Source organism: Dermacentor silvarum, chromosome 6, assembly GCF_013339745.2.
Source record: "Dermacentor silvarum isolate Dsil-2018 chromosome 6, BIME_Dsil_1.4, whole genome shotgun sequence".
Classification (NCBI taxonomy): Eukaryota; Metazoa; Arthropoda; class Arachnida; order Ixodida; family Ixodidae; genus Dermacentor; species Dermacentor silvarum.
Window position 1 is genome coordinate 67,884,478 of NC_051159.1, and position 288,358 is coordinate 68,172,835.

General features: G+C 47.4%; 1 protein-coding gene across 1 annotated transcript; it reads right to left on the reverse strand.

The window, feature by feature from the left end:
* Positions 1 to 16,076: 16,076 nt before the first annotated feature.
* LOC119455058 (uncharacterized) lies at positions 16,077 to 194,499 on the reverse strand. The gene is made up of 6 exons (XM_049669032.1): positions 194,399 to 194,499; positions 133,034 to 133,097; positions 100,754 to 100,819; positions 67,234 to 67,302; positions 40,450 to 40,482; positions 16,077 to 16,219 (listed from the first exon to the last, which is right to left on the reverse strand). The coding sequence occupies exons 1-6, from the start codon at positions 194,441 to 194,443 to the stop codon at positions 16,077 to 16,079; spliced, it is 420 nt and encodes a 139-aa protein (XP_049524989.1). The 5' UTR covers positions 194,444 to 194,499.
* Positions 194,500 to 288,358: the final 93,859 nt, after the last annotated feature.

Sequence of the window (288,358 nt, forward strand, 5' to 3'; positions counted from 1 at the left end):
CAGAGTTCCATTACTTCGGTCGAAAGTGTTGAATCGCAGCATAAATCACTCCATATGGACATGCTGACGACGATTTACGTCCTGATTAAGTGGATGGCCGATCTTCAGATTGCCCGAAAAAAAGAAATACGGTAAGCCTATAGCCCACTAAAATGTTGCCCCAGCAGAGTTCAATCACTTCTGTCGAAAATGCTGAATCGCTGCAGAAATCACTCCAAAGGGACATGCTGACGCCCACCTATGTATTGAATAAGTGGATGTGCGATGGTAAGGTTGCCCGAAAAATAGAAATACGGTAAGCCTATAGCCCACTAAAATATTGCCCCAGCATAGTTCAATCACTTCTGTCGAAAATGCTGAATCGCTGCATAAGTCCCCCCAAAGGGACATGCTGACGACGATTTACGTCCTGGTTAAGCGGATGAGCGATGTTCAGATTGCCCGAAAAACTATAAATACGGTAAGCCTATAGCCCACTAAAATATTGGCCCAGCAGAGTTTAATCACTTCTGTCAAAAGTGCTTTAACGCTGCATAAATGACTCGAAAGGGACATCCTGACGCCGATTTACGTCCTGAATAAGTGGATACACCATGTTCAGCTTGCCCGAAAATAGAAAAAACGGTAAGCCAAATAAAATTTTGTCCCAGCAGACTTCAATATTTTCGTTGGAAAGTGCTGAACCGCTGAACAAATCAATCCAAAGGGACGTCGTGACGCCCATTTACGCCTAAAATAATTCGAAACTCGATGTTCAGCTGCTCGAAAAATTTGAAATACGGTAAGCCTATAGCTCACTAAAATGTAGCCCCAGCAGAGTTCAATCACTTCTGTCGAAAATGCTGAATCGCTCCAGAAATCACTCCAAAGGGACATGCTGACGCCCACCTACGTATTGAATAAGTGGATGTGCGATGGTAAGATTGCCCGAAAAATAGAAATACGGTAAGCCTATAGCCCACTAAAATATTGCCCCAGCAGAGTTCAATCACTTCTGTCGGAAATGCTGAATCGCAGCATAAATCAGTTCAAAGAGAAATGGTGACGAGGATTTACGTCCTGAATAAGTTAATGGGCGATGTTCAGATTGCCCGAAAAATAGAAATACAGTAAGCCTATAGCCCACTAAAATGTTGCCTCAGCAGAGTTCCATTACTTCGGTCGAAAGTGTTGAATCGCAGCATAAATCACTCCAAAGGGACATGCTGACGCCCACCTACGTATTGAATAAGTGGATGTGCGATGGTAAGATTGCCCGAAAAATAGAAATACGGTAAGCCTATAGCCCACTAAAATATTGCCCCAGCAGAGTTCAATCACTTCTGTCGAAAATGCTGAATCGCTGCATAAGTCCCCCCAAAGGGACATGCTGACGACGATTTACGTCCTGGTTAAGCGGAATGAGCGATGTTCACATTGCCCGAAAAACTAGAAATACGGTAAGCCTATAGCCCAGTAAAATATTGGCCCAGCAGAGTTTAATCACTTCTGTCAAAAGTGCTTTAGCGCTGCATAAATGACTCCAAAGGGACATCCTGACGCCGATTTACGTCCTGAATAAGTGGATACACCATGTTAAAAACGGTAAGCCAAATAAAATTTTGTCCCAGCAGACTTCAATATTTTCGTTGGAAAGTGCTGAACCGCTGAACAAATCAATCCAAAGGGACGTCGTGACGCCCATTTACGCCTAAAATAATTCGAAACCTGATGTTCAGCTGCTCGAAAAATTAGAAATATGGTAAGCCTATAGCCCACTAAAATGTAGCCCCAGCAGAGTTCAATCACTTCTGTCGAAAATGCTGAATCGCTGCAGAAATCACTCCAAAGGGACATGCTGACGCCCACCTACGTATGGAATAAGTGGATGTGCGATGGTAAGATTGCCCGAAAAATAGAAATACGGTAAGCCTATAGCCCACTAAAATATTGCCCCAGCAGAGTTCAATCACTTCAGTCGAAAATGCTGAATCGCAGCATAAATCAGTCCAAAGGGAAATGCTGACGACGATTTACGTCCTGAATAATTTAATGGGCGATGTTCAGATTGCCCGAAAAATAGAAATACGGTAAGCCTATAGCCCACTAAAATGTTGCCTCAGCAGAGTTCCATTACTTCGGTCGAAAGTGTTGAATCGCAGCATAAATCACTCCAAAGGGACATGCTGACGCCCACCTACGTATTGAATAAGTGGATGTGCGATGGTAAGATTGCCCGAAAAATAGAAATACGGTAAGCCTATAGCCCACTAAAATATTGCCCCAGCAGAGTTCAATCACTTCTGTCGAAAATGCTGAATCGCTGCATAAGTCCCCCCAAAGGGACATGCTGACGACGATTTACATCCTGGTTAAGCGGATGAGCGATGTTCAGATTGCCCGAAAAACTAGAAATACGGTAAGCCTATAGCCCAGTAAAATATTGGCCCAGCAGAGTTTAATCACTTCTGTCAAAAGTGCTTTAGCGCTGCATAAATGACTCCAAAGGGACATCCTGACGCCGATTTACGTCCTGAATAAGTGGATACACCATGTTCAGCTTGCCCGAAAAATAGAAAAACGGTAAGCCAAATAAAATTTTGTCCCAGCAGACTTCAATATTTTCGTTGGAAAGTGCTGAACCGCTGAACAAATCAATCCAAAGGGACGTCGTGACGCCCATTTACGCCTAAAATAATTCGAAACTCGATGTTCAGCTGCTCGAAAAATTAGAAATACGGTAAGCCTAGAGCCCACTAAAATGTAGCCCCAGCAGAGTTCAATCACTTCTGTCGAAAATGCTGAATCGCTGCAGAAATCAGTCCAAAGGGAAATGCTGACGACGATTTACGTCCTGAATAAGTTAATGGGCGATGTTCAGATTGCCCGAAAAATAGAAATACGGTAAGCCGTATTAAATACCCCACTAAAATGTTGCTTCAGCAGAGTTCCATTACTTCGGTCGAAAGTGTTGAATCGCAGCACAAATCACTCCATATGGACATGCTGACGACGATTTACGTCCTGATTAAGTGGATGGCCGATGTTCAGATTGCCCGAAAAAAAGAAATACGGTAAGCCTATAGCCAACTAAAATATTGCCCCAGCAGAGTTCAATCACTTCTGTCGAAAATGCTGAATCGCTGCATAAGTCCCCCCAAAGGGACATGCTGACGACGATTTACGTCCTGGTTAAGCGGATGAGCGATGTTCAGATTGCCCGAAAAACTAGAAATACGGTAAGCCTATAGCCCACTAAAATATTGTCCCAGCAAAGTTCTGTCACTTCTGTCGAAAATGCTGAATCACTACATAAATCACTCCAAAGGGACATGCTGACGACGATTTACGTCCTGGTTAAGTGGATAGGCGATGTTCAGATTGCCCGAAAAAATAGAAATACGGTAAGCCTATAGCCCACCAAAATGTTGCCTCAGCAGAGTTACAATACTTCGGTCGAAAGTGCTGCATGGCAGTTCGATCACTTCTTTCGAAAATGCTGAATTGCTGCATACATCACTCCAAAGGGACATCCTGACGCCGATTTACGTCCTGAATAAGTGGATACGCCATGTTCAGCTTGCCCGAAAAATAGAAAAACGGTAATCCAAATAAATTTTTTTCCCACCAGACATCAATATTTTCTTTGGTAAGTGCTGAACCGCTGAACAAATCAATCCAAAGGGACGTCGTGACGCCCATTTACGCCTAAAATAATTCGAAACTCTATGTTCAGCTGCTCGAAAAATTAGAAATACGGTAAGCCTATAGTCCACTAAAATGTTGCCCCAGCAGAGTTCAATCACTTCTGTCGAAACTGCTGAATCGCTGCTGAAATCACTCCAAAGGGACATGCTGACGCCCACCTACGTATTAAATAGGTGGATGTGCGATGGTCAGATTGCCCGAAAAATAGAAATACGGTAAGCCTATAGCCCACTAAAATGTTGCCTCGGCATATTTCAACGACTTCTGTCGATAATGCTGAATTGTTGCATAAATTACTCCAAGGGACATACTGACGACGATTTACGTCCTGAATAAGCTGATGGGCGATGTTCAGATTGCCCGAAAAATAGAAATACGGTAAGCCTATAGCCCACTAAAATATTGCCCCAGCAGAGTTCAATCACTTCTGTCGTAAATGCTGAATCGCAGCATAAATCACTCCAAAGGGAAATGCTGACGACGATTTACGTCCTGAATAAGTTAATGGGCGATGTTCAGATTGCCCGAAAAAAAATGTGGTTGATCCCTCTTATATAGGAATCGGTATAGAACACGAAAGTGAAACGTGTCTTTACAGAAGTAGTGTAATGTTTATTGCGCATTGATATATAATGTCTATTGGTGTTTTGTGGCTAAAGCGCCCTTAGGCGTTGATGCACCCACGCTGACGCCTGGTGGCACGTCTCCTCCATCACGACTACCAACGTCGATGACCATGAGCAACCGTCGTGCATATGGAAGCTGCACTACGCTGCACACGCTAGCACAACGCGAAAGACGAAGCACGTAACTGACACACTAATACAACGCGCAAGACAAAGCACGTAACTGAATCGTCACCGAGTCAAATCAGCGCGTACAGCGCGTCGTAATTGCAGCCTCCGCGATCAACTTCAGAAACATTTTCAGAGCTAATTGCGGAGGCCACGCTCCGCTGTGCTGAGTACGGTGAACGCCACCTGGCGTTGGTAGTGCTTCTTGATGCCAGCGTCCCTTCGAATGCTGGCATCGAGGCGTCGTAGTGCTGAGACCACCGAAGCGTTCACTGTCGGTGCGCGTTAGTGTCATAATGCAGTACTTCTCTTTTCTGCTCGTAGGCGGCGGCACCGCCCCGAGCAAGAGCGCGGGTACACGGAGGAGTGTTAGATATATAAGGCGCGTCTGTGTAGCTCTCTGCAAATGCGTTTGTGGCGCAATGGGTTAAACGCTCGGCGATCTATCGTCGCGGACCGAGAGGTCGTGGGTTCGATTTCCAGATTTTGCATGTTTGTGGAACTTTTTCTTCTGGTTTCTTTCTTTGTATTATGTTCGTGTACATTGTAAGCTGACGTATTTCCGTGACGGAAATACGTCAGTGAAGTCTTGGTGGACCCCGGCATAAAACACTTTCGTGTTAAAATAGAAATACGGTAAGCCTATAGCCCACTAAAATGTTGCCTCAGCAGAGTTCCATTACTTCGGTCGAAAGTGTTGAATCGCAGCATAAATGACTCCATATGGAAATGCTGACGACGATTTACGTCCTGAATAAGTGGATACGCCATGTTCAGCTTGCCCGAAAAATAGAAAAACGGTAAGCCAAATAAATTTTTTTCCCAGCGGACTTCAATATTTTCTTTGGAAAGTGCTGAACCGCTGAACAAATCAATCCAAAGGGACGTCCACTAAAATGTTGCCCCAGCAGAGTTCAATCACTTCTGTCGAAAATGCTGAATCGCTGCATAAATCACTCCAAAGGGACATGCTGACGCCCACCTACGTATTGAATAAGTGGATGTGCGATGCTCAGATTGCCAGAAAAATAGAAAAACGGTAAGCACACTAAAATTTTGCCCCAGGAAGGTCAAATACCTTCTACTGAAAGTGCTGTGTCGATGCGTAAATCACTGCAAAGGGACCTCCTGATGCCGATATACACCCTGAATAAATGCATACACGTGGTTGACCTTGCCCGGAAAAATAGTAAGAACGATAAGCCTATATAGCCTATTAAAATGTTGTATCAGCAAGGTCGAATCCCTTCTGTGGAAAAATGCTGAATCGCTTCAAATATCACTCCAAAGTGACAGCCTTAGGCCAATTTACGTCCGGAATAAGTGGATGCCCCGTGTTCAGCATGCCCGAAAAATAGAAAAACGGTAAGCCTATAGTCCACTAAAATGTCGCCCCAGCACAGTTCAATAACTTCTTTCGAAAATGCTGAATTGCTGCATAAATCACTCCAAAGGGACATCCTGACGCCGACTTACGTCTCGAATAAGTCGATGGGCGATATTCAGATTGCCCGAAAAATTAGAAATACGGTAAGCCTATAGCCCACTAAAATGTTGCCTCAGCAGATTTCAACCACTTCTGTCGATAATGCTGAATTGCTGCATAAATTACTCCAAGGGACATGCTGACGACGATTTACGTCCTGATTAAGTGGATGTGCGATGTTCAGCTTGCCCGAAAAATGGAAAAACGGTAAGCCCACTAAAATGTTGCCCCAGCAGAGTTCCATTACTTCGGTCGGAAGTCCTGAATCGCTGCATAAATCACTCCAAAGGGACATCCTGACACTGATTTACTTCCTGAATAAGTGAATGCACCATGTTCAGCTTCCGCGAAATTTTTGAAAAAAGGTAAGGCTATAGTCCTCTAAAATGTTGCACCAGCACAGTTAGATCACTTCTTTCGAAAATGAAGAATTGCTGCATACATCACTCCATAGGGACATCGTGACGACGATTTACGTCCTGGTTAAGTGGATGGGCGATGTTCAGATTGCCCGAAAAAATAGAAATACGGTAAGCCTATAGCCCACTAAAATATTGTCCCAGCAAAGTTCTGTCACTTCTGTCGAAAATGCTGAATCACTGCATAAATCACTCCAAAAGAACATCCTGACGCCGATTTATGTCCTGATTAAGTGGATACGCCATGTTCAGCTTGCTCGAAAAATTAGAAATACGGTAAGCCTATAGCCCACCAAAATGTTGCCTCAGCAGAGTTCAACCACTTCTGTCGATAATGATGAATGGCTGCATAAATCTCTCTAAGGGACGTGCTGACGGCGATTCACGTCCTCATTAAGTAGATGGGCAATGTTCAGATTGCCAGAAAAATAGAAATACGGTAAGCCTATAGCCCAGTAAAATATTGGCCCAGCAGAGTTCAATCACTTCTGTCAAAAGTGCTGAATCGCTGCATAAATGACTCCAAAAGGACATCCTGACACTGCTTTACCTCCTGAATAAGTGAATGCACCATGTTCAGCTTGCGCGAAAATTTTGAAAAAATGTAAGCCTATAGTCCACTAAAATGTTGCACCAGCACAGTTCGATCACTTCTTTCGAAAATGCTGAATTGCTGCAGACATCACTCCAAAGGGACATCCTGACGCCGATTTACGTCCTCAATAAGTGGATACGCCATGTTCAGCTTGCCCGAAAAATAGAAAAACGGTAAGCCAAATAAAATTTTTTCCCAGCAGACTTCAATATTTTCTTTGGAAAGTGCTGAACCGCTGAACAAATCAATCCAAAGGGACGTCGTGACGCCCATTTACGCCTAAAATAATTCGAAACTCGATGTTCAGCTGCTCGAGAATTAGAAATACGGTAAGCCTATAGCCCACTAAATTTTGCCCCAGCAGAGTTCAATCACTTCTATCGAAAATGCTGAAACACTGCTGAAATCACTCCAAAGGGACATGCTGACGCCCACCTACGTATTGAATAGGTGGATGTGCGATGGTCAGATTGCCCGAAAAATAGAAATACGGTAAGCCAAAATGTTGCCTCAGCAGAGTTACATTACTTCGGTCGAAAGTGCTGAATCGCAGCATAAATCACTCCAAAGGGACATACTGACGACGATTTACGTCCTGAATAAGGTGATGGGCGATGTTCAGATTGCCCGAAAATAGAAATACGGTAAGCCTATAGCCCACTAAAATATTGTCCCAGCAAAGTTTAGTCACTTCTGGTGAAAATGCTGAATCGCAGCATAAATCACTCCAAAGGGAAATGCTGACGATGATTTACGTCCTGAATGAGTTAATGGGCGATGTTCAGATTGCCCGAAAAATAGAAATACGGTAAGCCTATAGCCCACTAAAATATTGCCCCAGCACAGTTCAATCACTTCTGTCGAAAATGCGGAATCGCTGCATAAATCACTCCAAAGGGACATCCTGACGCCGATTTACGTCCTGAATAAGTGAATGGCCGATGTTCAGATTGCCCGAAAAAAAAAAGAAATACGGTAAGCCTATAGCCCACTAAAATATTGCCCCAGCACAGTTCAATAACTTCTTTCGAAAATGCTGAATTGCTGCATAAATCACTCCAAAGGGACATCCTGACGCCGATTTACGTCCTCAATAATTGGATGGCCGATGTTCATATTGCCCGAAAAAAAAGAAATACGGTAAGCCTATAGCCCACTAAAATATTGCCTCAGCAGAGTTCAATCACTTCTGTCGAAAACGCTGAATCGCTGCATAAGTCATTCCAAAGGGACATGCTGACCACGATTTACGTCCTGGTTAAGTGGATGGGCGATGTTCAGATTGCCCGAAAAAATAGAAATACGGTAAGCCTATAGTCCACTAAAATGTTGCACCAGCACAGTTCGATCACTTCTTTCGAAAATTCTGAATTCCTGCATACATCACTCCAAAGGGACACCCTGACGCCGATTTACGTCCTCAATAAGTGGCTACGCCGTGTTCAGCTTTCCCGAAAAATAGAAAAACGGTAAGCCAAATAAAATTTTTTCCCAGCAGACTTCAATATTTTCTTTGGAAAGTGCTGAACCGCTGAACAAATTAATCCAAATGGCCGTCGTGACGCCCATTTACGCCTAAAATAATTCGAAACTTGATGTTCAGCTGCTCGAAAAATTTGAAATACGGTAAGCCTATAGCCCACTAAAATATTGCCCCAGCACAGTTCAATAACTTCTTTCGAAAATGCTGAATTGCTGCATAAATCACTCCAAAGGGACATCCTGACGCCGATTTACGTCCTGATTTACGTCCTCAATAATTGGATGGCCGATGTTCAGATTGCCCGAAAAAAAAGAAATATGGTAAGCCTATAGCCCACTAAAATATTGCCTCAGCAGAGTTCAATCACTTCTGTCGAAAACGCTGAATCGCTGCATAAGTCACTCCAAAGGGACATGCTGACGACGATTTACGTCCTGGTTAAGTGGATGGGCGATGTTCAGATTGCCCGAAAAAATAGAAATACGGTAAGCCTATAGCCCACTAAAATATTGTCCCAGCAAAGTTCTGTCACTTCTGTCAAAAATGCTGAATCACTGCATAAATCATTCCCAAGGGACATACTGACGACGATTTACGTCCTGGTTAAGTGGATGGGCGATGTTCAGATTGCCCGAAAAAATAGAAATACGGTAAGCCTATAGTCCACTAAAATGTTGCACCAGCACAGTTCGATCACTTCTTTCGAAAATTCTGAATTCCTGCATACATCACTCCAAAGGGACATCCTGACGCCGATTTACGTCCTCAATAAGTGGATACGCCATGTTCAGCTTGCTCGAAAAATTAGAAATACGGTAAGCCTATAGCCCACCAAAATGTTGCCTCAGCAGAGTTCAACCACTTCTGTCGATAATGATGAATGCCTGCATAAATCTCTCTAAGGGACGTGCTGACGGCGATTCACGTCCTCATTAAGTGGATGGGCGATGTTCAGATTGCCAGAAAAAAAAGAAATACGGTAAGCCTATAGCCCACTAAAATGTTGCACCAGCACAGTTCGATCACTTCTTTCGAAAATTCTGAATTCCTGCATACATCACTCCAAAGGGACATCCTGACGCCGATTTACGTCCTCAATAAGTGGATACGCCATGTTCAGCTTTCCCGAAAAATAGAAAAACGGTAAGCCAAATAAAATTTTTTCCCAGCAGACTTCAATATTTTCTTTGGAAAGTGCTGAACCGCTGAACAAATTAATCCAAAGGGCCGTCGTGACGCCCATTTACGCCTAAAATAATTCGAAACTCGATGTTCAGCTGCTCGAAAAATTAGAAATACGGTAAGCCTATAGCCCACTAAAATATTGCCCCAGCAGAATTCAATCACTTCTGTCGAAAATGCTGAATCGCTGCATAAATCACTCCAAAGGGACATGCTGACGCCCACCTACGTATTGAATAAGTGGATGTGCGATGCTCAGATTGCCCGAAAAATAGAAAAACGGTAAGCACACTAAAATTTTGCCCCAGGAAGGTCAAATACCTTCTACTGAAAGTGCTGTGTCGATGCGTAAATCACTGCAAAGGGACCTCCTGATGCCGATATACACCCTGAATAAATGCATACACGTGGTTGACCTTGCCCGGAAAAATAGCAAGAATGATAAGCCTATATAGCCTATTAAAATGTTGTATCAGCAAGGTCGAATCCCTTCTGTGGAAAGTGCTGAATCGCTTCAAATATCACTCCAAAGTGACAGCCTTAGGCCAATTTACGTCCGGAATAAGTGGATGCCCCGTGTTCAGCTTGCCCGAAAAATAGAAAAACGGTAAGCCTATAGTCCACTAAAATGTCGCCCCAGCACAGTTCAATAACTTCTTTCGAAAATGCTGAATTGCTGCATAAATCACTCCAAAGGGACATCCTGACGCCGATTTACGTCCTGAATAAGTGAATGGCCGATGTTCAGATTGCCCGAAAAAAAAGAAATACGGTAAGCCTATAGCTCACTAAAATATTGCCCCAGCACAGTTCAATAACTTCTTTCGAAAATGCTGAATTGCTGCATAAATCACTCCAAAGGGACATCCTGACGCCGATTTACGTCCTGAATAAGCTGATGGGCGATGTTCAGATTGCCCGAAAAATAGAAATACGGTAAGCCAATAGCCCGCTAAAATATCGCCCCAGCAGAGTTCAATCACTTCGAAAATGCTGAATTGCTGCATAAGTCACTCCAAAAGGACATGCTGACGACGATTTACGTCCTGGTTAATTGGATGGGCGATGTTCAGATTGCCCCAAAAAATAGAAATACGGTAAGCCTATAGCCCACTAAAATATTGTCCCAGCAAAGTTCAGTCACTTCTGGCAAAAATGCTGAATCGCAGCATAAATCACTCCAAAGGGAAATGCTGACGACGATTTACGTCCTGAATGAGTTAATGGGCGATGTTCAGATTGCCCGAAAAATAGAAATACGGTAAGCCTATAGCCCACTAAAATATTGCCCCAGCAGAGTTCAATCACTTCTGTCGAAAATGCTGAATCGCTGCATAAATCACTCCAAAGGGATATCCTGATGCCGATTTATGTCCGGAATAAGTGGATGGCCGATGTTCAGATTGCCCGAAAAAAAAAGAAATACGGTAAGCCTATAGCCCACTAAAATATTGCCCCAGCACAGTTCAATCACTTCTGTCGAAAATGCGGAATCGCTGCATAAATCACTCCAAAGGGACATCCTGACGCCGATTTACGTCCTGAATAAGTGAATGGCCGATGTTCAGATTGCCCGAAAAAAAAAAGAAATACGGTAAGCCTATAGCCCACTAAAATATTGCCCCACCCAGCACAGTTCAATAACTTCTTTCGGAAATGCTGAATTGCTGCATAAATCACTCCAAAGGGACATCCTGACGCCGATTTACGTCCTGAATAATTGGATGGCCGATGTTCAGATTGCCCGAAAAAAAAGAAATACGGTAAGCCTATATCCCACTAAAATATTGCCTCAGCAGAGTTCAATCACTTCTGTCGAATACGCTGAATCGCTGCATAAGTCACTCTAAAGGGACATGCTGACGACGATTTACGTCCTGGTTAAGTGGATGGGTGATGTTCAGATTGCCCGAAAAAATAGAAATACGGTAAGCCTATAGCCCACTAAAATATTGTCCCAGCAAAGTTCTGTCACTTCTGTCGAAAATGCTGAATCACTGCATAAATCATTCCCAAGGGACATACTGACGACGATTTACGTCCTGGTTAAGTGGATGGGCGATGTTCAGATTGCCCGAAAAAATAGAAATACGGTAAGCCTATAGTCCACTAAAATGTTGCACCAGCACAGTTCGATCACTTCTTTCGAAAATTCTGAATTGCTGCATAAATCACTCCAAAGGGACATCCTGACGCCGATTTACGTCCTCAATAAGTGGATACGCCATGTTCAGCTTTCCCGAAAAATAGAAAAACGGTAAGCCAAATAAAATTTTTTCCCAGCGGACTTCAATATTTTCTTTGGAAAGTGCTGAACCGCTGAACAAATTAATCCAAAGGGCCGTCGTGACGCCCATTTACGCCTAAAATAATTCGAAACTCGATGTTCAGCTGCTCGAAAAATTTGAAATAGGGTAAGCCTATAGCCGACTAAAATATTGCCCCAGCAGAGTTCAATCACTTCTGCCGAAAATGCTGAATCGCTGCTGAAATAACTCCAAAGGGACATGCTGACGCCCACCTACATATTGAATAGGTGGATGTGCGATGGTCAAATTGCCCGAAAAATAGAAATAAATTAAGCCAAAATGTTGCCTCAGCAGAGTTACATTACTTCGGTCGAAAGTGCTGAATCGCAGCATAAATCACTCCAAAGGGACATACTGTAGACGATTTACGTCCTGAATAAGCGGATGGGCGATGTTCAGATTGCCCGAAAAATAGAAATACGGTAAGCCTATAGCCCACTAAAATATTGTCCCAGCAAAGTTCAGTCACTTCTGTCGAAAATGCTGAATCACTGCATAAATCATTCCCAAGGGACATACTGACGACGATTTACGTCCTGGTTAAGTGGATGGGCGATGTTCAGATTGCCCGAAAAAATAGAAATACGGTAAGCCTATAGTCCACTAAAATGTTGCCTCAGCAGAGTTCAACCACTTCTATCGATAATGCTGAATTGCTGCATAAATCACTCTAAGGGACATGCTGACGACGACTTACGTCCTGATTAAGTGGATGGGCGATGTTCAGATTCCCCGAAAAATAGAAATAAGGTAAACCTTTAGCCCACTAAAATATTGCCCCAGCAGAGTTCAATCACTTCTGTCGAAAGTGCTGAATCGCTTCAAATATCACTCCAAAGTGACATCCTTAGGCCGATTTACGTCCGGAATAAGTGGATGTGCGATGTTCAGCTTGCGGGAAAAATAAAAAAAAACGGTAAGCCCACTAAAATGTTGCCCCAGCAATGTCCAATCACTTCTGCCGAAAGTGCTGAATCGCTGCATTAATCACTCCAAAGGGACATACTGACGACGATTTACGTCCTGGTTAAGTGGATGGGCGATGTTCAGATTGCCCGAAATGTAGAAAAACAATAAGCCTATTAAAATGTTGTATTAGCAAGGTCGAATCACTTCTGTCGAAAGTGCTGAATCGCTGCATAAATGCCTCCAAAGGGACATCCTGACACCGATTTACGTCCTGAGTAAGTGGATGCATCATGTTCAGCTTGCCCGAAAAAATTAGAAAAACGGTAAGCCAACTAAAATTTTGTCGCAGCAGACTTCAATATTTTCTTTGGAAAGTGCTGAACCGCTGAACAAATCAATCCAAAGGGACGTCGTGACACCCACTTACGCCGATTTTAATTCGATACTCGATGTTCAGCTTGCTCGAAAAATAAGAAATACGGTAAGCCTATAGCCCACTAGAATGTTGCCCCAGCAATGTCCAATCACTTCTGTCGAAACTGCTGAATCGCTGCATAAATCACTCCAAAGAGACATACTGACGACGATTTACGTCCTGAATAAGTGGGTGGGCGATGTTCAGCTTGCCCGAAAAATAGAGAAACGGTAAGCCTAGCCCACTAAAATGTTGCCCCAGCAAGGTCCAATGCCTTCTGTTAAAGTGCTGAATCACCGCATAAATGACTCCAAAGGGACCTCCTGACGCCGCTTTACGCCCTGAATAAATGGATACGCGATGCTCAGCTTATTCGAAAATTAGAAAAAAATGGTAAACCTATAGCCCACTAACATTTTGTCCAAGAAAGCTCCAATCACTTGTGTTGAAAGTGTTGTATCGATGCGTAAATCACTGCAAAGGGGCGTCCTGATGCCGATTTACACCCTGAATAATTGGATACGCGATGTTCAGCTTGCCCGAAAAATAGAAAAAAGCGGAGGGCCTATAGCCCAATAAAGTGTCCCAGCAAGGTCTAATCACTTCTCTGGAAAGTGCTGAATCGCTGCATAAATAACTCTAAAGGGACGTCCTAATGTCGATTTACGCCCAGAATAAATGGATACACGCTGATGATGGCACTTGACGACGTCAATCTCCAAGGTGAACAGACTAAGATATTTCTGCGCTTCTGTGTATGTGGCCATTCTTAGCCAATCCACAGTGGGTAAATGCGCCAGCGACACAATGGGTTTAGAAACCTTAAATGTAGTTCGATTTCTGCGGTACTCAAAAAGGTTTTTAAAACCTTAATCGTACCTCCATTTGCATGCACCTTTCAATATGATAATTCCCGCAACAAGCTTCAAACATCGCGTTTGTCCCCGTGACTTTGCTTCGCCGTTCTCAAACTATGCCTCCAGTTGAATTGGTTTTTGCATATCGGCATAGCCTGTGGATTGTCTATATTGCATAAACATAAACATTGTAAACATAAACATTGCATGGGATTACACGTTTGCGCTGCTGAGCACGAGGTAGCGAGATCAGATCCCGGCCGCGGCGGCCGCATTTCGATGGAGACGAAATGCAAAAACGCCTCTGTGCTTTCGTTGTAGTGCACGTTAAAGAACCCCAGGTGGTCAAAATTAATCCGGAGCCCTCCACTACGGCGTGCCTCATATTCAGAACTGGTTTTGGCACGTAAAGCCCCAGAAAGAAGAATGGGATTACACGTGGCATAGCTTGAAAATAATTGCAATTACACGCATCGCACTTGTTTGTAAAGCATTTCATTAACCGCTTCACAAAAGCTTTGCTTCAAATAGATTCTATACATGTGAGTTGGACCTGCATGTTTCTTTGGGGGGTACTTATGGCCAAGGTGAGCTGGCGCAGCATAAATTGCCATTCAGGACCTGATACCATTGTTTGGAACGCTTTATAAGCAGATCATTCTTGAATTGGACACCTAATTTTGTCACCCCCATTGCAACACTTCTTTAAAGGCATTGTGAAAATGTGAGCTGGTACTAAGTTTAATTTTCGTCGAGCAAGCAGTCGGTAGAATTGTGCTACGGTAGTTAGGCTTCAGTGCTCTGCAGGATGGAAGCCTGTCCCATGCGATCACTGCTGACTGTCTCAATTGGGTCAGCTAACTTGACCTTGTGCCTGCGAACTTCATATAGTTTCATCATTGCACCTAATCTTCTACCGCCGTCCAACTACGTAAATCTTTCCTATAGACAGGCATTCTATTACCCAACTAGACCACAGGTTTTCTAGCCTAGGCATTATACATGGCCTACCTATCATGAGATATTCCTTGTAATATTAACTATACAGTATCAGCTATTGACGTTTCTTCTGAGCGGCCACCTTCGAGAGTTGCTTCATTGGAAGAATTCACTGCATATAACTTTACTATTGAACGATATTGTCAAGCTGCCGTGCAAGACTTGAGAGTACCTACCACATGCGCCCACAGCAGGGCAGCCAGTCGTCGTGTTCTTCAGGGTGACAGCATGCTCGTTTCCATTTGTCTAATTTTGTGTTTGGAAAGTTAATCACGATAATAATATTCGCTTCAACCAAGTTGTGTTCGCCTGGAGGTTTCGTTGGGATTATTCGGGTCCCTCTCTGCCTTATTTGATCTACACAAACCTATTACTTCACGTATTCATGAGGCTGACTATACAAGCCACCAGCTTCAGTTTCCAGCCACATTCTTCAACGGCACGTTTCGGTGCATTAATCTTCAAATCTACCCTTACTCTTTGAAGTCTTTATATAGTCGTTTGATATGGCGCTGTCATAGAACTTTTCTAGCTCTCTATCCTCATAACTGAACTGCAGTGTCCTTAACTGGGGACACATGACCCTTCGAAGAGAGTTACATATGCTCGTGTTGCTATTTACGTATGCCACATTTCCTGCCATGTAGGTGAACAGGACATATTTTGCTAATTAGAAGAAAACTGAGCAAGTTGGCATTCATTCATGTCGAAAAAATTGTTAGATATATTTGCGCTCATGATGTCTTCGCTACATCTTCGTCTCTGTCTAGCACAATTTTTTTCGACATGTCTTGCTGCCTTTGTTTTTTTTTTCTATATTGCCGTTTCAATACTTCGTCTCAGCAAAATGTTTGCCTCCAAGACAGGTATTTCACATTTTGAAGAATTCGATGTCAGGTGGCTACTCAGCCATGGCCGCTCATGTGAACATGACTGCTCGATCACGAACGGCCGTAGTGCGAGTAATAAATCACGGAAACTCCTATAGCAAGAGACTTTATTGCAGGTCGTTTTAATAAGCTCTCAAGTACGTGCTCCCAAGTACCCGCCTTGATGTTCTTCCAGCCGGTAGATGGTGCAATGACTGCAGCATAGAAAAAGAAAACAAAAAAGCACAATGAGTCACGCAAATTTCCAAACTTTAGAGAAATTGCGCATTTTTAACCTTCAGAAAATTTTCTTTTTCGCACTGTATGCGGCTGTTCAGACATTCTCAAGCTCGTAGCCTTACATTGTTAATCATCGTCTACAGAATGCTCACAGTTCATGTGCAGACAAAAATCTAGAGAAGCAGCTACCATCTCGCATGCAGTGTATATATTTGAAGCGATTGCAAAACGAAAGATAGCGAAGAAAGTAATGTTAACCCGGTAATCAATCATGTTATAGCTGTCTAGTACAGACAACAAATATGGAGACAGCCCAACTAAGCGGGCCAGGGCCATTGCCGAGGATCTCGAAAGACTTTTCTCCGGCGATGGACCCCTGGCAGCCTAGCCCCGGGCACCAACAGCCTTAACCGCTGGACAAATAAAGTTTATTCCTATCCTATCCCAACTAAGCAAGCGCTTGCGATTATGCTCTTCACTGAACCTGTGCGAAGCCCATGCACAGCCGACACCACCTTCATAGCACAGGCCTACTATGCACTCCGATCTATGACGTCATGCTACCTGGCCCGAAATTTCTATTGCCAAGACTGGCGTGACGAAGGCGGTGACGTCAAAATCACTGTTGCTTACGCGGGAGCATCCCCATTAGACTCTATGGCAGTCGGGCCAGGTATAGCATGACGTCATGATCGGAGTGCCTAGGCCTTGTGCTATCTAGGTGGTGTTGGCACAGCGCACGGGCTCGCTATAGCCATGTGTAATTTGTGTCAATTGGAAAAAATGTGCAACATATTTGGCTCGCACGAATAAGTCATTTAGTAATATGCTTCTAACCCCGCCTGAAGAAATTGTTGGCTTTCGAGTTCCGAAACTTCTTGCTGTCATACAAAGGGATGAAAAAAGGCCTAAAAACAGCACAATCGCCCAGAGTCACTGTACATATTTCGCGATCGAGCAGTTCCGATGCGAATTCACATTCCGCTGGTTGTCGCAATTACATATTTTTTTACAAGCTTTAATTCTACTTTACAGTGAACCCGTATACACTCCCTTGAGATGCCGAAGTAATATTTAGTTTGTCAATCAAATCTACATGTGGTCCCGCGTAGGGCTACACATTTCAGCTTAGACACTTCCAAACGGACATTTCTTTTTCCAATGCAATGGCATTGCAAGGCACAGGTCTTCGTTAGTGATGACGTAAAACTCCCGACTGCTCTTCGAGACACGCTAGCTGCCCAGCTATACTACCGCTACAGATAAGCTGCTGAACGGCTCTCTTCTCTACAGAATTACGCAATTAAACAACAAACGCTACCAAATTACCCTCACTGCCAAAAAATATACGCCGTCAAACGCATCATTCTTTTGATACAGGGAAAAGTTTTCTACAGAAGAATTTCGCTATTCGCGCACATTGAGAATCATCGTCGATGTTTTCTGCACAACTATTTTCTCTACCGCAGTGATGGTTTCCACACCCAATATTGGCCATCGAACAACTCCCACCACGAGGCGGGACGGGGGATAGGCTTGAAAATGTGGCGACAGCAGTGCAAAATACCGTCTCCGGTTTTCCAAGCATATTGCGTCGAAGTGATGCTTTGACAGGGTCAGAAACATGGCTGAAGCAACACTATTTTGAAATGTTATCTGAAAATCCTCCTAGACTGTATTCGCTAGACCATGCTGTCATGCAAATGAATTAGTGAATTAACCAATCAATCAAAGGCGAAAATATGAGATGGGCGATGTTTGCTTCGTTTCCAGAGCCTAAACAATTAGAACACAATTAACGATCCTGCTGCACTTTGGGTCCAAACGAAGAAAACAGCACCTATACTGCTCGTAAGCGTTTCAGACGCCTTACGAGTTCATATATACAACGCCCGGGATTCTCGCGGACCGCTACGACCAACACAGTATCTGAACAGCTACTCAGAATCTCAAGAATCAATAAACGGCGACAAATGTAGTGCCGAGTGGCGCAAATCGGAGAGAGTATACAATAACCCATGCATGTTTCACATGGAGTTTTGCTGTGTTTGGGTTAAAATACTCCAGCTGTGTGATCAACTTGTAACATTACGATCAGGGCGTATAATGTTCATGGTTCATGAACAATGGACCTTTCTGTCCTCGACGCTTTGAATCGCACAATGCTGAATAAAATGTCAGGGCGATCACAGTTGCCAGAACTGTGAGAATTGCATAATACCACAACACACCTATCGACATACTATAGACAGCAAGCTTATGTCACCCAATATGGACACACGTTCAGGACATCATACAAGACGTCGTGTGGCTGACAAGAAGAAATTGAATGCGTTCAATATACGCATCTGTCACTGACCTAAGTGCAGCGAGCACTTCCAGGCGATATCGTGTGGTCTTACACTGCTCAGTAATTCACTTTATCTTCTCGCTTCTGTAAGACTTTGACATTAAGGTCTCGCGCGTATTCGGTGAAGCGTCGTCACCGTATAGAAATGTCACCTCGCGTTCTTGCGTCTCTTGCTAGGAGTTTGCATGAATAAGTCGTTACAGACGCGACACCTTGCCATCGTAAGCGAGGGATGGGAAAGGGAGGGGGGGTGGCGGCCTGGATTGGCGTTTAATGCTGGCGCGGTGGCACGTCACGTACGAAAGCGGGAGCAGCGCGCACGCGGGGCTTCGCGCGGGGTCTCCAGGAACGCCCCCTCCGCTGCCGCGGCCCGAGCCTTGTGCCCCGCAGTCGTTAGTGTGCGGCTCTTCGCTCCTATATGATTACTCTGCTGCGCGTTTCTTTCCTCTCCACCGTCCTCTTTCTGTGATTCCGCGTGCGCGCGATGGCTGCTTGTACGCGCGGCGTTAAACATAGAGCACTGACCAACGATTCGTACACTCCCGGCGGCCACGGTTCCACGACCTTGAAAAAAAGCCCACGCTATACATGTTCGACGCTCGGAGCGCTTACCGAAGCTCCGGACGCACGCGCGTGAATGGTCCGTCGAAAATCCCGTGACCGGCTCGATATACTTTGCTTTCTCTCGGCCTCTCCGTTTTTCTTTGTGTGTCCATGGCTTTCTTATTCGGTTCCGTGAAGCCCGTGTGCTATCATTATTGCCCCCGAAGATACGCGTGTTCGGGCGGTCATCGAGGAACGGACTCCCCGCTCGCCCTCGCGTACGGAGAACGATCAGGAGAAGATGAGCGCCCTGGTCGACAGCATTGTGACGTTGCGCAACGGCCGGTCTCGCGAGCGTCACCCCCTGTATACCGTCGATCGGCGCGACTCAGAAAGCCTCTGTACACATGTGAGCGTTCTCCGATTTCGAAAGACGGAATATATATGCAGTGCTGCTCGATTCTACCACAGCATCCAAGAGCAAGTTTTGCGTCAACCCTGCAGCATCTGCTCATAAACGCCCAATGTAGTCTTATTTGGCAAGCCTACGTGGCATACCTTAAACGGTCAGAGAGCACTCAGAACAAGCTATTGTCCCGAGTGCTATGCGTATCTTCCTGTGGCCGTTGAATTTCGTCACTTCATTTCAGTCAGTACGTATTGACAAGTCCTAAGACAATGTTGCATTACGCAAATTACTGTTCGTTTTCATTTTCTTTGACGTTATTTTCTTTCGTTTTCATTTTATTTGACGAAGGCATGCAGCAAGCTTGAGTTACAGCCTCCCTCTGTCGATGAGTCAGCGGTATTGCTGGACACGCGTGTTCGTCTCGCGTATAGTGCATGCAGGCAACTGTGTGCCGAGCAGCTAACGGTATCTCGCTTCAAAGTTATTAGCAGCGTACGGCCTCAAAGCGGCATTCTTCCACAATTTTAGCTGAAGCGTTGACGATGGGCACTTCTTGGTTGCGTTTGCTCGAAAAGGTTGTTCGTTTGTTCGTTCCGCGTGTTATAGCGACCGCACACCGGAGGCGCTCTTCTGACGCAGTGATGGCGCTCCTGTTCTACTAAATCAAAGGTGGCTACTTCATATCTTATATAGTCCGTTATAACGCCGCCGCGGCATACAGAGCGGAATACGCCGTCTGAAAAAGAAAAAAAAAACACGTGGTTCGCTTTTCAATTGCCGCTGCGACACAGATCAGACGCTATATAGTTAATCTGTTAATTTTTCTAGACCGATTTCCCACATTCATCTCTCAGCGATGCGCTGCGACGTTCTTCACTTCAGCACCAGCCCTGACCTATACCGTTTATATATGCGGCTGTCATTGCAAGAATTGTCATCGTTAACACGAGCCGACTTGGGATAAGTTCCGGTCATTAGCCTATATACAGGGTGTTAATTTCTATTTACGGAATTTTTATAAATCGCCTGTGGCTTGTAGCATAATTCGTATCGTTGAGCTGGGTTATTCAAAGTGGCAGACATTAGTAGCACGAGAAATCTAAGCACATATTCAACTATTTAACAAAAATTGACTAATGATGTTCTTATTTAATTACTTTACGACAAATATTGCAATTTACGAATTGCAGCCGGTGAGTTATTTGCAGGACGCATCCACTTGAAATGAATTTCTAGGATGACACCAGTTTCGAGATATTATTTCCCAAAGTGTGGGACGAAATACATGGACGTTCCAGTTACTTTTGTGCTTCAATGAATAAAACAGCATTTTGGTTAAAAAAAAGTAAGCGGAAAGACAGTGCAAATGGCGAGTTTGATGGCGCATATCTTAAAACTTCATTTGTCATTCATTCCGGAAATTCATTTCAAGTGGATACGCCTGGCTACAATTCGTAAATTGCAATATGCGTCGTAAAGTAATCAACTAAGAAGTTCATCAGTCAATTTTTGTTAATTAGTTGAATATGTGTTTCGATTTCTCGTGCTACTACTGTCCGCCTCACCGAATAACCCAGCTCAATGATAAGAACTATGCTACCTGCCACAGGCGATTTCTAAAAATTCCGTAAAACTTAAAAATGAACACACTGTTTTATAGTGTACCCAATGTGGCTTCAGTTCAACGCTGTACCTAACGAAACAGGCGATAAACCTGTGCAGGCAGAACGTTTACTTAGTTACGTACTATAACGGTTTAAAAACAAACTCGCTGTTTGTGACGAAAATCGTCCCGGTTAAGCAGCATGAGTCAACTAATGCTCACCAATTGGTCATTCGACAGAGGCTTTGATATCTATGGAAATGGGCGAAACTGATGATGATGATGAAACTGCACTCAGCTAGACATGGATCAAACTTCTACTTTACAAACATAATTTCTTTTTGTCTGAGTATTCTGTTTCGTCTGACGAAACGAAGTGAATTCAATGATTGAGACACGTAAAGCAACGAAGCCGCTATTTGTCTACCTCTTCGGGACAGTGGGCCTAAACCATACGTTCCATACATGCTTGTTACCGTGTGAGAATTTGCATTTATTTACACATGTTTGTGAGCGTGTACTGGGTATGAAGTGTGTAAATTTCATGCATCCCTCTCATCATCCGCAGTAGCGTGGTAGGAGTATATGGTAAGGCAAACATCTCCAGCAATCATTAAAGAATTATCTCTGTGTGAACTAGATCATTGCCAGAGGACATCGGGTAAAATTAAGGAGAATAACAAGTATGCAAGTGTTCGCCGCGGAATATATAAGCCGCTCACGCAACCTGACTAATTAAGTTGACTTGTCAAGCTCAGGAACGCGAAAAGAAATCCCCGCGCCCCGTTATTCAAACACAATGTGCCAACAAAATTTTCAACACCACAGGCGAAACTGGATCGTCAATTGTCAAAATGTAAGTAAACGGTCAGAGATAACGTTGAAGGATTGCGACACGCTAGAGATGCTGATCCGAGTATCTTTGTGCGGTATGTCGATCTTTGATATATATAGGCAAGACCGACGGCAGTTTTATATAGTTGTCATTTCTCGGTAATATAGTTCTAAATTTTTCTGTGATCGTGCTTTAAATGTTGCTTTCGCTTTCCGCTATGTATATTACAGTACAGTACGTATATTTACTCTGCTCAGCGATTGAAGCGCGATAATCGGACCGCATGCTGGCCGGTACTTTTTCGCCACTGGTGATCGCTGGGGCACAAATCGCAGTCAAAATACGCCACAAAGACACTAGATTTCATCGTCTACCAAAATCCATCAGCTAGGTATCCCCAGAGCCCAGCAGTGGTGCAAAAAGCGCCGCCCGCCAGCCACGCACTCTCAATATCGCGTTTCAATCGCTGAGCACTGTACGTATGTATACTCCAATATAGCAGCACGTTTGGGCAAAGCAGCATTCCACAAGCCGTAATACAAATGGTAGTGCCGCTGTCAAAATGTCATAACAAGCGACCCCAGAGCCGCAGCTTTACGCCCCGATATTTCTCTCGTTCTGCAAGTCTCTGCCAGTCGACACATAGAGAACAAGCGATCATCACAGCGAATATCGGACGTCCTTCAAGTGTAGCAAACCTTGACTGTTTTGTCTCGTCCCCATTTTGTTTTCAATGTGTAAACGTAAGAAAAATGAAATGAAATGAGATGAAAAATGGAATAGAGAGCTTTACCTGCGTCGTCTTGACACACCCTTTGATTCCTGCTGTTGACTTTTCGCTATTTCATGCTTCCAACGAGTAACCTGCCCCCCCCCCCCCCCCCCCCCCCCCTTTTGCGCGCACTTTTTTTGTTTCAGCCCATCCGAAACGGCAATCCTGGTCTTCCGCTTTGCAGCATTAGTGCCCCCTTTCGGTCTCCCCACGAACAAATGGCGTGCTCTTTCCGGGGGCCCCTACAGGCTGTTGCCGCCGCCTCCGCCGGCGCGCTTCCTGGAATGGGAGGGGTGAAAACCGCAGCGGACCACGCGGGGGCTGGGTCCGGCACGAGAGAGGAAGCTCTTAACCCGTTCGCGCCGCCGGACCCCCGCCGCCACCCCTCTTTTTCGTGTGCACGGTGCCGCCTTTGCTGCTGGAGCACTGGGCCATCGTCACTACTAGCTTCTTCGTCTTTCTCTTTTTCTTTCTGCTGCCCGTTTCAGCGAAGTGGTAGTGCTCGGCGTCTACTACTGTGCACGCTTCCCTCTTTCTCTCAACGGCACTTCACTCTTTCTTTCCTTAGCGGTTCCCCTGCAAAGTGTTGCTCTTTGCTTTCACCGAGTGCGCTTTTTGCTTCGCTCGCGGCCGTGTTGCCTCGCTTCTCGTTCGCTTTATACTTTTGATGATATTGTTGTTCCCGTAGCCACTCGCGGCGCGCTCACTCGTTTTTATTGTCGCTTTTCAGGGACGACGAGCAGCGCCCATCTGCGCCGTGCTCGGTCACCTGACGGAGAAGGAAGCGGAGGCGATTCATCGAAGCCCTGCTCTGCGCCGCGTTTGCCGCCGTCGGAGCGCCACGCTGCAGGGAGCTCCGAAGGCAGTGCGTTTCTCCGTGGCAGGGGGTTAAACGTTTTCACGCACCCCCGGCTGGTCAGTACTTTCTTGCACACTGCATTAAAGAGAAACAAGAAGGCGCGTTCCTCGGCGGCGCGGCTTCTCTTCCGCGTTCGAAATGAGAAAAAAAAAGAGAGAGAGAGAAAAGAACACAAAAAGCCAGGGGAGCACTCTATTGGGGAAGCGTGGAAGGTCATCTTGGGTCCACCCCCGCTTTCCCAAACTAGAAGCGAGGAATATGGAAGCGGTGGACAACGGTCGAAATGGCAATTACGGTCACTATGGGACGCTTGACGATGGCCTCTCCAGGGGTCCTCTTGACCCCTGACATGCTCGTTAGGTACTGTGCTGGCATCTTAATCTATGTCTCGCTTTCTCGAGAAAAGGCGTTTTTAAGTCGCAAAAAAAAAAAGAAGAAGAAAATGAAATGAGCAAGTGCCGAGTGAGGGTGAAGTGCTCCTTCCCCGCTCAGCTATGCTTTCTGGGGCTTCGCTGACACTGCACAGACCACGGCCAGTGTCTTGTAAACGGTCCTGTAAACGAGCCGGTAACGGCAACTTGCCGTTCCTGTGATGTGGCCGTCGGGCCGAAGGCGGACGAGAAAGGTGAGTGCGATGTCGGGCGTCTTCATCGGGAAATGAAACGTTGTGCAATAAGCCGTTATGCGGCTGGGATGTCCGGTACTATCCCTCCATATGCGTTAAAGAAGCGCATTACGAATGCACGCGACTCACGTGAGCATGGAAGTGCACGCGATAAGAGATAACTGCGGTTAATAAACGATTTTGCTTTCGTGTTCTTACCAGCCAATGCGTTCCGTTGTTCTTTTAACGAACCGAACGTTGTTTTCGGCGCCGTAGATACGGTTGCCTCAGTGCTTGATCCCAATGTTTTCTTCCATATTCACGCGTTCACTAATCAAAGTCGCTTCTCCAATGTTGTCTAGGCAAACTGAGAACTGGGTCACCTTACTTGGTATTGATTTGAAATCGTGCGCGTTTCTAGAAGATCCCGGAAGGGCGGGCTTATATCCATGATGTGTTCTTGAGCTAATTATGTCACTTCATGACAACTCATAGACAAATGCGTTTCTTTAGCTTTATTGAAAGAATGCAGCTAAGTAAAGCAGACACGAAATAAACAGCGAAAACTGTTCTGGGAGAAAAATAATAAGGGGGGGGGGGGGGGGGGTAGGAAGCAACACACAAGTTGTTTATATGCGCAGCGCGCCGCTTCATGCCGACTTACCGGTAGGGCTGCCAAGCGAAACATTTACGCTCCGTCACTGCGTTAGCCTGGAGATTTACATAGCTGTCGTTCTGCCTAACTAGAAGCTGTAAACGCAGCGTCAACTGCGTGGCTTTCACTCCAGCAGCACGAGCGTCGTGAAAACATTTCGGCAAGCCGCGAAAATTCTGAAAGCGATTGCGGGGACATCTATGGAGCATTGGACGAATTGCCATGAGGCCGCGCGGATTCAAGCGCTCACGTGCCGAACCTGACGCGACGACACTGAGCAAGTCTGGCAACAGTCGTTGCTAGGAGCAACACAGGCGCTGTCCACCGATTTCGTTTTTCAGCGCGCTTCGCGATTTATGCGGCTTGTGCACACCGACTGATTGGTCCGTCGTCATAAATGGTATTCTGAAGTTATCATGCGGGATTGGTGAGGGGTTGATTCAGTTAGTTGAGCCGCTGTCGTGGTGCGCCGAGCGCCGTTCGACACGAACAAGTTGGTGATCGCTGCGAGCTAGTTCCCGGTTAAAAAATAGAGCTTCAGATGACTGTATTCTACAGCATGGGGGCATGACACCTTGGGGAGGTAACTCTTATTTTCTAAAATGCACAGTCTATTGAGTGGAGTCGATAAATACGAGAAAACAGAAGTTTCGAAAGACGCGAGCGGCGCCCGGCAGATTTCGCCTGCTTCTCAGTGCAGCTTTGAATGCCAGCGCCATCTGTCGGAAGTCACCGAAAACTGCAGTCTGAAGGGCCAGCGAGTATTGTGATATTTCGGTTCAGCTGGTACTTGTTTTCACACACGCTGACATGTTCATCGCATTGACTAATACGATAACTTTTTCACCACTTCACGCAGTCCGGTCCTTAAAAAGTATAGGCTTCTTCATGTCAGAAGCTACGAGTGCAGAAGTTGGCGATATCGGCGGTATTTGTGTTTACGTGCTGCTGCTGCGGATACGTGTAGTGTGAGACCAACATTATATGGAAGTGTGGCAATGCATGTAAGACTCATTTGCTCATGGTGTGTTCCAGCTGTCTGTAAATAGTGTAGTTTCCGCTAATATAGGATATCGCAGCAGCAACAAGTGTCTAGTTACGTTAATCGAAAGTCGATTACTCGTTGACTCATGTGGCAATTTTACAAAAGTGTGACTGGTAGCATTGCATATATAAGTGCGTGCGTGCGTGTGTGCGTGCGTGCGTGTGTGTGTGTGTGTGTGTGGTGCGTGCGTGCGTGCGTGCGTGCGTGCGTGCGTGCGTGCGTGCGTGCGTGCGTGCGTGCGTGCGTGCGTGTGTGGGTGTGTGTGTGTGTGTGTGTGTGTGTGTGTGTGTGTGTGTGTGTGTGTGTGTGTGTGTGTGTGTGTGTGTGTGTGTGTGTGTGTGTGTGTGTGTGTGTGTGTGTGTGTGTGTGTGTGTGTGTGTGTGTGTGTGTGTGTGTGTGTGTGTGTGTGTGCGTGCGTGTGCGTGCGTGCGTGTGCGTGTGTGTGTGTGTGTGTGTGTGTTTAGTAGCTACAATGTTTAGGAATTTAACTAGAAGAATAGAATTTAACTTTGTATTCCAACAGCAACTGAGCTACTAATTACGAAAGTAGGGTACTGACGGGCACCATTGCTGAGCCCAATAGCTCCAACGAACAACATGCACACTAAAACAACAATAGTTTCAAGAGTGAGGGCGAACAACAAAAGGAAAAAAGATTACAGAACTGAGAAGGCCACAAGGCAGTAGAGTAGACGATAAATTAACATGTTTGTAAGTAAAGGTGTGGTGTTATTAGTTGTTTGATTCCTAACGCAGCAAGCTCTGCGATGACGGATACTGGTAAGTTGTTCAATTATTTCGGTGGCGGCGGGAATAAATGATTTATTGACTCCGATAGGTCCACGATAAAGACGTTGGATGCTCATAGAATTAAATAAACGACAGGGATGGAGGATGGGAGAGAGTAATAGTGTGCCAAGCAAGTGAGCACAACTGCAGTATAATGCATGAATAAAGAAAAAAAAAAGAAAAAAAATCAGACTCGTGATAGTTTACGTCTGTCTGCAGATCGAGAGAAACATTATTGCTACTAATGCTGCACAGGTTATCATAGATGCGATGAATAGCGTAGCACGACTTTCGAATAAATTAAAGCAAGACGACTTGGTAGCTTGGTGAAGGCTGAAGAAGAAATAATTATCATCGAAGTGATGGGCTTCGAAGTTATAGTAATTTGGTTCATATGTTAATAGTAAGATCTGAAGTTGCAAGTATGAGTTTTCAGAAGCGATACGGCCACTCAATTTACTGCGGCTCGTCTGCTTTTTCCGGCTATGAGTCGTAATTTCAGTTGAAATGTCATACATTCCTCATTTTCAAAAATATTTTAATTGTCTTACTTGGCACTATTTCGAGATAAAGAATAGCTGATTTACTTGTTCATTACGTTTTGACATGGGGACTTCATGTTTTAGAAGCGCGTTCAACCTGCTTCGAATTAATAGAAGTATACTGAATATGCTGATAACAAAATCTTGGTGAGAATTTGCCGCCTGAAAATGGCGTTAGACGTGAGCAAAAATTTGTATTTTGCCTGGAACAGGCCACTAGTAAGCGGAATAGCTTCACATTTATGTTCTTCTTAAATTTGTAGGCCAATATTTTAGGCTGATCTTGCGTGTAATACTTAAAAGCGGAAAATTCGTTTTAATGACCGATTTTTGGTACAACTGCTTAATGACAAGAGCCCTAGACCCCCTTTATATTCAAGGATATTTTTAAACGTACAACACAGTTATCTGCAAAAGCCATAGAAACAAGCTCGGGCATTGTTTACATTATAAAATCATTTACGTAAATTGACAGAAAGCAGTGATTTTGATACATTGCCCTAAGGAGTTCGAGAAGCTGTAAGATGCGTGCCGGAAGCATTTGCCCATCAACTTCGGCAAATAAATGGCTGCTATTTTCTAGACATGCTTCGGGCCAACCTTACATATCACAATTAAATACGACGTACAGGACAAGAGAAACGGAGGGGCTCGATTTTTGCTAATCACGACTATACGAAGCCAACACGATATGGAGGCAAGGCGCATAGTGAAGGTTGTGGGTTCGGTTACCACTGGCGACAATTTATCCATTCGTCCACCTTCATTTCCCATTCTTTTTTTTTCATTACTTACTACATTTCATTGTCAACCACAGCTAATTACCCCTATGTTTTCCTTGGCTTCATTGCCTGCTGGTTTTATTTAGTCGTAATACGTACAGTGAACTTAAGATAGTCTTCCGTTAGGTAATTTATCGAAAATAAATACGAAGTTTTAAAGAGAGGGCATCTATTTGGCCCGGAGCGTTTTGAATACAGTTTCAAAATGGTGAACATTGATTATTTAAGTTCTAGCCCTTTTTTTTTCTGTATCAGTGCTGGAATAGTGACAAAATGCCTTTAAGAGTTAGAGACGGCACAGCAGACATACCTCTCAACAACGATGGCCATAAAACATATGATCAAGTATTACATGGGCCTACATTTAAAAAGTATGCATGATTGTTTACAAAATCGCACTTAATCTGCCGTTTTAGGTAAATTGAAAGCCTATACGAGTAATGAAAACTTGAAACTGGTGAAAATTTATGTATTTACAGAGTTCATTTTCACATTCTTAGAATACGTGTTTAGTTCATCAAAATCTTATTTGGCAATTTTTCGTGCCCCATAAAAGTGGCAAAGTATATTCTCTTTCTCAAGTTTGGAGCTTCGTATCACGATTATTAGAGTGTTATAGAATAGCCTACTGTTTCACACAAAGCACAGTTTGCAAAGAAGCAGAAAAAGTATTTTGTATCGCTTTATAATTTAAAAGCAATTTAATGGCCATCGCGTGTCGGCCCGGTCGCCAGCGCCTTTACACCTCGCCTAGCTTTCCACACGTATATTTAATATTTACGCTTTTCGCCTTGCCATACAGTACAGGGTCACCTATAGCCGGACAATACGGGAACACTTCTGTCCTTGCTATTTTTTTTTTTTTTTGTCTCGCTGTGTGTGCATCTGTTTAGAGGAAATAAGGAAGTGTGAAACAAGCAACAACGTTAATCTTATCTGTGTGTCAACTTTCTTCAACTTCATAAACTGTATAATCGCCAAATAATGTTCCTTGGGTAAGTTGCCTCACACCTATGATGCATGTTAGGACCCCGAATGACCACGGGACATTGCTGTTGTTCTATTTCACTATTGTCGCAGCATGACATGTAACATGTCTTATATACAGTACCCATCTTAATCCATCATTACATGGCACTTTTTCCTCAATGAAGAGCTCCGGCGCTATCTTTTTTTTTTCCTTCTTTTTTTTTATCGGGCCGAAGGAATGAGGAAGCGCTCATAACACAGAGCACGGCGAAACATAAAGCATATGTGTTCAATCATCATGATCATGGCTCATGGTCATTGAGCCCACATGGTACCTCATGATTAATTAGTGATCAGCGATGACGTTTAAGAATTGAGTAGAGAACACATTTTTTTTCTAGAAACAGGAATGTCGGGTAAAGCCAGAGTTCACTAGAGGTTCAGCGTTATGCTAGTTGGTGCTGCATAATGTATGTTTTTCTCAGCGCATTAGACAATGACGACCGAATGGACACATTCAGCGCTGTATGCAGTACATTTTGTCGTCCTTTTATAGTGCGATAGGAAAATACAGCAAACTGCAAAGCTTTATGCATTCAGATTATGTTAGTCGTTCTGTTGAGACACTCGGACAATCGTATATGTATCCGTGTTTGTTGCGCCTGTGATAACTAGACAGATCCAAAAGACGGTATAAAGTAAGGCAACACGTGTGCAGAGAAACAACTTTTATTTAAAATATACATACGTATATATACTGCGTGAAGGTGCGCAAGCAGTTAAATTCGGTCAAGTGCGACATCAAATTTGGTGCCGCGCTTTGCCGAATTTGACTGCGCATGTTAATCATGTATCACCACCACAACATGGCGGTAAAGATCATTAGATGGCTTTTTTTGCACCGGATCTTCAAGCCTGTGCTCTTGTTGACTGATCTCGTCGCGTTTTTTCGCGTTCTTCCATATTTTTTTACCAAGATGCGTATATATCATAAAAGTTCAGTTTTCAAACCTGCGCGGAGCCCACGCTTAGAGATATGCGTTCATAGCGATGTTCACTGCTCACATCGTGCTAGTTTGAGCACTGCTACTTATCAGGCCGAACTGTTTACACGCTGTGATTTTTTAAAACCACAATAGCTGAGATTGCGTTGTAGTGCTGCAACTGTGTCAGAACGTGAAGGAGGGAGAAGGAGGGAAAACAAGAGGTGAAAGGCAGAGAGGTTAACCAGGCTAAGTGTCCGGTTGGCTACTCTGCACAGGGGGATGAGGTACGGGCAGAACGTGAAAGTTTTTATGAACTGGGTGCTATTATCGATGCTGTGGAATTAGACCATATTACGAAATTTCACCACGGCGGCGTTTGGAGCCAATCAAAGAGGCCGTAGCAGCGCTATGGGCCAATCAGATCTGATAAGACGGCGAAATCGAGACTATGGCGGAATTCGACGTTGTCTCGAATTATACAGCATTCTCGATCATGAACTCTTGATTGTGTGTACGCCACTCTCGCTTTACTCTTCAATCAATTCTTGGTTTCACGCGTCGGATCAGAGGAGTAGCCCTCACCAAGGCGCCGTTGTCATTTTACATGCCCTCAATTAAAAAAAAAATGGGGGAAGGAAACTGTCTGCCATTGAAAAAAGTGGGGTTCTTCATTGCCGACGTCCTTTAAGAGAGAACAGAACGTATCGACGAGCATTCGCGTTGGTATGTATAGTATAAGCGTTAATTAAAGCAAAGTTTCAAATTTTTCACGCGGGCGATTTTGGGAACTGTATCTGCCTGCTGTGCAATTCTATAATCACAAAATTGGAGCAACTACCAGGGAAATGCTTTCGTGAAGGCATCGTGGCCAATAATGATAACGAAGAGAAGCCACGGGAACACAGAAAGGCGGCTTTTATATTATTATTTTTGTTCTGGACGCGGCAGACTTTCTATAATTCACGTTTACTCAATGTGATTTCGCAGGAAGAAATTACACCTGTGCGTATAGGCTGGATGTCCGATGTCTCACGTCCGCCTCACATAATCGATGTGCATCACGTTTTTGACCGTTGATACCTAATTGGCAGCAACGGCGCTTATCCGTAAACAACGCTTTTCATATCGGAAAGCGCTCAAGCATTTACGGAGATTCGAAAGTGTGTAGTTAGGTCAGGACATGTTGCTTGCACACGGAGGTATACTCTGTGCTGTGCCGTAGCGCGTATTACGCAATTCTCCGTACAAACAGATTGTAGGCGATACGGTATATTATTACCGGGGTCCCATGAACCGTGGCAAAACATCGTGACGTACACAGCCGAGGGGACGCGTAAACTGCGATGCAATCTTGCTGTTGGCTAAACTCGAGGACGCTTCTTTGAAGCGCTCTGTTCGTGAGTATACGAGTTGCGCACACACATGCATGCTTATCTGGAATCGCTTCGACATAATGAGGTTAACCTACAGGACTGGTTGTGGCCCAGCATTTCGCGCAGCGTGTTTTGAACTATCAATTGTAACAGTAACCGTTGTATACGGTTTATGTATACTTGGCCTTGAACCATATTTACGCAGCACCAGCAGTATATGGTCATTTGGGCTTGCAGAAAGTTGTACCGCTTGTGCCGTTTTCGCATTGCTTATTTTTTTTTTCAGCGATAATAGCACTAGCCATTTGAAAATTCACTCCACGCAAATTACGCCCTCGTTTATTATGTAGTATCTCGGTTAAGACGCTACAGGGCCTCTGAAGTGGGCAATGGGGGCTGTATTAGCAAGAACTCACGCCGAAGATGATGCGGATATCTTGGCAGAAGGTGGAGAAAAATAAATTAGCGTGTTCTGAATGTTTCCAGCACAGCCAAACGCTTTCGCCTGCAGAACGTTGCTTGTGTGGTAGCAAAAAATTCCGCAGTGGAAACCGAACGAAGACGTTAGTTTCACAATGCAAATTTGCTTACGGTATGTAGATCTCCTTACATATAGTGACGTAGGCCTGCGGGAGGTTACTTTGGTCATAAACGGTTTGAAGCCTGTGAGCGCAGCTAAAGCAAAACAAAACATAATTATGGGGTTTTACGTGCCAAAACCACAATCTGATTATGAGGCACGCCGTAGTGGGGGACTCCGGAATAATTTGGACAACCTGGGGTTCTTTAACGTGCACTTAAATCTAGGTACACGGGTGTTTTCGCATTTCGCCACCATCGAAATGCGACCGCCGTGGCCGGGATTCGATCCCGCGACCGCGTTCGTGCTCAGAAGCCCAACAACACGGCCGCTAAGCAACCACGGCGGGTTAAAGCAGAACACAGAGAGTACGACTGTGCATGCGTGCGATCCAACGTATGACCTGCCCTAACAGCAGTCGTATCCAACAAGTTTCCCACTTCAGGTGCCCAGGCGCGCAGCAGCTATCTTTCTGAGGCGTCGCACTCCATATGCGTACCATATCAAACACCGCGTCGTACCTTGTGTTTCCTGCTTATAGGTAACATCAGAAGAATCGATGTGCATAATCAGAAGTGTGATACAATTTCATATACATATCACTGAATCCAGAAATACACTCCAACTTCCCTGACCTAGTATATTGGTCCAACGGTAAGGTATGGAGAACGGAAGTGGTAAAAGACAAATAAACAAGGGACGACAACGCCAGTGAGCCTCACCCAGCGATAAGATAAGTATGTTCCGAAAACATTGCGTAAGTCACATTCATGAACTCATACTCGTCAACTTAGTATGGTCCCTAGTATTATATATAGGGACCATACATAACCTTTGTGTACCTAATGAGGTTCACAATTTGAGGCTATAAAAATAACCCAGCTTCCATTTTTCAAACCTCCATGTCTCTCGAAAGAATCCATTGTTTCTACCTTGCGCTTGTTTCGCGTTACTCACATTATTTGTTCGGTTAGTAAAAGTAGTGCACTGGAATGCATCGAGTACAAGCTGGGACAAATACGGATAACGTGATTCTCGTGTTCCGGAGGATTCATACTGTCAGCCATAGGGCTCAAACCTCTTCTCAGTATTGTACGGCTGCTAGAGAGTTGGCTAAGATCAGTCTTCATTATAGAGAGGGTGCATGTATGCCTATGTAATTCATTCAAGTACCCAGCAGTGGACGAACAAGAGAAGGTTCAGCCTGGAGCCACGCTTTGACAAGGAGACTTGTTTTTGCTAGGTTGACAACTGTTTTTCTTGGCAGCGCTTATATCCTGACGCTCACCTTGTTCGTCAACTGCTGGTTATGAAAGATGGTAGTTGCCTTGACAAAAATAACTTTTTCTATGCGTTGGCTCCAGCCTCAGGCTTTTGTTCGCCCACTGCTGGTCCCCTCAAGTCTCCACGTTCTTGTTAGCACTCTGTATCATTCATATATGTGCATCGTTGCTTCCCAGTTTTAAGGTAGTCACCCTTATCCAGCTCCTTGTGCTTTTGAAGCCGAAAATGACTTGAATAACAAAAATGACATTCTTTGTTTGATCGTCCCATTTGTACTGCGCAATACGTTTATAGATATGGCTTTCAAAGAGTAAAGCAAACGGAAAACTTAGAGCAGCATTAAAGAAAAACATCAAGTTCAGCTCAACTTGTAGATAGAACTGCTGCAATTATTATATGCGGATTTTACCAAGAGTGTGAGGACTGGCATGCTGTTGTTGCGTGATATTGTTGCGTGATAAACAGATAGAAAATCTTAAGATGGGTGGCGACGTCACCTTTAGATTCTTGCCCCAGCTAGCCATGGGGCCAAAAATTAAGGCAACATCTGGCTGATGATAGTTAATTAACTGCTTATTAAACAGAAGGAAAGCATTGAGTTTGAAAACAGAATTTTTGGTGATTCTTCCAGGACAAGCAGGAGCAAAATCTAGTCACACTTATTTTTCACCTATAGTGACCTTAAGCAGTTAGCACACTTGTTAGTAAACCAAGGTAATCAAGGTTTGAACATTAAGTGCTCATTTAACAGTATGAGTTCTTAGCCACTCTGCGTACAAGACATGTCTTCGTGCTGGAATTTGCCAGAACTCAGAAGTTGCATTAACAATGCAAAACCAGCCGGAAACAACAGCTAAAAATTATGGAGTTTAACGTGCCAAAACCACGATCTGATTATGAGGCACGCCGTAGTGGGCGACTCCGGAAACTTGGACCACCTGGGGTTCTTTAACGTGCACCTAAATCTAAGTACACGGGTGTTTTCGCATTTCGCCCCCATCGAAATTCGGCCGCCGTGGCCGGGATTAACAACAGCAAAGGCATGTTTTGAACATATGTGGCCAAAGACAGCAGTAGAATCGCTGGCGTATTGTAGCCAGCATGAACAATCTTGTTTAGCACATTTACAAGTCTTGTGAAAAGTTTATGCTTTTGTTTATATTTATTCTATCGCTTTTGGCAACTACTTTCTTTCTCAACCTACACACGATTCTAAGCAGGTTTTGACACTGCCGGGTTAAGCTAGAAATGAAAACATACAATGCTGTAAAAGAGCCCATGCGTGTTGAGATGTATCTGGGAAGCTGAGCGAACCAAAACGCATTCGCAATCGTGTGATGCGGGCTTTGTACACCAAGAAACGTGCTATTAGGCTCTAAACATTAAGCATTACTTCCAATGACCGCGATCATAGAGACCTCAGCCTCTTAAAACATTCATGGTCTGGCACAAATAAATTCTAATTCTCATCGCAAAAGTTCTGGCACTCTAACTATGCTCAGCGCTGGTGCCGCTAGACAAACTTGATAGCTAAGAGGTGGTGTTTTAAAGAGACAAAGCTGCCGTACTTGTCGAATGTGTCATGCTGACTTAGAAAAGAAACTCGTGCTTCTTAGGACCCCGAATGCTGAATATCGTGAGAAATAAACCTGGTTCTCGCTTACTGCCACAGCCACTCAGGCCCAGCCATACTGGAACGGATATCTTGTTAACTTTTTCTATATCATTCACAACACATTCTCATTATATAGCTTTTTCTACGGCAAATAAAAAAACGCGGTGATACAATAGACCCCAGTTGCTCCTGCCTTCAAATTCCAGATTATGGTGATTTACGATTTACAACGTACGCGGTGCATATACTTAGGACAGGAACCGCTTACAGCGAGGGCGGCCTCTTTCTAATACGTAGGCCTACGCTTACCTTTACGCTTACAGCGGGCAATCATTTATCGTGCGCCCGATGTCACGAAATCACTCGGAAAGTTCATATCCGGGCCTAAAGTAAGCTTTCGAGTGCCCTGCATTAGCCGCTATACGCGCCTCAGTACAAGGATCGCAAGAAGGGGGCATTCGGTGGCCCCTCACGATCACCTGTAAATCGATGCAAGCGCGCGCAAACGGACGCCAACAGCGCATGCCGCCAGAGAAGCTACCCCGCACACGGCCTCGGCATGCCGTAATGGCGGCCTTTCGCCATTTTTCTCCCGCCCTTCCTCTTCCTTCCACCTTTCTCTCTCTCTCGCTCTTCGTCTTTCCTTTTTCGGCAGAGTGCAGGCGCGCTCTGCGAAGGTCATCTATCACTGTCGATGGCTGCCCTTAAAAATCCATCGTCCTCATCAGCGCATGCGCGGCCTCGTGAACTTCCCCCACTTTCCAGTTTCTCTCAGCCTCGCATTCGCGCAGTCGCCGCGTCTTTCCTTCGTTCCTTCTCTCAGTAGCAGATACCACCTCCTCTCCTGCAGTTTACTCCTGTTTGCGTTGGCCTGCATGCAGCGTGCTTGTTTACGCCCGGCACCTTCCCGGAGGCTCGTCGCTTCGATCGCTCGATTTTCAGCACCGACAGGAAGCTCGAGAATGTAACGAGTCGACGTGTGCAGGGCACGTTAGAGCCTCGGTGTAAAACGTTTTCGCTCATAGAGACGTCATCTGTTGTTTACATTCCCGTGGGAAAGTCGCTAGCTGCTACTAAGTAGTTAGAGCCGTGCACTTGTACAGCAAACGGGACGGCTGCCTGGCACACACTGCATGTTCAAAATGAGCGCGCGGTAGGTATAAGTTGCGAGCACCACTTCAGGTACGGTCGCGCAAGTTTATCGGCGCATTGACGTGAGAACGGATGGTCGCAGCAAAGGATGAACAAAATGCATATAATCTATGCAATTGATCTAGCAATATATTCATTAAAAAGCAACTTAAGGGCTATAGTTTCTTAAAACGATAAGATCGGTTGGAAACTCAGTCGAAGCCAGGCTTTTTTAGTTTTACTTCATCAGACATGAAGTATTTCTTACATTCACGTATTTTCTATAGAGATAGAGATAAAGAAAAATGGTGGGAAAGGCAGGGAGGTTAACCCGAAAAGATTCTGGTTTGCTACCCTGCACTGGGGGAAGGGGAAGGGGAAAGAATAGGGAAGAGAAAAAGCAGTCAGGAAAAAAGTTCAAGGAACTGAAGGGATGAAAACACAGTGACCATTCCTGCATTGTCTTCGATAATCGATCGCTCCGCGGGCCCATGCATGCTACAACAAGCAATGATGTAGCAAACGAGGACAACCTTGAGTGCATCGCAAATAAGTTGTTCTTGAGAATATGCCGGTGCCCGCATTGAGAGACTGCTGTTGTTGCAGTAAATAAAATCAGAGCTGGGGGAACCGCTCAAGATCGTTGATATTTAAAGCTACATTTTGTTTAGAAATATTCCAAAAATGAAGACTACCGTTCCTCTGTTTCTTAATTATTTTTAAATATATATCGGTACACATTTGGCCTTGTGGGATATCTCAATTGTTTTGTATCCTTCATGTCGGTCCCTGTGGTCTTGTGCTGCGGGCCCATGAAAACGTTCGTTTTACAACAATTAACTACTCCTCGAATGCATTAGGCAAATAATGCGAACTCTGATAGTTTAAAAAAAAGTTTGACTTTGAAAATGTTCTTTCATGCAATGGTCGTGAAAATGTTACAAACACCTCTACACAGGTCATTTCATATATTTGCAGAGACTACTATCGATTTGTGTCTGTGATAAGCCCACTGTTGCTGATGTTTTTCCCTGCTCCTTTAGTGACCACACGGCAATATGTCGCCGTGTAAAAACCAGCGGAGTTAAAAATAGTAAATCCAGGTCTTCCTTACAAGCTATACCAGCGCGTGTCACTTGCAGCTTTGTGCTATTTGCGCTTATAAATCAGCAAAGTGCGTTGGCATAATGTTGTTCAATATAGTGGTGCAAATATAGCTTATTATTGTTGTTGAGCCTTTCTTCTATCTGTATAAAAAAAAACACTTCCCATATATATAATAAATGTCGTGTGAAAAGGAAAGGTTCGCGGAAACCGTGGGTAACACGTTCAGTCGCGAAAATAAAATTTATAAGAAGGATAAATTCTTCACAAAATTGATGCAAACGCGTGATCAAAGCTTCCTTTCAAACGCTTCCGCAATGCCCTAAGTACAGCGCGAAATAAATTTTTAAAAATTATGGTTTTCCAATTTTGGCTTCATGTTCCAAGCGAATATACCTACTATGGAAAAAATTAAATTCCTTGATCGGGCGAAATGAAAGGGATGAAAGGTGCGGAAAACTTTTCATGATGGAAATCTCATGACAGGAGAAGCAGTGGTGAATGCTTTTAACGGTTATTTTGTTTACAGAGATTTTGACGCAGGTTCAACGCAGTCTTATTACACTTTGGGCCCAAGAAAGGGGACAAAAATTTGCTGTAGGGAGCAGTTGAAGCGAAGGTCTGTTCAACATTTTTGAGTACAAATAACACTCGGAGCTGCGATGTCGATTACGTTTATATCGAACAAGTTAAATACGCAATTGATAAGATAACGCCCATGTTGAACCTTTGCATTTCAACTGGCACTTTCCCTTCGAAAATGCGAGTGATACTATATAAAGCAAAACGCTTCAAATTATCGACGCGTGCCCCTTCATTATACATCATCCAAAGGCCTCTAATAGGTTATTTTTAGCCGCCTCTATATCATTTGTGAAAAATACGTTATCACTAAATCACGGTGGTATGGCTTCCGAGAGAATATACCTACAGGGCCGGTGTTTTGTAGCGATGCCTTTAAAGTAATAACGCCTTTTCGCGCTTATAGCGCTTTGTCAGTGGTCGGAGCGACGGTTCGCTCGTCTTATCAACGAGATCAGCCGGCCGTGAGCGGTGGATGATAAGACTAGAGTAGAATAAGTCATAATGCCTCGCTACAAAATAGCGGTCCAGAGCTGGCCCTGCTAGACCAAAAGGAATACATACTGTTGCTTGGAATACATATTGTTGCAACTTCCAGCAAGAATTTGTTGCTGGAAGTTTTGTAGATTTTACTCAAGTATTTAATTATACACACACCATGCCATCCTGTTTGGAAAACCAAACCACTACGGCATTCGCTGGCTCCCGCTTAAATCACTTAAAAAGTTATATGTCGCATAAACTGCAGTATATACGTTCCAATTGGCAACATAGTGTCAAACCGGAAGCAAATTATTTCAGAGGCACCACGCTGAAGCATTCTGGCCCTTTATATACTGTTTAACATAAATAACAATGATATAGTATTTATCTCTTCGGAAGTTATTATTTATGCGGGCGATACGAGCATATTTGGCCTCTTCTTTGTATGATAAGAAGCTGTTTAAGAAAGCAAGTTATGCCTTCGAAAAAAAAAAGACTGGCCCATGGACAACTAACAACAAGTTAAAATATATAAGCACTACGAAAACTAAGGCTGTAGTTCTTCGTTCGAAGGGTAAACAGTCTTTCTCTCTCTCTTTCTCTCTTTTCAGATGGCGACACTTTCTTTAGAGCACAACTATAGAGATAGTAAGGTCTTAAAATCACTGGACGTTTATTTCTCAAAATTATTGTAATGGGATTATCATGTGCTGGTCTATACTCGAAGAGGCGGACATTACTTGCACAAGAAATTAAAATGCATAATCAAATAATTAACAAAAATCCACTAATTAAGTTTTTAACTAATTTCCTGATGGCCCATATTGCAATTTACAAATTGTAGCCGCGGAGTTCGCAAGGCGGATCCACTTGGAACGAATTCTCGGGATGACACCAGTTTCGAGATATGAATTCCCGAACTTTGCGGAGAAACGCATTGGCGTTCCAGTAAGTTTCTCAACAAAACGTCGCTTTAAGCATTGAAGCACAAAATTAACTGGAACGCCAATGCATTTCTCCGCAAAGTTCGGGAATTCATATCTCGAAACTGGTGTCATCCCGAGAATTCGTTCCAAGTGAATCCGCCTTGCGAACTCCGCGGCTACAATTTGTAAATTGCAATATGGGCCATCAGGAAATTAGTTAAAAACTTAATTAGTGGATTTTTGTTAATTATTCGATTATGCATTTCAATTTTTTGTGCAAGTAATGTCCGCCTCTTCGAGTAGACCAGCTCATTAACTAAAATTGGGCCATCTGCCTGAGGCAACCTTAAATAAATTTTGAAAGTGTTCGCTGAAACACCCAGTATACAAGAGGCACGTAAAAAGACGAAACTTACAAACTTAGCATGTATTACAGTTGAAAAACAGGGGCCGCTTTCACAGTGCCTTTCGTTCGTTTGTACCATTGGCCGTCTGCGTTCGGTAATTTTATGTCCAGCATTAAGATTGGCTGGAATTTGCTCTTACGAACAATTCTACCGTATGAGCTTTTCGTGAATACGGGCTAAGATGTTTCAACTTCATACTAAAGATGCTCTCTAAATGCCGCATACATTGGGTCGTCGACATTATCGCGACGCGATGACACAGAGCAGGATTTACTGACACTGTGTAGCCACAACGCTAAGTATGATGACGTTTCTCATAAAAAAGAAACAAAGAAAGAAGGTAACAAAGAAAGAAAAATGAATGAATGAATGAATGAATGAATGAATGAATGAATGAATGAATGAATGAATGAATGAATGAACACAGGGGTGTTGCGCACCTTATGCCTGCACTCGCATGTGGCAGTCGCATGTGGTACTTCTACAAACAGAAACTGGTTTGTAGAAAAAAAATATTATAGTAAGGTATTTAGGGCACTCTGACGCTTGACATTATTTTTCTAGGACTAAGAGAAACCCTTCACTCCACACAAAACAAACAAAAAAAAAAACAAGAAATAAACATGGCAAATAAAAAAATGAATCTCAATACTCTTTTTTGATTAGCACCGACTACAGGCACTGCCGTAGTCGGATGTATGAATGTATAACCTTGCAAAAGGCGATACAGAGGTTCAATGCAGTAACATTTACATGTGTAGCAGAAACCGCTACGCCATGACATCAGCGCCGACACGGCTGCGCATACACAGACCCGGCAAATGCTAAAAGCAAGGTTTACGTACGGTGCTCGGACCGCTATAGTTGCAACAGCTGTTAAACTTGTTGCAGGTCAAGCAAGGGGCAAAAAGGAAAAAAAATTTAAAAAGAATAAAGTTGCGTTGAAAAACATAATTTTCGGGAAATGCGGCTCTCACCTGATAATGATGAGTGTCCCGGGCAGCTCAGCACTGCCGAAAAAAGAAAAAAAAAGACAAATACACATTCAGGGCGTTAAAAACACGAACTTGGTAATCATAAGCGTCGAGCACGGTAGCAGTAGAATTTGGCACATAATCAAGTAGTTTTCATGATTACTTATTACGACTTGTGTTACTTAACGGGCACATAAATCGAAGTGCACGAGTGTGCTCGCATTCCCTTTCCATCATAACGAAAGTGCCGCGACCTGGAAACGAACCCATGGCTTCGCACAATGTTATAACCACCTGAGCTAGTGCCACGTGAGTTTTAAGGTATGCCAGATAAATTACAAGAAAGCTGGAAGGTGATCGAACCTCCAGTGGAGGTCGATGAAAGACAGTGCTTCTGATTAAGTTGGGGGCGACACAAGGTGATCAAGGTGGGCAGAACCACTACGCACGGCACTCTATCGCGTCACCCTCGCGTGAAGGAAATAGGAAGAACGTCGGACTGCTTAATTTTTTTTACGCGCTATCTTAGGGATCGGCTCACATTTCTAGACTGCACCATCTGCAGGATAGGTCCATGAAGGAGGCTAGAAACATACCCTATATGGAAATATGGTGGTAAGATGTCAATAAAGGCTTCGTCTTTAAAACGCTGAGTTCTATCTGCAAGTAGTAAGTGCCGAGAGGCAAGTGATGTGCATAATGCTGGATAGACTTGACAATCGTCTACTATCAGAGCACAGAAGTTCAAGACCAGTGCTCCCATATGAACTCGCCCCGAAGGCTGTTCTGCGCCGCTCAAATTCCTGAGGTCTATATAGACTTTCAGAACGCTGTCTTCTGCCACTAGATAATGTACGCGATTTATTTCGTTTGTGCTCCCAGCTCTCTCCCCTGACATTTTCATTCTCTTTTTATCACCGTATTCCCTTCCCCACGTGCAACGTAGACAGCCAGAACTATCTCCAAGTCTAGATGAGCTATGTGCTATGTACTATAACTGAAGCGCCAGTATAGTTACTGATAAACGGCTGCTTTCGATCGATGCCCCATGTAAACGATACAACAAATAACTAAGCCATCAGAATCAGCAAGTCTGTTACACTCATTTAATGCAAACAGCGCGGCGGTCACCTTTAAACGAGAACGCGCGTGCTTTTACTAAAGCTACCGAGATAATGAATGCGAAGTTGCGCTGCATAGTTCTAGCAAGGTACACACGAAGAAAACACGATTGGTCAAGAGCCAACTAGCCTACGCGCAACCGTTTACCAAGATAAATGATTTGGCAAGTGTTTCGAACCTGCGCACATTATTTGTTCTACTTTGAAAGTCACACGACGGCATGAAATCGACAGGTGTTTTCTGTAATGTCAGCAGTATACATATATAGGTGCACCGTTTCTTCGCAACATCGCCAAGAGCAATTCTCGCTTTCGCGAATGGCCGTTCCCGCGGGCTCATTACAATTCAGGGCGCATAAGAGCGCACCTTCACGGTTCGCGGCCCGGTCGTCTGAAGCCACGCTGCAGTTTTTACGCCGGTTTTCAGCGCGTACCATCTGCCACTTGAGGAATGCCTCCAGGAGAGTTGCGGCAAGGTTGTCTGGTTTTGTTACTTTGACCTGTAGTTACTTGTCCACCTGATTACGCTCCCGCAACCGGACTCACACACCCATACCCTATAAGAGCAAGCGCATAACCAGTACACTGCGAAGCTAAGTGTTTCTCTTAGTCAGCGTCGCGTAACGAGCCGAATTACGCCAACCGCAAGTGTGTGTATGTGTGCGCGCGCGCAGCAACTTTTTATTTTACTCCCATAACACCGTCGCGGGCGTTTTGTTAATTATTGCGCGCCCAAAGCTTGGGGACCGATCGCGAGTGTAATTGCGCGCGTCATCGTGGCGGCGCGGGGTAAGAAGGAGAACAAAAAAATTAATTACCACGGACAGGCGCAGACCCGCCGAGCTTAATTATGACCAGTTTCTACGCTTGTCGGAAGGAGGTACTTGGAGTTGGAAGAAAAGAAGAAGCAGAGAACGAATGCAAGGTTGGAATTGGGAGGTATCCTCTAGCTTGGCGGCGCTTTGCCGTAGGGCAGCATAAATCTTGGGTCGTCGGCGTTCAGCAGACGGCCGCGGAAGGTTGACGGCTAAGGGGCCATGGCATTTCGCTCTCGCGTAAGATTGCTTTCTCCGGACGGTGATTCTTTTTTTTTTCTCTAACACAGGCGAGATAGAAGCCTCTTCCGATGAGATCATTCGACGCCCTGTATAAAGGTGGATGCCTGTAGATATAGAGTGAAGCCAAGATGGATTAAAGCGCCGCCTATATAGATGGTTCTTTTTTTTTTTCTTTTTTCGCTTTAGATACAAATATGCTTTTGGTCATGATAATCGTGTTAGAGGGAGTGTGAGAGATTAAAAACGTGACGACAAGAACCTAACGAAAGGACGGTGAAAAGGAAGCTAGAGGATTCGTGTACGAACTATACAGGGTCATTCGTATATGATAAGCCTCTTTTGAAGAGAAAGAGTGACCGGAAATTTTAAGGCAATGTTAATTTCGCTCGGCATGCAAGTTGACTTGCCCTTGTAGAGTGGTGTGGTGGAGGTAGTGGTCGTGTGTTGTAGCGTCAGGCGGGTTTAGCCAGGCGATTGAAGACAGCCATTGCTCCACATAAGCATCTCCTGCAGCATCAATGGGGCGCTTACCACTTGTTGAACAGATCCGTAGAGAACAGACTGTAGAGTGGTGTAAGTTGCGCATTGTATATATTGCCGCGACGCTATCTGTGCCCAACCACGCTGACGACGAAGACGACGACCTCGAGCGTGCAAGCGAGGTGCTAGAGAAGAAGAAGCTTGAACTGAGCGCTTGTTCTTAATTGTCTCAATTAAATACCGCTCTTCGCTCTTGTCTCCAGTGAGCCGTGACACTGGTGGAGGTGCTGGGTATCGCATCCTCGCCTAATGATTGGGACGACTCCTGCGAGTAGCCCTGCGTCCAGCCCTTCAAGACATCATCCACGCGTTGAGACACCTGTGCATCGCGCAAGCCGCCGCCTGCAAGGTCTGTGCCCGGAATTCGGTCTCTTGCAAGGAACTTCGTTAGCGACCGCACCGACTCAGGAAATGGCGCTAGCAAGTAGAACACAGGTGACTGTTCAAAACAATCTAGTCCCCACAAGCTTCCGCGGTTACACGTATAAAGACGCCGAAGACTGGCTGGACCAGTACTAACGCGTAGCTAGGGCCAATCAGTGGCGTCCGGAGCAGAAGCTTTCCAATGTGTACTTCGCTCTTAAAGGTAGCGCAGGGACATGGTTTCAAAACCGCGAGGCACATTTGACAACGTGGGACGAATTTTGCCGTCGGCTAATTGATACCTTCGGAAGCACTGATCGCCGAGATAATGCACAACGCCTTCTCGAGTTGCGCATTTAGAAGCCCAACGAAAGTGTCTCCATGTTTGCCGAGGACATGTCTCGTTTGTTTCGGCCGCGCGGATCCCAACATGCCTGATTGGCACGCTGGAGCCTACGGCTTAAGAGTACGACATGACAGTGGTCTATAAATCGGGAAGGCAGCACTTAGATGCTGCACTGCCTTTCCAGATCGCCGATCGAGTCGTCAGGCGGAGATGATGACGAATCCACAGGCTTTTTAGGAGTTGTTGATGCGGTCCACCATCTCTCAACAACAGCAAGAGGACCAGGAGCTCGCTTCTCTAATTGAATTCTTAGAAGGCCGCACCACAAACAAGCCTGGATTGTTCTCAAGGGACCTATCATCATTCTGCATATGCAACAGTGTTATTTTTAGAAATAACTTCTCTTCAACAGAGAACATATATCTACTAGTCGTCCCTAAAACTCTCCGCAATGAAATATTGCAGGCCTGTCACGATGAAGCTACCTCAGGTCACCTAGGGTACACAAGAACATTAGCACAGATCAAAGAGAAGTACTACTGGCCACGGCTCGCAGCAACGTGCCTTGACTGCCAGCGACGAAAAGTGCCACCTGCGAAACCTGCCGGACTATTACATCCTGTTCCAGTGCCGGAAACACCATTTGCACAAATTGGGATGGACCTTTTGGACCCATCCCCAATATCTGCCGCCGGAAATAAGTGGACCATAGTTGCGACAGACTACCTCGCGCGATATGTAGAAACCAAGGCACTTCCGAGCAGCACAGCAGCCGAGGCCGCACAGTTCTTCATTGAAAACGTCGTCCTGAGGCACGGTGCTCCAGCGGTCGTAGTAACCGACAGGGGAACCATGTTCACGGCTGAACTTTTGGGAACTGTACTCACGTTCAGTGGCACGGCACACAGAAGGACGACAGCCTATCACCCGCAAAGCAGTGGACTTACGGAGCGCCTCAACAAGACTCTCGCAGGCATGCTGTGCATGTATGTCGATGTGGAGCACAAGAACTGGGACCAAATATTACCCTACGTCACGTTTGCTTATAATACGGCTCGGCAAGAAACAACAAGAATGACACCATTCAGTCTCCTCCACGGCCGAGAAGTGACTACAATGCTAGATGCTATGCTGCCTCATGATTCCACCGATTCCACCGATTCCGAGACAGAGCGCGCGCCGAAGAAGCAAGACAGCTCGCGCGCGTTCGCATAACTAGCCAGCAAGACCAAAGATGCCCGACGCTACAATCAACACCATTGATGCGTCGTCTACCAGCCCGGCCAAAGAGTCTGGATTTGGACTCCAGTACGCCGCCGAGGCCTCGCGGAGAAACTTCTACGCCGATACTTCGGACCATATACAAGGTTCTACAAAGCCTTAGCGACGTCAACTATGAAGTCGTTCCTGACAGCCCATCCTGCTCGAGGCGCCGTCAGCACCTGCCTGAGACTGTGCATGTGGTGCGCATGAAACCTTATTTTTCTGAATGACATGGGCACTGGTTTGGTGATCAGCGGGTGCTACCCGCCGATCATCGGGACGATTCTCCTTCTGGAGGGGGGCAAATGCCGCGACTCTATCTGTGCCCAACCATGCTGACGACGACGACGACGACGACCTCGAGCGTGCAAGCGAGGTGCTAGAGAAGAAGAAGCTTGAACTGAGCGCTTGTTCTTAATTGTCTCAATTCAATACCGCTCTTCGCTCTTGTCTCCAGTGAGCCGTGACAATATCAGTGGTGCTGTTGCTGGTGCCTTTCGCAGTTTGAACCTACATACTATTGGCTACCGCTTCTTTTGAAACTATGTGGTCAGAGTTCGGTGCTGCAGCAAAATTTCAGTAACACAAGATACTTCCACCGGAAGCAGTCAAATGACTTAATGTATTATTCGACGCTTACACTGCAAATGCAGATTCGCGCTGCGAATCTGCGATGTTGGCAGAGGCGTGTTCATCTGTTTTACTTCAGCACGACAATTCACCCATACCCGCTTCTGTCAACTCCACCAGGTGGTACGAGATGCTTCGCACTGAGCCGCTTTCCTGTTCTTTTTTTCCTTAACTGAAATAATAACGAAAGAAGCAAGCGACCCCACGCTGCAGTTCAAGCACATGAATGTGCATTATCGATAAAAATATTTTCAACTCAACTGACAAGCAGAGCTACGCGAGAACTAATTCTCGGTTAGCTGAAAAGATCACCAGAACTCTCTCAGTGGGCATAGATGAAGACGTCCGCAGCAGTGATGTTCCACTCAGCGAGCTTTGCTTGTTTCACATAATTACATAAGCAAAACACTGAATAAAAAGGGATGCTCACATTATTGCATTGTACTTTGGGAATTTGGAAAGGATTGAGATAAACCACTCGAGCCGAACAAAGTATGTAACAACCATAGACAACGCATGGAGAAAGGCTGTCTTTCTGAGCTCATTACCTAGGCTTTGTTGGCATAATCTGTAGTTACAGCATTTCCTACCAATAATCCACGACATACAGCATTAATTAACATGTAGTACAAGTATAAAGTGACTAACGAACCCACGTGGTATAGAGGCACGTTAGCAATGCCGGTGTATAGGTAGCAACGTAATTACGCTCATGTCGTTGACGAAGTGTTGACCAATAGCTGAATATGCACAAAGCCACGTTTACTCATTAGCGTATATCAATTGGGCAAATACACAATTATGGATCATAATGAAAGCAAAGCAGCAGAAAAATTTGGTATATATATATATATATATATATATATATATATATATATATATATATATATATGCAAGGGTACTTATTCAGTCTTTTGCAGGGAAAAAGGTGCCCGAATAAAGGAATTTTTATGCCTCACATTTTTTTTTCTTGACTGTTCTGGCCTAACAGGCCATTTGGTTGCTTAACAACAAAAATGACGAGGTTGAGTCGGTGCTTACCTCGCCCAAACACTTCAACTCCCGCACACGCCAGGTGCACTTATAAACGTCAACTCCAAAGTCCTATGACGGCTACAACCAACGGAAAATTTCCAACAGAGCTTATCGCAAATCTCAACCCCCCCCCCGTCCCCCTCCTAAGCGGGAGAGCATACCGCTAAGTGTTACAGAAAAATAACTAGTTATCTATTTCCCGCGATATATACGAAATGCAAATGTACTTTTGCGCATATTAAATGCCGCATAGCGCTCGTCCGCGTGCGCTCAGAATTGTGAGAGAGCAAGGGGACATCCATTTTCGACTTTCGTGTTCTTAATCTTCCCAACGCGCAGGGCGTCCCTATTTCTGCTGTGCACGTCATTCGGATTCCACTTCTCATTCGCGAGGCAGCGCCTATACGGAACGTGCATCGCATACGCGCGGCTACAACACACTCGGTCGTTAAGAGCGGAGGAGGCCCAAACGAAATGCAGACCGCGGGGGCGAAGCCACCCCGCAGCTTATCCCGCGCGATATGTCCTACAAGGGCGACAATCGCAATCCACTCACTGCGACAGCACGAGCTGCGAATACACAAACAGCGCCCCATCTCGACTTTCGCTCTTCCCTCGTCCCCTAGACGCACGTGCCTGTTTCGACGCGGCAGTCGAGCGGCGTATACACACGTACAACGCGTGCTCCTATAATACCAAGGCGTGGACCGCGGTGCGGCTGGTTCGTTGCGACGACTAAAGTTACGCAAGTAGTCTATTTTACGTACGACAAAAAAATAATAATAAGAAGAACAGCGATTGAAAGTGGCGTAACCAAACCGAACCGCAGATATAGAGCGATCTCGCTTGATCCGATCCTTCTTTTTCTCACTCCCACCTTTCTCTCTCTCCCATTTCCCACTGCTGTTGTCACCGTTTTCGACTATTGTGACCAGCTTTCAGACGTGATGCACAGCTGCGATAAACTCAAAGATTGCATGGAAAACTGGGCAAAGATTGCATAGATATAGATTCATCGTGGTGTCTGAGGCGCCAAACAAGAGGGCGGACAATGGCACAATGCGCAAACCGTAGGTAACGTGCAACTCCCAGAAGCGCTTGGGTTTAAAGTGGAAGGAAACATAAACAGATCAGCCGTAGAGATCAGCAAGAGACGATTAGAGTACTGGTGGAAAAAAAGTAGGGAAAAGATGGATGCGACCTGATCTCTTAAAATCATAGGCAGCGGTACAAGGTAAATTTTTGAAAAAGAAAAATAATGATAGGTATACAAAAATGCAAGATAAAGAACATGTATAGTATACCTGATTAAATCAAGCAGGCTAGGTGACTATTTGTCGCCGCCCCGTTTCAAAGGGGATGCCAATAAATCATCATCATCATCATCATCATCGCAAGTGAAATACTTCATTGAAACCATGACATGTGTAGCTTTGGTGAAGGCTTATTTTTTTATTATTTTTAAATATCTTTCAATTGCGAGCCACAACATTGTCCGTCCTTTTGTATATTTTTCTTATCCGTTCTTCCTAACACAGACCACATACTATAGCTGCAACGTGGCTTCTCACTGCACCACATGAACAGCGCCAAGGAAAACAAATACAGAGTGTATTTCACTCTTCGTCTTTAGTTCGCCGCACTACTCTTATGACACATTCCAATTGTCTCATGCCTCGCAGAGTTCTTCGTATCGGCGTTCGTTGACTAGCGTAAATGAACTCCCCACTGCGCACTCCCGGTTGCAGAAGCTATAGTGTCGCAGCGCCGCGGCGCCCTGATTATAGTCGCACTTGCGCTATCGTTATACATAGTGAACAGCCTACAGCATCTCGCTTCGTGATATTGTTCCAACGCATCCTTTGCGTTGTTGTGTATTGCGGGGATACAGGGAAACGTGCGCGGCTGAGACACATGCATGCCCGGCGCGCATGCGTATATATACGTATACATACCTGCGCTTCTCCCTCTTTTTTTCGTCGTTCTCGAGCTGCGCCGTCATTATGTACATATTGCAGCAGCGGGTGCCCCTTCACTCGCCCTCGGCTCACGTTGCCCGGAACAAGGACGACGCTTGCGGGCCGCCCTCCCCTGCCTAACGTCCCCCCCCCCCCCCCCCTACCCTCCCACCTTCGCCCATGTCCGCCGTAGTCGCCAGCGCTTCGCAACGGCCGCGGCGCTTGATCGATGATGTGAAAACGCAGCTCTGCACCCCCCCACCACCACCACCCAGCCAGCGCCCGAGTGCGTGTGTGTGCGCGCGCTTTCGTCCGCTGCGCCGCTGCCGCTGCAACCATTCGCGTTTCCTCCTCTGTGGCCCCCTTCCTTTTTTCGGACCGCTGCGAACTGCAGGTGAACGCGCGCGGTGGCGGCACGGCTTCGATCTACGGGGCGACCGACCCCCGCGTCTCCTCGCAGCAGCAGCGGCAGTCTTCCCACACACACACACACGCGAGCGCACGCTGCGTGCGAGCAGGTAGATACGGGGCTGCCGTGTTTTCCGCCGAGTAACTGCGCGCGCACGCGGACGCCCCGTGCATAATACATAGGTTTGGTGGGTGTCGCACAGAAGCGACGCACATGCGTAATTGCTTGAGATCGCGTGGCCTGTTGATTGACCATGGTTGCCTGGATCGACGTCTTATGTACCGCGAAGCTGAGACGAACCGCCTTCAGGGCCGGTATTTTGTAGCGATGCCTTTCCGGTGCTAATGCCTTTTCGCGCTTATCGCGCTTTGTCAGTAGTCAGAGCGACGGTCCGCTCGCGTTATCAACGGGATCAGCCGGCCGTGAGCGGTGGATGATAAGACTAGTATAGAATAAGTCGTAAGGCATCGCTACGAAATACCAGCCCGGTGTATCGTACACAGTATCTTCGCGTATGCTGTATACTGGCCGTAGATTCGCAGTAGGCAGCACAGAGTTCTGCGCTATATAGCCACACTTTGGATCCAGCATTCTATTGCGTACGCAAGGCTTTTAGCGTTCGCTGTACTAATAATGTGTGTTGACTACTAATGCCATCACTAAGAGATCCAAGTGACACGTTACAGCGTGCATATCCAGGCTTGCCGCTGATAGTCAATTCCTGTCTCTGCAGCTAAGCCAGTCAAGGCAGCTCGAATACTAATGCTTATCCAGTTATACAAAATGAGGTTACTGCTCCTCTGCCTCAGTGTCTCTTTTTTTTTTCATTCTGTATTGTCTGCGAACGCCAGGAAAGTTCTGAAGTATATTGCAGTATACAGACACTTTCCCCTTCTCATGATCACCACTGTTGCCACCACTGCGATCAGCTTCTGCTTCTCGTGTTATCACTGCGATCAGGCACATATAACCTTCCTTTAACGCATTTGAAGTAGCCATGACACTTGCGAACAGCGTATGCATCGCAAGAGTGTTTGGGACCATGGATAGACAAAAAGGCAGCGTGGGGGCTTGACGAGAGGCTCGCGAGTACATTGTACATACATTGTACGTCGCGTACATTGTTACCCGAAATCATTGTGCAAAAATGTCCCTGCTAAAGATTACGTATACCAATACTTTACGAATATAACTAAAGGATGTTGTTCTCCTCGTTTTCATGCTGCCTTGTTATACTTTTGCAATATCATCGATGTAATATTGCTAATGCAAGCGGAAATTATAAGCCGGATAGGCCCTAATGTGTTGTTCGTAATTATAGTTCAGTTGCATTAGTAACTGTGCTACAAACGTAGTGAATATCGCGACTAACAATTACTGACATACATATATGGTTAGTACTCACAACGACCTTTTTACTATGTGTGTGAGTCTTTGAGTTAGTGCTACTTACTAGCTTCAGCAGGTAGTGAATCTTACTATAGTTACCGCATTCCTACCGTCACTTCTTAAGAAGACGGTACTTTTTCTGCACAAGTAACCTGTCGGTACTTAGTGAATATGCCGTCGTTTTTTGAAGAGTGCAGTCATGGGCGAAAATTTCAACCGAATGAAATGTTACAGATTCTCTTCCCCCCTTGGTACATAAACACCATCAAAATATACCCCAAAATCAGTCGCTTAGTCCTCACATAGCGATTCTTCCAACATATAGGGGGCTTGCGCGAAACGTTCGTGATGACTCCGTTGGTTGGTTGCAGAAGATGATAAGTATGCAGCATTTGGTTGCATAACACTTGCTGACTCAGTATGCAAGCTAAGATTCCTGTCATATGAAATATCTTGGCAGGAGGCTATAGCTGAACAAAAACTTATCGCAAAAAAAAAAAAAATAGCGACCTGCGCATAAACGCGTAATGGGAAATAAGTGCAACGAGAGACCTATAAAGTTAGGTGAAGCATGTGATATTTTTGTGTATTTCAGTACAACTTCTTTCTTTTTTCCCTTTTTCCTGCCATGACGCTTCTAGGCACGGCTGTTGGACCGAAAAGCCAAAGTTACATATGTAAGCTGAACGACTGCGACTGGTCTTGGACGCAAAGCTTTGATACAAAAAAAAAAAGAAAAAAAAGGCGCCACTGAATCCCCATGCATGAACTTAGCACTCGGTTGAGATCTCAATCTGAGCCGTCCGTTACGGATGCGTGCGCATGAAGCCTGTGATTCGTTACAGGATATGTAGTGGTCAGTGTTCTTCGCAGGCGTTTAAAATGGCGCACTTCCGTGTTTCCCACTGATAATATACATTTGCAAATGAGCGCCTGAGTGCGTATCTTCTCTCGTGCGCGCTTTTTCTTTCTTTCTGGAAGGTCCCGCAATAACGCCTTTTGTTGTGTTAACATATATATCCCGTGTGCTTCTCCTGGCTTTAAGCCACCTCTCGCGACATTTCCTCCACGCATGCGTACGTCGACAAGCATGACGTATTTCTAAACATCACAATTTGCATGCTGAACAGACGGGCAGCGAGAAAACCGGAGATGATGTCGGTGACCATAGGTCGAAGCTATAAGTGGCTCGCTAGACGTGGGAACAGACGGTGATGAGAGCACTTAACTATTCAACGCGGCGAGTCGGAAAGGCGGCGTTCACAGTGACAAACGTTACCCAAGCATATATATGTTTAAAATGTAATGAGAACGATTACATGTTAATACACCCGTCAGGATCTGTAGTCCCAAATGTCGTCTGAATTGTATCAAAATTTGGAACGTCCAATACATTTCGCGACCTCAGATAATCAAGACAATGGCGCCACCGACAACGAATGGTTATCGAAAGGTGCCAAAAAGCAATTCGCCTGGTAGCCACCGCTCACTGAACCAAATTGACGAAATAAAGTTGTTTCCTCCTCCTCAAGATAGTGTCAGACAACTATAGACCTATTAAATGCACCACTCAGTACTGCTTCAATTAAGGAATGTCCGCATTGCGTAAAGGCGTTGAAGGACGCAATGACGTAGGATTAGCATATAATGCCCGAAACGAGATTCGAACACAATAACTGGATGTATCTAAACACTGGATTTAATCTGAGCCACGCTTTCGTAGCGATGCCTTCCACTCGATTCTACACCACTCCTAACATCCGGCGTTCCCATCCAGCTGAAGGCAACGATAACGCGTAGCGTCGCTCAGACCCCTGACGATACGCAATAAAGAATAGCACTGGAAAAAGCATCGCTACGAAATCGTGGCCCTGATACACGCTGCAAATTAACACAGTGCTATAGATAATGAGCACTTTCTGATCTGTCGACTGGCGTTAATTCGACCTCGCTTAATTCGACTTTCCGTTTAATTCGAACGAATTGGAATGTTCCGACCAGAGAGCATACATTGTTATGGAAGGAAAACTAGTTTAGTTCGAACGAGAAGGCATGCCGCTTCGATTAATTCGACCGCACCAGTGTTCCTCATGTGCGCAGCGGTTACTAAAAGCTTCACAACGCAAGAAACTCAGCAGTTGGAGCGACTACTTTCCTATATAGGCGTGAAGCTATTTTATATTTACCTTTTAGTGGATGCCGCTTGTTAATTCAACCTTTTGGATAATTCAACCTAATCTCGCGATCGTGCAAGGGTCGAATTAACGGTAGTCGGCTGCAAAGTCCTCCCTGGAAACGAACATCGAACAAGTCGAAGGAAGTCAAAATACACGTTTGAAACTTATTCAGATGAGCGCTAAATGACGGGACAATGATTGTAAATTACACGTTGGTGAAGAAAGCGGAAACAACAATGACGACAACAAACGATGATGAAGAAAAGAAAAACGCAGCCTCAAGAAGCCAGCGGGATATGCGTAGAAGACGTCAGCGGGGCCGCGGCGGCTGGGCTTTGCCTTCCGAGAATCTCTAATATGACGAATGACCAACCCTCGCACTGCGCCCTGGTGGTGGAAGAGACGTGGTTCGAGGGTCCCGAGTGACCGGCCCTTTTCCCCGATCGCCCGCTGAGATGGAAACGGCGGTCAAGAACTGGCCACGGAAAAAGAAGGCCGCCCCTCCCCCCCTTTCTGCGCCGACCTGACATACGACCAACCGCAGACCACGCGGCCACCTTCGCCGACCGCCATTTGCAACGGCAGGGCATGGGAAATGCGGCACGACCGAAACACCTATGGGACGGCGAAGCGCCAGGCTGAATGCACAATCGAAGCGTTGTTGTTTGTTGAACTGAGTTTACCGCCAGTCGCCTTGACGAACGTTGCAGCCTGTATATGAGAAGTATATATATAAACAGGCTATTGTTAGAAGGTTCTATATACAGCGCGCAAATCGGAATATCATCATGAGGAATTGAATGGCAAGCTGGTCACAACTGGGTTAGAACGTTGAATAATAACGTGCCTATCAGTCTTCTATTGGTGACATGCCTGCGTATATAAAATAGCTGACAATATAATCCTGCCGAAGTAATGAATGATCAGACATTGTAATGCATCATGCATTTATTATTCAACGAGACCTCACTACCTTTTTCAGCTTTATATATGCCCAGAATGAGGTGCTCATCATAATTTTGCTATTTTTTCATATCTAAATCATGTTATATGAGTACTGTTGCGACTCGGGGTAGCGTTCAGGCCAGGAACATTGCGGGCATAGGGACCCTCTGTGGGACAGCCGGGTCGGAACCACTCACCCCAGACCAGGACCCCAACAATTCTTAGGTTATCGATAAGTTCACAGCAATATATAGCAATATCAGCTATACCACAGAGGGTCCCTATGCATAGATATATATATATATATATATATATATATCAAGAAAAGAGCGAATACTAACATAAAGGAAATGGGAGCGCCGTGTATACGGTATTGAAACAGGAGTGCGCTGTTATACCGTGCATTGAAACATCCTAGCGTGGCAGCGTTCAGAATTCCAAGCTTCTTGCCTTCGTCGAGCACTTGACTGGGACGTGCACGTCGTTTGCCTGTAATCGCTGCATGAGCTTCTCATATACTGCTTCATTTTAGGCCTTCTGAGGTTCTTGGTCTGTGCAACAATGCGGTATATTATATATGGGTATTAGAAAGCCTCTGCGGGACATTGATGATTACCGACACACATACGATTGGCAACCAGAATGCATGCATTGATAGCTTTCACGTGACGTCACGCACCCACCTTATCACCGTGTCGGGGCACCAACATGGCGACAACGAGCACTTCAGTCCAATCCATCTTATTGAAAGCTTTCACGTGACGTTGCGGACCTAGCTTATCATCATGCCGGTGCACCAACATGGCGGCTACAATGACGTCAGTGCAAGCCGTCTATAGGCATGTGCTCAATTTGCAAACCAGCATGTTCTGCGTCAGTGCAATCATGTCTGGATGACGGTGCACGGTAAATGGGAGAGCTGTTCTCAGAGAAGTAAGCAGCTTTTTTACAGCGACTTTTCAGAAATTGCATCAAGATGCCGTGGTGCTCTGCCGAGAGTCTCGCAGAGACCTCAGCGACAAGCCTTCTACTATACTATCGGGAATAAATTCGACTGCTGGCTAAAGAAGTGAAACGGAAATATGCCTTCGCACACATGCATGGACTTATAGGATCGACCTTTTGGATATGAAAATATGCAAGCATGTAAACACGAACAATCGCATAATGATGTAAGCTTGGCAGTCACATGTGTTTGTTATTTCCTATAGTGAAAGTTATATAAGCCCGAATTTACCAGAAGCTTCCGGGAATGTCTCATGATGTTGGTGATAAAAAGTTATGTGCAAACACACCATTGAAACTAACGTTTTTGCAGCTAACTCTTCCTGACCTTCACCGTAACCCCACAGACTTTATATTTCGAACACACTGAATGTAAAAGGAACTATATGCGCACCAGGCGCCTCTAAATGTGATACCCCATTAATTGCCTTTTCTCTCAGGCCTGCAGAACTTAACTAAGCCTAACCATATACTATCAATTCACGATATACGTTCTTTCTGTTGGCGGTCCCACGACAGACAACGGCCGGAGATGCATGCGTTACAGTTCGCCTTTATCTTAGAGATTAAGCAGTGAAGGGAATCGGAAACTATCCAGCGCGCAGTCGAGAAATAACAAAAAATATATATAGATAAATATAAAGCTACCGTAATCTCATTCTCCGCCACAGACCTGCGACTTCTCAGAGGAAAATGAAACGAAGCGCAAAGCGAGAGCGAAATCAGCGTCGACCTAGCTGCATGCCTCGAGCGCTCTTTTTTTTTTTTTTTCTCGATATTCGCGCAACCCGTCTCTGCACACACAGAAGCTACACAGTGTGCGCGCATGCAGCGGCGCGGCCGCGTCACTAACGAAGCAAAAAACGCCAGCGGAAGCGCTGGCGGTACTGCTGCTGCTTCTGCTGCTTGGTAAGCTTTTTCGCTTGTGGAAAACGCAACTCGACGTGCGCGCCGAGATAGGAAGCGCCGCAGGCGCTATGGTTCACTGTCAGCTCTATCAGATCATCCGGGGCGGTTCTCTCTCTCTCTCTTCCTACAGCGCCCTCTGGTGCAGCTGCAGCAGCGGACCACGGTTCGTGCGACCGAGTCTCAGCAGCCACCGCGCGCGGCCAGCTGGGTATATCAGGCAGTCATAACTTATTCACGTGCAGAACCTGGTTTCGGAAGCCATTAATTTGAATTTAATTAAGGTTGATTGCGCGAGCGCGCGTCGAGCGAAACGCTTCCTTCGGAGGGGTCGCGCGGCGCGGTGATAAGGTCGAACCACACTGCTCGCGCGCTCGGATTGCGCGCGTATATGCTATGCTATATATACACAGATCGTTCGAAAGCGCTCTTGCACGCAAGAACGCTCGGGCTCTGCCGGATTTCTCTCCTCTCGCGGTGCGCGCCCCGCCTATCTCGGAGCTCGGATGCCGCCGGTGGATTTCTTTTCAGAGAGATACACGGCGGCTCATCCGCAGGCCGCGCTCACCGGGCAAGCCGTAAACGTGCCTCCACGCTAGACTGAACTCGCGTTTCAGCGCCCGCGGCTTAGGCGAGGCTGATTGCAACGTGCAAGCGCTGGAATTCGTGGATGCCAGAGATGCATGCGCGCCTGGCGAAAGACATCGAGGAAGAATTGACCGCTGCGTTGTTTGCGGTTGGCGCGAGGAAGATGAAGGAAGGTTCGAAGCCACGCAAGTGAAGATGTAGTATAGCGTTTAAGGCGGTCAGACGTCCTGCACCTAAACCAGCTAAACCGGAAAGCGAGGAAGAAGTCCAGCTTTCGTTACTAAGAATGTTGTTTGGAATATCAATGCAAGGATCCAAATTTGACTCGACTCAAATACAATGTATTAATAGGAGTTGGTCAAACGTTGCTCGCCATCGCTAGCCGTCGTGCCAATTGTTGTGCCAAAGTGGCCGCTTTTCAGCTAGCTTCTCGCGCTTCAGGCGACATATGTGCATTCCGACGAGGCACGGCTTTATAGATGCATGATCCGCTAAGCGAAATTTTAACGAACGCGGGCACGACAAATATCGTCGATTTCTGAAATTAAGCTCACAAATAAGAAGGAACTCGTCTCAAGCGAATGAATAATTGTATACAAGCATAGCCCGTAGAAAAAGACCAATCGCCACCGACGTTTCACAGAAAGCTCGAATAGCCTTACACATACATGAAATAAGCGATACATAAGCCGTGTAGCAATTGCTACGACTGGGTGGATGTCTCATTTTCCATTTAATTACTTCTCTCCACCTATAGCGGGTTTCCGCTGAGCTATTGTGTCAAACACTTGCCTTTGATTCGAGTTGTTGATAAATTCGACTTCGCCCTGCCACCTGCTAGCCGCCTGGTTAGCTCAGATGGTATAGAGCGGCTTCCCGGAAAGGTGGTGGTGCCGGGTTCGAGTCCCGGACCTGGACGGAATTTTTCTTCAACTGCGGCGGTTTTCTTTCGAGGAACCCGTATGGGGTTCCTTTGTAGCAATTGTTACGGATTGAATGGATGTCTCATTTGCCATTTAAATACATGAAATATACTAAGACTCGGTATATTCAGTTCTTGGGTTTAACTAGCAAAGCGACAAATGAGATAAAAGAGACGCCATTGTGAAGGGCTTCGGCTTCATTTTGGATCACCACGTGAGCATGCACCCAGTGATAAACAATATTTTTTGCACAATATTTTATTAGGCTACTTACACGGTGCCTATTGGCAGGTACGGCCAGCCGTAGCTGCCAATTGAACGAGGACGACAAAAGAAAGAAAGAAGCAAAGACACCGCGCCTTCTTTTTTTTTTTTTCTTTACCATGACAATACCCTGGCCAATAATCGACCCGGCTGCATCGTGCAGTGAGCCTATGGCACACTGCACGATGCACTGTGATGTTTCGAAGACAGGCCCCAATGAAACCGCCGACTGCTGCCGGTAAGCATTGCAGCTGGTCATGTGCTTGGTATATTAACGTGACGGCGAGGCCCAGCGAAAGGGTAACTTGAGCTTGCTGGTATGGCTTCATGGCGAAACAACAGCGCAATTGAAAAACGGGAGAAGGAGGCACAGGCCTCGTCCTGTCGTCCACAGGACAGGACAGCGCTCAGTCTTGTCCTTCCTTTCTTGTCCCCCGTATTTAGCGCTGTCTTTCCGCCATGAAGGCTAGATCTTATTTCGCCATGTGTGTCGTATACAGAGATCCAGATGACAATGATCAATCAGCCTGTCCTTTCGGTTAATACTGCATGGGAAAAAATAAGAAGGCTCAGCGACGTTTGGTGTTTATTATTATTATTATTATTATTATTATTATTATTATTATTATTATTATTATTATTATTATTATTATTATTATTATTTGAAAACACATATACAGGAAAGGGCAAGCGAGCAAGGCTGGCAACTGCCACCGGAAGGGGCACAACGCCTGCCTACTCTTCAGAAAGGAAGAGACAGAAACATAGAGATGGAAGATAGGAAGAAGGGGAGGAAAGAGGAAAGAAAGAGCCAGATAACAGATCTAAACGAATAAAGTAGAACACACAGTACAGGTCACACACAGTAGGGCCGGTCACAGCAGGTCACTACCGGTCACACTACTAAAAAAAAAAAAAACGTTAAATAGAAGAAACAGCCTCTAAGTTACAAACGTGAACTTAAGTTAGTTAATACCAGATAAGGAGAGCGCAATGAGCTTGATCGCGTCGAGATGCACAATCACTGCATGGGTACAAACGTTCGTCTAAGGTGCGCGTACACGGTAGGCCAAGGAGATGATAGTCCCTCACTATAGTGACATGCGCTGCTCACTGAAAGCGGAGCACTCCAATATTAGGCGCTGAAAATTGCAGCAACCGTAAGACGTACACGACGGACTTCTAAAAATTTTAGCTGCTTCCTTAGCTCCGACTTATCAATCAGGTTGGATAAGAGAAGACCACTGGAGTTTCGCGTATGCTCTTATCTATTCTTCCCCTCTCCCTCTCCCCAAGCGTAGGGTAGCCAACCATTTGGTGTTATTCGCACAGTGAAAAGACGCACACAGATGCGAGGCTGAGAACTCTGTCCCGATTACTACAGCGACATCGCCGTATAGACGAGAGACCTGAAACAAACACATGATGACATTCAACACGACGGTGTGGACGGACAACCGTGTAGTGCAAAAAATAGAAGACTGAGCTGGCATGCCATACTTTATTTCGTGGACCTCACAGTGACTCGACATAAGCATATATGTTAGCAACAGCTTATATCGTCTCCGTCACGTTCGCAAGGAATGGTCAAACGTGGTGCTTCAGCCTCGAATTGCGAGGCTGGCAGGCAATATTCATCGCGTCGGCGTCTTTGCCTACATAGACATGCATAGCGTTCTGACGCACGAAAAGCGATGACACTGCGAGCCCTGCAACTCCATGTTGACAAAAACTGTCCCGAGCCAACGAAGTCATCAAAGCTCCACCGCAGCCCTGTGCAGAGCACATGACTTTCTCGCGGCGGACAGTATACAAAGCGGCGGAAGAAGTACAGATTTACTACATAGAGCAAAACAGCAAGGAAAAGTGAAGGGAAAAGTGAGGAGGTTAACCAAAGACGGTCCCGGTTGGCTACCCTACGCTTGGGGAGAGGGAAAGGGAAAGAATAGATAAGAGCGTACGCGAAACACCAGTGGTCTCCTCTTATCTAACCTGATTGCTAAGTCGGAGCTAAGGAAGCAGCTAAAATCTTAAGAAAACCACGTTACCATACAATCGCGTCCCTCAGTGCCGCGCGCCTTCTCGAATCGATTCATTTGGTTTGAAAAAAAAAAAAAGAATAATCAAGCGCGCACGAAGACACACGGCAAAATCGAGATGTGCGTCACGCCGCCGTATATACTCTCTTGTTCCTTTCGTGTTCCGTTCAAACACTACACGTCTCCAGCTCACACGCACGGAACGAACCTCAGGCACGGCGTTTCTCATTGCGTGCTTACAGTGCGGCGCGGCGTCAGCGGTAAGACAGGCAAGAGACGTCAGCGAGGAATCCGTCGCCGACCGGCAGAAGAAGACCATTTTCGAAAGGACTAAGAGGAAGAAGAGGGCGAGCAGGGGGAATCTTCTCTCGTTGCCTCCTTCCGCTGCCAGCAGCAGAAGCGCTCTTTCCAAAGCCCCTGGTTGGACGCGCACGCCAACCTGGCATTTAAAGACGGTCTCTCCGCACGAAAGACACGGCAGCAGCAGCAGCAGTGGCGGCTACGCAGTCTCGCGCAAAACTACTATACACTGCCAAAAGAAAGTCGCCACAGCGGAGGCAGGTAGGGAACGGAACATCAGAAGAACAACAGTAATGATGGAAACAGCGTCGAAAGAGGAAGCAGCAGCAGCAGCGCGGAGCGTTGGAAAGAATTTTTCTGGCGCCAACCTCAGGGGGCCAGGAAGAAAGAAGGCAACCACCACCGTTGCCGCTGCGCCACTGGCCTCCGCCGCGCGCGGTCCTCCTCGAAGCCGTTGTTGTCTTCTCAAGAGCTGCCGACGCCGTCGCTCCTTCCTCGAGCAAGTTCGGCAGCTCCTGCAGGCCGCTGCTGCTGCTGCACTTCGGCTGCATGGGTTCGGCCATGGCGCTACCATTAGGAGCGGAGCCGCCTTCTTTTGTTCTGTTCGTCGTTCGCGACGCGGTGCGGCCGGAGGAGACTGCGGGCCAGGCAACGCAAAAAAAAAAAAAAAAAGAAAAAGGTTGCATGCGCCGGCTGTTTTGTTCGGCGACGCTTCTTCGTTATATATATGTTTGTAGCTGCGAAACGCTCCTCTTAAGTTTTCTTCTGCTTCTTCGACGTCTCTTCGGCGGCCTTCTTCATTTTGTTTCATTTGCTTTTCCTCTTTCTACCTTTTCATTCTCTTTCTCGCAAAAGATTCATCTCGTATTTAGAGGGGCCCCCCTTTGTTTCAGCGTTCGCAGCAGCGCGGTCCTTGGCTGTAACCGTGCCGGAGAAGGGCTCAGCCAAAAACCTTGGTCGAGTTGTTTTTCGTCGTGCGCAGCACACACACGTGCGTGGGTGCCCGTTTGGCGCTCGCCAGTTATGCAAGCTCCGAAAAATTGAAGCACCCGCGGTGGGAAACTTCCGAAACAAAAAGCGACGGCACGGGCGTTAAGTGCTCACCGGCGAATCGCCGTCGCTCTTTTCACACGAAGGTTTTTCGCGGTGAAGAAAGAAAACGTCAGTGAACAGTGCTTTCGTTTCGCTCGCTTTTTTTTTTCTCTCTCTTCCTCCCCCTTCCACTTCCGTTTTACAACCTAACCACCGAGTGAGCGCGAAAATTTCGAAAGGCGTGCGAGACAGCGGCAAAAGGAATCCGAGTGTCTCGAGCTGCGTTCGTCGGATGCCTGTGTGTTTAAGCGCAGGAATTCGCAACACCGGCAGACACAGAGAAAGAAAAGCTTTTGGAACCATGCAGCTCTGACGCTAATTGTTCTGTGCCGAACGCAGCGAATGTGTTAAGAAGGCTTTTGGAAGTTGCCAAACGAAACACTCCCGGCTCCGCAGCATCAATGCACAGCACGCATGAAAATCGCGACGACGCAACGTTCTTGGCATGCATGTTTACGTTTAACGTTTCGAGAAAATCCCAGGCATGCGATTTAACTGTATAATCGCATAAGTACACAGCAGGCAAACTTAAGTGGAAGTGCTTGCGTCTCGACAGAGCGGCGTTGAAAGACAGGAATTTCGCCTCGACTTGAGCAATACAACTGCAAAAAGATTTATAAGTTTCACGATGATAATTATAAACAAGTCAATATAATTACTGAAGCGGGAGGAAGCTATGCGAAGACTCCAACATTGCCAGTCTTGCACCACGTTTTTAGCCGTCACGCGTTGTTTCCTGTAACTGTGCATGATTTCCGCGAAACAATTTTGACATTTATGGGGCCATAATGCTCATCAATGCACATATTCAGTGCAGCACAAGCGAGCACGCATTTGTGCATAAAAATTTCTTGCAATGTCTACTACACATATTATATATGAGACAACTTATATGGTGCACATATATCATTAAATATACGCATATGCAAGTGAAGGGTACCATAACATAACTTAGTTGCATCACTGATACGTAAACATAAATAGACACATCAAGAGAAAGGAGCATTTATCCGTCCTTCAGAACACTGGTTATGTACTTTCAGTTATAATATTTATTTAATATAAATACAGGCTTGTGTGCTCTCATTGAATAAGTTAGATGCCGGCACGTCGGTTGCTTATCAAGCAACGGACTGTCTAAGTTGTTCGATGCTTTCAATTTAAAGCATAACAATCACTATTTCCTTCCTCTGCCTCTAACCTCATCCGTACCGCCTACACATCGTTTAAAATTTATTCAGAAAAGTGAATAGGGCGTTAACATAAACTATCGTTGAATATTCACAGAAATTTGTCAGTTCGGTACGCATTTTAACTTACCTCTAAACGAAAGAAATAATTCTCGCAGCCAGGTATATGGGAGGTGTTATGAATCACGCCAGCGATTATACAGCCACGAGGTGTGTGAGAGAGAGAGAGCTGAAACTCCCTGCCGCGGAAGGCTTCCTTCTCGCTAAGCGTGTTCAGCCTCCCATGCTCACGTGGCGCTTTCGAATACGATAAGCTCTCCGGCGTCAGATTGCCCCGGTGTTGCGTGGTATAGAAGTGGCGCGAAACTACACAACTGCGTTCACCTCTGTGCACTCTCCTCTTCCTCCTCCCCACAACTCCACCCTCGCTCTCCACGCAGCAGTATACACGGTGCAAACCGCGCACACCGTGCGAACTTTCCGTCTCCACCCGAACTTCGCGAGGCGCTCGCGCTGTCTGGCGCTGCACGTATATAAATTAACGCGCGCGCTTTCGAATTTCAATCGGAAGCGCGGAGGGGGGGGGGAGCAACCGCTGTCGTCGACAGGTGAGCAAGGGAGACCACCCCTACCAGCCCGCCCGCCCCGCTCGCATATTGGCCGCCTGCGACGGTTCCAGCAGCTCGCTCAGCGAGAAACACCCGCCTGCTGTCGCGTATATAGCTGAACTCCCCTGCCGAGTCCGTTCTAGCTGCCACAGTTGCGTGAGAGTTCCGGGAGCCGCGTGTATACGGGGGCAAAAGTTAGTGCGTCTAAGTTTAGGAGCGTATGTTATCGGGCCGTCTATATGTACGCACACTGCGGGCGACATATAAGGCATATAACGCTACAGTTATACCTATAACGATATATATCGTTATAGGTATAGCTATATATATACATGCATCAGTGTTGGGCAGGTTGGTACGTATTTCAAGCGAACTTGAACTGGGACAACATTTCTGACGATCGTCCGTACTCTTCCTTTTTAGCTTTGTCCACGACTAAATTGGAGCTCGGAGTTTTATATTTATTAGCATGCTGCATACAGCAAAGCGTTCTTCAAAAAAGGAGCCATGTCGCTAATCGTAGAAAAAATTTGTTTTACAACTGTTAATTGATAGTCTCTGCTGTAAATACTTAGGTGTAGAGGTTTCTGGCTTCTCCTCCGTGTTCAACACACCCGCCTCCCCCCCCCCCCCCCCCCCCCTCCCACCATGATTGCCACCTGCGAAGCGAAGCTTCGTCGCGAGAATTCTCCCCGGTTGCTTCCACAGCCAGCTGCCGTGAAGGCGTGAAGTGTACCCTGCTACACAGTGGTACAGGTATATTTGCGATATTTATGTACCTACCGATAGTCAGAAATATAGTGGGGTAGTGGAGGCTCAGGGTGCAAACTTTATACGTGCAGCCGCGAGCCAGCCCTTGAGTCCGTATAGTATAGATCTAACGACGATCACGTGGGAGCGGGGCTTAATATGATTTGTCGATGTGCGGGAATGATGCTACCTTCATAGTTCATATATACGCTTTTAAGCGACCCCGCAGCGCGCTCGATGATACATTGCAACGCTACATCAGAGGAGCAGTCGCTGCTGAGGCCGCAGAAGTTAGCGCGGAATCGTTGAACAGGTAAACATGTGAACGTTTTAAAGTGCGTTGTCAACAAGAAGCAGAATATAGCGCATGTTCACCACCTCGCGACTGTTAACGGTATACATCTTGGCGTTGGACTAACGGAAAACAGGTAGCAACGCAGTAGAAGAAGTTTGAATGTATACGTAACTGTCCATTCGGTGACACTATATACGCTGCTGTGGCAAACGAATGTTACTTTAAGCTTTGTCACTTATTTTTTCTTTCGCGCAACTTTTCTTTTCCTTTTCAACGTGCACGTGTAACTCTAACTCATAACAATGCTATATGGCCAATTAATATATATAACGTTGGCGCCACGCTTCCCGTGATGTCTTGGTGGCGCGCTGTCGATGTTAAGGACGCACGCGGAATGCATCACCGGCATGTGCGCGTATAAATATGCTCTGTTGCAATTCAAAGCAGCGCTGCTTTCTTGTTTTCTGGATGCCTCTGGCGCAATATATGCGACGCAAAAATAAAGCGCCCGAGCGGTGAAGCAACCGGCCTCGACCGAGCCGCGCTCCATCTTTTTTCAGCGTCACCCGGGCCTATTATTTTTCGTTCCATCTGACGGCCGAGGCAAGATTAAAGGCAATTAATCATGGTAATCTCCGGCGAAGAGGTCGCAAGCCAGGCAAGGCAGGCAGGCACGGCCGCGCGCTCCGCTTGTGCGCGCGCCCATGCATCTCCGTCGCTCGGACGCGAGATGGCAGCAAAAAAAAAAAAAAAAAAATGAAAGAAACAACCAAACAAACAAACAAAAAGAAATGCTTCTCGTTTGTTGCTTTCTTTTCCCCGAGAAATCGATTTCCACCTGCCGAGTTCGAATGTTGCCACCCTACCCCGGGAAGGCCATTTGTAAAGCGCGCTGACAGTCGGCGCTGCGTATAAGGACGGAACAGCTATAGGCGCGCGCTTGCGTGTGCCTCATGCTGCGCGCGTTCCCTGCGAAAAAAACCGCGCGGGACAAGCTCACCGCGGCGCGCACCGGTGCTGCCGCTGCATGTATAGTACAGGCTGCGAGCCGCAACCCGAGTGGTACTCGGACGCGCGTATAATTGTATACGCGCTTTCCCAGCCGACTGTGCGCGCCTGCTTTGCATAAAGAATTCAGAACCGCGCGCGCTCGCTGCCGGAGCGCCCAACACTCGCGAAAAAAGAAAGAAGGACGCGGACGGAGACCGATGGCTCCAGACCGCTCTACCTCGACGGGGGGTAACGTGTGTAGTGCCTCTCTACATATGTATACGTGGCTCTAGCCGATACGCGGGCGTTCCTTCCATATGGGTGGACTTAACTCGTGCTGTATATACAAAAACGCCGTATACGTGAAACACGTGTCGGCATGCGTTATCTGAAAGAGCGTACGTTATCTGAAACCACTGTCGAAACGTCGCCGCGAGCGTGCTCGTACAATGTACGCACACGACTGCGTACAAAGAGAGGCGACAGAGGTGCTGAAGAAGTATCCGCCTCCTGCAAGTATAGCTTCTTCAAGGCGGTGCTCGTTAGCGTGCGCAGGGGCTTCAACTTTGGTATATATTATAGTAACACGAAAACCAACTGCTGTAAGTGACATAATGCGCGTCACGTTTCAAACTACCAATGATTTTCTTTCTAAAGGGCGGGTAGCTCTCAGATGCAGCCATGCAGGGAAGCCTGATAACTCGACTAATTACCCCCCTATTTTAGGATGCAGGGCTTGCCAACAAGTTTAGCTTCCCACAAGTAGCCGGTATATTGGTACCCGTAAAGGACGACAATAGTACGATACACGTTGCAAAGACCTGGTTTAAAGGGGCGCGCCCTGCAAATGGAGCTCTACAGCAATAATCTAACCTAAGTAAACTAAATTTAACTAGACTGCGCATTGTCGCTAGATCTTGAAAGGCTAGCGGGAGGTATACAATAAGAAAGAGCTGGCCTACTTAGAATGGAACGAAACCCAAAGTACGTCGCATGCAGGTTGAGAAGCGTAACAAGTATTTTCTTCATGATAAACACGTATTAGATACATTGACATGGAAGACTAGGACTTTACTAGATGAAGCTGCTAGCGACGGGTAGTGCTGCTGTGTTCAAAGAGAACGCACTAGAAACGTTATTAAGTTACACGATCATCCTTTGCCGAAGAAGAAAGTATTAGAAAGGATATCTACAAGAAATTTTCGTCGCTGCCCATTTATCACATTCAGCAACACAACGAGAACAGACTGCAGTAAACGTTTCGCGCAGTTCAAGCGAACAAAAGCCAGGAATGTTACAAACCCCGGCTATACTATAGTCTAAAACTGCGCATTGGGCGGTTTCCTATATACGACACACATTTTTTTTTTTTTTTTTTTTTAGGTGCGAAACCATATCGTCTCTCCGTGCCACAAAGCTTTCGCTACAGAAGTTTCACGTGCGCACAAAACTCTATACATACTTCGACGCGCATCCCAGCTGAAACGTATACAACTCTGAATGCCGCACAGGAATGTGTATACTTTGAGCAAAGGAACTTCAAAGCACCGCGGCCGCGAGTAGCGGCAAAACCACCCGCCCGCAGAGCTAAAGGGAGACACAAGAGAATGTTTGTCCGAATTCTTCTGAAACGCGGCTACAGACAGCGATACATACCGCGAGGGGAAAAATAAAATGAATAAAGAAAGCAATAAAGAAGGAACGCTTCAAACTAAACGAGCTCGACGACAAAACTAATTTCCTGCGCCATTTAAAATTACGTTTACCCCGTTCTGCGAGTTACATATACACGCAGGGCTGCTCTGCGGCGAGCAGGATCTGTTCTCTCGTGTATGTGCACGGTGAGCGTTCGTCGTGCCCAATGCGCGGGAATACGGAGGACTGAAGCGGAAAATCAATTTCCTTTGTTTCAACCCACAGAAGCGCGGCGCGGAATGGGAGGGGGGGTGGGGAGTGGGGGGAAGGGGGGAGAAGGGGGTTGTGCAAAGCGAGGTTTGTTTAGATCTCATGCTTCCCACACGTTTGAGCGCGGTGAAAGGGGAGACGTCGCAAGGGAAGGGGTGATACGTAGGGGAGAGGGGGAGAATGCGATAGCCTGGTGGTAGCATAGAGAGATTCGAATCCTCTGTCGCCAGCGGCGTTGCTATACGTATCAAAGCAGGATTTCGTTACCTGTAAACGCCGTTCTTCCAAGAGGTGAATGAATTGTAGCCGCTGCTCTCAGTGTGAGCGCCATTTAATAAATGGCTTCCTGTAAGCGGCCTATACCTTTGCCACACAGCAGCACAAAGGCGAGAGTCAAGCTCTTTCAGATTCACGAAAGGCGCGCAGCATAATGACGTCGACGCAAAATATGAGGTTATTATCATACATAATAGTATCATATTTTATTATAATTCACTTCTGAGGTTTCCGTGGGTGCGGCGGAGAATTAATCCGTTTTGCAGTACATCTTCATTCTCAGCTATAGTTCTACAGGATGCGTCCTCGAAATCCGTCACTTATGGCCGATTATGATACGCCGTTCCATCAGTGTGAAGATATGAGACGTCGTGCTGATACGAAGATAGAATAGGCAGAGAGAGCAAGTGTATAGTACTTACCTTGGCATTCAGAAGACATCCACCTCTTTGCAGGCAATGTGGCCTCCTCCTCAGGATAAGTGTTGGACACTGGCTAAAACAGAATGAAAGTCTCGCTTCAGTAAAGTACAAAGCGAACATGATTACTCTTAATAAACGAATAGTGGTAAATACATTCCTGTTTTAAATAGCGTCCGAATAAGCCACATACTTTCTGTGTGGTGCAATATACCCAAAACTACAGCGGTGAAGATTTCGGTTCGGATGCATCCCTTAGACAGAGGGCACTTCTGCCTCATAATTACATATGCGGGATGCCATGCATCAAATAGAAAAGAACGATAACCTTGAAACTTATTAGAGATTTTAAAATACCTTGAGAGATGCTGAACCTTTTTGACATTTATTTACACTTGCTCAGATATATGCATCGCTTCTTGCGACCCTTGTGACAACAAAGTGCGCATGATCCCAGAGGTGTGTTCTTGTATCTTCATCGTTCATTGCATGTTCTTAGATTATGGCGTATGGCATATTTTGGTGGTCTCCATGGTCTCCGTGTATTGTTTTGTTTTTGTTCTGCTTTTTCACGCGCTAGAAAAGTTGTTCGACATAATCAGGGCAAGACGCTGCCTCACGAGTTACCACGGAATTTAGGCAAGCAAACAAGTTCTTTTTTTTCTGTTTATCCTATATAAACCTCATGTGATGCAAGGCGCTGTCGCGTTACAAATGCCCCCCCCCCCCCCCCCCCCCCCCAGCAATCTCGCCCTTGTTGCCCAAAGAAACTTAAATCAACCCCCACGAAGCCGCACACTATACGTGCTCCATGCGCACATACAGCGCACGTGACGTTTGCCTGCATTACACGGGCAGCCTCGTATGCGAGCTTCCAGAAGAGCCGCGCATGCGCAAAGGGGTCGCGTTCTAGCCAAAGGAGGAGGCGCCCGGCGCTGCTCTATGCGCATGCGTCAGCGGGCGGTTTTCATTCCCGAGAGGATCGCCGTAAGCACATGCACACATACGCGATGATGTTGAACGTTGTCGTCGTCGAGACCCACAATGCGCACCCGCAACTGGCCTTTGTCTGCGTACTCTTGCAAGCGAGGACTCGCAGAGTATCTATCGAGCATGCGTGCTATATATTGTCTCGCTGCAGGACAAACAAATCACTGTTCGTTTTTGTTCTTTTCTCTGTGGCTCGCCGAAGGCCCACTGCTCGCGCCGAATGCGGGGTCATTTAAAATTAAAATTACGACGCCGGGTGAAGAAAAGGTCCCCCATATATATGCAGGATATATGACGGGCGCACCACGCTCGGCTCGTGTGCTTCTAGCTGTCTCTCTAGGAGGCGTTATGAAAGCGCACGCTGTGGTTTTACGCGGCGAGGACGACAAATGCGCGCGCGCGACTCGAGAATGAATATGCCCTATACGCTCTCGGCTTACGAATATGCATCGCTCGGCGGAGGCCATGGCGACAAAACAAGCATCGCGGGCAGTTACTTTTGCCTCGCTAGGCACACGCGCCGACGCCGGTATATATTCATAAGGTTCGCGCTTGTTCGTGGCGCAGCTTTAAAAAATGTAATACACGTTCGCTTCGAGATGCATCCTGGTGTCGTTGCACGGTGTCGTCCCGGCAAGAAATCCGCGTGATACACCGGCTGCATCATCCAGCGTGTATTACGCCCACTCGGAGCCAGAGACGACAACGGCCTATATGGCGTAGCCAGCGCAGTTCTGAAAACGACCACACCGCGGTTTCTTTCAACAAGTTAACAATGCGTCAAGAACGTGGGCGAAATAAGGAGGCGTGCACTCGATTTCCTGTAGAACCGTTTGCTGACCGCTTCTTTTCCATTCGCGCATGAGCGTTGTTTCTGTTTGTTGACGATTTCATTTCCCGCAAAGTTACTTTGGCTTTATCCAAATCCTGTCCCTTTTTTCTTCTCGGACCGTGAATATTACACGCACGTTCTGCTGTGAGCATTCAGATCGAGATGATGCGTGTGAAAGTGATAAGCTCAAGTATTTCATTTCATCGTCATTTTATTTCGTTATCGACGAGACTTTTATGGACATAAGCGAAAAAAAAAAACAAAAAAAAAAAACAATAATCGGCAGTGAAAAGAATACACGTTTTCTTTACGTTTTTTTTTTTTTTCGCGCGCGCGAGCTCAAAGAATATTGCACACAATGCTAGGCAAAAGCACAGGACGAAAGAACCCGCATAGGAGCAAAATATTGGAGATATTTTATGGTGATGAAATAACAGCAAAACGTCTAAAGCGTGTCGTCGGACGAGTTGGGTATAAAATAAAATACCAACCCGCAACTTCGCGGGCGGGAGAAAGGTGTGACTCCATTCGGAATAATTTTGAGCACCTGGGCTATTTTTGATAACGTGCACCCAAAGCACGGTACACGAGCGTTTTGCATTCCACCCCGTCGGAATGCGGCTGCTATCGCACATCGATATAACATTATTATTGAAGATTGCTGAAGTGCAGCGTACAGCTAGTACTCAGAGGTTGAAACGAGATACTCTGAGCGCGTGGCTGCCGGCACATTTTACTTCATCGGTGGGCATTGGAGACACCGAGCTGATGCATTTTTGTATATCTCATCGAAGCGAGAGCCCTTGCGACATGCATTCCACCTCTCACCCAGCGCTCACCGGTGGCGCCGCCTTGCGGTCTGAGTATCGCGTTTCAATCGCTCAGCACTAATTAATTAATTGTGGGGTTTTACGTGCCAAAACCAAGATATGATTATGAGGCACGCCGTAGTGGGGGACTCCGGAAATTTGGACCACCTGGGGTTTTTTTTAACGTGCACCTAAATCTAAGTACACGGGTGTTACCGCATTTCGCCCCCACCGAAATGCGGCCGCCGTGGCCGGGATTCGATCCCGCGACCTCGTGCTCAGCAAATCGCTCAGCACTGTATACATAAAAAAAAAGTATGACATGTGAGCGCAGGCGCAAAACGTATCGTACATCATGCATGCTGTACTCTTTCCTGCATGTCGCCGGTATACCTCGACCGGTCAATCAAAAGCCACCGCTTCTTGTCTCTAGCAGAAATAAAGACACACTCGAGTCAAGGAGTGGTAGCAAATAGCTTAATGATCTCACTCGCTAGTTTCCATCCTTATATGTCCATGTTGCTCAATTATAGCACGATTAGTCCACTATGCGGCAAATGACTTGCTACGAAGAAAGTATGTGCACATACAAAGCTCGTTCTGTGGAGAAATCCCTTATGGAACCCTCACTCTCAACCACTCCGTGCTTCGGAGGAGCCACATAATAGCACCTCGTTTGAAGAGTGTATGAAAACATTTGTGAAAATGATGCCGAGACAGAATCATGATTTCAGGCACTCGCGTTTCTACAACTCCCTGTGCTTAGCAAGGTCGTCCCTTCTGACAAGTGAAAATGAGGCACTATGTGTTTATCGCAAATTTCCACAAACGGGTATCTCCCAAGAAGGACCTGGATGTTATATATCAGTAGGTGAAAAAGATTTATGAGGGCTTCCCCTAAATTAGGTCATTGGAAAGCCTCGGTATTTCTGTTGCAAGAGAACGCCGTCCGTCATAAAAGGTCGGACTACACCGATGAACTATACACTGTCAATCGGCAGGATAACTGTAACCCATGTTTCCTGTTATTATTATTATTATTATTATTATTATTATTATTATTATTATTATTATTATTATTATTATTATTATTATTATTATTATTACACAGAAAAAAAGCAGGATTCTTTCCAAACCTACCAGAACGAAGCTCACAAAAATGAGCAGGCAGCACTCGCTGTTTCTATTACTTTTAGTGTTGCGTTGAATTCTTATTGAATTTTATGTTTTAATTTTTACCGAAATTGCCGCGGGCAGCCGGCCGTCAGCCAGGGTAAGCCCAAACCTCCTTCGCACCGATACCCGGCGTTCTCCCGTCGACGAAGCCGCCGCATTCCTGCAGTATACGCGGTGAGCGCGACTTAACGCTTCAGAACACGTACGAGCGTTTACGCGGACCAAGCGAAGACGCGTCGGCGCCGAGGTTAAGCGCTTGGCCGCGCAGGCGCCACCGCCGACATCGAATGAAGAAAAAGACGCGGCGGCACCTGTGAGAAGAAGAAGCCGGCGCAACAAAAAAAAAAAAAAAGAAAAAGAAGAAAAAGAAAAAAAAAACGCAACGGGCAGTGTATATGAGAGCACGTATGTGCGATGCCCATATATACATGAGGATCACCGAGGCTGCTCCTGCAGCACACGGAGCGAACCACATGGCCGACGTACACACAGAGACAGGGACGATCGAACCTTTTCCTGCTGCAGTGCCTGTATAAACATATATATAAAGGTCCTCGCGCCCCAAAGCCCCCAAATGGGATAGACAGGCGTGAATGAGGAATCGATTGCCGTAGCTCTTCTACCTCGGCGCGACCATGCCGGACCACGCGGAGGTAGATATATATATACGCGAGCCCGCGCTGCTGTGGGAAGCAAAATGAATGACCACGTGCGTGCGTGGTTGGTGCGATCGCTGGAGCGCTGCGCCGTGTTGTTGCACCGTGCGAAGGATGATACTGGCGTGACGGAAGCGGGATTAGTGCGCTGGTCCGCGCGGCTCGGCCTTTGAATTTCCGTCCGCTGTGGCCGAGAAAGCGCGTATTCTTGCCTGTTTTCATGTATACGGGAACGCACTGCAGGTTTCCAGAAAGGAAATACTGGCTTTTTAATATGCATGAGCGTGGTTACGCTGGCGCGCTTTGCATGCATGCATCTAAGGAACTGTGCGGATGACATCGGTGAGGCGTTTCGCTTTAGTTAGCTTGTTCACAAAAATCGCGCGAAATGATAAGGTTGAGCCTACAAGGTAAGTTTAGAATGGCGGCGTTCTTCTTGACGTTTAGTCCGGCTGCAAAGCAAGCACGCGCAGTATCGCGGGTGGGTTTTAGAAATGGAGAGGAGGGAAAGCTTCCTCTATACACTCGCGATGATTGTGTAACTTGCTAGACGGAGGATCTCGGAAGACAGCTGCACTTCTGCGAATAATATGCACCATGTGAATGTATACAGATCCCCACCCCAACTGTTCCTTCCGGTAACGGACCACTAATGCGCCCTTGAAGACCCTATGCCTTTCCTACTTTCCCGTATATCCTAAGAGCTATTGAGCCGTCTCTAAATGGACTAGCTTCGCGGAGCCAGAAAAGTGCACGATTCTCACATTCTCAACACGAGTGTACGTTTAACGCTCGCAGGTTCATCACAGAAGACGACGGTGTTCCGAATGACTTGGGGCAACCGAAGCGCTGCTGAAGGCGCTGCCAGCTCTACCAGCGCCACCTACGCGTCATCGGCGAGAAGACGCCGGGCGCCAGCAAAAGAAGCAACCATCAGGAGGCCATGCACCCGATCGTCACCGCTCTTCCTTCTTTTTTTCTTTTCTTGTTTTCATGTGTATTTTCTTTTTTTCGCACAACGCGGCACTTCGTTCTGCACGCAAGCCATGCTGTGGCCCGCACACGCTCGTCGGCCATGCAAGGCCGAAAAAGCGAGCATTGGCGGAACCGCAGCAGCGGGCCAATCGAAGCATGATTCCGTCCTGCCTCCCTCCCCCTTCAAGGATGGGCAGCGCATGTGTTTTCATTTCAGCGGCCCCGTATCCAGCCGTCGTCCCATGTCCCGCCAATGTCTTCTTTTTCTCTTGGCACGGGGCATTGCGTGCAACCGAGCCGCTTGACAGGAGGCGCCCGCGTCTTTGTTCTACCGCGGGCAGGTGTCCGTCTCGCCGTGGCTTGGAGCTCGCGCGCGCGCGCTTTTTCCATCACACGGCGCGCTGCTGCCGGTATAATTGTGGCGCCTGTTTCTGTTTCGGGACACTATCATTAGTCTGGGTCTCGGCGGGCCGCCGCTGCGCTAGCGCTGCTGTCCCCCGGCGCGAGCTCCCGCCCTTCTCGGGAGCGTCCTTCGTCGGCGAGCTCGGCTGCGCGGCCTTTCTTGCGCAGCGCTTCGCTCCAGAACAACGGACCAGACCGGGCAAAGCCGACGACTGTCTGTGTTCGTGGGCAATTACGGCCCATTAGCGACGTCGAGATCGCCGCTGCCGTGCCGTGCGCGGCACGCTGGGCTTCCCCTCCCCCCTTCTCTAATTTCTCGCTGAGGTTACACGCAGTCTGGACATGCGTTCGCACGTGTGCGTGCGTCGGTGCCGTTGAGGACCTGGTTCGGGGGTCCCACAGAGGTGCCTCCTCTTGCTCGGACACGGACGGACGTGGCATTCGACGGCGGCGGCGCACGGTTCCAGGGGTCGAGTCTCGATTGCCATCGTTGGCGGAAGGGTTCATGAATATGCGCACGCGCGGCTGTCCACGTTTTGATGCGGGACACGACCGAGGCTTCGCCGCGCGCATGCTCGTTCACGGATGGAACGCCGTAGTGGCGGTGGTGGTGGTGGTACTGCTCTGGAAATTGACTCGCGGAGTCCACGGTCTCTCTCTCCTTCACCGAAGGTTGTGGCGAGAAGGGGAGGGGCTGATATCGCACGGAGCGGGCGAGGTCGTGCGCGGAGATCTGCGTGGCCGCGCCTAAGGGCTAGCATTGTTGTTTCGATCTTATTGAGTCGGTTATCGACAGTTGGTCAGGTCGTGTTGGCCAGTTGTATAGGGAAGGGGGCGGAGAGGGAAGGGGGGTGCAATTATTTCTCTCGAAGCAGCTTTCCTCCCACACCCATATGCACGCATCGAGTGACCGAGGAGACCAGTGCGGCGTCGAAGGAACGTGGTGTGCGCTTGTATACGTATATGTGCCCGTGGTGCACACTGAGCTGGCGCAACAGATAAGCCTACTGTACCCAAACTACTGATCCCACGTGCTTTCCTCGAGTTGTTTGCTCTATGTTTTCCTGGTGAGCCAGCGGCAGCGATTGGCGCGCAATATACTATAAGCTTCGATTCTTGGGTCGACCTCAATGTGGCGAATATACGCTTTCCTCTCGTCACTGTACTGTTGACCGTTAATGACGCGGGATGTTGGCCGTTATCTTCGAAGAAGGACTGCGACCTTTCATTGCATGCCGTTTTACATAACGGTAAACACTGACAGACTTCCTCGCCGGGCGTCAATGGTTGGCTTGCAGCTCACCGAGTGTCTGCGCAGGCTGCACTGGAGAGATATACCTATGAGATTACAGTTAGCTATTATCTGACAGGTCTGTCTTTGTAGACAAAGCACTGGAAAGGTGATCCCTGCGATGACAAATTACAGCGACGTCCTGTAAAATGACGTAACCGCTAACGCACCAAAAGGCGTCACTCCGAGGCTGTCTTCCTTTCGCAAATTGTTCAGCGAGACCTCTATCACGTTACTTCTTCGTACACAGCCACAAGATAAACGAATCGACGTTTTTGTGTCTACTCCAGAGTTTTTGTTAGATAGAAATGACGTTGCTGCTGGTAAGTAAAGGCTAAGTCTAAGTCGATGATAACGAAACCGTGCTGCACAAGCAACAAATGTCGATTTTCTTTCCGTAGGTGAACTTTTCATCCGATCCGCTGACAAGCTGAGACAAACTGCTCCTCCTCCACACCACGGCCGCGGTGAAAATGAAGGCAACACTTCCTACTTAAGGAATTATGCGCCCGAATGGCGAAACCAATGACGTGAGTGTGGCGTCAGATTTCGCTGCGTTTTCGCGTATTTTCGTTCATGATAACTATCATGAGCGAAAAAGTCCCCCCTCAAAGATCGGAGGTGCCACGTTTATCATTCATTATTTTCGAACTGCATGTAATACGTCATTATCGATAAAAAATTAGCCACGACACAGACTCGAGTGTGTAAACGCTGCGAGTAGTTCACGATGGCACAGGAATAAAAATAATGCAAGTACACAAATGACTGAAAAACGCTAAATGCCGTCTACGAGCAACATACGTCTGCAAAGTTAAGCCCATGCACACACACAAAAAAAGACTTAAAAATAGGACCAGGAAAAAAAAGTGGGGAAATGTTTAGTCGGCACTGATTCTCTATATCGCCTCTGACGAACATCTGAGGAGTGCCTCTAGTGTTTACTAGCAAGACGGTTATAGAGCGTATTGTAAGCAATCTCGAGCCCTCTTTGGTATCGCTCTATATTCGCCTTTTCCATTCATACAAACGGCCGCAACTTGTCGACATCCCCCCCTGTTAGTATTCCAAAAGCGTAACTTCCAATTCCAACCCAGCCTTACTTAGTGCATATCTTTACTGTTTCTGTAGCTTAATGGTTGTCTTACGTGTCACATTAAAACCTCAGAATGAGTCGTGTTTGTCTTGGAAAACAAGCAGACGCTTTCAGCAGACGCAGAGCCGTACGGGACTCATCAGTGAACACACACACGCACGCCGTGTATAATATAGGGACCCAGCACTCACATACACCGCAACGGAGTGGTCCTCGGCGCCGGGCATAATGGCGCGGTGCGGGCGGCGGCCGCAGGAGTCACATAAATCAGTCGTCCGGCACGCTGCAGCAGAGCCGGCTTCTGGGCGTACGCAGGTGGAGAGTCGAGGAGGGGGGAGCGAAGCAGTTCGGCGTAGGCTGACGAATATCGTAAATGCCCCTAATGAGCGCTCGGCTTCGTCCTTTTGTCTCTGCGGACATTCGTTTCCACGCCTCTGGGCTGTTCCGTTTCGCTCTTCCCTTTCCTTCGACGGCGTATATATAAACGCGAAAGAGATGCAGCTCGCCGAAAAAAAAAAAAAAAAAAAAAGAACTGCATATAGCAGCAAGAAGGGGGTTGAAAGCTGGGGCAAAAGACGCATGTGGACAGGCGTCCCTTCGTCGATGGAAGACGCAGCGTTCGGCGGCGCGCGGCGACGATTTCATCTCCATTGACGTCATACGGAACCTCACGGCGACGGCGACGGCGACGGCAACGGCGACGGCGACGGCGACGGCGACGCCGACGGCAGAAATCTGCTTTGGAGTGTCCATATAATTGCTATCGCAATAAAAAGAAAAAAAAGTTGTCGCAGTTTCACCTGAAAGGTGAAGCATCAATTGCGATAGCAAATTTGTAGAGAGATATACGGAGTAATGATATTAGCTTTATCAGCTGTATAAACTTGGACATGCAGCAGCGCCGGCAACGCGCCGAACTGTTGTCGACGCCGTCGGCATTTTGCCCACGTTCGCTCAAAATGCGTGCGGCGTTGGTGACTGTTGCCGGAGCCTCTGATATAAATAGGCACTTGGTGCCGCAGCTAAACGTCGCCTCCCTTCCCTCCCCCTTCCCCCCCTCCCCCACGGCCTCTCGCGCATCGGAAGAAGGCGCGTTTGCTCTACATATATGGTGATTGTAAAGGAGGAAAGAGACGCCTACTTCTGCAGCCCTTAAGGAAGCACGGCGCAGAACGCGCGTTTGTTTGGAAAGCTGAGGCAAAAGACGCATGTGGACAGGCGTCCCTTGGTCGATGGAAGACGGTAAAAAAGAACTCTTCGGGCTTCTTTTTACCGAGAATCACGCATCCGCTGACAATAATGAGTCGGCCTGGCTGATTTATTACCGGTTTCTTTCTTCAAGTGAGCGGCGCGAAATTTTGGAGTGGCGGACGTCTTTGTTATCTGTTTTCAACGTCTTCCAGACTGCATTTCAAGAAGCCGCCAGATGCGTCGTACTGCGCTACGCGACGTCGTCTGAAAACTTAAGGTTGGTACGTGGCTCGCGTTCTTATTTTTCTTGCTCCTTCGTGGACAAAAAAAAAAAAAGCATATTCAGGGGGTTCTATGCCCGTTATTGTTTTCCAGTCGGTTTTGCTCAAGGTTAATTATTTTTCTCCCTTTCCTTCTTTTTTCTTTTCGCAGACATTGGGACTCTCAAGCAACTTCTGTCTGCCCAAAATGGCGTGTTACTGGCCGGCGCACCCCATTCATTCATATTTATCCACCTCTCAGACAATTACGTTTACGGCAGAAAAATGACGTAAACGCGCGAAACAAATGCATCACCGAAGACCGGTCCATCGCAGTGAGGCCTTGCTCCGCAGCGAACTATCAGGAAAGAGCGAAGCCTTATCACGCTTCAGCACAGAAAAGTATTTGCTGAAATGCAGTTGTTGAAATGGGAATTGTTCTTGAGAAAAAGAAAAGTACACATTTAGTATCGCGATGTTACGAGTACGACTATTGGAACCAATGTGGAACACTCAGCGTCGGCAATTAACGTCTTCAATTCTCTCAGTGGGACCCACGCCTATAGAAACTTCATTTCTATTCATGCTCCCAACTCAAAGTCTGTGCGATTGAGAAATTAACGCATGAGGAAGAGAAGGTTTGTTGCTACAGTTGGAATGCATCGAGAACATTTATGTACGAAGCCAAAACAAACCATCCACTACTATAGTTCTTTCCAATAAGGTCTGGATGCGAGCTATAGTCGGGAACATGTATGAAAGGAACAACGCGAAAGAAGAGTCAGACTTTTCGTTAACACACACAGAGAGCACTGTTCCTGTGTTCTTTTTTTTTTTTTTTTTTTTTTGTCGCTGCATCAATTTGCTGCACCTAACCTTCCTCCTTCCACGGACACGCAAACTATATAGAAGCGGTGCCGCATTAACACTGAGCTCATACGTACAACACCTAATTGAAGCAGAACAAAGAGGCACATTATAACAACGACTCCAAAGCAATCTACGCAAGTAGAGAAACATTGTCCGTGTCAGTGCTTCGCGGATTAAGAATCATTCGCGGCTGTCTGAAATATTGTTGTGTCGTCATATACAAAGCCGGCGGCATCAAAGCGCGCTGCACCATGGAGATGTTTGAGAGCGTTGCCGACCCACTGGCTCACAGTCGGCTCCAAAACACTCCAAAATACGCAACAACTCGGCGGCCAAGCAGCTAGGGACCCGGTCCCCGGAGAACTTGGACTGCGTCCCGGGTCCGAAATGCAGATGCGGCAACGCGCTTCGCCCTTATACTGTATACACGACACAGCCGCGCGGCCCCCCGCAGCCCTCCTCGATGCTCTTGCTCGCTGGCTGGGCCGACATGCGCGCTCGGCGGAGTCCAATCAGAAAAGGTGGCGCCCGCTCTTTTTCCGCTCCCATTGGGAAGAGCGTCTCGGGCGTCATCAATCATGGCGGCGGGGGTGAGGTTCGCCGGCGCGGCTCGGGAGAGCGAGCGGTGCACCCTCTCGGCGGAACGAACCAGTCGCACAGCTCACACACGGTGCGTTTTCTGCATGCAACGCTTGCCTTAGCAGCAGCCCTCCCGCCTGTATATGCCGGGACGCTCGCGAGTACGGCATGCGTTTTGACAGCCCTGGACTCTTTCGGGGGTCATGGCAAAAGGACGCAGCGCCTTTTCAGGTGTATAGCAGCAGCAAGAAAGCACAGCCCGTGACCAGATATCGCTTGTTCACCCCCCCTTCTTGGCTTTGCGCTAGAGGGTCGCCGCCTTGACCACCCTTGGGCACCGGGAGCATCGCACGACGTGGCCCACAGAAGCAGCAAGCAAGCCATGGGTGACTCTTGGGTGCCCGCGCCGTCGCCGCATGGGTGCGACAAGCCGGCGGCGCGGCCCAGCCTGCAACGTGACGAATCGGCGTCGCGGCCGAGCCACGTTTGGCGTGATCCTTCATCCTTTCGCCTTCCCTTAGTTTTTTTGCTCGCGACAGAGCGTCGCCGTCCGGCTTGCATTCGAGCTTCGGCATCGGGAGGCGATCCGGACGCCTACGTTGGGATGGGCCCTTGCTTGCGCGCGGGGCGGCGTCCCGCGGTGAGCAGTGCGCAGGTATACAAGCATATATACACGCGCACGCCTTTTATGAGTTATGACACCTGTCCGGCCTGCTTTCGAGAGGCGGCGGTGAAGGAGGAAATGAAGGCGGTATGGCGTAGTCGCCTATGCAGGTATAAAATGGGAGGTCGACCCCCCCGGAGGAAGGTACGAAAAACAGAAACGAACGGTGAAACCTATTTCGGCCCGTTGCTTGTCATCAACGCCATCTGTTATTCTCATAGTCGAATACTGTATTTTATTATTATCGTTGCATTTTTTTTTTAATGTTCGGTGTTTCACGCTCCTTCAGGCTCGTCTCGAATATGAGTTCGGCCGAGTTTCAAGACCTGGCGTCGGGAAAAAAAAAAAACTGAAGTCGCACGGAAATTAAAACAAATAAGCAAGCGAACGCGCACGGCACGTGCAACGCAAAGCATCAGACGTCGACCCCGCACCGCTGAGAGGTGAAGGATTACGTGGGGAGGATGCTCCCTCCCTATACGGACGTCTGGGTTGTCATCTGCCCACGCATCACTTCTAAGCGGCCGGGTTGTCCTCGCTGGAGCGTGTTCGACTCCGACAAACGCGGAAAACTCGCGAAGATGTATTTTTATTTCAGGCTTACTCTTCGGGTTCGTCGGAATTTCCCGAACGTACGTCGCTGCCTTCTTTTGACATGAACATGCCTTGCCAGTTTCTTCTTTTATATTTCCGTCGTGAAGGAAAAAGCAAATGTGCCGTCTACTGAATCCTTACGGTTCTTGTTTGTTTGTTTGTTTGTTTGTTTTTTTACAGTTACTTGAGCACAAGCCAGCGCTCACTATCCGACTGTCAGGACTGTAGCTCCTCTTCGAAACCCTTTGACAAATGTTAGGCGGGGAGAAAAAAAAAAAAACATCTTTTTTTTTCCTGCCTACGCCGCGATCTTCGTAGAGACGGAAGAAAAAAAAAACGCTCTCGGGTCAGCAGACGGGACGGGGAGACTTCAGAAGAAAGCCAGTTTTTTTACGAACCCTTGGCCCATTTGACAATAGGATTCTCCCCTGTGGTGTCCCGCTGCAGCGCTTGTCGATGGCACTGAGGGGTCCCGCACCACGTGACCGCTTGTCTCAAGCTGGCTTGCTTGGCAGAAGGCCTGGAGCTCTTAGGGCTAAAACGTGCCACAAGGAGCGACACTTTTTCAATCCCTTCTGACACCGCGGTTACCGCGTGAGTCGGCGGAGTGCTGGTACGGCGTAGAGAGAGTGAAAAAAAAATAAAATAAAAAAGAAGTTAGGAAACACACAGAAATAAATTTGCAACACGTGAAGCTGCATCGCCCATCCGTCTTCACATGCGCTTCGTTTTTTTCTCTATTGTCACATACGTTTCTTTGTCTGGAACATGTTTGGGCTGTGGCTGTGCGGGCGGAAGCACAGACTCAGGCGGCCGATAGATGCCGTCTGCTTGAGCATGTGATTGGTCGTTCACGGCTGGGTCAGACGTGCTTAGGCAGAGCGCATTCCACGGGAATGGTTCAGGTGGAAAGACGACTTCGAGTGCATCAGCCACAAGAACTGTACGCCGCGACGTTTTTCGGCAACGGATTTATATCGTTCCCTCTCGTCGGCGGCGATAACAGGTGAGTCTCACGAGCTGTCGTTGAACAATTCACTGGTATTGTGGTATAGCCGCAGCAATTATCCCGTGCCGTCCTTGGTTATAACGGCCATAGACATAAGTTCTGCGGTTTCAGTGATCTTAAAAGTGTTGTACTTGGCTGTAACAATGGTAAGCAGGTTCGTGGTTTCAGGTGATTTATGAAGTCAGTTGTAAGTAGGGACCGGACGAAGAAAACTTCATCGATACACCAATGGCGTGAAATGCTCGTTTGTACATCGTTAGACATGAATGACGTACAATCTAGAAATGATTTTTATTTTGAATATTATTTTTTTGTAAGCAGACCGCAGCGCTATAAAGAGGTGACTCATACTCCAACTTCCAACAACCAGCCTATAACTAAGTTATCCTTGACATGGCTGTACCGAAAGCATATCGAGTGTCAGTGGAACGAGTACGCTGTTCTAATAATGAGAAAAACAATAGCAGTAACGTCATCAGGTTGCTTCTCTCCAGTATTTATGCTGCGAGCTGCTACAAACCGAAAGTTTCCGTTCAAAATACACAGCCGCCTAATCTTGAATCGAAAACAGCGGGCGACCAGTCACATTGAAGGCATGATTTCCGGATCGTCTGATGTGTATGGGGGCATCGCCTCACTCGAACGCTTACGTACGCCATGCAGTGCGTGCTCTCAGAGTCATGCAGTGATGCGTTACCTGATCGATGCCATTATTACATTCAACCCTTGGCCGAGTGTTGGCACCTAGATATGATGTAAATCACCGGACAGAAATAAGATCAACGCGACCACAGAAGAGTAAACAGCGCCTGCGCTTCTGTAGGTTTGCTTCGCTGCACGGTTTTCCACAATCCATTCCATACCAGATGATCGTACCGTATCTTCCCCATGTTCACGCGTAATTCAAGGGCGACTTCATCTTGTACTTAGGCTAACCCTGTATTGCCCAACGTATTATACATGCAACACTGAGTATGATGTCTCAAAATGTGGACTTAAGAACGGGAAACAATGCAAAAGTCCCTAGTTGCGTTTCTGATATATACTGAAGTGAAGTTTCGCCTGTAAATAGTTCAGCACAACAATCAATAATTATTGATTGCTATACTAATTATGTTTTAGCTCAAATAACGCTTACACTGTTTCATCCATGTGCAAATGAACTCTCTATGGCCAGAAATAAGCTTGAGAAAGTTGTTCCATAGTTTTCCTTGATGAGAGATTGTTTTTCGGCTGCGCTACAGGGCTAACAAAGCGCTCGTCAAAACCGAACCAGCACGGCCGGCGAGACAAATGGCGCCATCGCAGGGCCACGCAGGGTCGAGCGAGTTAGCGCGCGCCAGTGTTTTCAAGGTTCAGGCGCGGGCTGGCACCGTTTATAGTATGTACATCCCTGGCCCGAGAAAAAAACCGTCAGGGAGGCCGCAGTTGAAAACAACAACCACGGAGGAACAGTCGTACGCCCACACAAGAACTCTGCTGCAATTTCGCCTGGGCCAGAGCTCGCGTACGCACACAAGCACGGAAGCCCCCGTATAGCTCCTGTCTGTATTTGAGTTTTTCCGAGTTTTTCCTGCGTGTACGTGTGTGTTTCTGTGCGCGCTTCATTTTTACCCTGCAACCGCCGGAACCCCGCGGCCCTCGCCTTTCTATTCTTCGTCTTCCGTTTAATAACTTTGTTTTTGTCTACCCCTAGTATTAAATAACTTTGTTTTTATACCTCTACTCGGCTCTAGCAGCACGGAACAAAAGTAACACAAAGCGATCCGGCAAAGTGAAAGCCTATATACACACGAACGGAAGAGACAACGAGAAGGAGAGAGAGGGGAAACGTTCCACGCGAGCGCCCCTGCGCGATCGATTGCTTTCAGCACCGGCGCAATATTTTGGGCAGCCACTTTTCGTGTCTTCTTTCTGTCCTGGGCTATATACGTGCTTCCTCTTTTTCTTTTTCTTTTTCTTTTCTTCACGTTTCCTCGTCGCGTAAAGCAAGGCGTGTTCCGGGCGCGGCGTGGTGCGTGCGTTGCCTCGTCCGTGCCATGCAGTATACACTGTACACGCTCGGAGCACGCTCGCCTTCCATGCGCGCGGCAAGTGGTCGCCACCGCGCGGCTTGCACCGTGGGTTTGAACTCGAAGCGTGCACCAGTGGTTGGCGTGAGTCGTCTTTTCCCCCTTCTTCTTCTTCGCCGCCGCAGCCGCCAACCACCGCAGCGCCGAGCAGCAGCAGCAGCAGCAGCAGCAGCAGCAAAACTGAGCGAGCCAACAAAGACACGCCATATTCAAATCAGACTCTGCTTCCCCCGAACCCCCGAAAGCGACGACTATACGCGTCTAGTGAAAAATGGCGGCCCCCGTTACCCTACATTCTTTATATTTGCCGGCGCGTCGTAGCGCGCCACGTACGCCCTGCTTTGCTTTCGAAGTTATAGTTCTTGGTTCATTCCAATCTTTCTTTCTTGTTTGCTTTCTTTCTTTCTTTCTTTCTTTCTTTCTTTCTTTCTTTCCACACTTGTGTGTCTGTTCCACCTCATAGAATACAGGCGCCCCGCGAAGAAGAACCGCATTCGTCGACAAGAGATTACACACCGCATATCCACAGCCGAAACGCCGACACTGCGTGCATACACATATACAGTTCCTGCAGTCATGTGGGCTATAGCTGGTGGTCATGTTCAGCAAACATTTTCTGCGTCCCATGGCGTGGACCTCAATTGCCTTTTGCGTGCATTAACAACACCCTGCGCGTCCGCCCTCCCCCCCCCCCCCCCTCCACGAACAGCACCCCCTTCACCGGACGAATCGTGCCCCTTTTCTTCAAGAACTCTATAACCAAAACACGAACGACAGTATTTTTTTTTTTTTCAAACGCGGGCTGATTTCCACATTCCGGTTCCGCGAGAGACGGTAAGCTCGTTATAACGGCTCTTCAGGTGTCTGCCTGCATGCTTCCCGTGTGGTCATTATTTTTCTTGCGCTAAATCTGTTTGACTGAATCGGTTGGGTAAAGTATGGTGAAAACGGATTAATAATGTGTCGACAAGAAGTCATTGACGAATAATTTTGGTGGCAAGAAGAAGAAAAAGATTGTTCAGAAAAAGGGTGTCAAGGCAACGTCGAGAAAGGTTTCAGTTCCGTGCAAGAAGCTAAGGAAAAGGTGTCAGTTATAGATGGGGAAAATTGGATGAAGCTGATTTAAAACATTCATACCACTTTGGAATTGGGATACGTAAGTGGAAGAAGCAATATAATTTTGTTGACATGTTCATTTGCTAAAAGAATGTATTTTATGATATTTCTGTTCCCAGCAATGTTTCTCGCTGAATGTTCCTTGAAATATCTGCACTTTCCATGTCACTTTCAATTACAGTGCCCAACTCTTGCCTTATCTCACATGGGGGATATGCGCCATTCTCTACGCGGAAATGAAATCAAATTAAGGGAGATGCCTCACATAAACCAATGCTAGCCGATATCTGTTAAGTCGTCATGGTAACTGGCTTCTTTTGCAGTGTTGCCTCCAGGGTAGACAGATAGGCGACGCAAACGTGACACCCAACCATCTGTATAACGTAGCGGGCGTGAAAAGGCTCGTTTTTGTAAAGCATGCCCACTGGCACTACGCTACACGATGAAGTAGTGTATACGCCTCACTGGGATTCATCGCAACCGGGCACCTGCCGCGCACGCCTACCCGAGGCTCTTCTCCTGCGGGAACCTGGTCGTTCGTTAGCACGACCAGGTGCTGTGTCCACCGTAGGTGCCACGGAATGTCTAGTTAGCGCCAAGACGCTGCGGTCGCGCCGCCCAAAGTAGAGAACGTAGTATATAGTTAGGGACTCGGGGCCTCGGCGCGCACGAAACAAGTAGGAAAAAACGCCAGCACCGCCGAGCGAGGAATTAAGGAAACAAAAACAAAAGGGGCACAGGAAAAGGGAGGGGACAGGCGACCAGAAAACTGGAGGTAGAGGGACTGGAAGTGTCTGTGTGTGTGCGAGAATGAGCGGGGGGGGGGGGGGGGGGGTGCTAGTTGGTCTCAGCAGCAGACGGTGGAAACGAGCGACCCGCCGCCGCCCAAAGAGAGAGAAAGGACAACCGAACGGAGAAGGCAGCGAACGCGCATATACGCTGCAGCCGAGCGGCGGCAGCCAAGATCCTCCACCGATGATAAATGATTCATGGAGTTACCATAATTGTGTTCGTCCAGTTTCATCATTGGCGGCAGGCAAAGGCAAGCCCGGAGCCGGTTGGCGCGGCACACTCTTTTCAAGGGGGGCTTCGGTCTTTCTCTCCCGCTTTTATTTCCTTTTGTCTTGCGTTGTTTTCGACTCGCTTTCTTTTCTTTCTCTCTCTGTCTTTCATCTTGCTTTTCTTTAGTCGCTATCTCTCTCCAAGCGTTTCCTAGAGCGGCGGGCAGGAGCAGCAGCAGCCCGAGTTGTTTCTGCTTCAGCGCTCCTTACGTCCCCCCCTTCCTGTCTAGTCGGCCGCCGTCGGCCTCTCGTCTCTTCTCTCTTCATAATTACATTTTTGCGCAGGTTCCCCAGACGGGGGCCCCCCACATCCCCCGCTTCTTATCTTTGGAGCGTATGTTCTTTCTTCTTCCTCTCCGCCACGTCTGGGGCGACCGTGTTCTTATAGTTCTCCCTAGGAAGCACGAAGAAGAAGAGACCGCATTGCCTGTAGCTATGACTGCACGCCTTCGCCGCCGGCGACTGACGCGTAATCGCGACCCGTCCCTCGAGCGCCGCGGACTCGCTCGCATTGCCCATGCATGAGCACCGCAAGCATGCAACGCGCGTACGCCTTCTGGCGGCTGTGGACTTGCGGCTATAGCCGTCCGTCCACCCCTCCCTTGCTTCTCGCACTCCTGCGCCGTTTTGTGTTGGCACGTCGCGAAAAAGCTCGCGCGTCGTGTGTCCACCACGGCGAAAGCACGCTAACCGGCGTGCGTGCGTCCATGGTGTCTGCAGGAACGCACGTGATGCATGTGTACACCGCAGTATATATAAAGCAAAGCCGCAGCAGCAGCAGCAGGCACTGCAGCGGCGTGACCGCCTTCGCGTATATATCTCCACACCTTGTACGCAGCTCGCGTGCCTCGGACGATATTTTCGGAGAGTTGGCGAGTGTCCACCGAACCACCGCCCGCCCCAGCCACTTTTCGGGGGGCGCCGCTCTGTCTCGTCAGTTCGTGCATTTGCCTTTCTCTGGCGCGCGGGGAAAACAAACTTGGGTGCGCGGACCATGCAATAACGATCCGGAATAAACGGCCTCGATAAATGTGTGCATTGCGTTCCTCCTCGGCAAACGTGTACAGTCGTGCCCCGTGTGGACAGCTCTAACTATTGTGCGGCCATTTTCGGCGCGCGAGAAGGGTTTCACGGCGACACACTTGTGAGGTTCAAAGAGGGGTGCTGCAATATATACTATATAGAAAGTAACCAAAATCAAAGGATTCACGCATCTAGCTATAACAGTCGCCCTTGCCAAAAGACCGTCAACAATGCCGATGAAGCTACGCTTAAAAATCTACTACACATTTCTCTTAATTCTCTAGCACGTAAAGCCACCCGCCGTGGTTGCTCAGTGGCTATGGTGTTGGGCTGCTGAGCACGAGGTCGCGGGATCGAATCCCGGCCACGGCGGCCGCATTTCGATGGGGGCGAAATGCGAAAGCACCCGTGTACTTAGATTTAGGTGCACGTTAAAGAACCGCAGGTGGTCTAAATTTCCTGGAGTCCCCCACTACGGCGTGCCTCATAATCAGATCGTGGTTTGGTCCGGAAAAACCACATAATCTTTTATCTTGTGATTTGCATTATTCAGTCCTTTAGAACGCTGCGATTGAATGAACAGAACATGCATGCATCGGCACGCGCAGAAGGCGGGTTACTTTAGCCCGAAAACTGTGCACAGGAGTGCAAGGACAAATTTTGGGTCGCCTAACCTGAGTCAATGAACAGATTAAAGAAATGTTATCACTGTACTTAGGCATACGAGTAATCAAATCGCCAATGGATTTTGTCATTATTTCAGAGAAAGTGTCAATTTTCGGCATGCGATGCCCTAATGTGGTTTCTTCACTGTTGGCGATACATATAAAATGTTCTTAAGGGCACGTACCCTTTTCCGTGACTAACAAACTTATTTTAACGGCATCCATCTGTATATGCATGTAACGTTCCTTCATTTCATCGTTCTCTTTTGCATTACAGTAGTGCGAAAGTAGTTAAATGACGCGGAAGCGACGAATGTAAGCATGACCGAGGTCTATCTCTCACTTAACTCCACGTTACCGCCGCAGTGTTACGTCACACTTCATTTCTCAGGAAAGTTCGCATATAGCATGACTTTGAGCTCGATATTGGGCACGTTTACCTTACATCGGAGGGGCTAGACAACGAACAGCGGTATACTGACGCGCCTGCACGAACATATACATTACACAGAACTCCGCCAATAAACACTGCCGTATAGTAAGTACAGAGGTCACTGGGAGCGTGACCGAACAGCCTCGACCACGTGAATTGGGGCCTTTGTAGTAGTGACATTGCCACAAAACTCCCGAAATTGCGAGAGACAGTGCTCTTAATTTTTTTAGTAGATTGAGAGCTCCAGAATAATCGAGGGACCTGTGCTATGATACCCAACGACCAATGTTGCCACCAGCCGAGTGACTTCGAAACTTTCGACGAAGGGCGCCTGCGATAGCACATTTGGAAACCGCACTCCATCGCCACATTGCCTTCCAGTCGTGACTCCGATACCGACAGTGATACACTGCACACGTTTCATGTACAACGCACGCGCACCACGCCTCGGGTTCCAGGCACCGCGTCAAGTCGTCCGACGTCGAGCCGCTCTCCCACGCACGCGCGAAAAGCTCGCCTCACGCGTCCCAGTACCGCAGCGCCCTCTCTTTTGTTCCCCCGGCACGCGGAGTCTGTAATTACGATCGGCGCATCGGCGCATGAAAAACCCTGGCGCGAGCGCAAATGATCTCAAAGTCGCCCACCCGGCGAAAAACAAAGGATGCGGGCACCTCGCCCCTGCAAGCTACAGCGAGCAAGGTTTAGAACGGGGGGCGAGGGGGGAGGTGTTGTGAGGCGACATTAGGACACGTCTACAACTATACGATACCCTCGGCGTAGTTCATCTTGACAGCAAAGAATGCGAGCGCGCAAGCGCAAGCAAGGAACGGTTCGAGCGGCTGTCGAGTCTCTCTCACTTTGGGGCGAGCTTTGCGACGTCGATGACGCTACAGCTTCTCGACAACGCCGCGCGGAGTCGTTCGTCGCGCGCTATGCCATGCTGGCGCCGCACTTCCTCCATGCAACGCTGGCGACACGCATCAGGCTTCATTGGCAACGCAGTGTGTCGCCGACCTGAGCTGGCCCTAATCGACTTTTAATGTTGGACCGAACCTTGACTTTTTCCCCGAGAGCTGCCGCGCTTCCTGCGTGCGCTTCGAAGCGATGCGCGCAGCGCCGTGGTAGCGGCGGCTGCGTCGACGCCCGGAGTTTTCGCACGCCGCAGGCGCGCGTGCTTGCAGGTTTTTTGGCAGGTCGTCGTCGTCACTGCATAAGACTGAAGCCTACGCTGCATCCCTCTCCCTTTCCTCTACCCTTTCTCTGAAGACCTTACGCATGCATGCACCAAAAAGTGCGATTTTAGAAGGGGCAAATATTTTGTGCTTGAAACGCGAGAGTGACACTGACTTTCCGGAGTCAGGGCCGTAAAGGACGCCGGAAAGCGCTTTAAATTTTCTTTTTCTTCGTGCCCTACGCATCAGTCACGTGTTTGTATATTTCGTTGTTTTTACCATAGCTCTCGGCCGCCGTGTGTTTACGGAAGCGCTTCTCAAGGAAACATCAGTGACGGTCACGTCGCGAAAAGGCGAGTGTATACCGAACGCAGCACCAGGGAGAGTGTGAATGCTTCAAGAAAAGGAATAGGGAAGTTTATAAGACTACCAAACGGCGAAGAATTCGGAAAAAAAAAAGCCCGTTAAATGCAGGCTTCACCGCACAGCACGCATCTGCGCAGAGAAGTCGCAATCAGCTAGTGCACTCGAAGTCGTCAATGAATTCGACTTAGAGCCTAAAGAGGCACTGATGATATGAATATTATATGTACACGCCACGGTTTTTGCAGTACTATTCCGAATATGCTCTATTTCAGTCTCGCACAAAAATATATTGAAATATTGTCACGCTGAATCTCAGTTTATTTTCGATTGTAACGCAGTCTTTCATTTATTTTTCTCGTTAAATCCGCTAATCGGTCTCAGCAACACGTTGCCGTAATCTATGACGTCACAGTTTCATGGCATGGCTTGACGTAGCGTCACCATCCGCCTCTCCATTTCACGTCATTTACAGGTGGGCAAGCCTGTGCTCTCGGTATAAGTCACATCATCATCATCATCATCATCATCATCATCATCATTACCATTAGCCTATTTTTATGCCCACTGCCGGACGAAGGCCTCTCCCAGCGATCTCCAATTACCCCTGTCTTGCGCTAGCTGATTACAACTTACGCCCGCAAACTTCCTAATTTCATCACCCCACCTAATTTTCTGACGTCATCGACTGCGCTTCTCTTCCCTTGGCACCCATTCTGTAACTATAATGGTCAACCGGTTATCTGCCCTACGCATTACATGGCCTACCCAGCTCCATTTCTTGCTCTTAATGTCAAATACATTATCGGCTATCGCCGTTGGCTTTCTGATCCACACCGCTATCTTCTTGTCTCTTAACGTTACGCCTAACATATTTCATTCCATCGCGATTTGTGCAGTCTTTAACTTGTCACGTAATTGTGTTTAATCTTAACCTAACATTTTTAACATGTTTAACTTAATCGAACATTTTATTTTACTGTTCGTTACGCACCAAACATGCAGCCTTAAGAAACAAACTGAATAGTTAAGCCTCAATCTCGCACCGGGCTTCCGGGAGCCCTTACTCACCTTCGCTTCATTCAAGTAGGTACCCCCCTTCAACCTTTTTCTAGCTCACCCTATCTCTCATCAAACGCTTAAATTTGTTACCGAAGGAGTTATGCGCAGTTATTCAAACCGCGCAAAGCTAAGCTATACAACAACCTCGGCCGTGTGATGCTCAGCAATAGCCGAATTTCAAATCTGACGTCGATGGTGCAGAAGATGACGCCGGGATATTTTTCTTTTTCGAGGCTGCCTTTGACTCGGACGAGTTGTTGTTTTAGTTTTACTGTCCATCCGAGTCAAAGACAGCCTCGAAAAAGAAAAATATCCCGGCGTCATCTACAAAATTCCTTGCCAGGACTGCCAGGCGTGCTACGTAGGCGAGACGGGAAACTTTAAAAGAAGGCCACAGCAGCACCGCAATGATGTAGCCAAAGGACACACGGTTTCCAGCGCCCTAGCAGAGCATCACGAGAAGACTGGTCACAGTATTAACTGGCATTCGGCTTCCATCATCGAAAGAGAGAAGAAATTATCATCGCGATTGCTTCTCGAATCATTTTGCATACCATCTACGACTAACACAATAAGCCGGACACGGGGCCCCCTCCCTGATTTGTACGCAAGCGCCTTACGTCTACCGACGGATATAGAATAAAGATCACCATGCATTCGTTCATTGTGAACAAGGCACCCGTACTGGGCGCCGAAACGTCAATCTGTTGTTTTTGTGTTCTTCAGTTGGTGAGTGTACGTTTATACAGCCATGTTCTTTCCTCGCCAGACGAGTTTTCGTCAAACCCTAGACTACTTAGTGAATATGACGACCTTTATTTTTTTTTTTTTTTTTTTAAGAGTGTATAGTTCTTTCCACCAACCGCGTCTTCCGGCCCATCGGTGCTTTGCACTGCATTAACGCCATGAAAAGGAGTGAAAGTGAACTCAGTAAAGATTATAAGTCGAGGAGGGCTTGTAAGCAGGTCCTGTCTTGTATGTCCTGCTCACCAACAGATGGCGTTGCGGACAAGGCGTGTGTAAAGGCGTGTCACAAGACGTAGGCTGCATGCGTGCTTTTTCGGATGGTTGGAAAGTGTCTTAGTGCTGTCTAGGAGTTTCTAAGGTGGCGCTAGAATTCTCTTAAACTTTTCTTAGCTGTACTAGGAAAGTTCTGTCTAAATGATGCCGGAGCATCTGAACATATTGAGAAGTCGGGAGCTCATGACTGCTGTCCGCAATATGCTAATTCAATGAAGGGAACGGAATATTGACTATAATCTGGATTGATTCTCATTTCTGATTTTTCGTCTTTCTTATGATGTTAGTTTTGTCAGTCGGTTTCCTTTACCTTATCTCTCACCTTTTACTTTTGGCCTCTTGCCTTTTCTACATGTTTTGTGTTGAAGAAATGATTGAAGCGACATAGCTAGATATGAGTCAGGTGCGAAAATCAGCATTGTGCATAGATCGGCGAACTCATGAGTCGACTCATTCATACTCAGACTGACTGGTGAGTCTGAGTCTCCGTGAGCCCAGCTGAACAATACTTTGGCGAGTCTGAGTACGAGTAAGCCCTAATATTTTGTGAGTGCGTTTGAGTGAGTTTTACTTATTTTGCCGACCAATGCCAGCACCGGTGCGGGCTTTAAGCTGATGCATCTAGCCTTTTTACCAGCGTCGTCGAGAGCAGCGCTCGTAAATCGACCATGAAGCGCTCAGTATAGTGCTGGCCAAGGAGTATGACGCATTCTCGATTCTCACCTAGTCAACGGAATCAACCACAGTGCACAGTATGACGCCAACTACGGCACTTGGTCACAAAATCAATCTTCGCGCTGATCACCCTGGCAAGTTTCAACCCAATGCAAATAACGAACCGTCACAGGGAAGAACGATGCTTCACAATGACCACAGACTAGACCTCCCCGAGCTATATATAGTCACAATGGACGAAGCGAGCTATGGTCAAGTATATTAAAGCGTAATAACCGCGAGAAACGAGAGAACGAATAATAAAGAAAAAAAACACACAGATTCAAGAGTAAGGTGAACGACTGGACAACGCTCGAACGAAAGGAAGTAAGCTGGACGCTTAAGCCGGAGATTTGCATTTAATTCACGTCCACTCTGAGGTATTACCACCGGATCACCTCCAGCGCCTGGCCGGACGACCACACCGACACTGGCCGGCTTTGAGGTATTCGCGGCGCGCGATATCGCTTAGCGTCATAACGAAGAACCGAATGGTGCCTGGCGCGCCTGCCCAGGAGAAGCACCGCCTCATTAATACATATGATATAGCGCGACCACCGACGGTATATCATATTCGTCAGTGAAGGACGACGGCGGGTGTAACGAGCAAAAAAGACAAAAAGAAAAAGAAGCCGAAAACGTACGTCGATAATTTTAAGAACGTGTATATCTCATAGCAGCTGTCTCGCCCATGCACGGACACAGGATGCGGCACTGTTCGCGAAGGCAGGGAAGCCGTGAGATAAGCCGCGAAAAACTTTGGCCAGTAATAAATTCGGGGCAGCGACCACTGTCGCCGCTCGCAGTTGCGATAGAAAAGCCACCCAGCGACCATCTTTTCGGGGTGCGACTGGCTCCTCCTCCCATATAAGGCCACTGCGATAAAGCGGCCGCAAATACGGCGCCGTCACACCATTTGTTAGGATCGCCGTGTGTGGTCGGCGAATATGCAACTGCGTGGAAACACTGCGTTTTGCACCGCACTGGCCACTGCTTTGTGGTTGAGAGGAGGAAGAAGAAAAAAAAAAAAAGAAAATAACCTGCAAAGGGGGCATAAATGCACCAAAGTGATCATCGTCTATAGTTACTTTATGCTTGTATATGCTTGCATATATGCTTTAAGCTTGCATATATGCAGGTGTGAACAAAAGTGGGCATGGATATAACGTATACAATACGATACATCACAACTTTTGAAGTGCGCGCTGAATTTAATTTTGGGGCTCCCGAATACTGCGAATACTCTTATTGCGAGTAGCTATTATAATATGTTATCGCGTGTACGCAGCTATAAATTTAAGCTTCGCCATCATCACCAGCCAATTTAAGTCGACTGCACAAGCAAGGACGAGGATTACCCCCAGCGATCGCCAGTTAGTTATGTCTTATGTCAGCTGACATCAGACTGCTTGCGTCAGGTACCTGATGCAATACAATTCAAATACTACCATCATTCTCTTACATCATCGCCGACTTCTTCCTTTTTGGGGTGCACGACGATGCATATAAACTGCACACTGACGCCCTCTAGATGTAGTCTAATGCTTTACCAGTAAGTTGTTGTTGTTCCTCGGTGACCTGGCGCATCCCGCTCTGGTGGATCGGCCATGAAAAAAATAATACTAATTTTGAGCACTATGGTTTCAATGAAAACTGGTAATTTGAACTTTTAAGTGGCTCTTGGGTGATCAGAAGTTGAATGGCGTCATTCTTTCTTTTTTTTTTTTCCAATGACTTTTTTGGAGAATGATGGACGACGGCGTTCATATAAACTATCCGCAATGCTTTTTTTATTTTATTTCTTAGACAAGTTTAACGAGGCGATCTATCGAAACGGCTTTCACCTTCCATAACCAGTTCCTCATGGCCAACGAACTGCGCACTTTTTGAAGTACTCAATTGCTACCCCCTTAATTGCCACTTCATCTTTTCGCACAGCGAGCGACAACTTCATCGAAAATAGACAACACGCTCCGTTTCTTTCATACTGTCATACTATCTGTGCGTATTAGGCTACCGCTTAACAATTCCACGTTGTTTATTAAAAACAATGTACTTTCTCTATTTTAAACACAAAATCTTGGCGAGTTGCCCCCACTTTTCCATATGGGATGTATTTTAACCTCTCTCATGGACCGATCCCGGAAATAGTGCAGTCTAAAAATAGTGCCACTAAGGCCACCGGATATGAGCGACTGCAATATGAGCCACAGGGCATGTTCCACAGAGTTTGTGCCCTATAGGATTACCGTACAACTGTGTATGCTGCTCATGGGGCCACTGGGCTTCCACTCCATGGGTATCAATAGCACTGGGTATGGGCCACGTACTGGGGCCTCTAGGTGCGTGTCGCTAGGAACCACTAGATATGTGCTGACTATGATGATGAAGATGGTGATGATAACTCATGAAATAAATTTGGAAGATGACTTAACGTCTAGTTGACGTCGATCAAACGCTGTTATATACTCCCGCGCGGCTCTCCCATAAATCATACCGTTCATACACCCCAGTCTCAGCCCCAAATCTCTCAGGAAGTCTGTTTTTCATTGACGTGAACTAGAGGTTCAATCGACTTCCAATACATTTTCTTTGTGCTTTCCAGTAGAGCATATAGTGTTGATAACTACAGCTCCTCACAGCACCGTTCTTTTATACAAGTTCGGGCATAACTGAGAAATTTGTGGTTAGTTAGATCGACACCATATATACCCTTAACGAGGGCTCTAACACTGAAAGCCGTCTCAATGAAAGGCTCGAACACACGGAACCCCCAATGCGCCTTAGTTGTACCAAGTTGGCGACGCCACCGGCCAACGCTTCGTGTCCGCGACTGTGGCAGTCTATACACGCAGACCATCGCACCAGCGAACGCTTTAACACTGCCGCATTACAATCTCAAGAGCAAGAGAGACAAGACAAGCTCATGGCGCTCGCTACTCCACGGAGATGTCGCATTTGCTCACGGCCAGCGCATAGCAACAGGGAGCCAAGTTTTGCATGCTTTCAGCCAAGCAGCTCGGGAAATTTATCCAGAGAAAGCGTTCTTCTATGGCGCAAAGTGAGCGGTAACCTATAGCCTGTCTTCCATTTCTCGCATACGTAAGTGCACGCTTATTTCGTTAACTCCGACGCTCTGTACGCAAAGCAAAATTTTTGTCGCAACGCAATGTTTGTCACAAGAAGAGCAAAGAGACGACGAGGCCTTTCGCTCTTCTGCTTTTTCTTTTCTTTTCTTTCTCTCTTCCGACGCCTATAGAAACTCCCTCGGAAGTCTAACAGCCGCTCACTTAACGACTTCGGAATAGTCGCCGCTGTTCTCCAGCATACAGGTTAGTCATACGGCGCGAGTTAAACCTGTACCAATATTAGATTAAAACGCTACACTACATTATACATACATACGCCACTTGCAGTTCTACCTGCACTAGAGCACGGTAACATGCACGCATATATATATATATATATATATATACGGTCGCTTCTGGGCGGTTTAGAAAACAGCCGCCCAAAGAACGCCAACGATATGTTAGCAGAAACGAAAGAGTGGCGCGTCGACTCATGCATATTTGAACGGCGCCATCAGTGAGAAAGTCGTCGTAGTTTCCAAGAAGAGACGCGGCGCAGTGCATGTGGAGGTCTACTCGGGGACACGGAGCCTGCAAGTTAGCATGGAGGCACCCAGTTTAGCGAACGCGTGGCGCCTAGTTGAGGCACGTAATTGGAGATGATGAACGATGGACCCACCGCTTTGCTTACTTCGGGAGCACGCCTATATAGTCGCTGTTGCTTACTGCTACTCCCCTACGTCACGTGCTCTATAGCTATCTCTTTTTTGTTGAGCTAGACGAGGAGAACTTGGCTGCTATGGCAATTTTAACCAGATACGAGTGCGCATCCGCGATAACACGAACATCGTTAAGGAATTCCTCGCTTCGCTTTGGAAGTTGCTGTGTACTGTTGACGAATAAACAATTCTGCAACAAGTCGGTACGAGGATGAGCTGTCCGTATCCGGCACCTGTTCCACGTATATGCGAGACGTGTATACTTGGACCGTGGGCTATCGCAGTGAAACGTATATACGCGTCGTGTGCTATATACGGCTTGGATTCTGTGGCTTCACGTGCCAAAACCACGGTTTGATTAAGAGGCAAGCCGTAGTGGGGGACTCCGGATTAATTTTCATCACTAGAACTTTAACGTGCCCCCAATGCAGTCGTGTGCTACGAAGGCGCTTTCAACCTGCCTGCGAAACACTCCATCGTCTCAAAGAGATAACTTAACAAATTTTGCATGTTGTTTGTTGATTGTTGGTGGTGAGCGTTGTGTTTGTGCGACTATGACCTGCACTGTGCGTATATAATCTACAATTCCCATCTAAAATAGTATGCTAGGCACGCCGCTAGGCATACCCCTCAAGTTTTCATTAAAGATCCTCTATATATCTCTCATCACGTCTTCTTTTCAGCACACCCCTGCAGGAACACTCGTTCGGCTTAACGCATCTTATAGGTATCGTCCTTCCTCGCAACAAGCATGTCCTCTTACCAACAATTTGTCGTAAGCGCACATTTTCGTGAAGCTCTCTTTCTGACGCTATGATGGGAATGTAAGTATAGATTTTCTTATTTCACGGGCAGCTGTCCCCTACAAGTTGTCTGGTGCCCTTGCAGTGTGCTGGTCGTCTGCAATGTTGGAGATCATCACGGCTAAGGCCATTAAACACTGTGCTCGCAGTGCAAGGCTCCATCAACCAGTAATGTTCGCCGAGGCAGAACCACATATGGCTTAAGGAAACGCGCAGGGCGTATAACGTGTACGTCAGAGTGAAGTGCAACATCCCCTAAGCTCATCGCGTGCCACTTAACGCCCCGACATATCAGAACGAGACAAACCTGACTAGGTGCAATTCGAGAGCAAATAGTAATGGTATAGGCCTACACCTTTCTCTCTCTCTCTCTCTCTCTCTCTCTCTCTATATATATATATATATATATATATATATATATATATATATATATATTTGCCCATTAGGAAATCTCGCGCGCCCTCGAGCAGAGAGCACATGACAGCTGCGCTCGAATAATAGGTGGTCCCGTTGAGCGATGACCGCGAGAGCCCAGAGGTAATTCCCATCTGGCGCCGTCTACGGCATTGCGCGAACTCTCGCGTACATAGTGCACACACGTAATCGTGGGCGGGCGGCTAACCCATGCACCATATACACATATACTCGCACCAGCACGCATTCGAGTACGCGTCTCTCTGCTTGCGGACGGCCTTGCATGCAAATAAATGTCAAATACGCATCCGCATAGCCGCGGCGCTGATACTGCATGCCTCGTGCGGCGAGCAGATGCAATTACAGTGGAGGGGGAGGTGGCGGGCCGATTACACGGTCGCGCAAGAGAGCGCCTGTACGGGAAGGGTGCCCCGCCAGGCTGCAGCGCGGACCTCCCCACGAGAATGTCCGCGCCGGCGATAAACAGTTGGGTACAGTGGTCCCCGTGCCGCCGATTCAGGAGTCGAGCCGAACCACTCCTGCCGGATACGGGCACGGCCCCGGTTCCTCCCCCAACCCGGCACTGCAGGCACTGCATGCGGAGGCTCGGTCGCGATGCGGAGCGTTTCGATTTATACGTGCAAGCAAGCAGACTGCAATTGAACTAGTTACGCTCTATATAAGACGTATTGGTTCATATGTTGCTTATGACGAGATAGACTTAAAGAAAAAAGAAGAAGAAGTCACAGTAGAAGGGGTGAAAAATGAAACTGCGCTGACAAGCAAGACTTAAAGCTGCATAAATGGCCAACACTAATTCTGATTATATTAGTGATCTACTCTTTCAAGATTCAGGCTTCCGAGTATTTGGCAAAATCAGTTTAATAATCATGGAGCAAGATCCAGCCCAACATTTCCCATTTCGACATTCGCGCCCAACCACCAGCTCCACTACACGTCAGTATGACGTCACGGATCTCAAAGGATTCCCTTTGTTAGGGCAGTTTTTGTATGGAAAATGTTACCAATATATGCTGGGTTCAGTTCTTAATTGATCTCTCCAGATTGTCATGTACAGGAGCATGATTCAGAAAGCGTTTCGTTGGTATACTGGCTCTCTGCCATTGGCTACTCGCTGTCGCAAATTATGCGTCCAGCAGCAGCACTGGCTGAAATTTGCTCTTACGAACAATTCAAACGCAAGAATTTTTTGTGAATGCAAGCGCAGGTTTCTTGCCAACAAACAGTTTACAACCAGTAGACGCTGGTAGAATCCATGGCGTCACAAGCAGATAGTGCGCCAACTTCACAACGATTCTATTCCAATTATTTGCCTTTTGCTCTTCGTCGGTGGCCTGAGCCGCACTCAGCCTGTATAGGTTATATAGCCATTATCGGCCGTTCGTAAACATGGATCATAAGAAAGAAATAGAACAAAGCGAAAGTGAATTGTAATATTCATAACCAGCATTGAACTTTGCCTACATTTAGTATTTTTTGCCTTTTACCATATTTTTACCTCATCTCAGTGATACAAAGAAGACGCTTCAGTGTGTTCGATGTTTCTAAGTTGTGCTAGAATAACCTTACTGAACATTTCAAATTTTCGGTATGCGTTCCAATCAATGCACACGCTGCCGTATTGTACGATAGTTAGACATAATTCATAAAGTAACCACCCTATTTACGCATGAACTACGTGGAAAATGTGTAGAATTATCACAGTGGATGCGGAAACTTTCCGACAATGCGTCTAAAAGAGAAAGGTAATTGGCGTTGCAAATACAAAGCTGTAAGGCTTCGTAAAATCGGTGATGTCCCATAACACTCATCACAGAGCTCAACGCACACGCAAATCGTCCTTTTCAGGTATTAATGGTTATAAGGATCCCAAGCCACATACTGTACACTCACAGCGCTAACGACGATCCATATTATAGCAAAGCTATAGCGAATGCTTTCTTATGCAGCGTCGATGTGTGCAATGATATACAATCCAATGGTTACCGCTGATTTTACTTAGGGGGCAAAAACATAGTACATATCAGTGGTGCATGGTTCCAGCTAAACTTTCTACCGCATCAAAAAAATTAAACAATTAAAAAATATTCACCGGGCCGTAATTGAGTACTCCCTCCAGCACCACCAGTCTTCATCAGGGTCCGTACTCACAAAAAAGTCCATCCTTAAACTAAAGCTGTTTGTAAGAGCAGGACCCTTGTTCCAAAAAAAAAGCACAGAAAAAGAACTTGCGCTAGAAACGTTCGTAGCATCAAATATCAATGAATCCTGATGCTGGGAATATCATTAGCAAAGGCGGCGGGCCTACGGCAAACAGCTCTTACGAACGAGAAGTTTCGTGAATTCGGCCCCTGAGGCCAAGCAACCGTGATGCCTGACTTATTATTAGTGAAGGCAACCGGCCAATGGCGAGCAACACTTAAAGAAACGAAAAAGCTTCGCGAATTCGGCGCTTGCACTACAAATAGACACGCTCCTTACGGAACGGAAATCCCTGGACTGCAAAAAAAAAAAAAAAAAAGGGAAACTATTTTCAAGCCAAGGGCGAAAACAACCCAAACAGATCAAGATCCCAAAGACCGTTGCCATCCGCCGCACAACACTTCGAGCTGCCGGAAGAGACAAGAGACGCAGTAACCGTAGCCAGCTTTGCTGACGTCCGACTACAACGATGAAGTAGATGAAGTATGCGACACCGCGTGCCTCGTGTTCAGCCAACAGGAACGCCGCGTCGGTTCTGCATGCGTTGACGTCCGGGACCTGGAGAAACACGTCTCGGCTCGCACAGTCGGTCCTGGCGGCTGCCCAGCGACGGTATTTCATAAATATACCACTCACTCGTGGAAGAAACCAAGCCTTCGCGGCCTCTTGTTTGCCGCTAAACAAAGCGGCGAACCGGACTTGATCTCAGCGTCAAACCTTCTGACGCGGCGCCTCAGTGGTGAATCACAACTTGGGCGGGTGCATGCAGTGCTTATTATACGCCTCGAATGCCATCGGAGCGAGCTGTTCTTGGATATGCGCAGCTAGAGAGATCCCTGCAGCCAGTGGTGTAGAGAGGGGGGAAGGGGGGGGGCACTCCGGGCCCCTGTTCCCCCCCCCCCCCACCAGAAATTTCTGTGTAAGTATGCGGCATCCCTCCCCCCCCCCCGCTCCCTCACCCTCACCGCCCGGTCAAGCGCGTGCCCCCCCCCCCCCCCCCCCCCATTCGCGAAAAATTTCTGGCTACGTACGCCACTGCCTGCAGCACGGAAAGACACGGCTTGGCGATCCTTGAAATAGTAGTCTCTAGGCGACGAGCCACATCGGTTAGGTTAGCAACGCAGGACCAGACTCGGCGGTATTCTGCGGAGAAGTTAGGCGAAGGTGACTGCTTTCTTCATCTTTTTTTTTTTTTTTCGGGGGTCTCATTTGGTCTCGGATTTAATAGGGCACCATGCAATTCGATACTCTGACCGCTTCCTAAATGCACTTTCAATATTGCTCATTTTATTGTTCCTACATATTTCAATATTTTCTTTGTCGGTTCACTTGTTCATAGCACATGAGGTCAACAACACAATAACGACAACAGCGAGTTCGCTAGGTAGAGCGAACGCGTCAGGCTGGGAATAGGCGTGTACCCTAAGCGGAGCGATCAAAGCGGAGATTTACAGACACGGGTGGTTCAGGTGGATCACTACAGAATCGAGAGGCGTCCATTTTCCGAGAATCGAAAGCTGTAAAATGAATGAAACTCGCCTTTCGATGTTAGCAGTGCCACTGACTCTACCAACTGCTTAACATAAAGAAGGCAACGTTTGCGTGGTCTTCATTGGTCGTTGCTAAGTGCCACGTACGGTATAGTGTATGGTGTCGGGAAAATAAATCGTAATTACAACCACCACACCGACATTTTTTCTGTGTCACTTACAGGAGCGCTGATGCCATCAGCGCAATGGCCGCTAGCAAACACACACTACGTAATAAATACTAATTATTCATGTTAAACACGAGATCAATCATTTTTATCTCTTTGTTTCTTTGTGCATATATGATACAATAGCCGATTGTATCGAACGCAGTTAACGAAAGCTTTTATGCGCTTATTTGATACTACAGGTTCACTAACAAAAAAAAAAAAAAAAAAAACAGCAGAGCAAAAATTTGTGCAATTCAAATGCGATCTTTAAACCCTCAAAAACCGAAAACCAAAAAAAAAAATAATAATAATAATAATAAAGCCGCCCCGTTTTCATTCACCGCTCGTTCGAAAGTTTCAATGCGCTCAGGCCTCCCGACTTCCACTTTTTTAAAGCGCAAGCTATTTCGTAATTACTGTTTTCACTCGACATCCAACTCGGTAAATAACTACTCCGCCGAAAATCCGGTCTATAGAGAGGCAGCCCACCTCGCACGCTTACCTTTCGATCGAAAAAAGTAAAAAGCCCGTGCTCCTCGTGGCGCCATCTGTCGGAGGCTTCCTGAACCTGAAATGGAGATGGGAACGAAAAATGCATGCGCGTCGCAATCAGACAAGGAAAGGAATTGTGGTTTTCGCGTCGCGGGGCCATTACACTTGTGCTATTCTTATTTTGTTTTTCTTCATGTTTGTCAAAAGGAGCAACATTATTTTTGACACGTTTGTTGTTCTAGGAGCCGTCAGTGTGCAATAAATGTTTAATTAATTCATTCGGGACATTACCAGCAAGGGGAAAAATACAATTTTTGTTTACAAGACGGAAATGGATACGCTAAACCAATACATTTTCATCTGTCTAGAAACATTTGCAATTTGTGCACTGCTCAATAACTTTTTTTTTTGTAAGTCATAGAATTAATATCATTGCATTCGTTTCCTCATCTTTGCTTGTAAGACCTGCATCGTTTTGCACGAATTTAACCGCTCAGAGATGGGTAATAGCCGGCGCCGCCTGCAGACTCCAACATCTCCTTTAACGTAATTTAAAAGAAGCACTATATTGTAGCTCAGATCTTGTTGTAAAATTATCATTACTAAACTTTACGTACACCCGTTGCCATATAATAGACACTAAGAAACTTTTTTTTTATTGAGATAAAAATAAACAGAGAAGAAAAGTATTAGGTAATACTTGCCTTAGGTAACACCTTAACAAAACACATGCGATACACTAAGAGTAAATGTATATCTGGACAATATAAAGAAAAATAAGATAACAGATAATGAGTGCTGTTTTGCTCCACCTTAACTATAATAGATGTACCGGGATCAGTGTGATAATGCGCGCTGTGGCTTCGTTTCTTTTGACGAAGGCTGTACAGTGCACATCCCAAACACTGAAAAGCTATGATTGAGAACACAACATACTTGGCCGAATTGTCAGCCCATCCGCAAGTATAGCGTTGCATGCAGCCCATGTTCTGCAGCGTACACATCACACAATACACATCAGCCCAGCGTAGCTATTAACGTATATTAACAGGCAATGGGGAGGTGGCAGCTTTATTATTAGATTGGCAATTGTCGGAGGCAGCCGGTCAATCGCGAGCAGTCGTAAACCTGAGCGAAGGGCTTTCTGATTTTTTTCCGGAGAAGCGGTGACGTCGTCTTGTCAGCATCGCCAGATGATCGGATGCCATTCCCGATCGTTAATCATGTGCGTCGCGGAATCTTTAACAACGCCAAACGTATTGATTACTGTGCCCCTGATGCTGCTGCGGTTGATGATGATGATGACGATGATTCTGTTGGTGGTGATGTGCGCACTCCCTTTCAACGAGGCAACGCTTCATTCCGCCAAGCCCGTTTTTTTTTCGTTCTTTCTTCCTTTCCGTTCTGTCTTCATTTCTTTCTTTCTTTCCTTCCTTCTTCCTTCCTTTCTTCATTTCTTTCTTTCTTTTTTTAATGCTATTAGCCCCTTTCTCGGGAACTTACTCTAGGTTGCGGCATGTCTCTACGTCTCTCTATATATCAATGTCCGCGCCTAACCTCTTTCCTGCCAACTTGGGCCACAAGGCAGTCCATGATGAAATGGTTAGAGCACCGCGCTGCTGCGCTGGGGCAACTGGGTTCGAAACAAAACCGTCGGACAGACTTGAATCACTGGGTATATGCAGCTCCGGTTATGTGGTGCCTTTCGATGAACTTCTCTGACGTCAACTTGGGTACAGTGCTCTACGTACCACTGCGTATATATGAGCCACTCTGTAATGAACCTCTTTCACGTCAGCTTGGATCACCAGATGAGTAACACTGAGTATTTGTTGCTCTTCGATGAACCTATTTGACACCAACTTCGCGCGCAGGGTATTTGCCACTGGGCATGTGCCGGCATTCATAATAATCATTATATAAAACACATAATCGAAAATTACCCACGAACCATCAAATACATTGCCAATGGCATCAAGGTCGCCAATCATCTCTATAAAGGATGGACGCGCCACCAATTTGTTCTGCCTTTCCTGCGTATCTTGATCCCTAAACACATTCATACACGAAGCTAAACTATTGAAACCTAAGTAAGTTCGCGTCCTTCCATGTTTTTCCTTCATTTGCCCCATCTATCTCTAAACCGTCTCTATAAGCAGTCTTCACCGCAGATCCGTCTAAAGCAGCGCCCCCTACAGAGACCGCTACTCACTGCGTCCCGCGCCGCGGCGGCAGTACCGGATACCAGCAGCGCTGTATATATACACACGCGCCGCGACGCTGTACAGACAGCAAAGGGAAGGGGAGAGGCTACGGGCGGAGAAAAGGAGCACGCCGGCTGCGTTTCCAAACTGATCAATAAACTCTCATTAGGCCTAACGAGGAGCCATTTCTTTTTTATTCCTTTCTGGGAGCTCACAGAAAAGGGGAGGAGGTGGAGGGAGGTGAGGCCGGCATCGGGCATCGTCCACAAAGACGGCACATCGGAAGAAGCGAGGAAGAGGCGGGCGCCGGCCGGGTCCTCGCAGTGAGGCACCCAGCGGTGCATGCGTGGGCAAGACAGCAAGACAGCGGGGCCCATCCGTCTCGCCGGTCCAGATAAAGAAAGGGGGAACGCCGAAGAGGGCCGCGCGGCTGCCCGGCAGCTACGTGGCGGCGGGAATAAAGAACGTCCGAGGCGGGGAAAAAAAAGGAGGGGGAGGAAGCAGCCGCTCGGGAGAAGGGGTAGGGAGCTCGGGTAGCCAGCGCTGCCGAAGGTGCAACGCCGAGAAATCGGGCCTCGAGGAAAGGAGCAGAACCCTCCGGGAATCCTTTCAGGGAGACTCGCGCCGACGGGCCTGCCCCTGGCAGGTCCACACAAATACTCCCACACACACCCTTTTGGGCAACGGCTGCTGCTGGCCTTCGACGCTGCTTCCTTTCTACGCACTGTATACTCCCCCTTCTCCTCCTCCGCTTCCTTCACCCCTTTCTTCCAGGGCGTCACTTTGGCGCTTGTCTTCCCTTCCTGTCTGTTCCCAGCATTCACTCTTTTTGTCTTTTTGTCTGGCGCCACACATCGTGCCATGCCAGCCCAGGATTCCCCCGGGACTCCTCCTGTCTCGCGATCGGCAGCCGCTGAGTAGTAGTAGTAGTAAGTCGGGCTAAACTATTTTGTCTTCCGCTCCGCTAGTCGCCGAGCGAAGAACACACGCTGGACGGAAGAGAGAGCACGCGCGCGCGCCCTCTCTCTCAACCACTCGTTCACCCCGTCGACAGGAAAACGAAGACGGAAGAGCGCGAGGAGCGCGCCGACGCGTCGATGCCCACTCGATCAGCCTCCACTGCGCCAAGAAACGGAAGCAGAGAACGACAACCCCAAACAGGCTTCTCTCCGGGCTTCGAGCCGTCCCGTGCCCCACCCCCTTCGTGCCAACGCTGGCTGGCCACAGCAAGGGCGTAGAACGGAAACTGAAGGTCAAACAAGAGAAAGCGCTGAAGAAGGGGGAGCGAGAGAAACGAGGCAAGTTCGACCACTTGTCAGGAGTTTCTCCGATTTTGACAGATCGAGAAAAATCCCGCCAATGAGAAGCGACGCTGAGGGCCAAGAAAAGCGGCGGTGCTAACCAGTTTGGCGGGTTGTCAGAAAAAAAAAGTTCGCAGTTATGATGGATAACCGGCGCGCCAGCGAAAGCGCAAGAAAACTGGCCTATGAGGCCGCGCGGAGGCGAGTAAACATCTCCGAGGCGGGCACACCGGACTCACCAATCATATTTTTGAAGGGAAAGAGCCGCGGGGAGGCGGGCGCCGAAATATGACTGGTCTTCGCCGCAAGCCAACAACCTTGCGCGCGGGTAACCGCGCGTACTGATTGGCATCGGCCACTTGCGAATCGTGTGTGACGGTGCAGGTATTTCATGCGCGACGCGTTATTGTTGGTCCACTGCTAAGAAAGCACTGTTTTCGCAGGTGTTTAGCATAGACGCTTTATTCGTGACGGTCAAGGATATCCAGGCATCATGATTGACGCGACATTGGTGCGTGCGCGTTCCGAGATCGTAAGCGTCCTATTATGTTCCGAATATAACTTCATTTTTGAAGAGCGAAACCGCTTGAGGTATAAGAAACAGGAATCTTAAAGTCGGCTAACTGCATATTATTGATTATAATATGACAGAGTGGAGTACTTATGCAAGCTTTCTACATGAGCAACAAGCAATGAACGAAGCCCTTGATAAATAGCTCACGTCACTGCTGAACTTATGCCGTAACTTATGTCGCGGTTGATCATGCATACAAATAAGGTTCTGCATGCGAGTTCTAATAAATTTTGGACACGTCATATTTCTTTGGGAGAAAGCCGGCAAGGAGGTGAACATGCACGTGATACATCATGTGTCCATGCGTACAATAATGCAATATCGGGAAAACGCGTACCACTAATGCGTCGCACTTGTAAATGTTAACCTTGTGAATATTTATGCACAATAAAATTCCATTCCCGAGCGGAAGCTGTACAAAGCAGCCCAAGCTTAGGAATGAAGGAAAGCCTCTTATAGGGCGACAGGATTCAAAGACACGGCAAGACGTAGTATAGCAGCCGGTTTCGGCACAGGATCGCAACTTGACACCACCGCTGTCAATTTACTTTCTGTTGCACTCCCGCTTAAATGAAGCGTGGTCCACAGCTACCTATCTTCTGGAATGCTTAGATTGTAAACACTTCGTAAAGGCGCCGCGCTTCGCACACTCGACCTTGCGCTATATATACGGGAGACCTGTGCAGCATCCGAAATGAAGACGGAATGCGAGATGGCGATAGAGGGCGAAGGGATAGGGGCTGATGTAGGGGAGGGTAGACGATCGGATCTGCCACTGACGCCTATAGCACGCACCTGTAACCATATACTGTGTGCCGTGGTAGGCAGCTCAGCAAAGGTATACAATCAAACTCCTACAAGTGAGCGTCAGACTAGAGCAGTTCGGTGTATCTGTATAGAAGAGCGTATATGTGAAAAAGGTAAGGGTGTCGGGTAAGGCCGCAGGAGAGCACTTGTAGGGGGGGAGGTCGCCTAAAGGAAGGGCGAAGAGCGCGGCCGGTCCAAAGTAGAAGCGATCCGTTTTCCAGGGCGCGGATCTGATTGTTTCTATCGCGGGCCGAGGAGTCGAGCGCTGCCGGCGAGCCGAGACGGGATATGGGCGCGCGAGGCGGCGTGCACCCTCCCCGAAAGGCATCCATCACGCCGGGCACCCTGTTAGCACTCAGTCAAGATAACCTATCTTCGCCGGTGCGTTTCGTCAGCCAGAATGAATGGACGCGTTGCGAGAGCTCGAATTTCTCTCATTCCGAGGCTCGCGTCGTCACTTGGTTGGGATTGCTTCTTTTCCAATACTTGCGCTTACCTCCTTGTGTAAACAGAGAGATACCACCGAGAAGATGAGTGAGCGAGGGAGTGGCGAGCGTGCGCCATCGTTTACGTATACATCTGTATACTTTGTGCCCACCTGCAGCTTGAAGAGAATCCTTGGCGCAATCTTATATCTATATAGTTTTGGTTTTCCGCCTTTCCTCTTTACCGACGCGTCCGCACATGAATGGCAATGTGGGGAAATGCCCACCGGGCGGAGCAAGCTTCTTCTTTTTGACGGTACACCTGAGTCAAGGCTTGTGTACTCGCAAAGCTTTTGTATGTAGACTAAGTACTTTCCTTGATTGGCGGAGCGCAGTGATCGTCTCGCTATCACACCGATCGACGCCATCAGCTGGGGTGTCTCAACGTTAGCCGATAAGGCAGGTATATTGCTATATTGTTACGTGAGTTGAAGTCTCGCGAATGCACGCAGATGGTTGTCACTATATATGTACTCTATACTAAGATGCAGCGGATCTTTCTCGTCCGTTTCTACGCGATGACAACTAACATATCGAATATAATTAACAAAATAACAGAAATATTACCAGGCACAAGCGACGACATATCATGCTGTTTTCTTATCTCAGCTGAGAATCCAACTGGATACGGAACTTTAGCATGCCCCAGGTCACATCGCTATGGTTCTCACCATACGGCGAACAATTCTCCGCTGCAGAACCGTTAAGCCAAATAAGAGACAATTAAAAAAAAAAACTAAAGACAGCCAATAGGGCCCATAACAGTAGAACACAGAATTATTAGCCGATTGGACGAGATTGATTGGATCTACAAGAAGTAGAAATTTAAGTATATACGATTCGTCTTACACGATACGCTATAATTGATGTCGTAAAAGAAAATGAACCATGGCTCCATGTGAATTCTTCAGATCTGAACTTATATATATTCAGGCAGTAATAAAGGCTCTCACAACGGACAACGTCAACTTGCTTGCTTGCTCGCTTGCTCACTTGCTCCTCAAATAATGGCGCAATTTTCTCAAAAACAACTTCTTAAAAATGCGCATAACGTCGCCTTCGTCTGCCTGCTGCATTCCACGAAATGCGGTAACGCACGTTACCACTCTCGGAGTCTATCGTGACGCACAAAAACACCGCACAAGTTGCCGAGGCCGACAGTTGCGCGATAGCTCAGTGGTTGGCCCGTATACGAGTCAAAACAGCACATCGGCGCATAGACGTGAGTGCATGTGATCCTCAGTAACGAATCGTGGGCAAAGTTTTGTTTTGCATCGTTATATGGTGAGGGTAAAGTTGAGGATGAGGAGGTGGCCTGACGACGCCAGGTTAACAAAAACGACGACTGCACTCTTAATTTTGTTACACACGAGGTCAGGATTAACTAAGTGGAACTTATGCAACGACGTTTATGAGCGTAATGCGTAACGGAAGCGACAGACGGGCAGAACAAACCAAGTTTCCATCTTTTAACTGCTATCGCAGTAAAAAAAAAAAAAAAAAAGTAGATTCAGTATATAGGGCGAAATATATGCTGAATTTGACGAAGACAAACACTATAAGACAGCGTTGTTCAAGAAGGATGCATATGGACAGCGTGAAATGCGGAAACAGGCCGCAGAAATTTCGCCTCCGGCTTAGTATAGAAGTTCAGCAGGAATAAAAGTTCTGCATAATTCATGCGGCACAGTGCAGATATCACAAAAAGAAGATAGAAAAAAAAAAGAAAACGTAATTCGAGATCCACGACAGACAAAGGAGGCAACCGAGATAAGAAATCAGAAAAACAAAAGACGACAGCTTGGAATATTCGGCGACTTGGGGATGGAGCTGCGCGCGACACGAGGCAAAAAAAAATTTTTTTTTTTTTTGCTTAATTCAGATTGCAAGAAATTATGAATCGACGAAGGACAAAAAGAAAGAAAGAAAGAAAGAAAGAAAGAAAGAAAGAAAGAAAGAAAGAAATAAAGAAAAAAAAGAAAGAAAGGAAGGAAGAAAGAGAAAGAAAGAAAAGTGTTCCATTTAGATTCGATCGGCAAGATTAATCTTGCATTCCCCGGAGGCTTTGTGAAGGATCGCCCCGTTGCCGGGAGGAGGAAAAGCCCGGCCCCTCGGGCGACGATGAAACCCGGCGGAGTGAAGGCGCGCTCGTGTGCGTAGCGCACCGCTGAGCGGCGCTGGACACCGAAAACTTTAATATCGCTCCCTGCCCCGGCGAGAATAAAAAAGAAACGAAGAAAAATGAAGGGCGGGCACGAGAGAAATTGGGCCGGCGATGCGTAACAAAAAAATATATATATATGAAAGATAAACGCAACACGTCAGAAGCAGGACCTTTTGTTTCACTCTAACTTTAGCTCCGTACACGTATCAACCTTTAAAAAAATAATAAAAAAGAATAAGCTTCGACGTTGCTGACGATGAGTGCCCCAGTAATACAGATACGGCTGCATTGTCGTTCTTTACCACAAGGAGTGTGTGCTATATGCGGCAGTTCTTGGGAACTATATACGACATATACTATACACGCATTGTATCACAGAGGGACCTACAGTATAGAAGGACGGCAGCCTTCTTGGAATCACGCTGTCTTTCAATTTCATAGCCTCGAGCGGGCTGCGGCATCGGCGTACGCGATAATGACTGCTTCTTTGTCGCTAAGAGCCAGAATACTCACACAGCGATCGCACAATATCCACGCACCGGCAACAGCGACTCCGTCGTTCTCGCTGCATGACATGCTGCAAGCGCTCTGCGGCTAATGCCTGTGAGCTACCACAGCAATGGCAGTCGAACTACGTGAATCTTCATAGTGAGAAGTAAGCTATGATCGTGACCTCCGAGATCTGAAGGCTGGTGATCTCGGGGGCCTTATTCACTGTGGATCTCTGCTCTTCAGCGCGTTAGCGTATCCTCAAGAATGCTCGCGTACTGCTACCACGGTAACTATATAAATGTTGTACCCAGCGTAAAATCTAATTTTTGCTGTAAAATGGAAACAGCTATTCATGGTTTTGGCGTTTTGATTGTTCCGCGTCAGTTCAGAATGTAACAGCGAGTAAAGTGAAATTTATACGAGAAACTTTCTTTTTTTAAGCAGACGTTGCGTAATGCGTATCACACACAGCATGATGACTGCTCAGTCATCATGCTGTGACATGGATTACACAGCTTTTCTTGGTTGACGTTGCGTTTCATCTGACAAAATATAACGAAAACATCAAAACCAGCAAGGCTCTCATCACGTGTTTAAACATCCAGCTGTGGGCCTTTATGAAGCTAATTAGGTTACCGTGACAATGATGTATACAATCAGCAGGGGATCGATGCAAGCGCAGACCGTTTGAAGCCGTCTAATACGTGGCTCACCGGTTTCCGTAATATCTAGATTCGAGCAGGATCTTGCACTTGGCATCGTGTTTGCACATGTTCATTGTATTTGGACGCTTAGAACAATTATAAGCGCCATCGCATTACGACGAACTATGCCTCTGTAGCCGAATTCACAAGAGCCAATTTTAGCCAATCGTGAGGCTGGACATATGATTAGCGAAGGTAGCCAGCCAATGGCAAAAAAGCACATGCGATCGGAAAGCTTTGTCAATTTTGTCCCAATTTTTTTGTGAATTCGAGCTCTGATATATTCCACAGCCTGTTCTTGGAACGAGTGTTCTACAGCTACCCTTGGATTGTGCGCACCTTCTTTTTCTTTGCGTTCTTTGTGCTTCTGTATTCTCTTAGAGAACGACAACTTTCTCGGAGAATTTACGAGAACATCTTCCTTTGTCTGACGTCAGTATAGTTGAGTTTAATGAACACCTCTTGGGGCAATAATAATATGTGGCCGAATTCACGAGGCATTCCGTTCGTGAATGTTCTTCCCTGATGGCAGACCGCTTTCCTTAATACTCTGTCCAGCTTCACGATTGGCTAGAATTACCTCTTAGGAACAAATCCCAGCGTAAGTGTTTTTAGCGAATACGAGCCCAAGTGCCCGCATATATATATATATATATATATATATATATATATATATATATATATATATATATATATATATTGTAAGCACTATTAACATACTTCGTCCTTTTCATTTGTACATAGCCATCATCACGTTCCCTGTTCTTCTTCTACTTCTTCGCGCATGAGCTGGGGCGTTTGCTTTTTGGAATAAAAAGCGCTTGACAGCTCGGTCGGTCTCGGTCTTATAAAGTGGTGGAGGTACGTCAAGACCCCGACGTCCTCTCGCGTTCCCGTCCTCCCTGGAGCTACGTTCCGGTCGCCGCCTGCGCCCGGTTACCCCTACTATGATGGACACTTCCAACCCCGGCTCTTCCGGCGCCTCTAACCCTACCGCACAAACGACTCCGCCTGCGGTTCCCTCTTGGACTGTGACGTGCCCTCAACGCGATCCCCCTGTCTTTGCGGGACGCCGCGGTGATGACGTCGACGATTGGATCGACAACTACGACCGCGTGAGTTCTTGCAATAAGTGGACCGATACCCAGAAATTGCGGCACGTCGCATTCTACTTGACCGGTGTTGCACAGACGTGGTATTTCAATCATGAATCCGACATCTCGGATTGGATATATATATATATATATATATATATATATATATTTACAGAAAGCTCTTATACGCTTATTAGACAGTTTTAGTAGAGCGCCGCTTACGCTCCGCTCCGCTGAGATTTCACGCTCTGAGATACTGCAGGTAACTGCGTAGATTTCGCATTTGATAAGCGCGTCTTGCCGATACGCGAGCCGCGCGCTATCATCTCGGCTGAAAAACGACGAAGAGGCCGAGTAGACACGCTGTCACGCTCCGCTCAGTCGGCTTTGTAGCGGAGCGAAGGATGCAGTCTTCATTCAGCTGCCGGTATGAGCGTTGTTCGCAAGCCCCATAGCATTCCCGCTAAGCGGTTGTGTGGCATTCGCTAGCATATGCCGGTCTGAGCGGAGCGGACAGCAAGCGCTCAGCTTAAAACACTCTATTAGCGACCTCAGCCTGCCAATGGCCAAGGAAAAGGTACGCGAATTCTGCCATAGATTTTCGAAAAGTAGGAGAACTGAGCGTTGCGAAAGCATCCTGCGTATTCTTTCTTTCTTTCTTTCTTTCTTTCTTTCTTTCTTTCTTTCTTTCTTTCTTTCTTTCTTTCTTTCTTTCTTTCTTTCTTTCTTCTCCAATCAAGCAAGCGCGTTTAAAGCTCATATCAGCTCTGAAGTTACGCCACTTAAGGGGAATCTTGTGCTCGAGGGATGTTATGGAATACATTTTATTACGTAGGCTTAAGCAAGAAGCGAGCGGCAAAAATATAAAATAACGCAAAGTGAGGCTTGATATTTTTGGTTCTTCCACATTTCTCATCCTAAATTTAATAATTTCACGCTCACTCCAGATCCCCCCCCCCCCCGAGTAAAACATTTCTGTTTATTTATTTTTTTTTTTCTCACGAAGAAAGTTGAAGCGGTCCCCCAATACGGGAGCACAAATTTCAGATTCCTGGAATACTCGATCTCCTAATTCGACTTTGGATAACGTAAAAGCAAAGGGGTTGCAAGTTTGAAGAAAAAAAAGAAAAAAAAAAAAAAAAAAAACGGGGAAAGAACGGTGCAGCCTTCCCCGCACTGCACGTGCGCCTACGGCGAAGCATCCCCGACGGAGAGCACAGACCGGCCGCAAAATGCCTTCGCGCCCTTGCAGAAAGCAGGAACGACGGCTGCGGAGCCAGCGCCATTACATCCTCATCAATGGAAACCACGAACTTTACAAAGTCCCACTTCCCCCAAGAGCCGAGGCAGGCGGCGGACCTGCGCGACGCAAGTCGCAGCAGGATAAAATGCGTTCGTGAGATGATATATTACCGGCCCCGAACTGAAGCTCCGCCAACCGCGAAAGGGTTCCAGCATATGCACTCATCCTTTTTTTTTTTTCGTCTCCACCGCACCCGTGGCTTAGGATGACTATACTTTCAGTAGCGTCGCTTTCTTTTATTTATTTTTTTAGTTACTTTGCGACTCACGTCGATGTAGTGGATAGTATTTCGCGTAGTCCCGGGTACTTTTTCTGCCTCTTTCATATTCATCCTCCCACCCCCCTTTTTTTTTATCTATATAGCTTTTATTTTGACATCGCGAGCTGGCTGTGTGTAATCCTGGATTTGGCTCGTGATGAGTGTTTCATCTCTCGTAGTGCGGAATGTGTATTTCCCGACAGAGCAGAGTTATGCGCTTGCGTATGCCGGTACCGCTAAATGACGCATGGCTGTCTGAAACACCCGAAAAAAAAAAGAAAGAAAAAGTAGGAGAGGAAGTTACAGAGGAAAAAATGTCGAAAAAAGGTGAAAAAAAAAACTGTAGCAGGGAGACAGAGTAGCTGATTTGCAGAGATAGATGCTCCACTTCCGTCTAACATTAGCACGCGATCCGTGAGCCCCGCCAACTGACTATCTTCTTGGGGGCGCGCTTTTGTCTCGTTTGGGGTGTGAGCTATCCTTCCTGGGATGAGTCGTGCCAGATGAGACGGATGCGTAATTCAAAAGAGTTGAATAGTAAGAGCGCGTATACGCCTATAGCGCCGCATGCAGTCATGGGATAGATGGCGCCGCGAAACAAGCCTTGTGCACGAAGTTAGGAGATGAAAAAAAAATGTGGTTGATCCCTCTTATATAGGAATCGGTATAGAACACGAAAGTGAAACGTGTCTTCACAGAAGTAGTGTAATGTTTATTGCACATTGATATATAATGTCTATTGGTGTTTTGTGGCTAAAGCGCCCTTAGGCGTTGATGCACCCACGCTGACGCCTGGTGGCACGTCTCCTCCATCACGACTACCAACGTCGATGACCATGAGCAACCGTCGTGCATATGGAAGCTGCACTACGCTGCACACGCTAGCACAACGCGAAAGACGAAGCACGTAACTGACACACTAATACAACGCGCAAGACAAAGCACGTAACTGAATCGTCACCGAGTCAAATCAGCGCGTACAGCGCGTCGTAATTGCAGCCTTCGCGATCAACTTCAGAAACATTTTCAGAGCTAATTGCGGAGGCCACGCTCCGCTGTGCTGAGTACGGTGAACGCCACCTAGGTGGCGTTGGTAGTGCTTCTTGATGCCAGCGTCCCTTCGAATGCTGGCATCGAGGCGTCGTAGTGCTGAGACCACCGAAGCGTTCACTGTCGGTGCGCGTTAGTGTCATAATGCAGTACTTCTCTTTTCTGCTCGTAGGCGGCGGCACCGCCCCGAGCAAGAGCGCGGGTACACGGAGGAGTGTTAGATATATAAGGCGCGTCTGTGTAGCTCTCTGCAAATGCGTTTGTGGCGCAATGGGTTAAACGCTCGGCGATCTATCGTCGCGGACCGAGAGGTCGTGGGTTCGATTTCCAAATTTTGCATATTTGTGGAACTTTTTCTTCTGGTTTCTTTCTTTGTATTATGTTCTATGACGTATTTCCGTGACGGAAATACGTCAGTGAAGTCTTGGTGGACCCCGGCATAAAACACTTTCGTGTTAAAAAAAAAAAAGAGGAAAAGTCAGTTGGGGAAAGAAAGACCGTTGAACGTAGCAACATGACATTATAATTTACGGCAGCATGCGAAAATGTCTACGTAACCTGAGCCAAGGTGGTATTTACGCAAGCAAAGGTATTGAAGTGCCCTTACTATTCAACCTGCACAGCTTTACGCATCCGTCCCATATACCGTACCTATAACTAGTATTTATGCAGCCCAGATATTTGATTTGGAATACTTCGACGACATTGTGGCCTATCGCCTTATGCGAGAGAATTGGATATTCGCGTAAACCATCACATTCTGTTGCTTGCTTGATGAAAAGTATTGTACTATAGTATATATAAAATTACTTTATGCAGAACCGGGTGTGGAGTAAAAAAAAAAACAACAACAAAATGGGCTAATCGTACGAAGTGGCGATTCTCTTCTCCAAAGCCCACTCGGCATGTTATTGGCTACGTTCAAAAGGCACAGTTTCTATCTTTCTTACCACTATTTTGGTGTGCGGACTTACGTCAGGACGCCACTGGGGAGCACTTCTGGCTTCGTCGAACCTCGGTTTAGCGTTTACGGCCGCCAATATCGACATGGAGCTCTCTCTTCGAGTGGGAAATCTATAGGTGTGATTTAACACGTACAGGTTGCTCCGGGTGACGTACGTACGTGTTCGAACCCATGCTTATCCCAGCGTTTCGTGCGCTTTAAATCACTCGCAATCCCTATTGCTGAAGCAGTATAGTCGGAAATACGAGTATACCCTTTTCCGCGTGAATGAACATAGTTGCTACTTCAAGCTTTACATGCAGTCTAAGCCACCGGAAACGTAACCAATTATACTATATATAGATTTGAACGTTCGCTTAATTTTGTTGTCGGAAACACCGCGGCAATCTTTCCTGTGACAAACATAACGTCGCTACTATATAATATACTGTCACGTGCGTCAGCCACTGCGTCAGTTTCGACGTCACTATTTCGTCGCAGTACCCCTGCCGTCGATCAAGAGGATGCGACAGCTGTCTGCCTATAATGGACAACCGCGGTGAATGGTGCACCATAAGCATCGCTTCAAGAGCTCAACCATTGCGAGCGCCAACCTCCCAATGCATTAAAGGCACACGAAAAACCGTAGGCTTTCGCGAGCCGCACAAAGGTCACGCTATACGCGATGACACTCGTATGTCATTAGGCTGACATGACGCTGCAAAAGCGCTGTCGTATATAGTCAGAGGCGATTACTGAACACCGTCCCCTTCCTATATACCTAGCCGTTAGCTCTCGCACAAGTCGGGTGGTCATAATATACGATCGTCATGAGAAATAACCCCGGTCGAACGCACGTAGGAAGAAATCGAACAAATTGAGGAAAGCGAAGTGCGGACATTTAGACAGAGCACTAAGTGTTTCGTGACAAATGTGCCCGGAGCGCTGAGATTAGCACGTGTAAGAAGGTCCACAAAGTAATAATAATAATAATAATAATAATAATAATAATAATAATAATAATAATAATAATAATAATAATAATAATAATAATAATAATAATAATAATAATAATAATAATAAAGCCAGGCGAAATAAAAAGGAAGAAGAATGGCGAAACATTTGCCTATATATATATATAATATATATATATATATATATATATATAGCTTCGCAGTTTCTTTATCGTAATCCTGGCACAGTGAGTAACCACATGCTTGACCTCCGCGTGGCACGATACGTCGTTGTCAGAGGCAAATGTGCCACGCGGAGGTCAAGCATGTGGTTACTCACTGTGCCAGGATTACGATAAAGAAACTGCGAAGCTATATATATATATATATATATATATATATATATATATATATATATATATAGCATGGAGGCGCTCTATAAGCAACCACGCCTGGCAAACGCACTTTCCTTCACTTTTGGCATTTAGCAGCCTATATGTCAGCGCCGATAAACGTAATTTCATACTAGCCAATATTTTGTTATACGTCGCAGAATTACAGTTTACAACCTATTTGCAGCCTTGTTATAATTCATGAATGCCATTTTAAAGCTCAGAGCTTCATTTACTACGGTATAAATTAATATATTAACAACAAGAAAGGAATCAGTTCGTTCCATGTCCTTGTTGCATAAAATTTTTTTGGTGTTGCAGTTATATAGCGTCTTTTTTTTTTTCATTATTGAAGCAGCCACGTGTAGCCCCAGGTGGTCATACTTAATCTACCTAATCCCCAGCAGCGTCTCTCATGGCTTGCGTACCCTTCTTTTTTTTTTTCATTTTTATTGTTTGATTTTACGTTGCGGTATTAAATGGACACTAAAATGGTTTCTGCTTAGTGTCCCTATATAAGATCTAGTTTCAAGAGTATGTTTTCGTTAATTTTGCGGTAACAAGTTGATTATCAAAAGAGAAAGCATATTCCTTTTTTTTTTAATTGCGGCCCGACACCCGAGCTACATGTCAGTGTGACTCAGTAGCGTACCCAGGATCTAGCTGCCAGGGGGGGGGGGGGGGGGGGGTGTTGACAGTTTGCCAATACCATCTATATAGCACTATTTTAAATTTCTTCACGGGAAATTGTCAAAAAATGCGCTTTTTGTGAGTGTGCAGACGATTGCGCGTCTTACATCTTAGTTGCGGTACTCAAATGCGCAAGGAAAGAAAAGGGGTTAAACAAAAGAGGGGGGTTAAGTCGGCTTCAGGGGGAGGGGGGGGGTTGCAGCCCCCGAACGCCCCCCCCCCCCCCCCCCCGTCGGTGCGCCACTGGTGTGACTTCATGAATTTCAATGTATCTCTTCGTATATTGGCCCTTTTCGCTTAGTAAAAGTTCTTGAAACGACCCAAATTCGGTATTTCGTTCTTGGAACACAATACACCTATGTTTATCCATAAAACGTTAACTAAGCTAAAGCAGAGACCGTGAAAATCGTGACGTACCGACGAGGTGGTGCGGGAACTTCATGGTGGTGTCGCCACCTGCCTCTCGTTTTTACATCTTTTCTTGCCCATAAAGCTTCCTTATGAGTTTCTTTTTCGGCATTCTAGGAGGGTGAGTTACGCATACAGTCCAATTTATTTTTTATCCTAAGTGTTCCTTTAATTAAAAAGAAACAACGGAAAAACGTGCACTAGATAAGGTGCATGGAAAGCTTCCAAGGCCATTATGTGACGTGGCCTTTGAAGCCAGAAGGAGCCCACATGGGATAACGTCACATGGTACCAGTTGCCACTTATCGTAGTTATCACGGTAATTGGTAGCAAAACATTGGTTCTATGCAAACAATTTCCTCTTGACCTTTAGTTTTGTCTACTTTGCTTTGCCATTATGCTTGTTGTTTCAGTTGCCTTGTGATGATATTTGTACTCATTTCATTTGGCTCTCACCTTTGAGCCCAGCGGGCCAGTAGTTGCAACACATTTCAAGGAAATAAAGGTTAATAAATAACGCCAATGGTTCAGGGACGGCAGTTCGCAGAGCCGTGCGTATAGCAAGCTCTTCGACACGACTAAAAAGGAAAAAAGGAAAGAAAGAAAACGTGAAAGAGAAGCCCTCGATTGGCAAAGCAAGAACGTTTCAAGCTGAAGCATTCATTGTTTTTTTTAATTCACCGTCTCATGGCCATCGCGATCCCCTCACCGGTTTCTTATCGCGTAACCTTCAAACTCAACGAGCTTCGAAGTCGGGGAAAGCGAGTACCTCGCATCGCGTATACATTATATACACATACACACTGTGTGATTCAGCACTCTCCACACACGCCTGAGAAGTTTCGTTGTTCCTTCCCGCGCATTTCCCTCCCTAGCAATACTTCACAGAAGGAGATTAACAACCTGCAGATGCCGTATGAAAGCCGGGCACAAAATATTTAAAATATTTTCTCCGCGTCCTCGCGTGGGGGTGCCCGTGTTGGCAATGGCTCACTGCTCAGGGACTTAGGTTCAGCATTAAAAACAATACGTTGAGCCAGGAGGTAGCAGAGAGACAAAGACAAAAAAGAGAAGAAGAAGCAGAGAGAAAGGTTATCAGCCTTACACAAGCGTCCCCCAAGGGTAAAGATTTTTTTCCGAGTCGCGAACCCACGGCTCGGAAGAGAAACAAATTTGCCTGCTTTCTAGGACCGCGCATGGATGCGTACACGTCACGCGTGAAAGCCCAGCGCGCGAGCAAATCTGTCCCAGTTTTTATCACCCTGCTGAATCTTTTTGTCTCTTCGTTCAGCACGTTTCTTCTTTTGGCGTAAGTGTGCGTAACTGCGATTGTCCTTTCGTAACTTCCTTTTCTTTCTTTCTTTCTTTTTTTTTTTTTTTCGCGCAGCACCTAGCGTCAACATTCCAAGCTTGCCCTATAGGGGGGAATGGTTCCAAGTGTTCCCGAAGATATACGAACTTCGTTCATCTTCGTGGAAAGTTACTCTCTCCAAGCGCTGCATGGGTTTGGTGACGCAAGAACAACTAAAAGTTAAAAATCCAGTGTTTGCACATCCAAAAGCTACAGTCTACTATTAGAAACGCCGTTTAGTGGGGTGCATCAGGAGTTCAGGCCCCATTTTGACTACTTGGAATTCAGCCAACACTCGGCACACAACTTTCTCTTTTTTTTTTTTCGCAATCAACCCCTATCGGTATGTGACCCAACAGATAAATCTACTTAAACTTTCATGCATTGCCGCTTGCATTGATGTAATTTGGAGAGTATAGAGCGGTGTCAGCTATGTTCTTGCTAATCTGTGTTCCCGAAAACCATTCGCGCTTCACAAAACTCATGTTTATCGACGCAGAAAAGACGACGGACATTGCCCTCGGACTAAAATAAGAGAACCAGTCAGCGACTATTTTCACTATACTGCCTCTCTTATTTATCAATTCAAGAAGAAGGACATACATAAACTACCTTGATAGCGCGTTTCAAATACCCGCCGCCAACGATAGTCGATAACTCTGAACGTTTACAAGTCCACATTGTTTCTGGATGTTATACATTCGGGCTGAGACCGATCGTTACCTTTATTCGACATGTTATTATAAGCGACGCTGATGTGCCCCCGCTGGACGACACCTTCGACACAACAAGATTTCTTCATTCTTTCTTTTTTTTTTTTTTGGTTCCAAGCATTCATTGATTCCCGAAAAGGCCCGTCCTAACCGGCCACTTGTCACCGACAGCGATCGCCGTATCGCCACTCCATATATCGATCTGGGCCGTCTTCCGCTACGGAACAAACGAAACGCGTACACTTCAAAGGACCGAAGACTGATGCCACGCCTGCGCTTTCAGTTTACACTGCAAACCACACTGCCGTCTTGTGTGTGTGCCCTCCATAAGAAGGACGCCCCGAAGAAAGGGAACGGATATCGAAAACTCGGTACAGAGAGGTGAAATAAAAGTCGCACAACGGCGCAGGGGTGCCACTAAAAGAGAGAACAGGGAGATTCAGACAAAAAGAAATAGAAAAGAGAAAGTAAGTACGACGGAACGAATTTTACTCTGCTTTCTCTTCTGGCAGAGAGGAATTTCAAACGCGAAAGGAACAGGCGCGAAACGCAGACGACGGAACAGAGGCCCGCAAGCGGAGGCGAGCAAAGATGAAAAACAAAAATGGAGGAATTGCGATGGCAGGAGAGCGTGAGAGGAGGTTGGGAGAACGAGAGAGAGAGAGAGCACCGCGGGGCGCGGCAGCCAATCGAGAGCGCTGATTCAGCCACCGAAGAGAGCGAGGGGGAAAGAACACGGCGCGGGGACGAAGAAGGACGCCAAAATGGCTGCCGCACGACGCGCTCGTCCCGCGCGCTCCGCCCTGTACTCTCGCCGCGCCGCGCGGTGCTCCGTGGGGGCCGCCGCGAGCGAGCTGTGTGGTTCTACTGAATGGCGGTGGGCGCGCGAACGCTCTTCCCCCACGCGGGCTTCGAAGACGAAACGCGTCGACTGTTTTACGGCACTTTCATAGCTCCGGGCGGGAGAGGTGGCGGTGGTGGTGATGGCAAGTTTACGAGCAGCGGATGAAAAGCGACACCACGCCGTAAATCTGAGATCGGGAGAGTTTTAGCGCCTCGAAAGTGACTTCGCTTACGAGTCCATAAAAAGGCAGGCGCTTTTCTAAACGCCTGCCGCCGAGCGGGGAGACAGGCGTCGCAAGTGTGTATGTGCGTGTCACGGCGCGCAGTGGGGTGTCCACGGCTCTAGCACTGCAAGTTCCGGGAACGTGGACGTACGCACGCGCGCTCGCTCGCTCGTTCACGCAGCACTTTGTACGTATCTAGCAGCACGCGCTGCCTCTCCGCAGGAGAAAGTGATGACGAGGGCGAAAAGCCTTGCGAGGGGGACCGAGGAAAAAGAATGACGTTCGCGGTTTTTGTGGGAGGCGCCCGCCCTGAAGGACAAAAGGCAAATAATGCCCGGAAAAGGATGAACCTCAAACACTGAAAGAAGGAAAGAAAGGCGCGCGAAAGCAAGCACTGCCAAGAAAGATCGGACAAAGAAAAGACAAGCAGGCCGACCGTACGTGCGTGTGTGTGTGTGCGTGTGTTAGCGTTGAGGGGTGATGGGATGTGGACAAGAGCTCAGTGAGAGAAACCGGAAAGAAGGAATGAGTTCGGTAAACATCGTTTGTAAAACAAGGTCGTACGATGCCCTTTGTTTCTGTCGGTTCCTTTCTTCTCGTGAGGCGTTATTGTGCCTTCCTGTTTTTTTTTTTTCTCTCTCTTTCGTTTTTTTTTTTCTTTCTTTCTTAGATGAAGTTTTACCAGCGGCCGCTGAGAGGAAGTAGCGGGTGTGTTTGGGCTGGCACCACCAATGAGGCAGTTCTTTTTCACCCTCTCTCTCTCTCTCTTTCTTTAGTATCACAGTGTGAGAAAATTGTCCTTTGTGTCCGTACAAATGACTCGTTTGCAGATGCGTTTACAGTGCTATTCACGTTATTAGATAGCGTTAGTTAGCCGTTTAGCGAGATTCGCTACAGATACCCATCTCGGCGAAGAGCCAACTATGCGCACGTCGAGGCGGTTAAGCGAGAGCGGTTGGCGCTTCAGAATGCTGGATGCCTTGCGCGCTCTAGCTATAAGGATAGAGCTGTTGGCCTCTCGGCATCGAGATCGTTCACTCTGAAAGCACACCATCAGCAGGATGCATCTATAATGACGTCATGGCGCAGTAAGCGTTACACGCGATGGCAAAACAATGACAATATCAGGGCACAACACGCATCATAAAGAAGAAAAAAACTGGAGATGGAAAGGAAATGAAGTAGATATCGCCAGAAAAAGCGGACTGCTCCAGGAGAAATCGTCGTATTGAAAATACTAATAATAAATAAACAAAATTTACGATGATAACGTCAAGACAGCATATGCAGATATAGCGGAGCACCATCTAACTTCCTGTGAACAAATGAGTCATCCCGCAGCTCATCATCCATCACGTTGTGACCAAGACCATAAAACTGTCAAAGCCGCCGCTTTCTTCTTCCGCGAGTTGAGGCAACCGCGTTAATGCAACCGTGATGTTCTGGGAATCGTTTACAGTTGGCGGAGGATACATGCATAAACAAGCACGACGCTTCCGCAGTAGGCTGAGAATGTCGTCTGCGAGTGACGTTTCGCGAGAGTGAGGCAAAAATATTTGACAAAAAATATTCACAGCCCTATAACGCCTTTTCGCTGTCTATTGCAGCAACATTCAGAACCGGCGTATCTATTTGTCCATGAGCTGCAGAATTTATAAACGTTTTATTTATGCGAGTACGTAAAGAAACGCCCGTAAAACACGTTAGAATGCGCAGGGAAGGCTAATACAAATCCACTTCGTTAGGTTGCGATACAACGTAATTCCCATTACAACGCCACACAGGTTAAGCATAACGAAGCCACTTTATATATGGAAGTGACACGGCACGTTATCACGGCCTCGGATGCAGCACGCATAACAAAACAAAGTAGCGTATATGAGGAGACAAACGATCCAGTACAAGCTTGAACTTGAAAAAGAGAGAGATAGTACGTTTTTTATTTATTATTTATTTATTTATTGCCAATACTGACTTGTATACTCTTCACACACGCACCGCTTATGAACCAGAGAGTTGGAAATATAAACGGTACGTGAAGAAATATGAAGAACGCATTATATGGATCAGACAGCAAACGGGTGTGGCTCATATACTCATCAGGAGCAAACGAAGAGGAAAATTTGGACCTTGGATGATTAATACGAGCATAGAACAACTAACGGGTGGTATATGATAGTAACAAGAATGGGGTGTAAAGGCAAGGAAATACGGTCTATATAGGATTGCAGAGGAATAAAATATGCGATGAGATTACAAAGCTTGCCGGCATAAGACGGAATCAGATGCCGCAAAACAGAGGTAATTGAGAATCGCTGAGAGACCTATATAGCCTTGGTCCTGCATGTGGACATAAAATTGTTTAGTGGTTTAGTGGTGATGATGATGATGGTTTCCACGGTATGTAAACAAACATAGTTATAGATGGTATACTCTGACTGGTCTCTCGTTATCAGATAAGTTTCTCCTCGGCATTACAGCAACGCTGTGTTTTATAGCGAGATGACTTTCGTTAGAAAGCGGTTTATACACGCACCCTTTCCCAATAATTCTGAGACGTAAAAATTCGTCAAACGACAACCCTCTTGTAAGCAGGTTTGATATCCGCCTTCATGAGCGTTAAAGACTGAACGTATAGAAAGCGAGAAGAAAAGAAAAAAAACAACAACAAAAAACATAACAATTGTGCGCTATAGCTTTCGCGCAGCCCCGAATTTCTAACCCTGCACTCTTTCGGCATTACTGTAGACAAAAGCGTGCACGCTATAATGTAAAACTGCAGTCGGTAGAAGGAGGTAGAAGCGAAGCTGACAAAGTGCTCGAGGCACAAAAACCCACAGAGCCGCTGGAAACTTAAGTATTCCGATCGGTGGTGTATACGGACAGAGATTCCCTCGCTTCCCTGAAACGCCATAAGTCAAAACTAATGCCGCTTCCAATTTCAATCTATTATACTCGTTCCTTCTACTCCTCCTTCCCGAACATCCTTAGCCTCTTATTTCCCCCTTTCTCTTGCTTCATTCTTTCTTCTTTTTAATTTGCGCATTCGCCATCCATTTCCAAAGTCTCGCTAGCCGGCGCTCACCGCCCGCTTTCGTGTGAGTTGCTTGACAAAGGTTGCGGCGCTCGGTTTATATTTACTTACTTGAGCGCCTCTGGTGTAGTATAGTATATATATATATATATATATATATATATATATATATATATATATACCTCTCCACGTTCTATATGCCAACGTACGTATATACATGGCGTCACTTTTCGTTCAGTCGGCTTCGATATCTGCGCTTCTATTTATTCACTCACGCACCGTCCGGGCGAGTATAAAGTGAGGAGCTTTCAGCGCTTGCACGCTGCTATTAATAAGCGTCCCACCCGCCTCTCCGCTCTTTCCCAGAGAACATTCGTTATTGTCTTTTTACCTCGGTTGCTTAACCCTCGCTCACCGAGTAGAGCCCCCACAAGACCTGTCCTCACCCACTCTCCCTTTCTAACAGACACACGCACGCACGCACACACGCACGCACGCACAATGGCTGCCGCTGTTTCGGTTTCCAAGACGCATCTCTCACTGACAATCTCCCGGTCGCGTTTATCTCTTTACTTGCCGTTCTCTTTTGCACCACGCTTGCAAGATGTGTCTCTCTAGCTTAGTCCTTATCGTTCATCGCATTTTGTCTTCATTCGCAATTTTCTCGTCTTCTTCAATCACCGCTGTCCCTGTACTGATTTTTTTTTTTTTTTTTTTCCACACAGGCGGCTGAGACCGAAGCGCCTGTCGTCGACCGAACAAAAGCCAAATACAGCGGCTCGAAATTGTCTTTCGTCGAGATCTCTTTTTTTTTCCCCTTTTTTTTTTTTTTTGTAGCGCGTTTATTTATATATTTGTGCAGCTCCGTACGGGGGTATACGTTAATTCGCTTTGTTCAGCGGCGACGTTATATATACAAGCGAGGCGTTTTTTCCGTACACCATATCTTCGGGTATGGAAGAATTATCTTTCTCTCTCTCTTTACTTCATTTGTTGCATCCTTCCGTATCACTTTCTTTCTTTCTTTCTTTCTTTCTTTCTTTCTTTCTTTCTTTCTTCAGGTCGCGGCACGATTCCGGTGTGATAAATACTGTTGCCTGCTAGGTTAAAGCTCGCAGCAGTGCAACGTTGACGGCGACGAAATAAAGGTGGCGGAAGAAAGAAGAAAAGATTACAAAGACGACTAACAAATCAGATCGGAGCTTAGCCTTTAGCCGGTGGTTCACCGAAGCGGCGCAAACGTATCCGAGACTTCGAAGAGACACGCAAGAAAGAAAGAAAGAACGAACGAAAAGTACCGTATACATAGCAGCAAGAGAACGGTACATATATCTCCGAGAGAGGTGGCTCGTGCGCGCTTGTCGGGTAGTTCATGTTCTTTCTCGCGAGCGCTTTCAAAATTGGCCGTCGTTTTTCGAAAATGAGTGGAAGCGCTCGCGGAACGTGCATAATAGCGCGGAAGAGAAAAATCGGCAACTCTGACGGCCGCGGAATTAGGCTGCTCTGCCTGTGTGTGACTGCGAGAGAAAAAGAAAGGCACGTTGGCTATACAGCGGCTGCGTCGTGCGTGCGTGTCTGTCCGTGTGTAGGCGAGGCTGCAGGCTTCAGGTATATATATATATATATATATATATATATATATATATATATATATATATATATATATATATATATGGTCTCGCCTGCGCCTGGAACGAGTTCTTGACACGGCTGGAAATTCTATAAGAGCGGCAGCTTATTGATGGAACTCCAGAGGAGCCGGTAAGGTTGACCGGAAAAGCACAAGGTTGGTTTTCGCCGTACTTTAATTTCGCGACATGTTTGCTTATATTGATGTTGAGGAGCCCCCCCCCCCCCCCCCCCCCTGCTCCTAACCCCCTTACGAACGAGGAACTAATTAAAGCGAGAATTCGTCTTGTTGAAAGCGAACGGTTTATTTTTGCGCGAAAGCAGTGAAAATTGGCAATTTCCCGTAGGAGATGGAAACATTTTTCCACAGCGTAGCCTTTATATAATGTAGACTGTTTAGGAACTCAAGCAGTGGGCGAGAGAGAAGTTTCCTTAGAACGCTATCGCTGCCCGGGAAACTGTTTTCAATATACTCTTTTCCTCAAGTGAGAAGAGAGAGAGTCGATCGAAGGTGACAAATTACCTCGTAATTGGCGGCGAGTTCCTTTCACGTGGCTCCCGTCAATAAACAGTTTCGATATCGCATGCGTTTTAGTTCCTAAAGAACATCCGCTATTCGTAGCTCTTCTATTATAAACAAGTCGTATCCTATACTGGAGGAACTAGGTCTGTAATTTTAGATTTGCCTACACATATCTGGAACGAAGAATCATTAGCAACTTACGAAACCTGCATGCAAGCTCTGGCATAAAATGCCGCAATTCTATGTCATCTTGTTTTTCTTGAGAAAAAATCCTTGACGCCTTATAGAGGTTCATTGAACTGAATATTCTGCTTTTTAGTCTCGTAGAGACAATTTCCCAGCGGCTCGAGCAGTGGCACACGCTGTAGAATTTGATTATCATAAGCAGGTCTGTAGGCCATTATTTATTATTTCTCTTTCTCCTTTCGCAGCCTAACGCTTTCATTGGCTCAAGTGGTAACAGTGCTGCAGTATCGACCAATACCAAACACAGTTTTTCTAGAACCCACCAAGGACGATATATACATGTAACGAATGAGACTTCTTCGCATGTGATTAACTCTGCGGCGATGCATTAATATTGTTTGGGATCCTATCTTGCCACAGGTGACCGAACCTAAGGTTCTAATAGAACAAATTCCTCCAATACAAAACACCTTCACCAGTTGCATGCTCCTAATCGTGAGTGCAGGTAAAGAACGGAACCCTATTCGGTCATTGCAATCTCCGGTTCAGTTACCCTTAGCAACCTAGGATCCCTAACAAAATTAATGCACAGTTGCAGTGTTAATCATATGCGAAGAGGGCTGATTTGTTGCCGATAGCTTTTTTGATTGGTTGCAGAAAAAATAGTCTCGGGTACGGGTGAATATTGCAGGCTTGCCACTAGAACGAATAAACTTTAACGTTAGGTTGTAAACCATGACGGGGGAAAAAAACGGAAAAAAAAGAAAAAAAAAACACGATTGCTCGCGTTGTGCAGAAATAAGTGTTTCTTCATGTACTAAGAAGCACTATATTCACAAAAACGTTCTTACGCTAGAATTGTTCGTAGGATCAGTTGCTAGGCAATCCTGCTGCTAGACATATTGTTAGCGAAAGAGACGTGCCAGCCATTGGCAATGGACAGAATACGAACAAAAACCTTTGCGAATTAAGCCCCATTATGTTCAGCAAATATTAACGTGAAACAATTTCGTGTCGAGAAAGACACGATGACAGACCGGAGGCGTTTTATCGCAGAGGTTGGTGGTTTTCAAAAGGTTCACGGAAGTTGTGAGGTCTGCATTGTCACATCCCCACGCGAAAAGACGTCACTGCAATGGACAAATTTCGTCGCAATCCATGCACAACCTCACGTCACGTTGTGGGGCGTTGCTCTATTTAACGCATGTCGAGCGTGGAAGCTTTCCCATTGGTTTATATTTGCGAATCAAGGCGCACGTAAGTGAAACTTTGATACAATCGGCTTCACAGCTAATTACGCAAAGTCCTTGCGTCTCGTCTTTTCCGATCTCTCAATTTGCGCCGTATAAACGCGCATGTTACATGAGCCGATCGCGCTGTTCCATAATAACGTTCGCGCTGGTTTTTCTGTAAGCAAACGCCAACGAAGGCCTTCGCGTCGCTGCCCCAAATTATAACAACGGTCGTCTGTAATACGAACACGTACGCGCGCGTTATCGCGGTTGCGAGTCTCAGACGGAAGTTCTCGTCATTGTGGCAAGTAGTATAAAAATACTCGTCTGAAATAATGTTTGTCTGGTTTGTAGAGGCAAACAATGAGTGTACGTACAGCAGAGCGGAGAAAGATAGCGCTTTTAAACAGAATAAAATGGAAAGAAGAACGCCTTTCGTTTAAACTGCGGACATCAAGAAACCCTCGGCTAGTTGTTTCACGGTCAGTATACCTGCATGTCAGAGAAGTGGGGCTTATCTTAATTTCAGACTAAGTTACATCGAGTGAGCACGGTATAAAGATGGCACGCAAATAAATCACCGATAGAATTAGGTTGTCTTGAAAACTACATAAAATGCGCGCCCATCACCGACGCTTCCAGCGCAGTTCGTCACAGTCAGGCAGGCTCGCATAGGTGGCGCAAAGCGTCGTCACGACCGGAGAAAACAGAGCGGCGGCGCGCCGACTTCCACACGAGGATTGCCAAGTGAAACATAATTTAGAGCAATTCCGACCCAGCAACAGCGGAAGGAGGGAAGTGAGGGCTCGCGAAATAGTTGAGAAGAAAAGCGGAGAGAGCGAGCTGTATAGGAGTCGAAGAACGGCTCGTACCAGAGATGGCTCGCGAAGACCCTTCGCGCTTTCCGGCCGCCGGAACCGCACCGCGCTGAGAAACATTCGTTTCGCAAAAGTGCCCGTTAATTGCCAAGAGATGAGAGTCTTCCTTGCGCCACGCCACAACGCTGGAGGGGGTGGATAGACGACGTGTACAGAAAGAAACAGCGCGAACTTGGTCCTGCGCCCTGCAGCAGGGATGCGAGAGACGAACGAGAGAGTGGCGGCGAGTCGGAAGGGAGGAAAAAAAAAAAAAAAAGAGGGAGGAAGGGAGCAGGAGTTCGCTTCAGCGAACGCTCGCCCGAGCACAGAATGCACGGAAGGCCGGCGGGCGGGGGTCGACATTGGCTTGGCTTGGCTTGGCCAGCAGTTTCTGGCTCGCAGCCCAGCGCTTCGCGCCGGCCGGGACAAATGCAAATTGAACTGCCACTCGAAGGGAAGAGGCTCGGGGACCGCAGCAGCCAGGCGCGACACCACACCGGTTACTCGTCCGTCCAGGGGCGCGAGACTCGCGTAAAGAGCAGCGAACTCAGCGGAGACCGACAGAAGGAAAGAACGAAGAGAACGAAAGACCGGAAAGAACGAAGTATACACAGAAGACATCGAGCTAGGAGTCGGGCGAAGAGAGCGCCAAGAGTGCATGGCACTACACCGAGAAGGGGGACGCCCTTCTATACGCCGGCGCGACAACGCGCACGCGAGCGCAGTCCAGTGGAAGCAGGTCCAAAGAAGTCGTTTATAAATCTGACAAATCCAGCAGCAGAGAGGACCCGAGCGCCAGGCTCGCAGCTCGCGCGAGCGCGGCACGCACACAAGTGCAGCGAGTCCGTAGTTTATCTTACTTTCCGGATTTTCCTTCTCTCTCTCTTACTCAAGCACACACGCGCGAATGTTTCTGAATTCCGCCTCCTTCGTTCATTCTTTCTTTTCTTCGTCCACCGACCTCGCCTGTCTCACCGTAAAGGCTTCTCAGCAGAGGGTGGCATAGAGCAGTCGCTCGCGCGCGAGCACCGCGTGTCCGCAAGCAAGTCAGCTATACAGCTATATAGACTCACGAAGCTCGGAAGCAAGCAGCGATGCCGACTCAAGCAACGGAAAGAGAGAGAGAGAGAGAACGGGAGAACATAGAAAGCGAGCAGCGGCAAAAGGAGGCCAAGCGCAAGCAGTCGCCGTCGGTGTTGTAAATTACGAGCCGACTGCCTTCCCCCGTCCTCCCGTTTCACCCACACCAACGTACAGAGTGTTGCTTGCACGCGCGCTGTTGAAAAGACTCCGAGCCGGAATTCGCCATTCGTCAGAGACTTTTGTACTTCTGCGGACGCACTTCCCTACATGTATGGAGGGACGTTATATGACACCCCCCCCCCTCCTCTCTCTCACTCTCTCCCGAAGCTTCCTCTTTCGTATCTCTCCCTCCTCATCCATTTCTGCAGCTTGCCCTTCCGATACTGTTCTTGTTTCATTTCATTCATTCAAACTGTCTTGTCTTCTCTGTCTGTTTTGCGAGCGTTGTCTTCCGCCACACACGCCCTTCGCGTATATACCACATATAGGCACACGCCGGCAGAATGAAACGCTGCCATCACCCCCGCACTTCTGTAGAACAGCAGCTTACAGTAGGCGATAGTTATGTTTTGAGAGATTTAGTGGCTGAGCATCCCCCCCCCCCCCCCCTTTCCTCCACAGCGCGCTGCTCTTATTGGTCGCGGATTGAAACCCGCCATTATGAAAGAACCGTCCTTCCTTTCGCCGCGTTCTCTATATATAAGCTCGCATCAGCGCCGTCTAAGCGATCTAGCGCTAACAGGACGCGACTAGAATTTACAGCCTCGCCAAACTAAAGAGCGATGCCAAAGGAAAGATTTACCGCCACCGCAATTTATGAGCCTTCAGCGGCCTTCTGAATCCGCGCCTTGCTTGGCGAGACGAAGTCGGTTGCCGAGAAAGAGTAAGAGAAGAGAAAGACGGCAGCGGAGTCGGCTGGCGGGATACGTTAATCTCTTCCATTGAATGAGAGACCCTGGTGGAATCGCTGAGGTCACTTCCCTAAAAGCTTTCCTTTTCAGCCAAGTGGCAGAGAGAAAGTGCACGGGCCAATGAGCGCGCATTAAAAGCGCTCTTGCGTTTGCTTCTGACATTTGATGCACGACGTCGATACCCTTGAGGCGCCCGCTGTGTACCGGAGATTCTATATGAAGGACGTGCCTCTGAAAATTAGAAGACGTGATCCACAGATAGAGTATACATAGTGTTACTTGGACAGAACTGCCTCCGTATGATTTAGAGGTCGAAATACTGTTAATGCCTCAGCACATCGACTTATGTCGTTCGAAAAGACACCAACTCCGTTGGATTTGGCACTTTGTATGAAGAACTGGACGCACAGACCGCCTGCATATAGTGCCGATGTATCATGCGGTTTGCAACACTATGCTATTCACGGGTATAGTTTCCTGTTACACGCATATCGGTGCTTGTATATCGGACCACGTCAAATTTGGCGTCATAAGTTGATAGCCAAGTTGGAGGGATAGCACTGCGGACTGCCCATCAATAACCATGCATGCTCCACGAGTCGGAGTCTTGCAAAGTAACTGTGATAGTGGTGTGACAGACAGCGTCGCGCAACTGGTTGCAGCGACAAGTTCGAGCAAGAGCGTTGGGTTAGTCGAGAGAACCGTAAGTACCGACTAAAGGACGCAGGCACCAAACAAGCAGGGGGCCACCTGATAACGGAGTAGCAGCAAACGACGCGACTCGCTCGGTCGCCTCGTATACTGCTACTCATTTTGAAGGCCGATGTAGCAGCATAGCGGACGATGGATGCGATCCGTAACGAATTTCAAAACGTCGCAGTGCCCTGCTCCCACATGACCACGTGCTGTGTCGCGACGTCACGACACAGTATCCTTCCTGGGAAACGAAACCGAAATTGCCTGTAGAAAACCTGTCACATACTCTGAGACTTGTCACTATATATTGGGGGTTTAGTGGGACCTTTATTTCACTGCAAGAAAATAAATAAAATATATCATGTCAGACAATTAATGGGTACTGGTATTACGTTAAAACGAGGCAGGAGTGGCGGCGCGGAGCATTCCATCTCAAATGACAGCACGAGTGACTGACCAAATGGAGTGTAGCGATGGCGAGTAATGTAATTTATCAGATTGTTCTTGGGTGAAATCACTTTAGACTGCCATATTTCCAATTTCAGGTACAATGAAATACGTGTAATAGTGCCTCAGCAGACCACGCAGTGGCTGTATAATGTTTTGCTTGTTTCGAATGTGCTATATACGTAACGGATATATGAACAAAAATGGGTGGTTGTAAATAAAGAAAACAGAACGAACAATACAGCACGCCCACAACGACCGGTTAGTAACAAGCGCATAGATGCGCGACGAAGAAAACGATCTGCATTGCATCGGAACGTGATGCAAGTGCCTTATCCATGCACCAACCAGGTAAATATACTGCGGTCAATGACACAGGAAAAAAAAAATCTAAGTACATTTCTTCCCAAGTTTTCTTCTTCTTCTGGCCAACGAGGGTGTTGGGGAGAGGTGTTGAAATACTTCCTTTTTGGTATTTGGCATTAATATCAAGGCTGCGAAATAGTATATATACAAGGAGAGTTTTAGACATGTTACGCGAGGAACCGGAGTAGAAATGAGATTTTAGAAATGAACATAATGGACCTGTATACATTGAACAATTCCTTCCCTCGATAATTATCACTGCTTTCCTCGTCTCTCTCGTTCCCTTAGTGCAGAAAAGCCGTAAAAAGCGAGCTATTTATTTATTTAACAATACTGCTAATCTCACAAGATATCATAGCAGGGAACTGAGTCCGGCCTCTCTCGCGCAGTTTCATCCTGCTTACTTTATTACTTGAACAACAAATTCCATTTCACAAAAGTGGAGCCGTTCGCTGAGATCTCGAAGGACGTGTGTATGTCTCTCGACAACATAAGCAACACTCTTGATTCTCCAACACGTATACAGCGACCAATGACTTGTTCGGTATTTACTAAAAAAGAAAAAAAAAAAAAGGAGCTCATCACTTCCACTCATTCTCCCTGCACTCGCTGCCCGTACGAGTATCCCCCCTGCCCGCCCTAACATCTGTGAATGGGTAAGCAAAGACGATGCAAGGTCATGGTTCAAGCGCCTCACGGGAAAAATATGCACGGAGATCATGATTTGAGTGGGCGAGCCAAATATGCACGCCGGCATGAGCCACACAACGAGTGCCGATCATCCTCACATAGCGAGCGCGTATAGCACACACGCCGGGGCGGAGGCGCCCTTGCGCGGGCGTTGGTTGCAGCTGGGGCCGCCGCAGTGGCTCGGCCGCCGCGCTCCGTCGGCGGCCATCCATTAACCCATTAACAATTCCGGCCGGGGGCCCGACGGGCGGCGGCTATCGGAACGCTCCTCGTACACCAGGCCGCGCCATCCATTGCGGCCTGTCTGGGCCGGATTTACAAGTGCCTAGGCCTGGATTAGAGGCGCGCCCGGGGCCGTCCCCTCGGACCCCTGTATTCTTCATAGGGCCGCCTTGTAATCAATTGCGCGCCCAAATCCGTCGGGATAGGCGCCTCGTGGGAGTCGAGAGAAGAGCCGCGCAAAAGTGTGCGCGCGCCCAACGGAGAAGAGCGAACGAAAAGCAGGAAAGATACAAGGGCCTGCTGCCGCGGGAGGAATCCAATTCTTACTGCTTCTGCCTGCTTGCCTGCCATGCTGCTGCTGCTGTTGCGAAGCCGCGCTTCTCCCGTGTCGCCGACTTTCCCTTCGCTTCCATGGGCCGCCTCCGCCGTCCTCTGTACTACGACCACTACTATTTCTCCTTCAGCGGCGGGCGCGAAACTTATTTGCTCTTTTGCGAGGCTACTGGCAGCCGTGAGATGGTAGATATATAGGTTCGATCCCCTCCTCGTGCTCGCCTTCGTTCTCCCCTTCCTTCTGCCCTCCTAAAGCCGTGCTCGCCTTATTTCTCTATCCTTTATATTCGTCCTCGATCTTCCCCCTATCGAAACCGAGTTTGGAAACAAACGTCGGATCTCTTCTCCGGCGAGAAAACGCGGGATTAAGCATGGCCCACTCGCTCCCCCCTTTCCTTCCCCACTTACGCCGGCTCAGGCATGCCCCGAGTTCGGTCGGCCGCGCCGCGGGGATTTGGGCGCATACACGCAGCGGTGCCGATCTAGATCTCCTAACACCAGAGAATAAAAGAAAAGAAAAAGAAAAATTGACGAAGGAAAAACACGAAGCGCCGCTATGCACGCAGGAGAACGTGCCACACGAGAAAGAAGAGATAATGCTTGCACTTTCACGATGCCGAAGTGAAGTGCGCGCGATATCAAATTAAACGTCTGCAATCTATTTCGACATTACCTTCAATCAGTGTGGTGCGCAGCAGTGAATCAGCCGCTCACCAGCCTTCACAATAGTGAGAACATACTCGGATGCCATCCACGATGCAGACGCACAGGGGAGGAATACACAAAGCTTTTTGTTCGTAACGGCCTTTTTGTCATTGGCTGGCCGCCTTTGCACATAATGTGTTCAGCATCAGTATTGGCTTAAATGTGCTCTTACAATTTTAGTGCGAGGTCCTTTTGTGAGTACGGCATAGACCCTGCGAAAGATCACTGTGTACAAACCAGGCCTTTAGGCGGCTAAATTACAAAATTTTAACCACGCAAGTACATTCACAGAACGTCCACTGTGTGCTAGTCCTACAAGTATATTTGCATTTTTCCCACATAGCGCTGAGTGTCCAGCCCTAGCAGTTGCGTCTAACAAGTAACACATCAATGAACACTTTTGCAAAAGTAAAGATTATCACCTTGTCGGTGACGTTCACTTGAGGAGGCGAGACGTTCTTCCGGTAGTTCGTCAGATGACAACACCTGCAGACAAAGTAAGCATAAATTAAAGGCACCTCAGAGATGTGAGAACACTTATTACGTATCTGTACAAGGCCGTCCATTACAGACCATTAACATTTGAACGCTCACAGCAACTCAAATTTGAAACGCAAGCCAGCGAACTAATGTTTTATTGTTTGATACGCGCCTAACACTATACGTGAAGCACTTTTGTCCTGCGAAGTAGCAGAAGAACTTGGATTGGCTGCAATACCAAAGCGACTCCGCGAGCACGGATGTCTAGGCCCATGTAGGCGAATCGGAATACAACCACGAGCCGTGGGGAGGAGCTCACGGCTGGTGAACATATATATTTTCATAATTAATTCATAACGCTGCTTTTAGATCACGGACGCGCGTGCGCACGGAAGCAGGCGCCTTGTAATCTGCAAATGACTGTAAGAGCTGACAATGATTGTAATCGGGCAAACAAAACGTTTCTCGCCACAGTCTCTTTCTTGTGAAATGTTTCTTTAAGCACGAGGATTATCCTCGTGTTGAAACAGTGATATTCCGCCAGTTTTTTTCACTCTCGTGACATGTGCTGCAGGCGCATATATAGTGTTTGCGACATTTTAAGCTGTATTATTCTGCGGCGACATTTCGTCCTTTTTGGATTTATAACGGCACTTTATATATTGTGTTCATTTAGTTTTGTGACTTGTGATGTATTACTATGCTTCTCGCGTGAAACGGAGTAGCCGGCACCACCTAGCTCTTAGTGCCAACAATAAACAAACACAGATAACAAATGTAGGTACACAACATAACTCAATAATTTTGTAAACTTAAAGAACGACCGATTTCCCCACTATTGGTGAACAGAACTATGATTATGAAAGGGCATAATAAATTTAAAAAAAAACAGAGATAGAGAGAGAACGAATGCCGAAAGGCCAGGACGGCCTTTACTCTTCTGTATACAGTGGATGGCCGTAAAGAAAGAAATAATAAAGTGGCTAGCATGATTTAACTAAAGCATAACAAACAAAACTAGGAAAAAATATATCATTGCATGAGCCCGGAAGGCGCGTGCAAAATTACAATCGCGCGCCAAGCGACAACCCTACACTTTCACAGACCGCAGACCTAATCGATGCCGTACTAGAAGCCGGGCCATTCTTTAAAACTCGCATCCCCGTCCATGGCAGTGCGACTAGATCGACGCGCGAACTAACGCTCGCCGAGGACAGACACCTTCTAATTCAGAAGCCGCGGGTCAAATTAAAAAGAGCTCCGCCGTTCACAAACCCGCGTAAGGGTGGGGATCCTGTTTCCCGGGCCCCCGCCATGCAGCTCGTTAAAATAGTTCCGCGGGGTCCAATCAGTCAGTACCCGACACCCAACCCCCCCATGCATACTCCCAACCTCCCAAGTATTTCACAATGATCCAACGTCGCAGGAGCGGCCAAGGCGTCACGCTTCTGACAATGCGGCCGTTCCTTGTGCAGCTTGCCTCGAAGACCTTCGATGAAGAAGTCTTTTAATAACGCGGCCCCGGAGGACCTCGCGTGGGCTTCCCCTCTCGCCCCTATACATGGCACAGCTTACAGTCTTGGCCCTGAAATCTCCCCCACCCCCGACCTCGGCGGACCGTTCGGTGTTGAGCATATGCGTTCCAATAAAAATTGAACGGTCTTGGCGGGACACTATACGCGGCGCCGACCGCCCGTCGCGACTTGATTGAAATCTTCGCTCGAGCTCGTTTGTTATACTTTTTTTCTTTTCTTTCATCACGTTAAAATGTCTCCGATTCATCGACACGGCGCCGCTAACACCGCGGTCCAACCAGGGGTTGGGCCCAGGCTGTGCACGACTGCACTTCTTCCTCAGGCGATTGCGATGAAGGGGAGAGGGCGGTGAAGAAGAAAAAAAGACAGACAGCTTCCCGTTTTGTGCCTGCAGCGTTGCTTTGTTTCGCCCGAGAATTGGTTCCGTATACAGATATATATTTTTTTTTCGTAACCTGAATTGATGGTTCTAGCAAGCAGCGCTTCTTTTCTATGATAGTTTTTCTCTCTGCTTGAAGGATTTCCGAATATCTAGCGACAGGGGGAAAGAAAGAAAGAAAGTTTTGTTTCGGGCACGAAAGTCAGGGACCGGTCTCCATGGTGGGCAGGAAGGCCGACATTGATTGAAAACGCATTCGGGCAATCTAGATTCAATACTTCTTCCAGCCCTGAAGTGTCACGGGAAGTCACGGTAAAGAAAAAAGAGAAAGCATGTATAGTACAGCTATATAGGGGACAGAGAAATCTGACACCTATTAATAGAAAAAAAGAAGAAAATAACAGGCAGAAAGAGGGAAGAAGAATGTGTAAGGAAAATTTGCCAAAGCTGTGCCTACACAGGCAGGATTCGAGGCCTTACAATGCTAGCTCGCTCACCCGCCTATAGGTCTGTACCATCCCTCCCACGGCCGAATGAACTGACGCGTCCTCTGACCGAACTCTGTTCTCTGCGACGCCAAAGACGCGGAATGGAAGCAGGAAAGTATAGGTAAGCAAAATACGAACCAGCGAATGCGCCGGTGTGTGCATGATTCGAGCAAAGGCGAGAGAGAGAGGGGAAAGGGGGCGCAGGAGGAATTCCGCTGGAGCGTTTAGGACGAGTGGTCTCGGAGCCCGAACTTAGTCGCGAGGAACCGGGAAGGTCCCAGCGTGCCGCAGCTCCCACTCTCCCCTCGCCTCACACATCCGTCCGTGTTTAAAGCCCCTTCGATCTCAGACCCACGCGTGTCTATATATGGACTTCTCTGGGATTGGTTTACGCGTAGCTGGAAACAAAATGTCATTCGTCTTTCAAGGGTGGGTGGGGGAGGGGGGGGGAGGGGATCGTCCTTTGACTCATTGCCAAGAACGGATACCGCTGGAACTTCAGCCGCAGTTCTTTTTTCTCGCTCTGTTTGTATATTCTCTGCGACTCAAGTTTCACGCAGTGTTTGCTGCACGCCTCAAACTGCCCGTAAAGTGACTCTTCGGAATGTCGATGTTGCTGGAATGTGGCACCGGTAGCTGCAGAAGCGTGCTTCAGGTGATCTGTGCCGAGGAATTCGGGGACATTTTTTTTTTTATCGGTTATCCCGCTCCATCACCACGCGACGTAGAGCGAACCTTATATGTTTCAAAATTGCCACGATGACGCAGAGATGTGGGCAACTGCATGTGCGGCCAATTGGTGAATTGACCTAGAAGTACAACGAGAGAAGCGATCGACGCTCATTCAATCAGATTACCTTATCTCTGATCGTCGAAGCAGCGTCGTCACAAGTACACAGTTATATCTAACTTTCACGGTGGATCCCGTGACCGTTTTTTGAAAATTTCAATATTTTGATATTTTCTGAGTAGTTTCCAGACACGTTGATATATGACGGGCTTCATACAGACGGGCTTTCTTCGTCCTCATCTAGTTAGCGCTGCTGTTTGTCAAATATGGGCTTTACAGCATCGGGCCCGTGTTCACAAAAACCTCTTAAGCTATAGAATTGTTCATAAAATGAAATTCTAGGCAATTCTGATGCAGGACATATTAGCAAAGGCGGCCGGCTAAGGTCAAAAACACGCACTAAATACTGAAGAGCGCTATGAATTCGGCCCCTGAACATTATATGGCCATTGCTAGTTCATCCAGCCGCTCATTCGAAAATCGTTATTCTTTCTTCCTGCGCACTTTGGCGCAGTAAAAAATTCCCACAATTTTTCGCTGACGCCCATAGCTCGAATTTCGCAAGCAATTTGCAACAGATGTTTGGCCGTAATGAACAGCACAACTGCACGTTTCAAAGTAAGGCTACACAAGATATATACCGGTGTAATCCGCTGGCGCAGTATGAGCGATCAATTTACTCGCAAAAGCCGACGCGAGAGCCCACAAGAAACAGCGCTGGCTTACAGTTTATAGTGGTTCTTTGTGTTGGATTCCTATAGTTCTTGGACTTGTATTAGCCCATACGGGAGGTCAACCTCAACAGTATAACACGTGGCATAAAATCCACCTTTTAAATATGGCAGCAGAGTCATGACCAACCACAGCGGCTATACGCTTCGATAAAAAACGGAACCGGTTGTTTTATAAACCCGCAGGAAAGCGCGGGGGAATCAACATCGTATGTTATTACCTTTCCTTTCTCGTGAATAAAAATTCGGTTGGCACGGCCAAACCAGCCCACATCGTGCCTTCGGTAATAAAACCGGCGATCCATCAGCCGAGAAAACAAAGGAGCGACGAGAGCTGCGGGGCGCACAGCCCCTGCACAACGAAGGAGCAACACGTGACGAATCGCGCCTATATTCTCGTTAAGGCGAGCAAACCGGCCGACGCGGCTTCCTGCACGCCAGCGGGCACACGCAGTTGTGCGGGAAACGGTATAGAACGCAACACGGGGCGGAATTCCCTTGTGTCTCAACGCCGGGGAGCTAGCCTTGGCCACCGCGCCTACACGCACACCCAGGGAAGCCTGCAGGACTCGAGTGACAGGCCAGCAGGCAAGTATAAGCTTCGGGGCTCCTGCGCTCGCAGCTGCGGGACCCCCCCCCCTTTGCCAGTCGAATAAATATTCAAATAACCTGTCGGATGAGGCGGCTCAACCTGCCCACCAACTCGGAACGATGCCCCCGCCGCCTCCACTGTTGCCAGCGCGCGCACCGCATCTTCGCAAGCCCTCCGATGGCGCGGTGGCACACCGTCCTCACGCTTCGCGACACCGGTCCGGGCGCCCCCTCGCGCTTTCTCCTAATACCGCCGCCTGACGTCATGCCCCGACACAGGGCCCAATGATGGAAGGCCGGAGCCGAGCGTGATGTATGGGCCTCGGGGCAGCCGCCTCCCCAATTCCTGGTCGCTTCGCACCGGCACGGTGAGGCGCTCGCGCGCGTCTCAGCCGCGGCTACTGTGCTCTCCCGACAGCCCACGCGCGCGCTTGCGAGAACGGGAGTCGCGCAACAAGAATACCCGAGGAAGAAAGCAAGCGTCCGCAGCTGCCGCGCCGGGGAAATAATCCCCCTGCACCGGCGAGGGGATTCGGCGAAGCCCACGCCGCTGTTGCTCCTGTGGCGTGCACAAACACTTTCTGGAGCATCGCGTTACCAGACGCCTCTATATACCAAATAGCTCGCCTTCCTGCAACTCCTGCGTGTCTGTACACAATCATACATACACATACATATATACTACACGCTGCGAGGGCTCCTTCTGCTGTGGTGGCCGCATCTGCAGTGTTTCCCACCGTAAGGAGTGGTCACTTATCATCTCGACATGTCGAAGCCCCGGCGTATATATATATATATATATATATATATATATATATATATATATATACCGCTTTCTGCCGATGGACGGCTAGCCGAGCCGCGCAGCGTATCGTTCATATACAGAGACAGGACCGCCGGCCACGCGACCCGCGCGCCGGGAGATTTACGACCGAGGCGCATAAGCAATGTCGCAAACTCCCTGCAGGTGCACGGCAGCCTTTGAGAGAAACGAGAGGACCGGACGGAGACCGGCGTTGTTAAGAAATCGCGTTGCGAGGGTGCGGGCACGCCACGCGGCGAACTTAATATCCGAAACCCCTTGTACCGAGTTCCCGCCGACACCCGCTTCTGAACCTTTCGTTTCGTTTCACCTCCGTGCGTGTATACAGCGACGCGTCTGCGGACGTCCAGATATGAAGGACGCCAAAGTCGAGGCCTCAGTTCTTGCCTCTTTTCGTTTTAACCGAGTTGGTTCGGCGACAGTGTTTTCAATACCTCGAGACCTACCGCGAGCGCGCTTGCAGCGGTCGCTCTCGTTGTTTCCTATATATACCCGCTGTCCCGGCCACACATCCTTACTTTTGCGCCGTTGGCGTTCTTTCTTATTTCAATGCCGAGGCCCGCCACTACGACCCGCCGATGGCGGCGGCGGCAAGGAAAGAGAGCGCAAAAGAACAACACCGGAGCGAGTCGCATTGGGTTCCATTTCGGCGCCATACGTCTCTGGCGAATACTAATATCGAACCATGAGTGAGGCCCGTCTCAGAGAGGCGGGCTTCCCTGGTTGCTAGCTTGTAGCGCGGGTCTCTCCCCGCGTATAGGTACCATACTTCACTCTGCAGCTTCGGCGGTGCAGCCCGCGACACAACGCGCTGTCTCAGCGAGAGAGAGAAGGAGAGAGCTCGGCCTCGAGCTTGCGCGCGCGCTCTCGGCGCCGTCGATGTTCTCATATATCTTCCTTCGGGCGTATATATCCCCGGGCCCCTTTTCTTCCTTGTTATCAGCCCGCACTGGCGCGCGCGCAGCACTGCAGCCACACGTATACATAAGCAGCAGCAGCGTGGCCCATGCCACACAGCCCACGGCCTCCCTTCCCTGCCTTCTTCCTGGCTCGTTCTCTATCCCGTCTGCCAGCGCCCTCCCACGCCGAGTAATACCTTTATTAATTTCAGCCCAGTGCAACGGCAACGAGACATTTCTCATTAGCCGGCGCCATCCGTCATTGCCGAGGAAATAAGATGCGTCTGGGGAGAGAGACGCGGCCGCTGCGCGCCCCCAAAAATGGCTGGCTGGCTGGCTTACTGGCTAGCCTGCTGGCTAGCTAGACACCACCTCCTCCCCGTACCAGCACCCCCGCGTCGCACTACACACACTGCGTCAGCAACGCCCTCCCCGACCTTCCTTGTTTGGCTTCTTATATATACACGCGAGGCACAGCCATTCATCCCCATTTACTCGGCTTATTATTTGCGCCGGCACATTAAGGTTGCAGACGTCCTCGCTGTCACCAGAGGCTTTGGTTTCTTTTGTGGGGCCGCAGCACGCACGCGCGCTCGAATGCGTATGCACCGCATTGAGCAGGAAGGAGGAGACAGACGTAACGAAACCGTTCTTCATAACGCTGATAACGCGGCCGGCTCGTGCGGCGGAATATATGCGGACAGAACGAGCGCGCGATTGCTTCCTTTGCATGTATGGCGTTTTTCCTGCCGTGAGACGGCCCGCGAATGCAAGTGCCGTGTCGCAACCTAAGTGGTGCGCCGCACGCTAATAATAAATCTGTCGATAAGTACTCGGACAGTGGAATTACGAATGGTATATACGATGGTGCCAGTGCCAGGAGTATGGGTATACACAAAAGAAGGGGGAGGGGCGTGTGTGTCTTGCAAATCGTTTGTTGTGTGCTTGGTGCGTTTGCACGAGCGTATACACGACAGGCGTATCTGGAGATGTTGGGTGAGTCATCCGACTCAAATGACACGTTCGCGTGTCGTTCTTCGCTGGAACAAGACAGCGTTTTTGCAAGTGAGCTTCGGTGTAATAGAGAGAAAAAACGACCCCGCTCGTGCCGATCGCATCACATGTGCACATGGTTTGACAACATTCGCCAACAATATGAAAGAGAGATAAAGTGAGCGAGAGCGAAACAGAGGAGATATAACGAGAAACATAATTGAGCTGAGAAAGGTGACGACGAGGACATGTTCTCGAAGCTGGTGAAATAATGATTCGCATACTCGGCCGGAAACAGTATGCATGCAGTAGAAATACCAGAAGCGTGTCATATATAGGGAAACACGGTGGAGGTTCTATCGGGTACGCCCGTGCCCCGTTTAGCAACATTTAGGAAAGCTGTGTTCTTCCTTTTTGCATCGGCCGTTTGTAACACGTGACAGTCACGTGCGTAATCGCTGCTCTTCTCGCGTTCGATTCTTGAGCGTTCGGTATATGTATGCGAACGTATTTCGCGTCTTGAATAAAACTCTCTGGTTGCCAGGAAGTGTACGTTCTAACAAGCGAGATCGCCAGTAGTGTAGAAGAAGGGGTGGTGTTTGGGGGTTTGATGTTCACATCTATATGTATCCTGCAAACGCACGTAATTTGTATATGCTGCCGTATGTGGAAATCAAATAAAGATAAATAAAAAATAAACACGAATGCTGCTATCGTCATCATGCCAACTCCATCACTGAAAACAAGCTCAAATTTACACAGAACGTGCACACACTCCCGGGCTTGCCACGGCAGGCAAGTGCAAGCGCTTGCATGTAGGCTCCCTACGGCATGCAGGCCACCGCAGCGAGCGGCGACCCGCCCGGAGTGTGTACTCAAAGATTTATGACGCGTGCGCGCCGCAGAAGGAACATAGAGACTGAGCAATCCCGAAGAGATCCGCGCACGTTTCGCGGAGAGCAAACACGGTGGGACGTGAGGACAAAAGCGTCCACATGAAATGCGCTTCCCTCCGGTGGCTATAGAGTGCATCTAATATCGGAGCTTGGAATTGGATTTAGATTGCAAGTACACTAAGAAATGCATGAAGGTTACCCGGCCAGCGTTGTGCGTTGGCGTGGGAGGGTTGACGGTTTCGGGGGTATGCACGAAACGAAGCGAAAAAAGAAACGAAACAAAAAAAGAAATGACGAGAACAGGCGAACATATTTGAGAAGAAAAGCTTCAGATGGACGCCAGCGTCTCTTTCCCCAAGCGTGTCAGTTTTTCCTCGGCGACTGCCTATATTTAGAAGCGATCCGTTATTTAATTTTTATTTTTAGCTAGGCGCCACCCACGGAATGCGGATTTTTTGCTTGTTTTTCAACAAACGACGTCACGCGGTAAATGCACCGAGAATAGATCAGTTTTAGGGCGCGCAGCGACGTGTTTACGGGTTAAAGGGCTATAGGGGCACTGAAAATTAGGACACGCTTGCTACTTTACAATAATCCACATATTTACACTATACTACAGATTATCAAGGCACGCGCACCTGTGACTTCCGTTACATGCGTTATTATACAGCAACGCTCAAAAATCGTGTAGTGCTATACAACGCAAAAGTGCACCTCATTTTAGAATTGGACAAGCACGAGATGCTCGACGCGGGACCCGGCCGACAAGTTCAGTTCGACGTTCGTTATCACGACGTTCAAATATTCCTATCATTAAGGGTGAAAACTACGGGATGAATGCAGTGTTTTTCATTCGTAAGTATACTCCTTGCTGTTGGCCGGCAGCCTTCGCTAATAATATGCCCCACGTCACGACTGACCGCCATCTAGAGTTAAGCGCAATTTGAGCGTAAGACGTTCTTTTGTGTGTGTGTGCGTGCGTGCGTGTGTGTGTGTGTGTGTGTGTGTGTGTGTGTGTGTGTGTGTGTGTGTGTGTGTGTGTGTGTGGTGTGTGTGTGTGTGTGCGTGTGTGTGTGTGTGTGTGTGTGTGTGTGTGTGTGTGTGTGTGTGTGTGTGTGTGTGTGTGTGTGTGTGTGTGTGTGTGTGTGTGTGTGTGTGTGTGTGTGTGGTGTGTGTGTGTGTGTGTGTGTGTGTGTGTGTGTGTGTGTGTGTGTGTGTGTGTGTGTGTGTGTGTGTGTGTGTGTGTGTGTGTGTGTGTGTGTGTGTGTGTGTGTGTGTGTGTGTGTGTGTGTGTGTGTGTGTGTGTGTGTGTGTGTGTGTGTGTGTGTGTGTGTGTGTGTGTGTGTGTGTGTGTGTGTGTGTGTGTGTGTGTGTGTGTGTGTGTGTGTGTGTGTGTGTGTGTGTGTGTGTGTGTGCGTGCGTGCGTGCGTGCGTGCGTGAATTCGAGCCTATTTTTTGGGTGTCGGTGGCTGGTGCCGCGAATGTGACCCCTTATGGTGGTCTGACACTTGCCCCAGTTTACGCGATTATGTGTCGCCTAATTACCCTTCGCAACTGCTTCGTCACCGCACTTCCGCCCCACACCCCATTCGAGACAACGAGGTTACTTAGCATCATTATACGAGACAATGAAGTATAAGGCGTCGTCGTGAAGTCATCTCGCCCGATTTTCGCTGCACCGTTCATTCTCTTTTACACGTGCCAGCGTTTATGTAGCATCTTCGCTCATTAGACACACAAAGTTCGCTGCGCACACGACAACATAAAGGAGCGTGCGAATCCACCAGTGTACCCTTGATCGTGCCTTCCGCATCAGCCCCCAGTGAAGCGAGTTAAATGACCGCGTGCATAGCTGCCTGGGTCTGTTTAGGTTCAAAGCGGCCTGCGCTTTGCCAAGAGCGCATACCACGCGGGTACACTGCAGCATGTGGGTATCTCCGCAAGGCCTTTCTTCGTGGTCGGGAAGGCGATCTTTTTTTAGCAGGGTTTGGTAAGGGTCGGTGGCCCGGGTGCACTGGAGGCATCCGCGACATCGTTATTCTCGTTGAAGCTTGAAGCGATGAGTTACGCGACGTACTCTTGGAGACACTGACGAGACTTCGTCTCTACGTGACAAACGACGCCGAAGAGGTGCTGAGTGACGTGGTACTGTATTATTCCTTTCCGTCAACGCCTTCTGGAAAGTTCCCGACGTCCGTAACGAAAAAAAGAACGCTTTTGATTTCGAGATAAATAAATTATAAGTGACACACTTGTCGAAGGGGTGCGCTGAACTGGGCTGGTTGGTATTCTTGTTCGATTCGAGAATTCACCATTCTAAATTGTCGAATATTCGTTTCGTTCGAACATGCAAGGATTAACAACTCTCACAGGAGTTTACGTACACAGGAGTTTATGTACACAGGAGCATACGTACAACGAAAAATTCTCACATCCTAATTGTGTGCTAAATTACACAAAATAAAATAAAAACACAAAAATACCATCAAATTTATACAGCAGTATACAGAAACAGCATCTGCACAAATAAAAAAGAAAAATCTCTCACATCCTACTTTGTGCTGAAATTCTACAGAATAAAATAAAGATAACAGGAAACAGGACATGAACACATTCGAATATATTTGCTGCTAAGGGCGAGGTCGCGGGATCAAATCCCGGCCACGGCGGCCGCATTTCGATGGGGGCGAAATGCAGAAAACACCCGTGTACTTAGATTTAGGTGCACGTTAAAGAACCCCAGGTTGTGCAGATTAATCCGGAGTTCCCCTCTATGGCGTGCCTCATAATCAGGTGGTGGTTTTGCCGCGTAAAACCCGAATATTTAATGAAAAATGTTTGAGGAGTCTCAAGGGCGAGAGAATCATGGTATATATTGAGGACTGCTCCGAATGATTGTGCTTTAGGGGAGCTGCAGGTCGCCGCTTGGGGGGAGCAGTTTCTGAGCGAACGCACGGTGACAAATAACGTCTAAAGCGAACACATGCACTTTCGTGCTTGAGAACACCGGTTGACGACGGTTACTAAGCGTTGGTCTCACATTTCAGAACAACATGCCGCAAAAGAAGCGAGGCGCAGACGATCGCTCTATGTCCTCACCTAATGAATACCAGCATGCATGATTCGCATCAGCCACACGACAAACGTTGCTGGAGTATACAATTAGCGATAACGAAAATCTGGAAAACTGGCAAAAATGTGTGGGCAGAAATCGATTACCGTTTGTTGCCAAGTTGTTGCGACCTTGTTTTCTCAGCGACGAGCCCATATACTCTTTTACTTTTATTTTTTGTTGTTAATGAATTTTACCTGCATGTGTTTCGCCATATAATGCCATTTCTTTTTCTGTTAGAATAGGCGTTTGTAAAGTATAAAGTGTCGAGCGATCCGCCGCCTGCACTACAATGCTAACATGATGGATTCGAAAAGGTGCTCTTCAGCGGAGTTGGCTTTCTTAATTAAATCACGGAAAGATCAGTCACCCGATGACTATCCCAACATAAAGTAAAATATCAATTAACCTCAGCGACTTGAGATGTCAGAAAAAAAGGGACTCCAAAACAATGGCCAGTAAGGTCACATATCGAAGAAATAAAACATCACGTGATTCACACATAGCTAGCCATACTAAATACATAATAACAGCATGATATATTTATTGACAACGCGTGATGCCTAATCACAGAGCGCATTACCAGAAAATCTGTACAGCCACTGCCAAGAAAACTTTACAAAGGAAGCCTTGAGCACAGCGCAGAATAAAGTATTGATCAAAGAAATAGCAACTACGTGGCTTTAGACTAAACCACATTTCAAGCCATCTATAAGGCACTGAATGAATGAATGAATGAATGAATGAATGAATGAATGAATGAATGAATGAATGAATGAATGAATGAATGAAGTTGGGAATTATATAGGAAGGGAAAAGGAAGGAAGGAAGGAAGGAAGGAAGGAAGGAAGGAAGGAAGGAAGGAAGGAAGGAAGGAAGAAAAAAACTAACATGACATCATCTGTATCGTAGGCCATTCTGTTTGTGTTTTCTTTTTTTTTTTGTCTTTTGCATTCTGTCGACTTTCTTTCGCACCGACAAGCTTAATTACACTAATGCGCTGTCACCGTCAAACCGCATAACACTGCATGATATTCTGCAGATGCATGCACGATATTCGTTTTCAATGCCGCGTTTTTTTTTTTTTTCTTTTTCCTTCGCTTCTTATCGCGGCGTGCGCCACACGAAGCCATATTTCCATATTTACGACGTTGCCGACATCGCGGTTTGTGAGCGGGTATAACCCGCATATATTACCGCGCGTTCTGCAGACGCAGGTAATGGTTAACTGCGGCACTTGCCTCAGCGGGGAGGATAGATGGGGGAAAAAATTACCAACATAAAACAACAAAACATAATGATGGAAAGCTTTCGTTGACCGAGAACGAGGGGAAAGAAAAGAAAGAAACGAGTTAACAAATAAAGCAGCATGAAAAGTGGGCCGCGAAGCCGGGTATCTGAGAGTGCTCGACCAAGTTGCTAAGAGATTCGTGTAGACGCACGCGTGGAGCGTCTCGCAACCACACAAATAAATGAATTCACGAAGGAGAAACAAAAAAAAAAGAGGGAAGAAATGCTCTCGGGGAACTTCTTAGCCTAATTAAGATTAATTAAGGACGCCAGAAGCCCCTGCTACCGACGTCTCTTCTCTTTGCGCTGCTGCTGCTGTTGAAGCTGCCATACGACGCAACCCAGTGAAGCGGACGCGCTACTATTACTTTTTGGCATGCAGTTTCGTTTTCTCCCGCACACACGCGCAATTATTATTATATTATTTTTTTTTGCCTGTCATGCCTTTGTCTTTGCCTTCTGCCGCGACCTTTCTATACGAGAGAATCAAGTCTTTCTTTATTCCTTCCTTCTTGAATTTTTTTTTTTTGACGTCCTCTGCTTCACTACTTCATTTGCGCATATCCTTTAATATTTCCATCTCTTTCGTTTCGTCACCTTTGCATGCAATATTGCCGGCCACAGCAGCTCGCGGCGCTCAGCGGTCGGTCTCCAATGTCGCCACCGGTCCAGTCCGTCAGTATTTACGCGTTTCTTTTCTTTTTCTTTTTTTTTTCCTTTTGTCCCTGCGACAAATTGCTGAGGACACAGGAAGCTACACTGAGGGGATGCGGGAGGCTAAGGGACGCTGGATGCATTATGCGCACGAACACGTATACGTTACGAAAAGCGCGACGCTTTATATTACGCAAGTGCGCGCCGATTGCGCGAAGGTCAGCAGATATTTCGCTGACTGCCCAGGACGCAGCCGTGCCTCTCGACCGAGGCGCAAGAAAAAAAAAAAATGAAGGAAAAAACTTCATAACGCTGGCCACGACGGCCTGGTTCAAACCCAAGCACCGCGGCGCCACCTAGAATTATGCCGCGGACGCGCTCGACCAATTGCTGACAGGGGCGTCCCGCGAGTCCGCCTAGCGGCTAAGACCGCATGGGTGGACGAACGCGGCCGTTTAGGCTCGAAGCTGGCGGCTAATTAAGCCTCATTTAAGCTCGCAGGAACCGCCAATTTCGTGCACGTGCTCGAGTCGGGATGGAAACAAGGCAAGTCCGTCCGCGGCATCAAAGGTGTCGGGTGTTTTTGTTTTGCCATACGCGAGAAGCCCAACACGTATCTTATACACCACGCCCTCCGTACACGCCCAATTACAAATGTGTGCCGTCTCTGGAGCTAGAAATCACCCGTTCACTAGCTTGCAAAATAACATAATGACTGAGTTCGTCTCGGCCAGTCCAACGTACGATTAACCAAGCTATATTTACGCGTTTATTAGTAGTAGTTACTGACCGTTCGCGGTAGTTATTAGCAGCGCCTGTCGCGTTGACAGAAATTCCGAGCGCGGCTGCTCCAGCGAGTCTGTCAAATTATGCGGCATCTCTCCGTCCAATCAGAGACGCAGGTAATGGCGGCAGGGCTTCCCACAGTGAAGACTAGGTAGACGGACACCGAACCTACGTGATTTCTATCAGAAACAGAAAAACATACACTTCCGGATAGTTGAATACCAGACAAGGGAACCGTTAAAACGACGAAGTCTCACTGCGATCAGCCTATACACCGTCGATGCCTTTCGGACCACTGATCGCCTGCGCTCTCGCAATGCATATTTTATGCATCCATAGCTTGTTTTATATGTGCTCTTGTCGCAGCCACGATACGGGTAAGCAGGGCCGGCATTTTGTAGCGATTCCATATGCTTTATTATATACTAGTCTTATCGTCCACCGCTCACGGCCGGCTGATAGCGTTGATAACGTGAGCGTACTGTTGCTCTGACCACTGACCAAGCGCGAAAAGCGCGAAAAGGCATTAGCATCGGAAAGGCATCGCTACAAAAGCCCAGTTCTGCTCAATAAAATTCTTAACGGAACTGTCTATGAATAGCCTCTAAAAAATCGACAAGATTGTTAAAGAGAATTGTAATTACTAAGGCAGCAAATTTTTCAACAATTACGACTTACTAAAAAAAAAAACTGTGCCGATTCAAAGCACATTTGTAATCTGGGGGAAGCAAAGCTTTCGTGAAGCGGTTAATCAAATGATATATGTAAGTTTGCCCACTCAATTCCTGCGTCTTATTAGCGGGTAAAGGAAACTGGCTCACGCGCATGCGCTCTTATACGCACGAGTGCTACGAAATCTGACGGACGCGGCGATCATCTCAGAAGAGCTAGTTCGCCTTGGCACGGTAGAAGTGTACGTACGATTGTGACCTTTTAAGAAGGATTTTATTTTGACTCGCCATACCATTGGACAGTTGATTGCATCCCGCGAAGAGGACGTGCCATTTGATATGTTTATTTTTTCTTACTCCCTTTCCCTTAATTGGACTAATACAGCTTATGGAAGACACGCATGCTGGACCTAAACGCCGAGCTCATTGTTTCGTCAAAGTTTCAGCATGCTCAAATGAGTGTTCACTGGAAGGACATGTATGACCTAACAGAGTCTCAACCGAACTGGTACCCCCTCTTGGTAAGTTATCTGTTGTTGCCACTCTTTCGAGTGCAAAGCGCCTTGCAGTTTTTCTGTGGTGCATGGTGTGCCCATCGTGATTTACAGGTCCTTTAACGGCCATCAATATGTGATGTGTTGGCTAGTGCTCGCATCTTTCTCGCATATAGTATTATACTTGATGCAATAAACACCATGTAAGAAAATGAAATACCATTGCGGCCTAATATTTAGAGCATCGAGCTGATGTGCTGGGGGACAACAGAGGTTCGATCCCACTATCGAGCGCATGATTCTTTTTATTGGTATTCCAATTTTTTTCTTCCTTTTTTATTTTTGACCGATTCAGCAGGACAGAAGCCCCCGCAGCCACGTTCAGTGAAGTCCGGGAGGTTTTACAAAGAGAGAGAAAGAGAGAAAATTCAATTAAAGCTTCGCTCAAATACACGAGATGTGCTTCACAGCTCTAGCTTCGAGGCACAAAAATAAAATGCACGTGGACAAAAAGAATACAAGCTCTCATTCCCAACAGCCCGATAGGATTAGAGATAAAGCAGCCGTAAACATACATCGTTGGTGCTTCAGTTGTGCCCCTTTCTCACACACGCAACAGTAATGCGCACACTCGTTCAGTGTTATCTGAAGCATTTAGAGCGTTGCTATACGATGCGTTATCGCTTCTTAGTCAACTAACCAGGAGTTACTCAGGCACGTTGAACGGAGTACTGTCCTGTGAACCCTGGCGTCATACAAATCTTCCTTTGGATACTTCCTTGATGAACGAAGTCTGCTCAGTACGTTGTAGTTTACACGAAAGCTAGCTTTATAGTATTATAGAAGTATAATCATACATCATAATGGCACTGATGATGTAGACAGTGCATTGCCGTATAGAGTAACGAGTGTGCCGAGATCCTCCATGAAAAAAAAAAAAAAAAAAAGAGGAATAGTGTGAAAAACAACGAAATATAAAACTATTTAGTAAGAGAAAGAATGGCAAAGAAAACTTCTGTAATAGACCAGAAAAGAACTCGCCTTATCGCACCAAAAGTACGTGCCTTCTTTTCATTGCAAACGTCACTAACTATATTGACCATCTAGAAACCGCTAACGTTGTCTATGGCCGCTCATAAGAGCTTGGTCGTCGCACTATATATATGCGAGGATATTCAAGCCCACTGTTTTACCAATTCTAGTTTAAAGCGCACTCCCGTTATTGCGAACGTGAACAAAGCACCCATGTCAATGACGTCACTGGCCCCTACTGGGATAAAAGTTGCCTGCCCGTGGAAACACAAAGAAAGGGGGGGGGGGGGGGGGGGGGTTGGCTAAACGAAACACGGCGAGACAACGCGAGAGACACAAGTTATCTTTTTTCTTTCTTTCTCATTGGGTGAATTGGAGAGAGGGGTGGCGAGGTAACGCCTATACAGCGTTCGACTGCCAAGCTGACTCGCTGAAGAAGGAAGCCGAGCCAGGTATGCGAAGCGTTCTGGTCTTATACCCTGGTTCTGGTCGTACGTGGAGACGACGGGCCCATAACTCTTACCTTGCGCAAATTGAACTTCGCAGCCGAGCGCTGGTAAGAGACCTTTCAGTTGACAGCGCGCGGCGCGCACGATCAATACGCGGCGCCTTTAAATAAATATTAACACCGCCGCGGTGAACAGTGACTAATGCCCCACGTGCGCACGGCTTGCGCGCAGGCCTCCCTAACCCCTTCGTTTACAGGATCTCTCGCGACGGGCTGCATTATAGCAAGCTTCGTTTCCTTTTCGCTATCCGTTTTCTCTCCGTTTCTTTCTTTCTTTCTTACCATTCCTTTTCTTTCTGAATGGCAATGAGGCCCCACGTGTTGCTAAGTTGCTGTTGAGCCGGCACACCGTTTTGCTCTATACGTCTTTAAGCAAGAGTTCCTTGAAGACTAATTTGCCTTTCCTGCTGAACATTAATATGAAATACGCTTCGAAAGAAGATGCCGACTACTTTGACTTTGGAAAATAGAAGCGTGTCGTGGAGTGCATGCGTAAGCTTTATAAACGTCCACTTTCGCCCGAAAGTGGACAGCGCATGAACATTGGTCAATTGGAGATAGTTTCACCATGTTTGTTTCTGTTTCTCAACGTTTATTGGCAATAGCTTTGCTCGCCTAGTTGGTAACATCCCATTATTGAAATAGCACGGGAAGGAGTTAAAGAGACGATTTACTCGCGGTAAAAAAAAAAAAAAAACGAATCGACTTAAGATCAATTCAAATAAAACTAAAACTGTTATATTCCATGATAAACATTCAATTGGTCACTGCTCATCAGCCTTGAAGCCCATATATATCGTAAATACGCATAAAATACTTGGGGTTTATTTTTCGTCTAAGTTTAGCTGGGATGCCCACGTTTATTACATATGCAAGAAACTTTCACCCGTAAAAGGAGTTGTGTGTCGCTGCCGTAATCTGCTGCCACTCAGAGCCAAAGTTCAAATACATTACGCGTTGTTTAACTAACAATCAAATATTGTAGCTCACTGCGAGGCACGACAGCAAAAACAACCATTAGTACAATTATTGTTCGGCAAAAAAAAAGAAAATAAAAAAATTCACTACTGACGGAACACTGGACACTTAAGGACCATGTGTAAAGCGATTAAAAATGTCAATATATATCACACTGACAACAGTGCAGCCTTATCATGCCTAGAAGGTCGTATTATTACAATATACCTACAAGATATACAAGATAACTTTGACATATAACGTCCCGGTAACTCTAAAACAAATGTGAAAATATAGCCGCGTGGAGTAAAAAAGATAAATAAAACACTGGCGTTCATGATCTTGTTGTATTGTGTCTCAGAAAATGACTTAGTATCGAGGAATGAAATATGCCGTGCTGTTTGCCAATCATTATTACTTCATTTTGATTGCTATAACTTAAGTGCAATTGTGTGATTGATAAATATCTCGTACCATATGTATTGTAATTTATTTTCACCTTTCCCCTGTCCTGGCGTATCTTTATCTGAACATATGTGCTTTGTACAGTTGCTGCCATGCAACAATCACCTGACCCTGTCAAGCCATTTTCACGACTTTGAGCCCAGCGGACATTCCAGTGCATTGCCTGGCAAATAAATCTGATTCTGATATGAAGGAAGGCAGCCAGGCCTCCGCCTTCCTTCCTCTCCTCAGGAGGGTCTCTTCACAAGGGGTCTCAGGAGGATATCCTCTTGAGATTACCATACATTATATTACAGATTGTTCGTTTTCAAGGTTAATTTGGAAACAATGACGTACGATATTTATACCGAATATGAAGTCGGAAGTGCATGGAAGTGGTTTATAGTCATTTTCTTGCCGCCAAATTTCAAGAAAATTGAAAATAATTTGACATAGGCCGTTGTGTAATTTGACATAGGCCACCGGCGACGAAAAGCAACCATGAAGTGTGTTTCCAATACCGCGAAATGACATGAATTTACAGCACGCAGCGTCAACATGGCAACCCACCACATGATGTTGCACCTTCATCTCTCTCTGTTAATGCAAAGAACGGCTTTTACCACGTACATGGAAGCCCTGCTTCTAGCAACTAACAGTGGCATGTAAACAAAACAAATAAATTTGCCTCACGTTCGTAAGATACCAGTCAGTTAAGAACCGACTAGCAAAACTATATATGCTCTTGAGTTGCCTTCGGGTTTCAGTGGGGTGTGCAAACAACCCAGAGTTTCGGAAGAAGGCGAAGTGGCCAAAAATATAGTCTAACAGGGGATGTCACAGTTTGGAGCCGACATTTCCACAAGGGAACCTGTCCTAGTCAGCGCCTGTCGAATACAAGTCCCTTCGTTGCGACATTGGCTCCAGACTGTGACATCCCTTGTTGGACCACTTGTGACTACTCGCGGACGGTTGCCGTTATCTGTACGGAATCCACTTTTCAAGAGGCGAGACTGTTCTATTGATCATTTAATGATGCATAAAAGAGAAGTGAACTTTAGCAAGGTGGACTTATATGGGCCTGTTGGTGAAGTATATTTGACAACGTTGACGCACAATACACGGGACCAAAATAGGCCGAGACGGACGGGAAGAGTGCTTGTCCAGTCATTCTCGCCTTACTTTGGTATTGCGCTTCGCTGTGGTAAAAGAGGGAGAGAGAGAGAAGTGGCATCGAGAAAGAAAGCAATTAAGCTAGAAGCTGAAGCCACAGTGAAGCCCTGTAAGATGCAGATGACTGGAGACATTATGCGTCTGAAGTTATCTGGACGCCAGAAGCTCAGGAAATAATAATAAAAAAGCAACAATAAAATGTAACGACTTCACATGGAAATATTACACATCAATAGACTGCATTAGTCTTACGCAACGAGTATTGCGAACGCTGGGGCACGTGATGCTGCTCACGCCACTAAGAATAGCACAAATCGGGAACTGTATTGCAACGTTATCGAGCAAATTTTTCTGAAGGGTACAAGTAAAAGCAGGCAGCCGGTTATGAGTGCTTTTGGCACTTCATCTTATACGATGCATGGTGTTTATTCGGTTCAACACAAACCGTAAAGGAAGATTTCGCATGTCGATGCATTGCAGAGGAGATGCACGGTAGTCACCATACAACGGTAATAGAAGCAAATGGGACGGTGAGTCATTAAAGTGATGAACGAACGTGTATTTGTCAACCACAGTCAACACCTGTTGAAAACTGTCGATGAGGGCAATGTGTGGGCATGTTGGTCACTCATACTGAATTGAGATGAAGTGTAATAAGACACACAGTCGCAGATACACGAAATAATGACAAACACAATTCCATTTCTTAGTGTCGTATCTTCCTGTGCAACACGGACACGCAACACGTGTCCGTGTCGCGCTCCCCTTCATGTAACAAAGTGTCACACTGCAGCCGGAAAAGCATTTCTGCAGGAACGAGTCCTCCTGCTGTGCTGCCCCTGGAAAAGCCTATAGGGCTATCCACAGCAGTAAGCGAATCAACATTTTCAATGAACAATTCGAGTTGTCTGGAGTACGTTCCAGTGAGGCAATGTTGGTTTACCATATAAGCAACCGTACATACAATAGGATCCACGCAATGCAATATTACATTTCTGTAATCACAAGATATTTACCCACTAAATGTCAGCAAAATCCACATAATCCACTAAATGTCAGCAAATCCACACATAGTTGCTGGAAATTATTACCCTACAGCGAGAGACGAACTTACGAGGATTGTGTATTATTGCACCACAAAAATGACGCTGTTGTTATAAGCGTTTGAAAGCTGTACACATGCGACGCAGTATATTGGAGAAGTGGCGTTTCTTTATATCTGTGGTCGGGATACAGTGCATGGTGAATAAAGGCGAGTTAAATGCTAGTGCCCATCTGAACGAACAGCGTTTATACTGCTGCGCAATTAACAATGTTGAATAACGAGGAGAAAGTGAGGCACGCATTTCAAGAAAAAACAATGAATATAATTACACACTTCGCTTAATAATCAATAAAGTTGAATGAGTATTGTTTGACAATATATTGTGCATATAATATGTAAAGCATGGGGGTCAGAAACCAATTTTTGTAAAGCCTCTTGATTGCATGGATTGCCGTGTACAGAATTGGTGCTCTTTTAGCTGGTGTTTCACGCAGTGACGGTGCTTGTTACTGATATTATTGTTCAAATAATGGAATGTATCAGTGTGTCGCGATGTTCTGGCATCTACACGGAGTTTTTGTTTACTCATCTTCGTATGGATGGAAGACAAACGTAGTTGTCTTAAGAGAGCTTGGAGGCATGGCAGCCCAAACGATGCCTGTCACACGACGAAGCTGTAACGTGACGAGCTGTGTTGCACACGAGCTGCGTTGCACGAGTTCAACATGATAATGCGACAAATATTAGCAAACATAAAAAATGTCACAGTTGACACACGCACACACACAAACCAATGTGAAGCACAGTAACAGATGATTATGGGCTATTAACAGGTTAGCGCCATTTTCACTAATCCGTTAAACTAGTTTAAGAGGCAATACTAACACACAATCACACACCCGTTTGTCACATTTTCCGTGTTTCTCTCCCATACATAACACAAATTATTTCTTCGCTCCACGTCAAAATCCCGCGCAGTTTAAAAGTTGACAAATGTTCTAACCACCGCCGAATAATTTTGTCGGCAATGCCTTGTGTGAGTTTTTTTTTTTTGTGCCCAGCAAGCAAACGAGCATACCATTTTCAATCTGGCCCAATTATACAATTCAGCAGACTACCTCAGACTTCAAAGCACTGTCCCAAACAGTTGTTACGACGACGTCACTAAAGAAACCTACAATAATCGACTCCAACAAGTGATCTTCAGCGCACTTCATCACACGGGTACACGGAACCCAACTCGAAAAGCGCGCCCTTCGACGCGGATGAACAAAACAAGATCGACACAGCGCGACGCCATGATTTCATGCGAGCCGGGCCGGCAAGCGAAGCGGCGAGCACCGGGAGCGTCGGCGGAACGTCGCCACGCGTGGAGGCGATCGAAGGAAGGTTTGTGGCCATTCGCAGGGAACTCAAGGATGCATCGCTCGACTCGTGCAGATCAGTGAAAGGTACACACATTTACCTGAACTCGGGGCTCGGTCGTAGCAAAGTGTCTCAGCTTCGCGAAGAACGGACGATTCAAGATGGCGGCGCGCGGCGGGTTCCCGGCGGAGGAGGTAGGCAGGAGAGGAGGAAAATGGCGCGGGCGCGCGCCGGCGCCGCGACGGAGGCAGCCGCGGACGACGATGCGCCGGGACCTAATTTTTGTTTTTTTCTCACGCGTCGTGCTGCAAGTTCACGGCGAAAAAACTCTGCGGGTTGAGACGAAGCTGTCCGAAAGACGCGGCTGTCCAGAGCGCAGGTGCTTCCTGCGACGGCTGAAACTTGAGCGGAATGGGGTCAGAAGCGGCGGCAGCGGCGGGGCGTTCGCAAAAGGAAGGGGAGGAAGAAGGCCCCTGCGCCACCAGGAATCGGGCACGGAGAAGAAGCTCGGCCCGCGCCGCGGGGAGGGACCCGGAGGAAGAGAGGAGGGGGGGGGGGGGGGGGGGTCGTTTGGGGTATTGATAGTTTAGTTCTGTGAGTGCGCGTTTGTGCAAACTCCGGCCCTTCTTTGCCCACTCAAGGCGGGCGCTCTCGGCCTGAGGGGTGGTGCTCTGCTGCCGAGCGTTGGAAGAGCCGTCGCTCGCCCGCCCCGGAGAAGAACCGATGTTCACCGTTCCTCCAGATTTTTCGTTCTCTTCACCGCGTTAGGAAAAGAGGGGCCACGACGAAGAATAACATAACCAAATCGGAGCCCAACACGGCACATGTCCCGTTGTTCCGCCGCCGGGACGGTTTTCTGACAGCGTCAGAATGGCGGGGTTTGGTACAGAAGACATCTGCGCTTTGGGGCTTGCCGGCGGGCTTTCGCGTTAACTACGCGATGACGCTAACCCCAACGAACATGAAACCGTACAAGCGCTCGTCGCGTATACGCGCTGCGCATTCACACGCTGATATACGAGTCCTCTGGTTTCCTGCGGTTGCATAAATCATGTCGGTTGACAGCGATGCCCGAGAACTATAGCGGGTAAGATATACGACACCACGCGCCTGCCAAGAAGAAACGGATGTCGTATTGTATAACTCGTTCCGTCTGAAGACGGCCTCCATGGATGAACGCGCTCCGAACGCTTGTTATGTGCCCGGGATATCAACGCACACTTCTGGCAAAGATTTTGGCTTGGCACGTCCGACTCGTGACGAGAGAGCCACTCAGGGGGTATATAGCCGCAGATTAGGATTAGATAAAACGAAAACGCGCGGCTCACGCTGCCATTTCAAGGTCTGTTGACAGCGTAATCACTTTATTCCTCCTACCGCAGGCACCTCACGTACAAGCCAGTTTCTACGCAAACAGCCGCAGCCCAAGACACACGCCTGAACTTATCGACAAAACAGGAGAGCCGACGAGAGGAAATCAAGCGAAGATATAGCGTAAACTCGAGATGTCGTGAAGTTTTATCGCTCCACTTTATTCTTACATACGGACGAATTCGTCCAGATTACAAAGTGATAGTTCGCAGGCTGATTTACAAAGACATCACCGGAAAGCGGTGAATGCCGAAAGCACGTACACAGAAGCCAATCAGAAGGGATGCTCTATAACGCATTCGGCGGCGTAGCGGGAATCGCGTGCTGATTAGTTAGAGGGCGGAAACTTTCCGTAAAGGAAGGCCGAGTGCCCAGTTTATCGACCGAAACGTGTCTGTAACCATCCCTAACGCGACTGGTTATTCCGTGTTGGAGGGGGCGAAGGGAAATGGGAGTACAGCAGTTGGGGGGGGGGGGGGAAGGGGATAGGGGGGGGGGGGGGCAGGACGTTGACGTCTCGGCGGTCTCCACACTGGTGTGAGGTGGGGATGCAGACTTTTCCCTTCCTTCTCGCACCACACGGCGCAGACAGACGCGAAGGCGCGCGACGGTGCGTCGACCCTGAAGCGGCGACTGCATGCTGCGCCCCCCCCCCTTTGCCGCGCTCGTCGGCTTCGGGTTACCTGTCCGCTCCGGCTGATCTCGCGTTGCGCCATTCGTCTTGGCCGAGGACGCTGCGCCGTCTCGTGATCCCCGCGCTCAAATTGCGCGCTCCGTCGTAATCACGGTGACACCCCGCCGGCGACGGCGCGCGCTCAAGACGCCCGCCGTGTAATGGAGTGGCGCTTTCTTTTCGGGATGTGTCTTTTACTCGCGTGAGCGTATCGTTCTCCGCTACCGCTTGATATCGTAAACCGTCCTGGGACCGCCTTTGCGAGAAAAATAAATCTGCACGTTCGCGCCCGCTGTTGCCTCTGGTGCTGAGCAGCGTTTTGGGCCTGCCAAGTGAGAGGCGTGCAAACGAGAGAGAGAAAAAAAAAAGAAAGAACATGCGGAAGGCTTACGCACCGGCTAATGAAGCGGGGACGCTGTGTTAATGAGGAAGCGTCCGCAGGTCAAGTTTCTGAACAGAACGAAAAATGACCGTGAAGTATCGCTCGTGCGTGTCTCGACGAAGTAGGAATTTCTCTGCGCGAGACTGCCACTAACTGCTTAAGCAGCCTTTCACGCACGCTACGTGGCACACTGAGGTGGAAATAGCGCACCTATCTTAGGAGCTGCAAGTTTTCCTACAGATTCGGTAAATGTCACTACTGCAATACTGTGTGTATATCGTCTCAACTGGCAAACTGAGAGAATTCCAAGACAGGCCCGTAAACAGTGAAGAGGAGCTAACATACGGCATGTTAAATGATGTGCCAGAGTATATTTTGCGCAGCTGTTTACACCCGTTTTACATTTATTTTTCGACTGGTGTACAAAACAGAACGAAGAAGACAAAATGCGGTCTTAAAGAAATGAATAGACTTCGCACGTATACGAGGCTAAATTCCAGCAAGGGAGAGTTGCTTAGCCTTGGACTTCACACGCTCCATCGCGTGCGTGCAAGGGCAAGCTGCAGCGGACGCGGAACAGCGTTTAGCGCCGAGGATAACGACCCGCTCCGCCGTTGGCACGCGTGGCTTCTCGCGTTTGCCACCGCTTAGGGAGAAGGTAGAGAAGGTAGGCACAGAGATGGCGGGGAGCGGTTGTATACGCTCGTGCACCGGGCAAGAAGCCAAAGCATGCGAGATGCCCCAGAGATCGACGCATCCGCCGTCAGAGAGCTGCGAATGCCTCGCAAGACGCCGCAAGATGGAAGCCGGCACAGCGGGAATAGGGGGGCTATGTGGGCCCCCCATCACCTCAACCCGAAACACGTTGAGAAGGAGCGGGGGGGAACGCGGCGCCGCCGGCCCTTTCCGCATTTGATGCATGGGGCTTCGCCGGGCGCCATTCGTCATCGGCCGCGCGTTCGTCGGCGCTTGATAATCTTGAACGCGGAGATTTGACTCCCCCTTCGCCGGCCCCTTCTTCGCCGGCTCCGCGTCTTCCGAGCACCTTCTCTCTCTCTCTTTCTATTCAGTCCCCTCTCTCAAGTCCCTAGCCTGCTGCTCCGTTGGAAAGCCGAGAGAGCGCGGTAGCCGAGGAGGCCCGGCGGCCGGAATTCTCGACAGAGATGAACGAGGCGCTTTCGCCCTCGCCTTTCGTTCCTCACTCGTCGGCGGCCGCCGCCTTTGCGTTTGCACCCTCTTCCCCCTTTCTTCCTCTTTCCTCCGCTCAGTTCACGCTGAGGTAAGACTTACTCTTCTTTTCTTTTGCGTGACGGAAAAAGAGCGTGTCCGTTCCTCTCCTCCCAGGGCTCGCATGCCCCCACTCTTTGCGAGGCTGTTCTTCGTCGGTCTGCCTGCACCCCTCCGTTCTTTCTCTCAGGCCCCCGGGATTATAATTCGGCGCAAGGGAAATTACCGACGCTGCTTCTGCTGCTGCTGCTGCAGCAGCAGCAGCAGCGAAAGAGGCAAGACGCGAGCGCTGAGTTGCCTCGGCAGCGGCGGCGGCGGCGAGGCAAACTGAACAGACCAGCAGCCAAGCGTTTTGTGCTGCGCGATGCACCACCGACCGACGCGGCAGCACCGAAGGAGCGGTTGAGTTTGGCCCCGGGCCAAGTGCCCCCCCACCACCCCTGTTTCCCCGTTCTCCGTCCGCCTCGACTAGCCGCCGCCGCTGCTGCTTGTGCGAGATGCATGCGCCGAGACACAGGGATGAAGGCTCTGTCTTGTACTGGCGCTGCCGAAAAAGAAAAATAAGACGCGGGAATTGGCCGCCCTCGCGAGCACGCGCGCGCAGCGGAAAGGAGCAGCCGACGAGCACGGGGTCCAGGACAGGGTGGTGGCATGTTTACGCGCCCCAGTTTGCACCCGGTGACGATGACGGCGACGGCCGTTGGCGCCCGCGGAGTGTTTTGAAGACTCACCGACGAAGGACCGCTTTCATGAACGCTTTAGTTGTGCCGTTGGTGCCGCTATATAATGATGAACCTTGTCTTGAAGCCAAGGCAGACGAGTGGTGTGTTTGTGTACGTGTCTCTGTTGTTGCGCAAATTAAACGATGCAGAGAAAGAAACAGCGAGCTGCGCACTCGTCAGTTTCAGATTCCTTGGACTAAATTTCTTCAGCAAGATTAATCGACAAAAAAAAAAAAAAAGCGTTCACGTGGTTTAATCTACACGACAAGGTTTGAGACGGTTGAAATCGCCCTTCCAATCCTTAAAGCTGTCTAATGATTGGAAAGGCGATGCGATTATGCACTGTTTAACGTATAACGGAGAAGTGAAATATGAAAGTCAGCAAGGTGAACCGGTAGAAAGGCTTGTGGTTTGCTACCCTATACAGGAAGGAGTATAGAGAGGTAGGAGGGAGTATATCTATGTATGGTATAAGAATAACGCACGTATAGGTTTATGGGTTTTCTGTATTAAATAAAGATTGTCAAGATGGCGAGGACAGTGAAAACCAACCTGGCGCGCCCACCATCGCACCATTCATCATCGTAACCACTGCTACTATCCAGGGACATGATCAGCCTACTACATGACATTTCGAGCGCGTGTCTTGTAACGTGATTTCGTTTTTTTTTAAAGTGGGCTTAATGAGGTTGCATGATTACTCATCGCGATCATTGACTCCAGCGGCGCAAGTTGTACTGTAATTTCTGTAGCCTTCCCTAAGTAAATGTCTACTGATGGCCAATCATTGGCAAATATGTCGGAGAGCACTGGCTCCCGATCATCTCAGCAAGCCAGTTAGGGGGAAAAAAAAGAGAGAGAAAATACGAGTCGAGTTTCATGATCAGCTACGGCATTACAGAGATGATAAGACATCTGGAGCCAAGAATGCAGCCATGCGAACTTCCTATAGGAGGCTCATCGGAACACGAGTTAGTTGGAATGCCGCGGTGTCGTTATAAGCCAACAGCTACACAAGAGCCAGGCAATGTATATAGTTTTCTCGACAGAAAAAAATGTGTTTTCTGAAATATTAAAACTATAAGGCTCCCGGCCAGCTCACGCTGCCGAAAGTGGAGAAAGGATGGACAACAGTGTTGCATGGCTTACCAAAGCCACATGCTCAAACAAAATGAGCGCAAGCAATGCACAAAATAAATAAATAACAACATCAATAATTATAATAATAGCCACTACACGCAACGCTTTTTTTGTCATTTGGTTGTCATAGCTAGCGGGTTACGCAAGTGGCCAGGCTGGTAACAATCGTTGGTCCATCATCGGCCACCTATGTCCAGTGGACGTGAGGCAAATGTTAACACGTATACGAGTCCCTATAATATAACGATTTCGTTGGCTCGACTCTATTCCTATCTTGTCATACACAGCACGTGAATTGACGAACCTGGAGGTAACATGGACCGAGAGCCGCTAGGGCCACTGAAGAATGGCGAAAATGAGAAGAACCAGAATAGAATCGTTTCGTTATCAAAGCCCCAATCACAACGCAGGCTAGACCTGCTTGTCTGGCCACGATATTTTTGTGGAACGGTCGGCCGGGCGAAGTTTCTGCATTACGGGCTAATATATGTCGAAGTGCAATAATAATAATAATAATAATAATAATAATAATAATAATAATAATAATAATAATAATAATAATAATAATAATAATAATAATAATAATAATAATAATAAAATCAGGAAGCAAAGATTACCAACTGCTATATGAAATAAGGATCGAGATCTGGGAAAGAGGAGCACTGTCGATCAGTTATGGAGCGTTCTCGAGGCTTCAGGTCCCGCTCATACACACGTGGATGGTGCGGTGCGTCTTATGGGCCGGTATTTTGTAGCGATGCCTCACACCTTATTCTATACTATAGTCTTATCATCCACCGCTCACGGCCGGCTGATGCCGTTGATAACGTGAGCGGACCGTCGCTCTGACCACTGACCAAGCGCGAAAAGCGCGAAGAGGCATTAGCATCGGAAAGGCATCGCTACAACATACCGGCCATGGTTAGCTTCTTACTATATCACGGTAAAAGATTTGTAGGCAAAAAAGTTCGCAGCTTGGCAAATTAAATCTAAACGCTTAAAGAAAGAAACTCGTTATCAGTCTTACTTATATTCTCTTCTTTCTCTCTATATGCCCCTGAAATCATTTACAATTTAATGCCTTACACAGACTGAGGTCATCGCTGTCTTCTTTCTGATTATGTATGTCTTTCATGCATTGAGGTCGGGCAGCAAGGGCTTTGCAGCCGTTAGCTCACAAGGTTCTCGCATTGGTGGAGACTGATTACTGTCACTGCCAAGCACGACCACTAAAGTCAAACAAACGCGAGCGCTCGAACACCGTTCAGTAAAGGAACACGCGTCTCAGAACGCCCGCGAATAAACAAAGCCACGCCTCCTTTCTTCTAAAGAGAGCATAATTTATTTATTTATTCCCGGCGAAAAAACAAAAAAACGAGGAAGAAGACCAACGGCCGACCTCCCACTTCGAAAATAAAGATCGGGAACGATGCCAGCGCGCACCTTGGCAGACATAAATTACGGCGACCGGTGCCGCTTCCGCGCTGCTACTGGTGGCTTCGACAGAGAGACACCGTGGCAGGGATTGCACTGCCGAATCGTCCCTGTCCCTGAGGGTGGATCCTCTATAAACAATCCGCCGCAGCGGGACATCCTATAGGTGTCGTTATTGATGCTAATCCCTCGCCACGACGGTTGTCCCATGGCGTCTCATCTCATCTCACGTCCCCCTCCCCTTTCCTTTTTTGCCCCCTTTCTTTAATTCGCTTCACTTCAAAGTCTCATCTTTCACTTTTTGTTTGTTTCGTTTGCAACCAGAGTACAGAAGCACGCCGGTAGGACAAGAGGACGCCGGCCCAGCTATGCCTGGTCGTACAACCAGCACCGAGCGCGCTTGTGCGCGTGCGCCGAGCAAGCGGTGGTGCGCCCCAACTTCACGCTCAGGTGGCTTCAAGCGCGTCGCGTCGCCCTGGGAGCAGCACCCAAAGGCGGTTGCGCAGCGGCGTCGCTGGCCACTTCAGGAGTTCGCTCGTCTGTGACAGGCGCTGATTGGACGGCCGCTCCGCTGTGACGCCGGCGCCCCCCCCCCCCTCCCCCCACGCCTTGTTCCCCCCACGTTGCACACGGGGTCTCCCCAACCTTGGCTTCCTGTTTCTGTATTACTTTCTCTTTTCTCGTTTTGTCGGCCTGCTATCACCTAAGGGCAGGGGCGGGGGGGGGGGGGGGGGTGAGGGGCTGACAAAGACGCTATAGAGCGTCGCCATTTGTACGATTTTTCGATTCCTGACACTCGTAGAGCGTGTCATCGGTGCAGCGAGACACCAGCGAAGTTGTTAGTAATCGGAAACTATATAGAAGCAATCAGGTTTTTAACGGAAGATTAACGACAATGGGGTTTTAGAAAGACAACCTGCACAGCGCGGCAGCGCAGGAGTGCGGACCGTAGTGCCAAAGCACACGCGGTGCGCTTTGGCGAGACGCAGCAAGGCAACGCGTACAAAGCTCGGAATTACGACCATCTGCATCGATTGCTGAGAAGGTAATGGTTAGGAAACTGTGTTTCCAAATAATTATTCTATAATTTAGCGCTGTGCACGTGACCTCTTGCTGTACCTTGTACTATCACATCACTGCGAGTTCTCCTGATTGATTGATTAATTGATTGATTGATTGGACTTGGTGATCTTGAAAACATTTGCAACTATCGCCGCTGGCTTTTCTCAAACATTTGATAAAGAGCCAAGAAGCACATAACACACTTAATAAATGAATAAATAAATACTACCACACATTTTCTTGGCACCTCGGTTGAAGGTAAGTGAAACGAACCAACTTATATATACGCTGCATAAAAAAAAAAGGAATGGCAGCCGCTTCAACTGCGGATAAAGAGCGTAAAGCATATACGCTCATACCAGGTAAGAGGATCTCATCTCTCACTAACTCGAGTGGTGATAGATGTACATCTCGGCGACCTAAGCGATGACTGAACAGACAGCTCGCGTAGGTTTCACGGCAGAACTTTCAACAAACTTTGATTTGAGACAACTCGCGGAAACCTTTCTGTGGCAATGAAGGGAAAGCTATACGCAGGCAGAGCGCGCGCATGTAAGAGTGCCCCTGAAAAAAATTAAGTCCCACATTTTCATCCGGCTGGGGAAGGTAAAACATAAGCATCTGATTTAGAAAGCAGAGTAATGACAAAACACACCACTGACTGTGAAATGTGACTTATTTCCGGCTTTTCCCTTCCGCGTTTCGGCGAATGCAAAACCGTCGCACGTGGAAGCTGCGCACTCAGTATCCGTTCCAAGAAACAGAAATTGCTGTCATAGGCTGCTGGACTACTTGGCGCAGTAAGACATATGCAGAAGCTCCCCCTCTGCAGCTTTCGCTTCATTGCCGCAGAAAGTTGTCGGCGACTAAAGTTGCTTCATTTCACTATCCGATCCGTTAGTTTCCTAGCACGTTCCGATCAAGAGAGGTATGGATGTCAGTCTATCGTCTAAGATTCATAATTATTTCTGCATATGGCAATCAGGCTATTGCGGAAGCTAGGCCAAGAAATTAGACATTACGCCTTCAAAGCGACATCCAGTACCAGTTGATGCGTTTGCTACGATAAAGAACACTTAACGGAGAATATGTTACCGACAGTGATAAACGAACGTTTTGCGGAATCTGAATTGCGACGCATGCATTCATATTCATGCTATTCGTATGATAGTTGTTGTTGAAGCACTTTAACAGCAACAATTATAGCAATGATGATGATGATGATTATAGCGATAGCAAAAATAAGAATGTGCACCTGTTCCTGACAGTATAGTACAACGCGATGAAATATAAAACATTTGGCACAGCTTCGACAGCATTCGTTAGCATTTCAGTAGGTATTATGGCAATGCTAATTAGAAAACATATTTCAAGATACCGCACAAACACAAAGATAAACAAAAGAATCCACGGCTATATCTTTCCAAAATTCGACTTCCTAGACCTAACAATAAGATCTGTATTTATAGCGTTGGTTGGTGTCACTTTACATCTGTGCTTTCTAGTACTATATAATATTCGTAATTTCTATGGAAAATTATAATTACTGAAGTTATCGCTCTACCCTAACACGAGGCATGTTATTTGATACAATATCTAAAGTAATCCCGTCCCAACTGAAAATAAAAAAAAGCTTTAAGTGCTGGCTCTATTCAAGCTCAGATTATGCATGTCTTGAGAGACTTCACTGCAGGACACTGGTGTTAAGAGCAAAGCCCCTTGTTTTCAAAACCAAGGAGGGTTGCCATAAGGAAACTTCGTTTCAAAGCACAGAATAAATAAATATCGGAGAAGGTAATGCGCTTTCTCCTATAATTCTAAGTTTAAAAAGAAGGAGAAAAGTACAGACAGACAAATATATAGAGACAGATAGAAATGAAAATTGAGGGCACTACCCGACCTGCCTCGGAAGACGCACAACATGACGCGTAATGGAGCGCCATGCTATGTGGTGTAAGGCTCACAATAGCTAATCATAATTCATCCAGTGGGAGAATAAATTATTCCATGGCGATTGTGGTTTTATTAAATATACACCAATCCCGCAGCGACGCACATGGACCTTTGTATGGGATAGTTTAACAGTGAAAATGCATTATATCCTCAGAAGACCAATTTACCGAAGAGGTGAAGCGGTGTGCACGGAAAGCTACCTTCCCCCTAAAAACGATGTACACGGACACAAGAAATAAGGAGATCTGATATGACTGTGATGAAACATTTAGTCACATCGGAGTACCTAGTGGACGCATTAAGTGTGAAATAGCTTCCGTGTGTTGCAATTTTCAGGAAGACTATGAATCCGACTAAAAGTTTGAAGTGTGAAAAGTTATACGCCTTGAATGCCGAGGACTCCACATTCAGTTTATATTTCAATTCGAGAGCATCAAAAGTATGCGTCTAAAAGCAGAGAAGTATATAAATGCTAGAAGGTGGGACTGGGACTCCACGACGTTACCTCATCATGCCCATTACCTCTCTTCCTAAACTTGCGTGAGGTGGCGACCATCGCTAGTAAAAAGCTTTTATTTCATCACAAAACAATGATCCACCTCTTGTACGTGTATCATGCAACTAACTGTATGGGCAAAGCATGCGAAGCGAAGAGGTCCTCAACAAATGGCACATGGCGACTTTCGGTGGAGTGGCCAAGAATAAGTGACCATGCAACGGCTTTAAAATATCGGATGCCCATAAAAGGCAGGAAGTAAAACAAAACAAACAAAAAACCGTGCGTTTGAGAAAAAATATGAGCACCAGAATATTTATTCTTGACTGAGAGAAGAAAGAACGAAACGCAATAAAGGAATTCAGATAAATTGGTCTTTAATGAGAAAAGAGGGAAATTGGGGGAAAATGGAGGTATGACGTGGACGACAGGATAAAAGGATGCGCATAAGCAGATGCGCAATCTTTCAGTGCTGATAATGACACCACTGAGGTTCGATGTCGTGCAGCTATTTCAAGTTAATTCCTTACTCCCAGAGTGGTCCAGATTGATGCTGAGACCACACACACGAAGCAAAGCCCCGAAAAATAGAAAGTTAGCAGGATATATATAGCTGGCCAGAATTTAGAGCGCAACTTTCCATCGCCTTGCATTCGTTTGTGTGGCTGCACACTCACGTGGAAGCTTCAAAGGAAACTGAGGCAGGACTATAGTCAGGATGAGGACAAGGTCATTTAAACAGGCATTAAAATGATTTAGAAAGTTAATCACTGTGTCGTGTTAATTTCGATTACGTTCATTACGCTGCGTGGTTGGCAATAGAGAAACGACATCATCCATACAAGGATACTCGCAGTGGTGATTATAATATTTTACGCGTAATCCTGAAAGTCAGCAGCGCTTCTAATGCCGAATCCAGACCATGAGTTCCGGCTTATAACTAGGCTTGACATACATCGAGCAGAATTCTTAGGACTTCGAGTCAGTTTCTGAGTCACTGTGTTGTATCGTCAGACTTCGAGTATGCGTCTCTTCATTGCGAAACAGACAATGTAAATTAGTGCGGACTCGAAATTTACCGGGAGCACCGCATTTTTCACACTAAAGCAATCGTGCAAGAAAGAACTACACATAGTTAGGTTAAGGTTGTTAAAGTTTTCAAGGACACGCGGTTATCGTTACTGTGGCCAAGGTGTCAACGAAAAAAAAAATATCGCATCTTAATCACAATACTAATGGGCGCTTTCGGGCCTGCGTTTACTCAGAGATAGAGCAACGGGTAACTAACCTGATTTAAACAACGACGTAATCAAACGCTACACCAGTGAGAAGGCAAGTGTTTTCACTTAGTAGACGGGTTAATAACGTGCCCTCAGCAAAATGAAACCAAATGTATGATGCGCAAACGCACAGTGTGGTAAAATGCTGCCTGTCACGGCTTGAGCTATAATAACTTAACTAGGCTTGCTTCGAAGCCTCACGGCTCACTTCGAATTTTCTTAGCCTTTTTAGTTCACCAAATTTATCGCCAAATTCCCGACGCCCTTGTTGTGGAAAATGGTGACCGTGCTTTGTATAGAAGCCAAATCATACATACATACATACATACATACATACATACATACATACATACATACATACATACATACATACATACATACATACATACATACATACATACATACATACATACATACATACATACATACATACATACATACATACATACATACATACATACATACATACATACATACATACATACATACATACATACATACATACATACATACATACATACATACATACATACATACATACATACATACATACATACATACATACATACATACATACATACATACATACATACATACATACATACATACATACATACATACATACATACATACATACATACATACATACATACATACATACATACATACATACATACATACATACATACATACATACATACATACATACATACATACATACATACATACATACATACATACATACATACATACATACATACATACATACATACATACATACATACATACATACATACATAAAAATGAAGTTCTGCCGTGTTTGACTGTTGCGCAGAAAACCGAGTTGGTTTGAGATGTGCGCTCTGTAAGGCCTGCGTCTTCAGAAAGAAGAAAAAGAAACACAGGAAAGGCAGAAAGGTTAACGAGTTTGAGGTTTACTACCCTGCGCGAGAGTGGAGCAAGAGGTATTTTATCCCCCACCTTCAGAACGCATAATGACACTCATGCAAAAGTGAAAGATGCAATTGCGAAAGGCTTAACTTTGCATCGCATTTTTTTTTTGTCATTATGTCGTTTTCCGTTCATTCTTTTGTCGGAGCAAAGCAAGGTTACCATGCGATCAAGTGAGTGATTTCAAGAGGTACAAAGCGCTGAGGCTACACGTAAACAGAAATATCCGTATGTTCTATAAGCATGAGCGGAAGCTTGACAGCTGCTTGTGTGTATACAGAGATAAACAAAAAACTTTGAGTATGCTTAAGCTTTGCCTTTAAGAGTGTAATGCGATAGCGTAATTGGAAGCCGTTGACACCGACACCGTATTTTCGACGACATGGCTCCCGATCAAAGGTTAGAAAGGCTCGGTTTTCAACATTCCCCTCAATGTTGCCTATAGAACCAAAGTACAGCGAAACACCGTCAGAATTGAAGGACGCTTAAGCTTCGCTTTTATGAGTGGAACGCGATAGCATTCAAAGATCCCTGGCGGCTTATCAGGCTTTTTTCTCGTATATTCAAATTACAATCCGATGCTATATATCACGTCTGTAGGTTGTACTAAAATCGTGCTTTCCGATTTTTCTGACGGATTTTACTTTGAGAAATTAAATTTTTTGTGCACTAACCCATTGCGCCACGCGAAGGGCCCGCCCAGTCGGGGTGGTTCGCGATGATGTGGTTCGGCATGATTATTTCCGCCAGACGCCGATGCTTACGCCAACACCGACGTCGACGCCGGATTTTCTGCGACACGGGGCCCTTGACGCTATCGCGTTAAAACTTCTGTGTTTGCAGACACAGGTCAATACGCTTGTAACGATGAGCGGTGAAAAGGAACGGAGAAACAAACAAAAATGACCCCCCCCCCCCCACACACACACACACACACACACAGACGCACGCACGCACGCAAGCACACATGCACACAAAGAGAGAGAGAGAGAGAGAGAGACAGACAGATAACGTTAGCATTAGACGCGCGCGCGCGTGTAGTGGCAACGTATGCACATCGTCAACGTTTGTCTCTTGCCGGAAGACCAACCGGCAGTGATCACGCGCGCTAGTTAGCTTTTATTGGTTAAGGCCGAAAGGCCGCCAATGTACCCCAAAAAATTGCGCTTATTACCTACAATTATTATGCAACCAAAGTAGGGGATTAAGCGACGTTAGCAATGGTGCCAGGATGCATTGCACCGGAGGACAAGTAATTACGGCGGGAAACATAGCGAAGGAAGAATGAGCGGCAAGAAACGAGATAGCCATGAGGCACACGAATCGATGTTCAGAGTTTAGTGAGAACTTGGGCTCCCACGATCGGATGCCAGCTACATTAGTAGGGTGATGTTTATTGTCACCTGAAGGCTTCTGGCATTGAGGATAACTTGTGCCGCAGAAATTGTCGCTGCAGCAGTTACGTTCGCGAGGACATTGTAAGTACTTGCCCGGGGTTGGCTTCCAACAAGGCGATTATGGCGGTTTGTCGTCAGTAGTACAGCTATACGGTGTGTCACCCTCACCGTATAGCTGTTGCACCTCCGTCACATCTGATCTAGACTAAGGCTGAGCTAATGATTATACGGACTGACACTTCAAGCTATAACGCAAGACCCTTTTTCTTTCCCTGCGCTATAGCCTCAGGAACGGGTGGAAAAAATACCGTGCGGTCAGGATCAGAAACAGACGGCCTTTATTCAAAATTCAGCTCACGGAGATGAATGCGAGGTACGATGTAAATACGACGGTAATAAGCGTTTCTAAAGATGGTGCTATGACAGATACGGTCGCTTCTTCTTTTTTCTTTCTTTTCATTTTTTTCTCTATGCCCAAGAGTTGCTGTCGAGTACCTGTTGTTTCTGAGAAAGCACTGTGCGCGCTTTCAGCGGGCTCTTTTTCTGAGGAGAACAGGAGGACATGTAAGGAGCTAAAACGCAGAAACTATATGACAAAATAAATTAAGTATTCTTATAATGCTCGTCGGTAGACGCTCACAAATAGAATGTCGACGCGAAATTGAAAAACAATGCTATACAAATTATTTAATTGCCTTGAACTTAGAAAATGTATTTTGTAGTTGGTGTTAACCCTTGTAAAACCATAGAAGTCACTTGAGAGAGAGAGAGAGAGTGAGAGCAATCTGATTAGATTGAAACGACTTCGGGTATGGGGTGTATTGAACTAAAGCACTTCAACGAGGTTGAGGGATGTGAGACGAGCGAACCGTATATACAGATGGATGGATGGATGGATGGGAAAACTTTATTTTGGTCCATTGGGTCGCGCTAGTTTCCTAGCCCGAAGCGGGCCGCTCCCACGTTGGGACCGAAAGGCCTCGCCTATCGGCCGCTTCGCGGGCCCGTTGGACTGCCCATAGCTGTTCATCTAATGTGAGACTGCGTAGAGCTGCGTCCCACCACTCTTCGGTGTTGTCCTTGTCGCTGCGTAACGCGGAGCAACGCTAGAGCATGTGACTTAGATCTATGGTACCGTTACATTTATCGCATGTTGTATGAGTAGAGATCTCCGGATAGATCTTGCTGATTAATAAAGGGTTCGGGTAAGTTCTTGTTTGTAAGAGCCCTAGCGTAATGGCCTGAGCTCTATTTAGTTTACTGTGTGAAAGGGGGGAAGACCATGCGTTGTAGGTAGAAGTGCTTGGTTAGCTCGTTGTACGTGAGGAGGTGGTCCTTACAATCAGGAACCTCAGCATCTTCTTGCCTGTCTCTGCATGGTTGGCAAGTCCTCGTGCAGCATTGTGGGCAGATTCGTTGAGGTTCACGGGAGCACTGTTGATTTCTCCCATATGAGCAGGAAACCAGATGATCGTGTGGGGTTTGACGAACTTTAATTCCGTCGAGAATTGCCAGGGCCTGTCTCGAGGTGGCTCACCGTATACAGAGATAGAAAATAAATGACAATGTTGATGCAATAAGTTGTGTAGGAGGAAGGGAAAGAGAGGAAGGGTAGAGACGTCCACCAGACGCGCGTCCGGTTTGCTACCCTACGGAGGAGGAAGCGGGTTCAGGAATGAAAATAAAGAAAGGTGAGGGAGGGAGGAAGTACTAGCAATGCGAACATGTGGGGCTCACCATCACGCCTACAATCAGTAACTGAGGCGAATCGATTTCACAAATTGAAGGAACTCCCGCGTTGCTTTGTAAGCATGTGACGCAGCCGCCGCGGTATAGGTTATGCAATGTGTTACAATGCGCTGCTGAGCTCGAGGTTCAGGGTTCGATTCCGGCCGCGGCGGCCGCATCTCGATGGGGCGAAGTAAAAGAAAGCTTGTGTACCTGAATTTAGGCGCACATTAAAGAAACTCAGGAGGTCAAATATAAATCCGGAGTCCCTTCCCATTACCACCTGCCCCATAATCGTATATACCGTACTTTTGGAGCGTAAAAACCTAGAACTTAGTGAATTAAGTACGCCTCTGAAGCATGGGACCATGTTTTAAGAATTTTCGTCTCAGAAAATGGTCGACGATCTATAGCCCATTTAACACAGTCCGAAAAATGTGCCTTTCGACGTTATAACAGTGAGAGAAACACAGTACGCGTTCGACTGTCTAGCTCTTCAGAGTTGCCCGAGTCACACTTGGCTGAGCAACGAGTCAAATTTAGTATGGGGAATTCCGGTGTCAGTGTGCATATTAAAGGAACGTACTTTCGAGCTGAACACGTGGAGTTATCATACGACAACCGGACAACAACACGTACTCCTGATAAAAATTATGGGTTTAATGTCCCGAAGCAGTGCAGTAAGAGGGACGCCACGTAATGGAGGGGTCCAAGTCAGTTTTGTTCACCTGGGATTCTTTAATGTTCATCCAAGGTAAAGTACACGAAGGTTCTTGCATTGCGCTACCATCAGAATGCGGCCTTTGCGGTCTGGAACCATATCAGCCGCCTCGTATTCAGCCGCAGTATACGACATACAGGTTCTGAGTCACATCGGTGGATAACACGAATTTCTTCGACAGACCAGATGTAGGCTCAGCCGAAAGTGCATGCGGTGTTTAGCATCATACAGCATATATTGTAGCTCCTGAAATTTGAGACAGCGATTAGCAGCGAACCGCATAGGTAGAATCTGCCGTTAACGAGTCTACAGGGTGATCAAAGTTAAGTTGACCATTTTTTTTAATTAGGCGCTGAGACATACGTGAAGACCACCTCTACAGTATAGGGTTATGCGGTGAGGGGGACACAAAGTGGGATGATAATTATCGCTGTTAGCAGTGCAATTAACAAAAATTGAATAATTAACTTTTGACTGGCCGCAGTATAAGCAGGCACGTTTGTATTGAAAAGTTAGAGGCAGTCGTGTTTTTTCAGAGTTCCACTTGGCAGAATTCTTCTAGCGTATCCGTGCTTTGAGATATCGAACTGCGAAGTTTAAGTGCCGTTCACATGATTACGCATGCAAGACAGTGACGACCGGCGCAAAGCTCCTCCCTTATCTCGGTATAGCGGAAGCCACCATCGTTACAGGCTGCGTGGTTCCGTGTTTTGATAGCGGTTCCGACTTCGGCGCTTTGCGATTACGCCAGCCGAGAGTGAAACGGGGGCAGTTATCACTTTTGGCTATGCCTCCTCCCCGTTGTGAGACAAAACGCCATACGCAAAATGCACATTACATAAGGAAGGAGCTTTACGCCGGTCGTCACTGTTCGATATCTCAAAGCACGGATACGAAAGAATTCTGCCAAGTGGAACTGTGTAGAAATACGACTACCTCTAACTTTTGAATACAAACGTGTCTGCTTACTGCAGCCAGTCAAAAGTTAATTATTCAATTTTTGTTGATTGTACTGCTAACAGCGATAATTATCATCTCACTTTGTGTCCCCCTCGCCACATAACCCAATTTTAGAGGTGGTCCTCACGTATGTCTCAGTGCCTAATTAAAAAAAAAAACTGTGAACTTGACTTTGATCACCCTGTATAGGAGAAACCTTACGCAGGGAAAATCAAAATCGCACGCAGAGAGAGAGAAAATGATAAATGAAAGGCAGGGAGGTTAACCACGACTGAGCCCAGTTTGCTACCCTACACTAGGGGAAGAGAATATGTGAGGGAGCGTCAACGAATATCGTCAACGCTCCATATATATTCGTGATATCGTTGACGTGGTGACAGTTTTCTGCTGTATATCACTGAAAATGACTCAGTCCGGATCACAGATGGTCACTCAATCCTGCAGTTTTTAAAAATCGCAGCAGCGCTTTTGTGGACTTTTGTATATAGTAGCTGCGACATGTGAGGCCATGATCTCAAGATCTTGTTCAAGGTGAACGGTATTCTATCCCACTGATTTAGAGCTAGGTCATGTATTTCGTTTCCACAAGATGGGCAGTGGCCCAGTAGGGGTTGTATAGTCTCATCGCCACCGCAGGTATTAGAGTGTATATATAGTGTCTGGCTAAAAAATACGAGCGAAACGGTCTTTACCTCGCGGGAATGTGGGAATGCTGTACGTTTATGTAGGAGAGTGGTGACTTGAGACGGTTGGTATGGAAGTTCTGTAAACGTAAGTTTATACTGCGCTAAAACGTGGGACAAGTAAGGGAACCTTCACGCAGCGTTGTGTGTGTACCCCGATACTGCATGTGTACTGCGTTCTCGCGAAACAGTCTGCCTTGCGAACTGCCCGGCTAGACTTTCGAAATCGCAACATGTGCCATTAGGTCATTAGTTAGAAACTTAATTAGTGAATGTCTGTTAATTAGTCGATTGTGCATTTCAATTTCTTTGTGCAAGAAATGTCCGCCTCTTCGAGTAGACCAGCTCATGCATGGACTAGAATTGTACTATCTGCCACAGGCAATTTTTAAATGTTTTTGAAAATGTTCGCTGAAACACCCGGTATACCAAATGTCCTGCGGCGACGCCTACACGACACTTCAGTGCGCGTTTCATTTGATTCTTTCTTTCCTTCCATTATATTTTTTCTTTGCAAGCGCGTGTGTGGCTGTTCTGCTTCCGCAGTTCTGTCATCTCGTCTACATCTTTTCCTAGCTGGAGCAAATCGAATGCTCACTGCTACTCTTCGTTATTCCTCTGTTCCCATTTCTAATTTCTCTCCTATTAAATCCGCCGCTCTAAAACATAGCGGGTTAGATGCGACGACACTCTATAGCGTCTGCAAAATTAGAGCAGGGCGAGACGACAAACGCACCCATCCGTGTGTTCTCAAAAAGAAAGCTGCAAATACCCACGAAATCGTCGGCATTCCGTTTGCATCATATATACCGGGTCCCTCACAGCATCCGCGTTGTTACTTCAGGTCGCACGGAAACCCCGCTAATTCGATCGCCTTCCGCTCCCACATATAAAGAGAATCCGACATGCAGCTCGTTGTATTCAGCCAGTAACAACCTCTATCCTTTGTTGTCGTTCTCGATCGCCGTGAGCACGTGAGTGGCCGGAAGAGAGGGTAAAACGGCAAGGACAGGAGAAAAGGAAGAAAGAAAGTAAGAAAAAGAAAGTAAGAAGAAAACGAACAAGAAATTTCGAGCGACGAGACGACGAGAGAGAAGCGCGAAGGGAGAGGCGGTGCCGTGCTGTGTAGAAGCGGAGGGAGGAGGCGTTTGTAGAAGGCGCAGATTGGAGCCCAGCCCTTGACACGGCTTTCGGCGCGACTCTGGAGCATCGATCGGCGCGCGGAGTCTCGGCCGCGGGAGCGGCCATCATGAGGGATGGCCCACGCCCAGGAAGCTGCGAGTAATAATTGTCTCTACGCGAAAGAGGAAGCAAAAAAGGGAGAAAGAGAGAGAGAGAGAGTAAAAGGAGGCTTGTCTTCTAGAGCGCTTTTTCGCTTCGCGCCAGTTTCCCGTTGATCGTGATCATCCTAGCGTAATGGACTTCCGGCGGCCAGGAATGGGCGCCCCTTATTGATCACCCGCATCAGCTGAGAATCAGCTGCTAAGTCTATTGCCGCTTCTCCGGGAGTCCCATGGCCCAATCTACGTGCCTGCGTGCCTGAGCGACCGGACGGGCTAAGAGCGGCCAAATGTCTCTTCGCCACAGTCTCTGCGGTGCGCGGCCCATACACACGCTTGTTCCGACAGGATTTGTTCCTTCATGGCTCGTTTCGACGCTGAGCCCACGAAAGTGTTGTCCTACGCACTGTTTGTTTGAGTACTGGGATTCGGACTTAAGCGTAGCTACTCTAGAGGACTCTTTCCACTTTGGGCTGTATAGTGCCGCGGTGGATTGCACGTTTAAATGGCGATGGCAGGGAGAACAACCGCGATGAGACGAGCTTTTCCAAGCCGTTATTCTGCGGTGACATGTCGCCCCGTGAAGAAAGTGGCTTTGAGCAATGAGACTCTGTTGAGGCCCGAAGCCACACTAATTTAAGAATGATTCCATGCCTGTAGTGACTGAAAGCGACTGAACCACGGCGCTAAGTGTAGATTTCTTTCTTTTTTTTTTTTCGGCGAGTTCGTATACTGCATGATTCGGGCCACTTGAGTGTCGCAAGTGTCGAAGCTCAAGTGATCACTATGGTATGCACGGTTTACTTATGCAGACAAAGAACGCTGAAACATGTGTCAAGTGCGGTAGTTCCAATTGTTTACTGCACTGTTTTCCTTTCGGGTGACCAAGAATTATGGCTCGCAGCACAGTCACCACGTGGGAAGCACCACGTATAGAGGCAGTGACTAAGCAGCAATATGAGCAGCGCTGTTCAGGCGATCATCCTGCTGCGCCCTATGTACACACATGTATTAAAGGCCGACGAGATTCGGCACAATGACTATGATTATAGCAAATCAATTCTGCGGAAGCTCGCAATGGTAAAGGGAGACACAAGAAACAGAACGTTACTATCCACACGAATTTAGCACGAATCTACAAAGAGCTCCTACTAGTCTCCCGGTTGGTTCAGATGATGATGATGATGATTGGTGGGGTTTATTGGCGCAAAGGGCAGATGTGGCCAAAGAGCGCCAATGTGATGAGAACGGCTTGTCAGTCGTACATGAACGGTGAAGTACGAGGGTTGGATGAAACGCGGCTGCATAGAGGCCTAAGAACAGTCGCTGAAAAGCGCGTAAAATATATACGTATTAAAACAGTGACAATGACAAATGACGTGTGCTAAGAACAAAATATGTATTACTGAGAGGTTGCATACTGAAATACGTCGCTGTAAGTAGCAAAATGTCATCACCAAAGCCCTCAAGCACAAGGGTTTGGACACCTGCGTCATACAAGACGCAGGTCTCCAGCTCAGATAACAGAGCGACCGCCATGAATGGCTTTGGACACAGGTTAAATACCCGAGCTGGGGCGAGCTTTTCTTCAACTGCGAAAGCTTCCTTTCTGATGGATTTTCTGTGTACCTTCGTGCTATAGGGTTAGGCGGATGACAATTTTACCTTTCGTGACTAAGAGAGAGAGAGAGAAGGTAGAGGAAAGGCAGGGAGGTCAACCATACTAGCGTCCGTTTTGCTACCCTACAATGGGGGTAAGGGAAATGGGGCACGGAAAGAGGAAAAGAGGGAGAGAGTGAATACTGAGTGCACGTGAGATGATGCACAGGGACCTTTCGTGACTGCATTCATAACAATCCTGAAAGCTGCCACTGTATAAGAAGTGCATGCACTGGAGTAGCATGTCAGGCGAACAGCCAGGCTAACATCTCCATCATATCAGTACAGCTTGTATCTCTCTCTCTCTCTCTTTCTCGGGCCCTATTTGTTGCCTACACAGTCCGGCCGTTTCGTCACAGCGATTCCTCAGTGATAACGGGGGGCGTCAAATAAATAAATTCGTCCCGGCTTCAAGCGACGCGAATCGGCGACCAGCGACCCGGAGTGCGCCTGCATGGGATCGGCCATATACAGTCGTGGGACACGCGCCATGGCTAGTGCGTGGAAGCTCCGCGGTCGCTGCTGCTGCTGCAACCGCAGAGGCGCGATATTCGAGGGTGGCGCGCGGGGCGATAATTATTCCCGATAAGCGTAATTCGATTTGCAACCTCGAATGGAAGAAAAGAAGGGGGGGAGCGCGGCATGCCCGATGTAGCTCGTGCCCGCTGGATCCCAATTGCGTTAATGGGCGATGGCCATGGCCCCTCGGTCGACTCGATAGCGCGGGCAAACCATCGGCAAAAGCGACGAGGAACAATTGCTCGCTTGCGCTCGCCTCTGTGCGTGTGTGTGCGTGTCAGTTTGTGGATGTGTGTGGTTGTGAAGAAGCAGAGCCGGAACATACACGGCGTATATTTGCAGAAACCGCCAAGAATATCGAGTGGTTCGGTGGAACGGAATCGCACCGTTTTGCATGTACGTCGCTAACAGGAACAACGAGTGGTCGTTTGCACTTCATTTCAGCAGCGCGATGAAGGAAAAAAATAAATAAAAATGAAGTAAGGAAGGAAGGAGGCTGCATTCGGAAATTGACGTTCTCGTTTTGCCTTGCGTTGTAAAATCTCGTTCTTTCCTATTAAAATGCTGGTAGCGTGCGTTGCCTTTATCCTTTGTGCCTCGATTTAAATGCCTTCTCAGTTATCGATATTTACTTCCTACTTACGCACGGGCCGGAACACGGGAATAGAAGAAGAACACGGTGCTGCCAGTGATATAGAACACATGCACTTGAGTATTCGGAGGGCTCGAAATAAGTCAAAAAGAAGGTAGCATATGAAATGGAGCATCGAACTGGTTTCGTTACGTTTCGAAATTCGGTGACGAACGCTGTCACCAAACCGCCTGGAAATGCAAAACGCGGTCTTAGAATTGCGGTGCAACGAAGCAAACTTGAATCGCTTACCTCAGTATGGGCCCCTATTTATCATGTGAATACTGGCCCATACACTTTCCTTCAAGCCCGGCCACGGACGCGAAATAGTTACATGCACTGATACACGCTGTAGCTTGCTATTACACGAGTATTATCGCCGATACCGAGCTACATTTCTATATTTCATAGTTTATGCCGTTGAGCGAACTTTCGAAAAAAAAAAATTAACACCTCTAGTTCTACAGTGTTCAGCTCGAACGTAATACTTTCACACAGACATCGTACTCGCCATCATTTAGTTTTCTCACGTTTGCACTGAAAAGAGGGCGCATATTTACCTTCGCAGCGATGACGAACCATTGGCTTCCATTCGTCAATACGCTGGTAGCAAAGGAGGTGAATTCCTCGTCAAGTATGCTCTCTGGCATTCAGCCTATGAACCACTAGTAAGTTTTTCGTCTATACCAACATCACAGACGCGACGGTACTCGAAGCACACGAAGAACATGGGTGGAAGCGAGCAGACGTTCTTGTAGGGCCAAGTTGCGCATCCACCAACGCCACTGACGAAAGGCAAGTGCGGGGCTAGTGACAGGAGCTGAAGCCGTCGGGAAGTAGAATGAGACTTCAGACTTTTCTGTGAATTCTTTACGAGTAGTGCAACGCAGCTAAGAAAAAAAAAAAAAGAGTTGTCATGGGGCAAGACTCGCCCATTTCAAGAATATATAAACAAGGTAACGGTTAACCCCGTAGAGCTTCGCATCGGTTTCTTCTGAAACCGAGGAGAGAGGGGCAGGCTGTAACTGCTGGGTCGTAAAAAAAGAAGATACAAAGAAAGATGCTGCCGAGAAAACCACGCCTTTGGACACTAGCAAATGGTTCGCTTGTCCCAAGTGGTGGCAGGGATCAAACCGACCGCTGTCAAAGAGGAAAGTGTTTTTTTCTTCTTTTTTTCCTTTTTTTTTCTTTTTTAAGTGGTGGGGGTTGAGTTTTGCTTGTCCGCGCTTCGAAAAACATTTATCTTCTTCTTAGACTGTGGTACACTTCCAGCCGTTAGATGGGCTTCGAGATGCCTAGATAATTTTTCACGTTCTTGTCTGAGCTGTCCAATACTACGGTGACTGTCAATAGCGGCGAAGAGTAAAAAGAATAAAATGAAAGAATAGGACCTTTCGTTCTCCTAGGCAACCCTTCTCCCGTCTGTCTCGCGGCTCTCCCAGAATAGGCGAAAACAACCAAGTAAATGAAAAATGGTCACGAGTGAGACGAGTTCTGAAAAAGAAAAAAAAAAGTTGCAGGAGCGGGTGCATTCGTGGCCAGAGACGAGTTTTTTAGGAAGTGTCTTGTAAGCGAGCCAGAAGTAAGCAGAGAAGAAAGAAAGAAGGGTTGACAATTGCTTTCACGTTCACTTTTTTTTTCTTCTTCTCGCAGCTGGAACTAAAGAAGGTCCAGCGGCAAGCAGCAGGAGGAACCTTACGGCTGCACTGAAGACGAGGCCGGCAACAGCTTGTGGGGGCGCCTCACAATAAAGACCAAAAAAACTCCACGTAGACGGGACGGCAAGATGCACTCCAAAGGCTGGAGACGGGGGTGGGATGCTCCCCCGCTGTCTGCATTTTTTTTTTTTTTCGTGTGGAATTTACCAGTGGCTCGCCTTCTAAAGTTTCTAACTCAGCCTTAGTAAACAAGACGTTTGGCTCAGGCTTAAAAAAAGAAAAAAAAAAGAAAGAAGAAAAGAAAAGCCACGCATTTTAGAAGGCGGCAAAGCTCTGGCACACGTGATATACACTACCCTAGCACTCTTTCAGCTGGAAAGAGAACAAAATTCTTCCTGTTTCGCTCTTTCTACAAAGCACATGTTTTCAGAGTACCGAAACAAAAGAAGGAAGAAATAATAATAAAACAAGAGACACCCGGGTGTGATGTTCCAAGCAAGCGAGCGCGCTCTCTTTTAAGGCGTGATTTAAGGTGATCTGGCGCAAGCTTGCCAAAAATCTACGCAAGTCCGACAACTCCAGCGTCAACCGCGAAGACAGAAGCCAACATGGAGAAGCATGGTGATAAAAGACAGCATCCAAGCTGTTGCAGCTGCACCTCGAAGTTTTGTCTCCGGTACCTTAGCGGCTATGAAACCCTCGTTATCTGCATGGCCACTTGGTGTTTGCGCAACTGTTCGAGCTTTAGCAGTAACTCTCAAAAGAGGTTTTTGCGCGCAACTGCAGTACATTTTGAACGTGCCCTGAGAGAAGGACAGTTCGTGAAAGTGCGCTTGGAGGCGTGAAACTGAATATGGCCCAACGTGACGACTACAAACGGTTGATTATGAACAACACCTTCTATAAGTTACTGCTGCAAAATCTGCATGAAGCGGGCCTGCATGCTTATATTTAATTACATACCAAAGTTATGCCGCGTGGTAACCTAAGAGAATAATAAAAAAAGTAACTGTAAGTTAATTGCGGCTAGCATTTGGTGGGGGGTACGTCAATCTAACGTTAAGAGAAAGGAAGAGAGCGGTGTGGATCAGAGAGCAAACGGGGATAGCCAATATTCTAATAGACATTAAGAGAAAAAAATGGAGTTGGGGAGGCCATGTAATGAGTAGGATGGATAACCGGTGGATAATTAGAGTTACAGAATGGATACCAAGAGAAGGGAAGCGCAGTCAAAGACGGCAGAAAACTAGGTGGGGTGATGAAGTTAGGAAATTTGCAGGCGCAAGTTGGAACCAGCTGGCGCAAGACAGGAGTAATTGGAGATCGAAAGGAGAGGCCTTCGTCCTGCAGTGGACATAAATATAGGCATATAATGATGATGATGATGATGATGATGATGATGATGATGATGATGTCTTCAATCTAACCTAACGCTTGATTAAAGAAAGAAAGAAGTAGAAAGGAATGCATGGATCCCTTTCGCGAACCGGTATATGACATGATGTTTGCATAAGAAGTGTATGGCCTGTATGAAACGCAAAGTTCTTTGATACACTTATCCACTTTATTTTTATTATGCGAGCACCTCCAAGTGAATTATACGGTGCGAACGACATGAGCCGTAAGACATGAAACGTATGAGAGAGAGGGAAAATATTGAGAGAAATGTTTAAGAAGTGGCAGAGAGATCAACCTGAGGTTGACTTCCTCTAGCCTGCTACTCGTTCGTAGGGAGAAAGGGAAGGGAAGAGAAAGAGGATTGTAATTGGTGACCATGTGGACAGAAAGGTGTGACTAAATAGTCTTTCAGACAGACTATCCCAGCCGCGAGTCAAGCCCTGCGCTGAGCGGAAGTGCAAGTAATGTACAAATGGCAAACGGCCGGTAAGGGGTCCGCGTTCACCGCGAGTAATATAGGAAACGCGCCAATGTCAAGAGATTCCCGGATGGACAATTTGTTCTCTGTAGAGGCAACTTGAAGCAAATTGAGCAGCATGCAAACGTTCCTCACCACCTGGATCTGACGGTGTCACCTACATGGCCCTGCATGTGTAACCTCGGTCAAACAGCTCGGCGTGCCCTTCTAACCGTATACAAGGACCCGTGGTGCAACGGATTGGTTCCTCTTTCGTGACAGTCCAGCCGCCTCGTTCCTCGGCTCAAATAAGAAAATCTCCCCTGAACCTGGCCTACTATCGCGCCATCGCACTTGCCAGCTGTTTTAGAAAGGTGATGGAGTGGATGGTACTGACTCGCCTAGAGTGGTACCTGGAGCATAACGAGATATACCCTTATGCTATGACCGGCTTTCGGTGGGACGGCCCTCTATAGATAACGTGATTGACCGTGTCTCGTCAAAAAAATTAAAAAAAGGTAAACTCGGCGGTAATGCAGTTCCACTCAACGTGAAATCTGGGGAAATGCGGAGCAGTGATTCGCCGGTGTTTCCCTTGTATTTTCCTTGTGTTTATCTCGTTTTATCCTGTATTTATCTTGTGCTTAGCAATCAATCATCTGTTTTGACACCTGTACTAAGGCACAACTGGTGGGAAACCGCCAAGCACATGGAGCCAAATTCCCACGCACATGGAGCCAAAGCCTTTGCTGATGATACAAGCAATTTTAACACATTTCTGTTAATTCATGCGCTTAATGCTTGATTATTCATGTCTTTTAAATTATTCTGAATCAGGTTCGTTTATTTTGAACCGGTTTTGATCAATTATGCAATTGTTTTGACCCTGTTTTGAGCACTTGTTCTTGAGCGTGATCACGCGGTAGTCGCCAACGCCGACAGCCCAGGCCCCTAAAGTGCTTCGCACTTAAAAGCCTAAAGAGATTATCTGCGGCGATGTTCTTGGGCATGAAAGGCGCATACGACAATGTATCGCATGAAGCTCTTCTGGATGCATTGGGGAACATTGGATTGGGGGGCCGTGTCTACCAATGGAGGAGGAGGAGGAAAGAGAAAGACAGAAGGCAAGGAGGTTAAGCTGAATAACATCCGGTTGGCTACCCTGCACCGGAGGAAGGGGAGAGGGGGAACACAAAGATGACAGGGAGAGAGAGGAGGGAAGGAAAGAAGGAAATTAGCGGTGAATTCGCTGACGCGTGTGTTATTGCTAGAGGCCGGATCTTTAGGCAATAAAAAAGCGCGTTTTAGGCGCCAAAAATAGGCAGGCAAAACAACGCTTTAGGCCTTCAACGTCGTAAATATAGGCACAATATTTTTTTTACATAAATGCAAATAATTTCAAACGAAGACGTGCGCGGCCTATGTCTATGATAGGAAAACAAGAAATGTTATTTGTCTATGATGTTACAAAGGCGCCAACAGTTGAACATAGCCGTGCAACTGTCCCCTAAAACCGCTGGACTAATGACGATCAATTGGTTTCATTCAATAAGCACACTGCTCATATTCATATTCAATGGCCACTGTACTCGAGCATCGCATATAGTAAAACAGGCATGAAAAAGAATACTTGAAAGCTGGGAATACTGATTAAAAAACCGATACTTTATGTCTGCCTGACGCAATTAAATTAAGACACAACGAAAACGGACAAATAACCAATGCAAGAGAGACTACGATTTATTAAGAAATTGTCATGTTCTTACATGAGGACTGTTAGGTACAACTCTTGGCAATTTTCTCATATACAATGACATTATCCGAATTTTGCAGGCCAGACGTCCCCACATTGCCAAATACACTTCCGCCCATTTGAAGTGCACATGTTTGAATAAATCTGTTTGGAGAGCACGCGGAACGTAGTCTAAGAATCACTGTGAAGATTGTGGAAACAATAGAAAACTACCACCATCTCCAGATTTCTGGATTCAAAATTGTGCCTCTTGTCAGTGAGAATGATCTCGTACGCTGAGAAGGGACGCCCGACGGCGGTGAACACCTTAAAAATAAATTACAAACAAAACAAAAGCCGCGTGCACATCACATTTTTTTTGTTGTTCTTTTGCTCTTCATTGAGAGTTCCTTTCCCCTGACGGCTCTCCGCGGTTTCGCATTCGCCGACCGCTCGCGCAATGTCAGCGCGGCGGTGCATGCTGGCCGGCGCGTGCCATTTCAATGCTGCTAGCAGTTGTTTTCCGGGAGTTGGTTGAACTAAAGGACTAGGTTGAACACCATAGAGTTCCGAACAGTCAATGTTGCCCGGTAACATGAATAACGGTCTCTAACTGCACTCGAAAGCGAAACTTGAGGCTAAATAGTGTTCATATAGGCGCCGATATTGAAAATAGGCATTTATAGGCATTTATAGGTATTTAGGCACAAACGACAAAATAGGCATTTATAGGCACTATAAAAACACTATAAAAACCCTTCTTAACCTCTAATTCATGCTCATATATCAAAGTGGGGCGATAGGAGCCCAAGGAACAAAAAAGGCATTTGCCTAAAATCCGGTCTCTAGTTATTGCACTATTAGTCAAAGACGTTCACACAAGCCCGTCGACCTCAAGAAGCACAAAAGTGCCTTCACCGCTTTGTGGGCCGACGAGCGATGAGGGCGGTGCTCCAGCAGCACCTGCACGGAAAGCGCGTTGTAGAGCGTTAGCAAGTTTTTTGTCTTTCTGAGGCAGATCGTGGACAGTGGCACAGCAAGTGGTCGATAGTTTCTTCGGTGCCGCAGACCAAGCATGCTGCACTGTTGCTCATTCCAATTAATGTAGAGTATGACTTTGTGAAGGCAACTGCTAATCAAAGGCAACAGAAAAGCGAAGCTTCACGTCGAGGAAGTCGAATGGAGGTCGGAGTTGCAGTGAGGGGTTTAATCGATGTATGTCTTAAGTTTGGCAAGTTCCACTCGGTCAGTGAGAGACTGCGTGCCAAGTGTCGAAGCTGCCTTGCAGCAGTCTGTCCTCGAAAGCGGAATTGGAACGCTGTGCTCTTCTTGATGTGATGTGCGAGCAGCGTTATCTGCGGAATCATTGTCACCGATTCCACAATGACCAGGTACCCATTGAAAGTCAACATCGTGGCCTTTTTGTTGGACGTGGTGGTGAAGTTTCACGATTTCGTACGTCAGTTGTTCATGACATACGCGTCGGAGAACTGACTGCGTGCACTGTAATGCCGGTTTTGAGTAAGAAAATTTTCTAGGTCTTTCAGAATCAACGAATTCCAGTGCACGACGCAGAGCCGTTAGTGTCTACCAATGGATTTACAGTTATTTGTAGGGCAGAATCTTCTTTGTACAGAAAAAAGATGGTATGACAACGTACCATTGTATCGCGGTGTGCCTCAAGATGGAGTCCCATACTCTTTAACCTTGCGCGCATCGGCTTTGTTGATGTACTTCCGCGGTCTGTGCATCTGTCGATATACGCAGACAACATCTGCATCTGGGCATCAGGGGTGACGTGTCTACACGTATACGTGCAAGGCTGCAGAGAGCTGCTACACAGACGTCAAACTATCTTCAAGGACAGGGACTAGAGCTGTCATCTGAGAAGTGCTCGCTGGTTGCCTTCACGCGCAAGGCAATGGACTCGTACGTCATTAAAATCAATGAACAGGTTATTAGTTATGAGAAGAGCCATCGCTTTCTGGGAGTATTGATAGATCGCGACCTGTCCTGGAGGCCTCACATTGCCTACATGGAAAAGCGACTAAAGAGAGACCAAATGAGCAATTAGTCGCTGGCGTAAGACTTCTTCATCATCACGCAATAGAGAAAAAACACAACATAGCGTATTAGTGGATCTACGCTATGTGGATCAGGGGATCGGTATCAGTGGATCTACCGAAACGACCGTGCAGATGAGGCCGCCCGATCTGCTCATGATGGTCTCCACTGTGCTGCTATACCCCCATCCAGAACAGACGCAGCTACAGGGCTTCGTTCACTCGCACATGAACTTACACTTGCACAGTGGAACTCGACGAAAGTTACCACGCTCACACAACATAGCGTATTAGTGGATCTACGCTATGTGGATCAGTGGATCGGTATCAGTGGATCTACCGAAACGACCGTGCAGATGAGGCCGCCCGATCTGCTCATGATGGTCTCCACTGTGCTGCTATACCCCCATCCAGAACAGACGCAGCTACAGGGCTTCGTTCGCTCGCACATGAACTTACACTTGCACAGTGGAACTCGACGGAAGTTACCACGCTCGTTTCCACAACTTGGATCCGAATCTACAGCTCCGTCTTCCATCAGGAATATCCAGAGCTGAGGAGACGCTTCTGTGCCGCTTATGGCTTGGCGTGGCCTTCACAAATGCCTACTCATTTCGGATCGGAATGACCAACAGCCCTACATGCGATAACTGTAGTTGCGAGGAAACAATCACCCGCCTTCTCTGTGAGTGTCCCCGCTTCAGTGCGCCCAGGAAGGAACTTTCAAGAGTGTTAGATGGACTTGATAAACCCCCATCAAAGGAAAGAACCCTGAGACACATGGCCGAGAACGCGTCTTCTGCACCGAAGGCTTTGAAAGAGTTGTTGCGCTTCTTGCGGAGAATTGGTCTCAGAGGCACTTTAACAGTGCAGTATTCTCGTTTTTTGTGTGTGTGTGTGTGTGCTCTTCTTTACATTTTGTTCATCTCTTTTCCATTATATTTTATTCCCCTTGCTCCCTTTCCCCAGCACAGGGTAGCCAGCCGGTCTGAGAACTGGCTAACCTCCCTGTCTTTCTGTCTATTTCTCCTTCCTGCGTCCTCCTCACGCGTCCGTGTGAGTAATGCTTTCGTGTGCAGTAAGCCCACGGGAAATTTATGCTCTCGCCTCAATAACTTTGGCGCGAGCTCGCCAACAACTGAACCATGGCAAGCGGTCGCGTTGTGTCCCTGACCCAGTGAGGAACAAGCCACGATACAATCGCCACCAGATCTCGACACCGCAACAAGATCGCGTGTAGTGCGAAGACACTCCTCCTGGGTAAACAGATCGCTAAGACAAGCGCACACACATGGCTGACGCCGAAATGATCGCCACCTCTAGAACGCGAACATCGCGTTGAATCGCGATGCAAACACCACGGTATACGTACACCAGCTCACACATACAATCTCTGACATCTCTAGCACGCGCACAAGGGCAGACAGTCTCGTCCCACATCGTTCCTTCCGACCCGACGCTGCTGCTAGCGCTGCTGCGTCGCCCAAGATATCGCGCGCTCGAGAGCTGGCGTTATGGGAGACTCATGGTTTTCTGATGCGAAAAACGCTTCCGCGCACTGCCTGTCCTCCCCCCAATCTTGTTCTCCCCCTTGTCGCGTCGCCATTTCTCAGGTTTGGCGAGCATCCTTCGTCCTGACCATAGGCCGGGCGCTGCGCAACTGTTTGTCCTTTCGGAGCACGTCTGCCGGCACGTCCGCGCATTACAGAGCGGCTGCCGTCGCCACAGTCGGTGCACACCGCGGTGCGCCACGCGATCAGGCCCCTCTCTAGGCGTACTCGGTTCCAGCGCTAGGTTCTGCACAAATGGCACCGCCAGACGCATTCATCATTGCGTAGCCGTCGCTAGGGGACCACCGCTGCTGCAGCACTTGGCGGTGAGCCTTTCTCTCACCTCCACCCCCCCCCCCCCTCCCTCCTGCCCCTTTTACGTTACCACTACCGACACTGTCTGGAGCCGACTAGCCGCATGTATAGTGTGCCACGCGTGGCGCCGGCGCCTCTGGTATAGTGTCTCGCTGTCGCGCGGGCGACGGCCTTGATTGCCGCGTTTAGCTGCTTCCGGACAGCGACGGATGGCAGCTCTCTCTCTCTCTCTCACTCACTTTCCAACAGTGTGAGCCGCCGCGTGTTAGCTTCGTCATTCGTGGCTAGGAATTTGCTCGTGCTCCTTCCCGGCTTTTGTTTTGATTAATGCGGTGGTTAGGGTGTCGGCGTGAAACTGATTATGGCTGCAAGCCGCAGCTGCTGTTGGCTCGGATAATGAGAACCTGGTTGGTTGGTTGCCCGGTTGGCTTGGCTGGTAAAACGCGTCGGTTAATATTGGGCGAGGGTGCCGAAGACGCAGCGGGGCGACGACCTCCCGCTGGTGTTGCCGATACCTTGCAGACAAGAAAAAGCGTCGTTCGCCAAATGATAGCATAGCGCGAAAAGTGATTTAGATAATAACATAATATAAATAATGCCGCGGCTCGCGGAATAAATTGAAGGCACCGTTAGCTCTTTTTGCTTTCGCAGATACGTACTTTGTCTATAGGTTCCTGAGAGACCATATATACAACAGCCATATGATTGCTCATATGTCTCATTTGTCAAATGCAATATGTTGAAAAAGAAAATGTTATCACGAATTTGTAGAAATAAGGCACCCTTTAAGCGGAGTGATGAAACACGGTTGATTTCATTTCACTGTTAAAGACGAGACGTGATGAAGCACAATGCGCACATAATCGAAAGTCGACTTGAGAAGGTAGATACGGCTACTTCTCCCGTTATGAGCACGATTCCCGAGGCAATTTTACGTTTGCCTGCAAACATGAAGCCACCAGGACGTAAGAGAAAGCACAGGACCATTTTTACGAGGAATAAGGTATTTACACAGACGGACTTCCGCTCTATTGAGCCCCTACAAAGGCTGTCCCTGACCTCTCCTCGAGACTGGTTGAAACAAAATTCCTCACTTCGAATGCCACTACCTCACCCTAACCTATAATAAAGCCTATAGTAGGGATCACTTCAGCCAATATACCAGTAGTTTCACGATCTTTCAAATTATCCGGTCAGCCCCGCGGAACTAATTTTATACAGGCAGCGCTGTTTTGTTGGCTGCGGCGTTTTTGCTGAGCCAGAGATCACGAGTTCAGTTCCCCGGGGCTGTGGTATAGGGCTGAATGAAAGAACACTGGTGTGCCGTACTTTGAGGGCACATTAAACCTCAGGCGGTCAAAGTCAAACCGGAGTAGCCACTGCAGCCTCTCTCACGAACGCACGCACGCACATACACACGCACACGCACGCGCACACGCAACCTATATTGTCATTTTGCTATAGTTCACTTATTTGAATTTATTTTCAATGTAAGAGGCCGATGGTATTACACTCATTCGGGCTCGTAAGCTTCTGGTGGACGGATCATGAGGAGGAGGGAGATAAATTTAATGATTGCTTGGGTCTGTGTTCCTTGACTTTTCGATCTCTTTCCATACTGCGTTCTTTGGCTAGCAGTGAGGTTAGCGTGAATGGTTATCGTGCCACATCTATCAACCCCCCCCCCCCCCCCCCCCCCCCCGTTACCTTGCTTCCACTTGCCGGCCGACTTCAATCTTAACAATCATCTTGCCGATTCAGTTCCCCCGCGTTCCTCATTACAATGACCAGGCATACTTTAATGCAGCTTATTTAATATTCCCCACCACATAGGCGTGCGCGACTATCGCGTTCCTCGAAAGGCGCCGCCGTATACTAATTATTGCAAAGTGCGGCAAAATTCGCGCTCCGGTTAGGCCACAGTGACACAATGGTCAAAGGCCAGGAGACGAGAAGGAAAGGGGTCCTTAACGAGATGGAGAAAGTCGTTAGCGGTCTCTCCGAGAACCGGCGCGCGCGCAGACCGAACAATGAGGTAACGCGAGCGCGGGCCGAATGTTTGGCCACAAAGCCACGGCTCAGAGCGGCAATGAGGCGACAATCGGGGTCAAAACGGTTTCGCCTTCACCGCAGCGAGAGATACAGAAAGTGGGGAAGGGCCTCCTGTAAGTTTAGGCGCGCGCGCCTGCGTGTGACTGGAGTCGTGAACGGCACAGGTGCACGGGAAGGCGCCAAGTGGTGCTCGCGAGTTTAGGGCGCGCGCGCGCATCCGGTTTTAAGGCGAATGCAATCTACCGCAATCAAACGCGATTAGAGCGCGTCCTCAATTTTCAGGCGCAGGTGCGAGAACGGGCCTAAATTTAAGCTTAAAGCCCCGCTGCTGCTATACTGGAAAACGAAAATACTTCGTATGGAGAATCGGCTATAGCCGAGAGCAAGCTTGGACTGTATACAGAATTAGACTTCTGACGAATCACTTCGCCTCCCGAGAGCGACCATGAGTGTGGCTCTATAAACACTGTTTGAAGTTCAGCTGTTTGAAGCAGAAGCATGTAGAGGGACATCAGCGGGAATACGCAGCCAGAGTACGGAGCACAGGTCAAAACAATGCGTGTTGACTCGGTATACCGTCGCGCCACAACATATTACCGCCATCGTCTGACCACTCTATTATTTATCACTGTTAGGTTGGCACTGTTATACGTTATCTTTCCGTCGAATCTTCTGTTTAACTGTCATCGCTACAGATAAGTTAACGGTAGCTGTCTTCGTGAATGCGGTGGAGTTTACTGCAAGGTTATATGAGAGAGTCACGGTACAAGTTATCCGGTATCTTCTAGAGCTGAGCTGCGTCTCTACCTTCACTGAAGGGGCTTTACGTAGAATTACAGTGCTTACAGTAAACATGCAGACACGATAAATAAGTTGCTGTAGGTGCCTTCCTATACTTACTATAACGGGGTCATGCCTGCGTCCGTGTAGGTGTGAATCAATCACGCAGTAATAAGACAAGAAGAAAACGTGTGTTGGGGCTGAAAAAGGAGGCTGACAAGAAATCGAGAAGGTATACACCCGGTAAGTATATTCTGCTGAAGCTGGAGTCTTCGCTGATCCGCATAGGCTGTGTTTTTGGCGGATTCATTCTCGTATACAATAAAATTCAAACAATTGTACTCTCACCTGTACCTGGCCCATTACAGCTTGCACGTCTGCTGCATGGTATATATATATATATATATATATATATATATATATATAAGGAAAACACTGAATTCATCATCATGTGTACGCTCTGTCTGAAACTCGTTTCAGTCACATATTGCAAGCAGAAACGTTGCGACATAGATTTTAGCCTTCGCGAAATAAACTTATTTTATTCAGTGAACAACGACAAAAAAGTTATTATTCAATATAGCTAGTTGCGCCAACGAAGTTCATTGTGAAAGTCAGGCCTGGACAGGATTTGCTTTTATATACATATACCTACCACTGGCTAGAAAAAAAAAAAGGGAGATCAAAAGGGCGCGTAAATAAACGTTAAAGAAAAGTGTAAAGCACACAAAGGCCAGCTTGAGCAGGAAATCCAGTTGAAGCTGGTTTCTGCAGTGGATCCATTTGTTACTTGACCCCTGTGACGTCGGTTTAGAGCGTGGTCGTATAGCTCAAATCCCGAAGAAGGCAAGCGTCTAGGCCCGCCGTCTACTGCCATGGATTAGCGAGGTCGAGATCTGGGCGTATATCACAGAGGATCGCGCCGATGACAAACGCCGAAGCGGGGACACAGTGCCACTTGAAATGCACAAGTGCGCTTGCCAGCCATTTTTCACGAAGCAGTGCACACGTCTTGGAAGAGAGATCGCGAAATCACGCGCATGTGTGGCTTATAGCCAAGTTCGATCGCCTCGAGAAGCGCGTGCTTATTTATGTACCTATACAGCAGCCACACACAGTCCCTTCGATTTCACTTTACTTCGGATCACGCTTGTAGCTTTCTTTCTCCCTCTCTCTCTTTCTCTTGTTTGTGACGAATGAACGCCGACGTAGGACGTGCATAACACCCGGTCATGAGCGTGATGACGTGGGCGTCAAGGGGACGGCAGAATGTATGCGAAAGGTCTGAGCACTTTTCCAAACATTCCATGCCACTTCTGTGTATTCTAGGTTAAATTCAGCATATGCGAAAACCGGTAGACATGCGGTTAAAGTAGCTAGCTGTTATGAAGCACTTCGGAATTTTAGAGTCATGCACGAGCGATACTGAAATGGTTGCGTCTTATGATGACAGCGTCAGCCATCGTATATGTACAGTTTCGAGCAATAGTTTGTGAACCAAAGGTGGCACGATTTTTTTTTCTTTGCAGCCGGGGCACTCCGGCTGAAATCAAGAGCGCGCGCCTACGTGCACGTGTTTGACGAATACAACGTATTAAGCCAATTCGAGGCCGCGGAGCTGCGCTTGAATATATTTAAATTTTTTGCTTATGCCGTGGTATCCAAACTTTTGCTCGCGACTGTACATCTGTAGTGTACGTATATACACACATTGTGCGCAATATTGCCCAGGCGTTGCATGGTTTTGGACGCAAAAACGCACGTGAATGTAACAGCCTGCAAAGAGGCGAATCAACTGACGGCAGGAATTGATAGGTGGCACATCAGTACTGAAAGGTGGCGCATATTAGAGACGGCCCTAGTCATGGTGATGCGCTACCCTTCAAGCAGGGAGAATGTAGATGACGGGTTCATTACAGACATAGAAGATGAGGTGTAGAGGTAGGCAGGATGATTGATTGCAATTTATGTAGCACAACCTAATTAGTTGATGCTGAATAGGTGACTATTGGTGGCCTCCACCATTCAAAGGGGATGCCATTTGCAAATCACCACCACGATTTTCAACACCATCATCAAGTAAGCCAAGTGCTGGGTGACGTGTTAGAGAGAGAAGTGAGGTGGCAGTAAAGGCTTTTTGTGAAGAGCACGCATCATAAATAGGAAAGCAAACGATCATACACACTTAGAGTCTGCCCTCTTGTCTTTGTTGTTGCACGTCGGAGATGGTACAGTATCGAACGTGGGAGATCTTGATGAAACAAACTCCGCGTGTAATGACACGTTCGTGGGGAGCGTTTGATCATATACGCCGAGTTTTGCACAACGGCACCGTCGTTAACACAGCATTCGCTTCCCGTGAAGGTATATGACGCGACAGATGTTATGCATAACGTTAAGAGACAAAGATAGAGCAGTGTGGATCACAGACCAAAAGGGGATTGCCGATATTCGACTTAAGAGAGAAAAAAATGGAGCTGGGAATGGCCATGTAACGCCTGGGATAGATAACCGGTCGACCAATAGAGTTACAGAATGGGTGTCAAGGGAATGGAAGCGCAGTCGAGGACGGCAGGAAATTAGGTTGCGTGATGAAATTGATGATGATGATGTGTGGTGTTTTATGGCGCAAGGGCCAGTTATGGCCAAAGAGCGCCATGCTAGTGTTTGTGAGTGTGCAGTGGAGCGATGAATTCTGAGAAGTAGATGAAGCGTGGCTGTAAAAGGGCCTAAAAATAATCGCTGTAAAGTGCGTAAATATACATGTACTAAAATCATGGCAATGACATGAGGTGTACTATGAAATGAAGAATGCATTGAGAGGTAATGACACAATATTTAAAATATTTAAGATGCAGTAATTGGCAAGAAGCACTACTGCCTAAACAGAGCCCTTGAAGCACAAGGGCCTGGAGGCATGTGCTATAAAAAACTATCACATCGGCATCTTCTGGAGAGAGGATGCGTTACGAACTAGTTGGGCAAATAACATGCAGGACCACATCATGCGTGATGAAATTAGGAAATTTGCAGGCGCAAGTTGGAATAAGCTAGCGCAAGACCGGGTTAATTGGAGATCGCTGGGAGAGGCCTTCGTCCTGCCAGTGGACATAAAAATAGGCTGATAATGATGATGATATGACGCGCTATTTGCGTATACCTCTTTCAGTGTCAAACTTTACAATAATTCAAATGCTCATTGCGACTTTTTCTTTTCTTTTCTTTTTTTATGAGAATAGTGCAGCGAAAAGAAAAACTAGTTTTCCTTTCTTTTTGGTGTTTTCACCGAGAACTTCCAGGAAGGCGTTGGTCAAGTTTTATTTCCGCATTCGCTGATGAGAAATTAAATTGAAGTAATATCTAACAGGCGTATCCACTGCGCTAAGCCAGCAGATTGATAGCTCCTACATGCCTTCCGAGTATGTATTTATCTGAAAAAGAGAAAACTTTTTTTTCCTTGCTGTTTCATTCAAAAAGTGCTGTATTAGCCCAACGGAAGAAAAGTACAAATATCAGTGTGATTGCGGCGAGTAAATGCGCCCTCATTAGGGCCAGGTGCTGCGCGAGCGACGAAATTAAAATTTGAACTTGGAAAGGGGCCTGATTTCTGCCTAATGCCCACTCCAGTGTCCCTTTTCTCCATCACTTTCTCGACCGTTCTCGACGTGCTGTTTTACTTCTGTTTCACCATTGGCTGGCTCACAGTTCAGAGACGACGTTTCCTTTCTCCACTCCTTCCGCGTTCTTTTTTGTTTTTTCTCTCTCTTTTCTCTTCTTGCCTTTTCTCTCTTGACGACTTTCGAATGAGGCTTTGCTTGTTGTTGCTCTGACCGGTGAGTAACTTTTAACGCACGAAACAGCAGAAGAAGGAAGCTATAGCTATACTACGAAAAACAAGCACACGCCCAAAGCGAACGAGAAATCGGTCACAAGCAAAATAAGCTAGTGCGCGTGCGCGTGTTTGTGCGTGTGTGCCCCATTAAACCCTCGTTTCCTGCCAACGCTAATGAGCGGCGCCCCCCCCCCCCCCCCCTTCCCTCCCCTGTTCGCTCAGCGTTTCCACCAAGACCTTCGAGCAAGTTCGAAGCAAACCTCACCCTACCAAACCCCCCCCCCCCCCCCCCCACACACACACACACACACACACACATGCACTCACACACACACCTCGCCTTCCGCACCGACCACCCTCTTCTCGGCCTGAACTCTCTGCCGCCAGACCAGACCAGCAGTAGTGGCTGATCCAGGGGCTCGAACGTAAGCACAGGTTTCCACGCGGAAGCATCGCCAACAACGCAAGAGTGACACCAAAAGAATGGAACGCACGTGCGTTGCAGGAGCAAGGAAGAAGAGAGGCCGGTCACTGATGCCCGCGCCTGCTCGGCGTGGTGCGCGAAGTTGTGCGCGTGCGTGCGTGCGTACGGGTGTGTGCTCGCACATGTATGTGCGAACGTGTGCGTGTGTATGCGCGTATACTGAGCGCGCAAACGTACACGCACGCACTGCAGCGTCTGCCCGCGCAGTTCGGGAGCGTCCGGCGCCCAGGATGAGATAATCGATAGGCGCCTCGGTTTCCCCCCGTGCCAGCTAGGACGGCGACAATGGCCCTGACGAGAGTTTAACCAGCGCCCGCGGGCCATCTCTGGCGTTTATGCGGCTGCGACCTCGGGGAAGTGAGAGGGCCGGCACACGGCCGCCGGGTGGCGGAGGTTTCAGAGGTTTGGTTACGGGCACTTTCGGTGGGCCTCGTTCCTTAACTACAGTTCAATCGTTTTTTTGGCTTTGTTTGTGTCGGTACCGCTCTTTCTGTCTCACCTCATTTTTTTTTCGGCCTGAATGTTTGAGAGTGTGATCGAATGCGTATGCCCTCGTTCATTTAGCTTAGTGTAAGTTTAACAACGGCCAACACAACCTGCCAACGTTTCAAACTGCCCGCAATGGCGAATTCATTTACTTAGGGACATCGTCCTTCACAGTAGTCAGGAGGACGCTTAATTAAATGCGATAGCATTTATTCGATTCATGACACTAGTTTCGGATGCCCAGAAGCCCAGGGCCGTAAAATATGTGCATTACATGTAAACGCATATAGGCAACAAAATGGACGGGAAAATGGCCCCGCGGTAGCTCAATTAGTGAGATTATCGCACGCGGAATGCGAAGGCGGAGGTTTGTATCCTACCTACGGCCAGTTGTTTTTTTCGTCCACTTTCGTTTCCATTTATGTACAACTTCTACATTTAGATTAAACAAACAAGTAATTCCCCCTAGGATTTCCTTGGTGATATGTTGGCTTTATGTAGTTGTGATTTATATGCGCAGAAACGTTTGGGCTTGAGTGATCCGTAGGACGTGAGCAAGATACTCATAAGCTTACCAGTACAATAATTTGGGTGAGGTTTCCGTGCATCTGGCATGTCATATACAGCGCCGGATCGAGGACTTCCCTGCTAATGAACTTGGGAATACTGCGGTCGCCAGATGAGATGTCACTGCGGAAAGAACTACAATAATGTTAGTGAGACCTGACGGCAACCATGCAGGAGCTATCGAACTGTCGTGGTTCAAGAACGTTGCCCTTCCAGAAAATTTTGTAACGTTAAAATGAAAACATGCAACACGCTGCATTGCACACATTCCGTTTTTCTGGTACATGTGCACCGAAGCTGCACCCGGAAAGAAGAGATGAGGACAGACGCGAACCACGCGCGCTACTATAATTGACAACTCAGTATAGACTGTTTTTACGAGTACACACTGCATAAAATGCCCATAGCATTAGAGTAGTTTGAATTACAGTCGAAATACTTCTGTAGCTTTTCATATTTGAGACAGGTAACATGGTAAAATAGATGTTGCACCTTATTTTTTTTTTCACGTTTGAGGAAACAACACAAGAATAATGCAAGGACTTAGAGCTAACGCAGAAGCAGTGTATACAGGCACAAGAAATTGCACTTGGAACGACTGTTTATTCTGTGCGTAACGTGGCAACATGTATCAGCCAAATAGCGTACTAGTAACGGGCGTGTTATTGCTACTATTTCATGGCCAACAAATACGCTTCTAAAAGCGCTCACTCCTGCTCGAACATGGTAAAAAATCAGCGGTTGTTACAAGTCAGAGCTACACAAGGTGCGAGTACAAGGGCAGCTTCCCTGAAGATAAGACGTCATTGAAAAACAGCGATCGTTGACCATGCAAATGATGTGATAAAGCAGTGTTTTCTTATTTGTGTGCTTAATTGCTTAATAGTGTGTTTCCACGAAGTTTCCAGGAAGTTTCCACGAAGGCTACACAGCAAATTTATTAACACCGTGCTTTCAGCTGCTTAATAATCTGTGATCTTCAAATATTTGATCCTCACTGATAAACTGATTGTTAAATAATACTGACGAGTTAATTTCTTAACATTTATCTCAGGGCACTTGTTGTGATCGCGGAGTTGAATCCGGGGAGTGTACAAAGCAGGTAAATTTTGTAGGTTTCCTAAGACAAGCGCAAACTTTGTGGAATCTCAGCCCAAATTCGCATGTGATATGCGATAGTGTTCAGCGCTGCTTTGTTTTCAAACGTGCAAGAAAGACATTGCGCGAAAATAGTAAGGCACACTATTTGTGTTGACCACACATTCACGCGCAGGTATGCAGTGTTTAACTTTCATAATGCGCTTCATGCAATTGGATTGGCCGAAACTCTGGTACAGTCAACAAAGCTGGGATTGAAACCTAGCAAAATCGGTGGAAGCATCCATTGCAGGCGAGAACAACATGAGAGCTGCTGCATCGTACGCGCCGCGTGTGAATGTAAGAATAATATAACAAGTTGGGTGAGCTGGTTTCCGTTCGTAATGAATGTACAGAGCGCAAAAAAGGACAAGGTCAAAATATAAGACTGGGCGAGCGCTCATCCAGTCTTTTATATATTTTCCTCGTGATGCAAGATACATTATTTATGACGTAAGAATAGTACGTGTATAGGAATGTATGGTTGGTGTGTCTAGCTTTTGATTCAATATGGTAGGAATTTGGGCTTGTCGGCACACGATCTTGGCATGGAGTATATTAGCGCAGGGCGAACAACGGCACAATACGAAGATATTGTACTAACAATCCCAAATTTCAATCATGGACTTTAAAATTTCGTTTCTCGTGGCACCTTGCGTTGTCATTTGTCCTTCATATGTCGTTGCTCACTCTGCGATACAAAATACGAAGTAGCTTAATTGTGTTGTTAACTTTCATATTACACGTTTGCCTGTGTTTGAAGCGTGCAGATGTGCATGCATGGGTCGCTTGAACATTGTTTTTGACATATAAGGTAAGGTACTAAGCTTGGCCGGTGGTCAGGCAAATCCGGTCTCCGTTTCGATTACAAACTAGTACTCACATAAGATGTGATCCCCAATTCGCACCGCGTTTATTGCGTGCATGGTGATCTGCGTCGATTTTGCTACCATGCATGAGTACATGCAATATAGTGTCTTGTTGAATTTGAACCCCCATGGTAGCTCTGTATGGATGGCGTTCTGCTGCTTAGCATGAAGTGGTGCGTTCGATTCTGTTCCCCGCGGAGGCCTCACTTATTTCATGGCCAAATGTAAGAACTCTTTGCACTTAGATTTAGGCGTACTTTAAAGAGCACCAGTTGGTCATAATCAAGCCACATTCCTCCATTACGGTATCTTTCGTAGCCCCAGCTTTACTTTGACACGCTAAATCCCCCATGACTCCATAATAAACCTTGTTCAACTTCGTTCTTTGCTATGAGAGTGAAACAAAAGGCGGAGTATATTGGAGGATGACCTTATGACCTGATGCAATAAATGGCACTTTATTACCTCTCACCTACTGCCTTGATGACTATCAATATACCGGATAAAAAAAGGGGGGATAAAGAAAGAACTTTCCGCAGGTTTGTAGGCTCAGTTTGAGTGCTGTAAATCGGTGGCGCTGCTATAGAAGGAGGTAAAATTAGACAACCGTACCGTAGTCAGATGGGTCTTTAACCCTGCGTACTTGACTTTTGAAGCTCTGGTTGCCCACTTTAGGGTGTAGTACACATATAAGCTGGCTACCGCAAATACGTCACCACCAGAAAGCGGCATCATCCTTTGTGAAGCTGCACCCCGGATGAAAAAGAAAATACAGATATAAACGTTCATATATATGAAAAAAGAGAGCTATAATCAAACACAACTACAAGGACAAGACTAGGCGAGGAAGCGGGTGACGTGGAAATCGTGTCAGTGAGGCCAAAAAAAGCGTGAAAGGCGGACAATGGCGGCAAATAAAGTGCCCGAAAAATTGCAAATACTGAGCGCATCACACATAGGGGGGGGGGGGGGGGGTAGCTGAAGGGTGGCACCGTCTGTAAACACAATTTTTCTCTCCTCTATCCTGCCAGACAGCGTTTTTTTTTTTTCTTTCTCTTCTTTTTCAGAGACTTGGTTGGCGGAGACAGTGAAGCGTCGCGGAAAGGCGGAAGCACGGAACTTATAACGTGATAAAAAGCGAGCGAGCATAGGAGAATAAGCCGCAAAAGAAAGAACGACGCCGTGAATCAAGCTCCGCCCCAGTGAGAAGCAATAAATGAAAGTCGGAAGAGGTTGCGAGCCAAAAGGGGGAGAGCAATAAGAAGAAAGCACGAATGTATACCCTGCGAGAAATAAGTCCGAGGAAGAGACGACGAAGAGACAATAAAAAAAGAAAGAGAGAATACGGGAACGAAGCTATAGTGCGCGAGTCCCGATAAAATGAGGAACTAGTCCCTTTCCCGTCTCCACCGCCGCCAAGTTCCTTTATCGCAGGCGGCCCGAGTAAAAATGGGGATGAATCGGAGAGAAAAAGTTTCGAGATTGAACGCTGGGTTCCTGGGATTGATAGAACGAGGAGGCACCGAAAGGAGGAGGCAAAGCAAACAAATGTGTGTGTGTGTCCTGGCCCAGAAAGAAAGAAGGTGGAGGTTTGACTGTGTTTGGGTACGCGAGTGTTTTTCTTTTTTGTGTGTCTGCGCTGAGAGGAAGCGAAACTGAAGAAGGAAAACACACACAGTAACGTATACACACTGATGCACACGCGAGCGCTCACGTGGTACGGTGCGGGAAAGGGTGAGAAAAAAAAAAAGAAATGCCGGACTATTTTCAAAAGAACGCTGCTGAGAAGGCGACGTACGCGATAGAGTGAATAGAGAGAGAGAAAAAAAAGAAAGAAAGCGAGAGATAGACGTAAAAAGAAACAATCCCGGAGTGGAGGAAAGAGGTGCTATTCGTCAGGCTAAGGAAGGGGCGTTTCCTTCGCTTCCATGTAGCCGACTGTTTCTTCTCGGCGACAGCAGAGAACGCACAAAAGCAAAACACAGGAGCCGCAGCTATCGAAGAAGTGGCTGCAGCAGAGAAGAGAAAGAAGACAACGGTGAAAGGGGCGAAACGTTACAGTCTTGCGAAGTAGGCGAACGCGCGGCCTCTTCGAGCATGTGCGGACGGGGACGAGGAATGGGATCAGTCTTGCGAAGACGAAGGCTTAAGGAAACTTTACGGAGTGGGATATCACTTAAGGAGGCTCGGTCATGGCGAGCCGTCGCGATAGGTCGCTGACAGGCAGCTCTCTCGCCTTGCGACGCCTGGCAGAGAGACGAGATGCGATCTGCAAGCTCTGGAAAGAAAAGAAGCGCCGGAAGAAGACGGGGTTGGGAGGCACAGGAGATAAACGCGAGCGAAGAAAGCATAGGAACACGCGATAATCAGACACAGAGCAAGCATCCAGGATGCGAAATCTGGTGACGGTGGGGAATGCAGACTTCCAGAAACATTCGTAAGAGGGAAACATTTTAGGATCGTTCTTTCGAAAGGTGGAATATTCGATTTCGCTGATGTGGAGCCTGCCTAGAAACTCTCGAATCTAGTTTTTTTTTTTTTTCGGTAGTGGCCGTATTGAAATGTTTATAAGATGGCCATTCTTCGAAGGTCGAAAGCACACAGATGCTGCTAAAACAATCTTTTCAGAGAGTATCTTCCCGTACATTGAAAATAATGTTTTTCTGTCGCTTTGCTTTTTTCTTGAATCTTCCTTTCTTCGACAAAACCACGAACATAACGCACTTGCTCACTTTAAGTTTAAGGATTACATCACCATAGAATAGTATGTACTTATTCACAAACCATGTATCAATGCTATCCCTATAGTCTAATTTAGCTGGTCTATCCGGACATTCCCGATGAGAAGTTGAATGTTGACTTACAGATATGATATCATGCGCCTCATTTTCAGTGTTACTAAGCGTTCTGCATTCCACTTTCTCATTTTACCAAAGAACACCACAAGAAGTTACTGTCTTCTTTTCATTTCTTCTTTCTTTTTGGTTATAATCCACCTTTAACAGCACACGCAACCGACATGAGCGCAAGCGCGCCGCAGGAAGATCGCGATATTATCATGCATAAACAATAACGCAGGCCATTTATAACAATGGCCCGCATCCCGCGGAACACTGCCGCCGTCTCGGACGACCGTACGACCTTGGCGCGTCACAAGTATGCAAGCAGCGGCGCGCGCGCATAACACCAACAGGGGGGAATGAATCAAAGCAAAACGACAAGGAAGAAAAGGAAAGCGTCGTCGTGGTTTGGGACCCGGGACCCCGGGAGCGTGTTCGTGCCGTCAAACTTCTTCCGCGGCGCCCCTGGTTTAGGGAAAGGCAGCTGCAAATTCTGTTCGGGGCGCAGGGAGAGGCCCGGCGCTGCCGGGAGCGCGCAGTGCTTTGCCGGCGGCCAGATCGAAGCAGCCCGCCCGCCTCTTCTCCCCCCTGGGGAGGATAGGGCTGCAGCGACGCGAAGGGGCGGTGCTCAGCGGCTGGGCTGCAGACTCCTCTATCTCTCGCTCGGCCTCCTTCTCGCCACATATTGATCAACGGCGCCGTTCCGTGTGTACATTCTCGGGCACCGTGCCATATCTCGCGGCACCCTTGAAATAATCGAAGCATGGCAAAAAGAGAGCGGCGCACACGCCCCGGCAGAGTAGAAGAGCGCCCGGTACTATGCCCGGGCTTCACTGTCCGCGTGTCTGGGGCTCGCAGGCGAAGGGGAGGAGGGGGGGGGGGTTGTTCGATGCTGGAAGGGGTGGCGGGGGTGGTGCGACGTCAGGCTCGGAGAAGGAGAAGAATCCGGGTCAGGGAGAATCTCGGTTAAAGGCCATCTCCATCTCGTAACCCCCCCCCCCCCCTCCCGTCCTTTCCCTCTGCTTCGCAAGCCCGTCGCGCGGCGGCCGAACACGACGAGAGAGCCCGGCGCTATCTGCCTACACGGGGATTCGTCATCGCCCCGCTTGTGGGAGAGGGGGAGAAAGAGAGGGCGGAGGGTTACGTACGCACGACAGTTCCGTCTCTCTCTCTCTCTCTCTGTTGGCCTGCGACGCAGAAACGTGGACGCGTGGTGTTGCGACATTTCGCGGCCTTCCAACACGCGGAAGTCCGCGACACTGGCTGCGTAGACGAGCAACTCTGCGTTTTTTTTTTTGTTTTTTTTTGGCAGCCCAGCGTATATGTATAAACAATAAGAACAGGCGGTAACACTTTTGCTTTTGGCCTCAGTTGGTTGTCTGTGGCGACTGTGCAGCTTCGCGGCAGTGCTACATCAGTCAAAGGAGTCATATGGGAATGCGGCTGTCGTCGTGTTTACATGTCATTCGTCTCCGTTGGGATTAATCAGGAGCGCAGTTTTGTTTCGCAGCTATAGGCGGTACTTTTGCGGTTATTTTCGTGTGTGAAGTATATGCTCAGGCACAGAAGCGCGAGCTCGCCGTTAAGCGGGTCAGCGACTGACAACAGCAAGCGTTATGAAGCGTCGCAATATCCCCGAGGGTGCCGTTCATTTTTGTACATAAGAAGGATAGACTGCAGGCATAAAATTAGAGTACCGAACTTACAATTTTGAAGATCAAAATCCTAAATAACGAGCGGTTCTTCTGTGTCACATTATTTCCTAGCTCTCTTAGCCTACTTTCCTATACGATGCGAATGCTGCCGCTTGGCAGTGTGTGTTACGACCGGTATCAATGAGTCAGAACGAACAACGATTATTCTATATTGTACTTTGCTACAGATGCGGAAAACATGACTGGAGTAAGTGGTGAACGTGATAGTATAATCAACGCTTTTGGAGTATAAACAGAGTGAAGCAACAGAAAAAATAGAGGAGAAGAAACCAAAAGTTCTCACAACTAGAGCGACTGCCATACACTCATGTATAGTGTGGGGGAGACATTAGCGAAGACTGTCCGCGAATGGCAAACAGCTCTCGCGAACCAAACTCACGCTACACCAACCACTCGGAGCTCTCAAGCTCTTCTGGATAGCGACTTGAACTCAGTTTTCCAAGCTGTTCACTGTACCACGAATGATCATTGTCATTTCTGCTGCAGAATATCACAAGGCCGCTATTGTGCTTGATTTCAAAACGTGTAGCTTTCAAAAATTAGTGATACAACTGGGAATGGCGTAGAATAAATCCATTAAGACGTCACCCACAGTGTCGTCTTAATTGATTGCGGTATCATCATGCATACAGGCAGGTTAAATCGTAGCAGCTAATGCCATTATACCCAAATTGCATTCAAACGAAGCCAGCCTGTACGAATCGCGTGTAGAGATAGGTGTCAAGCCGTGGCTACCGTTTCAACGCCGTTACAGCATTGTTTGGCGGCTCGTGAACGATTATGATGATGATGATGATGATGATGACGACGACAGTCCACTTCGTTTTCCTTCTCTTCTTCATTCTCTTATTCCTCCTGTCTACAGTTGCGATTATTAAAGCCTGATGGGGGTAATCTTTAGCTGGTGAAACAGCTCGATCCATCACCTGTGGACATTAAGAAAGCTCCTGCTCGTCAAATAGAACTTTTCTGTTTTACAGCTGCACTAATGGAGTCGCGGCAGCGACGGATTTTATTAGCGAGAACAACCTAAAATTTAGAGCAGATAATGCTCGCCACGGTGTTCTATAGTCTATGCATGGCGGTGTTCAAGGCGGGGGGGGATATGAATTGTGTGGTGTAGCATTCCCGTATATAGCATGACGAACGCAGTAATGGAGGGTTCTGGATCCACGACCAGACGTCTTTGCATTTCACCCTCGTTCGAATGCGTCCGCGCTGCGGCCGGGTATCGAACTTGTGACTCATGCTTTGTAGCAGTTGTGCTAAAATACAATATTAGCCCCCAGGCTATATTTTTGACCATGCTCCTGGAATTCCAGCAGTATCACTCTTACCACGACAGAAAGCTTGGTATGAAAAAAAAAAAAAAAAGACATGCACGAACGGGGGAGTTGCGGCGATACCACCCTTTTTTTTTTTAAGTTCCCACTCCAGCTGCGCATGACGTCACCAATCTTTATAACGTTTATCTGATGGACGAGTTAAGTCTTCATAGATGAAGAATTTATTACATAGGAACGAAAGACGCGGAATTCAAAGTTTGCACTACGTTTTCTCCGCCACTAATCAAATTTATATGTCAAGCAAAGGCCAGTGGAGTGTTGAAGAATACTTGTTTAGAGTGATTTATTGGTTCATTTTATACAGCTTTCTTTGAACGCCTATCGTAAAATCACACTTAAGCAAAGTACGTGAAACCTGCAGTTATATAATTTATATATGGCCTGATATAAGTTACATCGTAAGAACGCGACTAATGCACATGCAGTATGTTCGTCCTTATTTGAGCGCATATTATTGGTGAGCGATTTGAAATGAAAAAGCTCCATGACAGTCGCTTGTACATCGTTCATCCAAGGTTCATGCAAGTCGACCTGAAGTTCTGCACTCTAAAAGCACGTTATAAACAGCCGCACTTAATGGAAATACTCGATCGGAACTTTGGAACAAAAATTCGAATAGTGTTCTATTCGATTCGGTCTTCGTATCCAATAGTCACTATTCGTAAATGCGAATATTTTTCGAATACTTATCGAATATTTCAAAATGTTAACTGCACCCAGCTAAACATACAATTAGAGCAAAGGTATACAGTAAATCCCCCCCCCCCCCCCCCCTCGCGGGCACAGCATGGGCAAACAATTAACGTGAGAACTTGCGTAGTGGACCAGGCTACGTCGCTTAGGTAGCCAAACTTTACAGGCTATACAGCGATGAATCGCGCTCTCGGAAGAGCGAAGTGCATGCGAAGAACTGCGTGTTTGCTCCTAATGCTACGTTTTTGTTTTCAATAAACAACGCTTCATAACGTACTATGTAATGACAGAAACTTGCTAACTTCAAGAATACTAGCATGTAAACATCGTTTTATATTCATTCTGATAGCGAACGTTCATGATTCGAAAACTACGCGATATTCGATTCTATTCAATTCGCTTTTGGCACTACTCAATTCGTATTCGATTCGATTCCAAATGTCACTATTAGCACACCCCTAGAAAACAGTTATAAAGAGCCTATGGATCTTTATCTCTTCTTAGGATCTTAGTCTTTTTCTCCGATTTGTCATCGAGAAAGTATGCATACTCTCTATAGTCAAAGTCATTAGCAAGTCTGTTTCCTTTGGTACAGTGTCATCCACAGAGACTTCCCAATTGATTGTCTGCAGAAAATTTAAGAGCAACAGCCGACAATATAGTGTATAAGCCCCTGTGCCCCCTGACTACCTATACACGTTCTCTAGACTTCATATTAAAACATCTGCAAACAAAGAAAACAAATTTTTCTGATGGAAATCGGGAATATGAATATCGCCTTTCACCGACGGTATACGACGGATATGCATTCCCTCAATTCTGAGCGCCTTTTAAAAGAAGACGCTATCGACTATAAGGAAAGACCACGGCCGAAACCGGCGGTGGCATATAGAGACTGCCGAGACTTTCTGCTTTGCCGCAACCTATAGCGTGGGTTGTCACCGCTTCTCTTTGTCGCAGATGTCGTACGGCGACACAAGCGCCTCGCAGCGGCAGGCCAGGCGACCATGGGCTTGGAAAGAGGCTCGCCGCGAAGCGCGCGCGCGCGCTCCCATACGCGGTCATATATCTCATCTCGGGAATGAGTCGGCGAGGCCCATCCATCCTGCTCAGCGCGCCGGCGTCCCCGGGAGCCTCGGAAGGCTCGGCGAGACGCCGCGCCGTTCCCCGCTGAATTCCCGAAACCCTTTGGAGCGGCCCATTCGTCTTCATTTTAATAAACTCGGCACGTCAGCTGGGGATCCGCGGGCGTTCGTTTAAAAAGTTAATTTCTGCGCATGCGCCTTATTTACCAACCCGCGCGCGCGACAAAGCCATGCCGCCAAGGCAAAGCGTTGACGGCTGGACTCCGCGCGTCGCACGGCGCGCCGCGCGCGCTATATTTATACACGTCGCGAGTCCTTTTGGGGCGGTGTCTCGCATGAGTCGTTGCGTATGTATGGCGTTCTATTAGAGCGGTGTCGCGCGATGCGAACGGGCCATTCGTCTCTTGCGCAGCTTGTTTCGGAGACGACGACTGGAAGCCGGTGCGAGTTGCGCGATTAAAGTTGCATGATGTGGAAATGAGCACGGGATATTATACACTCTGTATGTTCGAGAAACACCGGTGGGTGGGCCCACCTGAGGCTTTGGTATGTATGCGTGCGGTCCCCACGGTAGTGGAATCGCGCCAAAGTTGTGCCGGCGTTGGCCGTAGGTTAGGAGCTGAACCGTTAATCACTCCGCACGAAGACCATTCGTTGTTTTGCGCGACAGACCGCACTAGCAGGGCGTGGTTTCCTCGCTGACTGTATACGCGCGCGTTGGCGTGAATGCAGTGTCCGTTTGTCTCCGACAGATTGCGGCTGAAAGGGCTTTTGCGACAACTTCCCGTTCTGACTTTAGTGCGTGAATTTCAAATATTATTCTAAAGCTGCTAGCGTGCCTGCAAGGGGCTGTAGCATGCGGCGAGCGTGAGAGAAAAAAAAAAAAATGGATTAAAATGCCCTACGTGTTCGATCGGTCAATAGCCATGGATGGCTAACGATACTTTCTACAGGATGCAGCGGAAATTGGAAGATCTACTAGAAGATTTTTTCTAGCAGCGTCTATACTTGCTTGCACAAAGACACAAGCTCCTGGCGGTGTTTGCAATTGCCGGCTACGTAACGTGGACACAGTGTTACGGCTACAAGTGCCGACTGGCCTCTCCCGCAGCGAAGCAACATTGTTCTACCATTTAGGGAGTGGAGTGACATTTACGAACGCTCACTCCGTTAATTGCAATGACCGATAGTACGACGTGCGCCTTCGGCGAGGAAACCATCAAGTGCACCTGCTGTGCAAGTGTCCTTATTACGAAGCCCAAAGCCCCTCCCTCCTTCCAGATAACGTTAAACATGGCAGGACTTCCGAATATTTTCTGAGTGAGAAGTATACACGTACTAGAACCTATATGCTATGTTATAATTAATCGCTGGCGTCAGCTTAGGGTAGCAAACCGCAACTCCTCTATGGTTGAGGCTCACTGCCTTTTCCATCCTTTGTTTTTCTCTCACTCTCTCTGGCTCGACTATAAGGTCCTGTTTCCAGCTCAACAGTTGCGGCTGTGAAGTTCTACTGCTGAGAACGAGGCCCCAAGTTCGACTCCCGGTCGCGGCGGCCGCATTTATATAAGGGCTGAATGCAAATACACTCGCGCCTTTAGATTTGGGTGGTGCTGGTGGAAGACATCTGTATATACAGAGAGAGAAGCGCGGTCCCTTACAAAATGTAGGCGGGGTCCTCAGTCCGGGACCCCTGTGGGTTCGCAGCAGCTCGGACCCTAGCCACGAGGGCTCATTGGCCCTCTAAGGTAGAGCAGCCGAGCAGGGCAGCCTCCCAGCTCTCTCGGGTAAGCGCTAAAGGACCCAAGTTGGTGAAATTTAATCCGGATCATGCCACTACGGTATCCCTCGTAGCCCATTGAGAAGTCTATAGCGACGTTAAAACACACGATTTATTTGAATTGTTCATTTCCTTTTTCTTTCTGCTCAGAAATATGGTCCCTTGCGCCTGAGAGAATGACACACACACGCACACGCGCACACACACACGCACACACGAAGTAAGCATTTATTTATTTATTTATTTATTTATTTATTTATTTATTTATTTATTTATTTATTTATTTATTTATTTACATCAGTATACTGTAAATACCACAGCCCTGAATTAATTTCATCGTTCATTTTATTCAGATGTTTTATCTACTGCCTGATTCGTCGACAAGTACATTGTGTTTGAAGAAATCAGTTAATGTTATCTGTAACAGCTATTTCTGCATTAATTCGATTCGTTGATTGATTGATTGATTGATTGATTGATTGAGGAGAGCTATCGTACAGTCCCCGAATGAAAGTGAGTAGTGCACTCTGGCTGGGCACCAGCAAAGTAAACATTAAACAGTAAACAAAGGTTGTGGGTTCGATTCCCACCGCCGCCGGGTACCCACTGGTTCAAATGGGTACAAGCGTGCCCCGGCTTGGCGTTCGGATTCCTTCAGGGGTGATATGCTTGGGAAAGGAGCCTGCGCCCTGAATTCCCGTCGAAACCAACGTGAGCACGGAAAACAAGTGATGTCTGGGCCGCTCCCATGGCGGTCATTTCCCATATGGCGCCCCAAGTACCTATTGAGATGGGGGCACATTCGGGTTGAGGTCAAACACCCCTTTCCAATCGTTGAGGTCCCATAATGGCCGAGCACCAGGCCGGGAGCGCGCTTGTACCTATTTTACCGGTAGGCACCCGGCGGCAGCACTTGCCTCCCACAGCCGCGGCGGATGCTCGTCCACAAGGCCGTCTGTGGGCTCACAAGAGGCGCCCAGAGACAAGTCCTGAAATCTCTATGGGGCCCTCTTTCGAGACTTAGGAGTGTAGAAGAAATCTCGAATTGAACTTGACAGAATTCTGGGGTTTTACGCGCCATAACCACGATTTCATTATGAGGCACGCCGTAGTATAGGGAACTCCGGGTTAATTTTGACCCCCCGGGGATCTTTAACGTGCCCCCAATGCACAGGACACGGGAGCTTTTGCCTTTCGCCCCATCGAGATGCGGTCGCGCCGTGGCCGGGATTCGATCCGGCAACCTCGTGCTTATCAGCGCAACAACATAGCCGTTATACAACCTCGGCGAGTGTAGAAGAAATCTCGAAAATCAAGTTAAATATAATACAGAAGTCCCGCATATACGGTTATCGAGCACATCGTTAATTTCAGACCTCGTGAACTTTTGGCTCACTCATACGCAGCATATGAATAAGAACAACATAAGACGTGTAAGTCTAAACACAAGCCGCTTGAATGCAGGGTTCCCATCTAACTACAAGAATAATCATGGTTGTGTTATCTGCCATAATGACACAAATGCATGTGTATCTACGGCGTTGCCCTCATGAAGCTACAGACACGCTTTGACACGGTGTCTAAGTGTGCCTTGACGGGCCATTGAAGAAGTGGCGTTGCAATACTTTGCAACGCCACTTTGAAAGTATTGCAAAGAAGTCCATTTGCAACACTTTCTAATAACTCGCCTAACACGACGTTGCGAAATGACAGCGTTCCACTCCATTTGTTGCGGGGCGGATTAAAACGCCACGTTCACTATAGAGACTGCTTCCTTGGTTGTGCCGTCAGTAAAGGTACAAACGGAAGACTAAAAAGGAGTTTTGTGTAATGAGATTAAAATTGCCTCGAGCTGGTGTTGCCGACCGCCGAGGCCCTGCCTAACTTCAGATAACGCCAGAAAGTGTGGTCGATATAAAAAAAGCACTTGTTAAGCTGCGAGCAAATTAAATAAATAAATAAATAAAAACGGCCGAGAACATGCAGATTCCGAGCAGAACTGAGTAAGTTTCAGGATTAACGACCTGTGTCCAGCTTCTTTTCTTTCCATAAATCTGGGTTGTTTCACAGTCCGCTCCACCGGCCTGAGCTAACCACACTGCTCACCGCTCTGCTTAGCGAGCGCACCCAAGAGCAAAAAAGAGAGAGAGAGAAAAAAAAAGAAAGCAATCAAAGCCAGAGAAACCACGAAATGCAAAAGAAAAGATGGAAAGAAACGTGGAAAAGAATTCCTCGGAAACGAGCACCGACGGCCAGGCCTGGCACGATGCGAAGTCTTCCAGTTTTTGCATGCGCTGCGCGTGTAACTCGATTATGAAGTTGCGGAGTTCAACTTTTTTTCCGCATGCTCAGATCTTCGCTGGCCGCCGCAGGTGGCAAGAGCCGAAGCTCAGGCTCGCCCGCGCGTCGCCAACGAAAACACCTGCTAATGAAGTGCGCCTGGGTAATGGAGCGAAAAATTAATATGAATGGCCGCGGGCACTCCTCGGACGTTCCGCCGCCCAAGCTGCTCGCTCCTGTCGTTGGCTGCGCGCACGTGTGCGCACTGCCGCGTCAGCAGCAAACGAAGAAGAAAGAAATAATAAGTTGGAAAGAGGACGCCGTGGGCAGTATAGTGGGTGGCGGTAATCGAGCCTGCAGAGGACTTGAAGAGCAAGCATGACTTACCATGCAGGAATTAAGTCAGCCTGATGCGCCGCGCGGCGGTTAACCTCTCGCCCTCGCATAAGGTACGCGAGGTATACGCGCCATCTACATAGCGCTTATCAGATTAGGCGACAGCGAAAAAATAAAATTCACGCGACGTACAGCAAGCAGCTCGAGTTACAGCTCGAGTTACAGCGCTGTTGACGATACGAAAGTATCGTGGATAGCACAAAAGGATAAGCCCATTTGTACAGAATTGGAAGCTGGAGAGTCTTCGGTATATTAACTTTAGAAAGACGGAGTGCACGCACAAGAACGGACAGACGCACACACACGCACGCACACGTACGCAAGCGCACCGGCAGAGATAGAGAAAATGTTGACCAATATGGGTCGTCCGCATATATATATATATATATATATATATATATATATATTTAGAGGCTTGTCATTTCGGAAATTCATTGATACATCCCAGCTTATTACACCATCAGAATGGTTGAAAAATTAAGTGGTTCAGCATTTTAAGGATGTGCCTCTCGAAACTGATGCTACGCACAGGAAGTCTTCTAAATGTACACGAACTCACTACTGCGACATGTGCATTAATGTCGACAATCACAAATTAAATCAGCAATACATTCGCGGCGTTTGTTACAGGAATCGCAAAGTGCTTTCCGAATTTGTACAGTGTCCCTAGCAGATTTGAACCCTGGTGCCACAGAGTTCCATTCGGAAGCTTCAGCTCTTAGCCGCTCCGCTGATTCGCTATAGAAGAGAGATAGAAATTGCAATTTCGCCCATAATGTGAACCAGGGAATCGATAGCAGGCGCAATATTATACGCAGGAGGTCTTGAACTGTTTCGTCGGGTAACGGTACGAGCAAACATTTTAAGACGTGCACGAGGATTATGCTTTCGAGAAAAAGAAACCTTTTTCTTTGCGTGCTCTAGTCCACTTTGTGTTCCTTTGTGGGGGGGGGGGGGGGGGGGGGGGGGCATTTCTCGGTGGTAAATAAGTGGAGAGACACCCGGATTTTGCAGTTTTTTTTTATTGAGATGAAATAAATAGAGGAATCATTGAGCCGTTCCCTGGCAACGGCTACTACGTTTCGCTTGGTTATTAGGTAAGATAAAAAATCAAGAAAAATATAAATTCTCGCAATCGATACTGCTTAAAAAACAATAAGAATAAGTATAGCCTGTTCCACACCAGATGTTGGGAGGCTCAGTGAAAACTTTGAAGTCCTCGCACGTCTGCGATACACAAGTTTGTGTCAAGCGCATTAACTATGACAATTACACATGCACGAATGAGGCACTGAACTACACACGCGAGGTCAGTTTTCCTCACATACGCCAGCGTATTCAAAGAAGCGTTAAATTGCTTTCGCTGCTTTGTGATGCTCTCTTTATGGACGAGGGCCTAACACCGGTGTGACCCAATTAAACACAAAAGAAGCTTTTCACCTTGCGTTGCTTATTTTGCCAATTTCAATGTTGTGTCCATAAAGTATGTTTGTAATGCAGAGATACAAACCAGAAGTCACTCCCTAACCGGAAGTTACTCCGCAAGAAACAAAGAGTGTCACTCGGTGCTCATGCAACCTGATGAAATCAAGCAGTCTAGGTGACTATTAACAGCGAAGCTGTTCAAAGCAGCCGTAATTGGTGGTGCGTATCAAGAAACTACCAAGAAAGAAAATAAAATGAACTTTCTTGCCGAAGCTGGGATCCTACTACATCGAGAGCGGCACTGGCAGTCGTTAGTGGTGAGCAGCAAAACGTCCGGATTCACCAACACCAGCAAGAACCGACCATTAAGGCACTTGAACTGCAGGCCATCCTATTTGCCGTAGAGAAGCTGAAGGAAAAGGCGGGAAATATTACGGAAGACCACAGGGGCAAAGAGTTCACGATATTCACCGACTCTTTAGATGCCCTAAAGGCACTCACGGCGACGCCCAGAGTAGGCACGTGGGCACATGATATTAAGGTCGCATGCGCATCCCTTCATCGGGATTACGGCATGGGTGTGCGAGTGGACTGGGTCCCGGGGCACTCGGGCAGCATCGGCAACGGTGCGGCCCACAGTGCAGCGAGCGAGCTGTTATTTTCCCGCTCATCTCCCCTGGGCCCAGTCCCTCTCACTCCTGTGCGTCTGGATCCGGAGGAGGAGCGCGAGCGACTTAAAGTCCAAGCCAAACGGGAGCTGAAGGCGAAGGTACCGCACAATGCCCACCCTTTGCCCAAGGGGCTTCCTCGGGGCGCGCAAGTCCTGGTGCATAAGGCCAGGACGGGCGCAGCACTCACCGAAGACGTTCTGGCTAAGTGGCGCGCGTACGCCGCTTCAAAGAAGACGCAAGGCCATCAGAGGCAACGTTTGGACAATGAGGAGGAGGAAGAGACGGAGGCGAAAGTGATGTCTTCATCAGTGACGTGCAGTACGTGCGACATCGGTGCTCGACCGACAATCAGGCATCTATTGTGGGACTGTCCCGGTCTCGCGGCAGTAAGAGACAAGTACAAGGGACGCGGCATTACCTCACTGGAGGCATGGACCACGCCGCCCCCTCAGGCCGATGCCCGACGAACTATCAACTCCTTATGGGAGTTTGTGCGCGAGGCCGGCTTGACCGGCAGGTTATGAATGTGTAGTGTTTTGTTGTTTTTTGTGTGTTTTTTTTTCCTTGTGAACCCCGCCATTGACCCTTACCCCTGCTTAGGCCATTGAGCCATTCTTTTCATTTAAGTTCTCTCTCTCTCTCTTGCCGAAGCGGGATTCGAGCCCGCGTTCCCCCGGACCCAAAGCGAGCGTCGTAACCACTAGGCTATACTGCCACGCTTGCAGAACCGGCATTTATGCGAACCACATAATTGCGTTCGAGCGTCGTCGTCTGCGTCCACAGCTGGCGCGTTCCGTTCGTGCGCTAGTGCTCTGCGAGGTGAATAGGCGTTGAGCGCGCGCGCGCGCGAGGGAGAGAGAGAGAGAGAGAGAGATGAATTCACGGAGCGGGTCTCCTTGAACGCGGTGTCGGCATTCGAACGCGGTGTCGGTGTTGCAAGCTACGCTATGCAACGCGCAGTGACGGCCTAAGTCCGAGACGCGCGAAAATAAATTATCCTCATCAGGAGTAATAAGATGAAAAGTTCGCGCGCACATCCGAAAAATGCTGGGCTACGATCGCGAGCTTCTCTGTTTCAAGCATGGCGCGGCCGAGTGCAAGGCAAGTTTAAGCTTTCTTTTTTTTACTTAGCTTGTTTACTTCTTTCTATGCATACTGCCACTACAGGTACGCTTCGTGTAATATTTCAGGTCATCAAAAGCTCCTGCATCATTCTGTGGTTGGAGCCAATCGTAACAGCAGAGCCACGAGATACCACATTGCTTAACCTACATAATTTCTCACGTTACATATGTAGACTATTTCCCAATAGTGTTTTAATCTTAGTATATTGCAATAGAAATTTATGTGGATCAATGCAATTGTACGCCTAGCATAAACCTTTTATCGAATTTGTGCTTGAAGAAACATGCACCGTCTGTCGCTAATACAAAATAAAATTTTAAAAAAACTCAGCAGAGGCACTTAAAGACTGCTGACGTGTGGGAATGCGAAAGCATTATAGCGGCCGTGACATTATAATTGCTTAGGTGAAATGTTTTAGATGCGAAGCATCTTATGCTCGGGGCTATGTCACTCCCTCCCTCCCTCCGCCGTGCGGCGTCCACTTCCGGTTCCGCTTCCGGTTCTGGAAGCCAGCTTCCAGCTTCCGGGGAACGCTTCCGGCGTTTTGCCCGAATGATCTCCAGGTGCTTCGCCCACTCATCATCATTCACTTTGTCCTCTCATTCTCCTCCCGCAACGCCGCGACGAACAGCGCCAGCGTCAACGCCAGTGTCAGCGCCGTGGACAGCGCCACGGAGAAGAGGGCTCGAGTCGCTGCCACGAAACGGCAGCAGCGACAGGCCGATCTGAAAACTAATGGGAACTTGAGTCGACCCTTGGCTGCTTCGCATACTACTCAGGGTTCCCGTACGGGAAGATGGTGTAACTTTTATTGCGATAGCAATTATATGGACACTCCAAAGCAGATTTCTGCCGTCAGCGTCGCCGTCGCCGTCGCCGTGAGGTTCCGTATGACGTCAATGGAGATGAAATCGTCGCCGCGCGCCGCCGAACGCTGTATATGCGAGTGAAAGGGCGCTAAGGGCGCGCGCTTTCACGGGGAGTGAACGCACGGCGAAGAACAAACGCGCGTTCTGCGCCGTGCTCCCTTAAGGGCTGCAGAAGTAGGCGTCTCTTTCCTCCTTTACAATCACCATATATGTAGAGCAAACGCGCCTTCTTCCGACGCGCGAGAGGCCGTGGGGGAGTGGGGGGGGGAGGCGACGTTTAGCTGCGGCACCAAGTGCCTATTTATATCAGAGGCTCCGGCAGCAGTCACCAACGCCTCACGCATTTTGAGCGAACGCGGGCAAAACGCCGACGGCGTCGACAACAATTCTGCGTGTTGCCGGTGCTGCTGCATGTCCAAGTTTATACAGCTGATAAAGCTAATATCATTACTCCGTATAGCTCTCTACAAATTTGCTATCGCAATTGATGCTTCGCCTTTCAGGTGAAACTGCGACAACTTTTTTATTTATGTTTTCGACATTCATTAAAGTTCTTTCTGCTGAATTGGTGTGTGTGTTTGCGTATGCGTTGTCCATAGACCGGAAACATGTGGACCATTTTGTTGCAGAACGATGATTTTTAACAGCAAACCTGTTTAAGTCGGTGGTTGCGCCGTTAGGTGTATACGCCGAAAACCCTCCGCCTGGCGATGACGTCACATGCGTCGCCTAGCAACACCTCCCCCAGCTGCGGCGAGCCTCGCAACAGCGGCGGGAGCCGAGCCATGACGTCATCGCGCACACCGCATCGCTTCGCCTTAGCTCTGCCTAGCCATGACGTCACCACGCCGTGCAGATTGGTCGCCGCAGCTGTGCAGAGTAGAACTTGTTGCTGGGCGAGTTGGTTGACATCTGAGGAAAGCATGGTTGCGCGAACAGGAAAAGAAACTTCCTACTTTTCTTTCCAAGTCTTTCTTTTTCTGTTCGCGCAACGCCTTTGAAACGGGGCGGGGACAAAAAAGTTGTCGCTGTTTGACCCGAAAGGCGAAGCATCAATTGCGATAGCAAATTAGTAGAGAGCTATACGGAGTAAGGATAGTAGTTTTATCAACAGTATAAACTTGGACATGCAGCAGCAGCAACGTGCAGAACTGTTGTCGACGCCGTCGGCGTCTTGCCCGCGTTCGCACCGAACGCGCGCGGCGTTGGTGACTGTTACCGGTGCCTCTCGGGGCGGCTCGGAGGTTTTTGACGATATCAGAACGGGACACTCGTCGAGCAGCGTCGGAAGTCTTTACCATCTTCTCGCCTCGCAACGTTTTTATATAATTACGGATTTGGTGCCGCAGCTAAACGTAGCCTCCCCTCCCTCCCTCCCTTCCCCCCCCAAGGTCTTTCACGCGACGGAAGAAGTCGCGTTCGCTCTCTCTCTCTCTCTCTCTCTCTATATATATATATATATATATATATATATATATATATATGGTGATTGTAAACGAGGAAAGAGACGCTTAATTCTGCAGCCCTTCAGGGAGCACGGCGCAAAACACGCGTTTGCTCTCCGCCGTGCGTTCGCTCCCCGTGATACCGCGCGTCCCTCGCGCGCTTTCACTCGCACATAAAGCATACGGCGCGCGGCGAGGATTTCATCGCCGTTTGACGTCATACGGAACCTCACGGCGACGGCAGAAATCCAATTTGATTGTTCATATAATTGCTATCGCAATAAAAAGAAAAAATTGCCAGCCCTTCCCCTGTTGAGAAAATGGGGGTAAGCGAAGCTTGTCGTGTGTGTACCTGACCCAACGTTACTAGACTAGCTTCAGTTGTAAAACTCTCCGCCCGTGCGCTTACCGCCGCTGTCGCCACTCCTTAGGCGGCCGCCAGATGGCGGCGCCGTTCCATCGCGCTCCACTGCAGACGCCTCGCCGCAGCCTTGAGCTCGTGTGGACGGGCAGCTTGCGCGTGTTTCAAGCTCGCTGGCGTTCTCCCTATAGTCCAAATTAGGGATACCATGCGAAATCGGTATCCACCTACAGCGATAACATATATCGGGCTAGTTGGTTCATACTGAAAGAACGATAAACTGCACGATAGGAAGAAACGCATACGACGAAGCGCAGAAGCTGCCTTTTAAGTACTGTGGGTTTCTTCCTGCCGCCTAAATCTTTCACGCAGTTTACTTTTCCCATACAACAGCTTGGCACGTTTTCTCGCTGCTTTTACTTGCTTAACGCTTTGGTCTGGGGTAGGTATACGCCAGCTAGCGAGACCAAATTTGTTATCCACAAAAATAACAGCACAACTTTCTTGTAAACCATTGAATGCTTTATTAAAAAAACGAAGTAAAAAAAACTGTATGCCCCTATATATAGCTAAGACTTAAACTGTCACAAGGGACATAATCTAGGCAAATGATTTGGGCCTACGTGGAAACCAACTCCACCTACACAGCAGCTAGGCACGTTTCCTCGCTGCCTTTACTTCAAGACTGGATCCCCGCCGCTGCTCCAGGAACCTTGCCTAAGAATGCATTTTTATGCAAGGTATGCGTGTATGCATGCGCGTGACTAAATAACAATTAGAGTAGCCTGCACAAGTGGCGCAAAGCTAAAGAAACAGAGGAGCTGATCAGCACCTAGCTGGTCCTGGCCTTATACGAGTTATGCTCTTCCGCAATTAATTTATTATCGATCGATTACCTATTGATTGGCTATTGCAAGGTATTGGCCACGTATTTAGGCTAGGCTAATCACTACCAAGTCATCCCCAGCATTTTCCGAAATTTATTGATTATTGATCGATTAGCTATTGATAGGCTATCGCAAGGTATTGGCCACGTATTTGGGCTAGGCTAAGCACTACCAAGTCATCTCCAGCATTTCCCGGAATTGATTTTTATTGATCGATTATCGATTAGCTATTGATTGGCTATCGCAAGGTATTGGCCACGTATAGGGCTAGACTAAGCACTACCAAGTCACCCCTAGCATTTTCCGGAATTTTTTGTTTATTGATCGATTATCGATTAGCTATTGATTGGCTATCGCACGGTGATGCGAAGCGCAGCTGTGCGCAGCGACGTTATCGCTAGGCGAGTTGTTGCGAACACTATTCGGGGAAGCAAAAAGCTCAAATAGCTCCGCTGTTAAAAATTTAATGATGCGTGCACTCAGTTCCTGAAAGCGCAAGGGGCACCCAACACGACTCAGCATATTCTCTGACAGCTCTTCTAAGATGGCCCTCAACAGGTCACCAAACATCTCTCTTCGTTTGCATACATGGGACAACCCAACCCACTTTTGGACGAACCCATCACAGAAAACGAGGTGAGAGCGGCCATCGCAGCCACCAACCGTAACACAGCGGCGGGCACGGACCGTATCACGAACGCCATGATCAGAAACCTTAGCGACAAGGCCATCTCCGCGCTCACGGCCTTTCTCAACCAACACTGGGAACAAGGTATGGTACCGGCGATGTGGAAACACGCACGCATAATCATGATCCCCAAACCGGGGAAGAAATTGGCAATTGAAAATCTGAGACCAATCTCGCTCACATCCTGCCTCGGCAAGGTGTACGAGAAAATCATACACAAGAGACTACAGGGACACTTAGAAGACAACAAGCACCTGCCAGACACCATGTTTGGTTTCCGCGCAGGCTTATCCACACAAGACGTTTCACTCCAAATCAAGGAAGAAGTCCTCAGCAACGTTCCCCGCAGCGGCGAACATGCCCTCCTAGCAATCGACATCAAAGGAGCTTTCGACAACGTCAGCCACCAAGGAATCCTAGAAGGGCTCGCCAACACCAACTGCGGTGAGCGAACGTACAAGTACGTTCAGAGCTTCCTAAGCCACCGCACGGCAGTGCTGAAAATTGGGGAGATCCAGACTGCAGTATACCACCCTCCCAACAAGGGCACACCACAAGGAGCAGTCATCTCACCCACGCTCTTCAATGTCGCCATGATCGGCCTCGCAAGAAAACTGCAGGACGTAGAAGGCCTCCGCCACGCCTTCTACGCAGACGACATAACACTCTGGACCACAACAGGGTCCCTTATTGAAAAAGAAGAACGGCTGCAAACTGCAGCTGACCTCATCCAAGAATACGTCAGCCACAATGCTCGCCCGAGAAATCTGAACTCATACGAGTCTGGCGAGGCCGGGGTAACCACACAGTCCCCACAGACCCAACACGAAAAATCGAGGTACACCTTAACGGGAGCCTCATACCAGAAACGTCATTGCTCAGGGTGCTGGGCATGTGGCTGCAGTCTAACCAGCGTGCTACACACACCCTTACGCTCCTCAAAACCAGTGTCAAGGCGATATCACGCATGATATCCCGTGTAACATCGAAGAATAGAGGCATGAAGGAAGGGGACACACTCCGACTGGTCAAAAGCCTGGTGGTGAGCAGAATCACATACAGCCTGCCCTACTACCATCTCACACAATCCGAGACGAAACAGGCCGACATGCTCTTGAGGATGGCTTTCAAGACCGCTCTCCGCCTGCCGATGAGTACATCGACTGAGAAATTATTGGCGCTGGGGTTACACAACACCCTCAGCGAACTCACAGAAGCCCTTCACGTCTCACAACAACAGAGACTTGCGCGGACTCACACGGGCCGGCAGGTCCTACAAACCTTCGGCTTCAAAGTCACAACAATACGAACCCAAGAAACCTGCACGATACCTCGTCACGTCCAGGACAGGTATCACATTGCCCCAATACCACGCAACATGGACCCTAACCTACACTCCGGAAGGAGGAAAGCGAGGGCCCAATACATGGAGAAAACATTCAGGTTCGATACCACGGCCCGTTTTACGGACGCCGCTATGTACGGAACAAAGAAAAAGGGCGCAGTGGCAGTGGTCTGTGACCGCCGAGGCCACGTCACCTCCAGTGCATCGACCCGCCCCTGCACGATCACGGAAGCGGAAGAGCTGGCCATCGCGTTAGCCATCCGCGAAGGCCAACACGCAAGCAAACCACTGACGATCCTCACGGACTTCCAGCAGGCCTGCCGCAACTTCCTACAGGGAAGAATCGCAAGACCTGCGGCACAAGTCCTAGCCCAAATACCCAAGGAGGACACTGACGACAACACCATCATAACCATCATTTGGATACCGGGTCACGCTGCCATCACGGGTAACCTGTATGCCGACAGAGCAGCTCGAGAATTTGCACATAACCGAGCACTCATCACGCCGACTGCAGATGACCCTGACCCAGTTGACCCCGAGTATTCAGCAATCCTGAACTACCACAGAGGGAGTCGCTTGCGATATCCCCCACCCGATCGAATACTAAAGACGGAGGATGCCGCTGCCTGGCGTAGGCTCCAGACAGGCACTTACACGAACCTACACATATTACATCGCCTGCACCCCACAGCCTACAGGGACGAATGCCCGTGGTGTGGGGCCACACCAACCCTATACCAAATTACGTGGGAGTGCACGCTACACAACATAGAACACCATGACACGAACACCACGAGGGAGCAATGGGAGGCACTGCTGTCCAGCTCGGCCCTCGACGACCAGCTCAAGCTGATCCAGAGAGCAGAGAAGATGGCAAGAGCCAGCGGAGCCCTGGACTAAGGGCCCCGACCATTAGCGATGCCCCATTGGGGCAAGACAAAACTATCTTTGAATTAAAGTTTATCTATCTATCTATCTATCTATCTATCTATCTATCTATCTATCTATCTATCTATCTATCTATCTATCTATCTATCTATCTATCTATCTATCTATCTATCTATCTATCTATCTATCTATCTATCTATCTATCTATCTATCTATCTATCTATCTATCTATCTATCTATCTATCTATCTATCTATCTATCTATCTATCTATCTATCTATCTATCTATCTATCTATCTATCTATCTATCTATCTATCTTCGTTTGCGTTTTTTTTTCCCCGGTTGGTTCGACAGATACGAGGGAAGGTTCGGAAACACTTTCGGCACCACACCCTCGGCAAGTGTCCACTTGCCTCGTGGCACCTCAACCGTCTGTCCATTGATAATATGCACAAACACTTTAAGGTGTCCTGCTCATGAAAGTGTAAATCACACACCATGGATTTCGCAGAGAGTACTCGGTCGGCACGAGGAATCGCTCTGTTCAACGCTGAGCGAAGTGTCGCATTGCTGGGAGCACACAAGAAGTGGCGCGCCGAACTGTCGACATCGTTCGATAGCCGCTTGTTGCAGTCAGGAACACAGCACGTCGGCATCGTCTGCTAATATCCCTAACAAACGCGGCGAAGGCTACAGTTTCGCGGATGGCATGCTTCCTGAAATACGCCGTCAACAACCAACCACAGAATACACCAACGCTGCACCGCGTGTTTCGTCCGGCCAGTTCGCGTAGCCGGCTAGTGGGGAAGTGAAGCTGGGTGCGACGGCAGCGCCATGAAGGCGCGGGTAGGCGGCGGTTCCGCGCAACGCCGCCGAGTTTTACAACTGAAGCTATAGAGTCTAGTAATGTTGACCTGACCTACTACTTGCCCTTTCCTTTTACTTTTGCTTCCCTTTCGTGCAACTTTTCCTTCCGTTGCGTTGTACGATTCTTTGCTCGTCGCTTTTGTCGCTTGCGTTCGATGTCTCGAGTTTGCTCGGCGACGTGGTTAGCAGCGTTCGCCCGCCATTGCCGCTTGCGATTGTTCGAAATTGCTTCAAAATTAAATCTGTCCGTTACGTAAGTCTTTTTTTTTTTCTAGGGTGTTACGTGCCAAAACCAGTTCTGATTATGAGGCACGCCGTAGTGGAGGGCTCCCGATTAATTTCGACCACCTGGGGTTCTTTAACATGCACTACAACGCAAGCACACGGGCGTTTTTGCATTTCGCCTCCATCGAAATGCGGCCGCCGCGGCCGGGATTCGATCCCGCGATCACGTGCTCAGCAGCGCAACGCCTTAGCTGACTGAGCCACCGCGGCGGGTGTTACGTAAGTCAATGAATGGCTCATACCCCCTTAAGCAATGGCTCATACCTACGCAAACGCGGCCTCCGCATTACGACGACAGAAGAGTAGTGAAGTTCTACGCGGCAATGATGAGCGGCAACGCAGCCAGCTGTGGAAGACGACGATGACGAACGCGGGAGCAGTGGCACGAGCGCGTGCCGGGCTAGAGCACGAGCGCAACCCGAGAAGCGCCAACCAGCCAGGTGCGGAAGACGACGACGACAAGTGAGCCAATAAAGCTTCGCTTAAAAAAATGAAATAGAAAATGTGTATTTATGTGTATTTACAATACATGAAAGGGTCCTTCGCTCCCTGATTTTACGTTATTTGCCATGAAATGTATTTCAGTGCGGTCAGCATAGGAGGTCGCTTGGCAAAACAACATGTAACAAAACATATAATACTATTATCGCTTATATATTTGCAACTGTACTACTCACGCGCCTTCCTTGCTTGTTTTCGTTTACAGGAATGATGGCGCCGTGGTCGGGCCAAATTGGAACGACTTCTAAGGATCGCATGGTTTTCGAGGTATGTGCTTTGAAACCTGCAGTAAAAATGTACATTTTTAAAAATTACTTTGTAACAAACCACCGTTTTATGCATTCAAGCACAAAAGTAACTACAACGCCGATGTCAATCGTCGCACATTTTGGAAGTGAATATATCGAAATTGGTGTAGAGATGTAAGGGCCGGGAAAGAAACCGGAAAGGTGAAAAAAAAAAGTTATTTTTTTCCGTTTTGTTTTCAGCGCAGAAAAAGTGAGAAATAAAAAAAAACACTAAATTTCCACACGCAGTTATACTTGTCATTCTCGCCTGTGAATCATTCGATTCTAGAAGCAAGGATGACGACACGAAAACGGCAGCAGTTTTCAAGTGTTCTCATGATATGCTTTCAGTTTCGTTTTGAAAACGTAGCTTAGCTTTCAAACGCAGCGGAATACAGGACACCCTCTGGTTTCTGGTCCAGGACAGCCGCCTGGGACTTTGTGAGGCATCTGGAACCGTCAACCTTGTGGCAAGGCCTTTGCACTATCCAGCTACTGACACCTATAACTTCTCAGCTTTCTGCAGTTACCGTCGCCACCTGCCAGTTGTGAAGGAAACTGCCTTTTGTTTGGAAACGTTTATAACAAGCTTCACAAGAGGCTCACAAATAAACGTGTACGAACACACCTCTTCGTACAATAAAAATTGAATGTGAAAGCGGCCGCGATCTACTCTAATGCTAGTGTGTCAAGCGAGAGTGACTCTGACAATGAGTCACCTTTATCTGAGTTATCAGGTTAACAATATTTTGCAGGAGAGAACAAGGCATTCATTCCATTGCCTTCGCTTTCTGTGCGTAAATTAAAAAAAAATAAATTGTAGGGTTTTACGTGCCAAAACCACGATCTGATTATGAGGCACGCCGTAGTGGGGGACTCTGGAAATTTGGACCACCTGGGGTTCGTTAACGTGCACCTAAATATAAGTACACGGGTGTTTTCGCATTTCGCCCCCACCGAAATGCGGCCGCCGTGGCCGGGATTCGATCCCGCGACCTCGTGCTCAGCAGCCCAATCTCTGCGTAAATATCGCATGCACTTAAGGATAATTATTTTTTATTGCCTGAATAATAAATATAAGCTATTTTTAGTGGTGTCATGCTGGAAATTTGTTCCAAGTGAATACGCCATGTGAACTCAGCGGCTATAAATCGTAAATTGAAATATGTACCGCAACGTAGTTAATTAAAAGGTTAATTAGTACATTTTTGTTAATTGGTGGATTATGCATTTCAATTTTTCGTGCAAGTAATGTCGGCCTCTTTGAGTAATCAAGCTCAGCGACTAGAATTATGCTACGTTGCACAGGCGATTTTTAACGATTCTGTATGGTCTAAAAAAAAAGAACATCCGGCATGTAACAGTCAATACATTTTTTTAGGGGGCGCAGACCTATATATATATATAAAGAAAAAAAGATTCAAGGCTTTTTTTCTGTGACCTCGACATCGTGGACATTGTGCACGGCGGCCGCATTTCGATGGGGGCGAACTGCGAAAACACCCGTGTACTTATATTTAGGTGCACGTTAACGTACCCCAGGTGGTCCAAATTTCCGGAGTCCCCCACTACGGCGTGCCTCATAATCAGATCGTGGTTTTGGCACGTAAAACCCCATAATAATATTTTTTACATTGTGCACGTGTTAAGTTTACGTAAACTGCGACTTCGAAACTTCGACATTCGAAATGATTGGAATAAGTAATCGTCGGACACCTGCCACGCTGATAAAATCGAAGGAAAACCGTGACTGTAGGCGCTGGCGTTAAGATTTGCAAGCGGGGACATAATACGTTTCTCCTTCTTCGAAAATGTGTGTAAGCGATACGAGTACTGAAACAATGGTTCGCGAGCAACTTTCGCCAGTGGCCTGTCATGAACTGCTAACACGATTCCAGCAAGAAACGGCTTTCGGAGCCGTAGATTAGACACGACATTGTTTTGGCCCCCCTCGAAGACACTCTATAACCAAATTAGAGTGAAACAAAACAACTTCTTAGCGACCCACGACATAGACGACGAAAGTGTCATAGTGTGAAACGCGACGCTAAGATGTCGTCTACCGTAGCACGTCGTGTAATTAGTTTCGTGGACGCCGCCAGGGGCGCTGCTATACAGCAGCGGCAGTGACTCCAGTGGCCGTGTGGACAGGCTATAGTGGAAAGAAAGGGGGCATTTCTTTTCTGGCCACCTTCCAAAAAGTCGCAACTTTATCACTGAGAGGGGGCCAAAGCCACGGGCGCAGTTCTCAAGCCAGCCGTGCCGCAGCGTAGCCCGGCCGGCAGTGGTGTGCGACTATCCGGCAGTGGCGCTGATGCCACGCGCCATTAAATCATTCTTAATGGCCCTGATTACTTTTTAACGACCTCGGCGCTTTCTTCTAGCGCACACGCGCCAGTCACGTCTCTTTCGGAGGGAAGTTCCAGACCATCGCTTATATATAGACAGATGTATATGTATATGCGAGGCGGTAGCGCCGCTGCTGCTGCCGGGGCGGAAGTTCTGCAGCTTCCGTATAAAGACGGCCCCATGCCGCGCTCGTTCTGGAGTTTCGTGACGCGTGGTGTGGGTCGGTTAACCAGCCTTGTCGAGACGCGTCTGGACTGAGCACCGACGAGGTTTTTCTCTGTGCCCGACGGCACGTTTTGAGGTCTCCAGCCGGTTTAAACTTCGCGCAGTCTAACAGCCCCAACAAAAAAGGAAGTTTAAGATAAGCTATAGCAGTATGTGACAAGGTTATAAAAAGTGGCGAACGAAAAAGAGTAATGGGGGGCAACGGTACGGGAGAAACAGGAAGTATAGAAGATCACATGGAAACGGAAAACCCGTGATCGGCTTCACCTTTGACTCTTGGCAGCGGCATCGAAGGGAGTATTCAGCGATACAGGACGCATGAGAATGATTGCTGCGTGGATCCTGTGTGCGTGATAATAGAGGATCCGCAATAATTTTGTTCACGACGATTTCACTTAGGTTTGATGCTACTGCTCTCGTCTGCCTTCGTTGCCGAATGGTGCTTTTGATGGCAACACACGAAATCGCAGAAGGTGGGCTTTTCACAGCAGGTACCTTCCTTTGGCATTATCTCAAAGAGCCTCTTTGCCTCTGCATCAGTCGTGTATATATATATATATATATATATATATATATATATACTGTCCGCATACGGTCATGAGTATAGAGATAACACTCGACCACATTTATATATAACGCTTCGCTTCTGGCATGCTGTATGAGTGTACTAAAGATAACATTGCCAGAACTAAAACATTCGTCATAAATTATCCCACATAAGTGTATACACATTCTTAACGACACATTCCTTATGTTACTTCTATTTATGTGTATGCAAATTTGTGAAAATGCGCACTTGTATTACTAGTTACCGCGTTTAGAGGAATAAATAGATGCTTGTAGCACAATGCAAAGGCTATGTATAAATCATGACGATCAGCTCCAGAGAATGATTGCACGCATGGCACTGCGTCATCCATAACGTGATGCCGGAGTCCCGGCGCCGTCATGGTCAATCAAGTTGTACCCCGATTGAAGAATACACACACACACACAAAAAGTACTTTCACATTCAAGCACATTCCGATCTTTCTAGAAGAAAAAGGGGAAAAAAAGAACGAAAGAAACTTGATCAAACTGCGCTTCTGTACTGCATTATCTGCACGTTCTTGCTCCTCATTCAAGTAAAAAAAAAATAATAAAAGAAAACTTATTCAATGCATAAAATAAATATCAGTTTACACCGACGTAAATGTTCTTTTAATATTTTAATATTTTCCGCTTCCTCCAGTGAGAGAATCGTGTTTCATTCCGGTAGGAACTGGAGACTGCAATAACACTTCGTCTTATTTTGTTTTACCGATCTTCCTTCTTCTTAAGAGAGAGAGAGTGAGACAGTGCATGCTCATAACTAAAATTTAAAAAAAAAGGTACACAAGAAGCTGAAATATCTATCAGAGGTGGGACAAAATCTGCCTCAGCTATGCGACTATATATGTATGCATATAATAAAAGCACGCAATTTTCTGTAATCTGTAATTGCGATTAGCGTGTAACGCGAGTATACTGGAACAAGCTTGGTAGAATGCACGCGGCCCGTATAAATGCCCAGTGGAGCAGCAAGAAAGAAACCGTCACGTGCGCGTTTGTTTTCCTCTGCGCCATCTGTTTTCGAATTTTGTGGCGTCATGCCACGATAGCAATAAATGCTATATCAATGAGGAAGCTGTATCAATCGAAGGAGGCAGAGAAGGCTATAGATTGCTGTAAAAATCCTCGCAAACTGGTGAAAGGTGTACGAAATGTCCACATCAAGATTTTTAGCGTAAGTGGAGTGGCTACCGTGGGCGTCGGCAGGGGGTTCAAAAGAGGCACTCCCCTCCCTCCCCCCCCCCCCCCCAAACCACACCAGCACTGCCCACCCCCTCCCCCTCTCTCGCCGCGATCCAACAGGTTTGCCCCTCCACCAAGACAAATTCCTGCCGACGCCCATGGTCGCTACATTCTTATACTTCATCTTGAGGACTGCCTAATAACTTGAAAAATTAGATTATGAGGTCATGAATCATGGCACTATGTACTGCCTGCAAGAATGACCGACCGCCTTACAAACACAGCGGAAGATCAGGCCATTCCGTGTCTTATACGTGTACGCAAAAACGCCGACACCACCAGCCTGAAGGCGCGAAGGAGATTAATTACCACGCAGTTTAAAGTCCGAAGTGCGAAATGACATCATACACTGTGCGTCGTGGTGGCCAGGACTGCGATGACAACAGCGAGGCAGCCTACGAAAATTTACAGTGCCGACGATTTATTACAGATTCACAGAACTGCGAGGACGGGTACTATACGAGCATTGAGCAAGCGCGTGCAGTACAAGTAATTTATAACCGTCGTCTGCGGGCGAAATACGTAATCAAACGATCGTAAGGAAGTGCAGCGAAGGCCATTTATTACCCACGTCTGCGCAAGCTCAGCGTGGCGACCCTGTGTGCTACTGCACTGCAACACAGTTATTATACGGGTGTCGTGATTATACGGATAAGTGAGCACAGTATAATACTTCTGGAATAAGTGTGGGAACAGCCTGAACCGTGGTGGTATAGACATTTTCACAAACCGTCGTTTGAGTAGCGCCATTGCCCGACACGGGCGACGTCTAGCGTCCGAACATGTTATGCTGCCATTTCGGACTGTGAGCCTTGCGAGAGCAGGCCGGCCACACTTCGGTTGTGTGATCTTCGCCGCGCATTATTTCGATTGTTTTCTTCCGCTTCGCTTGTCTTGTGTCGCTTGACTTGTTACATGTTTCACGTGCTCGCGTGAGCGCTCAGTGGGGTGTGCCATGGCAACAGCAAGCCCAGCCATTGGATGTGGTGTTTCGTCGTCGGTAGCGGCGGCAGCCGCGTCTGCTTCGTCGAGACCTGGCGTGCTAATCAGCGGTTTATTTCATTGTTATTGCTGGGCACATGTGACCGTATCGTCGATTGAATCTGATCACCATTACGTTTCGCGGTTGAGGGTTGCCTCATTTAGCGAAAGCAGGTGCGGACGTAGCTGTCGGGCAATGCTTGGAACCAGACGCCGGCGGCCCGACGACGCGTGTCAGTGGTTGGTAGATATGCGGTGGTTACTCCATACGCTTCCGACGCAACTGAACAGCTCAATCATGCAAAATTTATTGGATCTGGTGCAGTGCAGGGTGCTTATAACCAAATGTCAAAGCATAAGCGTGGCGATCGAGCAGCGCGGTACCTGCAGCGAACCGACTTGCGACAGTGATCACAGATGCCAGCGCGACTGATACAGCCCAGGTGCTAGCTTTTTATTTTTAGTATTTATTTATTTATTTATTTATTTATTTATTTATTTATTTATTTATTTATTTATTTATTTATTTATTTATTTATTTATTTATTTATTTATTTATTTATTTATTTATTTATTTATTATTATTTATTTATTTATACATACTGTCAATCCCAATAGGGATTATAACAGGACTTGTTATCAAGATATATTTGTTTACCTATTTTTTTTACGTTTGTTTACCTGGAATGGCTTTTCTTTCGAATGTGTGAATTTGAAACAAGCTTCGCTCACGGTGAACTTTAACGTAGATCGTGCGTGAAGATTGTTCGTGTGCGCTATCTCTGAAGCGAAATAAGCCAATAATATTGCAACGTTAGGGCCATCTCTGCTCTTTCTCTTGTTTCCCTTACACCGTCTCACTGTGCTATGTTCTTAATAAAGTAATGTCGAGTCTTAACAATTGTCGAATAAATACATGTGCATATGACTGTAAACCACTACTGACCGTGAGCGAAAAGCGCATTAGGGGTCAGCGAAGCGGTCACTGCACGCACGTAAGTATTTCACTTGATGGACTGTGCGAATAATTTATTTTTTTCGTTACTGTTATTCTTGCAAGCATGATGCTATTGCCCGCGTACCCATGCGAATATAGTTTTTTACGTTCTTACTTGCGCGGGCTCATTTAGCGCGTTTGTATACGCCACGCACAGTTAGCGCATTACGGTTCCCTAACTTTAGCACTGGAGCTAGGCCACGCTGATGAGGTTGACACGTTTGTTTTTGCATTCTCTTGCTGCCCAAGCATATAGACAACGCTCAAAGATGGGTGAGCTCGATGCAGCACCACACTGTTGAAGTTATTAACTTTATGGGCAGGGCCACGCAGGGTGCGTGTGAACGCAGAGACAATGTTTTGGTGGACACAGGGTCTGCATACATCTTCCATTGGACACGATTTTTCCAGATCGTTGCGAAGTGTATTTACCGACTAGTTCTCTCGCTGAGTGCTTCAATTTGTCTTATACCGGTGTCACACGGCCACTTTTGATAGCGATCGAGACCGATCTGGATCGGAATGTTCGACCGCGATTGGCTCCCTTCCGCAGATTGAGCAAAGAAGCCAATCGCGACCAAAAAATTCGACCCAGATCGGCCTCAATCACGATCAAAAGTGCGCCGTGTGACCCCCGTATTAGGCACTGGAATGAAGTCGTGTTGGAAAGAATAACAAATGTAGCCTCTGCCACTACATACGAGAAAATATTGCATCGAAGAGCTGACAATTCTTGCAACCTATTGGGAAATGTGCCGAAAAAGGTTTACCAAAATGCGTTATTTTACTTATGTGTGCATTGGTTCACATTAGACTGAAATGATAAGTCCTCAGGGGAATGCAGGAAACCGGCGAAGCGTGAACATATCACATCGGCAGTGGTGTCGCGGAGTGCTGTGTTGTGGACACACTTAGTCCCCAAAATCTTTATTTTCCGCTGGTTGTTTGTGCACCCATAAACTGCACCGTGCTGGCCTGTAGCCTTTTGATGAGTATATATGCCATTATTTACTAGCGTAAGTCATTCGTGACAAAAATAAACGGAAACATCGAAGGAAAGCTACCACTCCGCAATGCAAGCGCAAGGCAAGCTCACAGTCCAGACCGAACAGGCAACACTGACACATACTCTCCACGCCAGACCGTCGGAAGCGCCCTCGTGAAAACGTCTATAGAGACATCTAGAAACAGCGTCTCCGTATAGCTAACAGCGTGAGGTCAGTATGATACAAAATGTGTCAGGACAGTTGCAAGCATATCGTGCTCTTCATGGGGAATGTCTCGGATACTGGCGCACGCCGCTTCGATGCCGCGGACTACTGTTCTTGCCGAAGTATATAAATAGGGGCACACTGCGTTAGTTTTTGCCTTTGCTCGCAGAGGGTTCACTGCTGCTGCGCATGCGCAGTTCTGCGTGGATCGGAGACGCGGAAGCAGAGAGGCATCTTCTGTTCACGCTGCAGCGGCTACGGGTCAGAGACCCAGTCTCTCTCCATGCGCCGCACACCCGGGCCCTGGCGCGATCGCACGTGCGAGTGTATACATACAAGACCAGCGACCGAATCGCAGATAGCGTCGCGAAGACGCGTACAAACACAAAAGGGGCAAAGGAAACTAGGTATACGGAAGACACACGAGGAAGTGCAAAGCCAAGGGAAGAATCTCACCACCGGGGCCGAGAGAGGGAGGGCTCGCGAGCGAGTTAGTTGATTGGGGCGACGCGAAAGACCGATAATTTATGTCCATTAAAAGCGATCCTCCGCTGCGAAGGCATCGGCACCGCCCCTCCTTTCCATGATTTGGAGCCAATCGAAACAGGGTCACGGTGCGCTGGCTGCCACGACTTCCAAGCGCGTTTGTCGCTTTAATTCGGGAACCGTGTGCGCGCGCGTTCACCTCCTCCCTTTCCCCCTCCTTTCCCTACGCACCACGGGCACCCACGCAGGTCTCTTGTACCTCTCGCTCCCCACAGCCTCCTTTGTGTGCTTTGGCGCGAGCGCGCCTTTCTCTTTTTTTTTTCCCCGCGCGCAAAGCGGAGACTCCCTACCGACCTTTGTTCTTCCTTTGATGCCCCGCTAGCGCGCCAAAAGACGGCAGAGCGAGATAGATCCACGGCCGAGCCAGCGACAGCGGGAACCATCCCGTTCGTGCGTGTCTGTGTGTGTGTGTTTGTGCTAGCGCCATTTTCTCTCCCTTTCAGGTTTTCGGGAGCGCGCCGCGAAAGAATGGCGACCGAGCGCGCTAGAGGAGGTGCGGGAGGACTCCAGACAAAAAAGACACCAAGACTGAGCCACCCGCCGTCGCGTGCCCCAGTTTGTCTCTACTACGGTCGCTCCTCCACCTCCCACACTTTCTCGCTTCATATTTTTTTTGGGGCTCCTTCTTTCTTTTCGTCTCGTCTCTCTTCCTGCTTCCCTGACATTGCTACTTTCTCCTTTTCATCCCGCTTTTTACTTTTTATACCGTTAATATCCTTCCACATCGGTCCTTCTCTATACTCCTCGCTTTTTTTTTTCGCCTTACTGCTCTTCGAAGTCAGTCGGTGCGTGTATCGGGAAGGTTCCTCTGCCGTCCCCTCCCTCCCTCCTGAATTCTATCGTTGTGTAATAGGCTCCTCCCTTTTTTCCCCAATCTTTTTTACTCGCTCTCCTTTGTCTTCAGTTCCCGTCCCCCCAAAGGGACGTATTTGTCTTTGTCTTCGTTCTATAGGTGGCGCTACTCATTGCAAATCAATATGGCCGCTGCTGCTGCTTTGATCGTTAGTATTGACTTTTGCGCACTATCACTCTGCCTTCGGAAGTGGCGTTTGCTTCCGCCTTTCTTGCTCTTTATTTTCCTTTCACCGTTCGGCTTTGTTTTGGGAGCGCACATTCTACTCAGTTCTTGCTCCCTTATACGGGAGCGGCGAGAAGAAGGTTTCGGAGGCTGTCGCGATCAAAGTAAGTGCGGGTTGAAAATAAGGTCGGCGTCTTCAGTGTCGCGGGGTCCCGCGCTGGCACATTGTGGCGGATATTTCCCATATGCCTTCGCTAACCCATACGTACAGAAACATGCGAATAACATGTGGCTCGTCTTTCGAATACCGCGTATCGAGAAATCACTGCCGCCCTATGCGAAGGTCAGGCATGTTTACAATAACGTGTCCTTGTTGCAGATCCAAGTAGAACGGCTGATTCAAGCTCTCAGTTGCTTTGTGTTTTAGGTTCACAATCGTAAGTAAAATTTTATTTCATCGCGATAGTGAACGTTCTTATTGTGCAGTAGTTTGGAATATTTCCCTCTTCGTTTCTCTTTCTCTAAAGTTTTCAGGCCATCGAGGCATTACTTGACTGTTTAAAGAGTGCGGGTCTGAACTGTAGGCTTTGAGTAGACCTAGTTGATTGTTATATGTTTTGTATCATCCTCCTTCTGTCGTCATGGTCACCCATCATGCTCCTATTTCCTTCTCTATTTCCCTTCCACCAGCGCAGAGTACAGCTGGCTAGAGGAATGTACCACAGGCCGATCTCTCTGCATTTCGTACAATTAAACTCATTTATTTCTATATATATATATATATATATATATATATATATATATATATATATATATATATATCTGGAGCGATCTTCACGGCCTATGTTTTGTGAATAAGAACGCGTAATGATGCATTTTAGAATCACAGTGATCGGAACATTATGCGCAGGTTTTCAGACGTGAGGTGCGGATAATAGTAACCGGGAAACATCATAGCAGATGACGTGTACCAAATGTGCACGAAGGGAGAGACTTTAGGTGAATACACCAAAATGATTCAATAGAAAACACTGAGAAGGTTCCATAGCCTTCAACCTGAAGACGTGCGTTGATGTGATCTAGTTGGTGCATACTGAATTGGGAATGAACAGTGCAGAAGACAAGAAATTAAGGAGGACAGAAAGAGCGCTGAATAGTAACCAATCTGACGCACGAATATGTGAGCAAAGTTTAAAAGAACAGACTGATGGGCTGATTGGTGACGCATTGCGTGACGTGGCAAAGACGGGCCAGCAAGACGGTAGCGTCGTTTCTTCTTTTCGGTCGTCTTGCGCGCCCGTTTGCGCATGACATCACGTAATGTGAGGAAAGGCTTCCTTTACGCGAGAGTTTGGTCGGCGATCCGTCATACACGCACGTCGCGATCACAGAAATGTCAAAGCAAGTTGCTCTATTCCACACGTATTTAAGTGCAAGAAAGATTACCATCATCGATTTGTCATCACTGAAAAAAAAAGGAAAAATTAAGCGGTTAGGAAAAACATCAGGAAAAATTAAAGACAAAGCTACGAATCTAGCTATGCCCGCGAACAGAGGGAAATTCACGTACAGGCATCTATGGCACTTGCACGTAGGGATGTTTTTGGTAAAATACACCACGCGTACTGTAATATGAAATAAATATAACATAAATACTATTTGACACGAATATTTTCAGTAGCAGGTCTAGTAATTTAGAGTGTTCTGGAAAAGTTGTGCCTTTTCCCTCTTTTTACTTTAATTTTACCGTTGATCAATTCCTCGAGCGCGCAAACAAATAATCAGAGCGGCGTTTTGACGCAGCCAATTAAAAGCGCACCGCCCAGTGTAGCGCCGGCTTCGGGGACGCTGACCAGTCTTTCTCGTTACATAACGGCAGTCGGAGTAGATGGTCGCGGCGACTACCACGAATTGAGACAAAGCAAGGCACATGTCATTACCCGCTTAATTAGTTCACGGCAGGTGATTTCACCATTTCCTACAGCATACACGCAGCTAAACGCATACAGAACACGCACGGTATTTCTTAAAGCCGTCACTGCGCTGGTGTACACAGGCATGCTTTTCGAGTAGAAGCGATTGACAAAAGGCCCCGTAATAAACGACATCGCTGAAGAGGGGGCGCGACGCGCAGTGAACAAGCTCGTCGTTGTCGCGGGCGTTCACATGCAACAAGCCACGAAATCACACGCGCATTGCGAGCTCCCACTAGACAATCTAAAAATCACGAAAAGGAGAGCGAAAAAAACACAACAACAACAAGAGTGAAAGAAAATGCGTCACTTTGTGGTAGTAATGGCGGAAAAGCTCGCAAAGGAAGTCGACATAATGCCTCGCAATCTCTCTGACGCGTGGGGAAGAGAGGAGGGGAAGCACTCTTCCTTTGTGATCTCCTCAACGGCGACGCGCGATTCTTCCCTTCGTCCCGCGCCCTGGTGGTGGCGTGTTCAGGAGTGTGCGTGCGTGTCTGCACGTGTGTGTGTCCGGGGCGTCGCTTTTCATGCACTTGGGAGCCAAGCGCGAAAGCTTGGGAATGCTAAGGATGCATCACAGATACGCAGAACAAAAAGAAAGAAAGAGAAACGTGCCGGAGGGCCACGGGAGGACGAGAAATAACAAAACGAGAAACGGACAGTGCTCGTCTTCACTATATAGCCAACTGCAGCAAACAATACGCGGCGTCGGAGTCAATAGAGCGAGGAAACGTTTGTTCGCCCTGGGGCTTCTGCGGTTGTCGCGTCGTCGCCCCGCGTGAGCCAAGTCCTCCCGCCATCGTTTGCCGTGTTTTCTGCCCGAAAAGGGCAGCATTGTTGTTGGGCTCGGCAGTGGAACCGTTTTCACGCCTGGCCTGGTGCCGCTTTGGGCAGCATAACGACTACACGAAGCGGGCATAAATGATGTATGCATTGGGGGCCTGACACAGCCGCCCGCAGATTTTAATTCGGATGCACATACGAAAAGTGCGTGGCGGCGCAAACGTTAAACACATTGTGAGAATAATATTCTTTGATGGCATATCTGTAGGGAATTATGGTATTGTTGCAGCGACTTCACTGAATTTCGCGCCTGACCACCGGCTACGTATGCAAAGGTTCGTATAGTACAAGGTCATATAGCTGTTCTAGTTGTTTTATTTTTCTGACGTTCACTTTCAGAAACACAAATGTGTCACCTTTACGTCGATGGGGGTTGTAATGTCTACAAAACTGGTCTGTTTGCCTTATACGTCGGGTGACCCTAAGGTAACGTTATCAATGAACGCCAAAATCATTTGCTCAATTGTTTTGCTATTAGGGGCAACCTCTTTATTTCAATGGTGACAACTCCAGAAGCACAATGCGAATTTTCTTCAGCTAGACACAATTTAAGTAGAAGGTTAAAAACAGAAAGCTGTAGCATGTTTTGTTTTGTGCCTTCCCAACGAGACGTGACATTACATGTTGCCATACGCAATTAATTCGCCAGGAATTATTAGTTAACTGTCTAACGACATTGTTGCTACTGATGTAATCTTGGCGATGAAACCAATCGATATCGGAGACTTTCAGTGTCATTTTGCGGGACTTTGAGCAGACCGACAGAAATATTGTAACGCCTGTGTACAGGACGACAGAGAGGCCATCACCCTCTTGGTGTTCGTGGACCCCAGGGGACTCGTATGCTCTATGGATTACCCAGTCCTCCTTCATTACACTATATGTGGTGAAATCGTACTAAAGTATTACATAGTGCTAGCATTACGCTAGCATGTGTCTACGCCAACCGGTGTTCAATCACAGTAAGAAAAGCCAGGAAACCAATAAAAAAAAACCTTAATTTACATACTCTCTAGGTTTGCGATAGTTAATCGTACCCTCTCACGGATTAAATTAACCTGCGAATCCAAAGATACACGGAAAGAGAGTTTTGTATTTTATGCCTGTGTAACCTAATCAACAAAAGAGTTACTACTCAAGAGCATCCATGCAGGTATTCCTGACACTTATACGTTAGCAATAAACATGGAACACGTACAAAGCTGCTGTCAAACCGCACACCTGCAACTGTGTGCGTACAATTCCGGTATTTGCATACACGCACTTCACGCACTGAACACGTTTAGGGGCGGTTGGCGCTAATCTGGGCGTGTGTCTGTGCCGCTTAATATATACGAGGGGTGTTCAATAATGTCGGAGACTGATGCTCTGCAATATTTCTTTCTGAAAATAAATTATCGCACTTTTATTAATTTTACTCTGCTCCCCGGCATGTGAAATGCCGGCGTCCCACCGTTTCTACCAAGCCTAGAAACAAGAGTGAAGGCATCCTTTGCCATCTTGTTAAAAATCACCTCCAATGTCCTAACTACGCCTTGTTCCATGTCAAAGTAATGTCCTTTCTAATGTCTAAGCATTCTCTGGCGAGTAACCCCAGCAAGAGTGGTCCGTCCCGTGACACGTTATATCTGCAAAATAAATGCATATTTGGTCAAGTTAACACATGTAATCCTTATAATAGTGTAATAGTATAGATGATCATGTAGCGTTAGAAACAAAAAAGCAAAAGCAGCGTTACGTCGCCGTCACCGCGTCAAGGTCTTAAAAAAAAGAATAAGAAAAAAAAGCTGTGTTGTGGAAAAAAATAAAGATAAAACCGGTTGTGACGGCGTTTCGGCTCAGCTGATACGATATATCTGAAAAATATACGCATAATTGATCAAGTTAGCACATGTAATCGTTATAATAGTGTAATTGCAGATGATTGGTAGCGATGGGTCAACATGCATAAGCTAGCTAAATAAGTAAGCAATATCAAAGCCGCAGACGAGCATTAGTAGACAATTCTCAGAATTTCTGTAGCATTTCTTACCGTTCCCCGGTACATCACAACAAACCATTTACCTGTCTTAGAGTTAAGATGTGGCGCTCTTCCGACTTCTTTCTGTACCTCATGGTACAAAAAGGGCCGGATACACAAAAACCCTCCCGCGCTTTGGGAGGGGTTTTCCTTTTTCGCCGCTTTGGGGTTGCCGTGTGGCATAACTTCAGAATGAAATTAAACATATAAGCACGTAGGCCCATTTCATGCAGATATCGCAAGAGTGACTTGTAGAGTATGATGTCCACAATGCATTGTTCATATACTTCAGGTTGGTGACTTATCAATTTCACACCTCTAAGTACACTTTCGCGGACTGTCTTTGTCCCGGGGCACGTTCAAAGTGGATGGCGCGCATCCGCTACAGACGCAGGATATAGGAGCACTACGGACACTGGGCATCGTCTTCATTTGGAGGGGATGTAGGTCCCGTCAGTTCTTTATTTAATTAGAAGCGCATTAAACGCAGGATAGACTGCGTAAAATTATTATAGACTGTTTTCGTGGATCGAGACAATTCAGTGCACGGCCTGAATACAACATAGTACAGACAGCATTATTTTAACAGTTGGCATTTTTTCAACAGTTCAATGCAAAGATGTATAACCTATATTTCAATAAGAAGCACGTTTGCGCTCTTTTAAATATAACCAACCAACCATGCTTAGATTATTTTTTTTACATTTACAGAAAGGTAGAATGGCCAACTACGGCTATAGCGAAGATACTGATATAGCGAAAATTCTTTTCTTGTCCCACTGACTTCAGTATAACGAGGATCAACTGTATGGACCTTTCTTAGCTTTTTCGTATCAACGCGATGTGGCGTCAAGTTGCAGACCTGATGCTTTCATGCATTGCTTGTCCTCTAAGGTGTCTTCGTAGCAGTCAACAGTGACTGTCTTCTATGCTGGCCAGAATAGCCAGCATAGAAGACAGAACACATGCATAGAAGAACACACATATGCATAGAACACACACATATGCATAGAACAGACACATAGAAGCATAGAACACATGCTATACAACAGCCTTCTCTGTCCCTCTTTATCTTCTACGCATACATACTGTACAAAACAAAGGCCCTCAGTGAAAAAACAGGCACGCCGAATTATCAGTAGAAGTCCAAGGACACTGTCGCGCCGTTTCCAGGGTCGCACGATCAATCTGCTGTGGTTCCCAATCCGACAGGGCCAGTTCAATTCCCCGTCTCCCTAATTTAACCACCGGGTGGAAAGCTCGCTCAGCCGATACCCTTTCTTGTCTCGCCTCCCCAGCGAAACTGCGCAGCGCGAAGGGGCCGCGGGGCCGCACCTAATTAAAAACCCGGGGTCCTCGTCCGGGAGTTCATCAATCTTGCGGACGGCTACGCGCACTGCTCACTCCAAACCGAACTCGAAATGAACCCGAGTCGGCGCAGCCGTGTGGCGTGGTTACCCGCCCATCAAGGAAGCTAGAAATGACCTCCCACAAGCTGTGCCCGAGCTGGAGATATAATTTTGTTTCTAACTTAACTGTTATCTTCACAGCTTGGTTCTTTTTTTCTTCCTCTGTCTCCAGTGCACATCTACCACACCTGATTGTCTGCGCGACAATAGGACTCGGGGCTACTTTATTTGGACATAGCGTGCTGGCCTCTCCTGCCAGCTGAATACCTTATACACGTGCAATATGCAAAACTGCGCCACTATTGCCGTCTTTGCGCAGGAATATATCTTTGATATACATGAAGACGCTTGAGGCGCATATACTGAGTACGCTGGGGTGAGGTTTAGTGGATGCTCAGCAACGAGTTCGCCTACATGATGGGATACTTGAAAAGGCAGCCTGGGATATAAAACATGCTGGTGTTATGCCGACATAGGCGAATGTTTTAAAGCGAACCTTTATATGGCTAGGCGAAACGAAAAAGCGCCTGTCCGTCGCCTGTCCACAGAAAACTATCATCATCAGCATTGGCTCGAGCGTCGTCGTCTTCTTCCGCAGCTTGCTCGTTCGCGCCCCTCGGGTTGGGCTCGTGCTCGTGCTCGGCACGCGCCTGTGCCACTGATCCCGTATTCGTGTAGTCTTCTTCTTCCACAGCTGGCTCCGTTGCTGCTCATCATTCCAGTGTAGAATTTCACTTCTCTTCTGTCGTCGTAATGGGGAGGCCACGTTTACGGGGGTATGCATAGCCATTCATTGTCCTACGTGACGGACAGATTTGATTTGGAAGCAATTTAATTTCGAAGAATCGCAAGCGGCAATGGCGGGCGAATTCTGCTAACACGCCGCCGAGCAAACTCGAAACATTGATGGCAAGGGACAATGGCGGACTGCGGGCATACCATCAGTGACGTCGTTCTCTCCATCGCAGCCGAACGTGCGTGTAACCTCATTAAGAAACACAAAGACGTAACCAATACTTGAGAAATACTTTTATGAACCGTTGGGATTAACCCAGTCATAAACACCGGGGCCGCACTTTCCAGCTTCGCATTGTTAACCATCTGTAAGGCTTGTTTAGGCGGTGATTTTTTTTTTCTCATAGCCTTTTGAGACCAAATTTCGCCGGCAGTACACAAATTCGTTAACAGGCTTGTTATAGAGTTGTTGATCTGCAGATTAAAATAAAAAGCAGCTGTACGGCTGCTCCCTCAGGTTAATGAACTCCTACTTTGCAGTCTGTGAAGATTATTTCTTCTTGTGCCTTGTTCCGTCCTCCATTCGTCTTGTTTGCCAGTAACCAGTCTAGCGCAACTTGCTCAGGCTCCGAAGCTCGTTAGCATACATGTTTCTTAAATGCCTGGACCCTGTATCAGCACGCTATAGTGCCTTCATAAAATTAATTTCACCAGCTTGATTAGAACACTTTTTCGCGTCCAGTACTGCATCATGCAGTGTTCCACGCATAGATTTTCGCTTTCTCCGTGGAGTGATTGGGGAAACTCGTGAGGAAAACTTCCAAATAATTTCTTGGGAAAACGACAATATACTTACTGCTCATTACTCGTCTGAATGGAAGAATAAAAACTACTTGCTGCTTCCGCAACACTCTGGTGCAAAAACTATATAGTAGCTGTCCTATACAGTAAATAATTAATGGGTGGACTGCTACCGCGAGTTATACTGAGGTGACTTAAATGAGACAAGTAATGATACTGTATCTGGAGGATTCCCTGCTCGATTATGGCGCCATAAGTTTACCGGTGTTGATAAATTAACCTCGTAGATGAGGGGTAAAAATTAGTTTACGCATAATGAACTTTCTTCAACAATCGATGTGCGTTCCCAGAGAGGCCCGTACAAACGTACGCTAAGAAAACGGGACGAAAAAAAAATGGACTACAGAAACACAGGAACAGTGCGAGGATTTTTTTCACGCACCTGCAGAGCAAAAGGCACCATAGAAAGATAAGGAATTTCCGCGCCTAAAGAACGAAATTTCTCGGCATAGTTTTGGGGCATATCACCAGCATCACCATCCTGTCGTTCAAAACTGATCGTCTCGGAAGCGTACCCATGGCAAACTACAAAATCGATACGCCCAAGACGTAACCCACGGAAGCACGAAATGGGATTCTGCGATGAAGAAAGAACGCTTGACAACGGGAAGCGGAACAAACGAGCAGGGACGATTTAATGAGTTCCGCTACCCCTCTGATGCACGCTGAACGAACGCGCGTGCATTTAGAAGCACTTACACTGCAAGACAGAAAAAGAAGACTAAACGAATGCGAAAGAGAGAGAGAGAGAAAGCAAGCATGCTTTCACTGTTGCTGGCGAGTGCAAATGTTCTTTTAATTGGACAGCGCCCTCGGTGACGACAATTGCGCCGATGTGAGTGGAGCAGATAATGGGCGGTGCCTTCCTTTAAGATCACAAATGATGCCACAAAAAGGCCCGTTTCGCGCGAATGACCGTTTCGTCCAAATGGACCTTGGCGCCTCGCTGCGCGCGCGACGGTTTCGTTTGGTGCAATACTTCCGTAGTTCTGGCCCCGAATTCGCTAGAAGGGTCAAAGCTCTAAGCGTCGCCCTGTACGGCTCAAACTTGTCGACAGACGAGGGACAGCAAGGCAAAAAACGAAACGATCTTTCTTAACTCAGTCAGCAAGCTCTCCTCTCGAGATGTTAAGTGGTCGACTAATGTGAAGCCGAAGTGCAGTTGGCTTCACGTTCTATAAGCTCGGTAGAATCGGACAGAAAGGCTAGAGTCTCTATAAGTATACATACTGCAAGAGTTCTACTAGTTAGTTCAATAACCAACCGATACCTATACGATGGTCTTGACACAGGTAGATATACTAGTATATGTATAGTGAATAAGTAGCAGTACATGTCACAGTGAGGACTGCCACCCTCTTCCCCACAATGTTTGTAGCGGACCTCATAGAATTGCCGAAGGGAAGCAACGAATTAATGTGGGAAGGCGCACCATACAGCTAATGAAGCGCTAAGCAATGGATAGTGCCGTACCGCAGTTCGGGAACGGCATGAAAATTTTGTTCTGACAAACATTTTTGGAGTCAGTTGGTGAAAATGTCAAAGCTATATACTTAACAGTGTGCGCTAATGGAACAAAGGCTAATTCATGTGCCCTCAAATCGTATCGAGTTGTGCGTTCACTTAATCAGGTCAAATGATACTCTGTTTAAAGACAACTCGAGATTTGGCGCAAGACAGTTATTATGAGTACTTTTAAATGTCGTGCACAATTTTTTTTGTGGCACTAAGGCAGCCATAACTACAAGGTATTGCACCCGTCGCCTCCCCATCGAGTACAAATTAAAATATTTGATAAAATGTTTTTCCCAGCATGTGGTTCAAGGAGAAGTCAGCGGTGTCGAAATAGCCATCGCTCTCATGGCCTCGCACTGAGGAGGAGGAGGAGAGAAAGAGAGAAGGCGGGGATGTTAACCAGAAATGCGTCTGGTTGGCTACCCTACTCTGACGGACGGGAACGAGAGAATAGAAAGATGATATATAGACAGGGAGGGGGGGGGGGGGGAGGAAGGACGCGGTGAGCCAACACCACCTAGATAGCACAAGGCCTGCGCACTACAATCCATGACGTCATGTTACCTGGCCTGACTGCCATAGAATCTAATGGGGATGCTCCCGCGTAAGCAAGGGTGATTTTGACGTCACCGCTTTCATCACGCCAGCTTTGGCAATAGCAATTTCGGGCCAGGTAGCATGACGTCATAGATAGGAGTGTATATAGGCCTGTGATAGATTCTAGTACACTCTACCTGTGCTATCTATAGGTGGTGTTGGGTGAGCTCGCTATGCAGTGCCAAAGAACACGTGCGCCTGCTCTACCCTTGACCAAAATAGACAAGAGGGGAACCAATTTCTTATATAACAAATACCACTGCCACCGAGAGCCAAATAACCAAATGATACTAGGAGGAACGGGTAATAATTAATAGCATCGAAGAATTCCTAGGAAGTAGGTTTAGCCAGGAGTGATTTTAAAGCCAATGAGTTTCTTGGCGAGTTACCCCCACTTTTCCGTATCGGGTATGTTTCTTATAGCCACTTTCGTGGGCCGATCTCGGCGATTGTGCGGTTCAAAAATGTGCGTCGATCCCAAAGATATGGTACCGGTGGTACCACCGTGCTGTACTGCCATGCGGTAACGGTCGGACCGGCGGTATCGGTACAGCTGGTACCACCATGCAGTACCACCGTGTGGTGGTGTTACCGGTAGTAAGGGTAGCGTTCATGCGCATGATTCTTACCTCTTGACAGCTAGCGCCCTGAGACGCTGTCGTCGAGACGCTGCGAGTCTGTTCGAAGACGCAGACGCTGTCGTTTGAGACGCCGTGGGACTCAGAATAAATTCTATGGCTTATACACCCCGTTCAGATCGCTCAGGAATACATTGATTTTCATCAACGTCCAAACTAGAGGTTGAATCGCCATCTAACTTCTTTACTTTTGCGTAGACGGCGTAAGTTATATAAATACCATGCACAACTTGATTGCTCCATGGCCTGGAAAGGTTATTCCGGATATAAATGTTTAAAAATGAGAATAACAAGAGCATGCCTTCTTACCCACTATAGGCTGGTCCAGAATTTTTGAAGGCTTCTCAGATTTTCCTCTATATGGGCAGGCGTACGTATCAATCCCTACCTCTAAGGTTTTGTCCACACCGTACTCGCTCTTTTCGCCTGTGTCAGCAGAGCTCGATATAGGAATTTCGTTTATTCGTTTGATAGCTTTCGATGAGAAGCATCTTCCGTAAGTACGCTGGCATAAAAATTATAAAAGAAAATTGGGAAGATCCCAGGCGCTGTAGGAATCGATGTTATGCGAAGCATTTTGCAGGTAACTGCAGCTATCCGGTATCACTTGGGGTTCTTCGAAGAGTTGTGTTTTATGCGAGCCTGTGCGCAACAACAGAGGCAAGAACACGACAACGATTGTATGATGCTGACGGCATGACGACAGTTTTGTTTTCTTTAACTTAAAAAATAGCAGAAAAAGAAGAAAAAAAAATCTGTTTCGTACCTGCGCCGATCCCGAAGGCGGTGCAGTCTAACAGAGCGTCCCAAAGCTTAATTAGCTGCCATTATTATTACTATTATTTGATTTGAAAACATATGTACACTTTTCAGGAAAGGGAAAGCGGCGAGTAGCAGGCTGGCAAACTGGCACCGGAAGGGGCACGACGCCTGCCTATACTCTTCAGAGAGGAGGAGACAGAAACATAGACACGGAAAATAGGAAGAAGGGGAGGAAAGGAGGAAAGAAAGAGCGCGCACACACACATTACAGGTCACGCACAGAATGGACGGTCACTGCAGGTCACGCTACTAAAGAACGTTAAAATAGAAGAAAAAGTCAAGAATAGCAGAAACTGACACGCTGTTGTTCGTGACGAATAACACATTGATTCAATGTTTTCAGTTTAAACGCCACGACAGGTACTTTATTTCCGTCATTGGCTTTATGTTTCCTTTCTTTAATTTATGGAGGTAGATTAAAAAAATAAAAGAGACAGACGTGGCGGCGCGCAAGGCCAAAACAAAGAATAGCGCTTTGCTGGTTTATCAGCGTAGATTGCGTGTGCAATGCCTGTTTCTACTTGGCCATGACTTCATTTTATGCGTGCCTGCCGGAAACAAGTACGAGAAGCCCCTTTCCATGGTAATGATGACCGAGTGATGGGCGTGGTTTTGATCCACTGCTTCTCTACCGAAAAGGGCAGCAAGGGAAAAATATTGGCTTCAAGACGGCACTCCGTACAGCAATACATCATGGACCACCCAGCTCTCGGCCATTTATTACGTATTCCTATCGCGCGCAGACACGGAATTTGAATATGCTGATACGCTTTAGTCACTGGAGCTCGCGCGCCTTAACTACCTAGCGCCAACGCGACTAAATTAAATTTACCTCAGCCTCCGAATAAGCCTTGCAAAGTTGTGCCGTCTATCTATCATCACGTATACCAAGATATTCGCGCCGGCGGCGGTGCTTCATAAGTTATAGGCATAACGAAGAACTTGGCACGTATGAGGAAACAAGGAAGTGTACTTTGACACCTGTAGAAGCAATTCGCTGTATCGCTTTTTTTTATTGTTTCTACATTTGCACAGCGCTCCGCTCAGAGTATATACGGGTATACGTGAGAATGAGAAACGTGGCTAAAGATAAATAAAGCTGGGATGAAAATTCACCCGGGAAACTGGAAACACAAGGCGGAACTTCCAAACTTCGCCGCGACTCGGGAGACGTTGCTGCGTTAGGTATTGGCGGAATTTATCTCCGCGCAGCGTATGCAATGCGTCACTCCAGTTGGTGCTGCTGCTTCGGCCGCGCGGCTCCCTCAAGCTCCCCCCGGATCGCAATACGTCAGGTCAAGTTTGGCTCAGCGAGATTCAATATTGAAAGAGACAAAGGCTGCTGCTGCTACGGAGTCTTGGCAGCCCGCGCCGTGCGGGCTCTGGAGAAGAAGCGCGGAGCTCGCTATAAGCAGAGAGTCTCGGCGTGTGTCTGTGCGTGCGTGCGTGTGTGTGGATATATATATATACTATACACGGTATTGATATTCGGCAACATCGATCGGCGCGCGGCCATTAATCTGCGACTTTCATAAGACGGGCGGCGATCGAGCGCGCCCGGCAGTTGGAAGGAAAAATAAAACAGTAATAAAAGAAGTGTAAAGAGAACTGCGTGCGAACGCTGCAGAAGCCTCTCGTGCACTCACACACGCATAAAGAGAAGAAAACAGCGCTCCGCGAGCGGCTTATATATATACAACCAACCCGAAGAGCCAAAGCTGGCGCATGCTCGCGGCATACCATGGTCCCTGCAGCTACTACAGCCTTCCTCCTGTGCAGAACATCGGAGCCCTACACGCCCTCTATACCACCCTGCTCTCCTCTCAGCTGCCCGAGGCCGGATCCCCGTAGCCTCTACCGCTGCTGCCAGCCTGCTTGCCTGCCAGCCACGGCCCGCGCTCTCCATTCGATTGAAACGTTGCGCCGCAGCCATTATTCAAAGTCAGCGCCCGATAATCAATCTCCTTTTGTTGCTTCCTCCTGCGCTGGCTCCTCGTCTCGCGTATAGTAGAGGGGCGTCGGGGGAGACGCGCGCGGGCTTGGATTCGGCATCGACTGTACGGTGCCCTTTCTGCTGCCGCTGCTGCTGCTCGCACCCTTTCCGAGCCATGGCCCCGTACAGAGTCGAGAAGGGGGGTACGTCCTCTGGTCAAATGGATTTCTCTCTGCATTCATTACGCTAAGACGGCTCTCTGGCCTCTTCCCATCGCTTTCTTGCCGCCGACTATATGCCGCGCGTGGCACCGATACATTACGGCGTTGCCCCGAGTGTATTAGGCACCTCTAGCAGTCGCGGAGTGGAGCTGATGAAACGGCACAGGGAGTAACTCCACGCTTCTTTCTTGGCCACGGTGTGATGTAAAGTGTCGGATTGCTAGATAGTGCTTTTTAATGGGCTGTTTCACGCTAGGTTAAGTGCTCTCCAACAGATGTTTCAGCGCGAGAACACGCGAGAGTAAGATAGTAAGATACGAGATTAAGAACACACACACACACACAGACACATACACACGCACACACACAGAGAGAGAGAGAGACAGGCAGACACTAGCGTAGTCCAAAGTCGTAACACGGCGCGCTTGTGAACATTAATTACGTGTGCTGCATAATGTGCTTACACAATGACAATCATTTCACAAATTCAGACGACTAACTTCACGTGATATTACCTATTATATTGTTCTTGATATGTATCGAGCAATATTAGGTCTGGCGTCACGGATGTTGCATATATGACAGTCAGTGTACGTAATATGCAACATGTTACCACGCCCTTATACAGTGAGCGTGTCATAAGGCAAGGTATAGTCGCCTAGTGCGAGACAGTATGAAGCCACCCGGCGCGTGGCTCTATTTTTGTTGATGTTTTTGTTGTGTATTGAGTAACTCTTGCCGGGAAAAGTTCAAACACGCAAGGAGGAACATGAATAATGTTCAAGTGCACCTTCTTTGTGCTTGAACTTTCTTAGTGTTCCTCCGTGTGTGTTGTCATTTTCCCAGCTTGTGTAATTAGTTATAACTACAATCAAAGCAACGCCCTTCAGGCAAGAAATGTGGCACTGATTAGAGTTAACGTGACACGAAGCCCATCATGCATCAAACCCTTCTCGCCGCTATTAGTTTACTATAAGCCCCAGGAAAAGTTTATGTACATCAGGCGCCAGTTAAGAACTCAATGTCAGCCCCAGTCTTGCCAGCACTTCAGCATTATTAGCTCGCCTATATACACCCGCGCTTCACTGGAGATTCGGTGCAACCCCTCCCCATGCAACTTCGTATATACATCCACAGAAAGTTGCTCGCCTACGCAACAGCCGAGGCTCGTTTCACTTCTATGTCACTGCGCCGACGCAAGTCGCTTTTCATTGTGGCCCGCCAGTGTATATACTGCAGCCAGAGCGCTTGCGACATCGCCAAGAATACATGGGGAGCACGACTCGGCAAGATAAATGGCTACAATTCGAAATGAACGCAATTGGAGTCAACGGTTTCTTTCTGGCGAGCTGCCTCGTCGGAGACCCGGTTCGCTCCCTCATGCTGGCCTGGCGAACGTCAGCGATTGACGTCACCACACTGTCGCCATTCATTTAACCGTATGTTTACTTGCCCGAGATTTCCTTAAATACGGGCCTTCAATAACATCTGAATGGAGAGTGCGCGTACAGTGCACCTCACTCGCACGCGAATGTAGGAATGAGATTGTGATCCAGCGTGGCAGCTTTCAATTAAACCACCTTCAATTAAACGAAATATCTTGCGATGAAAGATGCGCATATGCTGTAAAATATAGCTACACATATTTGAACGGCAGAAATAAACTTTTTGTGAACACGAGGAAATGACTATTGAGTACACGGTGGAAAATATACGTCAAGCTTCCAAAGCAAGCAACACACTCAGTGTTTTTATTCCCAACTTGTACAAGACAGTTAATTATTCTGTTTGTTTTCCGCGTTGCTTCAGTGCCTGACAAGCGCTATTTCATGGAGTTTTCTAAACCGATGGAGTTAGCTCTGGTTACCGCGTGATTCATGAAAGTTCCAGTTCTCTGAAACTTTGATGCGGCGTTCAATCCGCGCCAGGCGCGAGTCTGAAGATAAGTTTTGAACCAAAGATGAGTTCACTGAATAGAAATAAAAAAAGAAAAAATAAATGGAAGAAAAAGATCACACAAGACAGAGAAAGATGACAGTGTCCGAAGTACATAAACAAGGTTCGATCGATAGCCCAAGGATGAGACAAAAATAAGAAGCTCGACGCGAACTAACCCTAAATGAAACTGGGCTGCCGTAAATAATATAAAAACAGTGCATTCCCGTTCGCTTCGGTCCGAAAACGCCAAGACGTGACCTCAGCCGAAGAAATCCATCTCCATTTCAGTGACAGCGAATCCGAAGACCTCGAGAGCGTTCCTCCGAAACTAAACCGGCTCCGAAGAGAAAGAGAGAAAGACACAAAATGAAAGTAAAGAAACAAAAAAGAAAGAAAAAAAAGGTCGAAAGGCGGCAACAGACACAGAAAACACGCAGCAAAATAAAGAACAGCCATGAGACGGCGAGCTGCACGGCGAATGCGCGCGCACAGAAGGCATCTCTCTTTTATTGCGTACAGTGTTGGAGGCGTCCTCTCTATTTTTCTTTCTATAACATATATAAGTGTACATGCGAAGACTCAGAGACCAGGCCTACCGAGCTTCTTTCTTTTCCTAACCTCGCTCCGTACCGCGCAACCCCCGACCTCTCCTTATCCGCGTCCCCTCTTTCCTCTGGCGCGCACTGCGTTGTCTATATAATTCGACTCGAATCGCCTTCACCCTAACGAAACGTGACTCTTCTGGCCAGCGGCAATCCTGTAATCGAACTCCGGACTAAGACAGCCCTCGAAGACTCGCGCAGAGGGGGGCCCACGCGTAGGCTCACGTCGTCTTCCGCGCGCAAGTGGAAGAAAGATCAGAAACAGAGAGAGAGAGAGAGGGGGATAAATAAAATCAAGAACAATGCCGGACGGATAGGCCGAGACGAGCAGGGAAATGGAAGTGGACGGGAGACACGTGGGACGCATAATAAGAAACAGAACAAAAAAAAAGAAAGAAAGAAAAGAAAAAAAAAGACAAGAAGAGAGGGGTGAGCTTCTTCGCTCGCAGGTTGAGCGCTGCTGCCACCAGTCCGGCAGCACAGGTTGGGCGCAGGCAGTCGGCATACGCGTGGGTTCCTTAGAGGGAAAGGGCGCGGGTGCCAGCAGCCGGGGGCAAGAGCAAAAGTGCGCGCGGAGTCATGAATAATGTACCACGTTCTGCGACGTGGGGAGTGGCTCCTCGCGCGGCGAGAGTGCTCCGCTCGTCCCGGCCAGGCCTGGCATGGAAGCGGCAGCCTGCCACGCGGACGCACGTTCCTATAAGTGGGCCGGCAAGGGATAGTGCGGCGTGCACGGGGACCGTAATTATGAACGCGCAACGTCCTTGCCCGTAGAGGAATGCGAGTGCGGAGGCGAACCGCCGTATAATCCGCGCGCGCGCCGCGGCGCATCGGTCATGCCGGATGCGCATAAGCATTGACGCCCGCCGTCGGAAGATGCGGTCCTTGCACCTTGCACCGAGCGAGGTATTGAAAATTGTATTACATGTTGGGTAACATATTGATAAGTGGAAAATTAAACGGTATTGCTAGAGCGTGCTGGACGGGGTTTGTTGGTGCACTCTTAAAGGTTAATCAAACACAGCTTCAGACAGGAATAAGTAAAGACGACGGAACGTTAAATGGTGTGCTGCATCTCGCGAGCTCTGAAAAAAAAAAAAAAAATCAGAGACCTTCCACGACTGTGAAGATGGAAGTCAGCGAAGCTGTGACTATGGTGGGTCTGCTATAGTGGATATTGCGATAATGAATTTATATATTGTCATTATTGACTATATTGAGCGTCTTCGGCATGTTTGCCAAAGAGCAAGGAAACCAGCGTCTTGTTTTCGCTCCGCGCGATGGCCAAGTAGTGCGTTTGCTGCGCCAAGTCCGCCCCATCGTCATAGACTGGCGTATGAGCCACATCGTTCATAGCGGCGGCACACTGCACGGCTTCGTCAGGATCCTGGAAGATGTGGTTAGACGAGCGTCCGTCTCATAGCGAGTCCAAAGGGCAACTGCTGATAACCGCGCGATCGCTACGTCACGAGACAAAGGGGCACAACGATTGCTGGGACGTGCCGCTGCCGAGTATTGCGACACTTGTGAAAGAGGCATCGGTGGTGGCGAGGGGTATAATAATGGGCCATCCATTATCCGTTTTGATACTAAGGCACAACTGGCGGGAAACCGCCACGCACATGGAGCCAAAACTCTTGTACACGCCGGTCGATCTCCTGAAACAGCTTGGCTGTAATATATATATATATATATATATATATATATATATTAAGTGGACGACGTATGACGCCCGTATGACATATATAAGTGGACGACGTGTCCCATCCTGAGGTCGGATAGACAAGTATATTTCTGTGAAATGAAGCATTACCTCAAGCGCCAGCTCGTCAAGGGTTTCATCCTTACAAAGATCAACCTGGTCAAGATAGCTTCTAAACGACCTTCACAATGAGATGGAGAATTCAGAATATCCTACCAGACCAGACATGTAGAATGTCACAACGTTTATGATCTTGCAATGTGTAATGCATACCTTACACTTGAGCGTTTTTTTTTTAATTACCCGCCTGTGTTGTACTTGCCTCGACGACGTAGTAAGCACTCAACCTTTAGCTTTTATCCCTCCCCCTGTGCAGGGTAGACAACTGGAAATTACCCCCTGGCTAACCTACCTGCCCTTCATTTTCTTGTCTTCATTTTGTCTAGTCTGTATTTATATTACTTCACTACCCGCCACGGTAGCTTATAGTGACTAAGGCGTTGCGCAGCTGAGGTCGAAGTCGCCGGTTCTACCCCGGCCACGGCGGTCGCATTTCAATGGCGGCAGAATTCAAAAAACGCTCATGCACTTTGATTTAGGTGCGTGTTAATGAACCCCAGGTGGCCAAAGTTATTCCGGCGTCTCCCACTTCGGTGTGCTTCATAATCAGATCACGATATTCACACGTGAGATGTTATGCCCGTGGCCTCGTGCGTATGTGCAAGGCCCCAAAGGCGCTGCAGCGCTTTTTTATTGCGATAGCAATTATATGGACACTTCAACCGGATTTCGGCCGTCGTCGTCGCCGTGAGGTTCCCTATAGATAAAATCTTCGCCGCGCGCCGTATGCCCGAGCGGAAGCGTGCGGGGACGCGCGCTATCACGGAGAGCGAACGCACTCAATCACCCACGCGCAAGCAAGGAAGCGAGAAGCCAGCGCCGGAGGGAGCGCGGGGAGGAGGGGGGGGGGGGGGCGCACTTCTACTCTGCCAACAACCGCGCTCGTCGCTCGCCGGCACCGTCTCTTATCTCCACACGGCTCTGACTTTTATGCGCCGTGCATTCGCCGCTCAGTTTCCGTTGAAGCGATAGACCGCACGTACCTTCGCCCGCTGCGGCGTATGGGCTCGCTGCCAGCCTTTTGACAGTCGTTGTCTGCAGTCATTCAGTGTGATCTATTCATGTTTGTTTGTGCGTGCTCACACCACGCTTGTTCATTCAGTTAGTAATAGTCGGGCCACATTTTCCAACGCACGCTACACATGCGATGCTGCCCGGATCGGCAGTGCAGCGCTACAGGTGTGTCCCTTCGCACGCGCTGCCCACGGGAAGCGCTTCTCATCAACACCACCGTTTCACACGCGCCTTCTCGTGGTCATCGAGTCTCTCTTCATGTCGGTCTACTTACGCCGCAGCACACCTGCTTACTTAATCAGCTCATGTTTACTACAATTCATATTGCTACCAACACAGCAATGTCTTACTTCGTATGACATTGCTGTGTTGCGATCGCATTCATTGCTTCGCCCTTAGGGCGAAACTGTGACATTTTTTTTTTAATGCACGCCAGTATGACCATCTATGACTAACTCAGCGATGAACGCTTGTCTGCGAAACTGTGCACAGTGTGAACTTCTCTCTTCCTACTCATCTTGCAATATACTTCTCCCCTTCCCCAGTGCAGGGTAGCATACCGGGGTCAGCCTGGTTAACCTCCCTGCCTTTCTCTTTTACTTCTCTCTCTTTTTCCCACACGTGAGAAACCATAATTTAATTTTACTGCTCTATTGAAAAGAGCAAGGCTCTCTAAAGCGGCCGATTGTATCAGAGACGGCTGTTCTCAGTGAATATTATAGGGAGTATTAGTGAAGTAAAAGAAGGGCAATGGCTTAACATCTACGCAGCTATCATTTATAGATACAGTGACAGACACTGTGCTTTACAGGTTCGACCTTCAACATTTAAGAAAGCTCTACCCGACTCTTGACTCCACAGCTTTCGTTCAATAAGATTAAAATAAGACGATAAGAAATAAAGGTGCGGATAGCGTACAATTGTCCAGCATGTCTGCTTTACTCCTGTTGACACCCTGTAAGCGCAGCAAACGTCTGATCACTAAGATGCAGTCGCATTTGTATCAGTGGGGTCGATGTCCACTTCGTTCTTTAATTCCGATCGACGACGAGATGTTCTTGACCGGCCCGTTTTCTGGGGAGCAAGCCAAGAGCAACGCGTTTACCAATCCAACTCCACAAATTATCCAGTGAATGATGGCGGAGGAGTAAAGGACGCAGCCCACGCAGCGACAGTTCCCGAGGGATCGGTGAAACAATTCCCTTCGCCCTAACGGGATGGATGCGTCGGCGCTGCAGTTTACTTGGACTTGAAGGGAGATACAAAGAGGCCGCGGAAAGTTATGAAACGAATCGAGCATGCAAGAACAAAGAGAAAGTTTTTTTTTTCTCGTCAAACGAAGTGAGTCATTCCCTAATAGAGGGGGAGAAAACGCGGAGTTCCCTTGTCTCGTCGCTAGAAAAGACCGATGGTCAACGTCATTCTTCCCTTGAGACGCGGACCAGCGGAATAGGACAGGATGCCGCCGAAGCCGTGCGGGGGAGCCTCACTCGCGCAGTGAAACATGCAGCTCCGAAATCAGAGGGGGGGGGGGGGGGGGGGGGGGGTTCTAGTCTTACACTCTTTGTTATTTCCTGCAGGTCAGTGCCCCACCAATTTCCACGAGCAATCCTGCAGCGAGGTAGACGTATGTATGGTGTAGTACGCACGAAGCGGGGAACCATTCTCATTGTGTCTTCACTTGGCGAAATTGTACAGTGCGCCCGTTATACGCAAGACCAAGCAGCTGTGTGGCCACAGCTACTTGAGTGTATTGCGTGTACCTAGTTCATCTATAGCAATAAGTATGCAAACAGTTCATTACTTACGCAGCGGAGAAAACATCAATGTGACATCGTGCACTGCCGCAGCGCTTTAAATGTTTTACGAGGGGGTATAATGTCTTCGTTTTCACCCACGCCTTACAAACTGCCGTCATCTTATTCTGTTTGCCCGCTCCACCACTATGCGGCGTACCGAGCGGTCTTCGCACTTCAAGGGGGGGGAAAAGATTAAGGAGATGTATACAAAATGCTAGATAAAAAATATGCGCAGCATACCTGATTAAATCAAGCAGGCTAGGTGACAATTTGTCACCACCCCGTTTCAAACGGGATGCCATTAAATCATCATCATCATCATACGCCGTAGGACTTGAAAGCCCGCGATAATATAAATAACGATGTCTAATCACCATGCACACACGAATAATGGGTTAATCAGCAACAAACCGGTGGAATATCGTGCTGGCAATAACATAGGTGACCAATACACAATATACGAGGCAAATTGCGTACACGACAAATGTACGCACCTTCGTTGCCATCGATAGGTTTTGACTGTGTTCTCCACGTTGCCATCCTCAGAAATATGCAAAATTACGGCTTTCCGAAGCGCTCGATCCACTTCAGGAAGGGATTTTTGACAGATCGAACGTTTGATGTGGGAACCGCTGGTCAACCACATGGACTTTTCTTAATGCTCGGGGTGTGCCACAAGTGTACCCCCCACTTTTTTCAATATTGCTCTCATTCTTTGGTGTTGGCAATAGGTTATATTAGAGATTTAATTATACCGATGATATTGTTGTAAAGCACATGTCACCATTTGAAGACGAAACAGCCAAAAAATTGAAACTGCAATAAGCTTCATGACTCGTCACGTGCAGTTTGCTGGTCTAGATATATGACCGGTCAAAATATCCTTCGTCACGTGGCAAACAAACGGCCATAAAGTACACCGAACTTTAACCTATTTTAATCCGCTTGGGCAACACAGCAGCTCAGGAATCTGAACAGACCAAACGATCGACTCACGCCACCCTTCACCTCATCCGACGGTTCCAAGATTGGTGATACTTACACAGATGTGGAGAGACGCTTGGTTAAATCCATTCTCCAGCAAACAATCATTTATTGTAATGATATTAATTAAAGATAGGAAGCAGCAGATAAGCAACAGCCTAGCAGCAGCGAACAGCCCGAGCTCTCTTACAAATCACCCGCACGGGTCGTCGTCGTCGTCGTCTCCGAGCTTCTATCCAAAGCACGAGGCGCGTCTGCTTCATTACATTGGCCTAGGGTGAGAAACGGAGCCATCCTGGCGACTCGGGGAGCAGACAAGATGAGGGGGTCGTAATATGGCTTCAGGCGGCTAACATGCACCGTCTCGCGACCCCGGCAACGAAGATCCGGTGATGGTGTTACGGGCTCAACGATATAGTTCACAGGTGAGGAGGCATCGATGATCCGGTACGGGCCGTGGTACCGCGCAAGTAGTTTGGAAGAAAGGCCGGGAGTGTGGGGCGGTATCCATAACCGAACAAGGGAACCGGCAGGGAAGGTGGACGTGGCCTGATCACTGTCACGTCTTGTCTTCTGACGCCCCTGATCCTCGCTGGTCAGCGAACGAGTCAGCTGGCGCCAATCTTCAGCATATCAGGCGACTTCTGAAACTGTAGTGCACTCGGAGGCGTCAGGTCTGTAGGGCAGGATAGTATCCAGTGGACACGAAGGCTCACGTCCGTACAAGAGAAAAAAGAAGGTAAAAAACCGGTGGTCGCTTGCGACGCGGTGTTATAGGCGAACGTAACGAACGGGAGTACGGTGTCCCAATTGGTGTAGTCGGGCGAAACGTACATCCTCAACATGTCGCCAAGTGTTCGGTTGAACCGCTCCGTGAGACCGTTCGTTTGTGGGTGATACGCGGTCGACTTCGGGTGAATGATCTTGTACTCGCGAAGAAGGGATTGTATTGCTTCGGACAAGAAGACACGACCCCCATCGCTGAGTAGTTACGAAGAATGAACATCGCAACGTCGCGCGCGGTGACGGCGGGAAGGGGCACGGTCTCGGCGTAGCGCGTCAGGTGATCGACGGCAACGATAATCCAGCGGTTTCCACATACCCTGTAGAGGAGAGGCCCATAGAGGTGGATGCCTACGCGGTCGAATGGTCGAGCAGAACACGGCAGCGGCTGTATAGTGGACCAGGAGGGCGCTGTGGAGGGGTCTTGCTTTGTTGGCAGGCGGTGCATGATCGCACATATACTGCTGGACAAACCGATACATTCCACGCCAGTAATATCGTTGACGCAGCCTCGTGAAGGTTTTTAGGACTCCGGCGTGGGCGCTTTGAGGGTTGGTATGGAAGTACGCGCACATATCGGAGCGCATGTGACGAGGGATAGCCAGAAGACATTTCCGACCGTCAGACATATGGTTGCGGCGGTAGAGGGTGTTGTCTCACACGGCAAAGTGGGCTGCTTGATGGCGTAGCATCCGCGTTGGAGGAACGACCGGTGGAACGGCAAGGTAGTCGAGCAGCAGGGCAAGTGATGGGTCCTTGCGTTGCTCGGAGGGCACGTCGATAGCGATCAGTAGTGACTGGTCTGAGGTCGGAGAAGAAACGGAAAGAGAAGCCACATCAGGTGTCATCGGCGAGCGGGAGAGCGCGTCAGCGTCGGAATGCTTTCGACCCGAGCGGTATACGACACGAATGTCGTATTCCTGCAGTCGAAGCGCCCAACGGCCGAGGCGGCCCGACGGGTCTTTCAATGAGGAGAGCCAACAAAGGGCGCGACGGTCAGTGATGATGCTGAAAGGATGGCCGTAGAGATAAGGGCGAAACTTGTCCAATGCCCAAATGATGGCTAAGCATTCCTTCTCTGTAACGGTCTAATTCATCTCAGCTTTCTTAAGGGTACGGCTGGCATAAGCCACGACGTATTCTTCATTCGTGGCATTCCGTTGGGCCAAGACCGCACCAAGGCCGACACCACAGGCGTCGGTGTGAACCTCTGTCGGCGCAGTTGGGTCGTAATGGCGAAGAATCGGCGGTGAAGTCAGCAACCTGCGTAACTTGTTAAAGGCTTCATCGCATGATGATGACCACGCGGAAATATCTTTGCTTGCGGTAAGCAGCTTCGTCAAGGGTGCGATGATAAATGCGAAGTTCCGGACGAAGCGTCGAAAATAAGAGCACAGGCCTATGAAACTTAGCAGAGCCTTGATAGATGTGGGCTTCGGAATCTCGGTGACTGCGCGAAGCTTGTCGGGATCGGGAAGGATGCCGCCTTTCGAGACAACGTGACCCAAGATAGTTAATTTTTCTGGCAGCTAAACGGCCTTTCTTGACGTTGAACTGTAGGCCAGCTGAAGTGAGACAGGTCAGGATGTCATGCAGGCGGCCGAGATGTCTCGGAAAGTCCTGTGCGAAAACAACTATGTCATCCAGGTAACATAAACAAGTCTTCCACTTGTGTCCGCGAAGGATGGTATCAATCATGCCCTCGAAGGTAACGGGAGCCTTGCAGAGCCCGAAAGGCATAACGTTAAACTCGCACAGGCCATCGGGAGCGACGAAAGCTGTCTTTAGGCGGTCAGCCTCAGCCATGGGAACCTGCCAATAGCCAGAGCGGAGATCTAAAGACGAGAAGTATTCGGCACCTTGCAGACAGTCAAGAGTATCGTCGATCCGAGGCAGAGGGTACACGTATTTTCTCTTAATCCTGTTTAGGCGGCGATAATCGACACAAGAACGAATGGTGCCATCTTTTTTGCGCACTGGAACGACAGGTGACGACCAAGGGCTTTGAGAAGGCTGAATGACACCGCGTTGCAGCATGTCGTTCACTTGTTCTGTGATAACTCGGCGCTCTTCTGCGGAAACGCGATACGCACGCTGTCGCAAGGGGGCACAAGAACCGGTGTCGATAGTATGACAGACAGTTGTCGTGCGACCCAAGGATGGTTGGTTGCAGTCGAACGAAGAAACAAAGTCGTTCAGTATACAGTAAGAAGTTGGGTGCGATGAGACGGCGAAAGGTCTGCGGCGATGGCATTGTCGAAAACTGCTGAAGGTGATGTTGGTGAGACGGAAGTTATGGCATCCAGGTGTAAACGGGTGGCGTCATCGTGATCGTCAAGGTCTTCAATACACGTGACAGCCTGCACAAATCCTAAGGTCTCACCGCGCAGTATGGTCACTGGATACCGGTGCGGATTACAGATGGGTATCAAAGCGGATTCAGACCTAACATTGAAGACGACGAACGGGAGAAATAAGTCCTTGTGGTGAGCAAGCATGTCAGATGGCGTAAACACCACAGTTGAGTATGGAATGGCAGCACATGACAAGGTCAGAAGCACCGACGTCTCCGGAGGTAGATCAGTATCACCATCAACGAAGACTTTGCGAACACTGAGGTTAGCGCCGACCATTGGTGAGTCACATAGCGGCGAAAGGGCCACTTGCGCGCGTGAACAATCGATGATGGCACTATGACGTGACAGAAAGTACCACCCGAGGATGAGATTATGAGAACAGGATGGCAACACAAAAAACTCGATGATGTACAAAACGTATTGGATGACTACACGGGCGGTGCACGTCTGTAGGTGCACGCCTGTAGCTGTAGGATGAATGCGTTGCACGCTAGCAGTGCAGAGTGTCATGTCAGATGGAGGAGTTGTGACTTTTTTCTGCTTGCGACGAAGATTCGCATGGATGACGGAAACGGCGGCCGCGGTATCGATAAGCGCTTGGGCGAATGCTCCCTCGACATGGACGTCAATGACATTCTGCGATGAAAATTTAGGCCTTAGAAAGTTCGATGAGCTTGCAGTTCTTGCCTTCGGAACTGCGCTAGTCAGTTTCCCTCGACAGTAGGTGGCCGACGACGCATAGGTGACAGCGACCGTCGACGTGGAGAAGGATAACGGCGACTGTCTGAACGGCGGTTGCGATCGAAGGGCCTCAGCGGCGAGTCTGCGGTATCTCGGCAGCGTATCTCGGCGGCATGTTGTGGCGCGTAGGGATACTGGTCGAATGCGTCACGGTTCGAGGACATGTTACGACGACAAAAGCGCACAACGTGATCAGCAGTGCCACAGGAGAAGCAAATAGGCCTGTTGTCTGGCGTGCGCCACGTACGTGTTGGCTCAACGAAGAAGCTGGGGTAACTGCCGTGGAACGGAAGCAGGGGGAACCCGGTGCGTTGGTGGTGGGACGGAATATGACGATGGGGGTGGCCTTGCGATAGCGGCAGCATAGGTGAGCGGTGGAGATGTGACCCGCGACGGGTAGTCGGCATAAGAGAGCGGTGCCGTGGGAGATGTGAATAGCGGCGGGTAGTCAACATAGGAGAGCGGTGCCGTCACAGGAGCTGGCGGGTGAACGGGGGTAAGTGCGTCAGATATTTGGGCACGGATGCATGGCTTGTTGCACGGCCGGAGTTAGTGTTGGGGCAGGATCCTGGGTGTGAGGGAGCAGCGACAGCTGGAGGGACACTTATTTGCGAATGAAATCCTTCAGCTGAAGGACGAGAGCAGAAGGATCGGTATGGCCAGCGGAAACTGCAATGGCCGAGACCGAGTCAGCCTGTGGGACGTTTTGGCGGGCGATGGTACGTTGGCGGTGCAATTACTCGAAACTCTGGCACAGGCTGAATTCATGAAGTGAACGGCAACGCTGGTTGGACTCTTGGCCAGCAGAATTCAAAACACGTCATCCTCAATACCCTTCAGAATATGCTTGATCTTCTCGTCCTCCGCCATCGTTGGATTCACACGGCTGCAGAGATGCAAGACATCCCCAATATAGCTGAGAAAAGTCTCACCCGGTTGCTGTGCTCGCTGGTGTAGACGCTGTTCGGTGAGTAGCTTGCGGACAGCGGGGTGGCCAAACACTTCGGTGAAATGTGTCTTGAATGCGGACCAACTCGAGAGGTCAGATTCGTGATTCTTATACCATGGGGTTGCGACATCAGCAAGGTAAAATATGATGTTAGCGAGCTTAGCCTGGCCGTCCCACTTATTGTGAGCGCTTACACGTTCATAGGAGGACAGCCAGTCTTCGACGGCATGTTCTCCGGTCCCGCAAAAGATGGCCGGGTCGCGCTGACGGAGAATGCCGGCGCAAGTGACAGGGGCAGCCACGGATTCAGTCGGAGCGTAGGTCGCGTCAGTCATGGTGTGGGTAGGCAACGTGCGATTGCGGAGCTCCAGGGTGACTTGAGGGATACCAATCAATCTCCACCAAATGTAATGATGTTTAATTAAAGATAGGAAGCAGCAGATAAAAATCAGCCTAGCAGCAGCGAACAGCCCGAGCTCTCTTGCAAATCACCGCACGGGTCGTCGTCGTCGTCTCCGAGCTGCTATCCAAAACACGAGGCGTCTGCTTCATTACATTTATAGTTATCAACATCATGTGACACAGAAGCAGCATGACTAACTCAAATATACTTAATATTAACTATATTAATAAGCAAGCTGCGCGGGCTCTTATAGGTGAGCCGCGTTTCACACAGACACCATTCCTGCAAGAACAGGCTGACCTGAATACCCTTCAGGAGATGGTGAAGAAAGCCGACACGGTTGTTAAAGTGCTACAAGTTCGACTGCGTCCCTACAGTAAGTACGGCTGCCCCTAAAGAAGCAGAAGAGCCCCCAAAGACCGCCTTTGTCTCCAGAGATGTGCATTAATTCCCCATTGCACTGTGGCCATCCCTATATAGCGGTCTGACGCAGAAAAAAACAGGTGATTCTGCGCATGATTCGTTAGGGTGTGGCACCTAAATGAAGCAGTTGAAACCGTTTGGTTGAACCACACCAGCCGACCAACTCTGGGACATTTTGACAACAGGGTGGTAAGCCGACGGACACACTACGCCTTCTGTAGACTTGCCCGGCCACCACCATTACTCGGCACCGACACGCCACCCCAGCCGGAATGATCTAAACGAAAATTGCTACTGGTCATTCATACCAACTTCCCCAACTACATCCGCGAAATTAATTAGACTGGCCTATATGATAGAAGGAATACACATTCCCCTAATCTTTTTGTAAGCTTCTAGATCATGCTGTCTCAATAAATAACGTTTTAATGCAAAGCATTCTTCGCCGTGTGGATCCACATTTTGGCGGGGAAGCCTATCTCGCCGTTATCGCGGACGTATCCCGGTGATAGCGCAGTCTAAAATTATGTGCCACAGGGTCCACTGGTTATGTATCGCTGAGTATGTGCCACTGGGTTTTAGTTTGCTGTCAAACTTATAACTTGCCATTGCAAACATTCTGTCTCGCTTATTATAAATATAAACGCTACAGCCTGTAATCTCTACATAACCGTTCGCTACACAACAGTTACATTATTCATCCAGCCGTTCTCTAAAAATCATGAAGGCTTCGCATTACATACAAGTAAAATACAGTTCAGTCTGCCATATTTTTTTTATCAACAACACAACTTTCCAGGCCATTGATTTCCAAGTATCTATATGGCCGTTGGACACTATCAGGTGCCTTAAGCCGCCAGGCGTACGAATAACACGCTGCCTGAGCGTATTCCCCAGGACGCTTCGTGGTGTATACACCTGATACACCTGAGCAGTGGCTGAAATACAGATCACCCAGCCGCACTGTCATGAACATGGCCTGTTAGTGGCCTCGAAAGGACAACTTGTAGTGCAAATAAATACTTTTTATAAATACGCATATGTGTTAAGGATACTTGGGACGATCTTATGCAGTGACTCGTGTTCGTTGTTGATGTTTCGTCTTTCCATTTTCTTTTGTATGTGTTAATGTTTGTGGGTGCGAGGCGTTCTTCGTACTAGAATTTTGTTTTTACAACAAAGCTGTTAAAAGGGCTCAGTCTTTTATGGTCGCATCCGGCAATAGAAAAAAAAAAAAACTCTCATTGGCCGTATGCTGTATGTGCGAGTGAAAGCGCGCAAAGGCGAGGGACGCGTACTTTCACGGGGAGCGAACGCACGGCGGAGAACAAACGCGACTTATGTGCGAATGAAAGCGCGCGAGGGCGAGGGACGCGCGCTTTCACGGGAAGCGAATGCACGGCGGAGAGCAAATGCGACTTCCCAGTGGGAGGGGAGCGGTGGGCGACGAGGGCATCGAGGCACCCTAGACTGCGCGTGTGCGTGCCCGCTCTCCCACTGCGGCGCATGCGCGCAGCCCTGTCGGTCTCTGCCACCTGTGCCTCCGACTCTCTCTGGGCTCTCGCCCGCCTCTCCCCTAGCAGTGTCGACAACGGCGTTTAGCCGTTCCGTCACGTTGCCAGCGTTTTGACAGCGGTTGTGTGCTATAACACAAACAACGCGCATAACTGTTGTCGACGGCGGCGGCGTTTTGCCCGCGTAGATACCGAACGCGCGCGGCGTTGGTGACGTGTTTATGAAGAACGTGCCAACCTTTGCCGTACACCTATGACGGTGTACCGTAGCGACCATAAGGTCATGGTCCCTGTGGTCACTATAAATGAAAACCACCGGATCATATATATTTCTCATTCTTTAATAGCTCAAATAACGAATTACACCATCACATCTTAACAGTCATACTTGGAAATACATAATTCCCACCATAGTACAGCTTCGCTGGTCTTCCATCTCCAGCCCAGTGGAAGGGCTGACGGTTTTTAATATTTTATTCATATTTAAAGCAAATTAATTATTTACACAAACATGAAATCGAGTAGCCGGAGGCGTACGTACGTACTGCTTCCAATCTCTACTATTAGCTCCCATTTAACCCTACCTATAACCACGCTGCGCTGCCTCATTATTCGTTCGGATGCGAGTGGTTGCCATTTGCGGCCCGCCCGTTAAGACAGAAGAAATAATCAGTCACTCTGCGCATTTTCGAAGTACGGTGTGCGTGCTTGTTTTCAAAACTGCTAACACTCTGTTAGAAATAGAGTCCATATTTCCGCCGCTTTACGGCCTTTATGGCTAGGGAGCATGTAGGCTCCCTATTTATAGCAATCTTTAGAGCAAAAGTTGGGTGCGCTATAATACACATCTGCATTGCTTATAGAGCCAGCGTCTGGTAAACTATTTCAAGTAGCACGAACGTTTCTCTCTACCTTCAGATTTTATATATACTTGCTGTTCTTGTAGAACGCGTCACGCAAAGAAAACGAAACATAATACAAAAAAGCAAGGAAGACATCCTCGAAAATTCGCACACTTCTCTCTCCCTCCCTCTCTCATTTTTTTTCTTTTTCCAAGTTCAGCGTGTTTCTAAGCATTATAGATAGAACGCGAAGAAATGAAATTAAGGCTCCTCGTTTAAATGATACTTTCGAATGCGCTCAGCTACGCCGGTTCTTGTATTTTAACGCGACCCTCTGAAATCCAATTACCGTGCAAACTTTGAAATTGGTGACTCTATTAGCTGCGGGCTTTAGGCGCTAGTTTAGTTCTCTGAGCTCGTAGCGTGTCTAGAGAGCGTAAAGTGCATGCTTGTGCTCAAAAGAATATTTAATTAGACACGAGGTCTGCAGGTATACAGTAAGCAGCCTTTTAGACGCGACGTTCGTTTGCCGAGGCGCGTACACTCAGTATGCAAGTCTCACTTACCGTTCTCGTTTATATTGCGTAAGTGGAGGACTTAAGAAGCTATTCACGAAAGAATACATATGTCAGATATAATTTACCTAGCGGTTTCCAACGACGACCAACATCGAAACCGAAACTCTAGCCTCCTCAGTCGTTTGGTATCCAATTAGGCCCCTTGCTTATAATTCTTTGTCTTTTTTGAAAATTAACTCAAAAGCGATTCCAGATATAATTCCGGATTCATTCCAGATATAAATTCTGATGCTTACGAAACTCCTAAGCGTATTATTGCTGTACTTTTGTGAAAATTCCCACCAATTTCGCCTAGACTATTCTGTCGTCACAGACGACGAAAAGCATCCACGAAATGTCTTTCGAATGCCGCGAGCTGACAGGAAAATTCCGGATGGAGCATCAACGTGCCAACCCACCACGTGAAGTTACGACTTCACATAACTGTCTTTAGACCGAGCAAAGAGGCTCTGTTTTTGCTTTCTTTTTTCTTCACGACAGCGAGTATGAGGATACGTTTACCTTCACCATATACATGGAGATGCTGCCTTCAGCATCTGACCAATATATATTAATAATAATAATAAAACGCCAGTCGGTAATAGGAACCGCGATCTGAAAAGCAATTATATCGCTAAACGGACTTAAGGTCTGAAAAAGGTATGCGATATACGTCTGGGTAGGTTTACGCTCTCACGTACTACGGCTCATGGAGTTGGAACCATTGGAATGGAAAAAGAAATGGAGGAACCAGTGGTGAATCCAAAGGCTTACGCCAGGGCCAGTCCAAACATTAGCGATAATGCCAACGCAAAGCCAGGTTCAAAGGCCCATACATGGATAGGCGCACACATGTTTATGAAGGGACTTTCGCATCATCGCACGCAGACAATAAGAGCACGAAAGTATAGCAATTTCGGGATGGGTCGTGAGTGTTAAAACTTCTGACCAACTTTCGGCTTGCAACATTACACTCTAGTCGCCATTCAGTGCAGCAGTGGTTACACTTCTGACGTGTTCCCCCTAAAAAGCTGGAGCTGTAGAACGAGCTTGCGTATAAGGCCTTTGAATTTCCGAGTCACATGCATTAGGCACTTTATTCAGCGAAACGTCTCGCGTCCGTTACGTCAACTAAACATTTCTATCTCTGCATGCGAGCAAGAAAGAGGGAAAAAAAAGAAAGGCAGGACAAGGAGCGTTAGTATAGAACTATGTCCTCGATTGAAAACAGCTACAGGATTCACGGGCAAGTTCAAAGTGTTTCGAGCCGATAAAAATGCTTCAGCCTCAGAGAACTATTTCTAAAAAAAAGAAACAAACAAAAAAAGGAGCAGAACACCCTCACTCGCCGTGGGCAAAGAATGGCGCAAGGAGTCCGCAATACCCATCTATAAGAATGAAGAAAAAGGAACGACAGAGAGGAAATAAAACAAAATATTGAAGTAACCTCTAGTTTCGCAGGCGCACATTCATTTTAGATCAGCCTCTCATCTGCTTATGTATGCGCGCCTCTGCGCTGTATATTAAGCAGACTCGGGAGCGCCGCGAAAAGCGCCGACGAGAGCTAGCCGCCCGGCTGTTCAAGCCCGAGAGTACATGACAAAGGGATGGAAACGGGGAAAGCGAAATACATCCAAAAGAGACGAAATAGGGAACCACAGGGAAACTTGCGCGAAACGCTGCGTGGGGCGAAAACTTTCGTGCCACTTTTTGGTGCAAGTATTTACACGAGAAGCGAAAGCGCCACGCGAGAGAATCCGTTGCTGACCTCGTTTCACAAGCTCGCTTCGGGCCGGCCTTCTTCGACCGCGACGAAGTGCCGACGTCGGCGCGCATACACACAAACAAACACGCACGCTTGTCTCCATGCTTCTCCCTCTTTCTGCTTAGCTCGTGCTTTCGTTCTCGTGGCGTTGCGCGCTATACTGCAGAACCTCGCTCCGGCCGCGCCGACTCCCGCTACACAAGACGCGCAAGCGTCAACAGAGCGCTGCCTCGAGATTCATCAGAAACCCTTAGCTCCCCGACGGCTCCGCCCATTCCTCTTTGAGGAGATGACATGAAAAGCTAAGACGGCGGACAAAGCTCAAAACGATACAAACGACACGTCTAGGGGGAAAACTTTAGGGAAAGAAAGATGGCAACTTTAGTTTTAAACTCGTCGAAGTGTCTTCTTCGGCTTACTTGTTTGAATTATACAGGACGCTGGCGAGGACTCGTCCACCTAAGATATGAGCCGACGGCAAAAAAAAAAAAAGTTTAAGAAAGGGGGAGAGGAAGAAACGTAGCATCGGGAGCCTCCTCCAAGAGAGAGAGTGCCCGCGTGTTTTCTTTTGTTTTCGCCCACGCCACTCTTTTACGGTGGCAACGCTTTCAGGATTGGGAGACCGCCGAGCGGCGGCGAGGCGCGCATCCCCAATCCATCTTGATTCCTGTTACCAGCCTTGCATGGACGATGCCAGAAAAGGGGGGAAAAAGGATGGAAGGCAATGAAAGAGGAGGGGGAGGGTTTCGAGGCACTCTTGCCGTCTCTGCTGACAGCTGCAACGCTAGCCACGCGCGCCAGACGCGGGGAGGGGTACCGTGGCGACCAGCCCGAACCACGCAATCAATCATAGATCAACCTGCCAAGGGCCCATATATCAGCGCTTAGCAAAACAGACAGATCGATATATGGAACGACGCACGACCGCGCAGCTCGGCGTCGACGCTGTGTGACCGCCGCTGGAGAGGACGGACGCGGGCGGCAAGAATTATACGGTGGCGCGTCGAAGAGCGGAGCTTTTGGCGAGAGTAGCCGTGCTACGCCTGGAGAATACAAATGCCGCGTTTCTTACACGACGCTGTTCAAAAAAGTAATAAATAAATAAAGAGGGAGAACAAATGAGGAAAGCTGAAGCATCTCGTGTAGGTTCGTGCATATAGAACGCGGTATATTCGTACACAAAACAGGGAGGGTGGGAATGTGGTTTCCGGCTATCTAATACCGTAAGCGGAACCTGTCCGTTTTCTACACGAGAGATCCTTCACATGCTTACGAGTCATTCTAGAAGCTCGCCTGAATCGCGACGCGAAGTGGAGCCCAAAAAAAGAAAAGTATAGGTGCTTCGGACAGCCTTTACGGCTGTCAACAGCCGTGTTTCTTATAAACGCTACCCCCGTCGTCATCACCTCCTTCCCCTCCCCCCTTTCCCGTTCCTTCTTTCCCAGATATTCGCGAAACGCATCGATACATATACCCGTGGAAAAGCAAAAACAAAACCATTATGCACGTAATGCTTCCCAAGCACGCGCGTGATATATGTGCAATACCAGCGAAAATGCTTTCACCACGATGCGCGCTGCCAGAATACATGGTGCGGTGGACACGGATGGGTCCTCTCGGAAGAGTGATAGCGCAAAAGGTGCGTGCGCGTGGACAGCATGACAAACAGCGACGACAGAGAGAGCACCGTCTCATCGAGAAAACGCAATTCTGACCAGCAGGTTTTTCGTCACCATGTGCGGCTCATACAAGCGCATGGTTTCATTTATTCTTTCTGAATCCCTCGAATCCATCGGTGAAGAGAGAATAATCCGAGCAATATTTGTGCGAAGGGGACGCTCATAAATAAATATTTCACGCACCTGTGCCCGGCACAGGGACCGGAGAGGCGTAAAGAATGGTATTTCGTTGTTTAAGAGCGGCGCCTGTTCAATGACTGGATAAAAAGAAAGGTAATATCTAGAGGCTCCGAACATTAATGTCGTTCTCCTGCACCAACGTCGTGTGAACCTTGCCTTTACCGAAAGTGGTAAGACTAATTTTATATCTCAGTGGACTCATTCTTTGATGATGATGGAATATATGAACGTTTCTGGAGCCTCCATCGCCAGATTATAGAACGCCTTGCTCTTTCCTAGACTGTAAGCAAGTATCTCGTGGCTAAGTCCGAGATGAGGTTCTTTCATCTAACTCTTGGCAAATTCCTTGCCTCGGCATCCTTCAATTTCATCAATATATTACTGGGTACTCTGCTCGAAGTATTACATGGCCTGTACAACTCCGTTCCTTCCCTTTTATCTGAACTACGAAATCAGTTACCAGTGTTTGCTTTTTAATCCACTGTCTAATAGACGTCTCTTAAAGCGACAATGCAGATAAATTTCATTTGAGCTATAATAATAAGTTACCCTTACTACAATACCAAAAAATGCCACCCTGATCACGAGAGAAGGCTCGAGAAGTCAGAAAAGGCATAGAGAGAGAGAGAGAGAGACAGAGAGTGAAACGACAAGAGGGTTGAGACGCCGACTGTAAGTTCCCGCATTAGCTCGCCATAACGCCGTGGATTCTGGCGGCGTATCCTAGGGCGTAGTTCATTTTCTGTTGATAAATATCGACAGCATTGTGTTTTAAAGCAGTCTCGATTATATTGCATTCTAATGGAGCCACGCACTAAACTAAGCAAGCTTCGATAACTTTCAGTAATCTGCAATCGGCTAAATAATGGGAAGATACATTGAAATCCTTGATTGCGGACGCGAAAAAAAGAAAATGACAGCTTAACATTAATTTTCCCTTCTAGTAGTCAACCGTTTGCCGCAAACCCAATAAAAATAGGGTTTTGAAGGAATACCTTAGTGTAAACTGATTTATTGCATCTTTTATAGTGTCCCTTTAATATTACCCATGTCGTTTGCTAGCTCGTTTTACAGGCCTTTACCTCCTGTTGAGTTGTCTCTGTAACACCCAGACAGCGCGTTGATCAGATGCTGTTCTTTTCAAGGACATCGATAACCCGCGTTCATACATTGAGATGTTATTTTGGTGTGCCTGCTACGTGCACTTCAACTGCATTATTTATTATCTATATGTCTTTTTCATCAACCGGGCTTCGTGCGACTGCTTGGCATAGTTAAGCATACTCATTCACTGCTTCACGCACCACGAAAGCGCTGCTGATGCTCCTGAGATCCACAAGCCTTAACCAAACTTTGTATATATATATATATATATATATATATATATATATATATATATATATATATATATATATCTGCTGCATATGTACGTGTGTTTAATTGTGTGTGGTCTTGGTGTGTTTATGTGACCACTGACACGTCATAATTGTCACCCAGAACCTGAATAGCATGCCAGGCGAGCAGCCAGGCTAACATCTACAGCATATTAATAAAGCTTGCATCTCTCTCTCTCTCTCTGACCCTAAACACGAACTTTTGTTTCCTCGTCCCTAGGCCACTACGCATTACTTTAGTTTTCTGCGTGCTAAACTTGAGACCAACATTTTCAGTTTGTTTCTTCGTGTTTTGATTCACTTGCAGTAAGTCACCTAGAGAGTTGTAAACAGGACAAGGTCATCTGCACAACTGGTCACTGAGACATTCTCCGGTAATCATTACACCTACCAAATCTAGCGAGAGAGAGAGAGAGATCGAAAAAAAAAAACGTTTAATGAGAAGAAAGGCAGAGAGGTCGGCGTAAGGTACATTCCTCTTCTAACCAGCAACTCTGTGCTGGGAGAAGTGGAAGAAGGAGAGAAAGAGGAACAAGATGGGCCAGGATGCTACCCTGAATAATATCTGACTAGCAGACATAATTCTTAATCTGTATTTTTCAAGCTCCCTTTCTGAGTAACTACCATATCTAGGGAATCTCTGCTGACTTTGTGTACAAGACTTCTGCGTATGATTGCTCCACGCATAGAATGTGTAATGCCTCCCGGGACTGCTGGTATCCCTAATGGAATCCCTACCCTACCGATATTCGCGGTGGAAAAATCTTTTCTCGAACTGTTAGGCTCCATATAAAGGAGTCGTCGTCGTCGTCATTGTCATCTGTGTGGAAGCCAGCGCAGTAAACAGAGCGTTGTCCTATCAACTAGCCCAGTTGTAGCGTTATTGAAAGCCACAAGTGGCTTAACCGTTCGCGGAATGCCGGCTACGACGAAGTTCGCACCCTTGCAGTGGCGTTCAGGACGCACACGGCTTCTAACAGCACTTTCAGGTGCATGTTGTTACCAACCGGCGAGTTCAAAGAAACATCTATATAGGTGTGGACGCTTGCGAAGGAGCACAGTGTACCTCGCATTGTATGCAAGTTGTCCCTCGGGACAACCTCACCGTCGCCACATGCTGACCCGGTCTTGAATGCCTCAGTTCTCAGCCTCCCGTATCGATAGATAGCCGCGCAGCCGATCAGAAACATCGCGCATATAGCCATGGCCGTTAGTTGCTGGCCACAGGAGTCGTTGAGAAATTCACATATCTGGCGCTTGCAAAAGGGGCCCTGAGCATGAGACGCCCTGGTCCGGTGGTGATACACAAGGGCCCTGAGCATAAGGGACACAAGGGACTCTGACACTTGCAAAAGGGCACGATGAGCATAATGTTCAGTGAAAAAACTCTTAGCTTAGTTCTCGTTTAGATCAGTGCCAACGAGAACCTCGAGAACACGGCTATTTACCGCAGAAGCGGCTATTCTTGAGGTATCCCGCAGACTTCCGCGTCACGGAAGCTACGTCATCGCCCGACATGACTCAACACAGAAAAGCAGACATATATCAAATCGGTATACAGCATATGCACACGTATAGCCATCTGTATTTCCCATGCAAACGCGCCTGTCGCTGACTCTGTTCCCTATGGAATTAACCAACGAAACAACAAACACTACTTAAATATCGTCATTGCCACAAATACATGCCTTCAAGCCTCGCATCATTCCTTAATAAACCGAAAATGTTTCTTAGGCTCTGTGCACCGTTTTAAAGCGAATGCCTAATGCGAATGAAGAAAAAAAATTCGTTGTTGACGAGAGAATGTTACCCAAATGCAACTGTCAGCTCGAATGGTTCCCAGAATCAAGTCCACTGTGTGATGTCTCATTTAAACCTTGGCATGTCGAGCTTCGGAAGACTCGGATGACAAAGTCTGCGCGCGGACTCGGCGTTATCCAGTACGGAGGGGTGCTCTGACATGACATGCTGAGAGGTATCATCGGCGCTCTCGGCTCGTTCTAGCACGACGATCTGGTAACCTTGTGTTCGTGTACATGTCGCAAGACAAGCGGCATAGAGTTTCGCGCTATATCATCTAGAGGAAAATTTTATCACTATATTATCTATAGTTTCGCCACCGTCTATGGGAGTTTGCTAACGAGTGCTGTGCCATCATGGGAATGACGGTATATGTGTCTGCGAGGCTTGTGTTGGCTGGTGTTGTAACAGGCTTCGTCTAAAACGTAGATATGGCTACACAAATAACGCATTCTTGAATTAAATTTTCATAAAACGTTTTCATTCACGCATATTACATCTTCCAATGATGTTTGCTTACCTACAATGCATAATCAAGCGAACGAAAGCAAGAACAGGCGACAAACTGTTCCCAAGTGAGCGGGAATCTTGTCGTCTGTCCTCCAACTTTATCGGCCCGCTGATACTTCTTTCGTTTCATATAATTGTACATCTAATCACAAGTCATCATAATTAAACAAAACATGCGTTTGTGTAATAATAAAGCTAAAACAGCTCCTTGCGTGTTGTTTTAGTGGGAAATGAATCATTGTGACATACGGAACGGTGCTGGCCAGGCGTGTCTTCAGGTGTCCTGGCGCTCATAGGACGAAGTCAATCCGAAGTTACCCTACATACCGCATTCCCACGCGCACAACAGCGGCAAACGTTCCTTTATATAGGGAACTAAGGTCATCCATGGAGGCACTATGACCTATCATTAGAGCCGAACGTTTACAGCGACTGCTAACGTACACTATCATGAAAAGTCGTCATGCTTGCTCTAGCCTGTCCATATATGTTTTCTGCATATCTATTTAGCCCTTCAAGAAAACGAAACAGAAAGATCTTGCAACAACATTATTTATGTGTACTTTATAGTCTTCAATCTAACGTCTGAATGAATACTGTGCATGCTACTATGCATGCCACTAATGAATACAAAAAGGCACAAAGAACCAACCCCGGCTGCTATCCGAGATGGTGTTTCTTATGATTTGGGAGGTGTTTACATGCGACACTATGTTGTACTGTCTGTTATGGGTGGTGCTCTCCTTACCACCGTGCCTTACGTATACGCGAGGGCCAAGCGCTACTTCGAGCGACACTTCCTCAAGAACCAGTTCAGAATCCCGTGCAGCATCTGCGACCGCCCGAGAGGCGCAATATCTGCCATTACAAGCGCCGCGTCTGATACGGCATCGTCTGTGCATTCGACAAGAGGCTAAGCGTCTCCGACGACAGCGTTTCACAAAGCAAAATATATATAGCTGTCACGAGGAGAGAATGCGAGAACGCTCCCCTTACGTACACATGCAGCCGTGCCACGATGCGGTACCACCACCATGCGGTTTTAACGCGACAGCGTTAAGGGCCCCGTGTCGCAGAAAATCCGGCGTCGGCGTCGGTGTGGGAGCGGGCACATCGGCGTCATTGGCGGAAATAATCATATACAACCACCCCGACAGCGCAGCGGCCCTCCGCCTGGCGCAAGGCGTTAGTGAACAAAATTGAATTTCTCAAAATAAAATCATCCGTCAGAAAAATCGTAAAGTACGACTTCACCACAACCTACAGACGTGATAGCATCGGATTGCAATTTGAACATACGAAAAAACAAAATTTTTTTACCCCGAACCTCAAACACACACCCCTTTTCCAGCATTTCTACAATTCATACAGCTTCACGCCCGCGGTTTCTTCCTTACAAGAATGCCATCCAGATAGCGCTCGCTTCCTCGGCAGCCGCACGCGGAGGCGAAGTTCCGGGAAGACTGATAAGCAGCCAGGGATCTTTGAATGCTATCGCGTTCCACTCTTAAAGTCGGAACTTAAGCGTCCTCCAAATATTTTATACCGTTGCCGCGGCCACTGCATTAGACCACACCATCTTCGGGATCGGCCTACCAAAATGGTTCAACGCAGAAAATCGCGGTTAGTTCTCAAAGAAAGCTAAACGCTTCACAGAGGTGACGGGATGTTGAAGTTGGGGCATGCTTGCAAGAAAGAAAATTGTGCATATACCACCGAAGATGACTGTCAACGCAAGCAAATAGCCTTTACGGGACCGCAGAAGTAAAATCGACACGCTAGCGATACTGCCCTAGTACGCATCTGACGTCAATAACGGTGTTTGATGATGACGATGAAAATTATTATCGAGATGTTTTGGTAGACCGCATGACAGCGTGAAGACGATAGAGCATGAAGACAATGGAAATGACGAAGGCACGAAGACAACGGCAGCGTATGACAGCGTGACGATGACAGTATGACAACGGCTGCGCACCTGCGCTTACTTCCCTCTTTGTTTGCTTCGCGGAGACCAAATAGTTCTCCGACCATAAGCTTTAAAAATCATGCCGGACGACATCACGCATCTTCACAAGAAACGCGAAGCGGACTACCACGATGAACGGGCCGCGCGCAACCGTCAGCCCAGGCGGCGGGAAAATATGGTGTCTTAATTTATGCACAGAAAAGAGGAGGAGGAGAAGAAGGATGATAGTGGAAGCTACGGGCGGATCCATCTTTGCAAAGGCATGCCGGCAACAGCTATGCCCGAGCCTCTCATACGCAGACACAGTCAAGGGAGCAGGCTTGCGTAATATATGAAGGCTCTGTGCACAGAAACGCAACGCAGCGCCACCACTGAAAACAGCAAAGCTCTCGAGCGAGATCACGTGCGTCTCCGTTCACCAGCTTCCGTGTGACGTGTAAAATTGTATCACGTGCAGAACGTCTGCTTCGGCGGCTCCAGGCGTTACGTTTTTACAGCGGAAGCTGTTATGCACCGTGGAATAAAGTGAAAAGGGGCATAAATGTGTCTTTAGCTCACACCATAACATCTATAATGCGTTACGGAACCATTCAAAACCAACACACATGCTGCGACAAGTGGGGGTGTGAGCTATATAGACACATTTATACCGTTTTCGCTTTTAAGAGTGTAAATTATTTTACAGTGTGGGCTCAATCCAATCGCCGTTTCGGTTGGCAATGTTGTCCGCGGCTGCCGCCGCCGCCACCGCCGGTGTCCGTCGCAGCTATCGACAGGACTGAGAAAACAAAACAAATGAAATCAGTTGCTAGAAAGGTTCTTTTACATATGAAAGTGTAGTGACGTAACTCTCTACTTCCTATGCTACAGTCGCCGCTTCCCGGGAACTGCACCTTATGCAATCGTAATCTCTACCGGGAAACGGTTGCGGCGAATACTACGTGTTTCCCATTGTTCGAACGCGCCTTATGCAGCGGATGCGCGAAGGCGAGCTTTCTGGTTCTTATTTTTCCGCACGGCCGGCGCCGCCGCAGCCAGCGAGTGCACGGAGGCGAGCGCCATCTGATGGTGCTTCAAGGAACCCAGCGGCCCATGCAGTCCGTACTTTCCGCTGTGATTGAGTTTTCTGTCGACGGAGACGAAGATAGCCCTGGATGCCGGTTATATACCTAAAGCTTCGCTGTAATACCCAGTTACCACCGAAATTGAAACCGGGCACCCTGCGTGGGAATCAGCTACTCTACCACTGCACTATGCCAGCGCTGGATAGCTCCCGCAAAAACATGCCTTATGCACGCGTCCTATAGCGCGCGAGGAGTCCCGCGATGTGAGATGCGCACCGCGTTGCATGGATACGTGCGCACTTTGTATTGCATTTGCATATTAAGGCGAAAGCCTTTAATGGATCATAATCGCGGCGTCCGACCGTCCGTCCGTGCCCTGGAACGGTGCCAGCTGTGGCCTCTCCCCCTCAGACTCTCTCAGCAATCACGTGATGGCACAGCGGCGCATTGCAACAGTTGCGCCGCCACAGCTGTGGCCTCTCCCCCTTACACTTTCTCAGCAATCACGTGATGGCACAGCGGCGGTGTCCGACCGCCCGTCCGTCCGTGCCCCGGAACGGTGCCAGCTGTGGCTCTCCCCCTCACAATTTGTCAGCAATCACAAAAAAGACATGGCATAGTCAGTTGAATGGCCACAGGCTTTCGCAGAACACACTTTGGAATTTACAAAATGTCCTTCAAATGTTTTTATTGTACCAGGTGGCACGCGATGTAGTAGTTTCATAGGTAGCTGTACGAGGTAGATAGAGAAGTAGTCAGGAAGAATACAAAGATTCTCCTTTTTTAAATATAAGTACTCGGCAACATATGCATACGTACAGCCATCTGTATTTCCCATGCAAACGTCCCTGTTGCTAAATCTGTTCTCTACAGAATTGCCCAACGAAACAACAGACACCACTTAAATATCCTCATTACAAAAAATGCACACCTTCAAGGCTCGCATCATTCCTTTAATAAACCAAATGCATTTGGCTCTGTCTACCATTTTAAAGCGAATAACTTATCATTCTCTCGCCCTTTCTCGTACTCGAACCACTCGTCATCGAACGCTCTTGGGACACACGTGCTCACGCGCGAGAGCTTTGTGGCATCTGAATTAAGATTTATATGCTGTGTCAATTATTAAACATCGCTTATAACATTCAATTAACATACCCTTCTGTCGCCTGCAATAAAACACGTGCTCCGAGCAACCTGGAAATCGTACGTTGGCCAAACCAGAAAGGTGATCCAGGAGTATGTCAGTTTATTGGAAGGAACAACAGGTGGCAACCTGGATATCCAATGCAACACATGTGGTTGTAACGATACGTGTGTATAGTGAATAAGCCACACAGTGTACACAGTTGTCACGCCGCGACAAGTGCGCACTTTTAAAATAATTTTTACCCCCCCCCCCCTCCCCTTTCTTCAGCCACAACTCTACGCACGGCCCGCTTCGCGCTGCCTTCCTGTCAACTAGTAATGAATAGTATTTAAAAAGTAACATAATTTTCACATCGGCGATTTTTACCGAACATAATTACTGAAAATAGGTGCTTTCCTCAAATTGTCAAGGCCTGCCTCCCCCCCCCCCCCCCCCCCCCCCCGAAAAAAAATTCCTCGCTAGGCCTGGCGTGCCGCGTAGTCTCGATACCTGTGTTCACTCTTCGGTACACGTTATGGCGCCTCCTCACAAGGTACGAACCGCTGCTGAAGAAGCGAATGGTAGAGCTACGCGCGCGGCTGCAACCATGGCAATGTCGGGCTCAGCAGAACGCTGTGGAGAGAGCAGCACAAGCCGAAGCTCGCCGTCGACGGCGTGCGGACAGTTCAGCACATTCTCGTGAAAACGACGCGAAGACCTTCTAGTGCGTGCTGCCGAAAATGGAGCTCCTATGAAGCCACTCCGTCAGCTTACGCCGTGATTATGCTGCCTGTGGCGCGCAGGCCTGTGACTTCTTCCTCGTATAATGGACATGCAATTTTAGCAGGCTGTGGCAATTATTTTTACGCGAGAGGATACTTTGTTTTCATAGGACTGTTTTGTATGCTATATGAGAAAGCCTGCGTTTTTTTCCTCTGCTCTTTTATCAAACTTTGCTATTATCAAACAGCATTCACGGCAACTACTCTACGGAAATGAACAGGCTCGCTAACTTCTTCAGAAACTGAGCAGGACTTCAAAGCTTGATGGCTCGCTTTGAAGACAATGTATGCATATGCAAAATATCACGGGGCTATATGTAGCCCTTGACAGTCACGGATTAGAATACGGGAGAACAGTCCCGCATCATTGCTTTACCCCTTTCACTCTTAACAATAAAGCTGACCGACTCATGCGACAATCGAAGCTCATTAGAGATTATAATAGTGCATACTTCTGTGGAATTATTAGTGAGCTTGCGCTACTTCTTGACACTCATATGCCATAATTCGAAGAACGCTCTACTGAAAACAACTGGATCGTACTTAAAGATAAAATCCAAGACTTAGTTAATCGGTAGATCCGGTCACGTACCATTTCACGTAAATATCGGTACCCGTGGTTTTCACCTTCTTTAAAGAACCTGTTAATTAAATAAGAAGAAGCAAGAGTTACGGAACGCCAAACTGAAGAACAAACTAAGTCAATGGTGTAATTATCGCGAAGTCGCTCCGCAATGCAACTAGGCAGTAGACGAAGCCAGGGATATTTTTTATCGGGATACCCTACCTTCGTTGCTTGTCACAAGCCCCAATAAGTTTTGGAACGTTATTTGCAGTAAAAAGGAAAAGACACCATCTTTAATTGATCATAACGGTGTAGCCATTCCTAGTGCTGAATGTTGTACTGTGTTTAATTATGCTGTTCCCCAATCTTTTTCAACATCTGCTGTTTCTATACCTGGTAATTCTGAGTGTAACTTCCCTACTATTAATCCTAATTTTATTGATTGGGTTGTAAAAAACGTTATTCTGGTTTGAAACTGTCTTCGTGTTGTGAAGTAGATATATAACGCCCAAGTTCTTAAAAATCCTTAAAATTTACTAATGTTTCCTCAATCTTTAGAATCTTGTTTGCCAGGTGATTGGAATGTGGCCAAGGTGGTTCCGTTGTTTAAATCTGGTAATGCACAGTCTCCCTCGAGTTGCAGATCCATTTCTATCACCAGTATCCCCCGTAAGTGGCCCCCCAGTTGTCTTTTTGAACACTAACTCGTTCTTCTTATCCTATCGACACGGATTTTGTAAACATTTAACGCGCGACACAGCTTGTTTCCTTAACATATAGTCTTTGCGCTAGACAATGGACAAATTATAGATTTGCATAGTTCTCGGACTTTACAAAAGCTTTGGTCTTGTTTCTCATCAGTTAATCTGTTTGAAGATTAACCAACTAAGCATTTCCCATAATATACTTGCATGGATTGAAAAGTTATTGACTAATAGAACTCAATTCGTAACTGCTAATAACTGTAATTCTTCAGATGATCCTGTAACCTCTGGTGTACCACAGTATTCTATCTTGGGTCGTCTGCTACTCCTTACATAAATAATTGACCTGCTTAATACGATTAATTCTGCACGAGGTCCTGGGATCAAATACCGGCCGCGGCGACCACATTTCGATGGCGGCGAAATGCAGAAACACCCGAGTCCCGTGCATTCGGGGCAGGTTAAAGAACCCCAGGGGGTCAAAATTAATCCTGGAGTCCTACACTACGGCGTGCCTCATAATCACATCGTGGTTTTGACACGTAAAACCCCAGAATTTTATTTTTAACAATTAATTCCGCCATTCGATTATTTGACGACTGCGTAATTTACCGAGTTATTTCTAATAGTGCTGACCAGTATCATTCTACAATAACACTTAATCCCAAAAAATATAGGTTAATGCGAATTTCACGTTGCACCAATTGTAACATTCTCAGTTATCTGGGAATGTTACAATTGGTGCATTTATAACTGTGTTTTAGAAAATGTCGCATGTTATAAATATTTAGGCATTAATATTACCTCTAATCTTTCTTGGCAAACTCATATCAACTGCATAATTAACAACGCAAATCGGTCACTTGGGTATATACACAGAAATTTTCAGAAGGCACTTGCCCACCTAAACTTCTCTATAAAGCCCTTATTCGATCAAAGATCGAGTACGCCAGCCCCGTTTGGGATTCCGGCTTTGACAGTTTCGTAAGTATTTTGGAATCCGTCCAAAATCGCAGTGCAAGTTTCATATCTTCAGAGTGTTCGCGCACATCTAGTGTATCATGTATTAAAGCAATTACAGGCCTACCAACACTTTCTTCAAGTCGAAAACGTTCCCGTATACCTCTATATATATTAAAGCAATTACAGGCCTACCAACACTTTCTTCAAGTCGAAAACGTTCCCGTATACCTCTATTTCAAAAGATTTATCATAATGCACAAATAAACCACCATCTTCTTTCAGAACCATACTATATATCAAGCATAACCGATCGCCAACATAAAGTCTACACCTACCATTCTTCCGGACAAAGGTATTCCCTGAATTTTACAGCGAATCTGTCTGTGGCCAGGATCCCGGGATTTCTTCATGGCGTAACGTCGACAGAAAACAATGGTGGGCCGATCCCGGCGGCAGTGCAGCGCAGAGCAATGGCTCATACCTCCGTAAGGCAGAGGCTACAAGCAGTGACTCATCAATGGCTCATACCCCCGTAAGCAAGCGAAAATTCAATGGGTCATACTCCCGTATGGCAGAGGCTACAAACAGTGACTCATCAATGGCCTATATCCCCGCAAACAAGCAAAAATGCAACGGCTCATACTCCCGTAAGGCAGAGGCTACAAGCAGTGACTCATCAATGGCTCATACCCCCGTAAACAAGCAAAAATGCAACGGCTCATACCCCCGTAAGGCAGAGGCTACCAGCAGTGACTCATCAATTCACGCAGACAAGGTTACTGGACAGAAACGAAAGCCAAAAAGACTGGTCGTCAAGGTCTCAAGCGTTCTGGGAATTTCATAGCGACGAAAATAGAGACGGCAGTGCCCTGCAGTATATGTGATCGAGCAAGTCGCTGATAAAGGCGCGTACGACGTCTGTTTTGCGAGAAGCGGCCTCGGCTGTTTCCGTTACAGATACATACGATCGAGTGCCGTTAGCTTCACTACACAGTTTCCAACGTGTAAGAAGAAACGTGTTGCGAGACTTGTACTTTAATGGAGCTCCAGAGAAATCATGCCTCGTGTCTATATCGCGACGAGAGCCAGACCTGCAATGTTCATGCTTACTATACGGACACGTCACTGTAACGTTCGGAATCCAGTCATGGCTGTTCGACGGCCGAGGGAGTTCAGTGCTAGCAAAAAAAAAAATTAAATTAATTTAAAAAAAGAAATATAAGGCATGAAATAAATGCAACCGTTCGCTTAATATGCTACGCATGCTTCCCATCTGCGGGTACGGTGGCCACACGGATGGCCGCTGGAATTCGCGATCACTCAAGCAGGGAGCCGCACAAACGTCCCATATACCTTCGCGGCCGGCAGGCCACGTCACGCGACTCCCGCGACACGGGACTGTTCCGGGCAAGATTGCGCAAAATACGCCATCGGCAGCGTCAGAACGCGTGTCAGAAGAGGTGCCCGGAATGCCATCGGCATTATCGAGGGTAAACGAAGAAGAAAGCCAATGGAGGGGAAAAAAAAGCAAAAGGGCGAGAGAGATGCGGCACGCCCGTCCCCTCGGCACGACAACGCCAATTGCGCCGCGGGCACAACTCCGTGCTGCAGGGGCCTCCCCCCTCCTCCATCCACGCTCGCTCGCGCACGCTCCATTGGCGATTTTTCGTCCTTCGCCGCGAACACTCGCTACAGTCCTTCCTCCCACACACACACGGACACAAACACACATACGCTGCAGCAGCTCTTGGATGCATCTCTCCACACCGGGCGCCGCAGTCACTCACCGCGGCGCGCCGTGGTGCAGGCGTATGGCGCGTTCACCCCCTATACCCGTCCCATCCTCACCCTGCGGTTCTTCCTCGCCATACGGTGGGGCGCGCGCATGCCGCGGAAGCCCCCAAGACGCGCAGTCAGCGAGTGGAATGCCGTGCCTCGAACCTATATGCCGCTCGCGGGGACGCCCAGGGCAGGCAGCCCAGCCCAGCCCAGCCCAGCCCTGGCCGGCCCAGCACCGTCGACCAGCCAAAAGTGGTCCTTAATGAGTTTTGCTCCCCATCGAATCTGCTCACTTCTTATTGTTGCTTCGCGCGCAACTATACCGTTGTTGCTTCCTGGGCGCGCAGAGCGTTGGGAGAAACACGGCGGCGGACCACGGCTTGCAGCCGACGAGGTAAAGAGGACGGTGCAGTGCCCGTCACAGGGAATCTGCGGCGTGCACTTGTGCGTCGGCGATGCACCTAATACACACAACGTGGTTCTTTCTATAGAAAATCTCCCGTTACAAGCTTCGTTTGTTTTTTTTTTCTTTTTTTCCTGTATGGTACTTTCTCTCTTCGAATCGTCGTTGGCGGAAGCTGTTATTGCAACGTTGTTGCACACGGGTGCCATTGAAAGCTGAAGTTAGAGAAGGGGAGAGAGAGAGAGAGGTGTAGGGAGAGCGACGTGGCACGGACCTTGCGGCCTGAACAAGAACGGGAGCCACCGAACGGTTTGGAGCGCCGAACACACGTGATGGAATCCCAGAGTTGCAGTTCGATTTGAAGGGGGCGGGGGAAGGGAGGGGGGGGGGGGGAGGGGAGTACCAACCGTTCGGCTGTCGGAGCGATGGAACGATTCGAAAACGCCGCGGCGGACCCTAAACCAGCACCGCGGGTGCGTGAGCTGGGGACGTTACGGGAGGCGCGCGCTCTGCGACGGCGCCGCAAAAATCGAGTCGGCCCCGCCGCTTCTGGCAAGCGAAGCAGGGCGCGCGGCATGCAGCAGCATGCACGTGCGATGCCGCGCCGGGCACCGTGCCCGAAATGCCCTCTTCGCCACGAGCAGCAGAAAATAGCGCTTGTTGCTTGAAGCGTGAGGTCAATAGTCCCCGCGCGCCAGCGCCGCGGCGTGCCCTCCGACAATGGTCTGTATAATGGAAGGGAAGCAATGCTCTCTTGCCTCCTCGGTGGCTTCGGGCCACGAGGCAAAAGGAGCAAAAGTCGTGGCAAACGATTTCGTATGACAATGCGCTCGTCGTCTAGTCCCTCGATCTATATATATGCAACGCATGGTTCCCTTATTTTTGTTTTCTTCTTTTCCTGCGGGATCGCATACCAAGCTTGATGTGACCTGGCGCGATGCGCTCGGCACGATAGAGGAAGTAGGAGGATTCCTACATTTCCTGTTAGGTAACCACATTGTTTAATAAAAGTGGAAAGAAAGAAGCCGGTCGAAGCGTGCATTACGTACGGGGTAGCGTTATATTCTTTCACAGTGATTTCGCGAGACGCTTCCGCGAGTCGTTTTGCTCAAATAACTTGAACCGATTGCTGTTACTCTTCTTAAATATGCGCTTTATTCGCTCGCAAGAAGCGTCTGACTGAAAGTAATAAGATGTTTCATTTTTTTGTTTTATTGTCATGTGAGTAGTGTTTCCGAGATGCAAAGGCCATCATACTCCATATGCCGGAAACATACGACATCGCCCGTAACGTGCTCTTGAATTGTGAATTTGTAGAAGTTGATTCACCAGCCATTTCTTTATTATAGCCCCTTCGCAACTTTGATGTTGGCGCCTCTGACATGCCGTAAATGCGTAAAAAAGTATATATATATTGCCGTTGCAGACATAGTATTACCGAGGAACTCGGAAGATTTTCCCCGGGAGATGGGCCCCTGGCAGCCTAGCCGAGGGCACCAACAACAATAACCGTTGGACTAATAAAGTTTATTCCTATCCTATCCTCGAAACTTTGATTCGCCTTATTTTAAATGGCATAGAGAGGAAGTGCTCGTAGACTCCCTTGAGATCCGACAAATTTTCCACGTAAGTCATTTGAATGTCGGTGAAGATCCAAAGCAAACCGTTCGAAGGCACTGCGAATCCAAACATGACTCCGTTTACTACTTTCGAATAACAAGACAAAAGAAAATTATATCTGCTGGTGACTGGCGTGAAGTTCGAACACGGAGTTAAGCTGAGTTGCGGTACCAGTTACCGGTGGACCATCTTCCACGTTAGCGCCGTCGTAATGTGAACGTATGTCGTCGTAGTCCACGATGAAGAGGTAAACAAGATGCTATCCGCAATTCCGCAGTCAGGAATTCGCAGCAGAGGCGAGAATTCGAGGTGCGCGAAACAAGGAATGTGAAGGACTACCCACCTGACTTATACGCATGCATGGCACCAGACAACAAGACAAAAATGTGGCCAGATCTTTATCTGTTGAAGTCGCTGAACAGCTATGACGTTCTAGTGCGTGCAAAGCATGAAGTCTCGCGGTCGATGCCCGGTGGCGTTTACCACGCCTCTGTATATTATAGGTGAAATGCAACAACACATACGTATGCCTTAAAGAATCCCACATGTACGGCAAAATTAATCTTGAGCCCGATTGCGACGTCATTCGATGCCGATGCAAACTTTTTGGCGCTTAGACCACCCCTCCCTCCCTCTCCATAGACAATTCACTTACCCTCGAGGCAAAACCTAGCATGAAATGGGCTTGGTGGTGTACGTACATTATTCTAATGGAGACGTTACTCCTATAGTCTATAGTTTCTGTTTTCAAAGCTCTAAGCAGTGAAAATTGCCGCTTCTTACAGAGAAGTTAGTCAGGTTTCGCGTGTTCTTTTACGTGTTACCGGATAACATCACTAATCGACACAGTATTCAGAGCGGTTAGAGGAGTTCATGATGAGTGGGAGAATGGATAAGGAGTATGCGTGCGTACGATAACATATAATAAAGGGGTACATTTTCACATATTGCAGGTACCCGCCGCTCTTTATCCTAAGTACTATGGTAATACACGAACGAGTTTGAACGTCTTGAATATTTTTCGTCAGGCCAAAAGCTGACAACAATCGCAGTATGACAATTTCAGTGACATACTTTTTTTTCTGGTTGGTTGCTTTCCCCATTATTTCACCAAAATGATGTGTTCGTGCACCCCCCCTCCCCATCATTGTACACAATAACATTTGCAACAACTTATTCGGTTTAATTTTTGCCGCTACTTAAGAAAAACGAAAGCAAAAACGTGAACAAGAACGATTTAGCACTTTCACGTTTCATTTTCTCACGTAGACGTTCTCGAAAGGAAACCTTGACGTGCACATGATTGCAGGATAGTGTTGCAAGGAAAACCCATGCGGTTTCATTGCAATGGAAGCTTCGCATAGATAAGCAAAAATTCATCCAGTAATCCGGTGATTAAGTTTTGAAATATCGCGTCACTGGCACATGCCAAGCTGAGACTAAAGGCTATCGTTGCGTTCACACTTGCGACGCCAGTAGCGTGCGGCGGCGAAAGTGTGAACGCCACTCTCTGCAGGTTCAGGTTGTATTCACTGTGGAGGAGAAACTTTGCTCTCATGAAATCGCCTCTGGCTTTCGGTTTTCGGCAGAACTCACTTGACTCACTGTATGTGTATTTGCTATTCATATCCCATGTTGACAAACAGTTTTTTTACGTGCGTGACGACACATTTTGCTACATTCACGCAGAACTCTTTTTGGCATAAGTAAAAAATGTTTTTTTTAAGCGTAAATATCTTTCTAGTTCTCTTCAACGAAATTTTCTGCAGTCAAAACAGATGTCTTAGTTTTTTTTTTTTGTTTCTTTTTTCTAGTTTTTTTCAGTTTAATATTTCAGCGCCCAGGTATCTGCAGCGTCAGGGATCATATTACATTACGAGCAACTTAACTCCTCAGGACCATGGTAAATGAATGTTACAGTTGTAAATTTTAATAATATAGATACTATCTTGACATCTAAGAAGAATAGCCAAGACATCTAAACCCGCGTAACTGTTGCCATTATTTATCATTAAAAAAGTGGTGGATATCTATTATTGTGAATATGTGTAAACATGTCTATTATTGTGAACATCTATAAAGATCACAGGGAGAGGCCTTCGTACTGCAGTGGACATAAACTAGGCTGATGATGATGATGACGATCATAAAGATTACCGTGTTTATAATGTATATGGATACCGTTCTCGGGCACTCGTCGTTGTAAGCACGCTAAAGAGTTCGCGCGGCACTGCGCCAGAAATATACAACGCCACCAGAGACGACATTTGCGCAGTCTCCTAATTAGCTAATAGCGCTATACTAAAATTGCCTCTCTCAGGTACACACACGCGCACGCACAAGAAACATAACTTCAGTGTATTAACTGAACATCCTTGCCAAATGTCCCAGTTTTCAGACTTCCGGCGCCACATAGGTCAAGTGGTGACACCTGGGGAAGAACCACCGCAGCGCACCTCCATCGATCGGAAGATGTTTGTCGACGGCACTAAGTATGTTGACTTAGAGCGCGCAGCGAGGGAACAGCGAGCTCTTTCGAATTACGGGCCTATTAAAGGAGTATTCCCGTAACAAGAGCAAGCACGATATCAATCAACCAGCTCTCAAGCGGTCTATACGTATATGCGAGCACATTCGCCGAAAAATAAATCGCGAGCACACCGTGCAGCATACGATCGATCGCGTTTACAGACGTGATTCTTAACCATCGAACGAGTCACTGGGGAGATCCTGGTTAGGTTACGGCTTGCTTCAGTCGCGTTAATTGACTGCGCCGTATACGTGATATTATTTTTTTTTCTGAAGGCGAAGTAACATGCAAAACCTGAGCACTTCTGTCAATGGCGAAGTGGCGTATTTCCATGCAAGTCAGCGATCTTGTTTCTAGGATCTAGAAAGCGATCTTGGCTTTCTAGATCGCTTTCTAAAATAATCAGCTTAAAATATATATAATTATTCATTACTTATAAATGCATTCAATGAACGTAAAAACAAGACATTATTTGAGACCACCATGCTTTTTTTTTCACTATGATCTTCTAGATTCAATATGTACTGCCCGAAAAGCACTGGCCCAAACAAAACAGAGAAAGTCGGAGTTGAAATTTTCCTGAAATATTTTCGGACTTGAATGCATGCGCACACAGTAGCTATTCGTTGAAGTTTAACTCCCGCTCGATGTCCGCTTGATGTACCGCTCGTATAGCGTTCACAAGAACCTCTCCTTGATGAAACGAGCAGTTTTCTGCTTTTCTTTCAAATTCACAATATCCTTCTTGTCATCGGAGCAAACTTGCATGTAGAACAATCTAAAAGAAATTGCGCACCATAGAGTTTCTCTTGCCTCACAGCCGTAACCATCAAGATTACGTGTGTTTACTTTCTTTAACGCTTCCCGCGCCCGTAAGTTCCTGCCAGGAACGGCATCAATGAGTTACGTGTGTAAGTAAGACGCACTGAAACATCTTGATTATATCGCCTTGTAGCTGACAAAAAAAAAAAAGAAGAAAAGAAAAGCGCCTATATAGCTTCGCTGATATACGTATAGCGTATACCGCGTATACCAGGGTATACGCTGCTGCGAATGCCACCGAATGAAACTGCAAGATTTGTGTTCTGTGCCAACATTTTATACACTAGCAAATTATATTCTTAGTGCCGTGAAAACAGCCCTGTAGAATTTTGTGCATAAGAGTGCATTTCAATCCTGCGGCATCAAGGCAACGAGTTGCGCGTGACGCTCGTATCGTTAAATAAGTCATTCATTGATTTGTAATATACTTTCTCGACATTGACCCGTTAAAGAGACACTAAACGTAGAAATCCGGCTGAACCCATCTCACGATGAATGTCCGCTTAGCAATGAAGCAATGCAGCGACGCACATTTGTCGATGGATCACTGCGCATTGCTTCGCTGCGCATTGTTTCGCATTGCTTCGCTGCGCCAATTAGAGCCGCCGCAGCGAAGTTTGAACAAATATTCAAACAAGATTGTCCGAATATATATACGACGCGGGATTCTACTCCGCCCAGCCCCGGAGAAATTTAAATGATATTTTTTTTTGTCATTGAAAAAGCCGCACACGCATACCCAGTGTTTCATACCCATGACCTAAGATGGCGACAAAGTGGTTTGTTGAAAAGCAGCACATATCCAGTTACCCTTAGCTAGTAACCCAAGTCGGCATTAAAGAAGTTCATTGAAGAGCACCGTATGCCTTGTGGCACATACCTTGCGGCGCATGCCTTGTGGAAGATACCGAGTGACCCAAGTTGTTGGAAAAAGGTTAATTGGAGATGGTTAATTGAAATGTGCACACATACCTAGCTTCACGTAGCCAGTGACCAAAGTTAGGGTGAGAAATGTTCATTGAAGAGCCGCACATAATCATTGGCACATACCCAGTAACACACGATGGCGTGAAAAGGGTTAACTGATGCCATTGAAGTGCACTACATACGCAGTGAACATGCTCAGTTACCTCAAGTCGTCCTGAAATACATTCACTAAAGAGCGCCACATACCTTGTGGCACATACCCAAGGACCTATGTTGGCGTCAGGTTCATTGAGAGAGAGAGAGAGAGAGAGAGAGGACATTTATTTTGAAGAGCAGCACAGACCAAGTAGCACATACGCAGTGCTCCAAGTTAGTATCCAAGAGTGTAAAGAACGAAGTGACTCCGCGTCCGTCGTTTACGGTTGCTCGGTGCGACTTCTTTATTATCGCGATCACTTGGACACTCCAAGCGCATTTCTGTCGTGGTCGTGGGCGTCGCTTGTGCGGTTCCGTATAAAGTCCAAACACGGTAACATAACACTGCGTTATACTAACGGCGCGGCCGCGCGGGCGCCGTATCTTGAAAGCGATCTGCGACGTGGAAAAAGTGCGCGCCCGCGCGGGCCTCATCTTTAAAGTGATCTGCGATGTGGACAAAGCGCAGCTAGGGCCGGTAGCTTCGTATCCGCGGTGTTTTCGACGTATAGTTGGCGTTGAAGCGAGACACGGCACGACGGTCAATTCACTCGCTGCTGCTGCTGCGCCTCCTCACTCCAGCTTATTGGCAGCGAGTTTCCCGGTCATCGAGATAGATGTGTTCATGTTTACATGTGCGCGCGTGACACCGACGCTTGTTAATTTAGTTAGTAAGCGACTGCGTACAAGTTTATATGGCCGATAAAACTACTATCCTTATTTCATATAGCTGTCTACTAATTTTGCTATCGCAATCGATGCTACGCCGTTCGGGCGAAACTGCGACTTTTTTTCTGGAAATGCCGCGCCATCTAGTGTCGCTGCCAAGAAGTCCGCGCGTGGACTCCGAGGCGAGATGCGTGGCCCGCCGGTGAGTGCGAATGCTGAAAATTGTCCCCTCTCTGGCCGCAGACCCAGTGGCACATACTCAGCGACCCAAGTTGGCGGGAGGTTCGTTGAGGAGCGGCCCATACCGAGTGTATTCATTGCGCTGCTCGCTAAAGCGTTGGCGTGAAAGACGTTCATTGAAAAGCGGGACACACGAGTGCATTTGTGGCGCAGCTTGTTACGGTCGCGGGCTGCTGTCCTTGAGTAAACCGTGTGAAGTGGTTTCGATTCCGGCCAAGCACGGGAGATACTTGAAAATTTCTCTAATGGAACATTCGGCTGGTCTAAATCGCCCACCGCCATATCAGCTGGCCCAATGCAGCCGATCTCCTCTCCGGCTGCACCTGCTATCGCACTCTGCTTCCCACTGCAGCTGTTAAGTCCGCGCTCGGCAAATCGGATTAATAATTGTCAGTAAATTAAGTCTGTAGAATACCAAAAGGTTCACTCTGATTGCAAGGGGAGGCGTGGTGAACCATAAAGTGAGTAAAATTGAAGGAGTATAGCTGGTCGCGAGGTCCCTTTTGAAGGTTCCTCACTGTCTTCCCGTGATCGCAGCAGATTTTCACACATACTGGTCCCGTCTAGTTCATTGCTGTACACAGTGAAGTAACGCATTGAATTCTAAAAGCCCAAAGGCACGGCCTGGCACGTTTTCAGCGTATACTTCCACTGTGCTGAAACGGCCTGAAGTACGCGAGAACACTTTGAGATTTGGGGACGTCACACTGACGCATTGGTACAATTGTTCGAGCGCGAAAAGTTCAAAAAAAATAGTATATCGTGTTTATTTTCTCCGCTATAGAGTAGTGAAGATGTTTTCCCCGAAGGAATGAAAAGAGAGCTTTCACAGAATACGGCAGCAGTTTAAACTTACGGTTTATTTTCAGCGTCCTCCAAAGGTGTGCGCCGCTACCTTAAAGAAAAATAAGAAAAGGGAACAACACCACGCTTAGGAAAACATAAAAAGGTAACTAGAGAAAAACTTAAAATGATGACGAAATCTCCAACCACATGTATATATGCAGTTTCGCTGACGTGCGATCGCAGGGTGGGGTGCGATGACAACCACGTTCTTGACAGTTTTGTGCATGTCCTCGAAAACAGGCCCGTGGCCATGCAGCTGAAACTTCCCCTGCCATCATCAGTACTGGTGACTTGATCTGCGCCTACGTACGGCTATATTTATCTGTGCTCAAACCTCGAAACTTCGTGGAGAGAAAGCTCGAAAGATATTGAAGTAAAAGGCCGTAGAAGTCGAAAGTGTCGCTTATTGCTGTAGAAATTTCGTAAAAGCTTCGAATAATTTGCGGCTGAAAATAAACGCCGGAAACTACTTTCAGATTCTTCGAAAATAAACTCCGAAATGCTGAAGAAACAACAACATTAAGAAAAACATTAAGAAGGCTGCTTTTCAGTTCCTAAACGTAACGTAAGTGAGTCTAGTGCAGTCGGTAAAAACCTATAGAAATCACAAAGTTATATGTACGCTGTCTAGCTCAAACACAATATTCATAGATCACAAGAAAATTTATTCGTCCGTTGGGCACAGCGTACAACTTAGCTATCAATGTAGAGTACAATATAACGTATCGCACATGCGATACATTGTGCTTGATATAAACAAAACAAAGGAGCGAACAAAACAGTAAATGGGGTCTGCTTGACACTAGTTTTGCTAACTCCACTTCAAAAAACACTGTTACAGTGTACATGCAATAACATTATTGTCATCCCCAAATTCATGATTTACACCCGGGTCACACACTTGCGCGTGCCTAATAGCCTAACCCAACCTACAGTCAGTCAAACAGAATTTGGCCATCACTGTGGCTGTAAGAAAACTTTGCGCCAGCCAATTAGATTCGCTTACTGTACCTGACGTCAAGCGGTCCCGCGCGTTTGAAACAACTATTTTCTCTATACAAATCGGTCTTGCGTGCCACTGGTAGCAGGGTGAAACTTGAACGTCTAGGCAGATTTTATGGGTCATACTGATATCACTGCTCAGAAAAAGATAACATTTTAGCTTGAAATAACCAGATATTATTTTCCAATTACCCTAGCATTTACATTAGCACAGCAAGGTCATTAAGCTGTGAGCGTACTCCAGCTGGCTCGGCTCTCTTTCAGAGTTGAAGGGCAGAGGCACAGCATTTTTGTGAGTGGAGCTTATTTGTAATCATCTTAGGTTTTTACCGACTATAGTTTGTCGAAGTTATAGCAAGCAGATATATAAGGTCTTAGTGGGCCGTACTTATCTTTATTTATGGGATGCACACAAGTGCATGTGCCGTATTTTTTTTCGAAGCAATTTGCATTCACTTTTGTGCGTGATATTGCAAAAATTCTCGGTTACAAGAACCCAAAAACAATATAACGGCAACTTCACTGCAGAATTGACGTATAGGTAAGTAGATTTTATTCCAATAAAGGACACGTGCGTGTTCCGATATGTGACATGCAGCTCGAGTCTTCAGTAAGCGGAAGCGCACGTTGTCACCGAATGGGACCGTTCACCGATATCCTACTGGGTAGTATAACATCAGTCGGAAAGTTAGAACACCTTACAGCGCCTGTTTTAATGATGTATGAAAGGTAAGTAGATACGAACCACACTTATGATGCTCATGGTGTTAACCATTGCATTGCCTTTTAGCGTTCTATAGATGGTCCTAAACTTCCTAAGATCCCAGAAGATCCGCTATATAGTTAGGGTTTATTATTTATTAGTGTGTTTTGGTATTATTGTGTGCTTTGATTTGGAGCGATATGGAGAAAGGGAATATTGCAAGCTAAAACTCTCGAAGGAACTCTATTTTCGAACACACAGGACACCAAATTTAGTCTTGCCAGTGGCGTTTTAGCAAGCAGGAAAAAGTCGAAGTGTTCATTCCATCCTCTCTTTAATTTTCTTTTCTTTTTAAAGTAATAATGCAAATATCACCGAAGAAAGCTGAAATTGCATGTCTTAACGAGCAACGTGCTCCCGAGGAAGTGTATGTGTACTGAGAGATATCACCGAGCTGTGCGGTCTTTTTAAGCAAAGCGCATTGTCACTGCAGGTGATGGCGATGGATATGAGAATAAAATTCCATTTGTCTGCTTCATATCTTTCATTTCAGCAAAACGGCACTTACAGTAACAGTGAAATGCAACCTGTAATCGACGGAAGCAACTATATAGCTCGTCTTTGCTGACTGAGTATGTTCGACAAATGTCTGGTAAATAATGACGAATGAGAATAGAGGAATAGAGAGAACGATATTCCGTGTAGGGATCAGTGATCACGGTGACATCAGCAAGCAAGAAATATTAGCACACAGAGAATGTCAGCGAAAAGTGATTCATTTTAGTGCAAAGGAAACGAAAATATATGTTACATAAAATAAACAAATCATCAACAAACAGCGCAAGCAGGCTTTTGCAGCGTTGCATGGCACGAGCTGTCCGCAGTCACGCTAGAGAAACATTTGCACGATTTCAATATCTGTTTGACACCGGGTAAACTTATGTTTCAGTCAGTGTTATTGCAAGAGAAGATGAATAAGGAAACTCGGTGTTGTTCTTGCCGTCCCGCCACGCGAGGGTTCAAAACGCGGACGGCTGGAGCTCTCGGCTACGCTGGCGCCATCTCGAAAAGAGAAGAGAAAGCTCATCCCGCTGCGACTCCACCTCAAAGCGCGCGGCGTTTCAAACAACCTAACGTCACCACACTTGCCGGATGACGCATTGATATTGCTATTCTCTGCAACATATTACGCAGAATAATTTAGATTACTTCAACTGTATGACCTACTGTACAAGCAAAGAGGTCTTCATACAATCAGTGTTTCCTAAGAAACTGTTCTATGAGTTATTGGTGAAGAAAGCCAAAAGTACTAGTGAGGTGCAATATTTGTAACATCGGGGACAAATCAAAGGTAAGTTTATTAGGTAGGAATAGAAGCATATTGGGGAGAACACGATGCTCAGCCCAGAGTCATACCACGTCAATTTATCCATTAAGGCAGCCAGATGATTTGACATACGATTTCGAAACGGCACAGTTAGATGTGCACTAGCGAACACCGACGGAGCAGGCGGCTGCCTTATCAACATTAAGGCCTCCATAAAACAGTAGACAAGGTATACGCGATAGGAGATTGTTTCTACAAAGCTCAGACCTCCATAGAACAGTAGAGACCAGTATACACATGCGATTATAGGCATGGTCCCGGGTTTTCACTGAACACCGAATGTCGGCGCAGCTATAGACATACAGTTGCTCTGTGAGACCGCTTTCGTAGAAGCAGATCCTTGGTGAAGCAATTTACTTTTTAGCGGCATAGATACTTTTTGTTGGCGGCGCGCGCCAACAGACGCCAGCATTTTCCCCACCTTCCCTTTTTCAGCTCCTTCGTCAGTCCATGTCTTCTTTGGAACTTGTAGGAGAACATCTTGAGGTCCTTTTCCACGGTTATTCTCATTGTTGCAGCCAATACGTTCAGCTCAAAAGTCAGACTTCTGATGCATCTTCGTGGCTATCATTGGATTATCTACCTCAAAGTTATCTTAGGGTTAAAAGTGGTCACCGTGACAGGACCCCCCGGTACCGGGTAGGTCCGTAAGTGTACCACGGTTGAGAGCACGGTGAAAAATCTTGAGGTTGAATTCTTCGAATTTTGGCAATTTCGAAAGAACAGTGTTCGGCCGCGCTCAGTGGCGAGACTGTGGGTCGATAAACACTCCGGCACGAAACACTGTTTGAATACAAAAGAAAGATTGAAGGAACGTTGAAGAAGCGATGTGCAGAATTGTTAAAAATTAGACGCACAATCATCGCTCGAAGTGTGTGACAGTAATTACGGCGCACCCTGTATATATTGTGGTTTCCAGCACTGAAGAGGAGGCTTTACTTGTAGCCTCGAATACAGCCGTATGCGGTAATGGAACCTGGCTCAATTTTGAGTGCAAGTGGAACAGTGGTGTCCAGCTCGAAGGAGAGACAGCGAAATAAAAGTAAAGGTAGGTAGCTTAACAAGACTGCACCTGGTTTACTACCCTCAACTCGGACA

Bases quoted from the DNA above. Each gene is read 5' to 3' on its own strand.
- LOC119455058 (XM_049669032.1), bottom strand. From the start codon at position 194,443: ATGACATGCCAGATGCACGGAAACCTCACCCAAATTATTGTACTG. The intron at 100,820-133,033 runs GTGATAATCTTT...TCTCCATTTCAG, and splicing joins AAGTGAACGTCACCGACAAG to GTTCAGGAAGCCTCCGACAG. The intron at 16,220-40,449 runs GTGAGAGCCGCA...TCTATGCTGCAG, and splicing joins GGGACACTCATCATTATCAG to TCATTGCACCATCTACCGGC.